General features: G+C 36.7%; 1 protein-coding gene and 2 pseudogenes across 6 annotated transcripts; 2 read left to right on the top strand and 1 right to left on the bottom strand.

The window, feature by feature from the left end:
* Positions 1 to 53,772: 53,772 nt before the first annotated feature.
* On the top strand, positions 53,773 to 53,872 carry LOC122908093 (annotated as a pseudogene).
* A 36,357-nt stretch (positions 53,873 to 90,229) lies between these two features.
* PDS5B (PDS5 cohesin associated factor B) lies at positions 90,230 to 287,022 on the bottom strand. 6 transcript variants are annotated; one of them, XM_044249567.1, is made up of 35 exons: positions 286,943 to 287,022; positions 215,311 to 215,437; positions 212,182 to 212,385; positions 209,255 to 209,341; positions 209,054 to 209,151; positions 208,298 to 208,424; positions 202,155 to 202,235; positions 197,835 to 197,975; positions 192,876 to 192,991; positions 189,915 to 190,009; positions 182,908 to 183,053; positions 180,623 to 180,774; positions 179,328 to 179,441; positions 172,471 to 172,552; positions 169,475 to 169,523; positions 167,162 to 167,301; positions 165,361 to 165,476; positions 160,101 to 160,206; positions 157,214 to 157,374; positions 145,941 to 146,064; positions 143,126 to 143,284; positions 130,462 to 130,530; positions 128,930 to 129,066; positions 120,948 to 121,071; positions 112,951 to 113,155; positions 111,940 to 112,054; positions 109,843 to 109,975; positions 106,950 to 107,069; positions 105,704 to 105,766; positions 104,969 to 105,114; positions 102,555 to 102,660; positions 97,388 to 97,827; positions 97,187 to 97,297; positions 93,906 to 94,044; positions 90,230 to 92,445 (listed from the first exon to the last, which is right to left on the bottom strand). In XM_044249567.1, the coding sequence occupies exons 2-35, from the start codon at positions 215,416 to 215,418 to the stop codon at positions 92,410 to 92,412; spliced, it is 4,350 nt and encodes a 1,449-aa protein (XP_044105502.1). In that variant the 5' UTR covers positions 215,419 to 215,437; positions 286,943 to 287,022; the 3' UTR covers positions 90,230 to 92,409. The 6 variants fall into 6 exon arrangements, with proteins under 6 accessions (XP_044105502.1, XP_044105504.1, XP_044105505.1 ...); XM_044249569.1 differs by having other exon boundaries at positions 97,187 to 97,294; XM_044249570.1 differs by having other exon boundaries at positions 102,561 to 102,660.
* Positions 220,501 to 221,262, top strand: LOC122907430 (annotated as a pseudogene).
* Positions 287,023 to 288,358: the final 1,336 nt, after the last annotated feature.

Genomic DNA, 288,358 nt, shown 5'->3' with positions numbered 1-288,358 from the left:
TTATCGCCCGGACTGTATCTATCTATTATCTAGCTAGCTAATATGCTTGCGTGTATATATAGTTTAGAGGAGTTATGATCACCTCAATAGCTCATAAAACATCATGCTGGTCCTTTACACTGATGACATTTTACTAATTGGTCTTGTAAGCAGGTCGTATCAAGCCCCCTTGATGTGTAAGTAGGACATCCACATGTCAGAGGTTGGATATAGTCCCCGAGAAAGATTATGTAGCCCTGCAATATCAAAGCTTCCAGAGGCTCAATGGAGTAGAGTGGACTGTGTGGGGATTTCCCTCTAAAGTAAGAACCAAGTCACTTCCCCTTGTACCGCCTACCACAAAGAAAGAGACACGATATTTGGTGGCCCTCTTTTGGTTTTGGCAGCAATATATACCATGTAAAGTATGTGCTGCTATCGTCCATTTACTAAGGAACCCATAGGCTGCGAGTTTTGAGTTGGGCAGAAAACAAAACAGAGTTCTTCGGCATGTTTTGGCTGCTGTGCAAGCTGCTCTCAACAGATCCAAAGTTATGAAACTGTCAGAGGAGCCCGTCAGCGTGACTGGCAAAGCCCAATGCCCTCCTCTGCGGACAACTACCCTCCATTCTTAAAAGATGGTTCACGGCCCCTGGTAGAGATTTAACCCATCACCAAGGGATGCCAAGTTGACAGTCCAACCCAACTGTCTATTGTGTATTGCATATCCGTGATAAATGAAATCCACCAACTACCAAATTGTACATGCACAGCAACATTCCATTAGAAACTGGAAGTGGCATGTAGGAGAGCAAGACCAAGCAGCTCTGAAAAGTTCAGGCTGCAGTTCCCATGGCTCCTGTTCCTTCTGCTTTACCACCTCCCAAGGCCTCTGAGTGAGTTTATTATGTTCAGTTATTAGAAGAAGGTAAAGCACAGACCTTGTCTATAGATGAATCAGCATGATATGCAGGCACCAGCCAGAACTGGATGCCTACACCCCTACATCACACTCATGGATGCTTCTGAAGGCGGTGATGAAGGAAATTACTCTGGTGGGCAGAGCTTCAAGTGGTACATCTGGTCATCCACTTCCCGCAGAAGGAGAAATGGCCTGGGAAACCAGCCTATAATGACTCATAAGCAACAACTAATGGCTTGGCTGCTTGCTTAGAGACCTGGAAAATTCAGACAAGGCTGGGGTAGAGATGTGTGGGTGGATCTTGCAGAGCGATTAGAGAGTATAAAGATGTTTATGTCCCATGCAATGGCTGCCAGAGACATCCGTGGCAGATGAGGTTCTCATAAATCAGATGGAAAAGATAGCCCCTTCTCTGCGTGCCAGTAAGCTCCTCCGGGGCTTGCTCACGAAGGCTACCTAACGCAGTGCTCCTCTCAAAAATTCTTACCTGGATACCACAACCCCTGAGTACAACCTGCCCCAAACAAAAGGCCAACGCTGAACCCCCAATATGGCATCATCAGTAACCAGTCAGTGGCGTGCAGTATCCTTACATGCAAAGACACAGACTAAGGGCATGGAGTTGCCTCCCCTTGCTCAGCACTTCTGCTGGCACGCCAGTTTTAGACATGCAGAGCCCTCATCCATTTTCTAGTGTTTTTTATGTCGAAATGCATAAATACTGTAGCCCAGATATTTTTGAGAGGATTGCTTTTTATGCAACTGATGAATCACTAAATTCTACCCTTGAAACTAATAATAAACCATATGTTAACTAACCTGAATTTAAATAAAATCTAAAAATATAAAAAAATGAAAGGACCGCCTTTTGCCTCTGTTTTTAAACAAATATTTCTAGAAGAAAAAAACTCCCTAAATGCATGGTCTCTATTATTATTTTCAAGGCTTCACCAAATGAAGGTGCTGCAACATCAGAGATCTGAACTTGTTCCATTCCAATACAGAATATCAGTTTTTAATTAAAGTAAAAGTTCCATCAAGAAATTCTTCCCACAGTTTAATGTGTTCCAAGGTGCAATTATAACAATTCAAAATTAAATTCTAAATATAGTTTGCTCCACTATTGTTTCATTTGTTCAGCTTTTCCCTTGCTTTTTATAGAAATAATTTTTAATGCCTTGCTCTTCACGAGGCCTTTCCTCAATGATGAAACTTCATCAAAATCTTCAAATCTGAAGTTTTGGGGATTTAGTCCTTTCAATATACTAATCTTAAAAAATCCCAATGGATTTTGAACAAAGTACAACCAAAATTTATCAGAATCTTTTAGAGAAATTCAATGCTATACATTGGTTTACAAAGTCATTCTTCAAAGGCATGTGTATACTAAACTACCACTCATAGTTCGCAGCAAAGAGAGGAAGCATGTTCTACCACCTAAAATTTTTTATTTGTTTTAAATGAAACAAATATTCGTTATGTTTTGATAAATACAAAAAAATACTTCATCTCAAAAATGTTGTCACTCAATTATAACAACTGTGATGATGTGTAAATATTTGTAAATTTTGACAATTACAGCTTCTGTTTTGATTAGTAAACTATTGCAGTTTGGTTTGATGAAATTATAAATTATGTGTGCATCACAATCAATCACGAATATCTTCATACTCTTTAAGTTTCTTAATTTAGTAAAAACAGTGTTTTTACAATACTTGGCTCTACCAAAATTTTTATTTGTCATTATCATCCTAAAAATAATTTAATCTCTAATTTTACCTTATATCTGAATTTATAATAGCATTCAAAATAATGTTCCCTCCAACAGAATGAACTTCTAAAAGCTTCATTTTTATTCTACAAAGCAGATTAAAAAAAAACACAAACATTATGGGAATTAAGTGACTTCTATTTGGAGGCTCTCATGACATTAATATGAATCAGTCTTCACTGTTTATGAAGTTCTTCTGGTAATGACATGAGGCTTTAACCCACTGAGCCACCCAGGTGCCCCAATGACATGAGGATCTTAATAGTTACTATTTCACTTTACATAGATAAACAAAAAAAAATGGGGATTGAAAATGAGAAAAATTAACCAAAATGATCATGTTTTGATCTAAATGAAAAGTCATAAATGATAGAGTGACGGGTAGACGCACTTTCTGTCACTGCCATCATTAGCCATGGTCGTCGTCTTTTTTTTTTTTTTTGAGGTTGTATTTATTTATTTGACTGACAGAGATCACAAGTAGGCAGAGAGGCAGGCAGAGAGAGAGGAGGAAGCAGGCTCCCTGCTGAGCAGAGAGCCTGATGCGGGGCTCAATCCCAGGACCCTGAGATCATGACCTGAGCCAAAGGTAGAAGCTTTAACCCACTGAGGCACCCAGGCGCCCCAAGCCATGGTCTTCTTAAAATAACCACCGACCTGTGAAGCAGAAGCTGATGTGTCTTCCTGAGGTTTGTATCTTCTGGTTCTCATGTGGTCAGTAATGTCACTATGCACCCTGTGATGGGTGGTGAATACGGACAAACATTTTAGGGCAAGTGATACATTCACCGTCAACTCACTTAAGAAGCAGAAATTTATTGCTTAATTTTCCATTAAACATTAAACATAGGCTGCCATATTTTTTAGATTTTTGTTAGCAAGAATCTTTGTCAAAAATAATCGTAGCCATGTAACCATAGAGTGAAAGAGAACGCAAGAGCATTCAGCCTACTTCCTGCGTGTCCCTACAGCAGGGTAGCTCAACCTCTTCTTCCCATGTACAGTTTTGTGCACCTAGCTCATAACTTCCAGATTTCTCAGTGACCAGTCTGACTGACAGTCTGGTGGCTTCATGCATCTTGCCAGCCACAGCTGTCTACAATTATTTAGTACACCAAGTGCCCGATGAGGGCAGCAACACTGAAGAAATGTCCCACCTCCAACTGAACCTGGACAGAGTTAGCTGTCCTTGGCCATTTGTATCTGAGCAAACTTTGTTTTATCAACAAGCACCCTGTGTGCTGTCCTTGAAAGAGAGCTGTTCGTTAGATTGCATCAGGAAATGGTTACTGCTTGTCACCTGTCAGGTTAACCACTTGTTAAGGGAACAATGTGTTCACCACATGCATGTACCATGAACTTCTAGGTAAAGTATGGTAGGAGCTAGAGCTACAAAGTAGAGGTCTACCAAATCCATCTTGGCTTATTTTAATGCAAGTTTTGATAACAATAGTTTGCTTAAAAATGAAAAATCAAGAACAAATGTTAAGCTGGTCAGGACACCAGCAGAACAGTCATAGTCCTGGGACTAATCCAGGAAAACTGCTATCATCACCCTATTAGTGGGGAACTTTATACTGAAAGGACTGGCTCTCACCATCTGAGCCTGTCACCAACATTAGGAACAGGGCCTAATGGGCCTGTGTGATGCGGTATGACATCACACCCTCCCACCTAGGAAGTCAGGCGGGTGAACATGGGCCTGTGTGATGCGGTATGACATACACCTTCCCACCTAGGAAGCATTGTTGCTAAAAATGCCAAATTAACCTAAGTCTAATTAAGCTAACCGGAAGTTCCAGGGAATGTGATGAATAAGCTAAATGACACCACAAGAAAGAAAACACACAAATCCAGAATCTGGGCCATTCCACAGGACAACTAACCTGGTTTCTTCAACAAGCATTGACTAAAAAAGGGGGCGGGTGAAAGTAAGAGATGCTCTTGGGTAAAAGAGACGTAAGAAATGTAATAACCAAATATGATGTCAGGACCTTGTTTAGATCCCCATTTGAAAAACCGACAATAAAAAACCATTTTGAGACAACTGAGAAATTAGAAGTTGTGATAGTGTTATGCTATGAAAGAAAATGTCTCGTCTTTAAAAATTCCCAGTGAGAAGCACCTGGGTGACTCAGTCCTTAAGCATCTGCCTTTGGCTCATGGTCTCTGGATTCTGGGATCGAGTCCCACATCAGGTTCCCTGCTCAGCAAAGAGCCTGCTTCTCCCTCTCCCACTCCCCTTGCTTGTGTTCCCTCTCTTGCTCGGTCTCTCTCTCTGCATCAAGTAAATAAATAAAATCTTTAAAAAAAATAAAAAAAGGAAATTCCCAGTCAATTACATAGGGATAAAGTAATGTGCTTTTTGAGATTTGCTATAAAAGACTTCAGGAGAGAAAAATGGAAGGTAGATCACGCCAGTGTAGCTTTAGGATGTCTAGAATCTGGGTGTTGGATAAAGGGAGGCTTATTATATTGTGCTTTCCTCTTTTATGTATATTTTACATTTTATATTTAAAATTTCAATTTAAAATGTTGAATAAGGCAGGGTCAAGAATGGGGCTGTGAGGGGAGGGGTATGTTTTAAGCTCTCACTCTATTTTTCAATCTGTTCATCCATGCTGCCCGAGTACGGTAAATCAAGGAGCTAGGATTCCACCTAAGTGATCATGTTGCTTCTGTTTTATCAACTACGGAAGCTGTGGAGACCACATATCCTTCATTTGCTTCTTACTACCTTTAGAGTCAAAATATATTTTTTGCTATCCATTTCCACGGAGATCATTCAGGACTTCAGCTTTTTGATATTCACATTAGTTTACATCCCCCACGTCATCCATTATAAAACCTGGCCAAGATCATTGGAAATAAACTAATCTACCTGTATGACTCCACAGTTTTTTTCTTTTTTTTTTTTTTTTTAAGATTTTATTTATTTGACAGACAGAGATCACAAGTAGGCAGACAGGCAGGCAGAGAGAGAAAGGTGGGAAGCAGGCTCCCTGCTGAGCAGAGAGCCGGATGTGGGACTCCATCCCAGCACCCTGGGATCATGACCCGAGCCAAAGGCAGAGGCTTTAACCCACTGAGCCACGCAGGCGCCCCAACTCCACAGTTTCTTTACCTGCCTACCAGACTCTTCTTCGTGGACTGCAGGGTCTAATTGCCTACGTTTGCTGGAGAAGACCCTACACCTTCGATTCTTCCCTTTGTCATCTCTAGGCCATGGGATCCCATGATGCATTCTATAATTTTTTTAAGGTACTTAAAAGATGGTTTCCTGACAGCGAACTACCATAAATGACAGAGCCAGCATGGTCACCTCTCTTGACATGCGACAACATCACCTGCCTCCTACCAGATCTATTTCTCTGGAACCCACTACTCTGCTTCCCAGTCCTAGCTCGCCCCATCTTGGTCACATAGATAAGACCACAGATGTCGAGTTGTTTCTAAATCTTTAAGGTCTTATTATTCTTCATACTCTATGCATTTGTATAAAATCAGCTGAGGCTGGAAATGTTTCCTAATCATTTGGCTCTTTTTTTTCTATATCTGGAAGCACAATCATCTTCTCTGTCTTCAGGCCTCTTTCCTCTAAAGCACCTAGCAGCCTCCTGGTATGGAGTAATACTGCACGAATATCTTTATAGCAAATGAACAAATGGAAGTATCATGGATGACTTCCATCTGAAACACCCAGGATTAGAAATATTTTCCATACATTTCTCCCCAGTAAGTGCTAATGTAGAGTTATTAGACTCCAGTTGGGAAATCTCCCTCCAAATAAAGTCTTCCCAATTGGTTGAGATGTACTTTATCCTTTAGCAGCGTCCTTCCATCCCCCTTCCCCACACCCAGTATTAAAAGCCAAAGTTCTGAAAACAGCTACTCGATGTGTGGTCTTGGTCTAGTTACTTAACTTCTCTGTGCCTCAATTGAGGAACTGTAAAATAAAACCTACCTCAAAGAAAACCAAATAAGTCAGCATATATAAAACATTTGAAACAGTGCCTGACAAACACTAAGTCTTCAATAGATGTTGGCACGTATTACAGGCATACCTTGTTTTATTGTGTTCCACTGTATTGCACCTCAGATATGAGCTATTTACAAAATGAAAGTCTGTGACAACCCTGCCTTGAGAAAGCCTATGGACGCCATTTTTCTAACAGCATTTGCTCACTTCATGTCTCTGTGTTCTGTTTTGGTAATTCTTGAAATATTTCAATATCTTTCACTATTATTACATTTGTCACAGTGATCTGTGATCAGTGATCTTCAGTGTTATTTTGTTAGTGTTTTGGGGTGCCGTGACCTAAGGCCATCTAAGATGGCAAACTTAATTGATAAATGTTGTGCGTGTTCTTTTTTATTATTTTTTAATTTTTTATTTTTTATAAACATATATTTTTATCCCCAGGGGTACAGGTCTGTGAATCGCCAGGTTTACACACTTCACAGCACTCACCAAAGCACATACCCTCCCCAATGTCCATAACCCGACCCCCTTCTCCCAACCCCCCTCCCCCCAGCAACCCTCAGTTTGTTTTGTGAGATTAAGAGTCACTTATGGTTTGTCTCCCTCCCAGTCCCATCTTGTTTCATTTATTCTTCTCCTACCCATTTAATTTATTAAATTAATTAATTTAAATAATTAATTAATTTAAATAATTAATTAAATAATTTATTAAATTATTCTTCTCCTACCCATTTCATTTATTCTTCTCCTATCCATTCTTCTCCTACCCTCCTACCCATGTTGCATCACCACTTCCTCATATCAGGGAGATCATATGGTAGTTGTCTTTCTCAGATTGACTTATTTCACTAAGCATGATACACTCTAGTTCCATCCATGTTGTCGCAAATGGCAAGATTTCATTTCTTTTGATGGCTGCATAGTATTCCATTGTGTATATATACCACATCTTCTTTATCCATTCATCTGTTGATGGACATCTAGGTTCTTTCCATAGTTTGGCTATTGTGGACATTGCTGCTATAAACATTCGGGTGCACGTGCCCCTTTGGATCACTACGTTTCTATCTTTAGGGTAAATACCCAGTAGTGCAATTGCTGGGTCATAGGGCAGTTCTATTTTTAACATTTTGAGGAACCTCCATGCTGTTTTCCAGAGTGGTTGCACCAGCTTGCATTCCCACCAACAGTGTTGTGCGTGTTCTGACCACTCTACCTATAAGACATTCCCCTATCTCTCTCCCTCTCCTCAGGCCTCCTTATACCTCTAAACAACAATATTGATGAAACCAGTTAATAACCCTACAATGGCCTCTAAGCATTCAGGTGAAAGAAAGAGTTGATTGATGGGGCAAACTTCCGTGTTGTCTTATTTTAAGAAACTGGGATGCCTGGCTGGCTTAGTTGGTTAAGTGCCTGCCTTCAGCTCAGGTCATGATCCCAGGGTCCCGGGATGGAATCCTGCATCAGGCTCCTTGCTCATCGAGGAGCCTGCCTCTCCCTCTGCCCGCTGCTTCCCCTGCTTGTGTGCTCTTTCTCTTTCTCGCCAACAAATAAATAAAATCATCGGGAAAAAAAGAAAAGGAAACTGCCACAACAGTGCCAGCCTTCAGCAACCCTAATCAGTCAGCAGATCAGCATCAAGGTAAGACCCTTCCCCAGCAAAAAGATTATGACTCACCAAAAACTCAGATGATGGTTAGCATTTATCTTAACAATAAAGTATTTTTAAAACATTTTATTTATTTTATTTGAGAGAGAGAGAGAGCATGAGCAGGTCTCAGTAGAAAACACTGAGACCAGGGCCCTGAGATCATGACCTGAGCAGAAATCAAGAGTTGGCCATTCAATTGAGCCATGTAGGCACCCAGAAATGAAGTATTTCTTTAATTACCATATATGTTGTTTTTTTTTAGACATGATGCTATGGCATACTTAATAGATGACAGCACAGTGTAAACATAACTTTTATATGCCCTGGAAAACTAAAAAATTCATTTGGCTCCCTTGTTGTGATATTTACTTCAATGCAGTTGTCAGGAAGAGAACCTACAGTGTCCCCAAGGAATGTCTGTATGGTTACTCGGGTCACTAATGAGTTACTGTTTTGACACCTGATTGCTTTTGCCTTTCACTGACATTGATTCTTTTTTTAATAGCAAAGAGTATTGAGGTAATGGGGGACAAAAGGCCCAAATCCAGAATATGAATGCAACAGTAGTGAATTCCAGGATACGTGCCAAGAGCCCAGCAGGCCGCACTGGCGTTTCATCCCTATTAAAAGACCTGCTAATCTCCGAAGTGTTGGCTGTGCGCAGCTCTGGAAGCAGCCATAGGTTGGTCCTCTATGTTCAAAGGTTATCTGACAACCGGAAACGCTGCCCCTCAACAGTTAGAAATTGTACACAGAGAAAATGATTTGGCAGACCAGAAGACAGTGTTTTTTAACTTGTCTCAAGTAAAAAAAGTAAATCACCCCTTTTACTGAATGTTATCTTCCAAGATAAGAAGGCTTGTCTGAAGATGCTGTTATGCCAAAAACCCAGTGCCAAGAATGAAAAGTTTTGTTACGCATGTAAGAAAAATGTGTATAAAGGTTAGCCTTCCAGAAATGTGGCTAAAAATAATCAGAATCATGGATTCTTAGAACTGAGACAGGCCTTGGAGGAACTCTCACCCATTCCCTTCACTGTACAGATGAGGAAACAGCCCCAAAGAGGTTAGTAGTTACCCAGTGTTACCAGATCTGGACCCAGGCCATCGCCTTTCCCCCGTCGGTCAGCCAGTGATGATACAGTTAGATCAAATGTATGTATTCAAACAATTCAGGCAACTTCTCAACTTCTCAGTAGGACAGACAGAGAACCTCTTAAACCCTAACGGATAATAAACATCTTTCAGAGCTTTTGGACAATCAGAATATAAATATATGAGTCAACATTTGGAACATTATGGACATTACCCAGGATGAATGTCACATAACAAAATAACTCTGAGAATTTTTCATACACGTCGCAAATCATATAATATCCAGTCGGCCCCTATCTTGATTTCTCCAGAATAAACTCAATCAACTCCAACTGAATGTCATCGTTTCTAGTGTTCGTTATGGCTTTCAAATCCTGAACAGAGGTTTTATTCACTGTGGGTGTCCTCTCCCATGTCTGACAGCCAGGAAGGGGCTCAGGAAGAGGGGAAAAGTAGATTGAACAGATTTCTTAAAAACATAGTTATTATATGTAAGCCATTTATTCCATAGTTATTATATGTAAGCCATTTATTATATGTAAGCCATTTATTCCAAAGGAAAAAGCCATTTTTCCTCCGTAAATTTCTGATAGATGGGTGAGTGGTTATATGGGTGCTTTGGGGGTAGAGGGACCTGGGAGGGTGCGGGGGTTGTGGGGCATGGAGGTGTGTGTTCAAAATTTGTTTAACAGCATTGTAGGATCCCTCCTGAGAGCACAGTCTCTGAAGTCAGAATGCCTGAGTATCAATCCCAGCTTCATTAACTTGCTAAACTTGTGATCCTTGGCAAGGTACTTAATGGCTATTACATGCCTCAGTTTCCTCATCTGTTTTATAGGCATGATAAGAGAACTTAGCTCAAATAGTTGCTGTGAGGTTTTAATGAGTTAATGGACATACAGCCTGTAGAACCTTCTCTGGCATACAGCAAACATGTAATTAAACGTTAACCATTGCTATCTAGAGGTCATCCATCTGGCAACCACAGTTACCTGGAAAAACACCAAAGCAAGGCTTCTACAAAACCTGGGTTCTACAGTCTGGCCACTTAAATCACGGAGAGGTCTCAGCTTATTTTATACTAAATTCTAACAAATATGTCAGCTCCCCTGTACAGTAATGGTAAGTCACAGAGGTAAGTGTCTTCCTCCCTAGGCCAGGGGCCAGCCCTTGAAGCAGCTCTCCACTATCTCATGCAAACCATTGCTATGGAGTGCCTACATCGCCCCGGCACAGTGGGAAGGCCAGCGAGCTACCCATACCAGGAGGTCACCCTCTTCTAGGGAAAACAAGCCACATATAAACACTTCAGTGGCAACACAAGAGTTTGAGAAGCGTGTGCAAGAGAAGCACCAGGCTGGGCAGGAGCCAACAGAACCAGCCCCTTCCAGCATGGTGGAGATCCAGGGAAAGGCAACATACAGGAAGCGATGGCTGCCCACGTACAGAGAGTAGGGACAATCCCCCGACCCCCACCGACCAAGATTTATTACCAGACTACCAGAAATAAAAACAATGAATTTTAAAGGAAGGCTTAAATACACAAATCCCTGTGTGAAACCCGAGTCATGACATAAACCCACAGACCATAAATCCCAGTGTCACAGACAGGACTCCATGGGTTCACCATGGAGGTGAACAGGTTCAGGTGACAGGTTTATGGCTGCCTCCTTAAGGGGCCACTCTGGACCTCCGTGAGCACTGGGATTTCTTCCCACCCTTGGAGCTACCAGGCCCTGACTCGGTGACTCACCAAGTCACTGTGCCCTGCCCCGGCTCTTCCAGAGGACCGCCAACGCCTGCCATGAATGCACATTCTCTACACTGTAGACTCATTCCTTTAATAACTCTTAATGTCAATTTATCCTGCACAGTCTGTGCAACAATTTATGACAGAGTAGGAGGCAGAGCAAAGTTGAGCAAAGCAGGATGAGTCAGCTTTCCCAAGACTCCCTTCTATTAGTGAGGTCTGGATTGGGTGAGGGACTCCAGAAAGGCTTTCAACCTCAAATGGGAAGTGAAGACTTTGACCTCATTATCCTCACGTGGTCTGGCCACTGTCCAGTGAGAAACACATCTGGCAGAAGGAGAGTTTGTGAGGGTCACTTTCCCATGGGGTGATTGATGGGAGCCACCCAGAGCCAGCCTCCAATGGGCCCCCCTCCCAGGAGTGGCCCTGCCATCTGCAAAATCTCGCCCACCTTTCTAAGGGGGCATCAGGCAGTAGTCTGGCACTTGCATTGAGAAAGACCATTTGCCATTAGTCGAGGCCCAGATGAAACTGAGCTTAAAAAATTAGTAACAAGCCAGCATGAGTGTGATAAAAAAGTCAGCCCGTTGGCTCTGCCCAGTCAGCCTTCATGTTCCTGTATGTCCAGGAAGAACTTTCCATGGTCGCCACTAAAGGGGAAACATTCCATTCTGGGACTGCTTGCTGATACCACTGATACCTTGAAACTTGGTCCTAAGACCTGAAAACATGACAAGAATGCAGAAAGTACGTGGGGGCAGGAAGGGCAGTTGCTGTAGAAAACACTGTCCTTTCAAAGCAATTTGGGATGTAACGAGAGGAAGACTTGGAGATGCCTTCAGAAGAAACTCCGTTCTAGGACAGCCATTCAAGGGGCCATTTGAGTATGTAAATATGGGGCCAAGACCATAATTAGGGAAGAAAGAGACTTGAGACATCGCTATGGTTCTTGGGACTGAAATGCTCTGTGTGATCTTGAAAAATATTGTCCACAGGACAAGGACACCTTCTACTCTACATATTTAGTTGCCTTTGGAGACATTTTATTTCATTTTACCTTTTAAGAATGGATGGAGGCATCTTTGTGCAGGAAAACTGTTGTTTGTTCTTGGAGGGATGTGTATGTTTTAGTGGGATCAAGGCTGTTGAGGAATTTGGGCACAGGGGTCAGAAGCTGGAGGAGATCTTCTCAAGAGAGAGGAAGATGAGAGCCCAGGTGCCAACAATGCAGCCCCAGAGACCAGAAGAGGCTCTGTGCTCAGTAGTTTCAGTAGCCAGTTCCTGTGCCCTGGCAGTGGCAGCTCCAAGAGCCTCAGAGACAGCCTCTTGGGGTGGACATGGATGCTCTCACCAAGGAGGTCCTCACGATGGCTGGCTGAGAGTTGTTGGAAGATTCCTGGCTGTATTCATCCATCAGGGAAGCCAGAGCACTGAGACACAAGCCCCTTGGCAAAGACAATGGCACTCTCTTCAGGAAAACACATTGGCCATTTCCAGGGCTTTGGACATTGACCTCAGGAGCCCGAGAGGGAGAAAATGAACCTGAAAGATGATTTCTGAGCAAGTTCTGGAATGCCAGCATGAAGCATTCAGAAATAATTGGCACACTCTTTAAGGGATGTTAAGTTCCTCCTGGCAAGATGAAGGCCTAAGACTAACATATGTGCTCCCAGGCTGGTGAGACTTACACCAACCCTCTTGTCTGTGATAAGACACAACTTATTTAGCAAACCATTCTATTCCCAGTTCTACTACTAATACCACATGGCTTTGGTTAAGCTGCCTTATTTCCTTGAGGTCTGTTGTCTTACATATCCCCAGATGATGTTTGCCCACTTGCCCTGGAGCCTAAAGGAAACACGGACTGGACTGCCTTTAGAGAAGAAGGAACTGCAGATGTGCTGCCCCTAGAAACATAGTCCAAATGGGGACATAGGGGCCCAGATGAGAAGTGTAAGTGAGAGATCCATGCGAAAGGAGAATAAAGGTAGGAACAGTAAATGAAGCCATCTTAGCTTGGATTCTTCCAGAGACAGACCCTGCCACAGGATTTGAGCAGAAGTCCTTTATGTGGAAGTCACAAGCAGCAATCACAGAGAAGTAGGGGAATGAGACGGAGAAAGCAGCTAATAAAGTATGTGCATTAAACCACCTGAAACAGCAGGCAGCCTGTCAAACCCAAACAAAAAGGCTAAGAAACTGAGCAACACACATGACCCCAAGCTGTCCTACCCACCAGATGAGGGAGCTGGAGGATTTGTACACCAATTTCTGTCATTGCTGAGGGCAGCTTTCAGCAGGGCTATTAATTCTCCAAGTCTCTTCTGGTTTGCTGGGCAAGCAGGTAGCCTGCATTTAGGAAAGAAAGAAAGAAAGAAAGAAAGAAAGAAAGAAAGAAAGAAAGAAAGAAAGGAAGAAAGAAAGAGAAAGAAGGAAAGGAAGGAAGGAAGAGAGAGAAAGAGAAAGAAAGAAAGAAAGAAAGAGGAAGGAAGGAAGGAAGGAAGAGAAAGAAGAGACGAGAAAAGAAAAGGAAAGGAAAGAGAAAGAGAAAAAGAAAAGAAAGCTCTCTGGTGCAGAGCAGAGACACTGGGAGTTAAAAATCATCCAGAACACATTGAAATTATTGGGTCCCAGATATGCGAGCAAGGCTCTGACAGTCTGTTGCGCCATTGGCCTTGCACCACTGAGATCCACCTGTACTGCATTTTAAGTTCACTCTGTCTGGTCAGTATTTCTTCAAGTTGGTGACTGGTCACAATTTCCTAAAGACACAGCATACAACAGGAAGAGATAAGCCCTCTGCTACAGTCATTTCCAAGGCTGCAATGAATATTTATCATCTCCATGTCTAGAATCCATTCTAGGTTCTCCTCGTCTTCAGGCAACTCACTGGTCCAAGTTGCTTGCCCAGCCAGTGCGCCCAGTTAGGTTGTTTCCCTAATAGGTAACCCAGAACTTCCTCTCCAGTATGTCTAAGTCCCTGGTCATGCTCTTGTCAGGTGAAGGCTATTTCAATTGTCCATTTAGAGTTATTTTTTGGTAATGGAAGCACGGAGAAACATCTCGGGAAATTCCAGACATACCTTTCCTGCCCCTGTTATGGCGCAGCAACCATCCTCAAAATAACCAGGCTCAGTTACCCTTGTCAGTACAGCAACTTCTTTCTTTGCCTCCTGGTCTGCTTACATGGAGAACCCAAAGTGAACAAGCAGCAGCTATAACCTTAAATTCAGGGGAACCCTTATTGCCTCCCTTTGCAGAACATCTCTCCCCTTGGATCAGAACCTTGAATCCAGGTGAGTCTAGGGTTATGGGGGCTGGAAGCACAAATTCCCCCAAGTGAGTTACTGAAAGTAATGGTAGGAAGGGCCATTCCTACTTCAACCGCTTGGTTCCTAGACTCATGCAGTCTACTCCTGAGAAAAATGTCACTGTATTAATAGTCACTGGCATAATAGTTTTGCTCGCTCGAAGGACAGTTTATCAACCTCTCTTGTGTCATCTGTAAGCTACCAACTGTTCTGCACCTTTCAGAGACCATCCCAGTGTTCTGTTAGGCCAGCCACTTCTGAATGATGTGCAGTACAAAAGAACCAGTAGATCTCAAGGTCTTGTGCCCATTTTTAGTTTCCTTCCCTGTAAAGTGGGCCTCTTGGTCCAAAGTGACGTAACAAAGATCCCACGATAATAAACCAGAAACCAGAGAGTGGTGCTGGCAGAAGCACTAAAGACGGGAAAGGAAAACACATACCTGGAATATGGAAACATTCCATTAGGGATGACTCAGTATTCCTTCCAGGATGGAAGAGTTTTTTTTTTTTTTTTAATTTTAAATCTTTATTTATTTATTTGACAGACAGATCACAAGTAGGCAGAGAGGCAGGCAGAGAGAGAGAGGAGGAAGCAGGCTCCCCACTGAGCAGAGAGCCCGATTCGGGGCTCAATCCCAGGACCCTGGGATCATGACCTGAGCCGAAGACAAAGGCTTTAACCCACTGAGCCACCCAGGTGCCCCCAGGGTGGAAGAGTTCTAATGCAATCAACCTGCTGTTGCTGGCTGGTTTATCTCCGCATACATGATTCCATATCAGTCTCAGCGGCTGACAAGTCTGACACTCAGCAGTGACAGTAGGTGGATCAGCCTTGTGATGATGTCCATGCCCTTGGGCCCATGCACAGCCTCGGTCTCCACCTCCATGACTACTATGTTCATAGCCCCATAATGCAAGAACGGAAGTGACCAAGGAGAGGGGCTGGCTCATTTCCACTGGGTAAAGCATCCTGTGTACTTGGTGATTCTGGGCTTCCAGTGTGGAGGATGCCTCTGGATTTGGTCACTGGAGGTGAACACAAAGATCCCCACGGCCCCTGGATTTGCCCACAATCCTCTCAATCTCCTTGTCTCCCTGAGATTCCAACCTCTCTCATCCTAAGCCCATCACCAGATAGCTAAATCATCCACCACGGCTCATTAATCTGAGTATGTCCTTGCCTCAGACTGCTTCACGCCCCACACAGAGTTGAATGCCGGGTGTGCTGTTCTAAGCTCTGCTCATGGGGAAGATTCACCCATTCCCCCACTACTGCCTTCCAGAGGCATCTCTGAGTGGAGCTTCACTGCAGCGGCATATCAAAGGTACCAAGTGATCAAGCTAACCCATTTATGAACAAGACCCAAGATTTTGTTCTGTTGATCTGCTGGTCACGGAAAAGCATCAATGAGGCCATAGGGAAGGCAGGAGAGATAAGTGCACAAGAATCCAGACCATCCATTCTTATAGTTTATTTGTGTTTTCCAGACATACTCATGTCCCAAAGGTAACATTCCCATGGTATGATGGATTGCTGCTGCACCTACCTGATTTGATGAGTCTGAAAATGACCAGGACATGGTAGGAATCTCCAATCACTTGCTGTCCCATGTCAAATGCTCAGTCTTTACCGAGGCTCAGTAGCATACTAAGGGCTGCTTCTCAAATGGCAACTAGCTCTCTGCTGCAGATGGCATGGTCTCACTTTAGAACCTGAGGATTCTGTTCTTTAATTCTCCTATCAGAGCTTGCCAGAAGCACTATAGAACATTCTGGTCTACCATAGCAACACTGTAAGGCATCTTCAGACAACTGGAGTTCACAAATTTTGCCAGTGTTCTAGGATCTTGGATTTTTTGAGGTTTATTTCCCATCTTCTGATGCACATGTGTCTTAGCAGACCATCTAAAGTATTTGCCATCTGCTCTTTTAGATCTAAATCAACACAATATTGACAAAGATAGTGGACAGATCTGATATTCTGAAGAATGGTCAGATAATCAAGGCACCTTTGGATTATATTGTAACAAAGAATATAAGACAGAACACAGATCTGAGGCACGACCATGAATTCCAAGTAAATGCAAACATCTTCAGCATCTCCTTTTTTCTTCGCCCCCCCCTTTTTTTGATATTTATTTATTTATTTTGGAGAAAGAGAAAGAGCATGCATGAAGGGTGGGGGTGGGGGGAAGGAAGCAGGAGAGAGAATCCTCATGCAAACTCCCCACTGAGCACAGAGCCTGATGCAGGACTGGATCCCAGTTTCCTGAGATCATGACATGAACTGAAATCAAGAGTCAGTCGCTTAACCAACTGAGACACCCAGGCGCCTCTCTCCTTCTTGATGTAAACTGAAAAACATGCATTTTCCCTATCACTAGCTGCCAGAGGCTGGTTTTCTCTAGTAAAGATGCAACATATACATAACAGCTGTAATTGGAGCTGCCACTTGATTAAATTTGCTGCAGTCCTTTGTCAGAGAGAGTTGAATTAAATAAAGAGATGGTCTGGACAAGTGTCCTTATACTTCTCTGAGGCTGGCACTAATTTCTGCCAGGTCACCAGGATGAGATTTTGCTCTTGAGTGGTTATCTGGGCTGGAGATGGGGGAGTTGGGAAAGGGTGACAATCTCAGAGACCTATACTTGGCCTTTCCTGAGGGTCAGAGAGCCACAGGTAAGGGTTCTGTTTGCTAATATAACCATTTGGGGGACCAGAGAATGACCATGGTTAGGACAGTGGACTCTAGACCAAATGGGACATGGACTCGGACCAGGACTCCATTTATCACCAGATCTCCAAATGCCTCAAATCTAACATCTAATATAATGACATATTGGATCTCCCGGTGTTGTGAGTCATATTACATAGAAAACAGAATCTGAGAAAGATATGTATGTATAGAAAGCATATCAGGGAGGCACCTGGGTGGCTCAGTGGGTTAAAGCCTCTGCCTTTAGCTCGGGTCATGATCCCAGGGTCCTGGGATCGAGCCCCACGTCGGGCTCTCTGCTCCGCAGGGAACCAGCTTTCTCCCCTCTCTCTGCTTGCCTCTCTGACTACTTGTGACTTCTCTCTCTCTGTCAAATAAATAAAATATTTAAAAAAAAAAAAGAAAGCATATCAGGGAGTGATTTGGGAGACAGCACCTGTGAGGGAACGAGGACATGGACTTGGGCAGAGGAAGAAGTTGAATGGTAACCCAGTTTCAAGGGACTCCATCTAATGCTGTGGAGGGCTCTGAAGCTGGGAGAGCTCCTCACAGGTGTATCACATTAAGGCCAGTTGGCCTAGCCTTTGACCCAGAACTTTGACCAGTCATCAATCATGGGATTCTGACGATGAGGGGCTCAGCTATCAGCCATGGGCAGCCAACACACCTAGCAGCTAAGAAAATGACCCCTTCTTCCGTTCTGAAGAAGGTTCTAGGACACACACTTCAGCATCCACTATAGTCCAACCCTTGCACTGCTTGGATCCACTTGATTTGTATAGTAAGTTTACCCCTCCCAGAATAGCTCGTTCAGGAGTCTGAATGTAATAGGACAAACTGTAGCCCCCACTGCTGCAGCTGATCTCAGGCCCCGGCTGATCCTCATCATTTCCTTCCTCTACCCACCATGCTACACTTCCTCCCCGCAGACTAGCACCTCCACTGTTAGAGTCACTTACCTGATGGAGCGAACCAGAACCTGTCTGAATCCCTGGTCATCAAGGCTTCTCAGGCAATGGCAGCTGCCTTTATTAATTTGCTATTAAAATTGGACATGGTCTGCAAAATCCATGCCCAGCTTGGACCTGCCATAGAGCTCTCTCTGCCCTGGACCCTACTCAGAGCTTATAGCTTTCCATGTCCTTCAGCAAATCAGCCTGAGCATTAGGTCGAAGTATGGAATATGCTGTCTCCATGAACCCAAAAGGCCAACCCAGTATTGTGGTACCTTCTTAGTAGGGGAAGGAATGAGAAGAAATCATTTTTCTTTATTTTGGTAACAGATCCCACCCTGCCTCAGACCATGAGACTCCTAAAGTTGCCCTGAGTTGCCCTGGGTTTATCTTTCACTGTCTGGAGTACATGTGTCTAACCAAGGCTCCAACATATTTCCGCTTCTTGTTCATCAGTTCTATTAACACAATGTCCTCAGTATAGTAGACCAATATAATGTTTTATAGAATTTCCAGATGGTCTGAGGCCCTTTGGACTTTGGCTTGAGTTAACATAAAAGCTAGAAAAAGACTATAAATGCATACTGTTGTTTGTCCCACATGAATGCAAACTGCTCCTAGCACTTCTTCCTAATGAGAATAGAACACAAAGCACTTGCCGGATGAATGGCCACATACCATAAGCCAGAGGTCATATTAATCCACTCCAGTAATGACACCAGCAAGGCAGCTGCAATTAGCCTTAGCTGAACTGGTAGGAATCCGCTCCTAGGATCCATCTGCTTGTAGAGGAGGCAAACTAGAGAACTAGCTGGTCATGTGAGGGCCTCCATATGTTCCTGTTCTAATAGAGCAGCCATGTTGATATTTCTGTTGCTAGATTACTAGATTACAATTATTGGCACCCTGTGTCTAATAGTCCTTGAAATGTCTGGTTATTCCCCCTACCCCTGTGTATAATTTACCCAAGTAAATGGCCAGAGGTTCTTTTGGGGAAAGACGGGGAAACTCATTACCATGTACCTTTCCTCCTGAGGATCAGTCTTTCCTTCAGTCGGTGAGTTCCGGTTCTGAAAACTGGTAGATGAGGAAATGGAACAAGGAGTTACAACTTAAAAAAAAAAAAATTATTTACTTATTTGAAATAAAGAGAGAGAGAGAGAGAGCATGAGAAGGGGGCAGAGGGAGAGGGAGAAGCAGGCTCCCCGCTGAGCAGGGAGCCCTATGGGGCTCAATCCCAGGACCCTGGGATCATGACCTGAGCCAAAGGCAGAGGCTTTAATTCACTGAGCCACCCAGGCACCCTGGAAATTATGACTTTTTATTTAGGTAGTTGCCTTCAGTCTCCTGATAATATATCCTTGATTTCTTTTACTTGTTTCAACCAAACCATACTCTTGCTGGCAACCCATGTCTCTTGCTCCCGGACACCATGTTCGAACCATTACTCATTTCCGTGGTTCTCTACACACCATGCCCCCAAGACAGCTATTCTACTCTGCTGCTCATAAAGAACATTGCACCACCTGGAGTCTATTATTCAGAATTTTACCATCCCCATTGCTATCAAGGATCCCAACCTTTTAACAGACTCACCCATCAGCCTGGCTGGTAGCCCCCACCAATGTGTTCCTTACCTCTTCAGTAAGCACAGTGTCCTCTGAGCCTTCCTGTAGACTCCAGTGGACTGGTGGGCTTTCTGCCCTTGCATGGTGTTCCAGTTTCTTCCTGTCCAGTATTCTAAGCCTTTTGGTCTTAGGAGGAGAAGTTTATTGTCTGCATTGGCCATTCTGGCATTTCTATGTCAGTTTCTGTGGGCCATCACTTCCTTCAAGCTTCAAAGAGCAGCATGATGGTATATTAAATCCTTAATCCTACCATGTCAATAAATACTCAGAAAATCAGGGGCGCCTGGGTGGCTCAGTGGGTTATAGCTTCTGCCTTTGGCTCAGGTCATGATCTCAGGGTCCTGGGATCAAGCTCCACATTGGGCTCTCTGCTCAGTGGGGAGCCTGCTTCCACGCCCCCCCCCGCCTGCCTCTCTGCCTACTTGTGATCTCTCTCTCTGTCAAATAAATAAATAAAATCTTAAAAAAAAAAAACTCAGAAAATCAGAATGCTACAAATCAATAAATTTTCCATTGCCAAATGGCACCCTTGATCCACTGACATCAGGATCTAGTCCCAGACAGACTCCCTTCGCTGCTGCCAGTGAATGTTGATGGGACCTGCAGCTTCTTCCAACAGTACCTATCCTCCCTAAACAGAACTCATAGTTGTGCAGCCCGGTTAGAATGCAACTTGAACTGATTATCTGACTCAGGGAGGGAGGAGGTAGGAACAGGTCCTGAGGGAGGTACATGTTATATTGTAAGGAAGGCAGGGGCCTTTTCATTATCTTTAAGTTAAACTGGGGTGGGATGGTAATCTTTAACAGGGAGGAGTGGGCTACTTCTACACGCCCAGTAGGTTCAGAAACATCTAGGGATTGAAGAACCTCAAGCGCGGGTCCCACCTGGTCCTGATCTGGACCTTGACCCTGATGTGCCAGAATTGCCAGACTCCAGTTCAACTCTGTATGAGATTTTAAAATCCCTGTAATTATTGCCTGGGCCTGAACCACAGCTTTTTCTGCCTTCCAGGTACAGGAGATAAGAGTGTCTTTATATGCTGTAAGAAAGCCCTCCAGCTTTACCACATCACCTTAAATTAGTGATTAGTTGCCTTCAGCCTTTGATTGTCTCTCTTTAATTGATAGCACCCAGTGAAAGTTATCCAGTTCCATTGTCCTTGTAGTCACTACTTCCCCAGGATCCCTAAAATGCGTGAGATGTTGCTCCCACCAGTGCATTCCCTTCTATCATCACTCCAGTAACCTATCTTAATCGACCACAAGTGAAAATTTCACAACAGTAGTCTTGCTACAGCCTTCCAGGAATTCTCCAAACCATTTATCCACCAGTGATGGGCTCCTCACTGCCAGCCACTCAGTGGGTCATCCAGCTCTACCGTCCCACTTCTTGTTCTAAATGTCTAGAGTTGAGTTGCTTGGTAAACAGAGTCTAAGATAAAGGATTTTGTACAGGAAGTTTAGTGGGGAATGTTTTAAGAACAACAGATAGGGTGAGTCAGATAAGGAAAGCTGGATTAAACAGTATGATAAAGCTGGAACAAAAGCCTCAGCTCTGGCCCTTCAGAGCTGACTTTAAATGAGTCAAGGAGGCAAAGCCTTTGTAGCCCAGCTCAACCAGTCAATGGATATGTGGTGCCCAGACTTTGGGTGAGACATGTCCTTTACACTGAAGGCAAGTCCCAGAGAGCCATCAGCATCTGACACTCCCAGCAGCTGGTGGAATGGGTGTCTTGACCTTAAAGGAGGCATGTGGTACACACAACACCCTCTACAGAGCAGGATTAGTGATAACGGTAAGCAAGTGTGCAAGACCAAAAGCCAACTGGATTAGAACTGATGACAGTGTTAATAGAGGAAGTCTTGAAAAGACATTTTTAAATTTACTTTTTTTAAGTTAACTTGTGTTTTTTAAGCAGTTCAAATTCAATATGAGATCACTTTACTTGTGCCAAATCAGAAAGGTCTACAATGTTCAAAATTGTCTTCCTTGCATTGCAAAACAAAGAGAAACTAGGACTTCCAAAAATTAGTAGAGATCTGGGTTTCAAAATCTCACTCAATAGATTCATGTCTCAATAAATATCACAGACAAATAATTACATAAATTACACAGTGTGTTAGAAGAAAATAAGTTCTATTAAAAAGAAAAAACAAAAAGAATAGAATAGGATAAGCACATTCAGGAGTTAGAGGATAGAAGTACAGGGAGGGTAGTTTGCAAATTAAATAGGATGGTCATGATAGACCTCATTGTGAAAATGAGTTTGGAAAAAAGACTAATGGTTAAATCAGAGAGTGAGCAATGATGGTATCTGATGGAAGAGCACTCCAGAGAGCAGCCATTGCAAATGCCCTGTGGCAGGAGCATGTCTTGGTAATTGAGAAGCAATAATAATGCCAGTATGGCCAGAGGGGAGAGGGTATCAAGCAGAGTGGTAGGAGAATGGTTCATGGTGGGCGTGGGAAAGATGGGGACTGGTAGTCTCTGGCAATGGACCTGAGGCAGGAGACTTGAGTAAGGGCATCCATTGTCATTAAATTTGGGGAAGAATTTACCACTCCCCTTATGCCGATTTTTACATGCTCATGTTTGACAGCTTTTTAATACATTTCCCATTGGATAAACATAATCTCATGCCTTACTTTATTATATTATTTTGAAGTCAAAACAAATAAAACATCATGGGTAAAAGCAAATCCAAGCAATGAGACAAAACACCCATTTGGGGGTGCCTGGGTGGCTCAGTTTGTTAAGTGGCTGCCTTCAGCTCAGGTCATGATTCCAAGGGTCCTGAGATGGAGTCCCACATGAGGCTCCCCACTCAGCAGAGAACATGCTTCTCTCTCTCCTTCTGCCTGCCATTCTGCTTACTTGTGTTCTCTCTCTCTGTCAAATAAATAAATAAAATATTTTTTTAAAAAACCTTTTATTTCCAAGCGATACATGCCTCCTAGATATTCCGATATGGCATATCTCCCACCCCATCCTATGTTTTTCCCCAGAACAATATTTTTTTTCCAATGAGTCCCCTTATGGACCACCTGATGAGTCTTAACGTGATCCAAACATGAAAATCCTATCCTCTGTAGTTGTAGGCTGTCCTTCCCACTACCACTCAGCCCCAAATTAGGGCTACTCAGTAATAATCTATTAAATGAGTTCTGTATAGAAAACAAAATATGGAATTCATAAACTAAAATTAACATGTGACTGGAATTTACTGAGGCCACTCATTCAGCCTTCTCCTAAGAAGTCTGGCAGCCACACAGTGTTTGGAAACAAAAGTACATGGATAAAGATTTTCAATTTCCACAATTTTCTGAAAGGATTCTCTGCTGTTGGTGCATGGTAAGTGTCGTCTTCAGTTGGTTAGAGTTTCCAGTTACTGCTATCCTTGACTTATAACTATAAATTAGAGTCGTCCTACATCATTATCATTTTAGTTTGTTGAATTGTTTGGTATATTTGTCTAAAGAGAAAAGGTCTGTAATTTTCCAAAAACTAAACTTGAAAGCCCATACATACTGCAATTTAAATTAGGGCTACACATCAAACCAAAAAGCTTCTACACAGCAAGGCAAACTGTCAACAAAACAAAAAGGCCACCTACTGAATGGGAGATTTTGCAAATGATATATGTGGTAGGGGTTAATATCCAAAATATATAAAGAATTCCTACAACTTAACACCAAAAAATAAACCATCCAATTACAAAGTAGGCAGAGGACCCAAACAGACATTTTTCCAAAGAAGACACACAGATGGCCAACAGACACATGAAAAGATGGTCTACATCACTCATCATGAAAAAAATGCAAATCAAAACCACAATGAGATGCCACCTCACTCCTATTAGAATGGCTACCATCAAGAAGTCGAGAGTTGGGGCGCCTGGGTGGTTCAGTGGGTTAAAGCCTCTGCCTTCGGCTCGGGTCATGATCTCAGGGTCCTGGGATCGAGCCCCACATGGGGCTCTCTGCTCAGCAGGGAGCCTGCTTTCCCCTTTCTCTCTGCCTGTCTCTCTGCATACTTGTGATCTCTGTGTGTCTTATAAATAAATAAAAATCTTAAAAAAAAAAAAAAAGAAGTCGAGAGTTGCTTAGGTATTGAGGAGGGTATAGAGAAAAGTGAATCCTTGTGCACTGTGTCAGGAATGTAATCTGGTGTAGCCACTATGGAACACAGTACGAAGTTTCCTCAAAAAGTTAAAAATAGAACTACCATATGATCCAGCAATCCCACTTTTTGGTATGCATCCAAAGGAAATGAAAACAGGATCGCAAAGAAATATCTGTACCTTCATGTTTATTGTAGCAATATTCACAACAGACAAGGTATAGAAACAACCATTAATCCTCAATAGATGAGTGGATAAAAAAGATTCTTTCTGTATAGAAAATATATATAATGCCCTCTGGTTCATCCAAGCTGTCACAAACGGCAGGGTTTCCTTCTTTCTCATGGCTGATTTTAAATGTTCTCACCACAAAAAAGAAATTGTAGTTAATGTGAAGCAATGGAGGTGTTAGCTAATGCTAGGGTAGTAATTAATCATTTTGCAGTAATATGTAAGTGTATCAAATCAACACATTGTATGCCTTAAACTTACATAGTGTTCCATGCCAATTATATTGCAATAAAGCTGGAAAATAAAATCAAGTAGAAGCAACAAAGGCTTTTCTGCTCCATACCCTGTGGTGCTGGAGGTACTCACCTAGAGGCCCTCAGGCTCCAGGGAGAGCAGCCTGGCTCCTGCCCAGGGCTAGCTGACTCTGCTCCCCAAATGCTCCCTTAAAGAGCCATGGGTCAGAGGAGGATGAGAAAGACTCAGATTTCCAGTACTAGAACCCCTGTGGGGGTTTTCTGGCATGAGTGAGATGAGAAACCAACCTCTCAGTTGCTCTACTCCTGTGAAAATGGCATCCCTCTGTTGGAAAAAACAGGAGAAAGACAAACATCATGGGTGTGTGTGTCCTTTCTATCAAAAGAAGCAAAGAAAACCTCATGGTCCCAAAAGCTTCTGTAAATAATTCCTTACAGGAATCCTAGCTTCCACCCACACCAGCTCCCACAGAGCTCTCTTCCCCGAGGCTGTCCAGCAGTCCCCTCTCCCAGGCCTACCCCGCCCTACTCCAGCCTCCTGATCTGGGGTGGGTTTCCCTGAAGAAATCAAATGGACCTCAGTTTTATCCCTCTCAGACAGAGTCACTTGGATTCTTTTTTGAGGCTATTTATAGGTTGATTAATAAATAACAAAAGTCTCACTAGTTTGTAATTCTCAACAATGGCTTGTACCCAAACTTCCATCACAAACTGTTTTTCTAGCGTTTTGGACAAAGGGCCACGTGATGAATAGGTTACTTATTTACGTGAGCACTAGAAACTTCCTTACCACAGCTTCTGAAGGAGTTGTGATTGCTGCTGGAGGGAAAAGTATATTAAAATGACACGAGGTTGGGGGGACTGAGGAGGCATCCTTGACTTTGACCACCCCTAGTGAACCTGAGCCAGGCATCTTCACAGACAGGCGCAGGAGGAGAATGATGCCTCCACGGAAGGAGGCAAGGGCAGCAAAATGAAAGAGAATCTCATTTAGAATTTCCAAGGCCACTGACATCAACAAATAACTTCCAGCTGCCTCCCACTCTTTTCAAAAACTAATCTCGTTTTTCTTAAGCTTTGATGAAAAAAGTTGTTTTCCTCGTGGCCCTGCATGACTGATAAGCAAGCCTCATTCTTTATACCTGCAGAGGAATAAAACTGGCTGTCCCCAGGCTATAGAGGGCCTGGCAGTTTGGAAGGCCTGTCTTGAGTGTCTTCCCCTCCTGCAAGAGCTATGGCTGGTTGGCCCACTTGGGTGTCTCCACAGGCTACATGGGGTTTGCATCTAGAAAGTGCTCAAAGGGGTTGCTGAAGTTAACTCCAATAAGTTCCCTATCTTCCTCTAAAGTCGTGAAAGATCATTCCATTCAAAGGCAAGCCTCAGGTCTCTAGAACTCTAAGGCCATCCAAAGCTTTGCTCTCAGGGTGGTCCTTGGATCTGCTACTTCTCTTGGGAGTTTGTCATATGTGCAGACTTCCAGGGCCCATCCCAGAACTTGAGAGTCAGAATCTTCATTCTAACAAGAGGCCCAGGTGATGTGCACATGCTCATAGTACCAGAAGCACCATTTTAGCACACTTGCTCTTAACCTCTGGTCAATAGCCCTTGCATTCCTTTACTTACTCAGAAGATACTTAAGCAGCACTGTCTTAGTTTACTAGAGCTGCCATAACAAAATACCACATCCTCGGTGGCTTAAACAACAAAAAGCTATTTCTTTACAGTTCTAGAGGCTGGAAGTTCAAGAACAAGGTGGCAGCAGATTTGGTTTCTGCTTGGCTTCCAGATGGCCATCTTCTTGCCCATGTGATCTTTCTTCTATGTGTATAGGCCCTGATGTTTCTCTGTATGTCTTAATTCCCTCTTCTCATAAGGATATGGGCCATATTTGATTAGGGCCCACACTAACAGCCTCATCTTAACCTAATCACCCATTTAAAGTTTGTATCTCCAAATACAGTCACATTCTGAGGCACTAGAGATTAAGGCCTCAACATTTGAATTTGGCGGGAGGAAGTACTCCAGCTCGTAAGAAGCATTACCATGACCAGCCATTGGGCTAAGCCTGAGTTACAACCATTAAGGGACAAACTTGGTCCTTAAGCAGCTTACAACTCCTCACTGGTCATATCTCCTCTCGTGTTTTGGCTACCCAGACCATGGCCTCGTACTCACTATCAGGTCTGACAGACTGTGCTGCCTGCGTTGGCCTCTTGCCCAGCCCACCAGGAAGAGCTGCTAGTTCTCTCACCCCTTGACTGGGGAGAAAGGGTACACCCCGTGTAGATGTCAGGCAAAAGGAAGACGCCCTGTCATAAAAACAAAAATTACCTATAGATGCTAAAATTTCTGGCTTAAAGTATAATGACAAACAGTATATTTCCATAGTCTAAATGCATCTCCTCATAAGATGTTTATTAATCACAAGGGGGAAAAAGTAATCTGATCATGGGGAGACTTGGCAGATGTCACCTTAAACAAGTGACCAGGTTAATATCACCAATAAAAGTACATGTCAACAAGGGCGTCTGGGTGGCTGAGTCAGTTAAGCATCTGCCTTTGGCTCAGGTCATGATCTCAGGGTCCTGGGATGGAGCCCCACATCAGCTCCCTGTTCAGCAGGGAGCCTGCTTCTCTCTTGTGTGCACACATACACACACACACACTCTCTCTCTCTCTCTCTCAAATAAATAAATAAATAAATAATATCTTTTTTAAAAAGGACATATCAACATGTAACTCCTGATATGATGCATTAAGAAGGTCACAATATCATTTCTGTAGTATATTTGTCAAAAATTCATAACCTCAATCTAATCATGAGAAAATATATGAAAATTTCAAATTCAAGGGCATTTTAAAAAATATTAGCCAGTACTCTTCAAAAGAGTCAAAGCTATTGAAGACAAAGGAAGGCTGAGAAATTGTCAAAAATAGAATAACAGAGACTTCCAGGGAAGGTAGAAGAGTGAGACGACTCTAAACTCCCCTCATCCCATGAATAAAACTAGATAATACCCACATCAGTGTAAATAACCCAGAAAATGACCTGAAGACCCACTCTCTACAGCTGAATGTAGAGCGAAGGCCACATCAAGGAGGTTAAGAGGGGTGGAATCATGGTTGGGGACTGAATAAATCCACAGGACTGCCCATGAGAGGGAGGGACATTAGCAGGTGTGGAGAGGGGAGAGGAGCAGTCACCTTTAGGTTTGGGAAATCAACTCGGGGAAAATAAATAACATTGGCTTTGAAAACCAGACAGGCCTAGCCTCATGAGTTCTTACAAATCAGCAGGACTTAATACCTAGAACTTTAAAAACCAGCAGGCTCAGTGCTGGGAGAGTTAGAGGGCAAGAGTAAACTGAGTCCCCAACCTTAAAGAGATAGCACAACGAACAACTCCACTGAGATATAGCCTAGAAGCAGCAGCTTCAAAAACATCTGGGGTATTAGAAAGGGAGATTTGTTTACTAATCTCAGAGCATGTGCTGGAGGCACAGGGATTATTGGGAGACTTCTCCAAGAACAAAGAAGCTGGTGGGTGCCATTTCCTCTCTTATCCTCCAGCTTAGACATATAGACACCTGCAGGAACCAGCACCAGTATCCTCCATACCTTGCTTTACTGCAGCCTCGTCCTTCTGCAGATCATCCCGCTCCAACCTGGCTGGCCTTGGCAGTTTCCCCAGGCAGCTGCAAGGCAAACCTTGCTGGCACCTGCAACCTCTAGAGCCCATCCAAAGTGATGCCACAAACCTGACAGTGTGTAAGAAGCATCCCAGAGAGGACAGTGACTCCCTGGGAAGAAGAGAACATAACTACACATATCTGTAGGACTGCAGCCCCATCTAGTCTGACCACAGGCCCTGTCTACCAACAGAAGCTTCTCAGGGGACAACACAGGGAAAACACCCTGCAGTTTGATGCTACTGCATCTCTGGCAAATACCTGGTCTGATTCAGCTCAAGCCCCACATGGTCCCATTAACTACATAAGGACCAAATCCTCCCAGAACTGGCAAAGAGGACCTTTGTAGATGTCTGGACCGAAGACAAAAGCAACTCAGCCACAATAGCAGAGCACACACAACACATATAGGAGATACCCCTGAAGCACCAGGTTCTGGTAAATAAGGGATATTGCATTGCAGGGCACTGCAGGGTCTCTTCTTCATAAGGCCACTACTTTCAAGACTAGTGACTTTCCTAATAGACAGAAACAGACGCAGAGAGTTAGACAAAATGAGGAGACAAAGCATCATGCCACAAATGAAAGAATAGAACAAAATCACAGCAAGAAAGCTAAACAAAACATAGATAAGAACTTAAAGTAATGATAGAGAATTTTAAGTGATGGTCATAAAGGTATTCAATGGACTTTAGAAAAGGGTGAAGGACCTCAGTGATACTCTCAACAAAGAGATAAAAAAAAAATTTTAAAAAGAACCAATTGGAGATGAAGAACTCAATAACTGAAATTAATAACACACTAGATGGAATAATTAGTAAACTAGAGGAAGCAGAATGAATCAGTGACCTGAAGGACAGGATAATGGAAAACAATCAAGCTGAGCAGGAGAGAGAGGAGAAAAAGAAAATAGACTTAAGGAATTCAGTGACATCATCAAGCATAATAACACTCACATTATAGGGATCCCAGAAAGAAAAGACAGAAAAAGGGACAGGAAATTTATTTAAAGAAATAATAGCTGAAAACTTCTCAAATCTGGGGAAGGGAACAGAAATCCAGATCTAGGAGGCACAAGGAGCCCCCAAAAATGTAAACCAAGACACATAATAATTACAACAGCAAAAAGTCATGATAAAGAGAGATGTTTAAAAGTAGCAAGAGAAAAGAAAAGAGTTACATACAAAGGAAACCCCATAAAGCTATCAGCTGGTTTTTCAGCAAAAATTTCACAGGCCAGAAGAGAGTGGCATAATATATTCCAAGTGCTGAAAGATAAAAAAAAAACCTGCAACAAATAATACTATGTTCAGCAGGCTATCAATCAAAATAGAAGGAAAGACAAAGAGTTTCTTACGCAAACAAAAATTAAAGGAATTCATGACCACTAAACCAACCCTCTAAGAAATGTTCAAGGGCACTCTGAATGGAAAGGAAAGCCCATAAGTAGGAGTAAGAAAAGTAGAAAGCACAAAAGCAGTAAAATTAAAACTCTTTGGTGAAGGGATTCACCAAATAAAAGGATGTAAAATATGACACCGTATACCTAAAACATGAGGGAGAGAGAAGGAAAGAATGGTTTGGGGATGTGGGTGAATGGGATGAATAGGTTGGGTGACATACATGAAAGGGATTAAGAGTACACTTATCATGATGAATGCCCAGTAATGTATAGTGTTGAAACATTATATTGTACCCCTGAAACCAATATAACACCGTATATTAACTATACTAGAATTAAAATTTTAAAAAAGAAGAAAGACAGCTCAGTGCAATCTCAGATTGAATATGGAGCAAAAAAAATATTAATGGGAAAATGGAAGAATTTCTTATAAGGTCTAAAGATTAGTTAATAGAATTATATTAAGGTTAATTTCCTAGTTTCCATAATTGTATTACAGATATGTAAAATTGTTACTATTAAGGGAACCTGAGTGGAGGGCATGTGGAAACTTGATGCTATCATTTACCTTCTTTATAAATCTTAAATCATTTTAAAATTAAAAAAGAACATTTGATAGAACTTTGATTTATTAGGGTAGAATGCTAAACTGTTACAACAGACACCCCAAAGAATACAGTGGCTTAAAGAATAAAGCAGTCTTCCCTCACATGGCAGTGCTGAGGTATGGGGCCAGATTGGGAGGAGGGCTGTCCCTTTGCAGTTTGTATTAGCTTCACATCTAGTTCCCATCTCTTCATTTTTTTTCTGTGTAATTGTGTTTTATATGTGTGTCACAGAATTAGAGTATAGCTGGATCTTACCCCCTCACTCCCCTAATAATCTGTGCTTTTTAATTCATGTACAATCATTCAGATCATATATATTTGATTTAATTCTATAACCTTATTTTATATTTTCTATATACCTTGTTTTTTGTGGCTTATTTCTTCTTCTTTCCTGCTTTCTATCTGAGTAATTATATATCTCTATATTCTTTTTTTTTCTCTCTACAGTTTGAAGTTTAAACAGTCTATTTATGTTCTTTCAGTATTAACTCTTAAATTTTTAATATGTATACCTGACCTAACAAAGTTTAAAATAATGAACTTCTCTTCCTTTCTTCCCAAAATACAAATACCTCAACACATTAACTCTAATTACTCTGTTCTCATCTTCCATACTGATATTATTGTGGGTTTTTTTTTAAGCACCCGAATTGGTCACTATTATCAATCAACACTTATTTAAATTTACCTGCATAATAACCAGGTTCTGTGTCCATCCTTACTACATGATTTTACTGCTTTCTTCCAGGTTGCATTGCCTTTCTCTTGAAGTACATCCTTCTGCATTTCATTCTCCAAAAGTAGTAAATCCTCCAACTTTTGAACTTAAAAATGTCTCTATTTCATCCGTACTCTTAGATGAGAATTTAATTAGAGAATTCTAGGTTGATACTCTCAGAATTCAAAGATATCATTCTATTATCTTCTGGCTTATATTGTTGTTGTGAATTCTGGTTTTTATTACTTTTTAGATATTCTGTCTTTTTTCCCTGATTTCTTTGAATATCTTTTCTTGTCTTTGAAATCCTGAAACTTCAAAAAGATTTGTCCCAACGTGGCAGTATTTGTATATTCCTTCAGGAATGATTATGCTTCTTAAAACTGAGGATTCATGGGTGCCTGGGTGGCTCAGTGGGTTAAGCCGATGCCTTCAGCTCAGGTCATGATCTCAGGGTCCTGGGATCGAGTCCCGCATCGGGCTCTCTGCTCAGCAGGGAGCCTGCTTCCTCTCTCTCTCTCTCTGCCTGCCTCTCTTGTGATCTCTCTCTGTCAAATAAATAAATAACAAAACAAAAAAAAACCTGAGGATTCAATATCTTTTGTCAGTTCAAGGAACCTTAAAGTTATTAGCTCTTCCAATATTGCTTATCTTTTACTCTATTTCTCCTGTGAAAATTCTTGATAGACATAGTTTGTATGTTTTCATTCAATCCCCCGTGTTTCTTAACATCACTTACATATCTTTCTCTTTATCTCTCACTGTGCTGCATCTTGGAAAACTCTTCAAGTGTATCTTCCACTTGACTATTTCTCTATTCAGTGGTGTCTACTCAGCTCTTCAAACCACTCACTCAATTTTTTCCAATGATATTTTTTCTTAAAGTTCCATGTGAGTCTCAAATCTGCTAAATGTGTTCTCATATTATCTTGTTTTTATGACTCTAAATCTTTCTTTATGTATTCAATGACTTAAATATATTTATTTTATTTTATCCTTAATATATTGTCATTCAATTATCTAAAGTTCTTAAGGATCTAACCTGATTTTTGTTGTCTCTGCTATGCAAATTTTATGTCCTGTGTGGGGGTACATCTTCCCTTCAGAAAATTTTTGCATTCATTCTTACAAAGAGTCCTAGCTGTATTGCCTAATCTGGGGACAATTTTTATGAGAAGTGTTTGGTTTGGCTGCTGCTGGACCATATAGGTAGTGCAAATTTACTACCCAAAATGCAGATAAAGCACAGCCCAGCAATTATGAATTTGGCGGAAGGGGTCTCTTTTTTCAACCAAAGACAGACAAGCTTTCTGTTATCTTTCTATGCCAGTGCACAAATTTTCCTAGTCCCTTTTCACTGGGGGGCAGTGGGAGTAGCCATATGAGCATGTGGATTAAGGAAGGTTTTGGTTCTGTTGCAGTTCCGTCTTTTTCATCAGCTTATGGGTGCATGTCTTCCTACCGTGTGGACATTAAAGATCCTAATTCTGGGACTACAGAGACTGACCACCTCTTCTGTGATCTCCCCTAGTCCAAGGAATAAACAAGCACTCATCATTCTGGTTTTCAGTTCCTTCTGTGTCTAGAACCAGAGAATTTCCTCTCTTTTTCCCAAAGCCACTCAGTCATTCAGAATCTTTGCTATATTTTGTCCATAATTTCTGGGTATTTGCTAAAGGATTTGAGATGATCATGTTTTGCCTCTTTCTAGAACCAGCATGGTTATTAAAACAAGCTTGTTCCCTCCCTGCCACCATTTCTTCTGATTCTATATCTCCCAGCTTTAACAGTTTAGCTTTTGCTCTCCTTTCCCTGGAGTGGTCTGTTCTAATAACACCAAACTGATCACTCTGCCTGAAATATCCCTGTACCCCACCTTGACCTGTTTACTTAACTCTTAGCTATCCATTAACCCACACAGCCAGCTTCATCTTCTCTGAAAACCTTTGCCTTTGAACCTCTATAATCCCACAGATCCTGGTGCTTATTTCTGTCTCACTATGTTTTAGCATCTCCCTCCCCAGTTAAGATCCTTGAGGTCTGGGATGGTGATTTACTCATTTTATCTCCAGCACCAAGGATCACATCTGACACATTGTAGGTGTCTGATATATTAATAAGCTGAAAAAATGAAAATGGACAAGTTCCATAATTATTGCCTTTAAAAGGGTTAGCAGTCTCCCCAAACTCAGAAAACTTCCAGTTTCCTGGAAAACATTTATGCAAGACTATCATTTGAGGAAGAAAAGGGAAGTATGTAGAGCTCAGAACAATATACGCCAGGGACAGAGGATAGACTGTGCTCTCTCCCCTCAGCAGGGTCAGCCTGAGATAAGAAAGATGTGAAATCCAATTAAGCCAGATGTTCAGATCCTTCCAATGACTTGCCATAAAATGTAGTACAAAGATTTAACCTGTCACTCAAGGTCATCGAAGATCTGACGTTAGTCTGCCTTTCCAGTGTTATTTTCTGCTCTACAAAACTTCAGCCATTTCCCTAAAATGATTATTAATTTCTTGTTATCATATTATCACCCCTTGGCCCAACCCCCCTCATCAGTTACGTTCCAGGGCTCAAAAAGGCTTGTTTCAGGCCTTCTGTTTATTTTTGTTTTTTACTACTGGCTGACTTTATGCCTTTTAGGTAAATATCAAAGGGAACAGAATAGATGTAAGTGTGTTACTCTTGACTGTATTAAAGGCCTCTGCTCCTTTGCCTACATTACGGTGAACTTTATATAAGAGTTGGCTCACAGCCTGTGAGCAGCCCTCCCACTGCTCAGCTCCACGCGAGGGAAAAGAGGCTGATATTTTGGGTCTAGCGTGACTCGAAATGGCAGTCATCTCTGCCTCTCCCCACCACCCCCAAAGACAAGGGCCCCGGTAAGCTCCCTGATTCATGGTCCCCTGGAAGAACTTGGTTCCTGAGATGTCACTTTTCTCAGTGAAATCTGCTATCTTGTGGAAAAGGATTTCAATGAACTGATTACTTCAGAATAAGTATGTAATTATTTCTGTGGTCAACTGAGACAACATCACATGGGAAATAAGAACAGATGTGGCCCAAAAAAGAACTCCACTTGGCAGATGCAGAAACGTGGTGGAGAGAGAACATGCCTGGCTGGCTGGCTGAGGAGTTGCAAACAGCTGCTGGTCTGCAGGAGGCTCCGACTGAGAAAATGTCTCCGCAGGAAGGAACGCTGTGCTCCATGGGTCCCACCTCCTCCTGCTAAGGAGGAAGAAACTGAGGCCAGAGAGAAAGTAGGGTCAGAAACCTCATCTGTTTCTTTCACCCTAAGATTTCTTTCTCTGGCAGATACAGAAACCCCCCCTACCCCGCCCCACAAAGTGTTTTCTTTGGATTTTCCTATACAAAGGGTAGAAGTTATAAGGAAGCATTGTCAAATATTTTTGGGGGTGTGGAGAAGCCAGGGATCCCCACTGAGTGATTGACACTCCAGAACGGCTTCTGTCCTCAGTGTGGTCTCCGCTCACCACAAGGCCACGTGAATGCGGAGTACTGAGCACTGAGCACTGAGCTCTGAGCAAAGCCTCCTGGGCTCCCTTAGCCTCCCTGTGAAAGGAAAGCCATCATTCTCTGCACGGGACCCTGCCCAGCTTTAATGGAACATGTCTCAGTGTTTGGAACATTTATGAATTTCCTCCACATTCAGAAAATATTCTGAATATCTTCTCTATTCTATTTATAGTTTATGGCAGTTTCCAAATGCCAGTAGTATCCTGAGTTTATTTCAGGCCCCTGGTGCATTCCAAGAGCGTTCTGTTCCTCGCGGCCTCCTCTGACTTCACTGTCTCGGCGGAGAGAGCAGGCTTGGGTGACCACCTTCTACAAGAACTTGCTTTTCTCCATCCTGTGTCTCTTCCTCCTGCTGCTGCTCTTCCTCCTCCGTGAAGCCTTCCAGCTGGCCCCAGATATTGTTACTCTTTCCTTCCGCTGGTTTCCCAGAGCACTTACAGAAGCTTCCATCATAACACAGTATTTCGTGTATTCCAAGAGTTAGTGTCCTCACTCTACTCCCCAGCCAGACTGTGAGATCCAGGTGGGGAAGGACTGAGTCAGCGGCACCTTTAAACCTCATGGAGCCCACCACCTCACCAGGCGCATTCAAGCTGCCCGGTGATGAGGTCTGACCAGGAAAGCGTAGGTGAACGCGTGAGTCACCGTCTTTCTCTCTCCCTTTCTCCTGAGTCCCAGCCTGCCTCCCCAGCCCCACACCTCCCTCTTTACTCTCAGGGAACAGGAGCTTAATGGGCACGGAGCTGCTATGAGGTAATCTGAGCCCTCATTCCAACTCATTCTCTGTCCAGCCTTGGCCATGATCCTGACCCACAGGAGGTTTTAGTAATTCTTTACACAGACAGTTAACAATACTGTGCATTTGACATTTACCAAGACAGTAGATCTTAATTGTTAGCACCCCCCCCCAAAAAAGAGTAAGTATGTGAGGTGATGGGTGTGTTAGTTTGATTGTGGTAAACATTTCAGTATCAAAACAACACACTGCACATCTTAAATATATACAATTTCCATTTGTCAATAATGTCCCAATAAAGCTGGAAAAAGGAATTATTTGTCCAGATGATAAGAAAAATAATTACCTTCAGGATCTATTCTATTCTGAATGCTTCTACACTTAAAGATATAGCTCTGGACCCTTCAGAAAGCTTTTGAAATTCAAATCTAGGGTCTTTCTGGAAGGTTCATTAGGAAGCAAGCTCTGGGGTGAGTAGGCTCTCACTGCAGAGGAAAGCAACTGCTTTGCATAAGGAAGGAAAAGTGAAATATTTAAGAGCTTTATTTTTCTCCCTTGGTGGGAAGTACATATTATAGGACTTAGATTTATCTGTTTTATTGATTAGCAGAATGTCCTGGAAGAAATGGCTACTGTTTTTCAGCTACTCCTACCTACAAATGTTCATATCTGGTCTGATTTGAAGAGTGATGCTATAGACTTAGCTTTTCCACTTTCCTGTCAGTTCTTTCCGAAGCCCGAGAGCAGACAGCTCAGCCCTGGCGTTGGGGTGCTGAAATCTGCTGAAGACATTTTCCCAGTCCCAGCCAGCCTCCAGGGACGTCTGAAAACCCATCTTCCCTGTGCTCTCCAGCCCACTACTCCTTACTCTTTAGATCTTAGTAGTTAGAGACTCTAGGACTTTTTCTTTTTTTGAGATTTGTTTATTTATTTGAGAGAGAGTGCAAGAGTGAGGAAGAGAGAGCACGAGTCGGGGGGAGAAGCAAGGGAGAGAGAGAAGCAGACTCCCTGCTGAATGTGGGGCTCGATCCCAGGACCCTGAAATCACGACCTGAGCAGAAGGCAGACGCTTAACTGACTGAGCCACACAGGCGCCCCTCGAGACTCCAGGGTTGTGCTCACAGAAATATCCTGCAGTCATGTGGCAGATTTTAAAGAATACGATGAATTAGAGACTCATTATTGAAGAGATGTTCACAGATGGGAAGGGAAGCTGGTACAGTCATTTCAGTTGTGTTCTAATTCTTGCCAGAGAATGCCTCCTTCATCAGTATCCTCTCGTCCTCTGATGTTGTTGAGCACTCCGGGGGGATGGGGAGAGAGAGGGGTGGGGAGGGGAGAGAGAGAGAGATGGTGGGGGCAGTGGGTGGCAGGGGGTGAGGGCGAGGAAACTCCATAAACCCTTGCTCTAGTTTTGATTTGCAAAGAAAGAGGCCACTTTTGTGGCCCTTAACTTGGCCATTAGTTTTGGAGAAAATCAAGTCGTAAACATCCCAAAAGACCATGTACACACCCACCCACCCACCCACACACACACACACACACATGACTAGTCTCTTAACTGGAAAAGAGTCATGACAAGGGATCTTTTGAAGGTCTTTGCTCTCATCTATTGTTTCCAGAAACTTCTTTTAAAGTAGGTATAAGAGGCACTGTTGAGGAGCAAATCATTTGTCAAGTGAGTCCTTGACGTTAGGCAATGATTACACTGTGCACACATTGCACAAGCACACATCCCGTGTTGCTGCCCCGCTGCCACGGGATTGAGAAAGGCTTCGTGGGGAAGAGAAGAGGCAGAGGGGAAAGGAGGAAGAAGGTTGCTCCCTTACTGGGAGGAACAGTCTTCAGAGAAAGCCTCATCCAGCTATTGAGTTGGGGCTGTGGGACCCTGAGTGCTTTTAGCTTAGTACCCAGTGTTCCTCTCTGAGTACTACTGGGCAGTGCTAAGTACCAGGCCGCTCCCTCACCGTTGCCCTCACCTAATGGTCACACTCTTAACTCTGCAATAAAATGTGTGCTAAATACAACCATAAAAACGATTAAAAATTTTTTTAAAAAATAAATATAACCATATAATGTGACATTCTTCTGTTCCCTACCAGTTCTATTATTAGGATTGTCTAGAAGTCTTTGACTTTTTTTTTCTTTTTTTAAAGATTTAATTTTTATTGATTTGAGAGAAAGAGAGAGAGGAGCTTCAGGCAGAGGGATCCTGGGATCATGACCTAAGCCAAAGGCAGACGCTTAACCAACTGAGCCACCTAGACACCTCTAGAAGGCTTCAACTTCTATTCCTGCCTCTGGCTCTGTCCCCAAAGACCCCGTTGAGCTCTGCCTGTAAATAGCCAGGAGCATAGAAGAGAGCAGGGCTGAGCTGGCCCGGTCCTGGGATCAGAAGTTAACAAGTGTCTTATGCTTATGTCTTATGTCAGGTCTTCCCAGCCCCTCTTCCCTTCCTTATAATTCTCAGCCTTCCCAGGCCTCTGGCTGTGATAAGTGCTCAATTAATATTTCAGTCGAGCTGCTGATAGAGGAGCAGAACTCTAGCTCTGTACACAGTCGGGTCCAAAAGATTCTTGAAAGAGAAGATGAATCAAGTCATTCCCACAGCCCTTCATTAGCTGCAAATATGACTAATTAGTTCATGAGTCAGACCCAGACAAAGGTGACAACACTTCAATTTGGATCGGAAATGTTCTCACAAACAAGGGGAGATGGACACAGTCTGCCCACTCTGATGCCACGGTACTTACGCCCCTGAGCTGTAAGCTTCCGTCATGGGTCAAAGTCACAGATGATTGGAATTACATCCAGCAAAAGGCTGCAGTTGTGAATCAACAGTTCAACAAAGGAATTACAAAAAGAGTTGGACTGCCTGTAATATATCCTGAGATTCCAAGTGACAAACGGGAGGAACCTGCAGGCATGTTTGTCAACAAGCACAGTTTACGTTAATGGGACTAACCCTGCTAGACTGGGAGGATTGACGAAGTCTGGGAAGAAGGGAGGTGTCATCTCAATGTAGATGAGGGCTAAGATGATGAAAGAAAGTATAGTATAGATACAGATGGTGCTGATGCAGATAGACAAGCAGGTCAGGGCCTGGAGGATTAGTCATATTGGAAATAAGAGCAGGATAGAATAGAATAGAACAGAACAGAATAGAATATTAGATAGGAACAGGATATAGAGAAACCTACAAAGCAGAGAAAAGGAAAATAAGGGGATAGTTTCACCAAATTCAAGATCATCACTATCTTTAAAAGCTAAGAAGAATGTCATCTCCTCCGAGAAGCCCTCATCTGTTGATTTTTCCCCGCCTGATCCTCTACTAGCCATTGGCTCATAAGAGACCGAGAGTCTATGACACACCAAGGCTACCAGGCTGAGCCATATCTAACATTCTCCAGGACCCTTGCAAGTTAAGGAGTTAAGACAAATTCACAAATAACTTTTTGGAAGATCATCAGCAACAGAGGCACACGAGTGGCCCACACAAGGGCCAGGCATCCCAGAAGCGCAGAGGGGGGGCCACAGCTCCCCCTGGGGAACGAGACTAGCTTTGAGCAAGTCTGTGTCTGCGGAGCCCGCCACGCGCTCCTTCAAGTCTTGGGTCCCTGCACCTTCTGTGTGCCTCCTGTTTGTCTCCTTAGCTGGGTCCTGAAGCTGGATGAAAACAGCTCCCACATTTGCTAGACCTCTCCTGCACTCCTTTGGGGCTTAGGGGGTGTCCTGTCCAGGTGGGTTTTCTGGAATTGCCTGCTGAGAACAAAATTTTCTTTCCCATGGAACTGAACTAGCAGAAACATAAGACATAGCAGATCGCCTGAGCGTAACTGCAGTATTTGAAATATGCTTTCAGGATTTTCTAATCATTTAGTTCTTAGCAGAAAAAGGCCTTTATGGAAGGAATGATATCTTTCCCCAAGCAGGCCGAATGATGCTCTCCGTGAATCATTTCGTTTCAGGTTCAGATTGCATCTCACAAAATGATCTCAGGGGCAAATCTCTCCAAATGAAATCATTAATAAGAACTGATAATACCAGGGCAGCCTTTCAAGACCACCCCGGGAGGTCAAGCACATCACCAGCCGGAGCTCCAAGTCCACCTGTAAATCTGCAGGGGAAACGCTTGGGGGCACACCCTAACCCTCCACCTTGCCCCTCCCACCCCCATCCCCCACCCCCCGCCCCACCCGGACATTAGCTGCTTCGGCAGGGGGGCCCTGATGGAGGCTCCGAAGAATGGGCGGGTTGCCAGCAGCCTATTTATCAGCTCATTGCTAATTTCTCTGGGCTCTCAGTGTATCGATTTGTTTCCAAACAGATCACAAAACTCACCACTGATACGTCTTTAGTCTTTCTGATATTTCATAAAGGGAGAGCACAAATTCACCTGGACAGTCTGGGGACTGACTCTGGAGACCAAGGCTCAGTTTTCTCTTTTCTCCTAATATGCAGGGCCTGGTCCACTCAGGCCTGCCCCTGGAGCAGGGCAGCCTCACCTGCTTAGTTAGGGCCTCAAGTCTCCAAGCGTGGTCCCGGGACCAGCAGTATGACCTGAAGCTTACTACACATGCCGCCTCTCAGGTCCCACCCCAGACCTGTGGAATCAGATCCTGCATTTTAGCAAGACCCCCAGCTGATTTGCACGCCCATTGAGAAGTACTGCTCTAACCTAGTGATTTCGTTCCTGAGACTTTATCCCAAGGACTCTATGAGCTACACACAGAGGTAGGTACCCGTGTTCATGCGGCATTGCTTCTAAAGACAAAAACTAGGAACAAACCCAGTGTAGCAAAGCAATTATTTACAGAGTGCCTACTATGTGACACTGAGGACAGAGGAGGGACAAAACAGATAAAGTCCTAAAAATATGGTTTGTGTCATCTGATGGAATGTTACCTAGCTGTTGTAAAAATACCTTTTGGAAACAAATAGCCTGCTGGGAGAGCCTTAATTTCCTGACTTCCAGGTTGGCTCACTTGCTGGGATCCCCTCCAGACAAACAGTTCCCTAAGTCCACTAGACTGGTGGGGGAGGGGGTGGGGAGAGATTTCTCTTTGCTAAATAAATAAGCAAACACAGAAGGGTCTCAGCCGCTGGGGCCCCTTGAAACTACGCGTGAAAGGAATCAAAATCCGCTTGCAAGACTTGTACTGTACAAACAAATGTGACTGCTGGCTTTCACTTTTTCTCTCCATGTGCCCATCCCCCCAGGCACCCTCCCCTCGGTCCTGCCACACGTAGCCCCGTCAGTCTGATCTCCACAGCGCTGGGCAGATTTATGTCACCGTATCCATTCTTCTTTTCTTAAAAGGAAGACAGCTCGGATAAGCACATGCGGTTTAAGCAAACATAACTTTATTCGGCTACAGACATGAGAAGGGTAATAAACTCTACGAGGAGATCTTCCAGAGAATGTAGCAATATTATCTTGCCAGCCCAGGGCTGGGTTTTACGGCTACTGCCAATAGTTGCCCATAAATCATTGCTTTACTCAGTATTATCCAAACACAGTGAAGTCACTCAAGCAGCACTTCTTATAAAGGTAAATTGTCACCAGCTGCCTTTAAAAAGAACACCTGACGATACGGTCTCCAGCCTTTGGACTTGCGGTGCTGGGGTGGGGCGTGGGGGGTGGGGCGCTCTCCTCTCAGGGAACTTGGCCTCTGGAAATCCAAGTCCAGCTGAATTTCTTCTTGTTGGGTTTTAGCTAATCTTCTTTCTTGATCACTCAACCCTGTCTGGCCTGCTCCAGTGCTCCCAGCCTCTTGATTCTCTCCGCAGTCTCTCGCATCCTTATTCATGTCTTGCTCTTCAATTAATTCAAAAACCAATCCCCATGCTGTGTTGGATGTGATGTGCTCTAATGAGCCAAGGGACTCACTTCTCACCTGGGGAGAAAGAGACATGGACAAAGCCAGATTGCTTGGGTGTCCGTAATGTCACCAGGGTTGGTAAGTCACTTTTATTTTGTAATATTTAAATAAAAATAGCCTTGGGCCCCATCCTTCTCCAAACTTTGTTTTGCCTAGTACACTTCTTTGGCTCTAAATTTCAGCACTTGCTGAATTCTCTCCCATCACTCCACCTGGTCCTGTCACCCATATGAACTGGCCTTCATGGGCATCCTATGCTCCACTCTGGGCCTCACCTTGCCTATGTCACTCCCCAGAGTCCCTCTGCCTGGCTTCCCCTCTGTGTCTGGCAGAAAAACTTGGTTCTCTCACTTTATCAAGAAGTCCTTTCCCTGCCTCTATCTCCTTCCAGATCTTTCCTTATAAATCTGAAAGCCATTCTATTGACTGCTAACCAAGAGCCATCCAGGAGAGGACTCCAGATTTTGGCAGCACAAATTAGTCTTTTAATAGGATCAGATTCTCAGTTCCCTTCCCTAATAGCTTCTCTAAGATGTTGTACTTCATACTGTATATGTATAAGCTATATTAAGAAAAAAGAAAAATCTCAAATCCATAACCTAAACTTCTACCTTGAAAACTGGAAAAAGGACCAGACTAAGCCAAAAGCAAGCAAAAGGAGAGAAATAATAAAGATCAGAGAAGAAATAAGGGAACAAAAATAGAAAAATAATAAATACATTAAATGGAACCAAAACCTGGTTCTTTGGAAAGGACAACAAATATTTAGCCAGATAAACCAAGAAAATATTGTTGGAGTTATAAATATAAGGGATTTCACTGCTAACCTTACAGAAATAAAAAATAATGTAAAAGAATATTATGAACAATTGTATGCCAACACATTAGATAACTTAGATGGAATGGCTAAATTCCTAGAACGACATAAACTACTGAAATTGACTTTAAAAAATAGAAATTTTATATAGATCTATAAGTGAAGAGGTTGGATTAGTAATCAATAAACTATCTACAACAGTCTTATATGGTATTGCCATTGAATTCTACCAAGCATTTAGACCTTATACCGATTCTTTACAATTCTTCCAGGAAACTCTTCCAAACAGAGAACACTTCCAAATTCACATAGGTAGCCAGTATTACCCACATACCAAAACCAAAGACAGCACAAGAAAATGATTTAGACTATTATCTCTTATGAATATGAACACAGAATCCTCAATGAAATATCAATAAACCAAATCTAGCAACATATAAATTTAGTTATGCACCATTACCAAGTGGGGTTTGCCCCAGGAATGAAGATTGATTTAATATCTAAAAATCAATTAATATAATAGATAAAATTTATAAAATAAAAAGCAAATGCTATATGATCATCTGAATAAATGCATTTGACAATATCCAACATGTTTTCATGATTAAAAAATAAGCAACAAATTAGGAATAAGAAGAGTTAGGAACTTCCTCAACCCAATTAAAATCCACCTACAAAAACCCTATAGCTAACATCGTGCTTAATGGTAAGAGACTGGATAATTTCCATGTAAGATCAAGAATAACACAAAGAAAAAAAAAAAGAATAACACAAAGACATTCATTTTTGCCTTTCACCATTTCTATTCAACATTATATGGGTGATTCTGGCCAGGGCAATTAGACAAGAAAGAGAAAAAAGAAGATCCAGTTTGGAAAGGAAAAACAAAAGCACTTAATGTATGGTTACTCAGGGCTGGGTGTCGGGGGTAAGAAGATGATAGCTTAGAGGTACAGGTTTCTTTTTTAAGTCAAGTTTGTACATATCTGTGAATAGGCTAAAAGTCATTGTATTGTGCCCATTAAATGGGTGGATTATATGGGATGTGAATTATATCTCAATAAAGCTATTCCAAAAAAATAGTGACCAGAGAAATAAGAGAACTAGAAGAGGGGATAAAAGTGGAAAATTCAGAGAGGGTAATCAACATTAACTCACTAGCATCAAAGTCAATAATAAAAGAGTCCTTTGGACTTGGCGATCATCAGGACAACTGATGAGCTGCTCTCAGAGAAAACTTGTCCTTCTATTTGGTCAAAGTCAGCTCCTCATCCTTTGCTCTCAATCACTTTCTTTTTTTTTATTATTATTATTTTTTTATTTTTTAATTTTATTTATTTATTTGACAGACAGAGATCACAAGTAGGCAGAGAGGCAGGCAGAGAGAGAGGAGGAAGCAGGCTTCCTGCTGAGCAGACAGCCCGATGCGGGGCTTGAACCCAAGACCCTGAGATCATGACCTGAGCTGAAGGCAGAGGCTTTAACCCACTGAGCCACCCAGGCGCTCCTCTCAATCACTTTCTTTTTTTCTTTTTCATTGATGTCATTCCAGAAATCTGTCCTCTACATCTCATATCTTTAACCACATCATTCATAATTTTCATTCATTTTTTTTCTTTCACTCAACAAATATAATAGCACCGAGCATGTGCCAGGTACTCCTCTGGGCTCCAAGAGACTTCTGATAGTAGTTGTTGACAAGGACCATGTTACGGGCCATTGCTAAATGCAAGGGGGGCTGGGAAGTATTTTTATTTTCCAGCTTCAATGGTAGATGAAAGATAAAGGAGAAAAGAGCTCAAATTAATGTTAAATTAATCAACCTACTTTTCTTCCACACATTTACAAATAAAACTTTAAAGCAAATTTGAATACAGTTTTGACAGCAAGAATTATTTTCATCGCTCTTGGAGAACCCAGATACCCTCCGGGGAGAACCCGGAGGTTCCACCATTTGCTTCATCATTTGGGCCAAAAAATGGAGCCACATTTAACTTCTGTCTTTTTACTCACACCCTGCATCCAGTTCATGAGCTGGCCCGTGAAGCAAGATCTTCAAAATATATCCCTTCAGGTGCCTGGGTGCCTCAGTGGGTTAAGCCTCTGCCTTTGGCTTAGGTCACGATCTCAGGGTCCTGGGATGGAGCCCCGCGTCGGGCTCTCTGCTCAGTGGGGAGCTTGCTTCCCTTCCTCTCTCTCTGCCTGCCTCTCTGCCTACTTGTGATCTCTGTCAAATAAATAAATAAAATCTTTAAATAAATATATATATATATATATATACACACATATCTTCATCTTCACTGCTACACCCCTGCTCCACACACCCACCCCCTCTCATCTGGCCCTGTTACAACAGCCTCTATCCTGAGCTCCCTGCTTTTACTCGTGCCTCCCACTGTCTATTCTTCACAGCACAGCCAGACTGATCCTCTCAAAACGGATATGATCATGCTAATCCCTTCTGGAACAGGCTCAAACAGCTTCTCCCTGCACTCAAAAATAAACCTCATGAAGAAAGGATAATCTTTCCAATAAGCAGTGCTAGGTCAAATGGCTAGCCATTTGAGCTCGATCCCTACCTCACTTTACACAAGGAAATGAAATCCAGATGGACCACAGACCTAAATGTGAAAGATAAAATAATAAAGTTGTAAAACAAAAGCCTAACAAAGATCTGTATTAGCTTTGACTAGGAAATGATTTCTTAGGCAAAACACAAAAAACACAAATAATGAAAGAGCTACATTAAAATTAAGAACTTTCCCCCCCAAAAGGCACCATTAAGAGGATAAAAAGACAACCCACAGAGTGGAAGAAGATAATTGCACTGTAAATACCCCACTAAGGATTTGTGTCCCGAATATATAAAGAACTATAAAAAAGACAGTCAATTAACAGGAAAAAATAAAAAAAAAACCAAGGCAAAAGATTTGAATAGTTACCTCTCAAAATAAGACACCCTAATGGCCCCCAAATGTATGAAAATGAAAAATGTGCTTAAATTTGTGCATTATTGGGAAAATGCAAATTAATATGACAATGACACACCACTATATACACAACAGAATGACTAAAACAAACAAGCAAAAAGACAAGCTACCCCAAGCATTGGCAAGAATATGAAGCAACTGGAACTCCAGTCAAAGGCCGGATGGGAGTAAAACAGGATGCAAACACTTTGTGAAATTGACACTGTTTGTAAGTTAAACACACATTTATCCCGTTAGCTGGCAATTCTATCCCAAGGTTTTTTCCAACAGAAACACATACATATATACCAAATTCACATGAATGAACACTCCTAACAGCTGTATTTGAAATAGCCAAAAGCTGGAGACCACCCGAATGGACAGGTTAATAAACTGTGGGACAGTCATCTAGTAGAGTATGATACAGCAATGGGAATGAACAATGACCACGTCCAACATGAAAGAATCTCGCAAGCACAAGAATGAAGGAATGAAACCAGACATAAAAGAGTACATACTGTGTGATTTCATTTATATGAAGTTCAAAATCCGTCTGTGATTCTGGAAGCCAGATGGTGGTTCTCTGTGGGAAGAGAAGGGTGGCCGGGACGCGCGGCACGAGGATGGGGAGCTGCTCAAATTCTGTTTCTTCACCTGGAGTGCTGGTTACGCAGGTATATTCGGTCTGTACACTTGGGATTTGTGTATGTTTCTCTGTGTTTGTTATCCTTCAGTTAATAGTTTTCCTTTTGTTACAATCCCATATGCTAAAAAAAAAAAAAAAAAGTCAAACTGCAAAAATCCAAATAAAACAGCATACAATTTATGTTCAAAAGCATCCTCCAATCCCTGCATGCATGGTTTCGCCTGGCTTGTTGGCCTTCCTTCACCTCCTGCAGCTCCCCCCTTGCTCACCAAGTCCAGTCTCTGCCTTCTACCCATTGCTCAGACACACAAGACAAGCTCCCACCTCAGGCCTCTGCACCTGCTCCCTCTGACCAGCGTCTTCTCCCTGAACTAACACATGCTCACTCCCTGATTTATTCAGAATTCTTCCCAGTTGCCATCTCTTCAGAAAGGCCTTTCTGATCACTCATCTAAAACAGAGAGACACACATCATAATGTGACCTTCATGACGGCAGGAACCTTTTCTGAGTTATTCATTGTGGTATCACCGGTGCCTAGAACAGGGTTTTGTTGAATAAATGAATGAAGGAAATTCAAGCGTGAGGATAGTTTCTCACTTTGCCTCTTTGCCTCTCCTGTGCCTACCACAACTCTTAGCCCACAGCAGATGCTCAATAAACATTTAATTGCTTTGGAGTCGAATTAAGAAATTACCTTGCCAACCAATCCTTCTGTGGAGGACTGCAAGGCCTTTTGCGAACAGTATCTGTTCGCTACCGTTGCCATGCTGTGCTCTGAAAAACAATCCTACGATTTGCATTTACACCGTAGATCCCATTCTCACTTAAAAGACACAAAACGAACCATGAAAAGACAGATCAATGCAATGACTCAACATGGCTGAAACCTAAGGGAGTAAGCAAGCAATGCCATTGTCGGGTTGAAAGCTTCCCGCAGAGATGAATCTTGAGTGGCTGGGAGTGAGAACATGCTAGAACACCTATTTGCCGGATAACGAAGGCTCCAGGTAGGCACTGTCGTAACTCTTGGAGCCTTCAGGAGAAGTGACAGAAAGCCAGTTTTTCTCAGAAGCCCCCCTGATTCACCACTTTTCTTTGTGTCCCATATCACTGGGTGTCAATCAGACTCAGTGGAGCTTGTCGAAGGAAGGCAACAAGAGTGACCAAGCTGAAGCCACTGTTGTGAGCAGAGAGTTCAGAACACAAGCAGAGACTGGCAGTGGCCCCCACACCTAGGGGCCCTCCGGAGAGCAAGTGCTGGAGGTGGTTCCCAGCTTCTCCTGGTTCCCCTGGTACCTGGCAGACCTAAATAGTCCTTGCTCATGGGAAAATCAGAGCAGACCTGTATCTCTGTCCCTTCCTCCATCACAGCCTTAGGAACATGGGGGGAAAGGAGCCCCCTGCCCTGCCACTCCTTCCTCCCCTGCAGCACTCTCCTCTCCTCAGGAGCTTGGTGCTCCCCCACACCCACCATTCTAAACCTGCTCAATGGAAATGATCCCAGACCCATTCATATGAAGGTGCACGAACGGATAACTGCTTAGAGGGTTTCAACTGATGGTATGTCAGTGCAGACTTTTGAGGGACCTAACTGAACTCATTGTTTACTCTCTGAAACTCTTCTATCTTATTTACCTGCTTTTACTGTAGTCCTTTCCTTCCGCTCCTTCAAACGCAAACCTTTGTTGCTTCTCACTGCTCTAACCTGGAGCATGGAAAATGGCTGGCTCGTCTGAGCGCACACTGTGGAAAGCCCTGCACCATGTAGCCATCTTCCAGAAGCCATTGGTGTTTAGTTCATCCTTTGCCTGACGCACAGTAGAAGCTCAGTAGGTGTGAGCTGGGGATGCTGAAGGCCCTTGGGGCCAATACCCTTCTTCCCACTTTGAGTGACCACAGTGTCCCAGTCCTCCCTAAGCTGTGACAGAAAAAAAAAATTGTTCCCCACTTCCCTCATTTCAGAACTCTCTGAAAGAGCTCCTCTCAGTCAAACAGAGGTAGATCCATGTTTCCGTCCGGACTTTAAGACAAACACCTCCCCGCTCCTGCCGTAGTTTGGGCTCATTACCTACCCTGTTTTCTCCCCATGGATCATGCAGGTGAAAGGCCTAGTGAAGGCAGAGGGGAGATGACAAATTCAGAAATATCTCCATTTTTCTATTTTCCCTGGAGTTTTTAAATTTGAAAAAATATGAAATTTTTAGAATAAATAAAACAGAGTAAAGCGTTCTTCTTTATGGAGTAAAAGATTCTCACTCATCTTTTCATGTCCTTTCTCTGATCCTTATGGAGAAAACCTTCACATAAAATTAGTAGAAGATACTGCATCTGAATTAGAGTTTTGCCAAACATCCTTTACCAAATCCAAATTGCCTCTGGGATAGCAACTGTTTGAGGATTTAATTTTATTTTATTTTATTATTTTTTTTTTTTTGCTTACATAGACCAAGCAAAATAAGGATATGAATTTATTAAGAAAGAAAAATAACTTGGTTAGCCGTTTTCAGAAAGGCTTTAAGGTCTGTGAAGTAGTACCAACTGTTCTCCATAGAGATTTTTGGGAAGGAAGGGATTATTTCTGGGTGGGAATCATCAGGGAAGTCTCCGCCTCTCACACCTGAGTCTGTGAGCTGGACCGATTTCCACCCGCAGAGCTGGACAAAACCTGGAAGGCAGAAGACACACCAGGAGCAAAGATGGCCTGGTGAGAAACCACAACACGTCTTTGGGGCCCGAAGTTGTTCTGGGCAGGTCCTTGGGGACCGAGTTGGTGCGAAATGCTGGTCAGTGACAGGGCCGGGAAGGGAGACCGCTTGGCTAAGCCTGCAGATTTGCTATGACTGATAGCGCATCAGCCCTAAGGCAGCGTGGACTGCAGACACACCCCGCTGGCTGTCCCCCTGTGGCCAAGGAGACCAGGACAACTGCTGACTGTAAGATGCATTCTGATTTCAAAGATGCTCAAATACCTCCCCCCAAAACATGTCTTTAGAATCGATGAAATACAGCAGTAAGTGAGGAGATGATATGACGAAGGAAGCACAAAGCGCAATCTCGGTGACACGGGTAGGACGGCCTTAGCACAGGACTCTACGCTGATGTTTTGGGCTCGAGCGAGTCTCCCAATGCCTCCGGCAGAAAGGCTGTGCACTTGACCCCTCCTTGTTCTCCCTGCCCCAACCTGGACCGCAGCTCACAAACAGCCCTGCAGACGGGGGAGAGAGCCCCAAGGAAGCATCTCTACTGTTTTCTCAGAGCAGACAGCCAGACCGTGGATGCCCTGAGAGAAAGCAGTGGGTGTTCAGCCCCCTTGTTCCACTGTCCACAGTTTATGGAAATTGACGTGGGCAAAGGGATGTTTTTTAATGATGTGCTTCCTAAGGGAACGGGGGGAGCTTTTCACTCATTTGCATCCTTAGGATAAAAAAAGAACTTTCGAGTTTCGGCTTTGAAGCCCAGAGATATTTGATAATCATCAGTAGACAGAAAGGGGGAGCTGTGGACCTTAATTTCCAAACATCCCTCCAGAGCCACCCCTTAACACCAACACAGGCATGCACACACACACACTCACACAGGGAGATTCTGACACAATTGCAGGAGAAAAAATAGATATTATTTTTGATCCTGAGATATCGGCTCCAGAATATTTTCAGCCATAATCTAGAAATAGTTGGCTTTCAATTTACTTGATGCAAGTTTCTGCTAGCTGCATATTTGTCTACAGTGGTATTAGAAGGAGCAAACCAAGAACTTACATGCATATTTTATTAGTAGATAATTATGTCCTTATAATTGGTTTCTAAATCAGACCATTTCACACAATTATGGTGTTTTCTTTGCCTGTTCCGTCAATCGAAAAGAGAGTAAGGAAGTTCTTTATTATCGAAAAGCTATATTCTTAACCTCTATCATGGAGTGAAGGAAATAAACTAAAATAAAAATACAGCTATTTTGCATACATAGAATATCCCCTGTTAAAATGCATCATAGATTCAAAAGGAAGAAGAAAAAAGACTAACAAGACAGATTCTTCTAAATATAACAGGAGAGACAAAATACCAAAAGGGGAATTTAATGGTGGGGGTAGATTTTAAAAATCAACAATGAAGTCATGCTGTTTAAATGCCAAAATCATTTTTCACTCAAATGAAAAAAAAAAAAACTGGGTCATAATGAAGGCCACAAAATAACTGCTAACAAAAGAGCTCCATGAGCCCTGTACTCAGATAAATCTAAGTTTATTCCTTCATTGAGTCAACAGACATTTCCTGAGTGCTGTGTGGGTAGGAAGGACACAGGACTGAGGAAAACAAGCTTATTGTTGCTGGAGCTTAGTGCTGACCCCTGGGTGCTGTTCTGGGCTGACATGCTCTCTCTCCCTCCCCCTTCTCTCCCCCACCTCTCTCTTACCTTCTTTCTCACTCTCTCTAACTCTCTCTCTCTCTCTCTCTCTCATTTGCCCTCTCCCCCCAACACACATATGCACACATACACACGCACACACTTGGTGAGGCTAAAGGCTGGTGGGGAGCAGTGAATGCTACAGGGCGGGTTCTCAGACTGGGTAAGGCAGTAGCTAAAAACACAGACTCTGCAAAGCCCACCTCTACTAACTAACTTCGGGCAATTAACTCTCTAACTCTCTGTGCTTCAGTTTTCCCATCTGTAAAATGGTGATAATACAAGCACTCTTACCTCATAAGGATGTTGTGAGGATTCCATAAATTAATATATGCAGAGCACTTAAAACAGTGCAGGAACGAATGAATGAACAAATAAGGCAGGAGGACACTTTTGGAGGTGATGGATATGTTTATAGCATTAATTATAATAATTGTTTGATGGATTTTTTTTTTTAAAGATCTTATTTATCTGTCAGAGAGAGAGCATGCATATAAGCAGGGGGAGAGGCAGAGGGAAAGGCAGGCTCCCTGCTGAGCAGGGAGCCCCCCTGATGCAGGGCTCTATCCCAGGGCCCTGGGTTCAGGACCTCAGCGGAAGGCAGAGACGCTTATCTGACTGAGCCACCCAGGCGCCCGGCATGGGTATATACCTATCTCCAAACTCATCAAGTCGTGTTTGTTAATTACATACAGCTTTTTGCGCATCAATCATTATCTCAATAAAGTGATTCTTTTAAAAATGTGCTGGGCATGGTGAGGGCATTATCGTAAGTGTTGGCCATTATTATCATCCTCAACCTCTTTACAGTGTTCCTCCAGGGTAAAAATGCTGTCATCCAGCTTCCTAGCAACCCCAAGGCCTAGCCTTGGTCGGTAGCAGGTGCTATGTGTGACTCCTGGCATGTGATTCCCTTCCTGTCACTCCATCCCCACAGCACAGAGGGGCTCTGCTGCCGGAACCTCATAATTCCCAGGTCCTCATTTGGAGGAGGACAACCTTGTTCATGGGCCAATGTTTCTTAATTTATAATTTCCCCCAATATACTTTTCCTATATTGCTAGTATCTCTCTACTTCTTGTCCACACACTAGAGACTAGAAGGAGGTGGTGTCTGCTTCCGTCTGAAATTTGGTATTTAGATTTTATAAGTTGAATAAATGAAGTGTCATCATTTTCCAGACAGGTTTGAGAACTGCCGCTTCCAGGTGTGATGATGGGTATTAATGGTGTCATTCCCACGAGTGTGCAGTGAGGCAGGGGGACGGAAAGGGCCAGAGGAGTGAGGATTGACTCTGGGACTCTGAAACAGGTACCTTTGAGGGTTGCTGGAGGAAGGGAGTGAAATTTTGGCAAGCAATGGGGCAAGTATTTGGAGTGAGGTGATCACCCAGAGTAGTTTCCTTTCACCAGAGCACATCCAGCCCTTATCTGACCAACCGGATGGGGAGGCAGAATCGGCATCTGTGGTCAGAGATGGAGAGACCAAACAGACAAGTGGGACAAGAGAGCAGCAGAGATGTTGGGCAGGGACGGATGGGGTTAGAGGTTCTCATACTGACTTCCAAATGCCTTTTCCATCTAGGACAGCTGCCAGTGCTCATAAAGTGCCACCAATGCTGAGCGTCCCTAACTCACATAGTGACTGAGGGTGTGGGGCAGGGAGGCTGCAGCTTGAGAATGGGAAAGGACAGCCTGCTGGTGTTCAGGACACCCTCAGAAGCTCCACGGGGAGTCCGACTTGAGTTTTCAGGGGCTTGCACCTGCCATCCATGAGGACCCACAGAGAAGACAGCAGGAGCCCCTAATGAAAGAATGAACTAGTGAGGAATAAAGGGGGCAACTTCATGCCATTTGTCGCGCAGAATCCAATCTTCAGACTGTTCGAAGAGAAAGTTTAAAGCAAGAGAGAGAATAAAGGAACTCATAGGAAACGCACACAAACCACACACTGAAGGCTCACTTCCGAGGGTTCTTGTGCTCAGGACGCCTAAAGGACTTTCGCAAGATCTGGCATTGACTTGGGGCATTCACTTCATTCTCCACCTTGGCAGAGGCACTCTTGGCCACTCCCTGACACCAACGGTCCATTACCCCTTTAGATCCCACACAGCCGGCTGCCATCCACAGCCCCACAGTTGCCACACCAGAAGGCACACTGGGTGCCTTCACTTGACCCAGCACAGCCCTCTTTACCAGCACTTTCCTACCTCCAACCTCCTCTGGGCCCATCATATGCTCATCTTTATTCATTTCTCAGCTCCCGTTCTAAACAGGAATGATATTCAGACTCTTATTTTTAAAAAAAATCCACACCAAGGTTTTGTACACCCAGATGGGTCCTATCCATCACAGCCCTTTCAAGATCATACCCCTTTTCCAATGATGTTGCATTGGCCTAAGGCAATGTTGGCTCTCCCCTGTGGATTTACCTTCAATCATTTATTATCCATGAAAGAACACTTGTCTCGTCATGTTGCGTTAGAGACACACTCATCCCAGTTTAATGCACAAAACACCGGGCTTGGAATCACATGGTTTGTTGTCTTCCCTCCACACTCCCTCTCGACTTTGTAAGTTCAGATTTAAACTCACAAGACTTCTGTGTCTTCATTTCTAAATGAGAACAGCAATACCTGCTCCAGTTGGTAGGGTTTTATGAGGATCAAATAAGGGACCCCAGAAGAAAGCACATTCAATGCCACAGAGCAGAACAGTGTTTTGTTCTTGGAGAGAGCGCTCCAAGAAAAGAGAATGGAGGTGAAAAGGCCCTGGGGCAGAATATTTTTCTCTCCTAATCTGTCAGTTTACTCCCTGGGGGTCTTCCCAACTGTCCTTTGCTCTCCAGAGAAAACATCTGTTCACTCATTCAAAAAAGATTTGTTGAATCCCCACTATGTGCTGGGGATGCACATGACAAATAGCATTAACTCTCATCCGCAAGGAGCCCGTGGCAGAGAGAATGAAGCAGATAAAATTGTGAATGGATGGAAGAAAAACAGAGTAAATGGATACAAGCCATAAGCAAGGCATTGCTGTGGGCTATGAGGTGATTGTGCAAATGTGTAGGTGGGGCAGCGAGTCAGTGAAGATGTTTCAAAGAATACAGATGATAGCTGAACTGAACTCATCTCCTCATTCAGTAAGTATTTACTGAGCTCCGACTGTGTAACAGGAGTGCGCGAGGCAGTGGACACAAAGTAGAAAAGAAGGTGAGGAGTACCTGGGTGGCTCAGTTGTTAAGCATCTGCCTTTGGCTCAGGTCATGATCCCAGGGTCCTAGAATCAAGCCCTGTATGGGGCTCCCTGCTCAGCAGGAGGCCTGCTTTTCCCTCTCCCACTCCCCCTGCTTGTGTTCCTTCTCTCGCTGTGTTTCTGTCAAATAAACAAATAAAATCAAAAAATATATATATAAGAAGGTGGGCCAGATGCTTGGCCTCTTGAGCACACAGTAAACAGGTAAAGAAAAAGCTCAGAGAATTCCTGACTGTGACAAGAAGCTAAGATGGAAATTAACAAAAGATGTCACAGACAGTGACTATGACTGGGGGGTGCAGGGCCACCTTAATCAGGTGGCCAAGAATCACCTTGGTCAAGGTTACATCTGAACTGATACACAAAGGATGGGAAAGAGCCAGGCACAGGGGAGCTGAAGCCCTAGTGGGGAGAGAGCTCCAAGAAAAGAGAATGGAGGTGAAAAGGCCCTGGGGCAGAATAAGCTTGGTTGCTCTAGAACACAGATGAGTCTGTCTAGAACTAGGGCCCTAGGGCAGAGAGATAGAAAATGAGATCTGAGTGGAAGGCAAGGACCAGTTCGTGCAAAGCTGTGGGGCTACAGCAGGACTTTGGATTTTATTCCAAGTACAGCAGAAGCCACTGAGGAATCAGGGTGCTGATGGAAGTGACATAATCAGATTTGCATTTTTTTTAATATTAGTTTCTGTGGAAATAATTATTAGAGCAGTAAAACCTGTTAAAATGCTATGGTTATGCCTGCTTCAGCAGCACATGAACTAAAACAGGAACAATACAGAGATTAGCATGGCCCCTATGCAAAAGGAATAGGTAAATTCGTAAATCATTTCATACTTTTAAACAAAAGGCCCAGGTCAAAACAGGGAGGAAACTGATCCAGGAAATCTCAGAAAGCAAGTCACCAAATTTTGTAAACTCTGCAAAAATGACCGAAGTGGGCATTCTTTGAGTTAGAGAAATATTTTTGAACTCATTCTAAGATTTCAGGAAAACCAAATCCACATAAAAAATGACAACCAGAAAATTCTTTTTTTTTCCAATTTATTTATTTTCAGAAAAACAGTATTCATTATTTTTTCACCACACCCAGTGCTCCATGCAAGCTGTGCCCTCTATAATACCCATCACCTGGTACCCCAACCTCCCACCCCCCCGCCACTTCAAACCCCTCAGATTGTTTTTCAGAGTCCATAGTCTCTCATGGTTCATCTCCCCTTCCAATTTACCCAAAAGCACATACCCTCCCCAATGTCCATAACCCTACCCCCCTTCTCCCAACCCCCCTCCCCCCAGCAACCCACAGTTTGTTTCGTGAGATTAAGAGTCACTTATGGTTTGTCTCCCTCCCTATCCCATCTTGTTTCATGGATTCTTCTCCTACCCACTTAAGCCCCCATGTTGCATCACCACTTCCTCATATCAGGGAGATCATATGATAGTTGTCTTTCTCCGCTTGACTTATTTCGCTAAGCATGATACGCTCTAGTTCCATCCATGTTGTCGCAAATGGCAAGATTTCGTTTCTTTTGATGGCTGCATAGTATTCCATTGTGTATATATACCACATCTTCTTTATCCATTCATCTGTTGATACAACCAGAAAATTCTTAATGTCAAATCCCATACAAACTTATCATACAGAAAAAATAAATAAAAAGCAAAATAACATCCTTATAAGCAGAGCATGGTAGAAAGACATGCCCACAAAGCAGATCAAAACTAGAATTTACTACTTCAAAATGACAGAAGATGTTTTTAAGTACATAACACATGAAAAAAAAAATGCATCGAAATTAGAAAAACTCAGAAATGAGGCTGCAGAACTCAGGAAAGTACCTTTAAAAAAAAAAGAAAACTATTTCAGAATTAAAGACCAAGCCAGAAGAAACACAAGAATGAAGAGACATAACAAATAATGCCTTAAGAGACATAAAAGATAAAAAGAGGAAAATTGAAAAAAAAAAGAAAAAAAGAGGTAAAAAGGATTTGAGAGCAAGTAACAAATACTGAAGCTTTTTAAAAAATATTTTATTTATTTATTTTACACACAGAGAGAGAGAAAGCCCAATCAGGGAGAGAGGCAGGCAGAGGCAGAGGCTTCCCGCTGAGCAGGGAGCATGATGTGGGCCTCAATCCCAGGACCCTGGGATAATGACCTGAGCTGAAGGCAGACGCTTAACTGACTGAGCCACCCAGGCATCCCACACATACTGAAGATGTAAAATGAAGATAACACAGATGAGTCTGTCTAGAACTAGGGCCTTAGGGCAGAGAGATAGAAAATGAGAGAAAATGTTTTTTCTGAGGAAAAAAGCAAAAGCAAGAGAACAGAAGGAATAGTGAACACTGTAATTCATCAATACGCCAGAAGTCAGGGAATGATGTTTCCGTGAGTCTGTCCTGGGAAACCCACTAGAGAGTGAGCTTCAGGTAACCAAAATAACCAGAGAGACAGAAGATGAATGGCAAGCAAAAACCTCTCCAGCTCATGTAACCTTCCCAGCAATCTTCTAGAATAATCTGTGTCATCTCTGATACACTGAGGAGAAATGTACCAGTGGTAACCTGTAGAATTAAGACCCAGTGAAGGTTCAGAAACGAGACAGTATGTACAGTACAGGATGGTTATATGTGCTAACAGTACAGACATAGCACAACTTTTTTTTTAATGGGGATAGAATGGAGGAAGCAAAGGTTTTTTTCAGCAGTCATGTTGGTGTTAGTATTTTTTAAAAGATTTATTTATTTGTTTATTTGTTTATTTTAGAGAGAGAGAAAGAGTATGGGGGGAAGGGGCAGAGGAAGAGAGAGAGAGAGAAACTGAAGCAGACTCCCCACTGAGCTCAGAGCCCACCTTGGGGCTCAATCTCATGACCCTGAGATCGTGACCTGACCTGAAACCAAGAGTTGGACCCTTGACCGACTGCGCCATCCAGGTGCCCCTGGTTTTAGCAATTTTATTCTGAGACTGTGGTGTGTGATTATGGGGTTTTTAAAAAATAAGTAATTATGGTTTATACTAATTTTTTCATTCCTTGTGTGTTTGAGAGCCAGTGGAGTAAAAGCTTTATGGTCTCACTTTTTAATTGGCGTTATCAACATAAAATCACGAGGTGTTTTGTTATATTTGTATGCCTTTTTTTCCTCTAGTGTTGTTAAGAGGACTAGACACAAAATGCAATCCTGAAATTCCCTTTTCTCCCTACAAGAAGCCAGGGCTTCTTGAGGACATGACTGATTCCAGGTCTGGTAGCCAGAAAGCCATCAAAGACCATTAGGGTCATGTCAAACAAGCTCTTTTTTTTTTTTTTTTAAAGATTTTGTTTATTATTTATTTGACAGACAGAGATCACAAGTAGGCAGAGAGGCAGGCAGAGAGAGAGGGGGAAGCAGGCTCCCCGCCGAGCAGAGAGCCCGATGCGGGGCTCGATCCCAGGACCCTGGGATCATGACCTGAGCCGAAAGCAGAGGCTTTAACCCACTGAGCCACCCAGGTGCCCCTCAAACAAGCTCTTTACACAGGTACATGAAGGAGAGAGAAGGAACATTAGCCAGATGGAGACGTGGATGGGAGAAGAGAGCCTCTGTAAGATTCAATCCCAAAGACCTTCTATCATCACGCGTTCGGTGGTGCTGAGAGGAACGGCAGCACGCACTCCCCTGTGTGGCGGCTCCTCGTCCTTGCCAGTTGCCCTGGGGAGATGAATCTGCTCCCTGAGGAGCTGGGCCTGTGAAGAGTCACAGTGTAGGCCCTTAACCCATACCACATGCCTGCAGATCGAGAACCCGCGGCAGGCCCAAGGACCCCTCAGCCTGGACCCCATGGAGCAGGCAAACAGACACAGGATGGAAACCCCAGGTTTCTTCCTTTCCTCCCTTCCCTTCCTTCTAGGCAGTTATGTACTCAAACATGTTAATGACCCAGTACCCTCAAAGCCCCCAGCGTTGGTGCCCAGGCCGTGAGGAACAGGGAAAGACTGAAGGCATGTTCCCTGCCCACACAAGTACATGAGGGAAAAGGAGACAAGACCCAAACACCAGATTCAAGCGAAGCATTGCTGCCTCGTAGGCATGGTACAAACTGCACCAGACTAGAGTTATCTGAAACTCTTCTTGGCAAAGCTGAGTCTTCACTGGGTCTTAAAGGAGGAGGCAGACCTGGACTAGCAAGACACCCATGAGGAGACCCTTGGAGGCTGGAGAGGATCGCTGATAGAGGGAAGGACTGGGGCAGTGGGAGCAGGCTGGACCCTAAAACAAGGCTGGAGAGAGCACAGGGGAAGAGATGGAAGAAGGAGCCGGGCACAGTAGGGCCTCAGTGTGCCGGGTACTGTGAAAGCCTCTCCAGCTCATGCAACCTTCCCAGCAATCTTCTAGAATAATCTGTGTCATCTCTGATACACAGAGGAGAAATGTTCCAAAATGTACTAAATGTCCTAAAGTCCATGGATGTGAAGTACGGCTGGTCTTCTTCCTTCAAGGATTCCTTATCGGGGCATTCACTTCCTTGCTAGCATTTATTTGTGCCCCAGAATCAAAGCCTGTAGCACTTTGCACGGTCAATTGTGGACATGTGCAAGAAATGAAAACTCTGAGTTTCCTGGCACGCTCGTTCCAGCTGAGATCCAACAAGACAATGCTCTGCCTGGGGCGCCTGGGTGGCTCAGTGGGTTAAGCCTCTGCCTTCAACTCAGGTCATGATCTCAGGGTCCTGGGATCAAGCCCCGCATCGGGCTCTCTGCTCAGCGGGGAGCCTGCTTCCTCCTTTCTCTGCCTGTCTCTCTGCCTACTTCTGATCTCTCTCTCTGTGTGTGTCAAATAAATAAATTAAAAAAAAAAAAAAGACAATGCTCTGCCTTATTGTTTCAGCTTTTGTAATGGTTCAGTGTCCTTTCTGCTGTCTGTTGAGGGCCACATCTTTTGCAGTTTGGTGCTTTTTTTTTTTTTGGCAATTTCACTGTTTAAAAAGGCCCTCAAATGTAATGCTGAGGTGTTGCCTGGTGTTCCTATATGCCGGAAGCCTAGAATGCACTTTACAAAGAAAACAGAGCTTGTGTTAGATAAGCTCTGATTTCTAGTGCTGTTTGCCAGGATTTCGATCATAATGAATCAGCAGTACGTACAAAATACAGTGCTTTTAAACAGAAACACACATAAAACAGGAATATGTATTGATCCGCTGAGAAAAAATGCTCACCCAACCCTGCATTTTCAGTATTCGCTGATTCAGGGCTCACCGAGATTTTATAAAACAGAATTGCCATGAATAATGCTCAAAGGCACAGAGCTGAGATTAGAAGCCAGCCCTTTCCATCTGCTTTGGGAGATGGAGCTCTACGGGGCGCCTGGGTGGCTCAGTGGGTTAAGCGTCTGCCTTCAGCTCCCGTCATGATCCCAGGGTCCTAGGATGGAGCTCCCCTCCCCACCACCACTACCCCATCCCTTCCCATCCCCCCTACCCCCCCCCCACCCTCCATGGAACTCCCTGCTCAGCGGGAAATCTGCTTCTCCTTTTCTCAAAAGAGTAAAAAAAACGGCTGCTTAGGCAGAAGCTAGTTGTTTTTCCCTCTGCCCGTTCACATCATCAGCTCGAGGCGCTGTGAATCCGCAGGTCCCCGAAGCGCTCTCTCTCCGGTTCAGAGACGGTTTGCTCTGCTTCACAGAGAAACGCTGCTGGCAGCACCAGATTGTCCCTTTACAAACTTCCTGACACCGTGGCCGGGCAGAGGTGGCAGGGACATGGTTGTGCATGTGGCGCTGGGCCATCTGGCCTGGCGGGTGTAGGAGTGTGTGCCTCACACGGGACCGGGAGATAAGATTGACCAGTTCACCGGGCAGGGAGGTGGGAAACCCGCAGAAAATGGCTCTGCTACCACTTCGGGCACAACACAAAGAGGTATCCCACAGCAAGGCGATCTTTAAAGTATGCTTCACTCGTGGACCAGCCCAGACTACTCTGAGTATTTCACTTCTTTTCCTTTTTCTTTCTTCAGCACACAGGACAGCTTTGCAATGGAATCCTCACTGGCAAAAGCCTGTGTGTGTTGAGTCCGATATATATGGGAAAATCTCCAATATGACAAGAATATTAATTCATGTACACCCTGAGATGCAATTTCATGCTTTTATAAGTTTAATGTTCTTACAATTAGGTCCAAGTTTTCCTGTAATTCTTTTCTCAGAAGGAGCATTGCAATATGCTGTCTAGGAGGCCGTTTTCTCCCTTTAGCCATTAGAAGCTCATTTAACTACATTAAGGTCCTGCTGGGAATGTATCTAGGAGTATAACAGAAAATCAAGACCAGTAGCAGAAAATGTTGTGCTCTCCAGATGTGGAAGTTACCATTAAATACATTGCTGCCTCCCTCAGTGAGCACGCACATTCACACAGACACACATTGCAAACAACTTTTACTTTGATTCAATAAATAGATTAAATGATTCAATATATTCCATAAATGGAAAGGTGAATCATAATAGAAGTGGATATGAAAAGATTGTGAGCACTAATTTCATTATGATTAATATTTTATTTAAATCTACATTAGAAAAAAATGTTCAACGTAGTATCTCACCCTCCATTTAACAAGTTATATCTACTCATACGCTGGAATGAAGCCCTCCTAACATGGCATTTTGTCACAAATGAACTGTCAAAATTCAAAAGAAAAAAGAAAAAATCCTCTGAAAGATCTTGTCTCGTAAGATATAAATTATAAGCTAATATATCAAAACAATTTTAAAATAATTTTTTGGATGATAGCAACATGTATTGATTGGCCTTCTCTACAAAACAATGATAACAAAGATTAAATAATATGAACCATGAGAGACTGTGTACTCTGAGAAACAAACTGAGGGTTTGGAGGGGAGGGGGGTGGGGGATGGGTGAGCCTGGTAGTGGGTATTAAGGAGGGCACTTATTGCATGGAGTACTGGGTGTGCTGCATAAACAATGAATCTTGGAACACTGAAAAAATTAAATAAAGTTAAAAATTTTTTAAAATAATAATATGGAAAGTAAGTTTTTACTTTCTTTACTTTACTTGTCTTTACTAAGTTCCCTATTTTTGGTGATCAGATTTCCTATTTTACAATTTTTTTAACTTAAATAAATTGATATCATTTATCCATCTCTGGGAGGAATTACTACTCATGAACATATGTCCGTTTCTTACCAGAACATAACTGGATATTGCCTATGCCAAAAATTCCTATTTAACTAGATGTGATAAGCCCATGATTTGAAAACAAGGAGTATGTTTTACACATGGAAATAAAATTCACAAAGTCCTCCTAGGAAAACCTGTTTGCTCTATGACTTATGACATTCCAGCTTCACAGATAGTAAAGAATTAATCTTAAAGAAAATAATACTGATAGCAATGGTAAAAATCCTCTCACTCATAAAGGTAGTTTATAACTCAAGAGGCTTTACAAAGCCTCCAGACATAACTTAATCCTAAAGCTTTAATATCATGTGGTTCTTTGTTACATAACAAAGGGTTTTATGTATTATTCAACATCTCTTCTTGTATCTCTGTAAATAAACTGGTTAAATAAAACAAGATATCAAGTAAGAGTCATGATAGATTTATTCCTCTTACCAAATACTTGGTGATGGCATGTGCATTGATATGTTCTGGTCAATGACATAGAAGAAAAATATGGCAGGTAGAGGGTAGGCAGTATGGAAAAGTATGGAAAACAAAAAGAGGCAGAAAATCCCTTTTTTTCTTGCTGTTGACGTTATTGCAGCTAGATGTGATGACTGGAATTGCTGCAACCGTTTTGCAACCAGGGACAAGGGATGCTGAGCAACGTAAAGCTGAGTCCATCCTTTACCCTGACTTGGGGTTCTTGAGCCAGACTTCTTGTTTTATGGAATACATTTCTTTATTTGTTTAAGTCAGTTGAATTGACTATTTTCTTTTTCTTGCAGCCTGACCCAGACTTACAATTAAAGAACTCAGTTAACTCTCCTTTTCCCGTCAAGATTTGGTGCTCAGAGTAGTCAAACCAGATAAACAGTACCAACAGTATAAAGTGTCCAGAGCAGTAGACTTGATTGTGGAGATTTTATAATAGGAGATATGAATATAAACAGAAGGAGGGTTTCAGGACACATATATGGCATTTAAATAGTGGGGGCCAAGAGGTAGTTCCTGGATCCAGACAGAAAAGATCCCAACATCCCCAGGTAGCAGAGGTGAGGTGAATAAATAAATAATTCCAAGAGCTATGGATGGAGGAAATGTTCTTCTCGTGAGAAAATTCATGATACAGAGAGGCATCTGCAGAAATATAAAGTCCTTTAACCTGTGCCAAGGTCATGGGTGACATAATAATGTATCTCTATAACCCACCATCATAAAGTCTAAATCCCGAGGTTCCTGCATAGTATAAAAATATTTGTACTCCTCAAGATGGCTGACCTCATATTGGCTGCCGCATGGCGGGAATGCGAATTCTAGAAGTGGATCACAATGCTTGGAGACATTCACATACATCATTGTTGGTCCGTTAGATTCAAGTGCAATGTGTGATGCAGGACAAGAGTGGGCATCTTGTTAAAAGGGATGTCCTAGGGCTTACATCTCAACACAGTCTTGTTTTGTAGGATGTGGTCCCTTCATGTACCATCAGGAACAGCAATTCTTCCGTGTTTGTATATAACAAACCCTTTCTCATTTTTGTTTCAGATAAATAATGTTTCCTATGGAAAGATACATGAAAGACTATTAGGTTTTATCAACCACTTCTCATATAAGGAAAATGAGGCTGAGAAAGGCTTGGTAACTTTTTCAGGATCTCAACCAACACTAGAATCTAGATCTTTTTGCTCACCAAAATATACTCTTGTGCCTGATAAACATAATTGTACTTATCCTCCCAACAATTCATCTTGTCGATATTATTTTGAATTTGATTCTTATATTCTAAGATGGTTACAGTTCTGCTCCCAACCCACTGGGAACTCACTTGGTTTCTTCTGGATTTTTTTTTTTTTTTTTTTTTTGGCTCAGCAGTGGAGCAAGACTAAAAATCCTGACACATAACCACATGACAAAGCGATCTCTAACAAAAGGTAGAAGAACTATAATGAAATGTATATACTCCTTGCTATCCTCTCATAGTGCCAGCATCATCCAAACAGATTTAAGAAGGTTCAAAAATTTCAATATTAGAAATATGCACAGCAATTATGCTTATTGACATCAGAGTTGTTCTTATCACACATGTATTACTTATGATCAGAGCATTAGTTCTCTAGATCCACAGAGACTAGACAGCAATCAATGTTCATATAATGTAGACACAAAACTAATCACATTCTAAGTAGCCCAAAAGAACTCATGCAATTAATGAAGCCATTGCTTTCTGCCCAAGTCTAAGGATGTCTACAGACTCCCAATGATAAAAATCTGACCTTACAAAAGCAAGGTTTATTCACCCTGCTGTAATTGTTTGAATCGTGACACGCAATTTCAATGTTTTCATGAATTGATCTGGCACTCTCATTTCGAGTTGATCTAAGAAAAATAAACCAAAAAGCTATGTTGCCTATTGGAGAGAGTAGTGAATCCTTATAGTGTAGGACAGCCCAATGGCAACAATCTCAGAAATGTTTTGAAAGCTTTGTATTTAGTCAATCACTTGACAGAAGTGACTGTTGTTGGGCTTGACAACTGTTAGCTATGCAGAGTTGCATTGTTGAATAAGATTGGATTGGCATAATCTGAATGGAATGATACACTTAAGTTTTTGCCATAAGAATCGCTTAATATGTCCTTGTGTCTCTTGGGGTTGTGTCATCATATTATATTCTCTTTATGCGTAAATATATTTAGGAGGAAATAAAATGCCACTTCTCAATTTCCAAATAAGCTTACTCAGTTTTTAATTAAATTTCTCAGAGCAGTTTGTCAACCTTGGCATTTACATATAAAACATTGATAATTATGTAAAGATTCTTAAGAGATTTGTTTAGAGGGTTTGGAGTTAAGAAGCACAATGCCAGAGAAAGGGTACAATTAAAATACTAACATCGCCTTATTCATATCCCTGCCCTGGATACAAAGGAGCAAAGAGCACAGAAGTGAATCATGCGGATTCTGCAGACCAAGGGGGAGTGAGGGAGCCACAGGGTACAGAGGTCATGTTCACACCAAGGCCATGCACATTTGCACTTTTCCTGAGAAACTATTTAGGAACCCCTATAAGAGCAAATAATAATAACTAGGGATCTGTGTTTAGAGCTATAGCACAAAATAGCACAGTATTTCTATCAGGGTCTGAGGAGACAGGAAGGGAGGAAAAGAGAGAAAGAGAGGGAGGGAGACAGAGAGAGATGACTAATGCTGATAGTATGTTCCAATAAACAAACAAAAATAGCATGTTACAAATCCCATTCCATTAAAGAGAAATACCCTCTGGGTTGTGGCTACAGATGAGGTCACCAAGGCGTTTCCAAGGGTCTCTACTGTTCTTGTGGACACATGGATCTACTCTGACAGCATTCCCTGGGCCTCGAGCCTCCACTGGCACCTGACATGTCCTAGGAGCACTACCTCATTGAGGAGGCATGAGGGCCACCTCCAAGGATTCAGGGCTCAAACCCAGTGCTTTGCGATCATGACCAGAGCAGAAGGCAGATGCTTAACTGCCTAAGCCACCCAGGTGCCCCTGGCTTGTCTTTTTCTTACTGATAAAAAAGAGTTCTTTCTACCTTCCAGATGTTAATCTTTTGCCAGTTATATGCATGCAGCTACCATATCCTAGACCGTGGTTTGACTCCTCACTTCCTTTTTGACGTCCTTTAATGAAACAGAAGTTCTTGTTTTCCTTTTTTAAAATAATTTTTTATTTTTTAAATTTCTTTTCAGTGTACCAGAATTCATTGTTTATGTACCACACCCAGTGCTCCATGCAATACACGCCCTCCATAATACCCACCACCAGGCTCACCCAACTTCCCACCCCTGCCACCCCTTTAAAACCTTTAGATTGTTTTTCAGAGTCCATAATCTTTCATGGTTCATCTCCCCCTCCAATTTCCCCCAACTCCCTCCTCTTCTCCATCTCCCCATGTCCTCCATGTTATTTCTTGTGCTCCACAAATAAGCGAAACCATATGATAATTGACTTTATCTGCTTGACTTATTTCTCTCAGCATAATCTCTTCCAGTACCGTCCATGTTGATTCAAAAAGTTGGGTATTCATCCTTTCTGATGGAGGTATAATACTCCATATGTATATGGACCACATCTTCCTTATCCATTCATCCATTGAAGGGCATCTTGGTTCTTTCCACAGTTTGGTGACTGTGGCCATTGCTGCTATGAACATTGGGGTACAGATGGCCCTTCTTTTCACTACATCTGTATCTTTGGGGTAAATACCCAGTAGTGCAATTGCACGGCCAAGCTCTATTTTTAATTTCTTAAGGAATCTCCACACTGAAACAGAAGTCCTTAATATTAATGTAGTCAAACAATCTTTCCCTTTATGGTTAGAGAGGACCACATCTTGATTAAGAAACTCTTATTATCCCAAGGTCAAAAAGATATCATCCTACATTGTTTTCTAAAAGTCTATAAGCTCTTAGCATCAAGGATTTATGTTATCATAGCTTTGTAAGGCTTGCTATCTAAAGCAAATTTTCCCATCTTACTCTTCAAGAGTATCTATTCTTCTGCTTAATTCTTAGACTTGATTTGTCAAGCTCCCTGAAAAAACAAATGAGATGAGGATTGTCAATGTTTTGAATTTGGTGAAAACTGACATTTTTATTATGCTGATTCTTTCTACCCATTAATATGGCACATTTCTTACATATCTTATAAATGTCTCTATAAGCTTGCTATTCTGGACATCTCATATAAGCAGAATCTTATGTGGCTTCTTTGTGCCTTTTTTTATTTAGCATAATTGTTTTCAAGGTTCATCCATGTGGTAACACATATCAGTACTTTTTTATTTGCCAGTTAATATTCCTTTGTATGGATACAACATGCTTGTACAACACATACAACATACAATGTCCACATTGATGGGCATTTGGCTTGTTTCTACTTTCTGGATATTATAAATAATACTGTTATGATTATTCATGTGCAAGTTTTTGTGGGACATATGTTTTTATTTCCCTTGACTACATACCTAAAAGTTGGCATTGCTGTATCATATGGTAACTCTATGTTTAACCACTTGAGAAACCACCAGGCTGTTTTCAAAGTGGCTGTACCATTTTACATTCCCACCAGCAATGTTTGAGGGTTCCAGTTGTTCCACATCCTCATCAACACTTACTACTGTCTGTCTTTTTCCTTGGAGAGAGACAGAAAGAGAGAGTGCATGTGTCGGGATGGGGAGAGGTAGAGGAAGAGGCAGAGAGAGAGAATCTTAAGCAGGTTCCATGACCATTGCAGAGCCCAACTTGGGGCTCGATCTCACAACCCTGAGATTATGACCCTGAGATCAGCCTGAGCTGATACCAAGCCACCTAGGTACCCCTGTATTATGGACTATTTTCACGTTTTCAAATATTCTTTGAAAACATGATTTCTAATGACTGCCTGTTATTCTATCATATGAATAAACTCTGATTTATTCAGTTCTGCTCCGTGTTCTATTTAGGCTGTTTTAAAATTTTCATTACTTTTTATTGGTTTCTAACTAAAATATAAACCATTTAAGAGGTATTAATTTAATTTAAAATATGCTAATGTGATAATATTTTATGCATCATAAACTTTTCCACAAACCCCAACAGACATTTTCCTTGTAACCCACACAACCTCTGACTTAGCTGCCATCTCTGAGCCCCTCTTCCCTCTCTGGCCAGCCTGCTACTACATGCGTGGTTAGATTGGCCCTTCTCTCTGCTTCTTTCCTGCTTCATTATATCTTTACTAAGAGCCATGGTGGAGGGGAAAGTTGAGTACTCTGGGTACAGGCATAGAAAAATCTTCCCAAAGCTTATTAGTAGCACATTGATCTGTCATTAATGAGGTGCATTCAAAATGCAACTTTATATTATTGTTTTGCCTCCTACTCTACCTTATGACATAGACAATGGGGAGAGAACAGCCCTTGCCTCTGGATGAAAATGAGGGCAAGCAATGGCATTTGTGACCATTGCTAAACACACGAAACCCCATGGTTACTTTAAGTCATACATCGCACGTTCCAACTTAGAATGCTTGGCCCAGTGTATCAATTACCACTTCAATCACCTCCCATCCCCTGCCCACTATGTGAAGGCTGGTCACAGGTAGGGGCCCAGGTTTAAGGAGGGCTTGTGCTCAGTTTTTTCTTTTCTTTCCACTGCCTCCACTGCCTGTGGACTGTTTCTGATGACTCCATGGTGAATCCTGAAGGGGAAGGTAAGGAGCACATAGAGAGATCAGGGAAAGAGGGCTCTTATGACACGAGGCAGGCATGGTCTCCAGGCTTGGTAGAGGCTTCTAGCAGATTCCTTCCTTCATGGGAAGGTTTGTCAGTCTCCCCTGCTGAGCTTCCCTACCTCAGGGCACTTCTCCTTCATCCACTCATGCTGGACTCCTCTCCCCCACATTGGCTCTTGGAAACCCCCACAATTTTCACTGCTGAGCAGTCCTGACCCGAGCAGGCCACTTTCTCAGACAAGATCACCTTTTTAATTTTTTTTTGTAATGTTATGTTAGTCACCATACAGTACATCATTAGTTTTTGAGGTAGTGTTCCATGATTCATTGTTTGTGTATCACACCCAGTGCTCCATGCAATCCATGCCCTCCTTGGTACCTATCACTGGGCAAACCCACCCCAACCCCCTCCCCTCTGAAACCCTCAGTTTGTTTCCTGGAGTCCTTAGTCCCTCATGGTTCATCTCCCCCTCCGATTTCCCCCCTTCTTTTTCCCATCCTTCTCCTAATGTCCGCCATGCTATTCCTTATGTTCCACAAATAAGGGAAACCATATGATAATTGTCTTTCTCATCCAGACTTATTTCACTCAGCATAATCTCCTCCAGTTCCATACAAATGGGGTATTCATCCTTTCTGATGGCCAAGTAATACCATTGTATATATGGACCACATCTTTTTATTTTTTTATTTTTTATAAACATATATTTTTATCCCAAGGGGTACAGTCTGTGAATCGCCAGGTTTACACACTTCACAGCACTCACCAAAGCACATACCCTCCCCAATGTCCATAACCCCACCCTCCTTCTGCCAACCCCCCTCCCCCCAGCAACCCTCAGTTTGATTTGTGAGATTAAGAGTCACTTATGGTTTGTCTCCCTCCCAATCCCACCTTGTTTCATTTCTTCTTCTCCTACCCCCTTAACCCCCCATGTTGCATCTCCACTTCCTCATATCAGGGAGATCATATGATAGTTGTCTTTCTCCGATTGACTTATTTCGCTGAGCATGATACGCTCTAGTTCCATCCATGTTGTCGCAAATGGCAAGATTTCATTTCTTTTGATGGCTGCATAGTATTCCATTGTGTATATATACCACCTCTTCTTTATCTGATATGTCATTTGCATCTGTTGATGGACATCTAGGTTCTTTCCATAGTTTGGCTATTGTGGACATTGCTGCTATAAACATTTGGGTGCACGTGCCCCTTCGGAGCACCACGTTTGTATCTTTAGGATATATACCCAGTAGTGCAATCGCTGGGTCATAGGGTAGCTCTATTTTCAGTTTTTTTAGGAACCTCCACAATGTTTTCCGGAGTGGTTGCACCAGCTTGCATTCCCACCAACAGTGTAGGAGAGTTCCCCTTTCTCTGCATCCTCGCCAGCATCTGTCATTTCCTGACTTGTTAATTTTACCCATTCTGACTGGTGTGAGGTGATATCTTATTGTGGTTTGATTTGTATTTCCCTGATGCCAAGTGATATGGAGCACTTTTTCATGTTACTGTTGGCCATCTGGATGTCTTCTTTGCAGAAATGTCTGTTCATGTCTTCTGCCCATTTCTTGACTGGATTATTTGTTCTTTGGGTGTTGAGTTTGCTAAGTTCGTTATAGATTTTGGACATTAGCCCTTTATCTGATATGTCGTTTGCAAATATCTTCTCCCATTCTGTCAGTTGTCTTTTGGTTTTCTTAACTGTTTCCTTTGCTGTGCAAAAGCTTTTGATCTTGATAAAACCCCAATAGTTCATTTTTGCCCTTGCTTCCCATGCCTTTGGCGATGTTCCTAGGAAGATGTTGCTGCAGCTGAGGTCGAAGAGGTTGCTGCCTGTGTTCTCCTCAAGGATTTTGATGGATTCCTTTCTCACATTGAGGTCATTCATCCATTTTGAGTCTATTTTCGTGTGTGGTGTAAGGAAATTGGACCACATCTTCTTTATCCATTTGTCTGTTGAAGGGCATGTCGGCTCCTTCCACAGTCTGGCTATCATGGACATTGCTGCTATGAATATTGGGATGCATGTGGCCCTTCTTTTCACTACCTCTGTATGGACAAGATCTTTTTTTAAATGACCCTAAATCATGTCCTTACCCAGGCCCCACATCTGGTAACCAGGATTGTGGGCTGTGGAACAGCGAGACCATACGGGGTACAGCTTCCCTCCCACTACTTGGGTCTCCAGGCCAACGCCAGCTCTGCTGGCCTAGCACACCCAGTACTACTTGTGTGTTTGGGGGAGGGGGGATGGGTGATCATGAGACAGCTTCTCTCCCAAGAAATCCCCTTTCCCTCTCAACTTCAGCTACTTTGTATCTCTTCCCTTGTGTTTAAGGTCCTTTATAGTTTTTCTAACCCATGCTCAAACTGCACACTCCCACTTACAGGAATACTGTGTTTGGGTGGTCTTTCATTCAGTCTTCTACTGGTTGTGGCTTCACATCCCTGAGCACTAAACAGCTCTGCCCCATTCACTGCTGTCTAAACACATCAATCGGCAAAGGAAGCTCTGTATTTGAAATACTCGTCTGCCAAAAACCAAACCTCCTCAAATGCAAACCGTTTTTCTTTTAAATTATTTGGTTTCTGTGTTTGAATGGTCTCGCTTTAGGTTTTTTAGCAGCAGGAAAAATTGTAAACTGGAGGAAGGGAAAGGGGAAATGCAAAGCTTTATAAGCAAAGACAGATTAATGGCCTCTGTTGTACTTGTCTTTTGGATTAGATTACTGTAATTGCAAGCACGATTTCTCCTTCATAAGGTCTGCAGACAAATTAATCAAAGTGTCAATGACATGTGAGCTAAGGGTAGCAGTGAGGTACAAAACAGAAAGCCAAAGGGAAGAAAGCTGACACTGGCATGGGATGGAGCCCGGGGTCAGGGGTCAGAAAGATCAACATTTCCAAAAGCTATAGGGGAGCTCACAGGAAAAATGGAGCTAGGGATCAGGGACCAGGCAAGGAAGGAGGAGCCAGAAACTAAAAGAGGCAAATACACCTGTTGCTAACTCACTCATTATGGCAGATGGAATTTTCCAGAGCGCCACACCAATATATATCCCTTTCCCCTGCTTGCCCTAAAATTGACACGGGGGTCTATCTTGTGGGCAAATAACCACCAAGTGTGAATATAGAATAAACACATTTTTAGAAAGGCAAGTACTCACAAGTTTATTTTCCATAATTGTTTCTTAAGAATTTATTGGCAGATGAGTTCTGGCAAAATAAGGAAATAATCTAAGAAGAAGACATGAGAGCTAGGAAACAGATTTCACCCAAGAGAAGGAAAAGTCATAGAATGAGTACCACACGGAAAGACACAACCTTGGAGAGAGAGTGCAGGAGAGTGGAGTTGGGTGGCATTTAAGAGATATATTATCCTGAGAGTTTGGGACATTTTGTTGTAATCTTTTCCATAACCACTCATTTTCCCAATCATATCTATAAATTACCTGATAAAAATTAAAATGATCTTAATACAAAATAATATTGGTATCATCAATGGTTCAGATGCAACCACCAAGTCAGCTGAGAGAGTTTGTGTTTGCAGACTGTGTTAATGGTACCTGCCCTACAGGTTAGGGTTGGACCAATTAGATTGACAATGTGATGATCCAACTTGGTTATTAAGATAGCAATAACCTTGTTGATTAGGAGATAGGTTTTAAAATTAAAATTAAATCCATATTTTAAGCTTCATTTAGCATATATATTGAGGTCATTATGGCAAAGACAATTTTTATGGTATGGTCTGGTTATGGTACAAAGAGCTTTGAACCAGGAGGCTGCCTGGGTTCTAATCCAAGCTCTACCAACTCACTGTGTAACCTTGAAAAGTGCATGACTTCTCTGTTCTCTAGTTTCAACACTTATAAAATGGGAATCCTTTTATTCGTACTATACATGTGTATTGACTGCCAGCAAGGAGATGTTGTTTTAGACCCAGAGTACTGGGCCACATTCAAATGGAGGAGGACAGACAACAAAATAAAAAAGGGTATATATAATATAGTGTACCAGAAAGTAATGAGTTCTGTGGAGAACAATAAAGCATAAAAGGGTCATAAGGAATGCTAGGGTGGTAGATGCAATTGTATATAAGGAATTCAGGGAAGGCCTCATTGAGTCAGAAACATTGGACACTTGAAGGAGATGAGGACAAGACATACCAATATCTGAAAGAAGAATATTCCAGGCAGAGGAAATGCTACATACAAACAGTATAATACGGACCCTTGTCTGACATGACAAGGACTGTGAGGAAGCCCCTGGGGCTGAAGCAGAGTGTGTGAGAACAAAGGGAGATGAAGGCAGAGAGGGAATGGGGGGCCCATCACAGGGCTCTGCACATGGGCCATGATAAGGACTTTGGCTTTTACTCCAAAGATGATGCATTAGAGATCATAAGCAAAAAAAGAAATATGATCTCACTTCCATTTTTAAAAAGATAACCCTGGCTACTGTGTAGAGAATAGACTCCAGGGGACAAGAGAAGTAGAGAGACCAGGGAAAGAGCTTCCACAAGAATCCAGGTGTTATGTGTTGAATTGTGTCCCAATATGCTGAACTCATTATCTTCAGTACCTCAGAATGTGACTGTATTTGGACATAGGGTCCTTACAGATGCTTAAATTACGGTGAGGTTATTAGGGTGGTCCTTGATCCAATAGGATCTGCACCTTAATAAATGGGAAATTAGTGGGCATGGAGACGCACATGGAGAAGATGGCCATCCACGAGCCAAAGAGTAAAGCCTAGGACACTCCTTTCCTTCAAAGCTTTCGGAAGGGAGCAAAGCTGCTGGGACTAGACTTGTAGCCTTCAGAAGCGTGACAGTAAATTTCTGGGGTTTAATCTGCAGTCCTAGCACACTAATACTCTGAGGTACAAGAGTAATTGTGGCAGTGGAAGTATGTATTTTACATCAACAGGACTTCCTAGCAGATTGGAAGGGATGCAAGAGAGAATCAGAGTCAAAGATGACTTTAGGGCCTGGGCCTTGAATAACAGGAAGGATAAAATCGGTACCAACAGCAGGAGAGCTGAGGCTGGAGCAGTCTTAGAGGTGGATGTGGTAGGAAGATGAGGAATTCAGTTTGGGATATGCTATCAGGGACCCAGTTAGGGACTATGAGGACACAATGATTGTGAGAATCAAATGAATTCAATACATATTTATTGTGTCTTTAGTGTGTGTAAAGCACTGAAGCATTTTTAAGCAAGGAGATATTTTAAAATTTAAAGAGTTCCTGTTTTATGGAAGCTTTACAAAAATTACATGGATAAGATGTTCAATCTTCAAAAGGTGAAAACATCAAGTATCAGAGAAGTAGCGCAGGCTATGTGTGGTTTGTCTATAAAGTAATCAGCATAATTGAAATTGTTAATTTCCTGCATAGATAATTTCGTAGTTGTACTTTGTATAGTGATAATGACACATCATCACAATTAATAGTCTTGACTATTCATTTGGATTTGTATGCTCTAGTGTGTCTGGTTTTAGTCAGTCTTATTATTGTAAGGATATATGAAAGCTTTTGTGGGCTCAGAATCAGAAAGAGCTAAGTTCAAATGCTGTTTCTGACACTAGGTGTTTAAACACAGTGAGTTACTCTGAGTCTTGGTTCCTTTACCTCTAAGATGGGGGTAACAAGACCTCAAAGAATTGTTCTGAGGGATAAATTAGGTGGCACATAGATACACGTGCTTTCTCTAGTGATCAGTTTACAGCAAGCACCCAAGAAAGCTGTTGTTGGTTTCGGCCATGCTACAGGTGTTCAGGGTGAGGTGAACAATCACTGCAGGGTCAGGAAAGATACAGTGGGGCAGATGGCCCTGAGGCTGGGACCTAAAGCAGGAGGGAGATTTACATAGAGGACATAGACCAAAGTTTCTCAAAATTTTTCAAAAATATTTTATTTACTGGAGCACCTGGGAGGCTCAGTGGGTTAAGCCTCTGCCTTTGGCTCAGGTCATGGTCTCAGGGTCCTGGGATCGAGCCCCGCATCGGGCTCTCTGCTCAGCAGGGAGCCTGCTTCCCTTTCTCTCTCTCTCTGCCTGCCTTTCTGCCTACTTGTGACCTCTGTCTGTCAAATAAATAAATAAAATCTTTAAAAAAATATTTTATTTACTTATTTGACAGAGAGAGGGAGAGAGATCACAAGTAGGCAGAGAAGCAGGTTGAGAAAGAGAGGGAAGCAGGCTCCCTGCTGAGCATAGAGCCCAATGTGGGACTCGATCCCAAGACCCTGAGATCATGACCTGAGCTGAAGGCAGAGGCTTAACCCACTGAACCAGACAGGCACCCAAGCTTCTCAGATTTTAATATGGCTTCCAATCACCCTGAGCTGTCAGGTTGAGTCAGGAGGTCTGGAGGGGGGCCTGGGTGATGCCCCATCTGTGCTACAGTGAGGCCACACTTTGACTAGAAGGGGCACAGATCACAAGCAAGTAGAATGAGATGATCCAAGCATGAGAATGCTGACATGCGGGGGGCTAGGGGGACAGGTGTTCCTATGCAGTTTAGCTGGAGGAGTTAACATTAGAAAATGGCAGGGGGATGGGAAAGGCAGGATGAGGCCACATCCTGGCAGGCTACGAAGGGCTGACTGAGCTGACACTTTATTGTGCAGGACGGGTCAATAACATGGTGAAGACAACGCAGAGATACTCACCCTGGTATTTACCTGTACCACACATCAGAGCAGAGAGGGGCCAGAAACAAGGAGACCCGGGAAGACTGCTCCAGTCAGGGTCCTTTCATCTGGGAGAAGCTGAAATCCCTTCTAACCAATCTGAGCAATAGGAAATGGTGAGAGGGTTCCAGTAAGACCATAGAGCTCAAAAGGTGCAAGAACCGATTCATTCTGGAGACCAGTCTCTCTCTCATCCACATCTCTCTGAGGGTTTCACTTCCTCTTGCATGTGGCCCAGAGTGGCCCAGGGGTTTTGTGTTTACTATCCACAGATCACTGAAAACTGAGTCTTTTAATTCAGATTCCTAGAGGAAAACTCAGATGGGCGTGGCTTAAGTTCTGAGACAGATTACACAGTGCATAGGTCACTTGTGAATCAGCTACCCCTTCATGGTCATGTAGTCAGAGGAAAAAAAATCTCATGTGACTCAGTAGGAGTTGTAGGCCAGGGCAGTGTCCTTAAAAAAGGCTGTGGGCAGGAAGCCCAAAATATGTATATTTAATGGAGAAAAGATGTTCAAGCTTAATCTATTTAAAAAAACAAAAAACAAAACAAAAAAACAACACTCTCCTTTTGGCTTATCATCCGAACATCCCCAAATCAGTCTCCACTGTCACCATTTCCCAACTTCCCATCTGCTCAACCCAGTCCGGCTTCACCCTTACAGGATCCTAACACCTACTCTATGAAAAGGCACTTGTGACATTCCAAGTTACCAAACCCAAAAACACTAACCAGTGTCTCTGTGGCTCTGATTCTGCCTTATGTTAATGCAGAGAACCCTGTTTCTTCACAGTATATCCAAACAAGCCCAACTGCAGCAATGAACTGCAAATTTTAATGAGGCAGTAATAAGCTGAGATTACGTGGTGAAGATAATTTCATTTGATAAATTTCTCCTTCACACATTTTGTTTCTCAGTTTGTTCCTCTCTACACTCACCAAGGATAGCTCTGAAACCTTCTTTTAAAGTTTGGGGCCGACTGACTCCCAGTCTGGAGGCTCAGTGGCCTCCAAATTTGTGTGGATATCTCACAAGAGGGATTTCTCACCCCACACCTTAACCACGAGAGAAAATACCACATCTTGGTTCCTTCCAGCACCTTCCACCAGGTGTTTGTTCTCCTGAAGGAAAGGGGCTCTGGTTCATGAACAGGGTGACACGTGTCCGCTCAGGCTCTGGAACTGGGATCTGTGAGCAGGCTCATTTCCCTAAAGCTCATTTTGGCTTTCCAGGCACATATCACCCAGATTAATACAACAGTCTCCTTAATTAGCCTTCCTTTCTCAGTCCTCTTCTCTTAGTCTATCCTCATTGTCTTAGCCAGAGGATTGTCTTTAAGTGGAAGTCAGAGTATAAGACTCCTCTGTTCAAAACCTCAAATGGCTTCTCATCACACTCAAGAATAAAAGATATGGTCCTTACATCAGCCTACAAGACCTACATCTGTGCTCCCTACATTTCTGACTTCACCTAGCACATGGCTCTCCCTTCTTTACACCATTCTAGCCCCACTGGTCACTTAGAAAATGGTACCAACAGCCAATACTTTTTGAACACTTATCATGTGCCAGGTTCTTTTTCGCATTCCTTTAATCCATTGAAATGGAGAACTTGAGAGGTTATACAACTCGCCCAAGGTTGCACATCTAACATGCAGTACAAGTGGGAAAAAACCCGATCCGGCTCTGGTCGTGAAGTTTGCATTCTCAACCAGAAGATTTATGTAAATTGCCTTTGACTCATGGTATTTTTATCAATTACTTCCTAGATATTCACCCTTGACCTGAGAGTATTTTTTTAAAAAGTCCAAGTAATTACATATTTTTTAGTTTTAATTAATCTTTAATTTTGGAATTTAAGATTCTTTGTGGCATGATAGCCAATTTCTATAAATGATTCGGGGTTGTTTGAAAAAGTATGTTCTATGTCAAGGACAAAGGATCTAACGTGTGTGTATCTACTAGATCTTATTTTGATCCCTGATATACTTTTACCTGTAACTATTTGCAGGCTAGTTTTCATGTCCTCAATCTCATCACTTCTCTGGGCTCTTTTTCTGAGTTCTTGCATTTCTTTGAGAGTGTGGAAAATGTCTGACATCTGCTTTCCTGGGATATTCTTTTAACAGATATTCTTCACTGCCTTTTGCTTATTCTGTTCCTTTTGCAGGAGGGTGGCTATGGCAGTAGGAAGGGTACAGTTGGGTTGTGGGGACTATCCCGTTCTGCTGGTTCCTTTCCACCCATCAGTCATCTTCTAATGAGGGCAATTCTACCCAGGACCTCTATTTACAATATCCAGGACATGGTAAGTAAAATTGGTTATCCAAAGCAGTTAACAGATTTCATTTGGGTGGGTGGGGGAGGGAGCACATTCATACTCAGTTTTTGCGTCAACTCCTGCAGAGCAAGAGGTCAGAATGGCTCCACAGTAAAGCCTTTGTCATAGACTTTCTGGAGATCCAGCTGGTGTTTCTCTCGGCTGAATTCAGTCACCAACTGCAAGGGGGTTGGGCGGCTGTGCTTCCCCCTGGCCATTTCTCACTTTCAAATCAATTCTCTCTCCATCTGGAGGCTGAAATGCAGAAAGGGTTGTGATACCATGAAATGTCTCATTTCCAGCACTTGTCATGGGTCTAACCAAGCCCCATGATCATTTTGCCACTCCTACTAGAGGGTCTTTAAGTGGACTTTACAGAGAGGGGACTATTTTAGAGAATTCTTTCTTGAAGGCTTCTTTCATGATGCTGTTGGAATTTACCATTAGTCCAAAAATATTTGACAAATATTCTTCATAATCTGTGGTATAGATTTATGGCTGTTTCTTTACCTAAGAAATTTTCTATTTACTTCAATCCTTTTGTTTTCAGCAGTTGCCGTGGCATAGAAAGAATTGAGTCTCCTGGTTTTAAAAGGTGGGATAAATAAGATTCCATGTAGGTCATACCCTAGGTATTCAGAAAAGCAATGGCATTTCTACAGTGTAATCAAGTTGGACCACTTAAAGGGTAAGCTAAAGTTTAATAGGTCATAAGCAGAAGGTAAAGCAAGAAGGGACAGGGCTTGGTGTCAGATTCAGGTTTGGATAGGATTACAGACCAAGACATAATAAATAGGAATCAAAACAAGATCAGTGGTGTGGAGAAATTGGAACCCTTGTGTACTGCTGGTGGGAATGTAAACTGGCACAGCCACTGTGGAAAACAAAATCAAGGTTCCTCAAAAATCTTAAAATAGCATCACCCTGATCCAGCAATTCCACTCCTAGATAAATACTAACGAGAATTGAAAGTAGAGTCTCAAATAGATATTTGCAACACCCATGTTCACAGCAGCATTATTCACAATAGTTAAAATTTAAAAGCAACCCAAGTGTCCACTGACAGATGGGCAAGCAAAATGTGGGATATATGTACATACAGACAGTGGAATATCATTCAGCCTTAAGAAAGAAAAAAAGGAAATCTGACACATGCTACAACATGGATAAATCTTGAGGACATTATGCTAAGTAAAATAAATCAGTCACAAAAAAACAAATATTGTAGGATCCCACTTCTATGTGGTACTTAGGGTAGTCAAATCATACAGAAAAGGGAGAATAGCAGTTGCCCAGGGTGTGAGGAAGGGAGAATGAGGAAGTATTATTTCATGGGTAGAGCTTCACTTTTGCAAGATTTATGGAGATATATGGTGGTGATGGTTGTGCACTATGAATATATTTAATACCACTGAACTATGCACTTAAAAATGGTTAAGATGGCAAATTTCATGATGTGTCTTTTAGCAGAATAAAAAACAAGACAAAACAAAACAGAACAAAAAAACCCTGAAAAAAGCCACAACAGGATTGTGGAAAAGATGAACTATAATTTGGGCTATAAGCAGAGGTCAGGGATTTAAGAAACCCATTGAAGATGGATACTATTAAGAGGATGGCAACATAGGTTGGATATTCCCTACCTCTGTCCTAAAGCAGTAAACATGGAATATATGTACCCTAACACACACACACATTAACTCTCAGTTGCCTGTGTATCTTGCTTTTTCAGTTACACATATTTTAAAAACCAACTATTACTCTCCCTTGTCCCAAAATGGGTAATTATCCCAATAATGGAATTCTTGCTAACTGAGGGCTTTATCATTTACAGATTTTTTTTTCCACACTGCATTTATTTGAGTTGTACTTTGAGATTTTTTTTAAAGCCACTTACTCCCACTTTACAGATGTGGGAACTGCAGCACAGTCATGGACAATGACTTGCCTAAGATCGCCCGTCTAATACATCTACAGAGCCAGCAGCATGAACTCTGCTTTACACCTGGAGTTAACACAGGAATGAACGGATCTACATTTACACAGAGTTTCAGTAAATGTCTTTTCCATATCTGTAGTAATGGCAGTCAAATGCATGCACTCAATAATTTCTTGATTATGCCAGATCTAAGCTTGCCACATGAATTCAGGTATAGTCAAAAGTACCCTTGAAAAGCCCTCACATCTCCCATGGTTTTATATACTTAACACAAAGTAGTGCATACTAAAATTTGCGAATCAATGTCTTAAACCTATGAAAAATACAAAGGGATGTATTTAGATGTCAGAGTATTCAAACAACTCTGCCTTTAAGGTAACTATGAAAACACTGGTGAATGGAGAATCTTTTTGCAAGATTTACTTCATTGTTTAAGTATTTGCCTTTTATATCTTATTCAATCTTATTATATCATATGTTGTGGGGATTAAAGGAGATAGTGGAATCATATCTTTCAAAGGGAATAGGTTCTAAAATCAGTATAAGTTAAATATATTTATGACATGGCTCTACTTAACTGTTAGGGTCATATATGTATACATTTTCTCAATCAGTGAATACTAAGAGTACCATTTATACTGTGCAGAAGTCAGTAAAACTTTTTTGTCTTTGGAAAGAGGGAAAAATGTTGACAATTCTCACACTAACTTACAATGCTATTCAGAAGTGAGTGAAGGAAGAAAAACCACCAGTAAAAATGACATTCAAAAAGGTAGGAAGAAAACCCTCCTCTAACACTGTCGAAAACCAAAATGGTATGTAGAAATTATGAAAAAGAGAACCGAAAAGAAATATGTTTGGATTTGGTCATTGATGATCTCCAGTAACCATTTCATAAAATGAGTTGCTCTGAATTGTGCTGGATAGTAGAAGCTCTGAAAAACTGAAGTGATGGCAACTTATAGGATGCCACAGTAGCACAAAACATGCTAAAGATAACTAGATTTTTTGTCCTTTTGTTTTTTAAGCAGCTCAAGAAGGCTCAGAGATGATGGATTAAGCACAAGCTTAGGAAACTTTAGTCTCCCAACAAAAAGAAAGAAAAATGAGAAGGAAGACAACCCAAATGCCAAAGTCAAGGTATTCTACTGGATCCAGACACTGGATCATTAACAGTTATTTTATTGAGTATTAGCAATTATTTTATTAAATTATTTTATGGAAGCAAGTAATATAAGAACACACACACACACTGCAAATAAATCTACAGTATGACAAGAAAAAGAAATATAGAAATTTTGAAAAACTTGAGAAAGAAAAGACAAATCTTTAGGAAGAACCATAGCCCAAGACACATATTGGAAATACGTACTGCAAGGAAAAAGCTGAGATGTGGAAGACAACTTGAAAAGCTCTAGAAATGTAAAAAGAACTCCAGAAATAAAATAGAGAAAATGGAGGAAAATAAATAAATAATAAAGAGAGCTGTATGTTTTTTCAAAATCAGGCATAAAACAAAATGATGCAGGGAAGCTGGATAAAAGAGGTATTGAATACTATCAAAAAGTATAGCAAGATTAAAATCAAACAGAATTCAAGCAAAGCATTAAAGGGGGAAAATGTATTTTATACTGTTGAAATGGTACAATCCATCAAGGATATGTATCAGTCACAGACCCTCTATCATAACTTTGAGATATATAAAGTAAAAGCTGAAACAATGAAAAATGACATATTCACATTTATGGGGGATAACAGAACTATCTTTTAAACCAACAGGTTTGCCAGTCAATAAAAATAATATATAAAAATTTAAATAATCCAACAAATAAGCTCAGTCTAAAACACACATTCATTTATAGAATTTAGTACCTAACATACTGTGGGCAAACCTTCTTTTCAGACATGTGTGGAAACACACAAGCAAAAATCTCTCAATACAAAGCAAGAAGCAAAATCACGCAAGTGTCATTCTTGGCCCATATTTAAATTGAATATTTAAAAAAGATAACAAAATAAAAACACTCCCCCACTTTCAAACCTATCTGTTCAGAATTTTTTAAAAGTCCTCTGGGAGAAAATAAAAAACCACTAGCTTAAGCATCAAAACTAAAATTATAAACTATTTAGAAAGGAGTAATAAGGGAAACACTATAAAAAAGCAAAACGGAAATCCCTTGAAATGTAATCAAGCAGTACTTAGAATGTCTATATTAGAAAACAAAAGAGACTAAAGGTACATGAACCAAGAATACAACTCAAGAGATGAAAAGAGAACTAAAGTAAATTCAAGTACAGTTGAAAGAAGAAATGAAGATTGTCATAGAAATTACAAAAATAACAAGCAACAACAAAAAACAATCAATAAAACCAAAAGCTGGAACATAGAAAAGAAATAAAATGGAAAAAAAACCCCAAACAGTATAATGATAGATAAAAATTAAAAAAATAAAACCAAAAGCTGGTTCTTAGAAAACTTCAGTGAAATCCAGTGACAGAGGGAAAAACAAGAGATGCCAAAGACTTTTGAGTCAAGAAAAAAAAAATAATACATAGAGCTGCTGAAGAGATGTATAAAATAAAATAACCCATTACAAACTTTTACCAACAAATTTTAAAATCCATTCACAATTACCAAAGAAAATATGGGTTACCATAACTTCACTTTAAGAAAAAGTGAAAAACTTGTATTAAACAACCATAAAAGAGGCTAAAAAGATAATAAGAGCTTCAGCTTCTAAAAAAAGCTTTGGCTTAGGCCTCAAAGGACTCATGGTAAAGGAGTAAAGGTAGATGAAACTAGTGTTTTATCCACCAGCAACAAACAATTAGAAAGAGCAATTTTAAGGAAAGATACAATCTGCATGACTGTTACGTACCACTTTACTGATATAGAAGACAGACAACCACCACCTGACTCTATTCATGGGTGGGAAGACTCAGTATCAACAGGATGGTCATTCTCTCCAAAATAAACTTTAAAAAAAAATTAAATGCAATTTGAAAAATCCTAAGGACTTCTCCCAGAATTTACCAAACTGATTTTAAAATTCATGAGGACATGTGAAAAGACAAAAGTTAAGACAATTTTGAGGAGTATTAATAGGGGAGATGCCTTTCTACAAAACTAGAATATGAAAATACACTGGTTGTTGGAGTATATACATACACTAATGGAACACAAAAGGGAGCCTAGAAACATTATAAATACAGTTTTTAATACATTGTCACTTGGTATATGACAGATATGGCATTTAAATAAAAGTAGAAAGAATCAACTACTAAGTAATAATGTTGAGGTGAATGGCTATGCATTTGTAAAAAAATAAGACCCCTAACTCACAGCATACACAAAGTTAATTTCAAAAGGATACAAGTCTAAAAATGAAAAGCAAACAAAATCTCTTATGCATCCTTGGTGGGAATATAAAGTAATACAACTACTTTGGAATGCAGTTTGGCAACATATAAAAGTAGCATATCCATATTCATTAAATTCAGCATTTCCATTCAGAATGGTTGTTTTTAAGAAGGAAGGATGCTTGTTCACTTTGGTAATAGTTTGTAATAGTGAAAGTGCAAAATATCTGATTACCAACAAGATAAATGATTAACTGTGTTTTATAATGGATTAACTGTGCTCTATTCAAACAGAATGCTTTACAAAAGCAATTAAGAGGAATTAACTACAGGATTTAATCAAATCTTAGATGACATCAATTTTAAGGTACACCATTATTTTGTCATTAAGAAACAAATGCTGCCAATTTTAAGACATTACTGATTTAAGCAGCATACCAACTTTAGGGACTATATTGTGAAAAAATGGAAAGATTAACAGGTATTTACATGGCTATATCTCAAAGACGCAGTACTGGGTGAAAAATAGTAGGTTTTAAAATTATAGATACAATGGGCTTTTTTCCATAATATTTAAAAACATAAAATAATCCCATGTAGTTTTTTTTTAAATACACGTGTAAAATGAGGATGAAAACACTCAGGGAAAGACCCACATTATTATCAGCATAGTTATCTGTTAATAAAAAAGGCAAAAGAGGTTATAAGCCTTAGCCACACCTTTTAATATCTTATTTCTTATTAAAAACAAAGGAAGGATGCAGCTTTTGCATAACACATATAGTAAAAATGAGCGTATCTTCCCCATGAAGGGGGCAAATGTAAATTCAAACACTCCATAGCATCTGTGACATAATTATGGAATGTTTATTCTTAAAACACAATAAAGAAGCATTGCAACATTGATTGGTAAACATTCCTGAGAGATTTTGCTGCTCACTCACAGGGAGGAGAAAACATGTGTATATATTGGAGGTGGAGGGAGTGTTATAAGTGAGAAAAATATAGTAAAGAGTTAACATCTTTTAACTTGGAGAATGAGATCATGATGGTCTACTGTATTGTTTCCTGGATGTCTGGAATATTTTTAACTTGGAATTTTTAAAAATAAAATTTAAAAAGGCACCACGTACAATTTAAATGTAAGCTCTATCAAGATTTCAGGAAGTAAAAAACTTCTATGTTATATAAATCGTTTCACACAAAAATACAATTTGCTTTTCAACTAATTCTAGAAGGCTGGCAAAACCCCTTATCCAATACTCAAATAAGGATAACATAACAAAGGCAATTATAAACGAACCTTGCTGCTCAGCTCAACATGAATATAAGAATATTAAGTAACATGTTAGCATACTTGGCAGCAAGACCAAGCCAAGCTCGGTTAATCCTACCAAAGCAAAGATGACTGTATACATAACTCATTATATTAGTAATTATATTTTTTAAAAAACCATAAACTGTTATGCAAACAGAATACACACTCCAAATTTTATTTTTTAACAGCCCTAATTAAACAGAAATATAAACTTTCTTAAACTGGAAAAAAGCAAGATGCTTTCTATTTAACAGCACCCTAGAGGTGCCAATAAACACAATAAGACCAGAAAAACATGATATATAAGTATCAGAATGATTTGAAATAATACTGACAAAACTCCTTGGAGAGCACTTATTTATCTAACAAATCCAAGAGAATTAAATGAAAAACTATTAAAACCAATACAAATTCAGGAAAGTAGCTGAAAAACAACATAGTGGGCATAACCAATTAGAAAATAAAAGAATGATAATAATAATATTTGAATGACACTAAACTGCATAAAATATTTTTCTGAAAGATGCAAAGTCTAGTCTTATGAAGAAAATAATAAAGTTGTATTGAACAGAAGCCTGTTTAAAAAAACCTATCTCAGTGAGCAGACTCAGTATTATTATAAAGATGTTGGTATTTTAAGGAAGAGAAAACAAGAATAGCCAGGAATAATACGACACGTTAAAACTTAGGAAAAATTTTCAAACCAAATATAAAAACATGTTACATAGGTGTAGTATTTACATTACATGTTGTGATAGGAATGTACAGAGATCCAGGTAGATAAAAAGATTAAGTTCATTACACCTGTGGCATCTCAAACCAGGACAGAAGAGAAACTATACAATAAACTGTGTTCAGAAAAGTAACTATACGCTTACGAGAAAATTAAGTTACACCACAATCATACACAATATACAAAAATTTTCCCCGGATGGATTAAATGATGTAAAAACAAAAACAAAAACAAAAAACAAACCTTAAGTATTAGAAGAAAACAGGAAAGTATTTTCAAAATCTTATAGTTCGCACAAAACCCATAATGAAAAATACAGATTTGAGCTTACAAAGGGGAAAAGCTTCTGTATTATAGGACATAAAATACCATTTTAAAACACTTAAGGATAAGTGACTCACTAGAAGGTATCTTCTACATATTTAATAAGCAAGAGTATATTGTGAGAACAAGTAAAGAAAGATGGTAAGCCCACTTTGAGCACACACAGCAGCCCCCCATATCCACAGCAGGGTACGTTCTAAGACCCCCAGAGGATGCCTGATGTGGACAGACCAAACCCTAGATATACATTATGTTTTTTCCATATACATACATACATACCTATGGTATAGTTTAATTTATAAATTAGGCATTGTAAGAGATTAACAATAACTACTGATAAACAATAATTATAACCGTGTATTGAAATAAAAATTATGTGAATGTGGTCTCTCTCAAAATATCTTATTGATATTTCCAGTGTACTCACTTTTCTTGTTAGGATGATGTGAGATGATAAAATGCTTATGTGATGAGATGAAATGAGGTGAATGATGCAGGCACCGTGACAGACGAGGCTACTACTAAGTGTCTGACAATACCTCAGGACGATCACCTGCGTCCGGACCACAGGTGACTGCAAGCAGCTGAAATTGCAGAAAGTGAAACCCCAGACTACTCTATCCTAGCTCAAACAGCAGTACCTTTTTATAAGGAAATGTAAAACAGTGTGGCTAGAGTCCATAACCCATCCCTATCTCCTCCCTTTTTACCTAAAGATAGCAATGATTTAAAAAACAAAAAAACCCATACTAAATAGAAAAATTGGCAAAGAATATGAACAAGTAATTCATGGAACAGAAATAACCCAAATGAAAACCTATGCAACAATATGGTTTCATTTGTAATTGGAGAAATGAAAATGAAAACAAATTAATTCTGTAACCACTGGACTGACAAAAAATTAAAAAGCATTAATTGGTACACTTTTCAGAAAACAACTGGGAAGAATTTGTAATTTAAAGGAACATCACAATTCTCTGCATAGGAATCTATTTCTTATAGGAAACCTGGCACCTTAGCACAGAGATACACAGAGATGATAATTTACTGCATTGTTTCTAACAGTGAAAAATGTAAATAACCTAAATGCCCAACAGAATAGTTAAGTAAATCATGGCAGTTGTTAAAAGGGTGAGATAAACCCCTATGTTCTGATAGCCTTATAAGAATATTAAGTAGAGGGGAAAGTTGTAGAAAGGTATACTATGATCACGCTTACATAAAAATAAAAGATAATATGTATATAGGCATGAGAAAGTATGATAGACTGAAATCCTGATCTACTGAACATATTTTGCTCTGAATGTCTGTGTTGTTTTGACTTCCTTTTATAGGAAAGTATTTAGGAAATCCCTGTGTTAATTTTTAAATAAAACAAAAATGTTTACCTGTTAATGTGAATGTTGTCTATCTGAATAATGGTAGAACTCAGTTCTAACAATTTCCCATTATAAATGGTTTGAATCTTAAAGACAGGTAATTGCTTCTACAAAGGAAACTAGTAAGCTAATCTTATATTACAGTTAACTAACTGGACCCTCTGTTTAAAGCCCCTTAACAGTATTACACACTCTTTTTAAAAGCCGTCATGTTAAATGTCTTAAGTTTGTATTTTTATTCTCTTGCTATGAAAGTCATCAGTAGCTCCCTTAGCTGGCTTTAGAATTCGAAGCCCTACCCAATGTTCCCTCAAACTACATGTGCAAAGTATCTCCCCACTACCCAACCACAACTCAAAGTTCTCCATCTCAGCCAAATGGGTCTCGAGGTTCCCAAACGAACCGATCTGGTATGCACCAACCCCCAAACATTGACACATCATCTATAAGGTGTTAACTATATTACCTTCTCTCTGATAATTTTTCACCCAAGATTTTTATACAAAACTATAAGCACCCAAGGGCCATAATGCAGATTATATTGTGAACCCAGTTAAACACATTAGCTCAAGAATGTAAATTATGGGGGCACCTGGGTGGCTCAGTTGGTTAAGCCTCTTGATTTTGGCTCAGGTCATGATCTCAGGGTCATGAGATTGAGCCCTATGTTGGGCTCTGCGCTGGGCATGAAGCCTGCTTAAGATTCTCTCTTTGCCCCTCCCCTCACCCTGGCTCATGCTCTCTTAAAATAAAAAAGAATATAAATTATGTACAATAAATGAGATTTATATTTTTATCCATCACTTTTTAAGATCTCAGCCTGAAGCATTTATATGCTTTCAGTAATGCCATTTATATGCTTTCAATAATGCTAGTTCTATTTTCAGATATAGAAAGATGACCAGATACGGGAAGGAAAGGTTATGTATTCCGTACTGTGGACATGTTGAGTTGCAAGAAGAGCTGACCCCTGAGTGATACAGGTTTCAAGAACAGCTGACCCCTGAGTGACACAGGTTTCAACTGTGCAGGTCTACTTTATACATAGATATTTTCCCTTATACATTCAGTACTATAAATGTATTTTCTCTTCTTTTTAATTTTCTTAATAACATTTTTTTCTTACTCTATTGTAAGAATACACTATATAATACATAGAACATACAAAATATGTGTTAATCAGCTATTACCAGTGAGGCTTTCCACTCAACAATAGGCTATTAGTAGTTAAATGTGGGGGGACTAAAAAGTTATACACAAGTTTTCACTTTTGGGGGGGCAGGGGGGTGTCAGTGTCCCTAACCTTGCTTTGTTCATGGGTCAATAGTATTTTTAAAATTTTTTTTATTTCTATTTTAAAAGATTTTATTTACTTGAGAGAGAGCATTAGCAGTGGAGAGGGAAGAACAGGCTCCCCAAGGAGCAGGGAGCCTGATGTGGGGTTCAATCCCAGGACCCTGGGATCATGACCTGAGCCATCCAGGTGCCTCTCAATTGTATTTTTTCAAATTAACAACAGCAGCAACAAAAAGTCCAGTTCTTGTCACTCTCCTACTCCAAGTCCTACGACAGATTACCATCAAATTCTAAACACAACCCCTGACAGACATACAAATATGATCTGGGTCTTCAAAATCTCCTGACTTTCCCTCCTACCCATTTATCCTGTGGTCACTTTCACATCAAGAGCACATGCCTCCTTGAAATTACTGATACACTCAAGTTCATTCTTCCCTAAGGACTTTTGCACTTACTCTTCCTTCGACATGTAATACTTTTTCCCCAGGTATTCATAGTGCTTGATCCCTCACATAATGGAAGTCCATGCTCATATGTCACCTTTTCAAAGAATCTTCTTTGACTATCCTATATACAATAGTCCTCCTGTGAAGAGGTTGGGCTAGAAAGGCAGAATGAAATCTCCTATAGTCTTGGTGTGCCAAAGGAAAAGGCTGGTCATACATAATAGAAGTCTTACCCTTAAGACTTTTGAAACAAGTGGACTGAGTCTAACTAAAGCTATATCCCAAGACCAACTCCATAGATTGAGGTAAGCGATCTCTAAGGTAAATCCTCTCTTGGGGGAAAAAAAAAAAAAATCACATCAACATCAATCCTTCAGTTCTTTTATACAAACTGTCCTACATAAAAGAAAAAAAAATACAAGCCCTAGATACAGGGAGAAAGAAATATGATCAGGAAAAATGTGACTAATAAGAAAGAAAAATCAGGTAATAGATTAAGATCCACAGATGAGTCAGATGTTAGGGTTGGTTATATAATTCAAATCTCTACCAGCACTGTTAAGAACAGGGAAAAGAAAGGAAAAGAGTAAAGGGACTTTCAACAGAGAAATGAAATCTATCAAATATAATCAACTGGACATTCTAAAACTAAAAAATTCAGTATCTGAAATTAACTAATTGGATGGGCTAAATGGAAGCCTGCACAAGGCAGAACACAAGATTGGCAAATCTGAAGATGCATCAGTTGAAAATATCCAAACTGAAGCACATAAAGAGAACAAGAGCAGAAAGAAAGGGAAGAAAATGAAGAGTACACAGGGCATAAACAGTACAACATATTTATAATTTGAGTGTCAGAAAGAAAGAAGTGATAATAGAGTAGAAGTAATATGTGAAAGGATAACGACCAAGAATTTTAAAAAACTGATAGAATGTATCAACATGTAGATTCCAGAGCTCAGTAAACCCCAAGCAAGATAAATAAAATGAAAACCATAATTAGGGGCGCCTGGGTGGCTCAGTGGGTTAAGCCCCTGCCTTCGGCTCAGGTCATGATCTCAGGGTCCTGGGATCGAGTCCCGCATCGGGCTCTCTGCTCAGCAGGGAGCCTGCTTCCTCCTCTCTCTCTCTCTCTCTGCCTGCTTGTGATCTCTCTCTGTCAAATAAATAAATAAAATCTTTAAAAAAAAAAAAAAAAGAAAAAGAAAACCGTAATTAGGCCCACCACAGCAAACTGCTAAAAACAAAGAGGAAATCCTAAAAGCCAGGAAAAAGATAACGGACCTACAAGGAGCAAAGATTTTCAGCTGCTTTGCAACAGAAAATATGAAAACTGGAAGAAAATGGAATATGAAGTTTCAAACTGCCAAATAAATAAAAGTGCCAATCTAGAATTCTGTATCCAAAGAAAATATTCTTCAAAAATGAAGGTGTGATAAAGACCTTTCAAACAAATGCTGAGTTAACTGCCACAAGCCCTGCACTATAGGCAATACTAAAAGAAGTTCCTCAGGCTGACAGAAAAGGAATTAAGATGACAGCACAAAACTATAAAAAAAAAAATAGCAAAGAGAAAATGTGTATGTAAACAAGAAAGAAAACTATTTAAAGTAATGATATTATGGGATTTATAACCACAAAAAAACCATATGAAAACTATAGCACAAAGAATAGGGAGGCAACAAATGGAGTTGAGCCATTTTAAAGTTCCTGAACTGTTCAGAAGGTAGTAAAAGCATTAATATACACAGACTATAATAAGCCAAGCACAGATACTGTAATCTGTAGGGTACCACAGAAAAATAATACAACCAAGCATAACTAAAAAGCAAAGAGGAGAGAGGGTAAAAAGTACAGATGATCTTTGAACAACAGGAGCTAGGTTCTTTTTTCATAGAGCACAGTGGAATAATTTTCTTTATGATTTTCTTAATAACAATTTCTTTTCTCTAGCTTACCTTAAGAATACAGTATCTAATACATACAACATACAAGATATGTGTTAATCAACTATGTTATTAGTGAGGTTCTTAGTCAACAGTAGGCTATCAGTATTTAAGTTTTTGGGGACTCAAAAGTTCCATGTGGATTTTCAACTGTGTGGGGATTGGCACACTTAATCCCCACATTGCTCAAAGTCAATAGTACCTGAGTCAAAAGAAGGTTGGAAAAGGAGCAGATAAAGAAATAAAGAAAAGATGGCAAAAAAGCAAGATTTAAAACCTACTGCATCAGTAATTATACCAAAACAGTCTAAACACTCTAAAGAACAAAGATTCTAAGACTAGATAAAAGAACAAGATGAAAGTATAAAATGTTAATATAACACATACTTTAAACATAAAGATATATATATAAATAGGTCAAAAATAAAAGGACGGAAAAAGGTTTGTCATGCAAACAAAACAAAACTGGTATGGCTATATTAATATCAGACTAAGTAGGCATGAAGTATTTGCACAGATATCAAGTGACATTTTATAATTATAAAAGTATAACTTCATCATAAAGGCATAATAACCCTATTGTTTATGTACTGAGTAACACAGCTCCAAAGTATACAAAATAGCTTCTCCTCCCAATCATTTCTACTATCTATCTTGCCTTTCTTTTTTACATTCACCACACTTTTCACAATCTGACATTATATTATATATTTAATTATTTTTTCCTTATTCCCCCACCCCCTTGTGGAGAATGTAAGCTCTGCAAGGGCAGGGACTTACTCCATCTAGATCACACCTGATCCTCTGTAACTAGCCTAACACATAGTAAGTACTCCATAAATATTTGCTGAACAAATAATAAAAGTGCCAGTAGGAACTTACATTCTCAGTGCTTACTTTTAAAGTTTCTATGATACATTTATTTTCTTCAGTTATGAAATTCTTTAACTTAACTAGCACTTAGGAATCTTTGTTACCCAAAATTTTATATGAGAAGCTTAAACAAAAAGCTTGGAAAAAATGTTACTGGGAAATACATTTCCTTTTCATGCAACAAAGGCTTCAAAATAAAAAACCATCAAAATGTGCCTTTCTTCATTTAGTAAACATATTTAAATATATATATATATATATATATATATATAATCACATAAATAAAATAATACAATTACATATTAGGTTTCATGTTTATTCAACTTCACAGAAAATCCAAAAATGTGTCTGAAATTGGTTATCTATCTAAATACCAATTGTTCATTATGGTGACATAATACTATGTGGTAGGGGAGATAGACCTAAGTTAAACAAATTCTTAAATTCCTGACATTCTTCAAGTGGGCAAAAGGAAATCTGAAAAATCAAACTTACAAGTTGTAAGAAGATACAGAAAGTAATTTAACCTTTAATACCTGGAACAAGTTTTACAGCCACATTTGTAATTTACATATACAGTGGAGATCACTGAAAAAAAGCTTCCTGTTGCACTGCAGCAAGAAATCTTATTATAATGTAGATTAAGTGAACTTGCTACAGAGGGCAGCAAGACAACCTCACTGAAGAATCGTAAGATTTTCATAATGGAATTTGTTATAGTGAGTTAAAATATTTTCTTAATTTTATACAGTACACATTTTTCAAAATGAACATTATCACTGAAGAGTTTGCTAACCACTGTTAGCAATTATTGTATACATACTTAATTTTACTTTAGTTATAGTATGTGGCTCTCTGAATATTAGCACATGAAGTGTTAAGTTTAAACATAATAATAAAATAATACCCTAAGATGAAGACTCAGGACATCAAAACTTTGATCATTATTGCACCTATTTTTCTACAGAAAAATGGAAAATTTACATCATAATCCTCCCAAAAAGTGAACAGACAAGTTGTAAAATCACAGACTTACTGGCATTAAACAAAATCTACAATGAACATTTTTTGTGAACTAATGTACAGAATTAATGTGCAATGAAATTTGGTTAACTATGATCATGCAAATAAAAAATCCTCCACAATCATTTTTTCATTATGTTTTATAAAATGGTCTTAAAGATATACTTCCATAAACATTTCCGGTGCAATTTAGTCAATGACAAAAATACAAAGCTATCCCTTATTCTTTATTTTATAGATTTAAAAACATGCCTTTGTACTGCTGAGATACAAATAGCGTGTTTGGGAGAACTGAGCTCATGAAACGGTTAAAAACCAATGCATCTTGGTCCAACATTAGCTGCCTTGTATACAGCAGCCTCCCATAATCACTGGTGTCAGCACTGTTAGAAATGAAGAACAGTTAAATATTGAGAGATTAAGACACAATTCAAAACATTTTTTAAAAAATAAAAGGCCGTTTCATAAACATGAAGAAAATTTTAAAAGGAAAATAATCACATCAATTGTGATATACATTGGAAAATAGTAAAGTGTCATTTTCCAAAATAGTAGCTTCTTTATTATATCCCCCCCATCTATTATAACCAATCTTGGAAATATACCTTAAACATAATGGTGTATTATATGAGAATGCTCCATTATTCAATGTGATAAATTTAATAAGTTAGGATATGATTTTCTTTTCTGATGTTAACTGTGGAAAAACACAAAATAACAGCACCTGAAATATTACAATGAATTTAGGCAAGCATTAAATAGTAACTTTTATGTTTTGGTTCAAAATACAGTTTACAAAACTGTATAAAGGATACTGACTTAAGTAATCTTTCTATATTTTGCAGATTATGATAGAGAAAAAAAAAACTGCCCTAAATCCAAATAAATTTCCACTTCTCCCAATCTAGATGAAGTGGAATTTCATTCAAAATTTTTAAGATTGTGATACCTACAGTAGCTCAGAGAGTTGGATACATCACTCCCACCCTGTCCCTCCCCTCTCCCAAAAACAAGTTTTTGGCTCCAAAATAAAGTACAATAATAAACTCTTGATGAAAAACTATGTTATGGGGCAATCTATCATATACTATGGCTAAATATGAATTTACAGAAAAGAGCACATCCCATTTTCAGCACTTTTTCATAAACATGCAACTCACTATATAAAATACAAAACACTTGCTTTCAAGAACAGCTTTATAAAGACACACTGCATCAATAAAATTTTTTCTTTCTGATTAACTTTACACTGTTATGGAGAACTGGAACTTTTCTATGTGTATATATCAGATTTTATATTATAGTGTAATAATTTTCATTTTCTGAACATAATGTTCAAGAGGAAATATCTATACACAATAACATTCTAGACTATTAAAAACTAATTCAAATTACAGAATTTTATTGATACAGTAGATTAATAAAAACTGAAAAGGGATGATGATAAAATGGGATAAAGAATTCAGTACATTATTTTATAACACACTCTTTAAAATTAAAATATTTTAAATCTCTCTTTTCTTAAAATTTTCATTGCCACGAAAGGCCAGAAAATTCTGAGACCAATACTGAGGTGTAAAATAATCAAACTTCAGGACTATTTCACAATTTGTGTGGTGTCCTCCCATTGGAGGCATTATTCAGGTGTAATGGCAGACAATTTAGCACCTCTGAAGATTAAGGGTGCCTAGGAGTAAACACTAGGTAAGATACACAAGGGAAAGAGAACATTTTACTCTCCAACAAACAATGACATCAAGAAAATGACACCATTTGTTGAAAAAATTTTTTCACAGTAAAATTGCAGAGAATACAAATACAAATACTGACAGATTACTGCTTAAGATCTATCCTAACAAACTCTTTCCAAATCAATAGATCCAATAAACAGCTGGGTACTGTCAGTTTAAAGCCGCCGATAAAAGCTATACAAGCACTTTATAAGTCAGAAACATTAAGAAAGAGAAGGGAAAGAAGGAAGGAAGGAATAGAGGGAGGGAGGGAGGGTGGGAGGGAGGGAGGAGGGGAGGAAGGAAAAAATATATTTACAAGTTTTTTCTTTAGTTTATGTCTACATAGCCATCGCACATCACACTTCCACAAGACTCCATAGTCAATGTTATCACCAAGCGTATGGCTAAAGCGCTGTGACCACAAACACATGAGGTCATCAAAGAAAGTTCCAACTGTCCACTCTCTGGTAGTCCCACTTTGTGCATCAAAGGCTTTACTTAGCCTCAAGCTTGACAAAAGAATGCTTCTTCTCAAAGCTTTCACACAGAAAGTTATTAATTACATTTGTTCATCGCCTTTCTCTTTTAGAACTTCGCCGCCGTACCTTAAAAGGAAAATTACCAGATGCTTAATTAAAATAGTAGACATAACAGTAATTAATTATTTTTTAACCAATAATTATTCTTAGCTGTTCCTGATTTTCTTTTTCTTCACTGGAAACCCTTCTCCTATTTTAAGTTCCTACCTCATCATCACATATTTAGACTTTATATAATATTTGAATGCCCACAAATAGTTTTTCCCATGATAGAGAAGAAAAACTATTTTAGTTTTCTATTTAATAATTTCAAAGAGAAATGAACAGAAATCAATGTAAACAGTAAGAGAAACAATGCAAATATTTTTTCACTTATGTTTCTATGGTAAAAGAAAACATTTGATTTGGTCCTTAGGAACTTAGGCTTACAGTTGTTTTTCTGGGAAAACTGTTATTGAATGTGGATTGTAACAACCATCAAATACATAGAAATAATCTGAAGTTCAGATATATTACAACTTACTAGCAAATACTAATGAAAGCATAAAACTTTAGTTCAAAAATGACTGGTAATAAGAGGAATATAAACAGAACAGGATTTTAATTAAAATTAATTTATGGTGTAGTTAAAAAAAAATTTTTTTTGGATGAAGACATTAATCACTGAGAACTTATCAGCCTTATTTTTACCCTCAAAACAATAAAAAAATACTTTAAGAAACAAGCCCTACAAGTTTGAGACCACAGAGTTCAGATATTTTTCTGTCGTCTTAACCCCTTCCTATAAATGAACCCTGATGCAGAGAGAAGTGCTGATGTTAAATAGCACAGAGGGGCGGGGGTCAGCTCTGGGACTACATCTCAGAACACAGGTTTCTCAAATAAAGATGGCCGGCTGTGCTGATCCAAAGACTCAGCATTAGTGTATCATCAAGAGAATAGTCCTGACTTAAATGTGTTAACAGTATTTCTTTCGAAGAGAAATACTCAAGATGTGTTAACTGACAAAGCCATTCTTAAAAAAAAAAAAATTATCTCAGGAAGAAACATATTTCCACTTTTGTAAAAGAAATGTTTGTTAACAATTTTATAAATTTCAAAGATGTGATTTTATCCTATATGGTTAACTTCCAGTTTTCACTGTGAAACTCCCAAGAAAAAAGAAACATAAACCACAGCCTATTTAACATATAAGAGTGCTCTAAAATCAAGATACAACTTAAATGCCTGAAGTAACATCAGACAGCTACTTGTTCTTCTCTATGTTCAGCTTTCAACCTGATATTTACACTTTCACGAGGCTAAATCGAGGCTAAATCTATTATTCGCACTGAGAGTCTCAGTATTCCTTAAAGGATACTCTGTAATTATCCAAGCTGGTAGATGAAACAACTATACAAACTATGAAGAAAAGCAAATAAATACTTAGACTTATAAGAGCAAGTGCTATATGTATCTTATAAAATATTTACCAACTCTATTCTATATTCTGTATTATCATACACGGTACTCTAATAAACACATACATTTACTGTAGAAACTTCTTCTTCCTCTGTTTCTTCCTGTGGAATATCATCATTGACAGGAGAGCTACTCTGAAACACATCTACTTCTTCACTTGAATCATTTTCTTTAGTAGCTGCTTGTTTGGAGCGTCCTACACGGCTAGAGTAAAACAGATATAAAATAAAATGAACATTCTGATCTTTGAGTAGTAGAAATGCTTTATTTCATAAATTCTCAATTATTATCATTTTTATCCTTCATTACCTTACAAAACAAGAAATATTTTCTAAACCCTTAACCAGTGTTTAATCCCAGAATCTCACCTACAAACATTGATCAAGTAACAAAAACGTGTGACTGAGACCAATACCATAAAGGATTTTAAAACATAAACCAGTCTGCTCTTCCTGTTATCTTTTCTCCACTCAGTATAAGACATCTGTATCTACTGAGCTGCTCAAAACAGAAAATTTGGAGTCCTTCTTACCAGTGTACCACTCTTCATTTGGCCCCATAATTCTTACAAAGAAATCTCAAATCCTAATCACTTCTCTCCACCTCTATTGCTATTACACATTTCCAAACCATTCTCATCTCTTTACCTCTTCTCTAAAAATGTAAAAGCAGCTGATGTTATTCACTCCCCCTCAATAACTACCTACTATATTGACAGAAATTCCAAAAACCTCCTTAACATAGTATATAAGGCCCTGCAGACAGTCCTTGGCTACCTGTCCATTCCCATCTCTTTCTACTCCCCAATTCCTCACAACTACAATCTGGCAAATTCTTGCCTTCCTTCAACTCTCTGAATTGGCCAAGATTTTTCCTATTTTGGAACCTTCAAATCCAATGTTCCTTCCAATCGTGTTCTTCTTGCTCTCCATCAGCCTAATGCCTACTATTTTCAAGAAATCAACTGTCACTTTACAAAGAGAAAACTTCCCAATTCCCAAGCTCTTTCATTATGTTCTCTTACAGTACCCTAAATTTTCATCAGGGCACATATCATAATTTAGAATTCCATATTTAAGAGTGATTATGTAATGAGTACATGCCTATTTAGATAGTAAATCCCATAAGAACAAGAATGATGTCTGTTCTGTGCCACTATATCCTTCAGCACCTAGTAGCCTCTGAAGTACTAGTATTCTTTGAGGCAATCAAATATATGTAATAGATATCACCATTTAATCAAATGTATTCTCCTCAATATCTTTTCTATCTGCATGTATATTCTTTAATTAAAAACTTTTTTTATTTGAGTACAGCTGACACACAACGTTACGTCAGTTTCTTTCAGGTATACAACACAGTGATTCAACTTGTTTAAACATTATGCTATGCTCATTACAAGTATAGCTACCATCTATCACCATGCAATGCTACTACAGTATCACTGACCATATTCCCTATGCCGTGTCCCTTCATTCCTGTGATTTATTCATTCCCAAACTTAAAGCCCATTATCTCCCACTCCCCTTCACCCATTTTGCCCAAGTGCCCTACACCCACTTCCTTCTGGCAATAATCATCACCTTATTATTCTCTGTATGGCAACTTTTTTTAGAAAAAATTAAGAATAGAGTTTATCACTTCTCTTAGGTAATCCAAAGTATTTTTTAATCCACACTCAAACCAAATGTATTTTTTTATATGATTCAGTTTTTCAGAATTAACAAAAGAAAAAACAGGAATTACATGGAAAATACAATCTTTCTCAATTCTACTGAGGTCAGAACAAGAAAAACAGGCAGATCATAACATATGTTATTCTGCTAGTTCTTAAAAAAGAGGTTCCCTGTGAAGGGAAGATACACTGTTAAGACAGAATACAGAGTCTTTCTTTCGCAATGATTTTTAAAAGAAACACTTGGTTAGGAACATTCGTATGAGGAAATGCCATGATAATTATTTAAGCCCTTAATTTTTTGGTGCCCAAATATAAACAAATTACAGTTATGAGCCTCAAAGATATTTCTGTTATTTCCTCATTATAAAATTGTGGAAATTTAATATTCCTTAAGAATTTGTTTAAAAACAGTTATTTTCTGTAATTGAATCCAAACACATTTACAAAGCTACCACAAAAATATACTTACCTTTACTTTTTACCCAAGGAAAAAATTAAATGGAAGAGGACAAGAAGTAGCTAGAGACTCAGGCAACTTTTCCTCTTCCTGTGGAATACACAGGAATAGGAAACACTTCTAAGATAACTTAAGTATTTAGCCAAGGTGTGCTGGCAAGTCTGAAAAGCCATGGCACTAACGTAATTATGTAATGAGATTATTCTAAGAAAACTGCAGAATTTCTGACAAATGGAAGACATGTTATTCTAGTTCTATTTAAATAACTGAGAAAAGTGCAAAATATATAAATTACAGTACTGATACTCCTGCTACTTTAATAATCTTAGGTATAGAATTGTTACGGTAACTTCTTACAAATGTGTTTGTGTGCTTCCAAAACTATTTATATGTAGATATGGATGTGTTATTTTGATTAGAAAAGAACAAAATCAAAACACCAAAAACTTCAAATCTACATGTGATAATTTCTGTAGATATAATTTAAAGAAAAATCATGGAGGACAAGGGGCGTTAGAGAGGAGAAGGGAATTTGGGTAAATTGGAAGGGGAGGTGAACCAAGAGAGACTATGGACTCTGAAAAACAATCGAGGGGTTTGAAGTGGCGGGGGGGTGGGAGGTTGGGGTACCAGGTGGTGGGTATTATAGAGGGCACGGCTTGCATTATTTTTTCACCACAATGTGGTGAAAAAATAATGAATAATGTTTTTCTGAAAATAAATAAATTGGAAAAAAAAAATAATGCCTTTCCTATACAATTCAAAGAATAAAAGCAAAAATGTAAAAACTATTCTACAAAATAGTTACAAAAACTGTTTTACAAAAATGTAAAAACTATTTACCTCCTGCTGAGGAGAGACATTAGGAAAAACTCTAGTGTGGAATGATGAGGCAACATGGTCAGTATGATATGATTATTTAAAAATACCTTCTCATCTCAAGATACTATAAAGATTGTATTGGAAATAATCTACTTGCTATTCATTTATAAAGATTTGCCTAAGACCTGTAAAAATGTACAAATATTATCAGAGAGTTAATTGGGATATCAATCACCTAGGTAAGTTTATAAAAAACTTTATCTTACCTAGTGTAATGAGAGTAAATATATGGGATTTTAAATATAGCTCTATGTATATTTGAAAATTTATGAACTTTTTTGCAAAATAATTTGAAACTGGTTTGAAACTTAATATTATTTACAACTTACACATTTTTTTTTGGTTGTGATGGTGATGGCGTTTTTGATGGTCTTCCTCGTCCTTTTTGTGGTGTGGATTGTGTGGATTCAACTGCACTACTTTCAGGAGATTCTGCTCTGCTTTGGAGAAGACCCAAATGTGCATAGCATCAAATTATGATTTATAACATAGTCACTAAATACATGCAGTTTAGAGTTGCATGTACTTACCTCTGTTGTGCTCTCCTTGATGTTCGGTGCTGTTTGCTCTTTGACTTCTGTTCTGTATTTCCACTTTGTCTTTCTTCTTCTTCCTCTTCTTCTGGTGCTGAAGGTCCAGATTTTTTTTTGGTTCCTTTTTTAGAAGTTTTCATTGCTGCTTCTTCTTTTGGTGTCCCTCCACCAAGAGGTTTAGGTGGTCGACCTCTTTTACCTTTCTTTGGTGGACTATTCTGTTCATCCTCATTTTCTAATATATCTTCTTTGAGCCTCTTTTCCTCAGGCCACTGCTGTTCATCTGATTCTGAAGCCGTGTGGCCTCTCTTCCGTCCACGCTGACTACCTTTAGGTTTCTGTTCCTGTACCAACTTAGTGAGGTCATCCATACCTAATTTCTCTTCTGAATCTGTGACAGGTGTTTTTTTCCGGCTTCTAGGTTTGTCCAATTCAGACTAGGAATAAAAATCACAATTTCAAACATAAAATTGTATGCCCAATTTGAAAAATAAAACAAAAATCATGCTATTTTGGCATAAAAATGTGCTTAAATAAAATGTAGAGTTCTTAAGTACACATCAGAACCATAACTACTTGTATTTTAACTAAAAAAATTATCTAGGTAAGAGGATACATTTTTATTTTTACTATGGTAGAGAGCCTCAAATGGAAACCTTTCAAGATAAGTATTTTATTAAATTATAAATTTTAATGAAGAGCTATTTATTTCATTAAAAAAATTTCTAAAATTTCTTGCATGAATAATGGATAACTAAAGTACAAAAGATCTGCTTTGATAGTCAGTTTAACTAATTCTAATTTCATTACACAGTGTATAAGACATAAACTATCAACTATGCTATATATCATGCTTAGACACCATAAAAGAACTATTTTTATTTTATAAACGGAGGTTGCAAGATAGAAAAGTTAAACATATTAATCACTTATTAAAAATTTTAATACATTCTGAATCACTTCTGAAAGATACTACTTCTTTCCATTACAACTAATTAAAAATAAAACAATTTAAATTATTTAATTTGTAACTCAAGATAAAAGCCTAGTCTATAATCAGAGAATTTATACACTGGCCAGAAGATGGAAACTGAGGAAATTCTCCAAAGAAATCAAGAATAAATAATATGACCCTTATACCTCTCCATACATATATATGTATAATACCCATAAATTAATGTAAATTTTATTTCCAAAAAGTTTGTGCCAACTTACATTCTTATAAATCAGTGAAAAGAAAACAAAAATCATCTGATTAGTTTAATTGTCATTTTGTTTCCTGTCTGAAAACTCCCTAATTACATCATTAGTATTATGTTCTTTGCTCATTTGTACACTGGAGTCTTCGAATTTTAATCCACATTCTATTTTTTTGTGTATATTTAAATTTTAGTTCCTATTTGTTATGGACTGAATTGTGCCCACACAAAATTCACATGTTGAACCTATAAACCCTAATATTATGGTAGTTGAAGAAGAGGTCTTTGGGAGATACTTCACTTGAGATGAGATCATCACTGTGAGTGGGGCCCTCAGAGAGACCTCTCTGTCTCTCTCCACCATGTGAGGACACGGTGAGAAGGTGGCCATCTGCAAACCAGGAAGAGAGCTCTCACCAGGAAGCAAATCGGCCAGCACTTTGATCTTGAATTCCCAACCTTCAAAATGGTAAGAAAATTAATTTGTTTAAGCCACCTAGTCTATGGTATTTTGTTATGGCAGCCTGAGCAAAAAGACATTATTGTATCTTTTTTTTTTTTTTGACATTATTGTATCTTAACAGGATTTGAAATGAAGTTCTAAACTATTTTTCCTATCGACCGCCCAAAGAATATTCCAATCATTTAAAAAACCACTGACTTGTAATGCCTCCTTTATTTTGTATTATGTTTTAAAAATTAATAATGTTTCTGAGCTATTGTAACAGCAGCATAATATTTTACTAATTAAAAATAAATGCATTTGTGTCTGGCTGTGCTTATTATTACTCTTCTTTTTTGTATTTATTTATTCTTCCACATGTGCTTAAAATCATACTGGAATTTTAGAATTACATATAGATTCATTTAGAAAGAACGGTCATCTTTCTTATTCATTTTTCCCATTAAAGAACATGGTATGCCTTCTTTCTCTTCCAGTCTTGTATATTTCTCAATTTGGGTATCTCCACAGAGTTTCCCCCTACTTTCTCTTAAAGAAGTTTAGATCAATGAATCTATCTCTTTTTGTTGTTGTAGTGGTTATTGTGGTGTAGCAAATCTCCTTCCCCACAAGTGTATATAAAGAATATATATATATATATGTAATATATAACATACATAATATATATAAAAAATTTTTGATATAAAGAAAAATTACCATGCTAAATTCTTAGTTTTTCAATTGCTTCTCTTATTTTTCTAAGAATACAAAAATAAAAATGAATGTTTCTTCTTTTTCATTGTCTTTGACTCCTAGTTCATGTCTTCCTGAATTTGTCAAATATTCTAGAACAACCTTAAATAATAGTGATGACAACAGTAGCTTGTTTTGCTGATTTTTAATAAAAATGCTTCAAGCATTTTGCCTTTATGAATACCTTAAGAGTAACTGAATCAATGACTACTGATTTAAACAGAAAAAACTTTCAGCATGTTAAGGAAGTACCCTGCTTGTATTAGTTTATTAAGAGTTCATATGTATCAAGAATGGATTTTTAATTGTATTTATGTCTTTTTTTTTTAAAAGATTTTATTTATTTATTTGACAGAGAGAGATCACAAGCAGGCAGAGAGGCAGGCAGAGAGAGAGGAGGAAGCAGGCTCCCCGCTGAGCAGAGAGCCCGATGCGGGGCTCGATCCCAGGACCCTGGGATCATGACCTGTGCCGAAGGCAGCGGCTTAACCCACTGAGCCACCCAGGCGCCCCTATTTATGTCTTCTTGATATGACCTGAGATTATCTTGTTAGTATTCTTATATGGTATCCTTATTTGCTATATTACATTAAAAGATTTCTTAGCATTAAATTATCCTTACACTTCAGGAAAAAAAGACCTGTATATGACTGGTTTAATTTGTTAATGTTTATTTAGAGCTTTTTATATAAATTAAGAATTGATTATTGTTTTTCAGAGATGCATAGAGAAGGGAAATACTGAACTAACACTAAATTTAAAATTATCACCTCCAATTTTAGATGTTACAATTCATTTTGATGTCCCAAAATGTGATAAGGTGGTTGAACTCTGGAAAAGGTTGGTGGTAAACAAGGTATTCAAATGTCTACTTTCTTGAGAATACTATAAAACAATCTAGTTTGCTAAAGCACTACCTTCTCGGTTTCCTCTTTATTTTGCACTGTATTGTCTTAAGAACAGAGGGAGTATAAAACAGGTTTGAAGCAGAAAACAGAGAAAATACATTCTTTGTAAAACTAAGTATTTGAATATAAATGTATATGGAGAATAATTCCTTTGTGGTGAAATTTTAATGTCAAGGTGGTAGACATGTAAAGACAGTACTTTTTCACTATAATCTACTGGTCTTTAAACTGAACTTCTGTCTTATGATATTTCAGTTGATATTTATTATTAAGGTTCTTGTAATAATTCTGAAAATGGATGCAATGTTACACAAAAGGCAGCCAAAAGCCTCCATTATAATCAGAAAAATCAATCTCAAAAGCACAAAATTTCAAAACTTTTCCATGAAATATAGAGACTTTGTTCTTCAGTGCTCCAGAAGGTAGAGCTAGATATAGAATATATAATATAACAAAATCCATCATAACCATGTTTCCCAAATTTTGGGGGGACGTGGGAATAAGGAAACAGGACAGTATCCGGGTATGGGTAGCCTGATGATTCCAATAAATGAGAGAAATTATAAGCTCTCCACCTAAGGCATTTTCAAGCATGTGCTAACCAACTCTCATAAATGCTAATGAAGGAATCTGTGCATTAAGTGAGAAGTACGACTAGAAGACATAAATACCTTTTTCAATTCAAGGTTCTCTTCTATAAATCCAGATAACAGGATTCCTTTCTGGCTAAGCGATCAATTTTTAATTCTGCTTGGGCAAAATTTTTAAACAGCCAATAAAAATCAGAATTTACAGTATGAATAGTAAGGATTTAGTAAGAATCTCATAATTATAATTTTTCAAGTGGAAAGAAAAACAATCCGGCAAAACAAATTACTGGAGAAACTTGAAAACACCTGAAAATAACTTAAACGTTTTGGGATATGTAATGTTGGGCCAGTGGTAGACATGGAGGGCATTAGTATTTCAGTGAAAGCAAAAGTATTTTATTAATAACCTTCCACTTCTCCTAACAGAGTAGATTCAAATGCATTAACTTTAACTTTATAATAATCATTAATCAAAAATATTAATCTTTATAATAATAAAATAGCAGCAACACCAATTAACTTAGGCTAATTCATTTATTCTGATAAATCTTACCAGCTAAGTAGCCACACTTTACAGGTAAAGTAACTGATTCAGAGAGCCTCATTGATTATTCAAGAAATGTTTAAAGCTAACCTAGAAAGTCAAAATGTGTCCAATTATTAAAGCCAGCAGGTTGTATTGGAATACATAACTGTATTTTATATCTGTACTAAGTCTGTCTTTAAATGACATTTATAAATTGTTTCTGTCATACAAGTTATCATTGTTATTAAAATTTAAAAACTAAAGGCGGCCTTTATGAAGACTGTAGCATTTCACTACTAGAAGCTTGTCTAGTAATGAAAGGCTCAAGAAATCATCGAAAATGGAAGAACCTTTAAGGACCCTCATTCTACTTCCCTTCTGATGCTAAGTCTAAACTTACTGTGTTTTAAAAACACCAACAAAACAACAACAAAAAAAATCCCAAGCAGTGCTGAGTATGGGACTGGCATGTTTGATTTCAAAGATATACAGATAAAGATCACTTATTAAAATGGCAAGAAATAAAAGAGATTCAATATCCTTAAATTATATGATGAGTATAACTGTAAACTCAAATTTGTGATTAAAACCATTAAAAGAAAATCAAGTGTCAAATTTGAGAACAGTGTTTAACTGGTTTCATTGTAAAAATTATTATTTATATTGTAAAAATTATTATTTATACAGTAAAATTATTTTTTCGCATTATTATTATAATTATCATAAAAACAAACCAAATATCTCACCCTTACAAGATCAGAGTCGTCTCTCTTGTCACTTTTTTTTCCTGGCAAAGGTGAGGACATTGTGTAATCTTCATTTTCACTGTGATCCATTTCAGAGCTATCAAGCCTTTTAATATAGACATTTATAATTATTGCAATGAAATAACCTTAAAAAATTTTTCTGTTCCCTAGTGTAGCTTTACAGCTTTATGAGGAAGTTTCATTCCTTTCAAAAAAATATCCATTTTATTCTATCATATTTAGTAACAAACCAACAAGCAACAAATCACATTTAATTGAACATAATAGTGAAACTTAAAAAAAAAATCACAAATTTAGTTTTTTTCCTAAGTCTTTTTAAAACCTAAATTCTATTTTGGAGTGGGCATATAAATTAAAAAACTTTTCTTGTTAGCAAGTTGAATTGGCCTATATTACTACAATCTGCACCGTCCCTTATCTCTCCCATAACCCCATTCCACTTTTTCTTCTCTGTACTTAATACCCTCTAATACAGTAAAGTTATTGTGTTTATTCTCTACTATCTTCCCCTGCTAGAGTGTAAGCATGGATCATTTTGTCAACTGTACTTAGCAATTTATACTAAGCACTTGTACCAATGCCAGCCATAAAGTAGGCATTCAATAAATACTAAGTGAATTAATAGCACATGCTCTCATTTATTGGTATAAAGGCTGTCTTCTGTCCTGGGTGATCACAACCTTAAACTGGCTTTAAAAACCATTTAAACATTGTTAAATCCTAAATTTCAATCTCTGGCCCAGAAGTTACCCTGAGCTCTAGACTCTCATATCTAATTGTCCACTCACTTGAACTTCTAATAGGCATCTCAACTTTAACCAAAACAGTCATTTGGGCACTCCTCTTTTCTCCATCTCCCCAGAACACACACACACACACACACACACACACACACACACACACACACACAAACACACAGCCTGTTCCCCCTCAATTTGGCTTCTACATCTCAGTAAATGGCACCACCACTAAATACAGAGGCAAAACACCTACAGTATATCCTTAAATATTCCCTTTCCATAATTATTCATATCTGACCTATCAGCAAAACTATTTGGCTTTACCATCAAAATAAATCCTAAATTTGACTATTTACCATCTTCCTCCCTCTAACCCTTCCCTGAATTACTATTAGCTGACTCCTAACTGGCTTTTCTACCTCAAGTCTAGTTCCTCTATTCTCCACAACCAAGGCAATCTAATAAAAGTACAAATCAGATCACTAGGCTCCACAGCAATATCTTAGCATAGAGGGAAGAGTCAAAGACAATTCTGAGGCTCTTAGTCTAATTGACTGGGTGAATTAGATCATCTTTGATTATAACCAGGAATTCAAAAAGAAAAACCAGTAATTTAGGAAATGACTTGGGGAAATGTTTTGGTAATGTCAAGTATGAGACCATCCACTAGAAAACATCCAAACGATATAGATGAAGGGTCATGTATGTATCAGCCACTAATATGTATTAATACAGGAATCTAAAGCAAGAGCTATTTATGTAATTTTTGTTAAATTTCTACTATTTTATATATCACTTGACAATTTATTCATTACAAGGAAATTGATAAGACATTTTAGAATGTGTCCTTACTTTATTGATTGGTTAAAAACAATACAAAAGATAGCACAGTCTTTCCTAAAAACTAAGCAAAATCAATAAACAGTGACAGTTAAGCCCCTGTACAAGGTTCTGTGGCTAACAAACCATGTACAAAGCATTATACTGAAACTAGTGAAAGTGTGAATTACTTTCCCTTTTCTTTCTTAAAAAGAAAAATTTGTAGAGCATGATTTGAAAGTACAATTTTAAAACAATTTTTTGAACAAAAAAGTTTATACATGTAACAGGAAAAAGAAATTCAAACCAAAGAATATGTAAAATAATCTCCCTCCTACACTTGATTACCATAAGACATTGTGTAGTCTTCCAAAAACTTTCTATACAATAAAAAGCCAGTGTGATTACAAATCCTTTCTAAAAACTTGAAAATACTATAACACTGTTCTATTCTTTGCCTTTTTTACTCAATAATGTATTGTGGAAATAATTCATATTAGCTCATACTTCATCATTTTTAATGATTATGTATTCCATTGCACGGATGTACCAAAATATAACAGTTTCATGACTGCTAGACATTTAGCTTTTGTCTACCAACACAGGTTCTACCAGCAAGCTAAAATATGAAAGGCTAATAAGATGCAATGCCTATCTAAAATAAGAGAGCAAATAAGTAAGAACTTGTAAATGGCTACCAATGTTAAATGGGAATGTTCAGGTATGCAATGATTTCCATGCACTGACATTAAATGTTTTGGGTTACATAATTTTAGATCTCAGTGCCTTGTTGGAATCCTTAAATGTAAAGTATGATATTTCTTAGGTACTTACCTCCCTTTTATTCTTCCAGGAGAGCTTGGATTTGAGCTGCTGCTTGCATTGCTTACAGTTTCCATTCGAGATGACTTTGTCTGAGACTGCTTGCCTGCTGATGAAAGTGGCTTATTAACAGCTCCTAGAACATTGGTTGTTTTAGGCTGAAATGAAAAATGCATATCTCTTTCTATTTGATTAAAGCCAAAATAAATTTACATGTAAAGAACCATAAAAAAATCTGTCAAAGTGTTTACATATAAATCACACACACAAATATGCCTATCCTTAAGCAATATAAAGATTAGGAATTATCACTTGAATGAGTGAAAAACTATATAGATGGCATAATATTTAATGCCATCTTAGCTATCCAGAGGAAAAGGCTTACATAGAAACTGAGGACAAATAAAATATGCAGTCAACAAAAAAAGATAATCAGACTATTTCTTTGGAAGGACCTAAAAAGATGTTTTTAACTCTTAAGACTTTTATCATGTTATTATAGGGTAAAATATTTAAGGATCAAGGTCTCCAGGGCTTTCTTATAAGCTACAAAATAAATTCATGTATCTCAGCTTGCATCTATACAGTAAATATAATTATTTCTAATTAGTAAATGGAAGATATCTAATAGTTATATTTACTATCATAAGATATATCAATTTTCAATGAAATATAAAATAACATAGTTACACCAATAATACTAAAATAAACTGCCACATAAAAATTAGAATGATTCTCAGCACATACTTTTCCAGGAGTGAAAAACGATTTCATTTCTGGAGGCAGATAATTTTTGGTGTTACTGAAATTCTACAAGCAAGGGAAAAAGTTGCAATTAGTGAATACTGAATCACTATACACAAGGTGTTTTGAAGCCAACAAAGCATACAACAGCTTTTGTTTCACAGTGCATAATACATATTTAAATAACCAGTTCAGACACAAAATTTCAGTCACTAATTTTAAATGCTGTAATAAGGGACACCAGATGACTCAGTTGGTTAAGCACCTGACTCTTGATTTCAGCTCAGATCATGATCTCAGGGTCACGAGATCGAGCCCTGTGTCAGGCTCTACTCTGGACATGGAGCCTGCCTAAGATTCTCTCTCTCTCCCTCTGTCCCTCCCCTCCCCTAAAAATAAATAAATAAATACTGTAATAAATTTAAACTAATCTCATACCAACTCCAATATTAACAAAAACATATTTAACATCTAACATGTTAGAGCTCTGTTAGCGCATCAGAAAACACATGTTTTTGTAACAATACTCTCCAGAGAGACCATATTTACTCCTGTTGTTAATCACAACAAGGGGAGTGGTTAAAAGCAGACAGTCCCTTTTAGCTACTGGGCGAGCATTCATACAAGGCTGTTGTAAATCTCTATACATTGGTTAAACTTTAATTAGTATTGTACTAAAAGCCAAAATCAGTAGTGGTAGTTTCCAGACTCAGTCAACAGGCTTAGGTGCATTATGAATCTCTAAAAACAATTCTGGAAAACACCTATTATATCACATGCAATACCTGAGGTTTGTAAAAGTGGTTTAGGAACATTTTTGTAAACATTCCTTGGGTCTTGAACCTGTTCCAGTACTGTTCTCTGCTTGTTTCTTCATACCAGTTATGAATCTCAATCAAGGCTTATAACTTCAGACTGTGAGCCTGTCAGCATTCTCCTTCCCACTTTGGATCAACGGCCAATAACAAGAGATCTACATGCTTTGATCACATTTTTGCCTGAATTCACACACTGGCATAAAACTCTGAACATAAACTCTAGATCATCTTAACTAATCTCTGAACCTTATTTGTGTCCTCTAGTTTGACCCATATTCTTGTCTTGAACCACATTAGGAAGATTCATAGTGACTTTTTCCAAGACATTAGTAGAATGCCAGCTCTCGATACCGATCCTTCCTAATCTCCCACAACCTAATGCTGAGAATACATTTTATTTCAATCTAGAAAACAAAATCTACAACAACTACCTTGTCAGGTTGGGTGAAAAAACGAGCTGGTAGTACTGGATCTTTAGGAGATTCCAAACTGTATGTGGTGCTTTTTGACATGATGATATTCATGGCAACATCACACACAGTGTACAGTTTCTGCAATGGTATTAAAAAAAAATTAGATACTTAATTTAAGGTCGCATCCTCGACTCTGTGAATTAGGAGTAATTCCAGAACATGCATTCAGTACAGGCATACCTCAGAGATACTGCAGATTCAGCTCTAAAGCACAATAAAGTAAATGTTGTAATTAAGTCAAATGAATTTTTTGGTTTCCCAGTGCATGTAGAAGTTATGTTTACACTATACTATAGTCTACTGAGTGTGTAACAACATTATATCTAAATATAATATACAATTATAATATAAGTAATCAAAAAAATATTTTATTGCAGGGGTGCCTGGGTGACTCAGATCAACTCTTGATCTAAGCTCAGGTCTTGATCTTAGGGTTATGAGTACAAGCACTGCACAGGGCTCTGTGCTGGGCATGGAGCCTGCCCAGATAGATAGATAGATGGAGGTTTTTAGAAAACTTTATTGCTGAAAATGCTAACCATCATCTGAGCTTTCAGTGACTTGCAATCTGTTTGCTAGTACAGAGTCCTGCCTCAGTGCTGATGGCTGCTGTTGATCAGAGCGGTGGTTGCTGAACTGTGGCAATTTCTTGAAACAAGACAATAATGAAGTTTGCTGCACTGACTGACTCTTCCTTTTGTGAATAATTTCTCGGTAGCATGTGCTACTGTTTGATAGCACTTTACCCACAGAAGAACTTTCAAAATTAGAGTCAATCCTCTCAAACCTTACTGTGTATTATCACCTAAATTTGTGTAACACACTAAATCCTTTGTTGTCCTTTCAACAATCTTCACAGCAACTTCACCTTCACCTCAGGAAACTACTTTCTTTGCTCATCCATCACAAGCAACTCTTAATTCATTAAAGTTCTATTGTGAAATTGCAACAATTCAGTCAAATCTCTAGGTTCCACTTATAAGTTCTCTTGCTATTTCTACCACATCTGCAGTTACTGCAGCCATGGAAGTCTTGAACCCCTCAAGGACATTTAGGAGGGTTGGAATCAACTTCTTTCAAATTCCACTCCATGTTGATAATTTAAATCCTTCCCATTAATCACAAATGTTCTTAATGGATGTAGAATGGAGAATCTTCTCCAGGTTTTCAATTGACTTTTCCCAGACCTATCAGAACCACCACAATCTATGGCAGCTATACCCTTATAAAAGGAAGATTTGAAAGTAGAAATTATTCCTTGATCCATGGGTTGCAGAATGGATGCTGTGTTAGCAGGCATGAAAACGGCATTTGTCTCATTATATGTCTCTGTCAGAGCTTTTTGGATGAACTGGTGCATTATCAACAATGAGTAACATTTTGAAAGGAATCTTTCTTAGCAGATCTCAACTATGGGCTTAACATATTGAGTAAACCATATTATAAACAGATGTGCTGTTATTCAAGCCTTGTTTTTCTATGTATAGAGCACTCAGAGTGTATCCAGCATAATTCATAAGAGCCCTAGGACTGTCAGAATGGTACAAGAGCACTGGCTTCAGCTTCAAGTCACCAGCTGCATTAGCCCCTAACAAGAGAGTCAGCCTGTCCTTTGAAGCCACGCACTGACTTCTCCTCTCTAGCTATGAAAGTCCTTGATGACATCTTCCAACAGAAGGCTGTTTTACTTACATTGAAAAACCGCTGTTTAGTGTAATCACCTTCATTAACCACCTTAGCTAGATCTACTGGGTAACTTGCGGCAGCTTTTCCACCAGCACTTGCTGCTTCAGCTTGTACTTTCTGTTATGGAGCTGGCTTCTTTCCCTCAAACTTATGTTAGCTTCTGCTTTCGTCTGCGGCTTCCTCACCTCTCTGAGCCCTCACAGAATTACAGAGAGTTAGGGCTTTGCTCTGGATTAGGCTGTGGTTTAAGGGAATGTTGTCACTAGTCTGATCTTCTATTCAGGCCAAACTTTCTCTGTGTCAGCACTAAGGCTGTTTTGCTTTCTTAACATTTGTGTTTTCACTGGAGTAGCACTTTTAATTTCCTTCAAAACCTTTTCCTTTGCATGCACAACTTGGCTATTTGGCAAGAGACCTAACTTTCAGTCTATCTCAGTTTCTACATGACCTCCTCAACAAATTTCATCATTTCTAGCTTTTGATTTAAAGTAAGAGACACGTGACTCTTCCTTTCACTTAAACACTTAGAGGCCACTGTAGGGTTATTAATTGATCAAATTTCCATATTATTGTGAACAGGGGCTCCTGAGAAGAGGGAGAGAGATGGGGGAACAGCTGCTGGATAGTGCAGTAGAACACACATAACATCTGTCATTTCAGTTTGCCATCTTAGGTGGGTGCAGGTGTGGCACCCCAAAACATTTACAATAGTTGACATTCAAGATCACTGATCTCAGTTTATATAACATAGACGGTAACAATGATAAAGTTTGAAGTACTACAGGAATTACCAAAATATGACACAGAGACATGAAATAAGCAAATGCTGTTGGAAAATGGTACCACGAGACTTGCTCAGTGCAGGATTGCCACAAACCTTCAACTTGTAAAAACAACACAATTATCTGCAAAGCACACTAATTTAAGTTTTCAGTGTAATAGTATACCTTAAACTATTATTTTCATTATTTCCTAGTAACAGCATTACTACTAATTCCACATTAGTGATTCTAGATCAGTAATTCAAATTACTAATAGAAATACTAATTATTAAATACTAATAAAAAGACTGATAATGTCTATACATACTACAGAAGTAGCATATCCACACTCGAATTTGCTTAAATCAACAGGGAATCACAATTATTCAAAAAGAATTACATACTTCATTCATTTTTGCATCATCTGGTCCTTGGGCATCTTTTGTTTGTTTAATATTTTCTACCATCTTTCTGATAAATGCATGACTGTTATTTTCGTTTTTAGCCATTAGTATTTCTAGAACGAACCAAAGACATCTAAAAAAAAAAAAAAGGAGGGGGGAGAAAAAGAAATGAAGTGGAAAAAACTGGCTGTTTAATATGATACAATAATTCTAAATAAAAATATAATAAACTCCATAAATAGAAAAAAATAAAAAGGAAAAACTAGCTATAAATCAACAGTATGTCATGCATACATATCATAACTTACCAGCAATGTAGGTGTGAATTCATAAGACCCCCTTCCCAAAATTTCACTAATGTTCCCAAGGAGGCAGGTTAAAAAAGAACTTAAATGGTGGAGAGAATAAAGTGTTCCTAACTCCTAACAAGACAGGGAGGGAAGACTGCCTAAAGTAATAATTGGGCCAGGGATAAAGTGAAGCCTCAATACTCAAGACTGACTGCAATCCTGATTGAAGTTTTCAAGAAAATATAACTACTCAACTTAGTAGTTAAAAGTCTTGCTAATAAGAGAAGAAAGTCATCGTTGGCATATACTGTCTTTGGTTAGAAAGGGAAAAATTACAAGCTTACATTACAAAAATTACATTACAAAAATTACAAAGCTTAAATTATGTACGACCCTATTCCAGAACAAACTGAAGGTGATTTATCACTTTACAGAAAGAATGGGATAGGGTTTTGGCACAGAGGAGTAAAGTAAAGGGGGAAGAGAGAAATATGAAACAAGGTATCATTCTAGAAGGGGAAAAATAACCTTAGAGATCTCAGGTATAGGATAAGTTCTCCTGGAGTGGCTCTCTGACAGAATGGGGTGATTACTCATGACTGTACTGGGGCAATTTAAAAATAAACCAAATGGGGACGCCTGGGTGGCTCAGTTGGTTAAGCAGCTGCCTTCGGCTCAGGTCATGATCCCAGGGTCCTGGATCGAGTCCCACATCGGGCTCCTTGCTTGGCAGGGAGCCTGCTTCTCCCTCTGCTTCTGCCTGCCACTCTATCTGCCTGTGCTTGCTCGCTCTCTCTCCCTCTGTCTCTGACAAATAAATAAAATCTTTAAAAAAACAAAAAAACAAATGTTTAGTAAATTCCGAAGAATATTAAATGTATTTCAAAAACCAAAGTTCTCTGAGAAAGCAGATTAGAAGTTTTCATTAGTCACAATCACTCTAACGCAGAACTCATTTTGGGAGAATTGCTTGTTTTTTTTAAAAAAAAAAAACAAACTGTGGCTAAAAGGAGGTAATGGCTTTTCCTTTGCCATGAGAAAGTTATCTGTAATCTGATTTTATCTTCTCGAGGCACCTCAATATTTAACTATAAAATATTTCTATGAACTAAGAAACCACCAGTTATTTTAATATGAAGCTAAAGGCAGAATAAGTTCATTTATTCAAAATCACAAAGGTCATCCTTTATTATAGCAGAAAGAGGATTGGAGCCTCAAACTTAATTTAAAGAACGCTACTAATGTTATAAAGACTTGTCTAATACCAATATATTTCCCTGTTCCACACACCCAGGCATAGATGGTTTTTTGGCCTCTCACCAATAATTGAAATAATTATAAGTGTCATAAACTTGAACTAGAGAATCACCAATGGAGTAGTAAGTGGGGTAGTTCCCTCGTTACCAGCTTAGTCCATTATTAAAGGTAGACACTTACTGCAAAGAAAAAGTGCTATGTGAATAAAGCTCACATGAAAATCTAGAGTTGCAGAAGAAAGTAGGAAAAGACAAGAACTGTAACAGAAGTTTTTAATGGACTGCATCAACAGAAAAGACATGCCAGAATGGTAGAGAAATAGAACAGTAATACAGTAATTATGCTAACTTAAGTTTTGGGAAATCACATAGGAAATGAAATATGAAGGGATGGTATGAAAAAAAAAAACAAGAGAACTAATAAAGGAAAGAACCTAAATTTCTAAGAAATTAAATAAATGTAATAAACTAATTATAACGGGGATTCCATTATTAGCAGCAAAGAGAAAAACCGTTCAGAAAACATGAAAATGGGATGAAGAAAGTCTTACTCTTTAACATCTTTAAGTTGTTCAATATCCTGTACTTTGACATAATCTGGGTCATGTGCCAAAAGATGAATTGTATATGGGACAACATATTCTGGTAGAAGAGACAGTAATTTTTCTGAAAAAGAAAAAAATAAATAAAAACATTCAGGTTGTTAGAAAACCAAATCTTACTCTTTCTGGCTCTGACTCTGATACCATTATTTCCTGCATCCCAAGAGTTTACCATGTGGCTAGTAAAAAAATATACTGAAATGTCCAGTGTGGAGGAACATCATAAACAGTTTATTTATTCATCCACCACGTCCAATACTGAAAGGCCTACTAAATGCACCATTTGTTAAGGCTATTAAGACAAGTATTTTCATTTTCAAATGCACACGGTAAAAAGTGATCAGAAAAAACTATCTATGACTAAGAAATTAAGAAACATAAGATCCACTTTTCTTGTTATTATGAGCACCCGTATGTTTAACACTCCCTTGTTAAGCTGCTAAGCAAAAATATGACACATCTTTCAATGGTACAAAAAACAGAGGATGATTGATACCATTTGATAATAACATGGATGAGATGCTATTTGATAATAACACAGATAGGATAAAATGAGCAGGTTAAAAACAGGCACACAAGCACCTGATATTAACATCAGCTCCGGGTGAGAATGATGAGAAATGAAAGACCATATTTTTTTAATCTCAAAGATAGTATTTAGACAATCTTTATACATATATCTGTATTTTACTATTTTATTTAAAGTATCTCCAGTGTCAGTGCTTATTTTCCTTAGCCATTTAGTCAGTTATATAGACAATATGAGTTGATATTTAAATATCTATGCATTTATATTTTTAAAATGACCTTTTTAAAAGAAAAGCAGTTACTGAAAAATAGTAATACCTTATATTTAACAACTACTGATTAGACAAGAATAAATAACAGTAACATCAGTTTGTGTTCTTTAAAACTGGAACTGGCTAGAAAGGTGTACTTTTCATTTTCATATATGCTTACCACTAACAGCTGCATGTTGCTTCAGATACTCGCGTCTCACATTTATATTTTTTACCAGACATTGCCTAGCATGAGCTCTTCTCTCTTTTACAGGATCTTTTGCACAAAGTGCACAGATTGCCATATACTCAAGTGGAAGCCTTAATCGGGAAAGGCCTTTGTGAAGTTTCTGAGCAAACACTTGTCTTACTTGATAGCATTCATCCTGTAAAGACATAATTATTCCACAGATTATTCACATGGCAGCAAAAAGTAAAACCCCAAATACAAAATTTGAAGGGGAAAGGAGACTAAGTGTATTCACAACATTGCTTCTGCTCACAAGACTGAGATGTTGTGGTATGATAATTTCAAGGCTAGAATGTTCACCTGGACCCTAATTAATAACGACCAGCTACATGTGTTAGAAAATAATGAATGTTCTTAAAGAAAGATTTCATTTATTTATCTGAGAGAGAGAGAGAGAGAAGTCAGCCCAAGCATGAGCAGGGGGAGGGGGAGAGGAAGAGGGAGAAGCAGGCTCCCCACTGAGCAGGGAGGCCTCTCACAGGCTTGATCCCAGGACCCTGGGATCATGATCTGAGCCAAAGGCAGATGCTTAGCTGACTGAGCCACTGAGGCACCCTGGATGTACTTTTTTTTTTTTTCCCTTTTTTTTTTTTTCTAGGTTCTTTTTTTTTTTTTTCCAATTTATTTATTGTCAGAAAAACATTATTCATTGTTTTTTCACCACACCCAGTGCTCCATGCAAGCCGTGCCCTCTATAATACCCACCACCTGGTACCCCAACCTCCCACCCCCCACCACTTCAAACCCCTCAGACTGTTTTTCAGAGTCCATAGTCTCTCATGGTTCACCTCCCCTTCCAATTTACCCAAATTCCCTACTCCTCTCTAACGCCCCTTGTCCTCCATGCTATTTGTTATGCTCCACAAATAAGTGAAACCATATGATAATTGACTCTCTCTGGATGTACTTTTAAAATAGATAAACTAGTACATATAGATCCATCCCAACTTAAGGTATTAAAAATAGTTTAAATAATATCTCATATTAGGCTACTTACTAAGCAAGAGAACACTCTGTCCAACTCATATATTTTAGTTTAAAAAAACTATTCAGATTAAAATGCACAACTCTAAAGGCAAGTGTTGCTAATCAATTTCAGAAACACCAAATTACTTTCAGTTCTATAAATGAACCAACTGTTCATTATCGCTGTGCCTGCTTTCCTCATACTCCCTCTCCTAAATCACCCACCTCCACTCTCCTAACTCCTCCTCCTCATCTCGAACAATGGCTCCTAAAATCTACAGAAATCACTGTGTAGTCTTTATCAAGCATCCAGCTCTCTGCCCTCCTGGCATTCTATGTATATCTCCAGTATCGCATTTACTATACAGTATTAAAATAATTGTTTTATAGGTCTTACCTATCACTGCTCATTCCTTAAAGACAAGAACTGTATCTTTATTCACCTTTGTGCCTCTAAACCTAGCACAATATTTGCTATAACAATTATCTGTGGAATAAACTATAGGACAAAGCTCAATATGACTTTTGAGTCATGTATGAGACATAAAACGAAGACCTTCTATAGACATACAAAGATCTTCATAATTATACCTTACTCTCTACCAATTAACACAAAATGTGGTATGTTTCATATTATTACAATGTTATTTATACTCTTTCTGCTATCTATAATGTTCATTTTGTTTTTCTTCAAAATCTAGGTCATCATTGCTTCTTGGCCTTTTGGCTAAGATCAAGTGCAAAATTTAGGTCATAACATCTTACTCTTACCTTTAAATCCTTATTTTGTGTATCTCCTTTCACTTAATTTAAACTTCAGTTTATTCTCTCTCAAATAAATAAAACCTTTTCAAAAATTATATACATATAAAAAAGAATAAATAAGGGGTGCCTGTGTGGCTCAGTTGGTTAAGCATCTGCCTTCAGTTCAGGTCATGATCTTGGGGTCCTGGAATCAAGCCCCTTATCTATCAGACTTTCTGCTCAGCAGGGAGTCTGCTTCTACCCTCTCCTTCTCCCCCTCACTGGTGTGCGTGCTCTCTCTCAAATAAATAAATAAAATCCTTAAAAAATATATATAAGCATACAAATTTCAATTTATTATACAAAATACCTTTTAGAAAGCATTCTAGCTTTCATAGAAATATTACCTATAATCTACCCTCACACTCAACAAAATAAAGTTAATGTTAACTCATCTTTTTGTCAGTATTAAAATTCCCATGCAGGAAAAGAATCTTCATTATCTGATTATTTACCATGAAAATGCTCAGTTACTAACTGTGTAAGTCAACATATCTCAAATATATTCACGAATGAACACATCACTCATTAAAAAAATTAATCTCCACTATCACATCCCTCCCTCCTTCTCAAATACATTTCCAACCAAGATCATGTTTTTGTCACTTTCTCACAAGTCATTCAGGATCTAACAATGCAAATTAATTACTGAATCATGGCAAAAGTAGCAGAATTCCAAAAAGTCATTAAAAAGAAGAGAAGAAGTGTTAAATCATTTGCAAGCAACTGGCACAGTAATAAAAGATGAGAAAATTGACAAGAATTATGACAAACAGGTACATCAAATAGAATCATCTGAATTAAGATTTAAAAGATGAGTTCCTATGAAATGAGGAAGTCTTCAAATGTTTGTTTTTTGCAAAGATGATTACCCTTTAACTATGTTATAAAAGTTAAATGTGAAGTACAGAATAGAGTAATACAATTTTTTTTTTTTTAAAGATTTTATTTGTTAGAGCACCAAGCACAGGCAGACAGAGTGGCAGGCTAGAGGCAGAGGGAGAAGCAGGCTCCCTGCCGAGCAAGAAGCCTGATGTGGGACTCGATCCCAGAACGCTGGGATCATGACCTGAGCCGAAGGCAGCCGCTTAACCAACTGAGCCACCCAAGCGTCCCAAGTAATACAATTTTTAACAGAAAAAATATACTCAGAAAAGTAAACACTTGATACTTTCATGGTTATGGTTATAAACAATATTTGGTTCAATATAAGGAAAAAAGGAGATGGTGTCTAATACTACACATTTTCCTCCAAGAAAAAGTTCCAATTAAAAGCTTTTATTCAGGGCGCCTGGGTGGCTCAGTGGGTTAAGCCGCTGCCTTCGGCTCAGGTCATGATCTCAGAGTCCTGGGATCGAGTCCCGCATCGGGCTCTCTGCTCTGCAGGGAGCCTGCTTCCCTCTCTCTCTCTCTGCCTGCCTCTCTGCCTACTTGTGATTTCTCTCTGTCAGATAAATAAATAAAATCTTAAAAAAAAAAAAAAAGCTTTTATTCATAACTAACTGTGAAATTAATTTGTCTGCATCTTCCGTAAATTCACTTTTGGTGGCCTTTTCTAGTAAAAATTAACCACAAAACTACTGATGGTATCTTGCAAATAATTCAGTTATTTTGTGTTCTGCACTGTATTATCAATACTTAATTATATTTTCTGTTTTCCTAAGAGGTTATGTTCTTGAGGGCAATAGCCATGACTCACTCATCTCTGTATTTACAGAACCTAGAACATACAGCACATAGTTCATGAATTGCATTCAAATTCTAAAATACTCAGCTAAATATTAAATAATATTAAGATTCATATTATTTTTATTTCTCCAGGTTTACTTTCTATTCAAATATATGACAAACACCTCTGAGAAACAACACTACCTCTAAAAAGTTCAACTCAAGTAGGAGAAATAAAGCACTGGTACATAAATAAAGAAAACACAAGGCATGCATGTATCAAGGGACTGCAGATAAAAATCTGTGAGGACAAAAATGAGACCAGTTCTAAGAATCTGAGCAAGTTTTATGGAGAAGGCTGAGTTTAAGCCTTGATTCACAAAAAGAGTCAGATTGGATGTGCAGAAATGGGAGGGCGAGAAGAAAGTCAAAGACAGCAAAATACAGGCACAGAAAAGAACAAAATTATTCAGCTTCACTGACATGAAGAGTAGGTCAAGGTAGTGGTTAAAAAAGATTTTTACCCTAAAGATACAGATGTAGTGATCCAAAGGGACACTTGCATCCAAATGTTCATAGCAGCAATGTCCACAACAGCTAAACTATGGAAAGAGCCTAAATGTCCACCAACAGATGAATGGATAAAGAAGATGTGGTCCATATATACACACAATGGAATATTACGCAGCCATCAAAAAAAAACACCCGAAATCTTGCCATTTGCAATGACATGGATGGAACTAGAGGGTATTGTGCTAAGTGAAGTCAGTCAATCAGAGAAAGACAATTATCATATAATCTCACTGATATGTGGAATTTGAGAAACAAGAAAGAAGATCATAGGAGAAGGGAGGAAAAAATGAAACAACATAAAACCAAAGAGGAAGATAAACCATAAGAGACTCTTAATCTCAGGAAACAAACTGAGGGTTGCTGGAGCGGGGTGGGGGGGTGGTAGGGATTGGGTGGCTGGGTGATGGACAATGGGGAGGGTATGTGTTGTGATGCTGTGAATTGTGGAAGACTGATGAATCACAGACCTGTACCCCTGAAAAATAATACCCTATATATTAATTAAAAAATTTTAATGTATATTTGGGTCTACAAATTAGAAGGGCTTGAATGGCCAAGTTGTAAAATATATGCAATTTTTTTTTTTTTACAAGTATAAGATCCTAAATATTTTTGAGTGGGGGAATAATATGATTGGAACTATGATAGAAAAAGTTTACTCACAGTGGAAAAGAAAAGTCTCACAATAGTCTAGGTCAGAGCTAATGATGATTATGGTGGTTAAGAATAGTTAAGAAGGGCGCCTAGGTGGCTCAGTGGGTTAAAGCCTCTGCCTTCGGCTCAGGTCATGAGGCTCTTTGCTCGGCGGGGAGCCTGCTTCCTCCTCTCTCTCTGCCTACTTGTGATCTCTGTCAAATAAATTAATAAAATCTTAAAACAAAAAAGAATAGTTAAGAAGATATGAATGAAAAGATACAGTAAATATAGGACAGATTAACCACACTTTTGCAACAAGGTGCAAGGACAAGCAAATAGTCAAACATAACTCATGCTTTTCAATCTAAGAATGCCATTTGGATTTATTTAATGCTTAACGAGGCTCTACATCTCAATAAAGAATAGATTTGGGAAAGATTATGAATTTAGTCTTCACATTGACAGAACATGAAAGTTTGAAATTTCTGTTTAACCTCAGATGTGGGACCAGACTCTGACTTGAAAAAAGTTAATGTTGCTAATATAGGAGTCACCTACATAGAAAATGAGATAGCCAAAAAAGAATGTGTAAGTGGAAAATTTAGTCACGGGCAGATCCACATAGAAAACATACTTTGATAGGGGCTCCTGGGTGGCTCAGTTGATTGGGTGTTTGCCTTCGGCTCAGCCTCAGGTCATGCTCTTGGGGTCCTGGGATCAAGCCCCATGCCAGGATGTTCCCTGCTCATGGGGTGCCTACTCCTCTCTCTGCCCCTCCCCTCCAATCACGCTCTCAGGCTCACTCTCACTAAAATAAATAAAATCTTTTTAAAAAGAAAGAAAACTTACACTTAAAGGAAAGGATAATAACCCAAAATGAAGTCAGAGAATTGTGACAAAAATCAGGAAATAGAAACCAAGAAGAATTTCAAGAATAAAGGAGCAATGAACTCTGTCAAATAGTGCAAGAAGAACATGTATAATGAAGACGAAGACCATGGGATTTGAGGCTTTTTAACAAAGCACTTTTGAAAAACAAGAAAGGAAAAACCAAAGGAATAATTATTGAGGAGTGAGAGATAAGAGGGTAAGAGAGACAAAGATATGGATTACTCTCTGAGGTCTGAAGGTTTAAAAAAAGTGATAGGGGCACCTGGGTGACTCAGTTGTTAAACAGCTACCTTCGGCTCGGGTCATGATCCCACGGTCCTGGGATTAAGCCCCCCTGTGGGCTCCCTGCTTGGTGGGCACTCTGCTTCTACCTCTCCCACCCACCCCTGCTTGTGTTCCCCCTCTTGCTGTGTCTTTCTCTGTCAAATAAATAAATTAAATATTTTAAAAGCTAATAATAAAATAATAAAAAGAAAAAGAAGAGATAGGCAAGTGGTTTACAAGAACAACAGAATTAGGGGAAGGTTTTGTTCAGAAAAGGGTAACTGCAAGTCTGAAAGTTTTAAGAATATACTAATAACTAATTTTTAACCATTAACATATGTTCCACTGTCAACAGAATTCAAAAAAAATCTTAAAACTTAGGGAATTTGAACTTCCTCCTTGGGAATTTGGTGACTGAGGTAGTAATATATAACATGTATTATGTTAGAAAATCTCTAGAAGTTCGTAAGTGTGGATGCTTTTCACAGAGGACATTTATAATTTGTACATACTTCTTATACACAGTTAAGTTTCAAACAAAGCCCATTTCTTTCACATACTTCCACACTTCAGTAAAAATTTCCACTTCAATACTGGTAGCACCAATACCCTTAGAAATACCAGACCAAGAACATGACAAATCAACAGACTGCATGAATCACCAATTAAAAAAAAACAATAATTACAAAGGTTGTTTACTTCTAAGAAATCTAATATAAACTTTTTAAACAATTTTCACTCTCTCACAAAATAAGATTATCCCTAAAATTAAAAATGAGGAAAATTAAACCAGGAAATTATGGACTCACCAAAATCTCATTTTCAAATGGCTTAGTTTAATACCTGAATTACAACACTAATACTAAAATCAATTATAAACAAGATTTGGAAGAGCTATTTTAAAGACTAAAGCACCAAAAACTGACAAAATGATTAAAAAAACAATAAGCACTAATTTTTAAATAAACAGAAGAAAGTGTGAAGAGAAAAATTAAAATTATCCCTGAAGTAAGTGCCAAATTCTTATACATAAGACTACTTGGAAAAGAACAGGAAAATTCAGTGTAAAATGACCAAATAATGAATTAAAAACTCACACTGAAATATATTTATTATTATGGAAGTCCTTTTTAATTTTCTCAATGATGCTAAAAACTTCCAAAGGGATACAATTCAAATATATTACTCTAAAAAGAAATCTGTAAGAAAGGAATATGAATCCATGCATATCACTGATCTGAAAATTTAACTGGCTTAAATTATAAGAAATGCTTCTGACCTAAAATTAATCTATACCATAGCTTTATAAATCTATACCATATCTTTATAGAACTTTTTTTTCTTCCATTTAAGAACTACATACATTCAAAGTCTCTTTATTAACAAATATTCTAAATCTGTGAATTTGCCTACTCACTAAAATTTATTTTCAGGGTTACTGGTGAGTAAATGAGTACAGCAACAAACATACTGAATCGTCTGACCAATATCCCGGCTGAAGCTGAACGAAGCAAAGTTTTGCCTATTATGTCAGCGCTCGTATTAGAAACAAGTGTCCTTTTGACAGTCTATTTAGTGCCACATTTTTTTGTGTTTTTGTGCATTTGTTGGTGATTTTGTTGTTTAAAAGACCTCCCAAGCATAGTGCTGTTCAGTGTTCCTAAAAGCAAGAAGGTTGTGATATGCCTTAGGAAGAAAATACGTTAGTAAAGCTTCATTCAGGCATGAAATACAGCTCTGTTGGTCAAGAGTTCAATGTTAATGACATGACTATAATATTAAATAATTTGTCTTTAAATTATATGCTGATAGACTGACAAAAATGTTGTGACCAGAGGCTAGGAGAAACCACCCCTGTATTTTCCTTATAAGCAATGGTTCAGTATTTGCTTATTCAGTGATTGGGGTGACTCTGTAGAAGAGAACTACTACAAACAACAAGAATCAAATGTACTATATTAGCAATCCAAAACTTAAACCACAGTTTTAGAACTCTGAAACATTACTCATGAATATACTTTCCAAAAGGAGACAATTCAAAACTTTTATCTCTACCATCATAGTGGATTTTTCCTTCCTAAAAGTCAAAGATATAAAGTCACATTCTATATGGCCATCCTCCTTACATTGATAGCTAATGCGCAGAGCTGATACTGTTCTAATGTGATGATTTCATGATAACAAGGTTCTTGTGCCAGTTTCACAATAGCACTCCCAGCAGCAAGTCTCAGACGTGACATATCTGGTTTACTAAAAAATAAGCAAGAAAGAAAGAAAGTTAGATTTCTAAATGTCTGCACAAAAACATTCCCATTTGCCAAAAAAAAAGGATCAAAGACAATTTAGTGAAAATGAATATCCTATTATGTTTACTTAACTTTGACAGATGGTGTCTAATACTACAAAACTCTTCTCTTGAACATAGTCTATACTAAAGTCATTTTATTTCTTCATCCTAAACAAAACAGCTTGTAGCCAAGCTTAGAACAAATCTATTTGTATGTTTAGTTACTGGGTCTAAAATCTTTCAGTATGGATTTTTTGGGATATGTGTTTACTTACAGATTAGGTACAAAAATGTCCTAACGTGTTAATCAAGTCAACTAAAACCAATGTTCTAAAAAAAGAAGAATGAAAGAAGGCATAGTGGAAAACATCACAAATTTTAGTTCAAATTCAACTTTCAAAATATTACCAAGAAGCTTCTTTTAAATTTAAAAAAACTTCTGCTTAATGGGACACACCTCCAAGATTAGTAAACTCTTAACTAATAAAAACATCTAAACAATCCTTCCTTATATAGTGATATATTAGACATATCCTGAAAAGGATGGAAAGTTTAACTTCTTAACTAGGACCCTCTATGTTCTTCCACAGTAAAAGATAAAATATTCATAAAATAATTATGTGTCTCCCATATATACAGCACTGAGAGTGACATAAAAGACACATTCTTGGTTTTCTACAGTCTAATGATCTAATTGGTTTAAGAATGCCCCCTATCTTTCTAAGGATTATGTAAAAATACTGACTGAATGCATGTCAACATTTATAAGGTTCTGAAGTTACATGTGCCAGAGGTGCTATTCGGTACATCCATAGCAGTATTCCAAGTAGCTATTACAAGGTAATTCACTTAACCATTATTAAAGGAAAATCTGTTTTTCTTACTGTAGTTTATTTTGTATAAAGATAAGTAATTAAATTAAATACTTTACAACTAAGTTTTTGAAGTCTAAGTTTTTATATAAAGACATGTTTTATTTAAAAGTGAACTGGGGGGAGGGGCAACACAACAGAGGAGCAGGAGACCTGAATTTCATCTGGTCCCAGGAATTAAGCTAGTTAGTTATCAAACCATTCTGAACACCTATGAACTCAACAGGTGATCAAAAAAAAAAAAAAGAATAGCAGCAATTCTATGAACAGAAAAGAAACAACTTTCTGGAAAGTAGGACATGCGGAGAAGTGAATCTGAGGTGATATTTGGGAAGAGAGACCAAAGAGAAAGGAGCCTCCCTCAACCAGCTACCAGCAAGTGGTAGAGCAACAGAGCACAAAATCAGAACTTTTAGAAGTCCCCTCTGCTGAGGAACATCACTCCAGCGGTAAACTAGGGGTTGGAACCCTTGCTGGGACAGTGTGATCTCAGGACGCTCAGGGTTACAGAAGACTGGGGGTGCCCGAGTGTGAAAGAGCTCCAAAGTATCAGAGCAGGGAAGCCAGCTGCAAAGATAGAGCCGAGGGGTGGGCTCTCAGCTCGAGGCTGCCATAAGCCATGATCCACATCACAATTGGGCCACTACTCTTTGAGCAGGGGCCCAAAAAGCCACAAATATGGGGATGCTCCCCTTCCTCCCCGCTGGAGAAGTGGCATGGGAGCACACCACAGGAATCTGCTAGGTTCAGAAACTCCAAATGGGGTCATATGCCAGAGACAGAAATGCTAGGTAACAGGCCAGGTGAGTATGGAGTGCGGCCAGAGACCAGGGAGACAGGAGTGACTGCTTTTTTCTAAAGCTGTACTGAGGAATGGGGACCTGAATTCCTGGCTCCTCCTGGGCCAGAGTCTAGGAGGCCACCATTTTCATTCTCCTCCTCCAAAGCTGTAGGGAAAGCTTTCAGAGAAAAGCTACCAAGAGCAAGCCAGAGCAGATTACTTAGCCTTGTCCCTGACAAGGGCAGTGCAGTTCCACCTCAGGCAAAGACATCTGAGAATCACTGCAACAGCTCCCACCCTTAGAAGTAAGAACTCCAGCCAAGACCAAGTATACCAACTTCAATGCTAGGAGAACACAGAATTCATGACCTCTCCCCATGATTCCTTAGTCTTTCAAAGTTAATTTTTTTAATTTTATTTTTTTTCTGTGTTTCTTTTTTTTTTTTTAATTTTTCTTCCTTCTTTTTCAACCAACATCTTATCTTCCCAATTCTCTACCAATTCCCTTTTTAAAAACTTTTTTAATTTTCATTTTTACACTCATATTCTATCCCTTCATTGTATTTAACCCTATTTTTTGTATACATATAAGTTTCTCTTTCTTTAGAATTTTGGTATACAGTTTCTTCTCTAGTGTATGGCTTGGTTCTATTGTCTTACCTGATCACATTCTCTATTTTTTTTTTCTTATTTCTTTTTCATTTTTTCTTTCTTCTTTCAACCAACTTATCAATTCGTTTTCTAAAAATCTTTTTTAACTTTCATTTTTACAATCATATTCCATCTCTTCATCGTATTTACCCATATTTTTGTACATATATAAGTTTTTCTTTAAAATTTTGGGAGACAGTTTCTTCTAACAGACCAAAATACACCCAAAATCTAGTGTGTGGCTCTGTTCTATTCACCAGCCCCAAAATATTCTTTTTTACTCTTTTCCCCCCAGTTTCAGGTCTCTTCTGATTTATTTAATATATATTTTTTCTGGGGTCGTTGTTACCCTTTGAACATTTTGTTCTCTCATTCATCAATTCTTCCCTGGACAAAACAAAACAGAAAAACTCACTTCAAAAAAAAAAAAGGAACAAGAGACACTACTGAGTGCCAGGGACGTAATCAACATAAACATTAGTAAGATGTCAGAACTAGAGTTTAGAATGACGATTATAAAGATAAGCCCAAGCTGGGCATGAGAAAAGCACAGAAAATACTAGAGATTTCTTCTTTCTGGAGAAATAAAATCTAACCAAGTCTAAATTAAAAAGACTATTAATGAGGCGCAATCAATGGAGGCTGTAACTGCTAGGATAAATTCTCTTCTGAGAGAATTAGTGATATAGAAGAACATATGATGGAGAATAAAGAAGCTGAGAAAAAGAGATAAAAAACTACTGGATCATGAAGGAAGAATATGAGAGACAAGTGATACCATAAGATGAAACAATATTAGAATAATTGGGATCCCAAAAGAAGAAAGAGAGAGGGGAAGGAGGTATATTGGAACAAATTACAGTGGAAAACTTCCCTAACTTGGGGAAGGAAACAGGCATCAAAATCCAGAAGGCACAGAAAACCCCTTCTCAAAATCAATAAAAATAGGTTAACACCCTGACATCTAATAGTAAAACTTACAAATCTCAGAGACAAAGAGAAAATCCTGAAAGCAGCTAAGACAAGAAGTCTGTAACCTACAACAATAGAAACATTAGACTGGCAGCAGACCTATCCACAGAGAGCTGGCAGGCCAGAAAGAACTGGGATGATATATTCAGGGTACTAAAGGAAAAACACATGCAGCCAAGAATACTACGTCCAGCTGGGCTGTCACTGAAAATAGAAGGAGAGATAAAAAGCTTCCAGGACAAACAAAAACTAAAAGAATCAGCAATCACCAAACCAGCCTACAACAAATACTGGAAGGGGTCCTCTAAGCAAAGAGAGCCAAAAAGTAACATAGATCAGGAAGGACCAGAGACAATATACAATAATAGTCTCTACATAGTGCATACATACATAGTGCAACACAATGGCACTAAAATCATATCTTTCAATAGTTACCCTGAATGTAGATGGGCTAAATGCCCCAATTAAAAGACACAGGGTATCAGATTGGATAAAAAACAAGGCCCATTATTACACTATTTCAAGAGATTCATTTGAGACCCAAAGACATCTCCAGACTTAAAGTGAGGGAGTGGAAAACCATTTACCATGCTAATGACATCAAAAGAAAGCTGGGGTGGCATTCCTTTTATCAGAAAAATTAGATTTTAAGCCAAAGACTAAATAAGAGATGAGGAAGGACACTATATATTTTAAAAGGATCTATCCAACAGAAGATCTAACAATTTTAAATATCTATGCCCATAACATGGAAGCAGCCAACTATATAAACCAATTAATAACATAATCAAAGAAACACACTGACAATAATGCAATAACAGCAGGGAACATTAACACCCCCCTCAATGAAATGGACAGATCATCTAAGCAAAAGATCAACAAGGAAATAAGGGCTTTAAATGACACACTGGACCAGACGAACATCACAGATATTCAGAACATTCCATCCCAAAGCAACTGAATACACATTCTTCTCTAGTGCACAAGGAACATTCTCCAGAATAGATCATATCCTAGGTCACGAATCAGGTCTCAACAGGTACCAAAAGATTGGGATCATTCCCTGCATATTTTCAGACCACAATGCTTTGAAACTAGAACTCAATCACAGAAGAAGCTGGAGGGACGCCTGGGTGGCTCAGTGGGTTAAGCCTCTGCCTTCAGCTCAGGTCATGATTTCAGGGTCCTGGGATCAAGTCCTGCATCAGGCTCTCTGCTCAGCGGGGAGCCTGCTCCCCCTGCCCCCGCCTCTCTGCCTACTTGTGATCACTCTCTGTAAAATAAATAAATTCTTAAAAAGAAGAAGAAGAAGAAGAAGCTGGGAAGAACTCAAATACATGGAGGCCAAAGAGCAACCAGGTTGACCTGGATGAATGGGTAAACCAGGAAATTAAAGAAAAATTTTAAAAATTCATGGAAACAAATAAAAATTGAAAACACATCTGTTCAAAATCTTTGGGAGCAGCAAAGGTGGTCCTGAGAGGAAAGTATATAGCAATACAAGCCTTTCTCAAGAAACAAAAAAGATGTCAAATACACAACCTAACCCTACACCTAAAGGACCTGGAGAAAGAACAGCAAAGAAAGCCTAAATCCAGCAGGAGAAGAGAAATAGTAAAGATCAGAGCAGAAATCAATGAAACAGAAACCAAAAGAACAGTAAAACAAATCAATGAAAGTAGGAGCTGGTTCTTTGAAAGAATTAATAAGATTGATAAACCCCTGGCCAGATTTAACAAATTAAGAGAAAGGACCCAAATTAAAATCATGAATGAAAGAGGAGAGATCACAACCACCACCAAAAAAATACAATTATAAGAACATATTATGAGCAACTATATGCCAACAAATTACACAATCTGGAAGAAATGGAAGCATTCCTAGATACATACAAACTACCAAAAGTGAACCAGGAAGAAAAAGAAAACCTGAACAGACCAATAACCAGCAAGGACAATGAAGCAGGAATCAAAAATCTCCCAACAAATAAGAGCCCGGGGCCAGATGGCTTCCCAGGGGAATTCTACTAAATATTTAAAGAATTAATATAGATTCTTCTGAAACTGTTACAAAAAATAGAAATAGAAGGAAACCTTCAAAATTCATTTTATGAGGCCAACATTACCTTGATCCCAAAACCAGACAAAGACCCCACCAAAAAGGAAAATTACAGACCAATATCCCTAATGAACCTGGATGCAAAAATTCTCACCAAAATACGAGCCAAAAGGTTCCAACAGTACGTTAAAAGGATTATTCACCATGAGCAACAGAGATTTATTGCTGGGCTGCAAGGTTGGTTCAACATCAACAAATCAATCAATGTGATACAATACATTAATAAAAGAGAGAACAAGAACCATATGATACACTCAACAGATGCAGAAAAAGCATTTGACAAAATACAGCATCCTTTCTTGATTAAAACTCTTCACAGTATAGGGATAGCGTGTATATACCTTAATATCAAAGCCATTCATGAAAAATCCACAGTGAATAGCATTCTCAATGGGGAAAAACTGAAAGCTCTTCCCCTAAGGTCAGGAACATGGCACAGCTGTCCACTATCACCACTGATATTCAACACAGTACTAGAAGTCCTAGCCTTAGCAATCAGACAACAATGAATTATTGGGATTTTTTCAAGATCAAAAGCTTTTGCATAGCAAAGGAAACAGTCAACAAATCCAAAAGACAGCCAACAGAATGGGAGAAGATATTTGCAAATGACATCAGATAAAGAGCTAGTATTTTAAGATCTATAAGAACTTATCAAACTCAACACCCAAAGAACAAATAATCCAATCAAGAAATAGGAAAACATGAACAGACATTTCTGCAAAGAAGACATCCAAATGGCCAATAGACACATGAAAAACTGCTCAACATTACTTGGCATCAGGGAAATACAAATCAAAACCTCAATGAGATAATGCCTCACACCAGTCAGAATGGCTAAAATTAACAAGTCAGGAAACAACAGATGTTGGCAAGGATGTGGAGAAAGGGAAACCCTCCTACACTATTGGTAGGAACGCAAGCTGGTGCTGTCACTTTGGAAAGCAGCATGGAGGTTCCTCAAAAAGTTGAAAATAGAGCTACCCTATGACCCAGCAACCACACTACTGGGTATTTACCCTAAAGATACAAAGGTAGCGATCCAAAGGGGCATGTGCCCCCAAGTGTTTAGAGCAGGAATATCCACATAGCTAAACTATGGAAAGAGCCCTGATGTCCATCGACAGATGAATGCAAAAAGAAGATGTGATACACACACACACACACACACACACACAGGAATATCATGCAGCCATCAAAAAATGAAACCTTGCCATTTGCAACAAGAAGGACAGAAATAGAGGGTATTATGCTGAAGCAAAATAAGTCAATCAGAGAAAGACAATTATCACATGATCTCACTTATAGGAGGAATATGAGAAATAAGGCAGAAGATCACAAAGAAAGAGAGGAAAAAAAATGAAACAAGACAAAACCAGAGAGGGAGACAAACCATAAGAGACTCAATCTCAGGAAAAAAAGAGAGGGTTGCTGAAGTGGAGGAGGGTGGGGAGGTGGGGTGGCCGGGTGATGGACACTAGAGCGTATGAGCTAGTGAATTGTGTAACACTGATGAATCACAGATCTGCACCCCTGAAACAAGTAATATAATACATTATGTTAATTAAAACATTAATTAATTAAAAATAAAAAATAAAAGTGAAGTAATATAATTCACATGTATTTGTAGAATTCAAATACACATTTGATTTCATTAAAGAATAACATGAATAAAAACAGGTGAGATTAGATCTAAATAAGCACATAAATAACGACTAATTTAATTATCATAAAAGCTAGACAAGATAAGTATAATCATTATCTCTATTTTATAAACAAAGAAACTGAGACATAAGGAGGTTAAAGTGATTTGCTGGTATATCGTAGTGTCAGGATTTGAATACAGGCTCCAGGGTCCATTTTTTCAATCACTATACTAAACTACATTTTTCAAGCAAAACAAAGCACATGTGTTTATATAATTTACATCTAGTACACATTTACATCTAGTACAAATTTTACATCTAGTACATTTGCATGTATTTATACTTCTGGAAATAGATTCAGTAAGTTGCCTTCTACCTAGTGTGTTCTTTTTCCTTCAGACATTAAGAAGAATGCAAAATATCAGTTACTGATAAATTACTAACCATTTTCCAATTAGATATTTAAAAAAGTAAATATCTATTGTTTAAAATATTTACAATATATAGCAATACTCTGCCTCTGATATATGACTGCCATTTTTAAATAACCACTGTACAAAAGCTTATTACAATAAAAATATATGCATACATACATAGAAATACTTTTTTTGTATTTTACATTTTATACTTTTTTAATTATGTAAATTAGCTGACATACAGCACATCATTAGTTTTCGATGTAGTGTTCGACTAATTACTTTCTTAAAAAGAAACTGCACCATTAGAAATTACACCAGACACTAAAATATTACGCAAGAACTCTGAAATAATAATTACATACCTAATTTTTCCCTGTTCTGTCAAGTCTCCATCACTATGCAATATTGTAGTTAGCAATCTTAAGGTAGATGTTCCTGATTTACTGTGATTATTTTTCATTCCAAGAAGCCATCGAACCATCATTTTAATAGCCTGAATCTATTTAAAAGACAAATTGACAAATATAACATTACTACATTTTAAAGAAATTCTGTATCCACCTTAAATAAAATGAAATGGTTTTAACGGATGCTTTTTAAGAAAAGTAAAGGAAAAAAGAGTCATTCTTTTCTTTATATATCAAGATAAATGAATGTCTTAAAGATGTTTTACCCTCCCACCCAGGCAATTGACAAATGATTTAACTAAAGACTGGTTCTTTTTGACTTTTTAATGTTTCCCCATCATAAATTCTGTTCTTTAGAACCCAAAGTAAAATGTTAACTTCCCTAGTCAGAAAACTTAACTTCCCAACTGCAAATTATATTCCATTTTTGTGCTACATTTTATAATTATGAAGTACTTAAAATTAAGTACTTTAAACCCTGTTATTGCCTCTAATGTTTCTAATAACTCTTTTTGATGGGGTGCATATTACCTCTTTTTCACCTATTATCTTAGCTTTCATCAGATCTATGTCTTAGCAGCTAAGTGGATCTTGAACAGTGGCATGTGGCAGACACTCTTCAGATCCCTTTTCTGGGCCATTTATTAAGCATAAGCTTAACTGCAGGAAGCCTGCCTTCTAATCCAGAGTTGCTTGACCTACACAAAACTGCTGCTTGACACCAATGCTGAGAAAACAGGTTTATACTGGAACTCAGAAGTATCAAGCATCATTCCATCAGCTACTCTATAGGTCTGCAGAAACAGTATTAGCATCTGAAACTGGAATAACATAACAAAGTAGTGCTTAATATAAAATATAAACCAGTACATGCATATATACATGACTTGATTTATAAGAAACAAGGAAGAGAAAAACAGTATTTAATACATTTGTTCCCGGCCTACACACCTTGGACAGTGGATTGAGATGAGGTCTACATGACAGACTATAGATCATTTTAGTAAATCAATACTCTCTACACTAGTGATAAGCAGTTTTTACCTATTACTTCTAATTCAAGGACTAACAGGTTGAACTTTTTAAAAAATCAAAATAAAAGTTTTATCAAATCCCACGGAAAAGATAGTCTTAAAACCTGGATGATCATTTTTACTTAACAGGAGAATGTACACAAGAGAACAGGCAATATCTTTCACCCTTAAAAGGTTGATAATTAAGAACCAGCAACTGGGGGCAGTTTCAAGCACTTTTTTTTTTCCCCCAAATCAGTTTATGTGCAGCTGCCCATAGGGCCTCAGGTTTCTCATTATTGCCTCACACTCTCAGAACACTTGGGATGATGTCATACAATAAATATAAAAACTTGGGTGATTTTAATAGCCATATCTTTACAACAGGAATACAAATTTTAACACTTTAACAATAATACAATCTGGTGGATATATTGATGTATTAAAATAAATAGATCTATGCATATCACTCACTTTGACCATTGTCTCAGGAGAAACTTCTTCATCTGGAACCCAAAGTTTAGTTGTCTTTTTTCCTGGGAGCTAAACAAAAATGAAGGACTTTAAAAAATATATTAGAATTTTCATGTTTAATTAATATTTAGTGAGTGAATGAAATCTTTACCTTCTACAGTGACAGTCATTACAGATAACTAAAATACCTCATCTATTTTACAAAAAGGTTGAAAGATTTATCTTCACTAGTACCCACATAAAGCACTTACACATCCATCTGCAGCTGGTTCTTTCCAGGTATGAGGTAGGACCGACTTTATCTTACATATACTTCCTTACTTAGCCTTTGAGACTAATGATTCAATTATTTAAGGTGGCTGGCAAGGAGCAACAAAAAAATCAATACAGCAAAAAAGTGTAGTTCTTAAACAAGGGAAAGGGTATTTACAAAAAATCCTGAGCAGAAGAAAAATTAGAAAGGTTTGGAGTTGACTGTAAGAAAACAAGATGCATTAGTATCTTTGTACCTAAATCCCACCAAAATGGCAACACACACACACAAACACACACACACAGCAGGGCTGGAAAACAAAAAGTGTGAAAAAGAAGGCCAGAACCTTTAGAATAATTTTAAAAATGCAAAATATACAGTAAAAATATTAACAAGGCTAGATTCACATCTCCATAAAAAGCAGAGAATGGAAACATTTTCCAAAACAGTTAGATTTTTTTTTTTTTTCCACAATCACAGCATAATCCTGAGGTGATAGAGTGCAGGTATTTCAAGATGTGCACTTGCAGTGACAGCCAGGAAATTAAAGCAAGGTAACAAAAGAGCCTAGCTCAATCTTGGAACACTGAAGATCTAGTGTACCGCCAGCTGACAGGAGTGACTTCCAAAAGCAGCCTGGGAAGCAAATCAAATAGTAGCTCAGGTAACCCTCTGGCAACAGTATAGGTAGCCCCAACATCCAGAAGGCAAACTCATCAAACACATACAGTTTAGGATGCATTTCCATTGAGAAGTGCCTTTGAAGTAAAAAGTGTAAATAATGAAAAAACAATCACATTAGAAACGTTCTGATGAAGTTTCTGAACTAAGAATATTAAAAAGATCCTCAAAAATTCTATGGGGGAACCTTCCAAATAAGAAGCAAGAATCAGATCAACTTCAGATTTCTCAGCTACAAGACACGATGCCAAAAAACAATAATCTGGATTTTCTGCGGCCAAGTACCCTGAAACACAGGATTCTAGTACTCAAGAACAAGGGAAAAAAATATCTTTAGCAAGCTAGGACAGAGAAAAAGTTTCCAAATTATAAGCCATTTTGAAAGAATTATTCAAAGATATACTCCACTAAAATATTTAATTTGTAAGAAAAAATTCAAATAGCATATATTATTACAAAATAGAAAGTTATTATAAATAAAATCAACAGACTATCAGATGGTTTAAAGATAATAATATAAAACCAAAACAGATGCAACAAAACCAATGACAGAGAAAATCTAAAAATAATGGGATGAAACAATATACTAGTCAAGATAATAAAAAACATGAAATGGGCTATGGATTTAATTGGGATACTGGTTTAAACAGGATATTGAAGTATTTTTTTAAATCTTATTCAACAGTAAGCTATAAAATTAATGAACATTTGGACAACCAGCAGAATAGTACCAAAATAAATCAAAACAAAAGTGACTTCAAAAAAATAAAAGAGTAGAGATTGAAAACTTTACCACCACATAAGATTTGAATATATCACTTTAAAAAAAATACTGGTAGATGAAGTTGAAATGAAAAATGATAAGCAAAGGAAGCACATATAGAAATATAAGGAAATTAATATGTAGATAAAAGATTCTAGGATTAGAAAATAATCAAAACTGGAATTCTTTAAAAAAAAGAAAAGATTTATTTTGGAGTGAGAGAGAGAGCACGCATGCATGCTGGTGTGGGAGGCACGGGGAGAGGGAGATGGAGAGAGAATCTCAAGCAGACTGACGCCCTGAGCACAGCCTGATGTGGGGTTCAATCCCACAATCTTGAGATCGTGACCTGAGCAGAAACCAAGAGTTGGAAACTCAACCAACTCCATCACCTTGTTTTGAAAGATGAAAACTATAAAATAATTCTCCAAATCAACCACAAACATAAAATGCAATTAAAAAAAATTAAAGTACCTAACAAAGTTGTACAAGAAAAAATTTTTTAATTTTCTTTACAAAGAAAATTGCAAAACTTTAATGAAAGACATCTTGTAGATGAGCAAACAAAGCAATGGTAAAGAATAGATGCTATACACCCTATGACAGGTAACAATAAGAGGATTGAAAGAAAGAAAGGTTATTCAAGAACTTTTGATGGGCAATTTGGTGGTCCTATGGAAGTAAAAAGAAATGAAATCCTTAAGACACAGCACACAAACAAACAAATCAATTCCAGATGGATTAAATTTTTTAAGTGTGAAAAGAAAATCTCAAGACTTTCAGACCATATGGGAGACTATTTTTATGACACTAGAGTAGGGAAGGAGTTCTTAAGGATGTAAAAAGCACTAACTACAGAAGAATGATAAATTTAGCTATATTAAAATTAATAATTTTTGTTCAAAGGACACCATAATGAAAAGGACACACCATAAATGAGAGTTTATGCATTTGTATGTAGATATTGCAACATATACCTGAAAAAGTATTAATGTGTATAAAGATTACCTATGAGAAAAAGACAAAAAACCTGGGGAAAAAAGGCAAAAGACCTCAAAAGAAATTTCAGAAAGAGGCAACAAGAATGGTGATGAGACATAAAAACTTAATTAGTAACCAGGGAGATGCAAATTAAGACCATAATGAGACACTATTTTCCAACTTTTAGATGGGAAAAAATTAAAAGATCTGACATTAATGGGGACAATATACTGCTAATAAAAAAATAAGTTTTAACAATGATTTTGAAAAGTAATTTGGGAATAAAATGAAAAGTTAAATGTGTGTACACACTGTTACACATCATTTTCACTTGTATAAATATAACCTAGAGAAATTCTTGCTCATATGCATCATGCAGCCTCTCTAAGAACATTCACAGGAACACTGCTCCAAAGAGTAAGGAAATGGAAATATTTCAAATGTGCACTAAGAGAATAAATATAAGAAATTTCACAGTGTTAATATAATACACAGTAATGAATCACGGACAGCTAGATGCAGTAACAAGGGAAGGTTATTCAAAGAAACAAACATGTAATGATAAAGGCAAGTCAGCCAAGAATATATATGGTATAACTCATAAACCTCAAGAATAAGCAAAACTAAGCCAAGTATGTTATTCAGAGACATATATGTGCCAAAGTGGTGTTTTGTTCTTGTTAGGGAAGAGTAAACCCCAATTCAACACAGCAGTGACCTGGGGCAGAGAAGAAACAAAAAGAAAATTCTAGAGAGTAATAAACCAGGAACTAACAGTACACAAATGTTCACTGTATTATTATAAAACAATTACACAAATGTTAAATATATATTCCCTTGTACATATCAAATATAACATTAAAATAAGACAAATTAATGGGTTAATAGAGGTGCAAGTTCTGTTCTGACAAGAGCCGATTAGGTTTTTTTTTGAACCTACCTTCCATGGAATAAATGGAAAGGCTGGATAAAAGATCTTTTTAAAAATCAGTCTGAAGGTGATAAAAGAGCTACCAAAGCAGTGAGAATTTGCCGGGCAAAGTTTCAAAAGGGGGATGAAATCAAGATTTGAGTCTGGCCCTAGGACTGCTTTTCTCATACAAATGATAACTGATTCTGAAAGTGAAAGAGACTTAACAGGTTGAACAACATCTGCATCACTGTCACAGAGCAGGAAGGAAAAAAATTGGAAATCTGGGTCCAATAAAGAACAGAGTCCCTGTTAAATACCTCAGAGTTCTGGGTGGCTCCCTAACAGATATACCCTACACATAAAGGTAACCAGAAAAAGAATTAGCCTGTCAAAAACTGAAGCCCAGTTTCCAGTTAGTGCACTCTTGCCTGGACCAAACTGATCTGACAATAGCTCAACTACCTGACAGAAGGGAAGTTAAGTCACCTCCAGAAGAATTATAAAATCATTCACAGTATCTGAATATTTTTCACAGGCAAAGTCTACCATGCAATCAAAGTAACATGCATATAAGAAAAGATGTGACCAAAAAATAAGAGGGAAAAAAACAGACAAGACAAAGAGCCACAGGAGGTCTAGAAAGTAAGGCTGATATAAACTTCAACATAATTAAAGAAGTTCAACAATTCAATGACAAGACAGAGAATTTTGGCAGGGAATTAAAAGCTATATTAAAAACTACAAAGAAATTATACATTGAAATATAAAATAAGTGCAATTAAGAATTCAGTGCATGGGTTTAACATAGGATTAGACAAATCTGTAGAGTGAATTAGTAAATTCAAATGCAGGTCAGAAGAAAACAAAATGATGCATGAATAGGGGGGAAAGTACATAAAGGTGTCAAACAGCTGGATCACAGCAAAAGAAATGGTATGTTTTTAAGTGTATAGTTAGAATTGCAGTAAGAGAGGAAAGAGAATATGATACAAAAATTATTCAGAACTTTTACAAGACTTCAAAGCTGTACATTCAAGAAGAGCTACAAGCCCCAAGTAGGATAAATACAAAGAAAAGCACACCCAGACACATCATCGTGAAACTGGGACCAATGCAAAACAGAAAAGATTAAAAGCATTCAAAGCAAAAGGAAAACCTTCAAAGGAACTTAGACTGTCAGACAATGTCAAGAGAAAAGGTAAGGAAATGGAAGATAATGGTACAATATTTTTAAATTACTGAGGGAGGAAATATACCAGGCTAGAATTCTAAACCTGAAGAAAATATCCTTTAAAAAATGAAGGCAAAAACAAGACATTTTTCAGGCAAATAAAAACCGAGAGACTGCATCAGCATTAATCCACACTAAAAGAAATACTTCTTTTAATTCTTCAAGTATAAAGAAAATCATCACATAGACAAAAAGGAATGAAAAAATAAGAGAAATGGAAAAGATGTTGGTAAGTCTAAATAAATATTAACTGTAGAAAATATAATAGTGATGGTCCTGTGTGAACAAAAGCACAAAAAGCATCAGGAAATAAAGGGAATTAAAGTATGCTCAGGTTCCTAAAATACTGAACCTGCTGTCCTGAAAGTTTAAAACAGACTAATCGATACTGGCCTTCAGAACTCAAGGGAGAATGCTGTATCCTCTAGGACAACTACTAAAAGAATAGGAAAATGTAAAAACCAAGTCACTAACGGGGGAAATGGAATAAAAGTAATCAAAAACAAGGAAAGAGGGGAGCCTGGGTGGCTCAGTGGGTTAAGCCTCTGCCTTTGGCTCAGGTCATGATCTTGGGATCTTGGGATCAAGCCCTGCATCTGGCTCTCTGCTCAGCCTCTGCCTGCCTCTCCGCCTACTTGTGATCTTTCTCTGTCAAATAAATAAAATCTTAAAAGAAAAAAAAAAAAAAACAAGGAAAGAAAGAAAGAATAAAATGCATACAGAACTGACAGAACAAACTGAAAATAAAAACCAGATAGTGAATTAACTAAAATCACTATTTACATTACATGTACACAGACTATTATAAATAAAAGACAAAGTTGAAAGAATGTATGCCAGAACTATGTTGAGTGCAGTGTAATATATATGCCATTTAGATGAAGTTTTCAAGTCCTCTATTGGATACTATTAGTCCATCCACCCCTCTAAGACTGAGAAGAAGACAAAAATGTCCACTATCACCACTTCTATTGTTTTGAAGGTCCTGGCCAAAGCATGAGAAAGAAAAAAAAAATAAAAAGCACTACGAGTGGAAAAAAAAAAAAAAGCTGTCTTTATGAACAAATGACTGTGAAAAAAAGAGAAAATCCCCCAAATGCAGAAACTAACTAGTAGAAATTAAAAACTGCCTTTAACAAGATTCTAGGATAAAAGTCAATATAAAAATGAAATGACTTCATATCTACATGCCAACAAAATACAGTTAGAGATAATAAGTATTAAAAATCTTATTATTTATAATAGCATCGAGCAACATAATATACCTAGGAACATATTTAAGAAAGCTAAGACATCTACACAGAAACTTAGGAACATTACCCAGGGAAATCAAAGACTAAGACATACACAATCTTCAAGAAACAGCTCAGGATTGTAATACCATGTTCACAGAGTGAAAGGCAGTATTATAATGATGATTTATAATTCATTATAAATAATGAATAAACATATATATTATATAAATATAAATTTATATAAAAATATATAAATATATTTACATCTAAAAATATATAATTTATAATTGTGATAATTAAATTATATAATGATTTATAATTCATCACCAGCCCTATCAAAATTCCAGCCAGGTATGTATAGTATGTTGGCTTAGAGTGGTACAGGGAGAAGTGACAAGCTGATTCTAAAATGCAGACAGGGGATGCCTGGGTGGCTCAGTCTGTTAAGCGGCTGCCTTTGGCTCAGGTCATGATCCCAGCATCTTGGGATCGAGTCCCAAATTGGGCTCCTTGCTCTGAGGGTAGCCAGCTTCTCCCTCTGCCTCTGCTTGCCACTCTGCTTGCCTGTACTCCCTCTCTCTGACAAATAAATAAATAAAAATCTAAAATGCAGACAGAAACAAAACAAAATAAAGCAACTTAGATAGAAATGCAAAAAGCTAACAATAGCCAAAATAATCCTGAAAAAGATGATGATGACGAAGCAGCAGTGATAGCAGTAACAGCAGCAGTTGTCACTGAAGGCATCTATAATGCTTAAGCTATGAGCTATCAAAGCCTGTCAAAGAACTCTTGAGAAAGAACAATAAAGCCGGACATATCAGATTCCCAGATTTTAAACTATACTCCAAAACTAAAGTTATCAAAAAAGTATGGTACTGGCATGAAAACAGACACAGAGATCAACAGGATAGAACAGGGAGCTCATAGATAAACCCATGTACATGTGGCCAATTCATTATGACACAGGAGGCAAGAATATACATTGGGGAAAGGACAACCTCTTCAATAAAGAGTATTGGGAAAACTGGACAGCTACATGCAAAAAGAATGAAACTGGACCACAATCTTACACCACACACAAAAACAAATTCAAAAGGGGAAAAAAGATTTGGATATAAGACCTGAAATCATAAAACTTCTAGAAAACACAAGTCTTTGACATCAGTCTTAGCAATGTTTTTGGAAAGGTCTCTCCAGGCAAGGGCAACCAACACTAAAATAAACAAATGGACTATTATCAAACAAAAAATCTTTTCCACAGCAAAGGAATCAACAAAAAGAAAAGGCAACATACTGAATGGAAGAAGATATTTGCAAATCATACCTCAGATAAGGGGTTAATATCCAAAATATATAAAGAATTTACACAACTTGATAGCAAAAAACACAACTCTAATTAAATAATGGGCAGAGGGGGTGGCCTGGGTGCCTCAGTCAGTTAAGTGTCTGCCTTGGCTTCAGGTCATGATCCCAGAGTCCCAGGACAGAATCCCCCATTGGGCTCTCTGCTCAGTGGGGGGTCTGCTTCTCCCTCTGACCCTTCCCCCTCTTGCACTTTGCTTCTCCCTCTGACCCTTCCCCCTCTTGCACTTTCTCTCTCACTCTCACTCAAATAAATAAAATCTTGTTTAAAAAATGTTTTAAAAAATAAATAATGGGCAGAGGACTTGAATAAACAAATTTTCCAAAGAAGACATACAGATGGCCTACAGGCACATGAGAAGACATACAGATGGCCTACAGGCACATGAGAAGATGTTCAACATCACTAATCGTCAATGAAATGCAAATCAAAACCACAATGAGCTATAACCTCACACCTATCAGACTGACCAGTATCAAAGATACAAGGAATAGACTGGTAGGTGCCAGAGGCAGGGGAAGGTGGGCAAGATGGCTGAATAGGGTCAAAGGTACAAAATTCCAGTCATAAAATAAAGTCATGGAATGTAATGTATAGCAGGGTGACTACAGTCATTGTGTACTGGTAAGTTGCCAAGAGAGTAAATCCTTAAATTAGATTTTCCACAGGAAAAAAAAAAATTTGTAACTGTGTGGGGATGGATAGTTATTGTGGTGATCGCTTCACAATATATAAAATAGTGAATCACTATATTATACACATCAAATTAATATAATGTTATGGCTCAGTCAGTCAGGCATCTGCCTTCAGCTTGGGTGGTGATCCCAGGATCCTAGGATTGAGTCCCACATGGGGCTCCTTGCTCTGTGGGGAGCCTGCTTCCCCCTCTGCCTACCGTTTCCCCCTGCTTGTGCACTCTCTCTCTCTCTCTCTGCGACAAGTAAATGAATATTTTTTTTAAATGTTGTATGTCAAGTACATCTCAATAAAAAAGATTAAAAGACAACTTAAAAGACAACCTACAGAATGGAAGAAAATATATGCAAACCATGTATCTGACAAGAGACTCGTATCCAGATTATATAAAGAACTATTATCATTCAACAAAAATACAACCGTAAAAAATGAGCAAAGACTTGTGCAGTCTTTGCTCCAAAAAGATATAAAAATGGCTAATAAGTACATCAAAAGATGCTCAGCATCATTAGAGAAAAGCAAATCAAAACCACAACGAGATATCATTTCATGCTTGCTAGAACTATAGCTTATAATCAAATAGCTCGTTAGAACTAGAGCTATAATCAAATTAACAGAAAATAAATTGGCGAGGATGAGGAGAAATTAGAACTTTCACACACTGCTGGTAGGAAGGTAAAATGGTAAAGCCTCTGTGGAACAATTTGTCAGTTCCTCAAAAAGTTAAACATAGAATTACCATATAATCCAGCAAAGATATATACCTAGGATTATACCTAAAGAACTAAACACAGGTATTCAAACAAATACTCAAACACAAAATTCATAGCAGCACTTTTCACAATATTCATAAGGTGGAAACAACCCAAATGTCGATCAATGAATGAATGGATAAACAAATTGTGATAAATATGTACAATAGAATATTATTCAGCCAAAAAATGGAATGAAATACTGATACAGGGTACAATGTGGAAACCTCAAAAATATTATGTAAGTGACAGAAGAGTGACACAGAAAGTCATACAATGGAATTGCATGATTCCATTTATAAGAAATATTCAGAATAGTTAAATCCATTAAGACAGACAGGAGATTGGTGGCTGCCCAACCTGGGGGAAATGAGGTATAACTGCTTAGTGAAAATGATCTGAAACTAGATAGAGGTGTTGGTCACAAAAACTGTGAATGTACTAAAATGTGACTCAACTGTATACTTTAAAATGATTAATTTTATGTTATGTGAATTTCACCTCAATTTTTTAAAAAATTGCAGGAGGGAAGACAGTCTTTTCAATAAATGGTGGGGTCAGATGGAAATAAAATAATGAATCCTGACATTTACCACATACCACATACAAAAATCAATCCTAAATAGATTATATAGCTAAATGTGAAAGTAAATAAACAAAGCTTCTAGAGCAACACTGTCTAACAGAACCTCAAGATGGTAGAAATGTTCTGCGCTGTCCAACACTAGCAATATGTGGCTAGTGAGCACTTGAAATGTGTGAATACATTTCCAGTTATATTTAATTCAAATTTAAATAGCTACATGTGGTAAGAGGCTTGTGTATTACCATACTTCTAGAAAATAATATAGGGACTACTTTCACAACCTTGGGGTAGGTAAAAAAGACAAGGTTCGGACTAACTAAAAAGAAAATAATGGGCTTTGTTAAAACTAAGAATTTCCCTTTTTAATTTTTTTAAAAGATTTTATTTATTTGAGAGAGAGTGCAAAGCAGGGAGTGGGAGGGGCAGAGGGAGAGGGAAAAGCAGGCTCCCTGTTGAGGAGGGAGCCCAATACAGAACTCGATCCCAGGATCCTGAGATCATGATCTGAGCTGAAGGCAGATCACTTAACTGACTGAGCCACCCAGGAGCCCAAATTAAGAACTTCTGTTCATCAAAAAACACCATTAAAAGAGTGAGAAAGCAAATTACAAAGTGGGAAAAGGTATGCTAAACATACTGCCAACAGGATACATAAGGGACTATTATGAGGAATAAAAGAGAGACTGACAATTTAAAAGAAAAATGTGGAAGAGGCTTGAGCAGACAGTTAACAAAAGAGGACAGCCAAAATATCATTACATATATGAGAAAGTGCCTAAGGGCATACTATTCATTACACATTCACATAATAGCTAAAAAGTTAAAGACTGGCATATCTAGTACACTCAAGGGAATGGTACAACTAGAACTCTCATTCAGCACATATAAGAATGTTAACTGGTCTAATCACTTTGAAAAATAATTTGGCAAGAAAAGAAAAGAAAAAAGGGAGGAAGGGAGGGAGAAGAAAAGAAAGAAAAACAACTTGTCAAAATTTACTAAACTCATACAGGAGTGCCTGGGTGGCTTAATCATTTGAGTGTCTGACTCTTGGTATTGACTCAGGTCATGATCTCATGGTTGTGAGATCGAGCCCTTCTCGATCTCGAGATTGAGGCTTCTCAATCAGCAGGGAGTCAGCTTGAGATTCTCACCATTTCCTTCCCTAACTCATGCCTGGTGTACACCCTCTCTCTCTAAAATAAATAAATAAATCTTTAAAAGAAAAATAAAACAACTTAACATACTCTAAGATACAACAATTACACGACAACAGAAATGTATATATTAACACACAAAATGATACATAAGAGTATTTGTTAACAATAGCAGGCATTTAACATTGGAAATAACCTAAATGTCTAGCAACAGAACAGATTCATGGTATATATATGAACAATGGAATACTATACAGAACAAAAGTATAGCAGCCACTACTGCTATACACAACAGGATGGATTTACCTCACAATGAAGAATAAATTGGGAATAAATAAATAAATATATAAAAGAAATATCAGATATTATATATTTATATCATATATTAAATATATATTTATATTATAAATATTTATTATATTCATCAAATATAATAATATATATATTTATTTATCATATATTTATCATAAATAAATTTATAATATGTGATATAGTTATAAATAAATTTACATATTTATAACTATATTTATCATATATAAAGCATATAAATAAATATACATTTATATAAATATACATATTTTATATACATGAATATGTATATTTATATATAAATATATAAATATAAATAAATATATAAATATAAATAAATAAACATAAAATATTAAAAAATAAATAAAAATGGAAGAATGGAAGGGATAATAACAAGAGAAAGACACAGGGGCTTTGGGGGCTGGTAATCTGACCAACTGTCAGTTGGTCAAAAATCTTAACTGTGGTAAGTCAATGAACCATAGCCTTAAAACGTGTGTATTTTTCTGATATATTTTATCTCAACAAAATTTTTTCATTAAAGAAAACAAAACACAGTAAAGATCCAGAAAATTTTAAATACATGATTAGCATTCATGACCTAAAGAATATGAAATACTGTACTTAGGGGAAGAAAAGTGAGAGACACAGCTAAAGAACATAGCCACAGCCACGGATGAAGGTAATTAACACAGGAACTACATATCTTAAATTACAGGGCCCTAGTCAACTAATGTTAAACCGCCACAAATCATCAGAAATCTAATACATACAATTATCTCAACTATTATCCCCATAAACTATTTTCCATAACAAATCTGTTTAAAAGTATTAATAGTATTAAAATAAACTAATATAAGAACGACAGATATGAAACATGTAGTAATACAGATATATACATGTAGTAATACAGATATATACTGCAAGAATTATAACTGTATTTTAGGAGGAGAAACTTTATCTTATACTTCTTTTTTTTTTTTTTCCAATTTATTTATTTTCAGAAAAACAGTATTCATTATTTTTTCACCACACCCAGTGCTTCATGCAAGCCGTGCCCTCTATAATACCCACCACTGGTACCCCAACCTCCCACCTCTTATACTTCTTTTAATTCTCCAAAGAACTCAGTATAGTGCTAGCACACTATAGACAAAAAACTGATAGTTATATATGTGTCTGCACATGCACATTTATGTGTGTGGGTTTGTGTGAATACACATAAATACGCACACACATATATACAACCCCACGTGACTGTAAGGCGTCAGTTCTCCCACATCCAAACAAGCAATGCCTCAAAGACAAATGAAGACAGACAAAATCACTATTTCTTTCCTAATGTTTTCTCCCAATCTCTTCTAATTCTCTCCTATATGAAGGGAAAGAAACAACTATTGTCATGACAACCATACTGTGAACTAGCTTGTCAGTCTTCATGTTTTTAAAAACAGATATCATTATAAAAGTTAACCTACTGTAAAGATGAAAAAGAACCAAATGATACTTTGTATTTACCAAGGAATGCACTGCAGGTTACATGCCTATGCTCAACTATAGAGATGTTTCAATGTTGTTTTAGTTCTAATGGAGGTAACAGCATGTTACAAAAAGATAGGAAAACCTAAAAGAAGGCAGGTAAATGGAAATGTTATTTCCATTATTTCACTTCTCTCTTTGTTGAATAAAAGTTTTAGAAGATAACACTGTGAAGAACACAAGTCTAAATAATATCAATTACCCGATCATTCATGAGAAGATCTTTCACAATGAAAGTAGCTACCAAGGACTTCAAAGGAGCAGCAAATTGATCAGGTGCAAGGAGAGCAATATGCCCAATAGTAACCAACGGTGTTATGAGATGTTCCAGGTTGCTTGGATCTAGGCTCTTATGCAGAGGCTGGAAATGAGAAAAGGAAAAGAAGAAGAAAACACATTCAACTCTATGAATATGCAAATAAACCATTCACGTATTTCAAGTTCAAATATTTTAAAAAATTACAAAAGTTTCAAGACCTATACATGGTGTAAGTAGTAGCTTAAGCTTACATTTAAACTCCTATAGGTTATTTATGTTTAAAAGGCATCACATTTAAATATTGTCAGTTTTTGCCCAAGTCATATCTTAGCAGTAGATAAAAAAAAAAAACTTCAGCATGGAGAACCATGTATATTTTATGACTACATACATGAACATGGGAAACTGCTAAGGCTCACCAATATCCACTTTTGTTCTACTTCCTGGGCAAAAGGACGCCTATACATACACACAGCATCCTCTGCAGCTAGATGAGAATATGTGAATAAGCTCTGGTTAACAGACTGTCAATACAACAGACTGTCAGTGCGTGCCTGCACTGAGGCAAGTATGAGAAGTGTATCGTCTCTGTATTCTCTCTCTTTACTCACTGGCAGGCTTAATACCAAAGGATCCAGTGGGACTTAAAGAGAAGCCAATTGTCAAAAAAAGTCTATGTGCCTAAACCACTGATTAGAATGCAATCCAAACACCCAAGGGACTTTTTTCAGGAGCCAGAAATAAGCTTTTTTTATACAGAGTCACATGCATTCTTGTGGATTTTTGTAGCATCAAATATTAAGTACCATAACTAACACAATTTTTTTTCACAATTTTTATTTTTCTGATAGAAAACCCTATCATTAATACACATTTTGCCATGACAAAAGAATGAGACTCTTCACATACCCATATAGAATAATATCTAAAATGAAATATTAAATTTTTAAAATAGAGAAGTCAGAAGAGTGACTATAGTATATTATCACTGGCATAAGCACAGAGGGAAGGGGACAAAATGTAAGAGTGTGAGTGTGTGTGTGTGTGTGTGTGTGCGCACACACATACATATGTGTATTATATTACTTATATGTGAATAAATACTGTCCAGAAAAAGTACATTAGAAACTGGTTAACAGATTACCTTTGGGAATGTGAACTGGGTGGCTAGGGATACAGGGCTGAGGTGGAGGAGAAAACTTACTATTTTACTATTTGGATTTATTTTTTTTATGTGTTTTCATTTGGGAGCAAGTAAATATATTATCAAAAATTTTAGTGACACTTTTAATAGAGTCGATGCTGTCCTCCCATACCAAACACCAAGAATTCTAGGCTTGAAAAACAATACTAAATTGTTCTTCCCCAACATCTTAGGGTAATGTGAGGCTTTATTTAGTCAAAAGCATATTTAAATGAGTTTGCTTCTTGCTATTCTTGATGACTTCCCTCAATATTCCATGGTACACCTAAATGCCAGCTTGTTTAGATTTTGAATAAAAATATGACCATGTAGTTTTTTTCAATAGTGAGTGTGATAATTTTACATAATAAGGTAATAAAGTCATTTCTGGAAAAGCAGTATTAATAGTCAGACCCTGGATTAATAGTAATCTCATCAAGGCCAGACAGATCCATAAAATCTTTTCTCAGAAAGCTAGCAAACCTATATATTATAGCAAAGGGTTACAGATTAGGTTATGGTAAAGATAAAACAAAATATCAGATATGTAATATCAAAATGAAAATAAAAGTACCCTACAAATTCAAGTCACTATCAGCATTATCCTACTCATCACCACTGAAAGGAACTGAAAGAAGATTAATTAAGAAAAACAAAAGCTTTCTAAATCAACATGAATTCATTAAAGTCATTCTGATACATAAAAACAGACCACAAAAATATCTCCATCCCACAATGCACAAAATTTAAAATAAATTATTTGCTACATACAGCAAGATGATCTATGATAAAGACAACTACTTTTCTTCCTTGTTCAGGTCTTTAGCATAATACATGAAAATATGAAAAAGTTAGCATAAATGTTCTAAAACAGTAGCTTCAGCATAATTTCCAAACTGTTTTCACCTCACTCAAGGTTACTGAACTAAAAATTTTAAGTTTGGATTTTATGTAACAATGCTAAATATTTAATAAGAATACTAAAGATAGCTCCAGATTACAAAAGATTAAAAAAGGCAATGCTTAAAAAGCATAATAGTAATTTAAAGGGTAGAAAAAATAATATAAAATACATATTTAAATATCATCCATCTGATATAAAATCAGGTCAGTGGTTATGTAAGTATAAATTTATTTGTGTTTTATATACCAAGTATTTGTCCTATACTATACCAATTAGTATTGACAAAGTTCCACATACTTCAGCAGTATCTTATAAATAGACTTTAATTTTCAAACCTGTAAACTGACAGAATCATCTTTTAACTTACAGAATCATCTACTATCTACTATCAATACACACGATTTTTATGTAATTAGTTATTACCAAAAATAGTTTCCTAATCCTAAATGTATAATGTCAAAAAATATAATTGCTTGATTTCTGTACTTGTTAGTACTAAAGGTCTGAATAATCAGATATTGTCATATTTTAACCACTCATCAAAATTGATTATACTGATTCAAATTCTGAAAACATATCATAAAATGATACATCTCCAAATGTGAACATTCTATAAAATCATTAATATGTTTTTTAACCACAAATTACGAAACAATATTTTTTCTTTTTACCTCAAATATCTGTGCAAACTGGGTCTCTTTACTAGAAAATATTGCATGGATACAATGAATAGCGTATTTGGCTTGGCGGGGAGGTCCTTTTTTAGATTTGTGATGTAAAACAGGAAGCAAAGCTCTAAAAAAAAATAAAGAAAAACAATAAACCAGAAAAATCAGCAAGACTCCATTAGATACTTTACCATTCATATTTTTTTAGGTAATGTCTTTTAAGAACAAAAACATCTACCTGAACTCATTTTCAATTGTCTCTAATTTTGCTTCATAAATGGCTACATTAAAAATATCATCCAAATACAAGATTTTCCACCCCCCCTCCTTTTTACTTAACAATTCTAAATGGAAACATGCAGGGCAACCCATTTCTTCTTAATGTCAATCCCATTAGCCTTTTTCGTTCTCACTGCTATCACTCCAGCTAAGCTACTGCCACCTTATACTAAGACCACTATAATGGGACCTAAACTGTTTCTCAAGTCTCTTCCTTCTCTGATTCACCTTTCACTTCATACCAGCACAACCTACATAAAGGGAAACCCGATTATAAAACCTATACAAATTAAGTGTTGTCAGGTACTATTAAAAGCCCCAAATGCTTGCCTTCATGCTACCAGCATATTAGGGACAAAACAAATTATAATATATAAATTAGCAAAATATGTGTTATGTCAAATTATAGTAACTGCTGTGGAATAAAAAAAAAAAAAAGAAAAGAATAAGAGGACAGAACAGGGAGTAGGGAGTGGTGTGTATTACAATCTGAAAGAAGGTGATTACAGAAGACCTTTCAGATAAAGTAACACTTAAGCAGAGTTCTGAGGGAAGTAAGGAGTAAGTCATGTAACTACCTGAAAGACCATGTAGGTATGGTAGGTATGTAGATATGGTATCATTATACTACACAAAAACTTAGAATGAATACTGAATACAGCAGGATCTCTTGGCTCAACTATTTATTCAAACATCTTACAGTGTAAGCAACTTCTGAATCCACCTCTTGCCCAATAACCAACCCAGTGTTTCAGTACTAAGAATTCAGATATATAATTAATTCAATACTGTAAGACACCAGCAGCAAAGTATAATAAAAAGACAAGTGACAAACTAAGGGGAAATTCTGCATTTCATTTCACAAAGAAAGGGTTAATATCCCTAACATAAATTCTTTCTACAAATACAGAATGACCAGCAATATCAGGGACAAATGGGTTGTTCATAAAAAAATAGAAAGCTCTTCAAAAAGTAGAAACGCAAATTACCCTATGATGTGCGAAAAGATGTTTACTTTCACTTATTTACAAAAAAATATATATGAATTGAAACTATACTAAGACTTCTGCTTCACATGATGACAGTTTATCTGAGATGGGACATCCTCTCCTAACTTAAGCAAACAGGAAACAGAACAAATATATGAAAGGTTTTAGACACTGGGCAACAGGTAGCACATGACTATAATCCCTAAAAGATGGGAAACACAAGAGAAGAGCCTAACATCTATTCCCACTTACTGCATGCAAAGCTCCAGACTGCTATGTAAGGCAAAGTAACCCAATTAGAGCCTGGTGGTTGCACAGAGTTGAGAGAGACCAAGATGGGAACTAAGGCAGCTATAATTTCTAGGGCAGAGTTCCACAGAGAAGGGAGCTACAAAGACAGCAAGAGAGCTTGAATTCTGCATATCCACAGAAGGGTGTCCCAAGTCACTGGCTGAATAATGATCAGTGCCATGCATGAGAAAAAAACTACCTGAGACCAGGAAAAGAACACTGGAAAAAGTAAGCTAAAAAATTCCCTGACACATGCAAGGCTGCTAGCAATTCACGTTTCCACCAGCCACAGTAGAAAGACCTTGTAATACATAACCAGGAAAAAAAATTCATCAACAGAAATAGGCCCAAAAGTGTTACAGGTGACAAAATTAACAAGGACATTAAAACTACCATTATGAATATGCTCCACATGCCCAAGAAGAAAACATGAACATGGTGAGAACAGAAATGAAATACATTAAAAAGACCTAAATAGAACTACTAAATATGAAAAATACAAAGCCTGCAATGAAATATATAATAATAGAATCAAAAGCAGATTATATGTTACAGAAGAAAAAATCAGTGAACTTGAATACACAGCAATAGAAACTATGTAAAGTAAAACAAAACAAAACAAGAGGGGGGGGGGAATAAGAATCGGGCATCAGTGACCTGAAAGACATTATTAAGTAGTCAAAAGTACATGCAACCAGAGTCCCAGAAAACAAAGGGGTGAGGAGGGGAGAACAGAAAACAAATTTGAAGAAATTATAGCCACAATTTTTCCAAATCTGATGGAAACAGACCCACAGCCCCCAAAATCTCAACAAGCCTCAAGCAGAAGAAACATAAACCATTTTAAGATATACCATTATCAATTTGGTAAAACAGTGATAAAGAAAAAAAAAATCTTAAATACTGTCTGAAAAAAAAAATACACATTACATACAGAGGAACACTTCATCAAAATCTATCCAGTCCAGAAAATAATGGAGTGACATCTTTTAGGTAAGAAATGAGAATAACTATCAACCTACAATTCTGAGGAAAAAATATCTTTCAATAATGAAGGCAAAAATAAAGATTTTTTTTTTCAGAAAAAGAAAAACTAAGTTAGGTACTTAAAAGCAGAACTATACAATAAGAAATATTAAAGTTATTCAAGAAGAAAATGATAGCAGATGAAAATATGGATATCTAAAAAAACAAAGACTAGGTGCCTCCTTAGCGCAGTAGGCAGCACGTCAGTCTCATAAAAAAATGAAGACCAACAGAAATGGTAAATGTATGTATTCAAATAAATCTGAACATGATATTTTAAAAAGACAATAAGTTATTTGGACACATTTGGAGGATGCTAGTCAACTCACTGTTTTGAACACTGTTCTATAACACACAAAAAACAACAGCATTTCATCTGCCTTTCCTAAACAGATGCAACACTGGGGAACCAGAAAATAGACAAAAAGTTCCTCTTTCTAAAAGTATTTGGCTAGTAGTGAAGAATGGCAGAATATCACCATTAATTACTAAGTCTCATCAGTTACTAACATCATAAAAAGAGAAGTAAACAGATATCATGTGCCTCCTGACAGAAAAACACATCACCATAAAGTGGTTCTATAACAACAAAAAAGTTGAACTGGAATGTAACCAGGCCTCTGCACTGAACTATCACTTTAGAGAAAATATAAGGAACCCATTAAAATATGCCAAAGGCATACAATTAGCAAAAACCAGTCTATATGAAACTCTGCAAGAGAAACCGTTTCTTTATCGAATACAAAGAGAAAAAGAGAATTGGAGGGGGAGCCTACAGGAAACAAAGCACTTTAAGAGATTTATCAACAAATAACAATGTGGATCCTGATTTTTAAAAATCTTTAAAAATTACATTTTTGAGAAAATTAGATATTATTAACATTAAACAACTGATGTTAACTATGTGATAAAGGCATTATGCTTTTTTTTTTAAAGAGTTCTTATCTTTAGAGATACTTAGATGTTAAAGATGAAACGATATATATAGCCCGTCATTTGCTTTTAAACATAAGGAGAATGGGGAGTACATAAGTTAGAAATTAATCAAAAGCAGCTGTTTAAGTTATTCATACATAAGCTAGTTATTGGATACATGGGAGTTCATTATAATATTCTAGCTACTTCTGTGTTTGAAAATTTCAGTAATAAAATGTATAAGAAGTAAAGTCTCACCAAACAAACCTTTTAGTCTATGGTTTGTGGCTCCTTTGTGAAATGAAAAACTATTAACTCCTGGTGACTTCAGTACTAAACTCCCTAGATAAGACGGGTCTTCTCATAAATCATACTTGCCAATTCAAACATCCATAAGCCCTTTTCTCAGTAATCAAGAGAAAATTACAGGTCACACACATGTAAAAAGCAATTTGCGTTGGAATTTTTAAAGACAGAATGAGAAATTTTAAGCTCATCCAATGTTTTGCATACTCATTTAAACAGAAATAAACCAAAACAATAAACAAAGAAGAAAAAACACTTTCAAGAATTCTAAAGTACGAGGCAGAGTCTGAGATGTTAGTGAAATGTAAATAAAACAACTATCTTCTGATTGTTTTTCTGCTACTAAGTTCCTATTAAAAGAAATACTTCATTCCCTTGCTAAATTGATTTTCCAATTCAATTTTTCCCCTGATGATAATCATACACATGTAGAAAATGCAAACAATACTGAAAAACATGTTTAAAAACTACTGAAGAAAAGACTCAAAATTCCACCACTCTAAAATAATTACTGTTAATATTTTAGTGAATATATGTCTAAAATTTCCCTTACATGCATACATATATTAAGTAAATGAGGATACAAAATACAAAGTATTTGGAAACATTTTTTTCACCAACAATGCTGGAGAGAACGTCCTGTGTCAATTTTAATGGCCATATGGCTCTTTAGTGGATAGCTATACCACAACTACTCTAACCAGTCTAACCTGATGAGCCAAATATTTAATATTTAAATATTTTGGATTTTTTTTTCATCTTAACAAAACCATGAACATCTATGCTAGTTATTTACATACTGTTTCTGAGCTTTAAGGTTTAAGCCTCCCATAATCTGCTCTGAGAGACTAGAGATATAAATCTGAAACTACATTTCCTAGACTCCCTCAAGAGCTGGCTTCATGTTTAGGTTCTTCCAATAAGAGACCCCAGAGCTTCTTCAGGCATTCTGTGCAGTAGTTTCACCACTCCCCCAGCAACAGTTAGGATACTCCTACAGTGTCAACTAGTTAGGTGATATTGACAGGGCTCTTCCATCCAATAGACAGTTCTTAACACCACTTCTCTCAATTGTTCCTCCAGCCCTAAGGGTAGTTGCAGCTTCCAGCAATTCATAATCTCTGGGTTACCAAAGAAACCTGTTGCTCTTTCATCCTTCAAACATCTGTATTAATTAATTTATGTTTAAAATACCTGATATGCGGAGCACCTGGGTGGCTCAGTGGGTTAAAGCCTCTGCTTTCAGCTCAGGTCATGATCCCAGGGTGCTGGGATAGAGCCCCACGTCAGGCTGTCTGCTCAGCAGGTAGCCTGCTTCCCCAGCTTCTCTCTCTGCCTGCCTCTCTGCCTACTACTTGTGATCTCTGTCTGTCAAATAAATAAATAAGAAAAAAATCTTGAAAAAAAAATACCTGATATGGTTTCTGTTTCTCTGACTGGGCTCTGACCCACATAATCATTAGGTAGATACCTTTTCTAATTATCTCTGGGGTAAGTTCCTGAAAATGAAACTGCAGTGCTGAAGACTGCACGCATCTTAAGTTTGTGTGCATTACCACACTACCAACTCAGAAAAGCTGAATCAATTTATAATCCAATTAAGAGAGCTTTGTTGGAATGCTAGCTAACACTGGTTATAGCACATACATATTTTTATTTGTATTTGCCTCAATTAGTATTAGTAGGCATAAATGTCTTTTCTTGATTGATTTGAGGGGTTGGAAGGATTTCCAGTTTATGAATTTCCTGTTCATTTCCTTTGCTAGTATTCTACTCTGAAACCTGTTATACTTCTGTTAAGAGTCTTTATACATTAAAGAAACTTTTTCTAAGTTATGCATATTGAAAATAGTTTCCCAGCATACCATTTGCATTTCTAACTTATTTCATGATTTTTGCTTTTATCTAAATGGTGTTCTCCCTCACTAAAATATAAGGGCAGAGTTTGTTCATTTCAACAGAACCTTATATACTCCAGTACCTTATATACAGTAGGGCTCTATAAATATATTTTAACAAGTGGATATTTAATTATACAATCCATCAATATTTCATGACTTGGCATTAGCATCCCTTCAATCACAAAAAAAAAGGAGTTATAGAAATGTGCTGGTTATTATTAATACTTTTATTAATTCGTTTTATATATTAAATCTTTGAAAATCTTGGACTCATCTCAAATTTATGAAAAACCAAGATAAGCAGTCTATATTGATTTTTCCTTTCAAAACAGCTTGCCAGTTATTTAGTGGGTAATATAACTTTTCCTAAATAATTCTTTCATTAAATATTATTTTCCTCCACTCACTATTATAAGGTTGCAAGTTTCTTGTATAGTTCACTCCTAGGCTTTCTGGTTTTTACTCCTACAATATTTTCAAAACAGTTGTTAGTGGTATATAAGGAAAGCTCTGGATTTTTACATACTTATTTTGGCTACCGTGGTTTTGGTTTTGGTAATTTTTCAGTTGGATTCCCTTGGATTTTCCATGAAATACGATGATAACTTTGCTTTCTCCTTTCCTGCAATGTACCTATTACTTTACTTTATTTAATTACATTGGCTAATGCTTCTAAAACAATGTTAAATCATGGCAGAGATAGTGTATTTTCCTCATTTTGTTCCTGATTTTACTGGGAATGCTTTTAGTGTTTACTACAGGACAATGCTTATTGGTTTGAGAAAAATTTATTATGTTACAAAAACACTTAATCTTATTTTATTGGGTTTAATTAAAAATAAGACACATATTTTTATCAAAAGACCCTTTAGCATCTATCAGAATGGCCTACTATGTGCCCTTTTCCCTTTTACTCAATTTTATAATAAATTATAACATGAATATTAGGCTTACTAATACCAAACTTCACATTTGGCCATAATATATATTTTTTTAAATTTTTAAAAAAGATTTTATTTATCTGTGAGAGAGATCACTGGTGGGGGTGGGGCAGGGGTGGCAGGGAAGAGGAAGACAAAGACTCCCCGCTGAGCCAGAAGCTAGGAGCCCAGAGCCCTACAGGGGCTGGACACGGGCTCAATCCCAGGACCCTGAGATCATGACCTGAGCCAAAGTGACCGAGGCACACAGGCACCCCAGCCATAGCTTATCTTTGTTTTACTGTAGTAAACTCTCTTTTTACTAAAAATTTACTTACAATTTTTGCAGCAAAATTAGTAAGATCTGTCTTAAGTTTTCTTTTGAAGGAATATCTGTTATCCAGTTTAAGCCTCCTGCTTGTTATCTTGGCTTTATGAAAGAAGTAATCTGATTTTTTTTCCTATGCTTCAAACAATTAAAAAAAATTAGAATGCTTGGTTTCTGGTAGACGTGAAATACTTCCAATAACACACTTCCACTGGCACTTTTCTCAAATTTTTTAAAATAATTACAGCCTAATTATGTTTTCTCCCATTCTTCTTGAGCCAGTTTTATTTATTTACATCATCCTTAGGAGTAAAATCCAAGTTTTCAAATATTTAAACCATAGATATAAACACATCTAAAATTTAAATAGAAAGAAAAGCGATGAGAAAAGACAATCCGATATGCAAACAAAAGGAAAACAAAAGTTGGATTTAGATGTGCAAGTAAAAGTGAATGCAAAGGGAGAAGAGTATATACCTTGGTAGACAAGATTCACAATATAAAATGGTTAATTAATTCATTTCCTGAGTTTTTATGTCTTAAAGAATATCCTCCTTTGTCCTTAAGCCCACTTGACTACTCAGGAAATTCTTCAGTTAATATTGTTTTTTTTGGGGGCGCCTGGGTGGTTCAGTGGGTTAAGCCGCTGCCTTCGGCTCAGGTCATGATCTCAGGGTCCTGGGATCGAGCCCCGCATCGGGCTCTCTGCTCAGCAGGGAGCCTGCTTCCTCCTCTCTCTCTCTGCCTGCCTCTCTGCCTACTTGTATCTCTCTCTGTAAATAAATAAATAAATAAATCTTTTTTAAAAAAAAAAAAAAAATTTTTTTTTTTGTCCCTGAAAACGCTCTAGCGGTTGAATCATTAATTTCAGAAATCTTATGTGGTTGAGAGAAGTGAACATCTTTCTTTTTCCACTGTACATAATATACTTCCTTTCCTTTGCTATTGATGTTTGTGAAATCACTTCTATAATCCCTGAAAATTCAGTAAATTCCACCAAGATGTTCCTAGAACATGAGTCCTCTTGATTTCCAGAGTGACATTTTCATTCATTCTAAACAAGTTTATTGTTTTTGTTTTTGTTTCTTTTTACTATTCTCCATTTTCCATTATTCTCTTGTTTCCTTCACAGAAACCAATTAGGACTTTTCAGTATCTGCAAATTATTTTCTTTAACTGCCTTCATTTCTATGCCCACTCTTTCCACGTTCTATGTAATTTCCTCATGCTCTATCTCTAGCTTACTAATTACATTTTTGATATTTAGTCTGCTCCTTGCTGCTCATTAATAAATTATACTTTATAATAGAAGTATGTTCCTGTGATCTTTATCCTTAGTTCTGCTACTCCTTTTATATGTATTATTTTTGTTCTCTTATTTTTCCAGATATCATTTGCTGCTTAACTTTCTTGGCAGTTTAGAATGGTTTAAAATTTTCTTTTTTCTTAGAAAAACTCAGTTCTCCCAAAGAGTGATTATCTGCTTTCTTTGGAATATTAAAATATCTGCTCAGGTTTCATATTTGTTAATTTATGTGTACTCTGTTAACTCATCTTTGAACAAAAGAAATTCTCTGGCTCTGCCATTTAAACACAAAGGCAAATATTATCTCCCTGATAACTGAACATCGGGTGCCTCTCTTTAAAAATTAACATCTAATAACTGATCTTTGGGTACCACTCTTAAAAAATTAACATCAAAGCTCCCAACTCATTAATCAATTGGCCAAGTGAGTAGCATGGAGGAAGGGCCTGGAACTAAATGTAGTAAGTCCTTTATCTCTGTGTAATTTCTGAGTCTACTGAAACCCTGCCAGTGATGAGAACTAGCTAGCACATGGACTACGGCTATATCCTATAAGAGGACTCTTAATTTTGGCATATCTGCCTACTCTGGGAGTGAGCCAGACTCAAGAGAGACAGGAGGAGTCAGAACAGAAAACATAGTACATCACCATTTTTGTTTAGTGGGGAAGCACACAATTTTTTCTGTGCCTGTAAAGTTGGTAGTAAGGCATTTGCTTCACAATTCTACTCTAAGCCTCACCTCTAAGCTTTGCTCCTCCTGCTAAGGAAAACAGGTCAGCCCATAGAAAAATGATGTGACCATCAAGTCTCTCCTTTAGTTCTAAGACAGCAGAAATGAGACTTTTCTTATTTCTCTCAAAGCCTGCCTACACCTCAACCTCCTCCTCTAAATTAGCAAACAACAGAACACTTACTATTCTCTTGATTCTCTGGATTCAGGAATATGTGTTTCAACTGTCAATGTTCTCACATTCAATTCACTCTGGATGACTTACTTAGCAAAAATTCTATCCAGTTTGTGGTAGCTTCCACTTAAGATACATTTTTCTTTTGGTTCTTCAGAATTATTTTGGTGAATTCAAGGGAAGATAATTTAATAAACACACAACTTTTATCATTTTTCTTCAATATCCACTCACTCAAGTTAATAATTTAAAACATAAAATATGCATACATATTTTATCTCCTGAAGACATATACTATGAACTACGTCATCAAGAACAGTGCATGCACACACCACAGGTATTCAATATCAATTGATTTTTCTCATAAGAAACATTTGTAATATACTCAGAGTATAAATCAAATAATTGTTAAGTACTTCAGTTTCATATTAAAGTAGCAGATGTTTTAAAATGCCCTTTGCATTTAAATGTCCATCTTTCAATCTTGCTCTTGTAGTTCTACAAATGTATCAAATGAAGCCTCTTTAAGATATAAAGTGTACTAGGAAAGAGTCTAGAATAAAAATAAAATCCTCCCAGTGAATATATCAAACTAAAACCCTAATTAAGAAAGGAACTATGCCATTATGGATATGGTACCACAGGCATTCAGACAAATAGGCCTAAATTCAAATCTTCATTCTTCTACTTGCTAGCTATATGACCCAAAACCATTTACCTCAAGTGAATATCAGATTTCTCATTTGGAAGATTAGGATAATTTCTACACTTTATTAAACTGTTAATAGGTTTAAATGAGATAGTACAGTAAGTGGGCATTCAGTAACATAGAGTTATGTACTGTTTGTGTATATCTCCAAACTGATCTCTGATCTGGAGAATCATAGCATCATTCAAAGGAAAATTCATGCTCTGCATTCCCTTAAAAATAAAGAAGTCAGTTTTATTTTTTCTTGAAAGATTTTATTTATTTATTTGACAGAGAGAGAGAGAGCATGAGCATGGGGGAAGGGCAGAGCAAGAGTGAGAAGCAGGCTCCCTACAGGGAGCTGGACTCAGAAATTGATTCCAGGACTCAGGGATCATGACCAGGGGATCATGACTAGAGCCAAAGGCAGACACTTATCAACTGAGCCATCAGGGAGCCCCAAGGAGTCCATTCTAAGCAATAAAGTTTCCTACTCTTGTCAAAGAGAATATGATTACAAAATTCTGGTATGTTTCAAAGATCATTTAAATAACGCCTTTGTCCTAGTAATAGTCTCTAAAATTAAGTTCATATGAACAAAAAGGAATAACAAAAAGTATAACTGAAATTTTAAGAGCTACCTTTGTCCAGTCTCCTTCTGAGGTTTTTCATCCACATAAAGAAGCATACTACCCCAACCACAACTAACTGGACTAGTGGCTAAGCCAGAAGAATGAGGTACATGTAAAACTAACCACCTAGAACTATGGCAAGACCAGAACCAACTATCAGATATACCCTCCAGGAACAGGGTAGAGAGATGCATAAGCAGGGATCCATACAAAATGAAGACTTATTGTTTTGAGGTATCACAGAATCTTGAATAATGAACCAGCATTAGAAATCCCAAAAATAACAGCACAATTTCCAACTTTTGGAAATACTAAAACACATAGAAAAATACACTGCTGTTTTGATGTTTATTCCATGCTTCCCTGAGTCAAATAAAGCACTGCTTCTCAAAATGTTCAATTCAATACCTTTAATCATGGAGTATAGCGAAGAGACCTGCTGAAACTCCCTTGAAATTTACCATTAGACCTTAAATTCACATTAATTACTGATTCTATGCCACATTATATGAAGAGAATGTTTTACTATAAAATTGTTTTCATTAAAATATTTAAGCAAAATCAATGCTTCAGAAAGAAATGCCATGTTTGCTCCACACTTTCATGAATACCTCTAAAATACCAATCAGTGCTATTCCCCCAGAAAATGAGAATCTAAACTGAATGGTATAAACTTAAGATAACTGAGACACAATTTCCTCAAAACTTAAAAATTCCAACTATTACATAAATCAAGAAACAGTAAATTATTTGTTCGTTTTCTAAATTATTTATCAGAATAAACTTACGATCTGATATGTGGGAAATCTTCTTCAATTTTGCTTCCTGTGTTTTTAAAAATTTGGAGTGCAGCTTCTGCTACTTTTTCATCATCCATTTTCAGACAAGCCAGGAGAGATTCAAATGTTTCAGCAGAATGAAATGAGATGGGATGTGTAAATGAAAGTACCTTAAAAAATGAGTCACAAAAATGATCTGTAAGCCTTTTCCATTTTTATAATATAAATCCAAAATATTACATACTGGAAATACTCAAATCAAAGTAAATATAAAAAGAATTACGCTAATAAGTACATGAAAGCATACAAATAAAGTTTAAAACTTAAACATGTACCAGATATGTTCCAGTGTAGGAAGACTGCATGATCTAACAAAGTTCTTTCTTTGAAAATTAAATTACTCGATATAATTCTACTCAAAATAATTTAGATTTTGGTTAATGTTTGGGTTTTTTGGAGGAGGATGAGAATAGAATTTAACAAAGGAGGAGAGAGAATTTAACAAAATAGCTCTAGTCTTCTAAATAAAGGTCATTAGAAGAGACTAATAACATTTTTGGAAAAAAGTTATCTAGAAAAGAGGGTAAAACAATAGATCATAAAAGATATCGTAACATTTACACCTGTTACCATTATCAAATTAACATGGTACTAACATCAGAAGAAACAAAACCGAAAAAGTGGAACTTTTTAGTCCAAGCATATATAAGAACTTGGATTATATAGAGTAATATAGATTATAATGAAGGAACAGAAAATGAAAATGGATGGGATTTTTAATAAATAGTCTCTGATAAAAATACACAGCTATCTGGAGACAATCCAATTAGATCCTCCCCCACAATATATACTTTCAAAATAAATTTCAGATGAGTTATATTTTAGATTGAAAAACAAAAACAATAAAAATCTTCTGAACAAGACGGCATTTCTAAGCTTAAAATAAACAAGTGGGATCAAAATATGGAATATAAAAACAAGCAAGCAGGAGAAAAATACATTAAGTATAATACTGTATTTGTAAGATTCAGAAACAAGAAAAATAAGTGATGTTACTTAGAGATACACAGATAGTCACAGATGATAAAACTAAATGGACAATATGAGAATGAATAATAAACCCCAAACAACAGAACAATTCAGAACAATTATACCTGGGAGAAGTGAATCACGTTAAAAAACTACTCAGGGAACTTCAACAGTATCATTAGTACTCTATTCGAGTCAGTATCTTATTTACTTTTCACTGTACTCACCTTATTACTGTACCTTATAACTTACATAAAAAACAAAATGTATTCTACAATATATATCAAATATGTCCCATAAAAAAGGAGAATAAAAAATTCAAATCAGTTAAATAACAAAAAGCTGAGATGTCAGTTGAAAATGAACACAAGATTAAAAAAGAGAGAGAAAACACACAAGGGATAAAAATAATGAAATCACCATAGGAAAAACACTAATGACTATACCTCACTGCAATAACTACACAAATAAAAACATTTTTATTTATCAGATTAGAAAATCTCTTTAAGATTTACAATATTCTTTGTTTGTGAAGATAGGATAGGCACCTTCATTCACTGCTAACTGAATTATATATGGGTATAATTTTTCTGTAAAGGAATTTTATTAAGTATATACATCTAAACTTTTTGAAAATTATTCTCTTTATGTTGCAGTATTAAAAAAAGAAGACATCAGCAAGGGATCTTTGATATATTTATCTTTGTATCATTATAAGAAGAATAAAACTAGAAAAATCTAAATATCAAGGGAAATAGTTGGGAACTCTATGGCACTGCCAAAGTGGACTAATCACCATTTCAAAAAATAATGTTTTTTATATTTTTACTATGAGCCAGATACTGTGCTCGGAAACATATGTGCATGACTTAAGTCCTCCCTCTGTGAGATAAGGGCTATTATTATCTCCAATACAGATGAGGAAGTAGAGGCAATGAAGTTGCCCAAAAGCATCCATCTAATACATGACAGTCATAAATCAGATCTGTTTTTTGACACTCTTAAAAACACTTCCTTAAAAAACACTGGCAAAAGTGTTTATAATTTAATAAGGGAAAATAGTCAAGATACAAAATTGTATATATTCGGTCTGATCTCAACTATGTAAGTGTGCGTTTTCTTCTAGATTAAAAGGAAAATAAAAGAAATGTTTATGTGTGATAGGCTTATGAATGTTAATTTATCTTCATTATAATTTTATATTTTCTAAGTTGTCAATAATTAGTTGATATTTTTATAATAAGTAAAAGGCAGCAGTATATTTTAGCTAACAAAACATAAAATGAAGTTTTACTAAGAATTTGGCTCCATGTTTGGGAGGGCTAGCACTTTCTTTGCTCACTAATGAAAACTTCAAATTATAGTCCACTAATATATTTTTTTTATTTTTTTGGTAAAGATTTTATTTATTTGACAGAGAGAGACACAGCAAGAGAGGGAAAACAAGCAGGAGAGCAGCAGAGGGCGAGAGAGAAGCAGGCTTCCCGCTGAGCAGGGAGCCCAATGTGAGGCTCAATTCCAGGACGCTGGGATCATGACCTGAGCCAAAGGCAGACACTTAATGACTGAACCACCCAGACACCCCAATGGTCCACTATTTTAATGTAATACTAATAGTAATGTAATACATTACTAATGTAATTTAATACTAATATAGGTAGGCTACAGTATACAGTTTAAACCTGAAAATATTTAGCTTACATGTTAAGAGAAAATGTGCAATTTCTAAATTACCTAAAATGATTGAGAAAATTTTACTTGTTTCTATAAAAAACTTAAGAAGCAAATCTCAAGAATAAAAAATATATACTGCATGTATGTTAAACAGTTATCTAATTGGCAATTAATTTCACCATAGTATATTTACCTTAAGCAGTTCAAGACCTGCCCTGATGGCTTGATCAGTTGGAACACCCTCATCTTCATCATCTGCTGTTCCATCTATTGATTTATTCACTTGCTTAATAAGAGCACTGAAGTATGACAAAAAAAAATTGTCATATTTTCAACTGTTCTTTATTACTGATGTCTGAGAAAAATAATCATGAATATTTTCTATATATACCACATCCAAACACATAAAAATTTGACAAAGCTGTTTCCCAAACATCACGGCAAAATAAAAATTATAACAGGTATTTTAAGATACTTCTTTTCAAAAATAGCATTTTTCCCGTCCATTCAAATGAAGTCCACATATTAAGTGATTTGCCATTTTTTTTTAAAGATTTTATTCATTTATTTGACAGAGAGAGACCCAGCAAGAGAGGAAATGTAAGCAGGGGGACTAGGAGAGGGCTCCCCAAGGAGGAAGCCCAATGCAGGGCTTGATCCCAGGACCCTAGGATCATGACCTGAGCCGAATGCTTAACAACTGAGTCACGCCTATATATTAATGCTACCTATATTTTATTCTTGTATTTTCTATGGAAGAATTATGCCCCAAAACATGAATAGATGTTTTCTAATTATCTGAAATTCATTACTGCTTGAGTAAATAGAACAAGCATACTGAAATAAGGAATAGATGGCAACATTAAGCAGTTCCAAATATTTATCAATAATATTTATCAAATAATACTATGTGTCAGGCACTGTTGTGAGAGCCAAAAACACACAGGTCTGTTCCTGAAAAGTCTCAAAATACCTAGATAACAGATATATAATAAAACTTCACTAGAAATTAGAATAGATAAAAAGGAAACAATATGCTTTGAAATTTTCTTCTAAAAACATACCTAGCTTCTTTTAAAATAAACACTTATAATTTGATACCAATTATCTAAAACAGTCATTCACACTTTTAAGTATTTGTTCTTTTCATAAAAAATAAATAACATACACCATCGTTAGAGACATAGTATATATTAAATGCAGGAAAATTCAACTATTCAGTGTTCTTCAAAATGTTTAGTTGTTCTATGTTTCTACAAAAATATCATGAATTCAAACTGAAGATCAAGCTAGGAGTCAAACATATCTTGTCTCTCTTGCAGGGTCCTCTTAAATTTATCAGACACCTTAGAAGCAGATATCTTTGAGAATGTTTTCTTCTTTTCTGCCCATTTTTCTTGATTAATCAACTGTCATAGCTCCAACTATCCCAAATAATATTTAAATATTTAGAAAATATTTTCATCCATGACAAAAAGCATGAATGAAGCTCTCAAATCTGGTGAGGGAAGGCCAAAAATTAGTAAGCAAATACATAGAAAATATAATCAGGGAACAATAATGACCACAAAGTAGGCAAAAACAAGAAGTGAAATTCTTTAGCCAGAAAAGGAATGTCTGAAGAGATACAAATGAGCTAGTGACCAAAGAACAGGAGCCAGTCATATAAAAATCTGTGAGAAAAAGCATTAACCTGTAAAACCAAAATTAATCAACTGAAAAACTATTAAAAAAACACTAGTTCAGTGAAGTGATACCAACAAAACACAAAAAAAATCAATAGTGCTTTTCTATATCAGCCAAAACCACCCAAAGAATACAGAGAGGGGAAAAAATCTATTCACAATGACAAATTAAAATTATAAAATAAGTTTTACATGCACAGAATCTATGTGTAAATTCTACAATTACACGAAGGGGAACACAAGATTTGAATAAGTCCAGACAAGTCATGACATTTTTTTCACTCAATCTCCAAATGTTATTAGGGGAACACAACCTGGTATGGGACAAGATTCAACAGATGCATTCTATGGCTCAACTGGAAAATCAATTAACATTTGGGAATAGCCAATTAATTTTAGCGGGAGGGAAAAGGATGAAATTAACCAAAAATTAACCAAAGAACTTTATCAACAAAATAAAAATGTTTCATTAACACCTCAAAAGAAAAATGAACCAAAGCAAAAATTCAGTAAGCATCCAAACCACACAAGAATTTATATTATAGTAAGGAAATAATTACAAATTAATTGGGAGCAATTTTTCAATAAATGGAGTTGATATAACTAGCTTCGATATGCTTTTTTAAAAACGAATGGACATCTACTTCCGTCTTACCCTAAAATGAATTCCAAACTAATTAAAGATTTAAGTGGAAAAATAAATAACCACCTAGTATGAAAGGAAAGGCAGAAAAATCATAAAGGAAATAACTGATAGATTTAATAGTATTTATTATATATTTATACAAATTTAAAAGGCAACTGAACTAGATTAAATATCCTTATTTAATAAAGTATATATTTTAAGATGTATTAATTTATTTATTCATCAGAGACAGAGAGAGAGAAAGAGAGATAGAGCAAGCACACACAAGCAGGGGGAGTCACAGGCAGAGGGAGAATCTGGTTCCCCACTAAGAAAGGAGCATGATGATGGGGCGCCTGGGTGGCTCAGTGGGTTGAGCCGCCACCTTCGGCTCAGGTCATGATCTCAGGGTCCTGGGATCGTGTCCCGCATCGGGCTCTCTGCTCAGCAGGGAGCCTGCTTCCTCCTCTCTCTCTGCCTGCCTCTCTGCCTACTTGTGACCTCTCTCTGTCAAATAAATAAAATCTTTAAAAAAAAAAAAAAAAAGAAAGGAGCATGATGTGGGACTCAATCCAAGGACCCTGGGATCATGATCTGAGCTGAAGGCAGATGCTTAACACTGACATCCCTTTATTTTATAAAGCATCCCTTTATTTAATAAAGCATTCTTACATTCAATAAGAAAAAGACAAGTCCTCCAAGCCCCTCATAGGAAAAATTTTTTAAAAATAATTAACCAAGAAATATATGGGGAAGAAAAATGTTCAACTTTATTAGTGACACACTGTAATTTTTTTAAAAAGAGTATCACCATTTACCTGTGAAATGGCAAGGACTGAAAAGGTTAATAACCACTATCAGGGAGAGTTAGGTGACCTGAACACTGACTACTGGTACAAGGGACTAAGAGCAGAATCTTTCTGGAGACCTAGTTTAATACTGTGGTAGTTAAAAAAAAGGGCTCTGGAGCCAGACTTCCTGGGTTTCAATGCCATTCACCACTTCTTAGCAGTGGAAAAGTTATTCAACATTTGTGTAACTCACTGTTCTTTATCTGTAAATTGGGAATAATAACATTTCTTGTCTCACACAGTTAAGAGGTAAATGAGCAAACATGTAAAACATTTGGAATAATTCCAAGTACTTTACAAGGACTAACTGCTACTACCTGTTACTATTATTTATGTTTTGACATACTTTCTACATCACTACAAACTACTGATGATAAAGTCAAAGATTTCAGTCTGACTGTTCATAGTACACATTACTTGTTAAAACTTTCTCCATCTTAAACTTTCAAAACACTACAATAACCTGGTGTTCTTATACTCCTGTGATTTTTCTATTGCTGGAAAACAAAATTCCAAGGTTCTGTCCATGATCTTGTAATCTTTTTACTAACTTTCTACACGATCTCATGCCCAGGGAATAAATCCATTCTCACAGTTTCACATTAAGCTCAATTTGCCTTGATTTTTTAATTGTTTGTCATGTCCAAATAAGAAGCACATCAGTTCCCTTAATTCTTTTCCAAGTATTACTATGTGCTTCATCATTTGGACTTCAGCTCTTATACTTCTGACTCATCAACTTTATTCCCCATTTCCAGTAAGAAAACCCATCTACTAAAACATTCCTCAAATATAATCTTCCCTTTCCATCCCACTACCAGCATCCAGAGACAATTTGTAACACCTTAACAGTCTATCCATTCTACTTTCCTCCTCCAATCCATCATTAAGCATCCAGGGTTCTCAACAGACTGAATACAGTAAAAGCCCTAACGTTAGACCTTAAAAGCTTTCCAGAATCTCACCTCAACTACTTTTTTCGCTTTATCTCATAACACTTTTATATCTTCCCATGGTCACCATTTTCTAAATATCCTTGTCTTTTCCAGTCCAGTTAGGCTGGTTTACCTGGAATATTCGTTCTCCCAACTCTGTAAAAACAAAATCTTATCCATCCTTCCTCTTAAGTTGGATACTATTCCTTTAAAGAAAGCCTGTTTCAGTCCTCTGAACACATTTGCATTAATTTTATAAACTATAAAATAAACTCATGATTAAAACTCTTTATTCTATTGCCAGACAACAGAGAAAGACAAAAGAAAAGTAAAAAAAATGTGCTTTGCCAATACCAACTAGCATTGCCCTGAATAGAGAAAGCATGGGATTATTTATTGAATGAGTTTCAGTCTGATTCAGTGTCTCCCTTATACTAATAAGGGGGTTCTGATTTTTTGTTTTATATTGTTTTTCAATCCATAGAGCCCCTTCTTCAAATGAAAAATGAATGCAATAGGAGTCCAAAGTGACTACGGTATCCAAAGCAGGGTCTCCCTACTCTGCAGGGGATCACGGCCCAAAACCTATACCCTCTACCCTCCTAAACAAAACAAATCCCAAAAAAGGGTTTATTGGGTACAGGATATTATTATTTAGATTCTAATATATCTCTAAAAAATACTACCGATGACCAGTAAACAAGGATGTTATATATATACATATATATATATGTATATATATGCATTCTGTAAGCACTTTATTTTTTCAACTACTCAAAACATTTTAGGAAAATGTTTAAAAAAAAAAAAAAAAAAAGAACATTTTACATAGGGGAAAACAGCCATAAAAAGAAAGCATTTTCCAAGATGTCAAAGTCATCTATATCAAAGCTGAAATGAGGGTTGTTTTAAAAATAACACTTCCAGGTCTCAAATACCTGTGAAAATGCATCATATGCTGCTTTACAACATATTCACCTAATTTTCTTTTCCTGAGGGTATAATTATAAATTGTATTACCTATACTATGCAAGCTAACTAAAAAGAGGAATTCCTGAATATACTTGGTTAACAGATAGAAACCAGATATAAACTGGTATTTTCTCATCCAAATGAAATAATACTTAATAGAAGAAAAATTAAATATACACAGATATATGCAAACAAGTATGTACATATACATATACATACGTATGTATGAACAGATATACAAACAGAAATATAAGTGAGTACATAGCCATTTCACATATACAAAAATCTGTACAGGTAATAGCCTGTGTATAGCAGGTACTCAAAAGCAACTGACTAAAGCATGAATGAACAGTGATGAAAATTTAATATTTTTAGATAAAAATACCTGATAGATTCAGTATCTATGTGTACAGGTGCTATCCTCTCCAAGAGAAACTTGATCATCTCCAGGAAAGGATTTGTAGGCTGTTTGGGGTTGCCCAACTTCTTAGTTATTTCACGCTGTAAAGCAGATTTTTAAAAATATTACAAAAATATGTTTAGAAAATTACATCACATTAAAATACCAAGACTCTAAAGTAATTAAAGCAATGTAATACTGGTGTTGGAATAAACAAATCAATAGGAATTGAAGGAGTCCAGAAAAACAAACTAACATTTTGCATATGAGAAAGGCAACATTTCAACTAACAGGAAAAAAGATGGATTATTCAATATATTGTGTTGAAATAACTGAACAGATACTTTGAATAAAAACAGATCTCTATCTAATACCTTATGCCACAAACATTCCAAAATGATAAAAACAAATACAAAAGAATAAAACCAGGTTCAGTGAAGACACAAACTTCAGAGAGTAGAGTTATCAGGAAAGCTTGCTAAAAACAACAGATTCCAGGACCTCAGTGTGAAGATTAGTCAATCTGGGGTGGAGCCAAGAATCATGTTTTTCCTTTTTTTTCTTTTTTGAAAGCCTCTTGGAATATGCATGGGCAACAGACTGAGAAATACTGGTATTAGTAAATATTTTCATTGACTTGCAATAGAATGGAATTTTGTAAGCAGGACATAAAATGCAAAAGCCTTGAAGAGTCTGCTGATAGACTCAGCTACATAAAAATAAATATGGTATGTAAAGGACATCAGTAATAAAATGAAAGGGCAAACTACAAATGAAAGAAAATTATTTGCAGTTTAATTAACATACATGATTAACAAATCAACAGATAAAGACAAATATCATTTCAGAAAAATAGGCAAAGATTAAAAACACACAATTTACCAAAAAATATATATAAATGGCTAATATGCCCTAGAAGAAAAAAATGGCCAGGTGACTAGCAACCAAGAATACAAATCCTACCAAAATAATTATGTTTCCTTGGAGTTCTGCTTCTTTCCAATAATGACAGAAGCCAATATTGACTCTATCCTAAAGAAATAACCAAGAATGCACAAAAAATTATCTCGCTATAAAGATACTAAAATGGTCTTTAAATAAAAACAGAGAAAAAAAATCTAAATGTGTAACACAAGTGACTGTTCAATAATTATGATACTTAGAATCAGTGGTACGTTCCACTGCTAGTAATACAGTAAAAGACTAATAAAAATAAGTAAAATGTACAATGCTGTATGCATATGATCTTACTTTGAAAGATATATACCATAATATTAAACAGTAATTGTCTCTATAAAGGGGTATGGTTTATTGCCATTTTTGTGGTATTTTACATAATGAATATAAATTTAACATAATGAATACAAATTCCACATAAATGAATAGAAGTTATTTTGTTTTGAAAGGGGGTCAAAATTTTACATAATGAATATTATGTAAAATAATGCATATTTTACATAATGAAAATTATTTCCTAAAAGGAGTCAAAAAAGGTTCGGGGGCTCTTCAAACATTAGTTTTTTGTGTTGGGCTTTTTTTTTTTTTTGGTGTGAGAGAGAGAGAGAGAGAGAGAGAGAGCAGAACACACACAAGGCAGGGGGAGGGACAGAAGGAAACAGGGAAAGAGAATCTTAAGCAGGCTCCACATCCAGCATGGAGTCCAACAGAGAGCTAGATCTCACAACCCTGAGGTCATGACCTGAGCCAAAATCAAGAGTCTGACACTTAACCAAGTAAGCCACCCAGGCGACCCAAACATCAGCTCTTCTTCAATGTCTCTCCTTACCACACAGCCTTCAGCCTGCTTGCAGGAGCATGTTGGACTAACGAGTACTTCTAACTGTTTTCTTATTTTCTCATCATCTTCCAACACTTGTGTGAACTTCTTCATGAAATCCTGAGCCTTACCAGGATCTGGCAAATTTCCTTAAATAAATTAAAATTCAGCAAAAATACCGTTTTAGAAATTTCTCAAAATAATAAAGGGTCTACATTTTTCATTCTTTTATTACTTTGATTAATAATCCTAATTTACAAATTCAGTTTAGTTTAATTAGAAGTTGTGGAACAACTTCAATAGTAAATTTTCACAAAATTCTGCTATCTAGAAATATGAAACAAGAATACTGTGAAGGAACACATTTGTAGAGACAGACTGAACTATTTCTAAATAACCCCTTGTAATATGTAAGGGGACTAAATATCAACCTGATAATACCAATTTATTATTGTCTCCTTAAGCTTGTTGTGTACATTGTTCTCTTATAACTCACAAGAACAGATCAGTAAGATTTACCTTTAAGAAACTATTTGTTAACCCATCCAGAGATAATTCACATACACGTGCTGTCAGTCAATAACACATGCTGAGCAAAATGTTTCAGGTGTTACTACTGGACATGTCATTAATGCATGAGAGAGGATAAACCCCTGTGGAATCAAAGATGATTTTTATACCACCCTCCTAATAAATGATGTATCAAAACATGAAAGCTAGTAAAATGTTGATCCTAGTGTCTTTTGGGGGATGGAGTTGGGGGGGGGGCTACTCACAACTGTTACAGAGGACCAGACTAGGCTACTTCTAATAACAGAAATTATAGTATAGAACTATGGACTACAATAAAAATTGTAGAAATTCAACCAAATCTTAAAATACAAATGCAGTAAGTGCAGTCTTCAAGTTCACATATAACTTTGAAATTACATTTTAAAAGTCTTATCTAGATCACTGAGGATAATAAGAACAAAGTGTCCTTATTATAAATACTTGACTGTATGATCTTTTCATAGTTCTATAATACAAAAAATCTACTGTACTGTCTTCAAATAATTTTGGAAGATGTCACTTTACAGCCCCTCCATAATGTATGGGCATCATACTAAAGACTACAATAAGGTCTACCATTCAAGAAACAAACAGAATTGGGAGTGGGGGGAGTGGGAGGAAGACAGAGAGAGGGAGAAGGGAGGGAAGAAGCAAAAAAAACCTTTAATTCAGCATTCTAAAAATACTTGACCATGAAACACTTTTTTCTAACAATACTATTAACACCTACAGGATACCAGGATTCCTCAGAACAGAATTTGGGAAAACAGACAGGGTTAAAAAATAGAAAAAATACAGATGATCTCCTTTACAAGATAGTATCCAGAGCCAAACAACAAGGAAATAGGTATTAAAAAGCAACAACAGAAAACCACTTGCTTTAAGTTACCTAAAGAAACTGAAAACTAATTTATGTTTATCTGCCCAAGACTAAAAGATATTTTGGTCTTAAAACCTTACTCATGCTAAAACGCCTATCACTTGGTCTAAAACACAGTTAATTAGGTTACTGTTCTCTTCAGTATCTGAGCATTACTTCCATATACATCTTGGAACATTTGTTAACATCTCTGAAATCCATCTAAGATAGATCTCTTCACTATTCCCAAGTGGAAGCTCCGTAGAAATGTTCCTCCAGGTGTTCCTGATACTCGCTTTGTCCATGTGCTACACTATACACAGTGATCTCTAAAGTAGGAGGAAAAGCAAATGCTCTACAAAATCAGCTACTTTACCCAGTCCTTGCACCAAAAGAGATGTGCTATACAATCCTTTTGTATTTACTGTTAAACGCAATTAAATAACATTTTCACTGAAAGCAAAAAAGCAAATTAGTATTTTTTTTTCCAAAGAAGTTCTTCTGTAATTATTAGGTATACACTTTGAATTTTGGCTTAGAACGAAATTGGCTTCAAATAGATTCACATTAGAGCAAGCAACACTAAAGCACAAATTCAGTTTTCACAGTAAGCTTATGCAATAATTTGAATGAATTCCCAAAAATAAATTTATGTAATAAATCCTTTCTCCAGTTCTTTCTCATACCAACAGAAAAGAAAAAGAAAACTTCAGTGTAGCAAAGTAAATGAAAATTTAAAAGAAAAAGTTGAAGCTGAGTTGTCTGTTGAAAAAAAAAAAACAAAAACAGTTTATACCCTTTTCCTATATTATCATAGCCTAAAATGAAACTCCACGAAACACTTCAAATTATCATATAGAAATATTTCAATTAAACCTTAAATTTTACAGGTAGTATTTGAAATAACTTACTTGTAATAACCATCACTTTTGAAAATATTGCCTTGACACTGGCATCTGTCTGTAAAGCACACACAAAAAAAGCAAAATTAATATTTCCTAACAATAATCTTCATTATACCCTTCAGAAAATTAGATAAGCATAACCTACTAATGCTTCAGGCCCATGCCTCAACCACCACAACTGTAAGCTCCTTTTTTAGCTACATTTAAACTCCATGAAGTGAATGAAAGGTGAATGCTCCACTGTCATCTCTTCCCCTTCGCCCTGTTTTGTCATCCTCTAAACAAAAGAGAAGACTACTACACTAACCTTTTGAAACAGGGAGATGTTTTGTTTTCTTTAGCAATGAAAGAACAGGCAACTAAGTATAAAAAAGGAACAAAATTACCTGATTTTCAAGTTTTAAGCTTATCTCAAACAAAAAGTTCACAAGTATGTAATTCTCAATGACTTAAGGTGTTCCTAAAATTTTTAAGCCTGAGGATTATAAGGTATAGTCATGAAGCATAGGGGGAAGACACTGGATAAAGAAAATTCAAAAGGATGCCAGTGACATGTACCAAAGATTTTTCTAAGAGTGCTACCTACTTGTCGTATCAACCTAGTATTATTTCAGTGAATGAATATGTTCACCACACTGTATCCCATGTAATAGTCTGTGAAGTCACATGCACAAAAGGTATTTCTAAGAGCACTAATTATTCACTGCATCAAGTTAGTGTTATTTCTTTAAAAAAGATGTCTTTGTGCAACTCTGTATAATATACTGAACTAGAAAAACATTGGCATGAAGGCAACAAATCAAATAAATACACAAATAAACCATCCCTATTCAGAAGGAGCTTGCTAAGAGGAAGCAAAAGACAAAACATAAAATAGAAGAGTTAATTCCCAAATAATTGGAATTTAAAGTATTTGAATAGATCTGTCTAGAGTCATATAAGATCTGTTGTTTAATTTGGGGAGAAATAGGTATTGCTTGGCTGTCAAGCTGATCACATGAAAAAGAAACAGCATCAACAAAAGTATAATACTGGAAATAATGTCACTTTGAGTGACACTGAGCAAATGAATTTAGTTAAATAAAGTAGAAGGGCTATAGAGCTGAACTAAATAAGAATAAAACTATTTATCAGACTGAATAATGAAGAAGGCAAAGAAATACTGATTAATAAGTATGTAAGAATCTTCCTCGTAAAATAGGGAGAAAAATAAGCACCCAAAAGATAAACACAGCTTTGTATTTTTTTCTACCTTTAACTCTATAACATCTACTGTAATTCTTGGTATAAAGTAAATATTAAGTAATAAGAGGCTATTAATTCTCCTCTCACTAGAATTAATTCCACTTTGGACTACCATCTTCTTCCATTTGGTTTCTTCTTCAACCCCATGTCACATTAATGAGACTTCCTTCCCTCTTTAACTTGTACAACTCCGTAATTATTTTGAATTCTCTCTTTATTTTGGACAACTCAATAATTATTTTAAGACAACTTGAAGAAAAATTCCACAACGTAGAAGACATTAAAACAATTTAATTGAATTTGAGACTGTGTTTTGTTATTTCTCATGAAAATGAAGTCATGAGACCCTCCCAAGTTGTTATCAACAGGCAAGGGGAAGAAGTTCCCACTAAATAAATTTTAAAGGGATAGTGAGAATCAAAAACAAAATTATTTTTCACTAGTCTCACACATCATGCTGCTCAAAATATGATGGGCACACTTAACGTACTACCTGACTGCTCTTATATGACTTCAGTAATGCCTGAAATCAGGAATATTTTTGTAGACATACATATAAAAACATCCGGCATTTTTAATTAACACCTTTGCAACTTTGACCAAAAGGAAGTAAATTAATACAGCTCTAGGTAGCAAACAGGAGCACTTTACCCAGAGCTTATTAACTGAAACACACTAACTTACTGCAATATAGAATAATGACTAAAATACATGTTTACAGGCTGAAGCAAACTAAATTAATTGGAGGTTTCCAATTTTGTTCCTCGGCAGAGAAAGTACTGAAACAGCAGAATCACTAAGATTAGTTTTAAGTCATCTACTACAAGAAAAAAACTTATTCTAGCAGGTTCAATATACTCAATAATCACAGAATTCAATAAACCATAAACAAAGAGGCTACTGTTAGCCTCCCCTTACATGAAACAACTCCTCTCTATTGACCTCTGTTCTATAAGCATGCAGTATTTGTTTTGTTTTAGGACTGGGGTGTTGGGAGAATGAGGGGGGTTTCATTAAGGAGTGAAAAGAAATTAAAAATAACAGTATATTATTTTTGCGTGTTATAGATTTCCCTGGATGCAATTTAAAATGGCATTTTATATATTTTTTTGATGAACTGATACTACTTTTTTGATGAATTATAACTTTTATAAGCCTACATATAACATTCTCAAATAACATTCTAGGGAAAAAGAAAACCCAGACTCATTCTAAGTCTAAAAAATAAAATATGATACATCAACTGGATGAATACAAAGATTAACTTGTAATTATGAAAACCAAGTAATACATTAAGATTACTATAACATTAATTCTAAGTAAAAATATAAAGATACATAATTAAAATTACATCACATGAAAATTTTCTAAAACAACAAGACTACACGATGGGAACATTTTAGGGCAGCAAGACAGAGTACAAATTTACTCTACTTTCTTTGCTTTCAAAGATACAGTCATTTTCTGGTTTTTGTGTGTTTTTTTTTTAAGCTACAAAAAAACTTTAATTCTGAGTACAAAGACATATATTCTCTTTCCTGTTGTGTATCACCTTTTACAGATATAGTAAATTTAATCTTTGAATTTTTCTATGCAATAAGTTTCTTAAAAATTTCATTGTTCTAAATTAGAGATCATAGCTTCTCCAGTAGAGCAGTTCCACACAGAAACACTGTAGCAATGGTAAGGAGTAACTAAATACAGGCGTTTTACAAAGCTTATCATCAAAGGAAAACTTTTCATTACATTTAACTTACTTTGGGTTGCTTAATTAAGTCAAGCAAATCCTTTACTTGATGTCGGAGCAGATTTTGACATTTCCACATTTCATTCAATGCTCTGCAAAACACAAACACATAAATTTAAATAACAAAACAATAAAAATCCTTCCAGAATATTCCAAATATATTCTTTTTTTTTTAAGTTGAAATTAACAAAAGAGATGACAGAGAGGAGGTAAACTTTACAGAGCTAAGCAACTGATGATTATGGAGCAAAAGGGCAAGGAAAATATTAAGAGGTATGAACATGTGAAGGGATATCTGTATCATTAATTACAACATGTGTATAAACTAGGGTAGAGGAATTATCTACAGAGATCATAAACTTGAGAAATAAAGGAATATTTGATGGAGTAAGGTCCTGTAGTAGGCAGGATGAAAAGGAATCAAAGCAACAAAAAGAAAAGAGTTTGTGCTGAGAGAATGCAGGATACTTTTTTCTAAAACAGAAATGCTCATAATGTAACTTTATATAATATGTATTACATGTTTATGTATATTATTATAAAAGTGTATATTATGTACGTACAGGTAAGTATACCGTTAATCATTATAATAAAATTAAAATGTATAAACCAATGTAAATAAAAATGATAAGCTCTCACTTGTTTTATTTATCCTCAAGTTCTCACTGTTTAGAATTTATGTTTAGATTTTTTTTTAAAGATTTATTTATTTGAGAAATAGAGAAAATGTGAGTGGGGGAAGGAGAGAGAGAGAATCTCAAGGAGACTCCCCACTGAGCAGACCTTGACAGGGGGCTTGATCTCACAACCTGAGATCATGACTTGAGCCAAAACCAAGAGGGGTAATCCCAGCCCAGTCACCTAGGCACACCTATGTGTTTAGATTTCTAAGGACTCATTGAGGTCTACAGTTTGAAGTACAGCTGTTACACAGTTAACTAAATAACATATTATGTTCATTATACAAATTATATAAAACATTACCTATATATTCTATAAAGTTTATATAGATTATATATTATATGTATATAATATATATTACCTATATATTCTACACATTCCATATAGAATACATATAAGCATATTTATACTATATAAATTTGACATGTACAAGTATTTATATCCTATATATTCATTAGTTTATATAACTATGTGTTTACATATTATTACATGTAAATGAATATCATTTTTATAGGGCAAAATTTTTGATGTCCTCTGAATACTTTTGTTTTCAGACAGAAATTTAAATCTAAAAAAAAATTACACACATACTCAAGAAAATATGCATAAATCATGAGAGCAGTTAATGTTACTGAAATATTGAGTTACAGAATTCAGAACCATACATAGTTTAATATTTGAAAGGAAATTTTCCAAAACCAAATACTTTTTATTATTTTGAATTACTTATACTTCGATTAACCTCCACTATCACATATATTAAGCACTGCCATAAAACTGTAATACAGTACAAAAGCATTAAAAAACCACCTTTTTTTTTCATAGACAAGAACTAATTGCTAAAAAAGTTTCATTCTCCTTAACATTCTGTTTTAAGAATACCTTTGGATACTTTTATGGAAATAAAATAGTTTAAATTTGGACTCTTAAATTCCTTTACAGTAGTCACCTCAAAATGGTACTGGCAAAGCAGCAGCATTTTATATTAAAAGCTAAATTAAAATAACTATACATGTAGACATTAAAGAAAAATGACCAGTATACAGAGGACTGTAAAAACCTCATAACTAAATAAGAGTTACGTAATTAAAATAATTTTCAAAAAAAGAATAGTCATCTGTGAAATTACTCCTGAACTCCAAAGTCAATGAACTGTCTCTTGCTTCTTAACACTTCATCATTACTTACCATTTCTGACAGGCCTGGACTTTTGAAACTTGCCTTCACTTAAAGCAGGAATTATTACACCTCTAATAGCTATTTATTAAAGATGAAATATCAAGCAATTCCAACGCTCCATATAAAATATTATGGCTATAGTATAAATCAAAAAGTGACCATCACTAAGATTTTATATTATATTTTTAGGGAAACCATCCTCTCAAGCACTTTAATAAAATTATCTTAAGCAGCAATGACAATTTATCTTTGTGTTTGCCTTCCTAAATAATCCTTTAAAAAAAGAAAAAAAAGAGTAGACATAATATTACAACAACAGGAAGACAAATATAACTTAATATAAGCCTGAATTCCAGCACTGTCACTAAATAAACACGAAAAATCTGATTAGAGAACGGATACTCTTACAGTTGTTACTGGTCTAGTCTTCTCACTAGAGCTTTGCACTAACTCAAAGAAAAAGACAGTCACCATTGGGTGGCTATCAGAAACCTGTACGAGTGTTGAAGAGAAACTCTCCTCCAGCATTCCGCTCCCCATTCATACCCACCAGACTCAGCAGTACAAAAACGGGTCTAGATGAGAGCCTGCCTAATGAAAGACATCACAACCACAACACCTGAAGCTACCACTAATTATTGCCATTAACAGCTGTTCTAGGAAGCCTGGGGGAGGTGGCAACACACACCATGATTAGAGAGTACTCAAGCCTGCCTCTGTTCTCTTTTTCATTAATCAAGATATTTAGGGGGACATCTGGGTGGCTCAGTCAGTTAAGCATCCAAATTTTGGTTTGGGCTTGTGTCGTGACCTCAGGGTTGTGGGATCAGGCCCCACTGTGAGTCTCCCCATTCTGTGGAGCGTCTGCTTGAAGGTTTTCTCCCTCATCCCCGCCTTGGGCAGGCATGTATGCATGTGCACACTTTCTCTCAAATGAATAAATCTTTAAAAAAAAATAAAAAGATATTAGTTAACTTGGGGACTTGCTTAAAACTGATACATATCAACTTTTAAATACAGAAAGTACTGTCTTCCCCCAAAAGAACATGATCACAATAAAATATATGGTTCTTTCAACAAATAAAAAGATCAAATAAGTTCTCACCATGAACCTGCCTGCCAAGCAGCTATTTTTAAGTGCTTTTCAAACTAATTAGAGTTATAAATTCAAATGACTTCTGGGCTAGAATGGTAGTGTATAATGAATAAAGACAGATGTTATAATACAGAGTGGTGAGGACTGTGATAAGATTAGAAACATTATTGAAAACATCAAGATTTATTACTATTCAGGAAAATGAAAAAAAGATGTGACAAAATTTAAGACCCAAAGAGTCACAAAAAATAAGATGTCTGAAAACATTTAGGAAGACACAGAAAATGAATGACCAACAAGCTATAAATGTTATGCATGAATCTTAGGAACCTAAAAAAAGGGGGGGAAAGTCACAGACGACTATATCCACACTTTCATAAAGATCAAAAACAAGTAAAAATAAATTATTGAGGGATACATACATATATGTAAAACTTTATTTATTTTTGATAAAACTACTTTTTAAAGATTTATTTATATATTTATTTGAGAGAAAGAAACAGAGAGGAGAGTGAGGGGCAGAGGGAGAGGAAGAGATGCAGATTCCATGCTGAGTGTGGTGCCCAATATGGGGCTTGATTCCAGGACCCTGAGATCATGACCTGAGCTGAAATCAAGAGTCAGCCACTTATCTGACTGAGCCAAGAGTCAGCCACTTATCTGACTGAGCCACCCAGGCGCCCCATGATAAACCCACTTTTTAAAAGGAAATGAAAAATAAATAATTTAAGCTACTGGTTTCCTCTGGGTGGAAGACAGGAGGATAAAAGGGAGAAGAGTTCACAAGTTGAGTGTAGATTCAAAGATATATTTACTTTATCACTATGCTTCGAAACTCCTATGTGATTTGTGTGCATTAAATTTTTCATAAAAATAAATGTAAAGACTTTTGGAGAAATAAACCACAAATGTAAAGTATTAAAGTAATAAAATGTTAAGTATTAGGATTTACAGTTGGATAGTTAATTACAAAACGCTGGTTAAAATTTTTAAAAAATCATTTAAAAAATATAAATATCTTAAGTGTTTTAACTTAAAACAGATAAAAATCCATTCACTTACCAACCATTTTTGTAGAATCTATTGGTCCATAGATTGGAATTTACTTTCAACTTTTCCATGGCATTATTTTTCAGTGTATCTCATGATTAGCATTTTTACTTTCTAATTCAAAGTAACTTGTTATGTAAGTGATGAATAATATCTTATATATATATAGGCTTTGTTTTAAAGATTTGAGCGGAAGAAAGAATGCATAAGCAAGCAGGAATATGGGGGGGAGGGGTGGCGCCATTGCAGGGATCGATCTCAGGACCCTGGTTTGAAATTAAAGTGGGACGCCTAAGTGACTGAAACACCCAGGTACCCCTTATATATGTATATGTAGTTTTACAACTGCTTTTCAGTATTTTCCTTTACAATTATGTTTCTTTTCCATTTCTCATATTGAAGTTTTCATTAATTATTTTTTGCTCCTATGGTTTTAGAAGTCAACATTTTAATTCTGTTCTTTTAAAGAAACTCAAATTTTTAATTTGTACAATTAGTTTACAGCCTAATCAACAAACCTGTCCTCATTCACTCTTTTAAGATAAAAGAACCACAGAACATTTTAGCTGCCATCTTACATGCTGTTATCCTATAGGATCTACCTAGTATTCAAACTTTTTCACAAAGGCACAGCACAAATCAATCAGAACAGGTGGCAGTAGAACAGGGCCTGAAGGTCCTGCGCCCAGGCACAGGGGAAAATGGGTGGGGAGAGGATCCTAGGGACTCTCAACAGAACTTACATATTGTTCCAAGACATGTGTGCTGGCTAAATATTAGCCCAGATGCTAACCTACTTTTTAATCTACACCTCCTTCCCTTGGTAAAGAAAACTTTGTTGTTATTATTATTGGTGGTGGTGTTGGCATTGTTGTTTTTATAGGCACTGATTATTTAGATCTGCAGAAGTGTTTGGAAATTTTGTTACTTCTTACATCCTATTCCTTCCTTCTGAATTTTGTTTTTGCCAAAAGAAACTTTTACTCTAGTAATTTTCTCAAGTAGGATATATGAGTGGTTGACTCTCATTTTTTGCTTAAGAGTATCTTTCATGGGGCACCTGGGTGGCTCAGTGGGTTAAAGCCTCTGCCTTCGGCTCAGGTCATGATCCCAGGGTCCTGGGATCGAGCCCCACATCAGGCTCTCTGCTCGGCAGGGAACCTGCTCCCCCTACCTTCTCTCTGCCTGCCTCTCTGCCTACTTGTGATCTCTGTGTCTGTCAAATAAATAAATAAAATCTTTTTAAAAAAAAAAAAAGAGTATCTTTCATTTTTGTTCATGAAAGACGGGTGAGCTGAGTCAAGAAGCCTAGACTTCACTAGGCTTAGTGAAGCCTAGATTTCACTTAGGTTGTCTCAAGTATATATATATATATATATATATATATATATATATATTATCCTATTCTCATTCATTCTAATCAGCCATCAATTGCACCATGAAGATAAGGATACATTCTAATTCTTGAGGTGTTGGCATATGACAATTTCGTTTTAAAATCAATTAAATATGGTAGTTAACATATTTCACTGTATGCAGTAGAAAAAGAATGAACTTTGGAACCAGGTAGAGTTCAAATCCTAACTTTGTCTCCTACTACTTGTGTGATTTTGTGCAAGTTAACTGACCTCTGGAATTCAGTTCTCCATGTGAAAAACGGGAAAAATATCAATTACATGAAGGGCTGGCAAGTGTTTCTATAAAAGGCCAGATAATAAATGTTATGGACCATACAATACAGTCTCTGTTGAAACTATGTAATTCTGCTGTTAAAGCACAAAAGCAGCCATTGATAATATATACCCCTCTGCCTTAAGTACAACAGATAATAAGAAATTTACATTTCTCCTTTTCTTCAATGTTTCTATGAAAGCTCTAATTGGCACATATAATAATTCCCATGGAAGAAGTCAAAGTCCCATTAAGGAGACATAGGAATGAAAATTATATGCAGCTCCTTAGACTTCAATTTCCGAACATTTAATCCCCAACTTGTAATGACATTTGCTGGAATGCAGAGCATCTACATTTTCTAAAACCTAGAGCAAATCAATCTCTAGGTTTCAATTTCCTAACCATCAGTATGATTCAATTAGTAATGTCTCCTCCATGTCCAAAATGCCAATTCCATATAATGGTGATCAAAAGTATTTTCTGAATGAAAAATGGTCATTAAATGTATTTGTGCATATCCATATGCCAAACTATAACAGATGCTGAGGTTATACAGCACAAAATATGTACCCTACCACTCTACAGCAAAATTCAAATGACCATGAGGTTAAAATAAGGCGGTAGGATTTTCTCAGTATGGACCTTCTTAATGCCTTAAGGAAGAAAACAAACAAAAAGGTACATCAATACTTCTTGAAACGACAATATGTATGTCTGGGGAAAGAAATCAAATCCTGAAAAATTCCATGTCAATCAGCTCTATGTTTTAATTGCTTATAAAAATCCTTGTTAATCTCATGCTGATAGCAGTACCTTTGAAAAAACAGTCAAGTATTTTATTGTGTCTGATCATTTTTTTTTTAAAGATTTTATTTATTTATTTGACAGAGAGAGATTACAAGTAGGCAGAGAGACAGGCAGAGAGAGAGAGAGAGGAGGAAGCAGGCTCCCCGCAGAGCAGAGAGCCCGATGCGGGACCCGATCCCAGGACCCTGAGATCATGACCCGAGCCGAAGGCAGCGGCTTAACCCACTGAGCCACCCAGGCGCCCCTGTGTCTGATCATTTAAACAATGTTTGCGTTACAAAAATTGTTAACATTTAAAAATACACTTGTGGGGTTTTCCCCATAAAATGCAATACACTGAAAAAGATGAAAAAAAACAAAATTTGACATTTGAAACATACTTCACAGCATTTAAATCCAGTGTGGCATACAAGTAATATAAACACTTCATCCGTTCTGTAGTTTCCAAATTGTGGGGAACCATGTATTGGGCAAAGATGCGTTCAACAAGCAATCTGCAAAAACACAGAGAAGGTACTGTAATGATTTTTTTTTTAATGTACTGAATTTGTATATAAAATTCCAAAACACACAACGTATACATATAAAAGAAGTTCCTGCTTTCTGAATGGAGATGAGATTTCAAATCGATGATTTCCTTCTATAAGAAGAGGGGCTGAAAAAAGATTTAGCTGGATGTACTGGCAATAACTCTATACCCAGCTAAGATAACTACCTCTGCATGACCTTGAGTATATACGAGGGTTTCGATTTCCTTATCTGAATAATAAAGTGTCAAAAAACCAGGTCCTTCCAAATGACAAATTCTAAGCATCTCTAAGTTAAAATTTCTAAAGACATAATAAGATTCTTCTGAGTTTTTATCATCTGAGTAAACATCATGAAAAGACCTGGTTAACAGTTTAAAAAAAAAAAGTACTAGGAAATAATGCAAATCTCCCATGGAATGATATTGCACACTCAAAAAGTCTAAAAATGTCCATTTTACAAAAATAAGAACTACAAGGTTTCTTAAATAAAGTTAATCTAAGATACCCAGTTTCTAGTTACTGTAATTCTTAAAAATGTAAGGTGGCCTACTGGTTCTTAATTTTCTCATTCTCATCTATTATGAGTAAGACCATTTGGATCTAAGAATTTAAAATAAATTCAAGCAAGTGAAATAAATTCTGCAAGCAGGATTCACAGATCTATTCACTACTAAATGGTTAGGATCCACACAAGATCTAACCTTATACTGCAAAAGAAAAATATGATTATATTCAGATAATGTGTTTCAAATAAAACTAAATTGTCTTTTTATCCTTCAGTAGAAACTGTTTATTTAGAATCCAAAAGCTTTATTTTCATTTACTTAAAAACATTTTATTTGAAAAATAACCTGTGAAATAAAATTTAAATGATTACACACATTTCTACTCTTAAGTACCGCTGTTTAAAAATAGTATACAAAAATGAACTTAAAAACTGTATCCCTCCTTAAAGGTATATGCACATTATTGCTTCATTTATGGCTTTGGTAGGAAGAAAACTAGTCACACACTAGCTTTAACTTGCAATAAAAACTGAGAGAATTTAAAGTTATAAAGAAAACAGTTTACCTAAAACTAAAGATCAACAACAACTAAATACATCAAAAGCACCATATATTTTACATATGGTGTCCTTAACTTACCGATCATCAATACTATTTTGATAATATATATGTAGCAATTTGTCTTTGATCCATGAAATCTGTTTTGCAGCATCTTTTCCAGCTGCTGATTGTAAAGCATACTTCTTATAAATTTGGGCAAGTCCCATCATGGCTTCTTTGCGCACTCTCCACTTAAAGTAAAAACAAAAATGCTTTCTTAAAATTTAAAAATGTTCATTATATTTCAGGAAAGTCCATTTTCTTGTTTTTAAGCTGCTTTATACAATATATCTTCATCACTCCTCTGTTACTAGATATCTATTTACAATGACTAGGAAAAAAACATAACTATCATTTTAATATATCTACTATTTAAGGTACAGAGATATCAACATGTATAAAAAATTTTAATGCTTTAATATACTATGCCCATCATTTACCCCTAAAAAACAAACATTAATCACCATCACATGAAGTCACTGAAAATTGGTAAGAGAAAGTATGCTACAAAATTTTAACAGGCAAAGAATGAGTTAATTGTGACTTATCCCTTATACACTTTTTCCATTTATGGTGTATATTAAATATACTTCAGTTAAAGGTACATGACATTGGTTTTATCAAATGCTAAGTAAAGACGCTCGGTTCATTCTGTATATCTAAGAATCAAGTTCAAGTGTAAGAGGAATGCATTCAACTATTTTCTTAAAATACATATTTGCTAGTGTATCTAATACTGCTTAATTATCTTGGGATGAGTTTATTCTTTAATTTTACACAAACAGCACTATAATCAGTAAGATGTTAGTAATGTTTAGAACTTCATGAAGCTGCACAGATGTTTATATTTTTTTCCTTTGCAGTCTGTCATTCATTGTATATTCTTCCCTTGTTTCTTTTCAATTACTTACAGCAGATTAAGAACAGTCCTTATCTCATCCATCCACTGATACATATTGAAATAAAAGACTTCAAAAAGCCTTACTCATAAAATAAGAATTCAACTTGTTTGTAGGAACTTTCTATTCTCTGTCTTATCTCTACTTCCCCAAACTGCTACTTTAAGGAGAATTTAAAGATAGAGCATATTCTAATTCTGCCAAGAACATAAATATATTCCATTATTTTTTGATATTCAGTATTTATATGAATGAACCAAGGAGGCCTATTATGAATACAACATTATCAAAAATTTTAAGAATTTATGTGACCCCAACAATACACAGATACTTAGCTCAAATTCCAAATCTAACAAAGAAAAAGATTACTTGAACACTTGAAAGGCTGCTATCCTACCACGAGGCAAATCTCCTTTTCCTTCTTTATGCCTTTCATTAATACTCTATAGGACCTTTCCTTAATACTCTATGAAATATTCAAAAAAGACAAGTCTAAATTTATTAGTTAAGATAAGTTATTCCTAATACCTATAGATTTGGAGGGAAAACTATGCAATTCCTGCCCATCTGTCCTCTACCCACAAATAGCATTACCAAAGAGAGCATTAAATGATGACAACAGCACAAACAAACTTATAAGCAACTATTAAAATGACGTATTTACTAGTCAAAACTATTCACAACTACCGACAGGCTTCCCACTTTCTTTGTTAATTAACTCCCATATACTTCAATGATTTTCATCCTTCACCAAAATTATTCAAGCCTAAATCCAGTAAAACCCACACCAGAAAGGAAAGGCAATGGGGATGAGGAGAGAATGAACATTCACTCACATATTTTACTGAGTGTCTAATATAGCCAGGCAATAAGAATACAAGAATAGGAAGACACTATACCTCTCTTAAGAAGCCACTGATTACTGAGTGCAGCTAGTGGGTGCTCACTCAAGGGGGAAAGGTTTAGGGTCACAGAAGACAGCCTGGAAGCATGCTGCTCTGACAGGTTTAGCTTTGCAAAGTTGAAAACATGTTATTTTCTACTCCACAGAAATTATAGTACAACCAGCTAAAGGACCATCAACTGATACTCATGTGAAAAGAAACAGAAGAGAGTCAACAAAAACATAAGAAGTTGTGTCAGAGGCCTTTACAACTCATTTATTAAAACTAGTGTCCAGGCTAAACTTCTGACTACCATTTAGAGCCATCTCATTTTTAAGATGAGAACAAATAATCTGAATTTATAAACCTAACAAAACTTAATATAACAAAAAAATAAAACGTTCTCATAAATACATAAATACTTGCAGCCTTTCAAGTGTTCAAGTAGTCATTTAAATCTCAATATTTCCAAATGAAATACTACTGAACTTAAAGTATGCAAAGTAAAAGCTGCCTACTACTAATTATTATTCCAACTTACCCGTTTGTCTAATGTTCTCTCTCTCACAAAATTAAGTAAGTGATCGTTGACCAGAAGAATATCCTTTTTAGCAGCTGTAACTATGGACACAATAACATCATGTCTAATAGCTTCTTCAGGGTCATGTGACCTCACTTTAAGATATTCTGAAAGACAAAATTTTATTTTATTAAAATTGGACTTTAAGAATTAATATGTTTTAAAAGATTGCATAAGTCCTTGGTAAGTAAACCACAACAAAACAAAACCTAAGTAGAAGGTTCAAAGTTTCAAAATTAAGAGCAGAGAAGAAAAGGGCATAGACATGAAGGTTAGTCCTTTAGTCAAAATATAGTAGTTTACACGCAACTGAGTATTAAAACCCCTCCCCATCTGTGGGTCAGGGTAGTGTATTAAGGAGTTCTTAACCTCATTAACTAAACCATACAAATGAACTAAGAAGTGTATGACTTCAAATATTTCATTTCTATATTTATTTTTTTTAAAGATTTTATTTATTTATTTGACGGAGATCACAAGTAGGCAGAGAGGCAGGCAGAGGGAGAGGGGGAAGCAGGCTCCCTGTTGAGCAGAGAGCCCAATGCAGGGCTCGATCCCAGAACCCTGGATCATGACCTGAGCTGAAGGCAGAGGCTTTAACACTAGTTAAAATATTCAAGTCAAGTAGTTCTACTGGGAAAAAGCTAGAATATTTAAGCTTCTATCCCTTATCTGAGTAAGGTTTCAGAAAGAACAAAATTAAAATACCAGCCACCAAGCAAAAAGATTACAGGAAACACCAAAAGGAAAGTCCATGTAATTAAACTAAGAAAGGCAAAGGAAACATAGAAGAAATTAAACATTTAATAACTAGGAGTGGCTGGAGGAAGACCTTAAATTCAGTCAAAAACATGGCAGTTCTGATCTGACACTGAGCTGAAAGAAAAAATTAACACTCTTCAGTAATGATATATTAGAGGCTTAAGGAAGAGGTACCACAACTGAACATGAACATAACAAATAAAATATCATTTCACTTTCTATTATAAGACCAGTAAGCTAAATTTTCACTGTTTGGATTTGGAGCAATATGTCTAGCTATGCCTATATACAGTAAATAGTGCTTATTACGATTTTAAGTGGATTTACGTCCCTATAAATAGACAGTTTAACAAAGAATTACAACACAAACACCCATAAAACCACTGCCCAGGTTTAAGAATCTTCACCATGAGCATTCTATAACAGAAACTATTTCCAAAAATGAGAAAGACCGTATGTCATATGTCACCCCCTCCCACAAAAAAAACTTCTGAAGTGTAATTTTACCTAACTCAGTAAAGAAAGTTACTTTAAGTATTGATTTCAAATGAAGTCTGTTAAATACATCTCAAGTTCATTTCTCCACCAAGATAAACATGCGAGTTTTATCTTACACTTTACTTGTTTCAAGTGCAATTGATATAATTCTTAGAGGCGACTAAGACAAAACCAATGAGAACACCATCAATTTTAAGATGCATCCCAATCTCCCTAAGCCATTCATATTAAACAGATATATACCAGAACTATTAACTTACAGATCCCTACTGTGCAGAGGAAAACAAAAGAGAAAGATGAAATTCTTAGTAGTTAGCATGACAAAACAGCTAAAAATACTCTTCACAATATGGCCATGTCCCTCAAAATGTGGCTGAAGGCACAAGGATGAATCTCACAAAAACAGTCAAGAAAGGCAAGACAAACATGTGTGTCTAACATATATTAATCTTCGCTCACTTCTGAAATCCTAAGAAAATGTCTTTTAAAAGGGACAAGTATAAGAGAAAAGATCATAGCAAAACAGAGTTTTCAACAAAATTGTGGCAGATGCATGGAGCACTGGGTGTGGTGAAAAAATAATGAATACTGTTTTTCTGAAAATAAATAAATTGGAAAAAAAATAAATAAACACACAGATCAATGGAACAGAATAGAAAACCCAGAAGTAAACCCACATTTTATGACCAATTAATCTTCAACAAAGGAGAAATGAATATCCAATGGAAGAAAATCTCTCCAACAAGTGGAGTTGGGACAGCTACATTGCAAAAAAATGAAACTAGACCACCTTCTTTCACCAAACACAAAAATAAACTCAAAACGGATTAAAGACCTAAATGTGAGACCTTAAACTGTAAAAACCCTTGAAGAGAGTACAGGCAGTAATTTCTCAGACACTGGCTGTAACAACATTTTTATAGTGTCTCTCAAGGTAAGGGAAACAAAAGCAATAATGAACTATTGGGACTATTTCAAAATTAAGTTTCTGCACAGCAAAGAAAACAACCAGCAAAACTAAAAGACAACCTAGAGAAGGGAAGAAGACAGAAGATAGTGGCAAATAACATATCTGATAAAGGGCTAGTACCCAAAACATATAAAGAACTGATACAACTCAACATCAAAAACCCCAAATGATCCAATTAAGTAATAGACAAGATATGAACAGACATTTTTCCAAAGACAAACAGATGGCCAAAAGATACATGAAAAGATGCTCAAATCACTCATCATCAAGGAAATCCAAGTTAAAACTACAATGAGGTATCACCTCACACCTGTCAAAATGGCTAATATCAACAACCAAGAAATAAGAGGTCTTGGTGAGGATATAGAAAAAGGTAAACTCTCTTGCACTGTCAGTGGGAATGCAAACTGGCTCAGCCACTCTAGAAAACAGTATGGAATTTCCTCAAAAAGTTAAAAAATGGAACTACTCTCCAAGCCAGTAATTCCACTACTGGGTACTCACCCAAAGAATAAAAAAACACTAATTCAAAGGGATACATTCACCCCTATTTACTGCAACATTATTTACATACAATAGCCAAGCTAAGGTAAAAGCCCAAGTGTCTATCCATAGATGGATATGAAGAAGAGGTGGTATCTCATGAGAGATAATGACCTATAGAATTCTTTTTTTTGGTGGTGTCTTTATCTGGTTTTGGTATCAGGGTGATACTGGCCTCACGAAATGAATTTGGAAGTTTTCCTTCCTCTTCTATTTTTTTTTCCTCTTCTATTTTTTTTTTTTTTTTTTTGAGATAGTTTGAGAATAGGTATACACACACATACACACAGTGGAATATTATTCAGCTTTAAAAAGGAATGAAATCTTGCCATTTGCAAAACATGGATAAAGCTAGAGAACATAATGTTAAGCAAAATCAAAGAAAGACAAATACCATATGATCTCACTCACATGTGGAATTTAAGAAAACTGATGAGCAAAGGAAAAAAATAGAGAGCGAAAGACAAACCAACAGACTCAACTATAGAGAACAAACTGATGATTACCTGAGGAAGGTGGGTAGGGGGATAGGTGAAGTAAGTGATGGGAATTAAAGGAGAAAAAAAAAAAACTAAAATGTGCACAGAGGCTGAAAAACAGGAAATCATAACACAACATAAATGTTTCATAAAAAAAGGAAACTACACACTATCTTTTGGTAAACATTCAAACATTCCAAACAATGGAAGGACTTAAAAGGTTATCGGTGAAATTATTCACATTTAAAATATATTTTAGATAGCTACAAAAAATCAAAACATGGGGTGCCTGGGTGGCTCAGTGGGTTAAAGCCTCTGTCTTCGGCTCCAGTCATGATCCCAGGGTCCTGGGATAGAGCCCAGCATCCAGCTCTCTGCTCAGCGGGGAACCTGCTCTCTCTCTCTCTGCCTGCCTTTCTGCCTATTTGTGATCTCTGTCTGTCAAAAAAATAAAACCATTAAAAAAAAAATCAAAACATGTATTACTTAGGTAACAGCGAAGTTTGTATTAAAGTTCTATGGGAAAATTACTTAATTTTTTTATACTTTAAAGAGATCCAGAACATATACAGACCACTACAAATCAACAAGAAAAACAAGCCAATTTTAAAAAGATGGATTTAAAATTTAAAAACACACCTCACAAAAGAAAATTTCAATACACACATAAAAAGATACTCAATCTCATTAGTCATCAGGAGAATGCAAATTAAAACCACAATAAAACAGCAAGAACTATGAGAATGACTACAATCAAAAAGATTTATGATACAAAATGGTGACAAGAACACTGAAGAACTAGAAGTCTAAATCATTTCCAGTCCAAGTGGAAACAATATAGCTAATATGGAGAACTCGGTCATTTCTTATAAAATTAAACATGTATTTACCCCATAACCAGCAATTTCACTCTAAGTAATTACAGAGAGAAATAAAAGCATAAATCCATAGAAACACTTGTAATAATACTCAGAGTAATCATAATCTTAAAAGCTCAAAATCAAAAACAACCCAGAAACCCATCAAACAAAAAAGTGAATAAACAAATCACTGTGTATTTATACAATAGAATATTACTCAATAATAAAAAAAAGGAATGAAGTAATAATACAGTAGTCCCAAAGATACCAGCAACTATACTTTTAAACTCCTGATAGGATCCTCTTCAGTGAGGAATCTGACCAGTTAAAGACAAGTATTTAAACTAAAGGTTTTCCTAACAAAGAACCCACCCTGGTCACCCTATATCGAAGTTCAGAGTCAGCAATCCCATCTATACATTCAGGGCTTTCTAAACAGCTCTTTATTTAGTCCCCCACTCTTAATTATAGCAGAGAGCTACCGACTAACAAGCATTTGAGGAAAGCCTCTAACACAGAAAATACAGACAAAGCAGGTGGAAAAAATAAGTTGACTAAAAGAAACATTTTGTAGGAAAATAATTCTCCAAAACGCTATCATTAATTTTTTCAGAGAACAGTTCATCAATAACACAAGAATAGAATGTTACAGTAAAAGGAACATCCAGGGGAAAAGAGAAGGAGGAAGACAAAAGAGAAAAACACACACACACACACACACACACACACACACGCAGGAGAGACAGGAGAGAGAGAGAGAGAGAAAGAAAGGAAACAGAGGGAAGATGAAAGAGGGAGGAAGAACAGATCCTCTGAAGATCAATGCTATAAAGTAGAAGCTCAAAGAGCAAGCAGTCCAAATTCAGATGTGAGTAGGCAGGTGGAGGGTTTCAGACACGATATCACCCACAAAAAAAGGATGAAAGTGAGAAACACCTGCTGTTTAAACAGAATTGGTAGAAATTAACAAGACCTGAAAGTATTACTATGACAAACTATTGTTAAAAATATTAAAGAGGGGCATCTGGGTGGCTCAGTCAGTTAAGCGTCTGTCTTCAGCTGCAGTCATGATCTTGGGGTCCTGGGATTGAGCCCCACATTGGGCTCCCTGCTCAGCTGGAAGCCTGCTTCTCCCTCTCCCTCTGCCTCTGCCTGCCACTTCCCCTGCTTCTGCTCTCAAGTAAATAAATCAAAAATCTTAAAAAAAAAAATATGAAAGAATATATTTCATCATTTTATCAAAAGAAACTCAGAAGGAAGTAGTAAGATTTAAGAAGCAACCATAAGCAAGGGCCATAAAAAAAATTTTTAAATATACTACAAGTTGATAAAGTTTTAAAAAGAGTAAATAACTAATAACAAACAATAATGTAAACAATGGAAAGAGAACATGCAAAGTTAAAACTTTGAAGTTAAAACCTTGAAGTTCCTTGATTGCTCAAAAAGAAGCTAGAGAGTTCTGATTAACTTTAGACTTCATTGATCAATTATGCAGTAAAAGCACAAAAGTGAAAATGTTAACTTCCAAGCCCCAAGGGAAAAAAGGAAAAATGAAAACAAAGAAAAGTAAGCAATTAAGCAGAAAAGAGGAAAATAGGAGGGGGAAAAAAAGCAAGAAGCATGAAAATAAAATACATAAGACAGTAGGAGTAAGTTCAACTCCATCAAATTCAAATGATACCATTTCAATAAAATTTTTAAAAACACATAACAGAACCATATATCATTTATGGACAAATATACATGTGACAGATAGAAAAAGAAACAGGATGCAGACCAAATTTAGTGGAGTAGCTACCCTCTGTGGAAACAGGAATAATAGTTTATGAGTGGCATTTCAACTACAACTACAATTTCTTTTCTTTTTTTTAAAACTCTTAAGCAAATATAGCAAAATGCGGTAACATTTCTGAAGAAGACATAGCAGCTACTATAGTCATCTGTATTTTCCAAACAATGTCCTAATTTAAAAAAATTGAGGGTGCTTTAGTGACTCAGTCAGTTAAACCTCTGCCTGTAGCTCAGGTCCTGATCCTGGAGTTCAGGGATGGAGCCCCACCCATGGGGCTTCCTGCTCAATAGGGAGTCTGCTTCTCCCTCCCATTCTACCCAACCCCTGCTTGCGCTCTCACTTGCTTTCTTTCTCAAATTAATAAAATTTAATAAATAAATAAATAAATAAAATCTTTTGCTTAAGATATTATTTATTTGTCAGAGAGAGAGCGCAAGCATAAGCAGTGGTAGGCAGAGGGAGAACCAGGCTTCCTGCTGAACAAGGAGCCCAATATGGAGCTCCATTCCAGGACTCTGGGATCATGACCTGAGCCAAAGACAGACACTTAACTGAGCCATGCAGGCATCCCTAAATAAGTGAAATCTTAAAAAAGAAAAGAAAAATTAATAGACGAGCAATATTCAGATACATGATATCTTTATTAAGTATGAAAATGCAAAATTCTGAAATGCCTTGTAATTTATACAGATTTCAGCAAAGTGACCCCCATTAAACGCAGTTTACAAATTAATGACATTTACCAAAGTTCTCAAAACATTAAAGAAAAGTAAAGAACACCAAAGTGAAATTCAAATCCAAACACCTAAAATATCTTTAGAATTGTTCTGAAATGAAAAAACTCGTATTCTTTCTGGTAAACTGACTTTTTATAGGTGTTTCTAGACTAAAAGATATAATGAGTCAAAATTCTAGCTCCAGAGAGTAACTTCCATGATAATGAATTAAAAGATTACTTTACCCATCACAGTAATAAAAAAATGGGATTTTTCCCCATTTACATAAAAATGATTTTTTTCACCAAAGAACATCTAGGCATACTTGCTATTATGGGTATATAATACCTGTTAAGTCCTTTGCTAAATCAGGATGGTTCATGAGACAATGACTAGCAAACTTCACACATTCCAAGCGGATTGGTACATGGATGTCATTAAACCTGATAAAATATAAAGGCACAGAATGTTCTTTAAAATAGGAGGAACAATTATGTGTTTAAAATATACACAATTTATATTTACTTCTCTAATTAAAAGAAAAAACAAGTTACGTAAAATAATTCAAAGCAAAGCTAGACTATTTCAACAAAGTTTTGATAAGCTATATATTTATGAATGCTTCAGAATGTCTACATTAAACCAGGACAATCTCCTATGAGAACTATGTACTTTTAAGGAGCTTGTGAAAACAATATAAGTTTGGCTCAAGCACAAAAAATGAGAATGACAAGGTTTTTCCTATAAATATTATTCTTTTAAATATATATGTTTATATAAGCCTATTTGTGTGCACAGGTCATAGATACATTATATAAATCCCATTCTTTCTTAAGTGTAGGGCATTCACAAAATGTGGCAGATCTTGCACTAAACCCCGTATTATTTTACATGACTCTAAAACTGAGCCCAAATTAACTCCTATCCAGTTAAACATCATATTACATTTCCACTAATACCAAAAAGCCAATTTTAAATGAAGTAAATATCTTAGTATTTATCTCCAAAATATTAAAACTCTTTAAAGATATGCAATTTAGGTATCTTTTAACTTTGTATTTCTCTTCTATCGTTTTTTTCTTTGTAATTTATTTTGTGAAGAAATTGTTCTGTTTGTGTGTGTTGTGTTTTCCCATAGTTGAGATTTCACTAATCTGTATTATCCGGGTTTCAATTAATAGGCTCCCCTTCTATCCTAAATCTTACAAGTTGATAGTTAGATCTAGACACTTAATTATATCCAGATTCACTGTTTCAGCAAGACTATTTCATAGATGGAATCCTGTTCCTCCATCATAAAGCCCACGATGTCCAGCTGTCCTAAACCATTGATGTTGAAAGCCTGTATACACTAGTTCAGCCTGGACTACAAAAGAGGGATGTCTTTGAAAAATCTTGTTAAGTAACAACAAGAACATCAAAGTCAAGTGAGAATTTTCCATTCCATATTTTCATATATCTAATTCTGTAATATCAAAAGGTTTCCAAATCATCTATCACCCAATACCATAACAAATTCATAACATATCATAACAAATGTCATAACAAATATTATAAAGGAGAAAAAAAGAGATCTTCTAAACGAGCACCAAATTATTCATAAAAGCTTATTATAAGAGGAGCGCCTGGGTGGCTCAGTGGGTTAAAGCCTCTGCCTTCGGCTCAGGTCATGTTTCCAGGGTCCTGGGATCGAGCCCCACATCGGGCTCTCTGCTCAGCAGGGAGCCTGCTTCCTTCCTCCTCTCTCTCTCTCTCTCTCTCTCTGCCTGCCTCTCTGCCTATTTGTGATCTCTGTCTGTCAAATAAATAAATAAAATCTTTAAAAAAGAAAAGAAAAGCTTATTATAAGAAAAAAAATGCTCTATGAAGTACACTCAAAAAAAAGTTATAACACCTAGCCTATGGTATCATATAGTTTCCAGACGGTTTTGAATCCAAGTACTTCATCCCTATGTACTTTACCATTTCCAACTAAACATATACCATTTAACCATTATAAATAAATATTATAAGACCTCTTTAAAAAATACTCTAGCTTCTTAAAAGTGGTAATAATCTGTGAGTTTCAGTTTGAAGACCTGTAATTTTAAAAGTAAAGGAAAAATTACAATGTAATGGAAATGTGACAAATTTTAACCTCCCAAATCAAGTCTGGATAATCCAAGTCCTGATTTAAAGATACAGTAAATGTCTGTAAGTAAAACCTGTATTTTTGTTTTACCACATTAAGTGGACTCTAAATTAAAAGGTATAATTTAATTAAACATATAAGCTATTCTGCTCTACTGCCCAAGAACTTTCCACTGTATTTAAAGGAAAAGAGTTTCGAAAGCAAACTCAAAATGACAATAGACTAAAATTTATTCATTTAACGCACCCTGTCAAATACTATTGAGCTATATAGGCAATAAGAAATCAGATTAAGAATTTGGCACTTAGCAAACTTACAGTTCATTTAACAAATTAGAAAAATAAGGCCAAGAGAAATTAAATTTATTATAATCGTGACAGTTCTAATATTAAGATGGAAAGAAAAGTGGTCATAACATACAAATATTTCAATATAAAAAGAAACAGAGTATGAGTTTTTATTAGCACCACGCTCTAACCAACTGAGCTAACCGGCCGCCTTCAGAGTATGAGTTTTTAAATCCTATTTATTTGTGACTTAACTGCATTATTTGTTATGAAAAAAATTTAAGCAGAGGAAAAAAATTCTCCTTTATCTTCTGGGTCAAAGAAGGTTTCAGCTAGGGCCTTAAATGGTTTTAATATATTCAAGGTCAAGGATACCTTTAAAAATATAATTGAACCCTTCTCAAAGAAAAAAGAAACAAATACACTCAAAATTTTGCAAAAAATTTCATGATTGTGAACATTAAAAGCATATATATATCCCAGGCTATCACTTCCTTTAAAAGAGAAATGTACAAAGGAGGTTAGGAGGAAGACATACGTATCATTTATTTATTCATTCTGTGGATACCTGTGTATCTCACAATGATTTATTTTCAGCTGGAATGAATCACTGCAAATGTACTAACACATTTTAATTTCATGATTATAATACTTTCTGAAATAGCTTTTTAAGCGTATCATCTTTCAGAAATTATTAAGGGCAAAATAAGATGAAAACAGAAAGTGAAACTGTAAATATGGCTAATCAGTACTAACATTCAAAAATTTCAAAATATAAAACCTTCATTTTTATAATTTCAGGAAAATATTAAAATATGAATGACATTTTTAGATAATATAAATAGATTAAAAACATTTATTACTTTTAAACAGGACACCAAAATCATATACCTGCCCAAGTAACACTGCCAAAGTGGTTTGTTTTGAGAAGCCAATTCTGAATCCTTCGCACCAAACATTTTTGCCAATAGTTTAACAACTTGTAGGCGTTCTTCATTATCATTGCTCTAAAACAAAACACAAACAGCTTTAAAACCATCAGGTAGATATAGTCACAATAATTTTCCCCATCTCCAATTCCACAGAAAAACTTTCATGAGCTCCAGATGAAAAAGTATACATAAAAATGCTCAATATACTTTGCAAGAAATAAATAAACCCTTAAATGTTCTAATCAGCTTGTTAAAGTGTACTTCCTATATGAAAATACATCCCAAAGTTTGATTAAATGTTAGAGACCCCTCTTGAATTTGAGGCTTATTTCCATTCACATTCATATTCAAAAATTAACTACATCAAAGTTATGCAGGCCCTTCGAAAACTGTTTTTTAAAAATAGCCATGAAGAGGCCAGGCCTAAAGTAAACAGAAAATTCTGTATGATTGTACTGGTTAAGCTCTTTGTAGAAATAAATATGTGAAATCTCCCAAAAGAAGAATCAGTTCACCTACACATACCAGATCCATAATGAAGTTTACCAATATGCTGAAGTCTTGCATGTGCAAAAATGAATTTCTGCTTCATTTATTCTATTATGGGTAGGTAGCATGGAGACAGGAACTCAATTTTATTATTGATTTTGGTACCTCCAACAAATGACACAATGGTAAAATGACTGAACTAGCCACAATACTACAATTGAACATAAAATGTGACCATATCAAAAAACAATGATATTCAAAATGCTATGAAGACACTGTACACTGTTGGTTTGTTTTTTTTTTTTAAACCAATGCCTTAGCCTAGTATTAAGAGCTCCCATAATATGATCTAAGTCATCTCTGTTATTTCTCTCATTAGTCCTCTAAATAAGTATTTTTCAACCCCAAGGGCACATCAAAATGATTGCTAAATGTGGCTATGTGTGTGCACACACACAGGAATATTACTCAGCCCTCAAAAAGAATGAACCATTGCCATTTGCAACGACATGAATGGAGCTAGAATGTATTAGGCTAAGTGAAGTAAGTCAGTCAGAGAAAAACAGATACCATATGGTTTCACTCATATTTGGAAATTATGAAATAAAACAGATGAACATATGGGAAGGAGAAAGAAAAAGAGAAATGGAAGCAAACCATAAGAGACTCTTAATGACAGAGAACAAACTGAGGGTTAATGGAAGGAGGTGGGTGGGGGGTGGGCTATATGGGTGATGGGTCGTAAGGAGGGCACTTGTTACGATGAGCACTGAGTGTTCTATGTAAGTGATGAAACACTATATTCTACTCCTGAAACCAATAATACACTATGTTACCTGAAATTTAAATAAAAATCTGGGGGAAAAAAATTAAAATAATAGTAGAACACATTTGTTTCCTATGATTAAGAGTCTCTTGTAGTTTGTCTCCCTCTCTGGTTTCATCTGGTTTTATTTTTTCCTCTCTTCCTCCATGATCCTGCCTTATTTCTTAAATTCCTGAGATCATACGATACTTGTCTTTCTCTGACTTATTTCACTTACCATAATACCCTCTAGTTCCAACCACGTCATTGCAAATGTAAGATTTCATTTTGATGGCTGAAGAGTATTCCATTGTGTATATATACCATGTCATCTTTATCCATTTATCTTTTGATGGGCATCTGGGATTTTTCTCTAATTTAGCTATTGTGGGCATTGCTGCTATAAAAAACATTGGGGTGCAGGTGCCCCTTCGGATCACTACATCTGTATCTTTGGGGTAAATACCCAGTAGTGCAATTGCTGGGTTACAGGGTAGCTCTATTTTCAACTTTTTGAGGAACCTTCATACTGTTTTCCATAGATGTTGTACCAGCTTGCATTCCCGCCAACAGTCTAGGAGGGTTCCCCTTTCTCCACATCCTTGCCAACATCTTGTTCCCTAACTTGTTAATTTTAGCTATTTTGACTGGTGTGAGGTTATATCTCATTGTGGTTTTGATTTGTTATTTCCCTGATGTCAAGTGATGTTGAGCATTTTTTCATGTGTCTGTTGGCCATCTGGATGTGTTCTTTGGAGAAATGTCTGTTCACATCTTCTGCCCATTTCTTGATTAGATTATTTGTTCTTTGGGTATTGAGTTTGGTAAGTTCTTTTACAGAGTTTGGATACTAGCCCTTTATCTGATATGTCATTTGTAAATATCTTCTCCCAAAAGAAGAAAAAATAAAACAAGATGAAACCAGAAAGGGAGACAAACCATAAGAGACTTTTAATCTTAGGGAACAAACTGAGGGTTGCTAGAGGGGAGGGAGGTGGAAGGATGGGATAAGTGGGTGATGGACATTAAGGAGAGCATGTGATGTAATGAGCACTGGATATTATGTAAGACTGATGAATCAATGACCTCTACCTCTGAAACTGATAATACATTATATGTTAATTAAATTTAAATTTTAAAAAATATGTCCATGACTGTTCATACTAGCACTATTCATAATACATAGCACCATTATTTATAATAGCAAAGGGTGGAAACAACATAAATGTCCATCAACTGATAAAATATTGTATTACCCATACAATGAAATATGATTTAGCAACTAAAAAAGGAAGATGTGGTCCATATACACTATGGAGTATTATGCCTCCATCAGAAAGGATGAATACCCAACTTTTGTATCAACATGGATGGGACTGGAAGAGATTATGCTCAGTGAAATAAGTCAAGCACAGAAAGTCAATTATCATATGCTTTTGCTTATTTGTGGAGCATAAGAAATAACACGGAGGACATGGGGAGATGGAGAAGAGAAGGGAGTTGGGGGAAATTGGAGGGGAAGATGAACCATGAGACTGTGGACCCTGAAAAACAATCTGAGGGTTCTGGAGGGGCAGGAGGTAGGAGATTGGGTGAGCCTGGTGGTGGGTATTATGGAGAGCATGTATTGCATGGAGCAGTGGGTGTGGTGCATAAACGATGAATTCTGCAAGACTGAAAGAAATTTTAAAAATAATAAATAAATGACGTCCTGGCACAAACTACACCATGGAAGAACCTTGAAAACTTTATGCTAGGTTAAAGATTCCAGTCACAAAAGATTATATATGCTATAGTCCCATTTATAAAAATGTCTAGAATAGTCAATCTATAGGGACAGAAAGTAAATTAGTGATTGTCTTGAGCTGGGTTCCTGGAGGAATGGAAGGTCACCACTAAAGGGTATAAGATTTCTTTCAGTGGGTGATAAAAATGTTCTAAAAATAATTGTCATGACAGTTGCATGACTGTGAATATGTCAAAAAATACTGAATTGTACACTTTAAATGGGTGATTTTTATGGTATTTGAATTATATTTGAATAAAGCTATTACAAAAAGAAAAAAATAATAAAACAATCTAAAAAAATGACCTCTAAAGCTCTAAAAAAATAAAAATTAAAAAAATAAAAATAAAAAAAACTGAATGCCTGTACTCTACTGCCAAGAATTCTGATCAAAACAACTTATCTGGTTTAATGCCCGGACATCTGTTTGCTTACTAACGCTCCACAGGTGAAGATTCTAATGTGCAGTCAGGGATAATTTAAGCTTACTTAAATTAAAAAGCTTACTTACTTAACTGTAACTCTTTGTGTTCCACAAATTCACCCAGCGTCTTCCTACCTCTATATGCTTCTATATCTGTTTCCTTTGTTTCAATGTATGCTGTTTATCTTTTAGCACACATAGGATATCTGGCTAATTAAATCTGAATTTTTCTCCTCTTCTACACTAGCTGTTAGACTTGCTGAAAACAAGGATGATAATTCCTTACTTTTTATATTTCTTACAGTATTCAGTTTTTTTTAAAGAAAATTAGACCAGGGGCACCTGGATGTTTCGGTCAGTTAAGCGTCTGCCTTCGGCTCAGGCCATGATCTCAGGGTCCTGGGATAGAGCCCTGCATCAGGCTCCTCGCTCAGCAGGGAGCTGCTTCTCCTTGTTCCTCTGACTGCTGCTCTGCCTACCTGTGCTATCTCTCTGCCAAATAAATAAATAAAATCTTAAAAAAAAAAAAAATCAGACCAAGAAAAAAGTTAGAAGTATGACTGCCTTCTGCCTCATCAAAATTGCTAACTACATGGGAAAATATGGTGCAGTTGGGACAGTGAATCAAGTGGGTCACTTGAAAAATACACCAAAAATACACCCCGGAATAAAATGAGAATAATCACTTGCTAGTTTTGTGTGTTATTCACACTACAAATAAGGATTGTTTATTTTCTTGTTTTAAAAGAGATAAATCAAAATTTTTACAAACAAGAAATATAACATGGAAATCATTTAAGAATTTCTCTGGATGGTACATCAGATTTCACCAAAGATGATAAATTATAACCAACTTTTTAAAATCTTCCTGTATAATTTGAAAGAGGAAAATCTATTCCCCAAATCTACAAATGAAACTCAATTTTATGGCATAATTTAATGTCAAGGCAACAGCAACATGCCACCAAAAAATTCAAGAGAACTATGTGAAAAGTAATGGAGTTTCAACATAGGCATAAGATAATATCCACATGGGGAAACTATTTAACAATATGTGGACAACAGACCCTAAACTATTTTTATGGTGTAATCAGGGGGTCTTGGGAACCACTATAAACTGTGCCTTGAAAAGAAGCTTGATGTATATAGCTAGGCCTCAAAAATTGGTCACAATCTAGAATTTATCTGGAAATTATCTGAAGTAAAATACCATCATTAATTAAGTGGCTACTATCTGCTAGGCACCATGCCAGGCATAGCAGATAAGCAAAGAAGTAAGGTACAAACATGTAAATAAATAACAGTAATACACATCTGCAGCATTCAGGTAAAAGTACCATAAGAATTAAAAAGCCACAAATAATGCTTTTTGCTAATCTGGTTGACAGAACGTTAACGTTTTTTAAATAGTTACCTTTAGTTTAAATTCAAGTTGGGGTAAAACAGAGAGCAGCAAATGACTATCAATATTATAGAGCTCCAAAATTAAGTCAAAGACATGCTCTGACAAATCGCTGATAGATGTTTTTCCAAGCATCAGAACCTGATTAAAAAACTTTTAAGAAAGAAATTTATCATTAATAGCAATGCCATAGATAAAATGAATTTTCTAAAATCTTAATTATCATTCAATTAAATTCATTATTATTCTATACAAAGTCAAACAAGGGTTAGCAAAACATTTTCTAATAGTAAGTGGAAAACAACTACAGGCCAGTGCACCTTGCACATGAAACTCACCTCATATACAATAAAAGGTAATTTGTACCAATTTATCAATTAGCTTATCAATCAAGACTCTACCTATCAAAACCTCATATACAATAAAAGGTAATTTGTACTAATTTATCAATTAGCTTATCAAACAACACTCTACCTATCAAATGCACTTTTTCCCCCATTATGGTACTTACTGTATTTTATCCTGTAATATGGTTCTATTTGTGTACATGTCTTAATTTCCCTATTAGATAAATTTCTTAAAGTCAAGGGTCACACCTTGTTCACCTTAGCATGTATGGGAGACAAAAGCATTAAAGACAAAACTTTGCACCTTTCATAGAAGGGGCCAATTCCATTTTTAAAATAATTTTATAAAGCAAAACAACCTTTTTCTAATCCTCTGTCTTCTTTTAAATTCTGATAAATAGTATTTTTTTTACAAAGTTTACAGCACTAAAATCCAATTAAAAGCACACACACACAGAAAATCCAAATTTGAACAATTTTGTTTCCATTAGAAACTAGTTTCCACATTCAGATCATTTATCATATTACTACTAAAACTGATAAAGATACATGGCATAATAATCCAGTTCCTATTTAAAGTCTTCAAATTCATAAAAAAAATTAACCCAGAGATATACAACATATTCTCAACAGTATCTTCTGTCTCTTCAAAGAAGTAGTTTAAGGATTTTTTACACCACATAAGCCCTGAGCGCTACTCTCAGTATCAGTTAATACAACCTGACTTAATATGGAAAGTACAAAGTCAAATATTTCACATTTCTATGTCTTTTCTGCTTGCTTTAACTCTTAGGCTATTCTTACATGAAGTTTATGTCTATGAACCTATACAGACTACCCAGCTATGAAGGGGAGAAAAGAACAAATTCCATGTTACTATTCTTTTTTTTTTTTTTTTAACCAGTTTTAAAAGTAATTTGTTGTCCTTGTTTATCAACATTGTAGGGAAAGAATTTCATGACATCAAAGGTTAAATTCTCATTTAGGCTGAAAATCAAATGACTTTGTTTCCACTCACAAAATTTCTCCTGCTTAAAAATAGTAAATCTAACCTTTCCTTAACAAGACCAAATAATCCTTTCCAATCTGGCCACCTTGTCACATGATGTAATTGTCCTCTTTATCAGTCTGGGAAAACCAAATTTGAAAATTAAAAAAAAAAAATGCTGTAGTCTATTAAGTATGCCAAAGCATTATGTCTTTAAAAGAAAAAAAAAGCCATATATATACAGTGATTAAAAAATACTTTATTGCTGGGACACCTACATGGTTCAGTCGGTTCAGTGTCTGACTCCTGATTTTGGCTCAGGTCATGATCTGAGGGTCGTGACATTGAGTCCCACGCTTGAAGCCTACTTACGATTCTCTCCCTGCCCCTCCCCACCTGCTCGCTCACTCACTCTCTCAAAATAGAAAGAAAGAAAAAAAAGTTCTGATGAAAAATAAAATTGCCAAGAAGTGATCCAGGCAGAAAATTTTTGACATGTCCCCATGCACTTTTTCTGTCTGATAGTTTGACCTTTTCAAAAAATACATACTTTTGGGGCACCTGGGTGGCTCAGTGGGTTAAAGCCTCTGCCTTCGGCTCAGGTCATGATCTCAGGGTCCTGGGATCAAGCCCCGCATCAGGCTCTCTGCTCAGCAGGGAGCCTGCTTCCTCCTCTCTCTCTGCCTGCATCTCTGCCTACTTGTGATTTCCATAAAATTAAATAAATAAAATCTTTTTAGTTTCTTAAGTTGTCAAATAATGACAAATTTTATTTTTAAAAAATAATCTATAATAACAACATAAAATAACAATCTAAAGTAATATCCACAGTGATTTAAGTCCTAAATATGTAAGAATCACTATAAAGAACTTGAATGTGTCTCTATCATATCCCTAATAGTGGGAAAAAAAAAAAGTAAGTAAAAAAGAGACAAAAATGTGGTTATTATTTGCTTGCTAATTCTCTACTACAAAGATAAATGAATAATGGCTACTACATGTACAGGTTCAAAAAGCCTGAGAATTATTTTAATACTGTAATCCATTTCATCTTACAAGACAAGTTCACTAGGTCAAAGTTTGAGGTAGAAAAAAAGATGTGTAAGGGAACGAGAGGGTGAAAGAAAGCAATTCTTAATGATGTCTTAGCTAACCGTCCAATAAAGCAAGGAACAAGAAGAGATTAAACAATGGACAAAGTATGGGTAATAAAATACAGCTGGAAGTGTGCTTGGACCTTCTGATACTGTGCCTCTCCCCCCTCGGCTTCTGATAAAGATACCACAAGAAATATGGAGAGGGCAGTTCTACCTCTTCAGGCAAGAACTAAGAACAAGCAATTAACATAAGATATTAGTGACAGGGAACTGTAAACACTTGAGATTCCTAATCTCAGGTGTTTTTTCTTTTAGCTGTAATAATAAGTATTTTCAAACATAAACATATGCAGAGAGAATAGTATAATGAACCTAATCACCTAGCTCCAACAAATACCATCATTCCATCATGGACCTTGTTTTTTTTTATTACCAATAAAATATTTATTTCCCCAATTCTAGAAAAGATATTAACATGGTATAGTGTTATTTGTTTTTGTTCCGTTTTGTTTTACCAGAAAAAAGTAAAAAAAAATTTAATTGTTCCCCTAAAAAAACATCTGGCTTGGCAATACCAATTTAAATAAGTGACCACCAGGAGGAGCTCACCTAGTGTATCTAAAAGGCCATGGAGATATCATTCAGATGCTCTTGAAGCAAATGAAAGGGGAAGGCTAATTAATCACACACAAAATGCTTAAGTCTGGGTCTACACAATTCAAAAGCCATCAAGTCAATAATGAAAAAAACTCAACCCACTCAGTCCAACCAATTTATTCTGGCTGATACCCAAGATTCACAAAACTAGCAGAAATCATTATTTAGAATTCCCTGCCAATTTGGAGTATTAAGATAGATTACACAATTTGTCCAGGTTCTCAAAGTTCACCCTCCAAAACAATTTTCTTACAAATCAAATACATTTTACCAAATCATCATGTGTTTTTGAATTATTTAAGGCCATAAGCCAGAAACAAAAACTAAGATTAACCAAGATGCTGTTCTATAAAGTTTGTTACTTTTCCAAAGCACATCTTTTCATGATGTATTTTATATACGGATTTTATTTTTTATATACTAGAGGAAATATGATCCTTCAATAAACTTCAGGCAAATATGTAAGTGATTATAAATTACTTTGTTTCTCACTTTTTTCCAAGAGACAGATTTACATCCTTTACATATCTGAAGGTGGGTGAAAGTGGAAAGTAGAGAGAAGTGTCACATAAGGCGCCATTCATGTGAATACTTTCCATATGAATGGTGCCCTCTAGAGTTGTGCAACTCAGCAGAACTATGGAGAGAAAATAAAACTTAAGCTTTTATCACTGAACCTATCAACTAAAATATATTTCTTCCAAAAATAGCTAAAAGATAGTCAATTGTAAATAAGCAGATTTGGGATGATATTGGAAGAGCTCATTTCATCTCAGTTCCTTCCCTTTTTCAGAGAAGGTTGATGTACATGATAGCAAGACAGACAACTGTCACCAAATTGCTGCCATTCATACTTGCCTTCAACTTTAAAGCCTTGATATTAGTTCATATCTATTTCTTGTATAAACCAATTTAATCTCCAAAAAGCTGTAACTTCCCTGAATAATGAGAAGCTCTATTTGGAACATTAGAAACAAGCAGTATATCTTGCTTATCAAAATAAAAGTTATTTTAATTCTTAGGCAATTTCAAAGAAGCAAATGAATGAACAAACAAGATGCTAGGTAACCTTCCATATAATAATAAACAAGAATAATTTTAAATAAGGAGAAAGAAAATATATCATTTAATGATTAAAACAACACAAAATTTCAAAGTATGTACTACCTGCCAAAATTTTGCTTCTAGCTATCTTTAAAATGTTGGTTAATCCTTCTGACAATCAACTACAAGAAAGACTTACATTGGTAATATATGGTTCAATAGCTTGAGCTGTCCTCTTCAGTAAAGCCTTTGCCAAATCATATGCTTGCTTGTTTAAATTCTGAAAAACATAAACAATACCTATTAGACATCTCTAACCATGAAAAACAAAATATTACCTGTATTCCAAAAGGTACTCCTGAATAAATGAATGGGAAAACTAAAACTCAGAATAAAAGAGAAAGGAAAGCCACTTTTCTTCTTTTAAGACTGTGAAGTGTGTTAGCCTGATGATTCACAGACCTGCACCCCTGGGGCAAATAATACATTATATGTTAATAAAAATAATTAATTAAAAAAAAGACTAACTGGTCTACCTAGATGATAAGATCGCTTCCAAGAAAGGATAATCACATTATCTTCCTATGTCATTCACAACATAAGGTAAACCACACAGAAAAGACCAATAAATGTTTGTTAGATAGAAGAGGAGACAGTGATTCTAAACCTAGTCCCGAAGTCAAATCAGTTCAGCTGAATACAAATACAGGTTGTTTTACCCAGGACCAGAAGAACCAAAATATCCTAAGAGAATGAACTGGATTCTAATGTGAACAAGAATCGGGGGCTGACAGGTGGGGAAAGACAAGAGTCTGGGGCAACTATGGGACAGGAGATTTACTCAAGCACATCTCAGAGCATAGATAAGGTCAACGATACAACAAAAAACACAAGAAACAGTAAAATATGAAAAGAAAAAAGGTACAAGAAAAAAATATCTTAAGAAAAAATGTTTCTAAGAGATTCTAGTAAGTAAGTAAGTAAAATGACAAAAACAATCAAGACCAAAGATCTAAAGGAGAATTGCCATTACGATTTAAGAACATTATAGAAAACAGGTGCACTGTAAATATCCTGAAACTCATTTAGCATATTTTTAGGTTTACCTGCATTGATGCTTCCATTGAATTATTTCATTTCTAATTGCTGTTCAGTATTTTATAATATACTATAGCTTATTTACTCATTCTCCTGTTCATAGACATTGAATCATATGTCTTATACATGTTCCCTTGTGCATATAAGAAATAATTTTCTGTAAATTCCACCTCTGCCATTTTTCACATGGGCTTTTTTGTTCCTATTTGTAGAGTTTCTCTGTAAGTTCTACACACTAAACCTTTGTCAATTTTGTGTAAAACATATCTTAGTCTACATTTTTTTTTCCACATTGTTTATGGTATCTTAGAGACAGAAATTTCTTGACTTAATGTCACCGAATATTTCAGTATTTTCCTGTTTGGCTTGTGCTCGCTGTATCTTTAAGAAATTCTCCACAATGAAATTTAGATGTTGCTTTATATTTTCAAATACAAATTTAAAGATTTGTTTTTCAGATTTAGATCTTTATTCTCCCTATAATTTATTTTTATGTGTGGTATAAAATATTTTCCATATAGTTATTTGTCCTAAAACCAGTAATTAAATAGTCCATTATTCCCTCCAGTGACCTATAATAACCACACTCTCAAGTTTCTATATAACTATGGAGCCACTTATAAATTCTCCATTACTTCCATTATGTCCCTTTGTCTATTACTGCCGATTATAGTCAAAGGGATATATGGATACAGTGTCTTAATACCAGGAGGTAGATTAAGTCTCCACTTTCTATTCCTCTTCAAGAATGGTTAGCTATTATTGGCCATTTGCTCTTCAATGTGAATTTAAAATCAGTTTGTCAAATCACCCACACACTTTCAAACTTTCTCTTTGATTGGATTATCTATTCCTATGCAGAAATCTGGCATCATTATGATACTGAGCTTCCTATCCCATATATATAACAAATCATGGAGCTAAGTTACGTCCTTATACTTTTTAGTCAACTATAATGATTTAACATAAAGTTGCACATTTTTGTGAAATTTCTAAGCAGCTCAAGTCTTTGTTAAAGCTACAAATTTATTAAATTATACCAATGGCTTTTCATATACATTGAACTTATATCTAGCAACCTTGTAGAATTTTCTTTGTTCTAGATACTTATCTGTATATGGTTTTGTGTTTTCTACATATTATCAGCAAATAATTTCAGTTTATTTCTTCTGATCCTTTTATCCTATTTATCTCATTTTATTTCACTAACTTAAGACGTTAATTAATGCTGATTAGAAATGGCAGTGTTGCCTTTTTCCTGAGACGTGTTACTAAACGTCTCAAAAAAATATGCTTCAGCATTTCACCATTAAGTACAGTATCATACATGTCCTTATCACTCTATGGAAGTGTCTTTCTATTTCAAATCTGCCAAGAGGTTTTATCATAATTCATACTGAATTTTATCACATGCCCTTCTTCTACATCTATTGATAATTTTTTCTTTGATCCATTAATTTACACAAATATCTTAGTCTATTGGTTTTTTTGTTTGTTTGTTTTTTATCTTAGTCTATTGTTAACATTTTCTAATGTTAATCTATCATATATTCCTAAAATAAAACTAATTTGCTCATTAGCAATACTTGTTTATGCCATTCCAAATGCTACTATTTTATGTTGAATTTATGTGACTGTTACTTTAAATTAAATTAGCCTATGATTCTTTTTTTTTTAACTTTTTTATTGATTTATTTGACAAAGAGGGATCACAAGCAGGCAGAGAGGCAGGCAGAGAGAGAGAGGAGGAAGCAGGCTCCCCGCTGAGCAGAGAGCCCGATGCGGGACTCGACCCCAGGATCCTGGGATCATGACCCGAGCCGAAGGCAGCAGCCCAACCCACTGAGCCACCCAGGCGCCCAGCCTATGATTCTTCTTACTTGCTTGGTTTTGTCTAGTTTCCCTCATTCTACTCATAAGGCGAATTGTGGAACATTTCTTCCTTTTCTATAATTTGGAAAAGTTTGCTTGATATTAAGATTGTAATGCTACTCAAATGATTAGAAGGTATATCCTGACTCAGTTTAAGTTCTTCTGTGTAAGTTTGTATTCTGCTGCTGTTGCTTTCATTATGGTTGCTACTGTTGTTTAGGAGGAAGGGATTTTGTTCATTTTATGGATACAGTATTTAAAACCAATTAGATTTCTTTTGCTGGTTAAAGGTTATTCAAGATCTTCTCTTAAGACAAGTTTGGCAGGTTATAGTTTCTAGGAATTTCTTTTACCTAATTCCAAGTATGTTACCATAAGATACTCTTCATGGAATTATCTTTTTATTTTTTTAACGTCTGCTGTTCCCATTTCATTCTAAAACTGTATATAGATCCCATCTCCTTTTTTCTGATTCAACTTGCCAAGGATTTGCTTAATAGATTTTTCAAATTGCCAGCTTTGAGATTTTGTGAAATGTCACTGTATTTTTTTTCTTTTAAAAATTTTATTTATTTGAGAGAGTGTGAGAGAGAGAGACAGAGAAAGAGAGCATGAACCAGGAGAGGGGCCAAGAAGAAGACTCCCTGCTGAGCAGCCCCCACCCCCACCCCCGCCAATGTGGGACTCAATCCCAGTACTTCAGGATCAAGACCTGAGGCAAAGGTCTATTTCACTGACTTCTGTATTTCATTCTTTTCTTCCTTACATACTCTGTATATTCTGATATTTTTATAACTTCTTGAATTGGACACTTAGCTAATAAAATTAGACTTAAAAAACATTTTAAGTTGTATCCCAGAAGTTTTAATATGTTATCGTTTTAATTATCATTTCTAAATATTTTAAATGATATTTTATATCATTTCTAAAATAAAATAAATATTTTATTTTAATTATCATTTCTAAAATCCCACTATGATTCTTTTGATAAATTATGGTTGCTATAAATTTGTTTTTGCTTCAAATCCTCAATATTCTTATAATCTACTGATCTACTTAATTTATAATCACTGAGAAAAGTGTTAAAATGGCCCAGCAAACAGTGAGTTTGTTTCTTTCTCCTTATAACTCTTTCAATTTATGCTTTATCTATTTTCAGCCTATGTACGTACAAGTTTTAAAACCTTCTTGAGAACTAAACCTTTGTTAGTTTTCTTTCAGTTAATACATTCCTGCCAAGTCTTTTTTCCATCCTTTTATTTTATTTTTTTTAAGATTTTACTTGTTCATTTGAGACTGAAAGATACAGAGGGAGAGCATGAGCAGGGGAAGAGGCAGAGGCAGGGGGAGAAGCAGGCTCCCTGCTCAGCAGGGAGCCCACACAGGTTTGAGTCCCAGGACCCAGAGATCAGGACCCAAGCCCAAAGCAGACGTTTAGCCATCTGAGCCACCCAGGCACCCCTTTCAATCCTTTTAAAAGCTCTCAACCTTTTTGTGACTGTATTTTGTTCTTATTTCTTATTGAACAGCTGGATTATTTTCAAAAAATCTGACAATCTGTTTTAAATTGTAAATTTAGACCATTTACATTTATTGTAATTCTTCCTTTTACTGTAATCCTGAACATTTTAATACGAATACTTCAAGTTAGAAGTTAATCAATAGCTCTATACTCCTGATCACCACGCAAATTAAATCACTCATTAACTCCATTAAGCCACTCAATCGTCTATGTTCTTTGTATCCAGTAGGTCTGCGTCATTTTGTTAATCTCTTTAATTAATCATTATAATTATTGCTACTATTTTTTATAGGTAAGTTCTTATTTAAAGCATTTCTTCGTTCACCATTATTTCTTCCTTCTTGCTTCTATTAATTCAATTTCCATCATTCTACAGTACTCACATACTACTAGTTCTTTCAGGAAGAATCTTGACAAGTGAATATTTAATGTCTTTATTTCACTCAAATTGGATATACAACTGCACACACATATACACACAAATGCACAATTATTTTTTCTTAGCACTTTGGAGGTAGTTCCATTATCTTCTGGCATATCTATCCTTGCTACTGAAAAGAGAGCAATCAGTTTAATAATTAATCCTTCATGACAGCTATGCCTTTTTAATGTGCTTCACAGATTATCTCTGGTTTGGCATTCTATGATTTCTCCAGGATGTTCCTGGACTGGAATTTTTTTAATTTATTCCTCTCATGACACTTTTTCTACTTAACCCATAAAATCATGCCATTTCAACAGTTCTGGAACATATTAAGCAAATTCCTATTTAAACATTTCTTCTCCACTTTCTACTTTGTGTTCTGCAATCACTACTAAATATATTGGTCCTTCTCATTCTATTTTTCATGTCTCAATATCTTTTATGTTTCCTTTATCTTATTTTATCTATGCAATTTCCTCTGATCTATCTCCCAGTTCTCTAAGTCTTTTATAATCCTATAGAGATCTTAACTTCAATGACCATTTCTCATTTCTACCTTTTTCCTAAACTTCTCCTTTCAAAAATCTAGCTATCGTGTTTTTAATTTATTTATGTCTTTGATCCCTTTAAGCATTTGTTATCTTAAATCCTTTTAAGGGTATTCATTATCTTTATCTATATAGTATCTGAATTTTTAAGTCTATTTGTAATGTCTGATTTTCAGCATTGATGGACTATTTTCTTTAAGAATTTGGAAATGTAAATTATGAGGTCATTTGCATTGAAGCACTATTTGTATGAATGTCATATATCTAAAAAATTTAGATTATACTTTGCCAAAAAGGTCTTCAGTTTGCAGATCTTTATACTGGTGACTATTTATTCCCTCTCTTTAACCTCTCTCTTTTCTCTATTTCACAGAATCATTATTTCCAGCTGTATACTGAAGAATTAATCATGTTCAAAGAACATGACACACAAACATACATTTTGATTAACATCACCCAGGGAAGAAACACTGTCATCAACATATTCTTTCTAAAAATTAGTAAAGACTTCCCTTTTAACTTCACCCCTCTTCTCCATCTATACTACTGTTGTCTTTCACTTAAGGCTCTAACTGGTTTCAGCGCCTCCTGACATACAAAGTTACGTGATAGCATCTAAGTAACTATCACTCCTGAAACATTTCCTATGCAAAACTGAGTTATTACAGATATTTTATCACATAAACTATATTTAATTTCATTAGTAACTGTAAGTGTACCATGTTTTATTAAACATGACTAATCTTAATATTCATCAATTAAAATAGAGTCTCCAAAACTAAGGCTAAAGCAGGAAAAATTACATTTAGGACATAAGCACAAGGTCTTGACCTTAAATTAATGGGCTTTAGACATATTTCAGTATATACTCTACTTACCTTATGGGCAGGTACCAGATTTACCAAAACTGTATCCAAAAGCTCCTGAGATACTGTATCACCTTCACAAATAATAGAACTCATGAGGTCTACCATGTGCATATGAACTTTCTGATTGTGACCATTGCTGAAATTCAAAATAGATTATTTTATTTAAAAGGTATAGGATTTACTCATAACATGGTGTTGACAAATACTACACTTTATAAAACATGATATTAAAATATTAATTAAATCAAATTCCATATATTCATTTAAAGTTTCCCTCTCTCCCATATCTTACAGTGGTATCAAAAATATATTTTTAAACTACATTTCCTGGATTACTTTTCCCTAATTTTAACCAGTCTCACAATCAAAAATAATTGAATCAAATGCTATCTTTAGTTTTACCTTAAATTCAGAGACTCAAACTGCTCTGAAATTAATTCCAATAGATAATATTAAAGAATACACAAAAACTCAAGTTTATATGAATCAGGATCAGTAATATTTAATTAAAAGATAAAAATATAATCCAAAAAATATTTATATTGGCTATAGATTGCCTTATGCCACTCTTGTATATACCCTACAATACAAAATTGATTAGTTCTATCTATTTTTAAAACATCTATAAAAATGTTAGAGTTCCTAAGTTACAACTCTCAGCCTGCCAAATATTCATCATAACACACAGTTGATGCATATTCACCTGTAAGTTCTAAATGCTTTATACTTTAAAAAAAAGTTACATGCCTAGTAAAATAAACTTACTTTATAACTGAAAATAATGTTCTGTATAACTGGGTAAAAATTTCATTGCTATCTTCCAACTCAAAGCATATGTTATATGACTTGACCCAAGCAATGTTCTAAAAATAAGAAGCAAAAAAAAAAAAGGTAAACACTTCAATTAGTAAAAATACACAAGCACAAAAACCAATTTAAAATGTAATCTCAAGAAATACTGCTTACCTCAAGTAAGTAAAAATACCTATTGAACTGTGGGCTCTTTGTATCTTCCAGCCCCTTTAACTGCCTTGTTATAAACATAAATATATCCTTCAAAAAAAGAGAGACAAAGTATTATTTAGATTATGGATCCTAAATGAAAATATCCACTAACTCCTAAAGCTAATTCAGCACTCACATGTATCTACCAAGATAAATTGTAAAGAACCGAAGAGGGCTGGGGAGACAGGACTATATATGGCTGGAACTTTTTAAAAGAACCTTATCATATGAAAACACTAAATATCTTATTAACCTTCACAGGAAAATAGTAAATAATTTACCACCATCTTAGAGAATGAAAAACTTCATCTTAAAGCAAGTTAAAAAAAACTAGACCCGAAAACTAGTAAACCAAAATTTATCCTATTATCAGTATAACGAAGGTTATATTTTATATTGTTATTAGTATTAGTATTACATACTGATAACAAAGATAATACTAATAATGTGACAGACAGCTAATGAGGTTTGCTAGAACAGCACTATATAGGTAATTATACAGCAAAAACACAGTTTAAGAACTTAAAATTCCAAAATAAATCACCAAATGAAAAAATAGATTACAGAAACAGAAATTTTAAAAAGACCCATAGAACTTAACTTTCAAGCTTCCTACCTAATCATTATAATTACTTGCTTTTTCCCACCATTTCTCAATCTATCTCCATCTGTCGGCTTTTGATTTTTTTTTTTTTACTACATCCTCCTTTGTACCTGGATAGAGATAGGTTCAATGTCCCTTTAAGGCAAGTTTTATGGAGAGGATGTTCTTAAAATTTTGGAAAAGGGTAAAATTATAAAAGCTGATTCTGCAAAGCAATCATGCTAATCAATAAATATAAATAATATTAAATAAATAAAAAGAGAAAAATGTTTCCCTTGTAAGCAAAATGATAAAGAATATTTTTTAAAAGGAAAAAATACGCAGTTAATGACTAGCTTTTCAAAAAAAAATTATGAAAAGTACATCCTTCAAAAATAGTAGTACTGTACAAAATACATCTTTTGTGAATAAATCCTCCTACTGTGACTAAAAGAAAACCAAGTGCCACAACGTCTACCTGGAGATAGAAAGACAACACTCACCCATTTATAACCTCTCTTCAACAATCACTGACCTACACATGAAGCCAGGTGTATAAAAAGGGTTTTCTGATAACAATACTTACAGTGGAAATATAAGCATCAAAGAGTCACAATTTTCTATTATTGCTACTGCAGACAAAGAAAAATAAAAACTTTATGCTTATCAATAGTGAAAAAGAAAAGAGGCATTTAAAGAAGACCAAAAAATCGGACCAGAGAAAGGAAGATACTGTAAATTTTTCAGCTTTGGAATAATTCCAAAGACTCTAATTTACTTGCAGCTACTCAATATTCTTCTTATAAACTGTCCTGTTATAAATAGAACAGATGTGTAGGCATTCTTTTGGGGGGACTTTTTATTACCCCAAGGCCCTGAGATAGGTCACTGATTATGCAAACTGAGAAATACACAAGGGGTAAAAGAAACCTGTAGCAGCACTCTTAAATTAGACCTTCCTCTTCCTAAGAATGCCGACAAGACACTAGTAAGGAAGACCACAGGCCATCTCCAAATTAGAGATTTATAATTAGAAAGGAAAATACATGCCTGGGTATACAACTTGACAGACCAGCTCATGTTATCTACTTAAACGTCTGACCATTCTCAAATTTTACATTTCGACTCTACCTTCAAGTGACAAATACTGTCACTGTCCTGAGATATTTACCAATTAAAATATTAAACAACCATGCCCAAACCAGTTTGGAAATTCCACACTGGAATTCTGTTAGACTTGATCAAATGAGCACGCTCCTCACTCCCAATTATCAGGAATCATATCAGGACTCTTTTTCACCACTATAAACCCAGTTCCTAACACATAATTAACAACAATACTTGTTAAAATAAAATAAACCTAAATTGCCGTCATTTTCTCCACAATGGCAGTAATAATCTTCCTATACACTCATTCCCTAACCCACAATTTCCACAATTATTTTTTTTCTTTTTAAAGATTTTATTTATTTATTTATTTGAGCAAGAGAGAGAAAAAGGGAGAGAGAGCACAAGCTAGGGGGAGGGGCAAAGGAGGGAGAGAGAGAAGCTGGACTCTGGTCTTGATCCAAGGACCCAGGGATCAAGAACTGAGCTAAAGGCAGCCACTTAACCAACTGAGCCACCCAGGCACCCCCACGATTATCTTTTATTACTACTGGTTTTTCTAGTTTTCTCACCTATTTTATTCAGTATCTTTTTGCACAGCTCTAGTTATTTCACACTTTCTAACAGCTGGATTAATCATGCCATTCCCCTTTTTTCATCTTTTAAAGATTTTCCAATCATATGGCTTTACTTACAACTACTTTAACCAAGTACTAGGTGTCTTTTCTACCTTTTCATTAAATTTTGTTCACTGTATTTTCTTCCAAACAATTCACATCACACACACACACATTAGGATTCATAGTATAAATTCAGTTTTATACTACATACTATGTTTTAAATAATGAATATAGGCTTCAGCATAGATGTTCAAAAAGGAAAAGGAAGTATCCCCCCCCAAGTGCTATTGAAATAGAACTAATGATAATATAAAAAGTATACTATAAAAAGTATATGCACTAATCTACTTCTTATCCTAAAGATCAAAAATTATTTTAGAAAAGTAAGTACTAAATGAGAGGTCAGGGAGTTCTTTGGAGAAGAAGAAGAGGAGGAGGAAGAAGATGTTGTTTAACAAAAGATTGCTGTAGTCAGTATCAAAGAATCTGAAGAAATCATCTAAATACTTTAAGTCCCATTTTAGTTAGATAAATGAAAGTATCAGTCAATCTTGAAAATTCTTTAAATCAGTACTTGCCTTTAGTTTATCAGGGGACGTGTAAGGAGCTTCAGGAGCATAAATCCTGAAAATATCAGCAAGGCAGCAGGCTACCAGTAAGCGAACATCTTTGTCAGGATGCTTGAGGAAAAAATCTGAAGCAAGATGTAAAGCTAGGTTTAAATATAGCTCCTTTTCTTCTTCAGAGTCCTGGTCCATATCCATGAAAGTTTTCACAACCATCTATTCAAAAACAGAATAATGAAATCATGAAATCCTTCATGCAAAAATAGTCATTTGAAATAACAACCATATTAACTACAAAAATTAACTTCCAAATAAATAATATACAGTAGTTTTTATTTTTCCTCTGTAAGTGTCGAGAGAACAAGATCCTTCAAAAACTATAGGAAAAATAACTTCTTTAAAAGACTTTAAAAGGCTAAGATACTATTCATGTACCCATCCTACCTGCTAACCAGATAAAAAGTGTAAAACTAGCCTTGCATGGCATTTCTGGTCTCACTTTTACAAACGGACTAAAAGGAGTATGTCCTTCTTAAAAAGAACAACCTCTTTTTATAACATACCTACTCCTTTTACTACACTTAAGAAAAAACCCAGGAAAAGAAAAAAACAATTTATTTTTCCATCTGACGCATAAACCACTTCAGATACATGGACTTATATATTCAGCTAAAAAAGAATAAACAGATTTAAGAAAGGATGATGTAGACGTATTCCAAAACATTAAAAAGCTACCACAAAGTGACTACCATAGCATCCAACAAAATATTTCTTATGCCACGGTAAAAGAGAACATTACATGACGGTTTCTTAGTAGGACTCAATGGCATGAATGGAGTAAGCAGAAAGAACCTATAAAAAATGCTTCCTTTTTCAAACAAAACATTTACATAAAAGAAGTAGGACAGAAATAAAAACGGTGAAGAATGGTACCAGTTGAATTCTATGAAGAGCCTTTTCTAATTTCCCTATTAGTTGTCACAATGAACCCTCAGTCCATACTATGCTTACCTCAGATGAGACTTTAAATTGACAACTTGACAGGAACATACATTTAAATAAAACTCTAATGGAAAGGTGACCATCCGGCATCCACTAGGTGGTGCTGCAAATACTAATCAACAAGTAGGACTGGCCACCAACTATCAATATCTATGACTTAGTCCTTGAAAAATACACGGATTTCTACTCTGCGTTAGAGCTAGATTCCACTGCCTTGCTGGGAAACAGTGTTCCTCACAGGGCAGAGGCAGACCTCAGTTGTACTATGCCAGAAGCCAGAACCAACTGTAGGTTAATTCTTCCAGTCTGGCACTATAGTTAGTTTAAGGGTACAAGGTCCAGGACTACTATCCCACCTTTTAAAGTTTATTCTTTTAAGATATATGTTTGACAGTATAGGCATATCATGAAAAGAGGCAAAGGGAAAGAAAAAAAAAGACCTACATGCAGGAAACCATTTCTTTTTCTAGAATCTGTTCACAAAGAGAGATTCAGTATATTTTGAACAGAATATTATAGGAAACTCTAGAAATTCTATAAATAATAAATAATGACCCTACATGTTAACTGTTTTAATTTATAAAACTCACTCCTGTAATTGTACATATCAAAAATTACGGTCAGCCTACCATTAAATCCTTTTTATATTTCTCTAAGAAGGTTGCTAAAAATAATGGGTAAGTGTAAATTAGGAAAACAAATGAAGAAAAAGTATATTAGCCAGATTACTGCTGGGCATAAAAGTCTAAAAAATAATGAAAACATATTACAAACACTAAATGTGAACACTGTGGAAATCATTCCACCAAAACTAACAACAAAATTTACACAAGGGCTAGATAATAAGAATTCCTCAAAACCATCTACAATTCAAATAGTGTTATTAAACTCAACTGCTCATGTATAAGTCATCTATTAAAAAAGATGTCTGAGGAAATATCATCTCTAAAAGAAAGGAAAAGTTAATCAACTTAGAAGTACAGCTTCTGCATTTAATAGTTTCTTCGTAAACAACAGAGATGCTTACCTATCATTGTTAAAAATAAAAACTAATCTGAGGAAATCAAGTATTCACTTCTCTAAAAATTCAACAGGTCAAGAGAATGTACATACAGAGAAAATAAAAGTGTCACATACAAAGGATATGTAGCTTCACTATTTTTAACAAAATATACACAAGTTCCTAACTAGCATATATCGGTAATTTTTATCTGCTCAAAGGTGTCTTTCCCTTGGAATAAAAAAATCTAATATCTGACATTCTAATATCTTATGCACAAAACTAAACTTTACGGGAAATTTATGACTATTGGAGTCCTCTTCTTCTAATAAAAATAAACCATGAAGCAACAACTATAAGACAGTACTTTGCTTTAAAGAGGCTCCAGGATCTTCAATGATTAATACAGGTTTTCCAGTCTTGAAATAGGGACAAATAATAATGTATCAAGCAAAATTAATGTCTAAGTAGATATAATTTAGAAGGGAAAAAATGCTCAAAAATAAAGAACAGTTCAACTAACTGATAAATCAGCTTAGCATTCTGGTTAGCCACTCGACTCCTTTAAGCATTTTACAATCACAGGAACCAACCATCACTGCCCTGAAGAAAAGGTAAAATATTGTTCAAACACATATAAAGAGACTGAGCCAGGACCACTTCATCTATGGAAGGTCACCATCAATCTTGATTCACTGCTGCATGTCAGAAGCAGAGACAGAAGCTAAAAGTAAAGCTCTTTAACCTACTCCAAAGTAACTTAAAAGTAAGTAATGCTCAGTGCAAAGACTTAAAACTTCCCTTCTCAGATTAAAATGATTGTTGTTTTAAAATAAATGAGATATAGGACAAAGAACTTTTATACAGACAACAATGAATGTAAGAGTACTACAGATTTATTCTTTATACCCAAGTACAGGTGGCCCTAGAAAAGCTTCACCTTTCCGGCTGCTCTCCCATTAACAGTAGCCAAGGAAACCCTACAGTTCTTTACCTTTTTCCACTCTCCTCAATCCTGTCCCTGCCATTTTTAGCTTTCATTTGCTTTTTTAAGGTGCCCTAACAAAATATAGCCCTATGTGATTTCCATAGGTAACCCCCCACCCTAAACAGATAACCCAAAACATAATTTTACTCACCTTTAACCGTCTCACCATCTCCTCTTTAGATATTTTATCTGAGATTTCCTTGACACCAGGAGGATAAGTAATTTTTCCATCATTGGTTCTTGTCTTTGAATGAGCCATGATGGAAATATTTTTACCCCTAAAACAAGAAAACAATTAGAAGCAAACAAAAAAATTGGTATAAACTAAATTAATAATAAACATGAAAGGTAACCTGTCCTCCCAACCAAATAATTTATAACTACTTCCTAATTTATAGTATCTCACTTATCTAATTAATGAAAAACATTTTATTAAGCACTTCCCCAATTTTTTTCAATTATATTTTCACTTCCATTTCTACTAATTGTAAGTCGGGTGATTTGCACTAACCATCCAACTACAAAAACTATAAATAATAGGGGAAAAAAGCCATCCAAAACAAGCTTATTTTTTAAAGCACCACAAATTACTTGTCCCAAATAAAAGAGAATACAGGAATCCAAAGAGGTAAAAGGGGTACTGGAGCATTATATCCATTGACACCCTGAGGGCATTTGCCAACCCTAACAAATCTAGAATTCAGTTTGGTCGTCTTATGAGGCAACGGGGACAGAGGTAAATCTTAACCTGTCAAGATAGAACATCAGAGACCTTCCTGATATCAATGCACAATACTACTCCAACTCCAGAAAGATAACACCCACAAAGATAAGCCAGAAATCAATATGTGCCCATGCCCCCATCAATAGCCACTGGGAAGAGCAGAGCAAGCTGCCTTGGTACTAAGCAGAGCAACATAATAACAAATGTAGCTAACTGATTTTCGACATGGGCCTGCACATTTGCTATGGTTCTCATTACCTAAGTTGTCCAGAGAACCTCAACACATGAACGCAGTGACCCCTGACTGGTAGTACTACCAAGAACCAAATGTAAGTAAAATTCTACACCTCAAAGAATCCCCACCATGAGGTTTCTAGGACAATGAGCATTATCAAGTCAAAAATAACCAAGCACCTAAGGAAACATGACACTATATGCAAGAATCAGCAGAAATACCAGGCACCAAGACAGAACACACAAAGACTTCATCTATTATAATTCTCAAGCAGATTACAAAACTACTGTATTTATTTATTTTAAAGAAATCAAAATCTAAAATAACTCAAGGAATAAATAAATATAGAAAGCAAACCAGAACAGAAAGTCAAACTTCTAAAACTAAAAATGCAAAAACTAAAATTAAAAACTCAATGGACAAGTTTATTAGCAGATTAGAAAAAGCTATTAAAATTAGTAAACTGGAAGAGAAAACAAAAGAATATAAAGAACAAGAAAGGACAGAAAGTTTAACTTACGATTCATGGAAGTACCAAAAGATAAATGAAGGTAGAGGCCCTATCTAAGTAGAACAGCATAAAATATCAATCCATAAATTCAAGAAGCCAAACAAAATTAAACTCAAAATAATAAGAATTGTAGAAGACAAATAAAACCTTAAAGCAATCACATTACTTTGAAAGGAACAGTTTAAACTTGTATGTCAGCACAAGATAAGCCAGAAGACAACAAAATGTCATCCTCAATGTGGGAAAAGAATATAATTGCAAAGCTAAAGTTTACATCCAAGGAATTAATTTTCAAGAATAGGATGAAAATACAGACAAATTAGCCAAACAAAAATTGGAAGCTATAAGCAAATTTAGCACTTACAACATTGCTTAGCACTTACAACATTGCTTAGCACATACTATGCACATTACACTATACATATTTGACATATATAATCAGGTAAAAAATAAGATTTTAAAATTTCAATATAAAGAGTTTACAAAAACATTTAAAAATATATCGATAAGAGATGCTGAAAGTAAAAGGAGGAGATAATATACCATGCAGACACTAAACACCAATTACAAAATGGGCAAAAGACATGAACAGACATTTGAAGAGAGAATTCAAATGGCAAATAAGCATATGAAAAAGATGTTCAACACCATTAATCACTGGAAAATGCAAATTAAAACCACAATGAGATGCCATTATATACTATTAAATGGCTGAAATAGGAAATAGCAATAACATCAAATATAGCAAGCAAGATGTGAAGAAACTGAATCTAGACACTGCTGGTGGAAATGTAAAATAGTACAACCAATAGCTGAAAATAATCTGGTAGTTTCTCATAAAACTGAGCATGCACTTACCAAACAGCAACTGCACTCTTGGGAATTTTTCCCAAGAAATGAAAGCCTGTGTTTATGCAAATCTGTACAGGAATATTTGTAAAAGCCTTATTCATATACCCCAAAACCGGAAGCAATCCAAAGCCCTTCAATGAATGAATGGTTAAACAAACTCTGATAGATCCATACAATGAAATACTACACAGCAATAATAAGAACTTACTAAAACATGCAATAACTTAACTGTCCTTATGCTTATTGGAAGAGCCAATCTCGAAAGGATACAGGCTACATGGTTGCATTAATCTAATATTCTCAAAATGACAAAACTACAGACATGGAGAACAGATTAGTGGCTGCTGGGGTACACAGATGAGACTAAGAGGTAAGCATTATGGAATTCCTTTATAATTCCATATCTTGACTGCTACAGTAATGACATGAATCTATATACAGGATCAAACTACAGAACTCCACAGAGACAGAAAGACAGAGAGAAAAAAATATTGTGCAAAAACTTAAGAAAACTGAATAAAATCAGTTATCTAATTAACAATATTATATCAGTGTCAATTTCCTTATTTGATATTATACACTTCAGTTATATAATATGTCACCACTGGCAGAAGATGAGGAAAGGTTACAGAATTCTGTGTACTATTTTTTAACTTTACACCTATAGCAAACTAAAAAGGTTTAAAAGCAAACCAATCAACTGTATTCATATGGATAGCAAATAAAAAGTTTAAAAATGTAATTTACATAGAAAAGCATAAACTATCTACAAGTTAATCTAACAAAAGATGTACTTTTACAGAGAAAAATCATTGACAGAAATTAAAGAAAACCTAAATAAATGAAGAGATATTACAGACTGTATTGGAAGTTTCAAATACCATAAAGACAGCAAATCTTCCCAGTGTTTACATAGTCAATATAATCCCAATCAAGCCCAAGTTTTGATTTTGAAAGAAACATGGCCAATTTTTAAAAAAATTTATATGTAAATGCAAAAGGCCCAAAATAGCAAGCTACTTGAAGAAAAACACTATAAACGAATTTGTTCTCAAATATTAAAACCCACTATAAAGCTAAAGTAATCTATTTAGATGACATGGTACTTACTGGTGCACGGGGGAAAAAAGGATCAATGGGAAATACTAGTTTACAAACATACCCTTCATGTTTTATACATGAAATTTAATATATGAAAAACAACAGCAGGGCATATCAGTAAGAAAAAAATCAGAGAGAACAAAACAAAAAGCTCCAAATACTGCCTAACATTTCAATAGTATTAAGTCTTCCAATCCATGAACACTGGATTATCTTTCCATTTATGTCTTATTTCTTTCACCAACATATTGCAGTTTTCAGTATACAACTATGACTTCCTTGGTAAAGTTTACTGTAAAGTACCTTTTTTCTTTTTGATACTATTGTGAAGGAATTCTTTTGTTAATCTCCTTTTCAGAGAGTTCATTGGTAGTATCTCAAAAGGTTACTGATTTTTGCATGTTGATTTTGTATCCTGCAACTTAACAGAATTTATTAGTTCTAAAAGTTTTTTGTAGGGTCTTTAAGAGTTTTCTACATATAAGATCATGTCATCTGTGAACACGGAAATTTATTTCTTTACCAATTTGGATTCCTTTTATTTCTTGCCTTTAATGCCTAAAAGCTGGGTAGGACTTCTAGTACCATGCTGAACAGAAGTGGCAAGAGTGGGCATCCTTGTCTTGTTCTTGACTTTAGAAGAAAACTTCCTATTTTTACAACTGAGAATTGCAAATCAAGAACAGGTTATCACTTCACTCCTGCTGGATGGCCATTATCAAAAAAACAAAAGCTAACAAGTGTTGACAAAGAGGTGAAGAACAAAGAATTCTTGTACACTGTTGGGGCGAATGTAAAATGATACACCCACTATGAAAAGCAGTACGAAGTTTCCTCAAAAAATTAAATATAGAACTACCAGACAATCCAGCAACCCTGATCCTGGGTATATATACCCCCCAAAAAAAGGAAATCAGTAAGTCCAAGAAGTATGTGCACACCCATTTTCACTGCAGTATTACTCGCAAAAGCCAAAATACAGAAAGAACTCAAATGCTCATCAATAGATGAATGGATGAAGAAAAAGAGGTTTATACATACAACAGAACATTACTCAGGCTTGAAAAGAAGAAACTCCTACCATTTGCAACAATATGAATGGAAATGAAAGACATGCTGAGTGAAATAAGTCAATCACATAAGGGCAAACACTGCATGATCCCATTTATAGGAGATAACTAAAATAGTCAAACTTAGAAGACACAGAAAACAGAATAGCGGTTGCCAGGAGATGAGAGGAGAAAATGGGGAGTTGTTATTCAATGGGTGTAAAGTTAGAGTTTTACAATATGATTAAATTCTGAGATGTTCTATACAACATAGCATCTATAGTTAATACAGTGTTGTACACTTAAGAATTTGTTAAGAGGGTCGATTTCACATTGTGTGTTCTTACAAAGACAAAAAAAGCAAAAACACAAGGAAACTTCTAGAAGGGACTGTGTTTACAGCAAGTGACAGCTATGTGGTAATGATATCATAGGTGTTGCATACCAGTTTTTCTTTCTGTATCAGTTCAGTTCAATAAACCCATTTTTTAAAGATTTTATTTATTTCACATGGAGAGAGAGAGCATGTGGGAAAGGCAGAGGGAGAGGGGAGAAGCACCATCCCAGGACTGACCTGAGCCAAAGGCAGAAGCTTATTTAACCAACTGAGCCACCCAGACACCCCAATACTCAGGAAATTTGCCTAAAAATCACTGAATTGTACACTTGAAATAGGTAAAATGTGTTAATTATATGCTATGTAAATCTTAGCTCAAAAAGTTTTTAAAAGTTGAAGTTTTTTCAAGTTCTGAGACGCTTTAATACTCCCCCTCCAAAAAATGACATCATACCTATATATCACAGCTCACACAAAAGGAATTCCAGGTAAGATTCATGGCCTAAATATAAAAGCAAAATATAAGCTGGAGATGGCAGCAGGACTGGTACGGATGGTTTCCACTCACAACAGCCCCTCTAAATTCACCCATCTTGGTGTCACAGCCCTCAGAAAAACATTACGAAAGGAAAGATATTTTGCTTCTGCCACTGTGATCTGTAATAGAGCTAAACTGGTTTCCTATTTCCCAGGATTTTGCTCTTTAGTTAAAAGGGTTGTCAATCCCCAAGCACTTTCAACTGCAGGATCTTCAGGTTCTGATGACTCTCATGTGGCCCTTGCACCTCCAGATATATGATCTCTAACAGTATGGCCTGGTGAAGCTCTGGGACCATTTCAACCTCAGAATCAGAGATTCCAGCTTCCTGGGAACATAGGTTTTGTCATCTCAATGGGAGATCACAGATGAAAATCATCACAGAAGAAAAGCCAGGTTCGCAAAACTTTACCTAATGTTCTAGCAGAATCTTTATCAACTGAGACACGAGTTTGTGATGGCACAGTATGTGAATGAATTTCACAGTAATAATGCACCTGCTGAACAAGAAATCAGCAGTGCAGAAACTTACTTTGAAAATGCCAAAGTAGAGTGTGCAATCCAGACATGTCCAGAATTGCTGCAAAGAGATTTTGAGTCACTGTTTCCAGAAGGAGCTACCAACAAACTAATGATTCTGACTATAACACAGAAAACTAAGAATGATAAGACTGTTTGGAGCAAAGAGGCAGAAAATGAAAGAGAAATGCTTTAAGAAAAGTTCATTAATGGTGCTAAGAAAATTTGCTATGCTCTTCGAGCTGAAAGGTATTGTACTGACTTAACTGACCCATCTTCTGGTTAGTATATTTTGGAACACAGACAACATTCTTTTTGAGACAGATGAACACTATTGACATTTAGGATTCTCTGTGGATGATCTTGGCTGCTGTAAAGTGATTCATCATAGGCTCTGGGGTACCCATGTGGTTGTAGGAAGTATCTTCACTAATGCAACACTAGACAGCCATTTTATGAAGAAATTAGGTGGACCTAACAGTAATGTCAATTTATTGGCTATACTATTTGTATGTACCATTTGGGTTGATCTATAAACACTGCGAAAAGCTTCAGTTTCTAAAATTTACTTATTTCTAGGTATTTATTTAGACATTTATGGGTTTACAGCATTGGCAAGTGGCATGTGATTTTTACATCTCAAATGTTTATTCATACTATCACTGAATACATGTTGATCACATCCACACTGTATAGAATGTGATAATTAACATGTAACCAGGACATGATCTCATACTGCTGTATCTTCCCTTTACTGGAAAAAAACCTGTTTTATTTATCTCTAAAAATAAAACACACATTTTGGGGGGGGAAGCAAAATACAAAAACTTTTAGATTATGATATGGGAGAACAATTACATGACCTCAGGTTAGGAAAAGCAAGAACCAAGGTCATAGCTATGTTCCCTCAGCCAAAGAAGATATTTAGCAAAGGTCCAGAACAAATCATTTCAGGGGAAGGGAAATAAATGTGATAGGATTCCCAGTTTTCCACAGAACCTGGAAGTCAAGAGAGACTCTGCCTTGCCTTGACAGAAATAAAAGCTGATGCTAACCATTCCTAACAAGAGATACACAATTATGACCACAGACTGCAGCTAAAAAATGTAGACATGGTGCCTCTGTAGAATAAACTCATCCACATAGTCAAAAAATTTGTCACAGTCAAAAATTTGTCAAGTCCTTATTACTTGCATGACTCTTTAGCAGTGACTATAAGGCAAAATGAATAAGACGGATCTCAAAAATCTATTCCAAAAAATCCCCCTAAATAATTAAATCACAGTAAATTCTAAAATTATCCTAACAGAAATAACAATCTTAGAAAATACAAGATTGAAAGAAAGCCCACTTCTCTAAGTGAATGGAAATGAAGCTGGTAATAATATACAGAACAAAAAAAAAGGACCGAGAAAAAACAGTTCAAATGTGTTACTAATCTAGAGAAGAAAGTTCAGAATTTTTACTTGGGATCTAGAAGTGTGACTGAAGGAAAAGGTGGGAGGAAGTAAAGGGAGCTAAGGAGGAAAAGGTAAGAACCAACAAAGGGGCAGGTCTACTCAGTATGCACTTCAGTTTTATAAATAACAGTATTAGAAGCACATCTGAAATACTTCTGTGAATATATAGAAGATGTTTCTTCAGAATAAGACATGTCTAACAAGCAAACTCTACATACCTTAAAGTCTCAAGTTTATAAATCTATGTTTAAGCTTTCCCTGACATCTCCAAGCAGAGCAAGGCTCTACCCCCTACAGCTAAAAAACTGAATACATCATAACTAGCATTTATCATATTTAGTGAACTTAGTCTATGTCTATTTCTCTTACTAAGCTATCAGCTCTGTAAGCCAAAAACTGTATACCATTTTTATGCTAGTATCTATTACAGAGCCACATACAAAGTAGGTACTCTGGAAATCCTTCCTGAGTGAATGACCAGAACTATTCTAAGAAATAGCGGCTTTGACAGGGAATACAACCACGAGAGAGGCAAAATCAAATACAGTAAAACCAGTTAGGAAGGGGTGCCGGTGGCTCAGTGGGTTAAAGCCTCTGCTTTCAGCTCAGGTCATGATCCCAGGGTCCTGGGATGGAGCCCCGCATCGGGCTCTCTGCTCAGCAGGAAGCCTGCTTCCTCCTCTCTCTCTGCCTGCCTCTCTGCCTACTTGTGATCTCTGTCTGTCAAATAAATAAATAAAATATTAAAAAAAACAAAACAAAACAGTTAGGAAACCACTACAAAATTCCAGGAAAGGAGGAGGAGCTGACTATAGGCAGTCATGGGAAAACAAGAAAATAGATTCAAAGACTTATGAATGATTTCTATAAAGAAGTCGAAAAAAAATAATAGAGAAGTAGAAGATGATTACAAGATTCAAAGCCTTTGTTCCTTGAAAGTCAATTACTTAAATATTTACTTAAGTAAATATTTAAGTACCCAAGTAAATGAGAATTTACTTGGGCAATATACCATGCTAGACACTAGAAATGTAATAACAAGCAAAATATATGCTCATCATAATGGAGATAGGGAAAAACCAGAGAAAGATCAAGTCTCAGGGAAAAAATTTAGTCTACAAGGCAACTAAAAATGTAGATCTGAAATTTTAGAGAACATCAAGGGCAGAAAATATATTAGGACCATGCATAGCTCATGTTTTATGAATTTACAAGATCAATTAAGAAAATGTATAGGATTAGCTAAGACATCAAGACTGAACCTTGAGGAAGTATCTATATTGATATGGGGAGGGGACAGAAAAAAAAGAGAATGTTGTTAGAAAAGGTAAAAAAGCAAAAAATAATTTTTTAAGCCTAGGGAAAAAAAGGTTTGAAGATGAAGGGGTGGCATACAGTGCTCATTATTTCAGAAATACATATGACTAAAACATATAAAATGACCAAATACTGCCTTGGACCTGACAAGGTGATCTTTAAGAAAGAAGTTTCCAGAGAATAATAGGAATAAACACCAAACTGCAACAAAAGAGAAAAAAAAGGTGTAAAGAAGAAAGAGGGAGAGGGACCAATGCTGAGGAAGAAGAGAAGGGTACAGGAAATAAACAGGATCTTCAACTGTTATCAGAAATAAAAAATAAGAGATAGTGATATATAGCTGCTCCTCTTAGGTTTAACAGACCGTCAAAGAAGTTATCTGACAACTTATTTCATCTCTATGGGATTACAATTATTTACACTGAAAATGAGAAAATAGTAATTATACTTAAAAAATAATTTATATAGGGGTGCCTGGGTGGCTCAGTGGGTTAAGCCCCTGCCTTCGGCTCAGGTCATGATCTCAGGGTCCTGGGATTGAGTACCGCATTGGGCTCTCTGCTCAGCAGGGAGCCTGCTTCCTCCTCTCTCTCTCTCTGCCTGCCTCTCTGCCTACTTGTGATCTCTCTCTGTCAAATAAATAAAATAAAATCTTTAAAAAAATTAAAAAATAGTAATTTATATAAAATGACCAGTGTCAGAATACATTTTATATACTATGTACACTACAGAACTAAGAAAGGACTAATTCCTTTCTCCACTTAAAATGTACACACTTGGGGCACCTGGGTGGTCAATGGGTTAAGCAGCTGCCTTTGGCTCAGGTCATGATCTCAGGGTCCTGGGATCAAGTCCCGCATCGGGCTCTCTGCTCAGCAGGGAGCCTGCTTCTCTCTCTCTCTCTGCCTGCCTCTCCATCTACTTGTGATTTCTCTCTGTCAAATAAATAAATAAAATCTTTAAAAATAAAAAAAAATAAATAAAATGTACACACTTCTTTTTTTTAAGGTCTTATTTATTTATTTGAGAGAGAGAATGAGCATAAGAGGGGGGAGGGCACAAGGGAGGAGCGACTCCCTGCTAAGCAGGGAGCCTGTGGAAGGACTCATCCCAGGACCCCGAGATCACGACCTGAGCAAAAGGCAGTCACTTAACCAACTGAGCCACCAGGCACCCAAAATGTACACACTTTTAATTTCACCAATTTATAGCAAAACCATGATAATCCCAAATTTCCCTCCTTTCAAAGGGTAATGTGAAACAAATACTTTCAGAAAAGTTTTTACTTTTATTATATGCAACATTTGTTATATTTACATTTTATGTCCAGTAAGAACAATTAAGTAAAACACAAGAAAATATTCTAATACTAAACAGCTTGTATACTCTTGGAATAAGTTCAAATAAAATGATCATTAATTAAAGGAAACATATCAGTATTTTTAAAAATCATACTGACAGTTCTGGGAACAACAAAAAAAAAAGTCAATGGTATCATCATTCTTCATTCTGATATTATCAGATGTAAATAAATGTTAAGATGAAATAAGACTGAAGCAAAAATATCAAGCTCCTTTCAGTGAATGCAAATGAAGAGTAAGGGTAAGAGTAATAGGAATAATCATTCTTAATTGAACTGAAAAGAGAGAAAGACAGGCATCTGCCATTTTTATGATGAATGTGCTTAAAAATCCAGTATGTGACAAATTCAGGGTCACAAATCAAATCAAATCACTACTCAAATCCCTACATGGCCATGTTTATGAAGATCTAATTTTCTTCCTGGGACTTTATCATGTAAAGGTGGAATTAGAAAGAAAATAAGATTTGTAAAGAGTATGGTAACTGCAGAAGGCAGTCTTCCCACAATCGGTACCTCTTACAACCAGCAGATGGTGCCCTCCATAAAGACAACTCTTCCAGTCCATAGTCCTTACGGAGTATAAGAAGTTAGGCTTATTCTTAAGTCAGGGACAATTAAAAAGCTATTGTGAGTATTTTCTAAGAGAATAAAAGACAAATAAATTATGTCAATTTTCCCTAAGTATAAAACCTTAAGGCCACGTTTACATATTTTCCAACTAGTCAAACAAAAAGCTGCTTTTTTCCATATACGATGTTACCACTAAGCCACCATGCAACTTGAATTAATCTTTTTTTAAATTCAAATTAAGTCTATTTAATAATTATCCCTTTGAGTTCTGGTAAAACAAAGTAATTTTAAATGGTTTAGGAAGTCCTTTCAGAAAATAACTCCTTCCGTTCATATATTTGGCAATGTTTATTTACAAAAGGTTAAATTTATTTCTTGCCTACATTCTTTTTAAGGACCATCACTCTTACAGAAGGAAATAAAGTTAAACTTAACTGGTTCAAACAGAAAAAAGAGCCCAGTCCCTAAAACATCTCAAGTAGTACCTGTATCTAACAGTATAGAAGGTATAGTTAAATCTCTTTAAAACAGTATTTTTATGGGGCGCCTGGGTGGCTCAGTGGGTTAAAGCCTCTGCCTTCAGCTCAGGTCATGATCCCAGGGTCCTGGGATTGAGCCCCACATCGGGATCTCTGCTCAGCAGGGAGCCTGCTTCCTCCACTCTCTCTCTGCCCGCTTCTTTGTGATCTCCGTCTGTCAAATAAATAAATAAAATATTTCAAAATAAATAAAATAGTATTTTTATATTAATAATGATAGTATCTCTCACTTAGTGAATGACTGGTATTTCTCTAGTCAGTCATCAGCTCAATGTCCTATTCAGTGGGAGAATAAAATTACGTATTCTTCTATGTACATCAAACCTCATCAACACATTCTTACACAACCCCGCAGCCCCAAAATAACTTGCCTCCATTTCATAGAAGCTCTAACAAACAGGAACTTCCCTCAGTCTCCCATCACTAATCTATTGGCTCACCTACTGCATTTATACCCATTCTCCCTTCCTTCCTGTTATTAGAAAGTATGTTAACCTTATATCAAAAACAAATCCCTTCACAGGTACACAAAACCCCATCCTCTATAGGTTTATCAAAGACTGACTTCACTAGTAGTCTCCTCTTTCCTCTGCATAAGCACCCTCAGTGTCTACTAGATGCCTTCTCTCACAATACATTCTGTTCTTGAGTGGAAGTAATACTATAGCTACCTGCTTAGACTACACATATCCCTCCAGCTACTACCATCTTCTCTCTTAAATTACCTTCACAGCCAAGGTTTGCAAAAAGTATATTTTCTACCTTCACATCTTCAGTTCCCAACTTCGTTTCATACTAACAATCTTATTTCCAACACCTACCATCACCAGCAATAATGCTTTTGCTGTAATCATTGCCGTGGACTTCAAAAACAGCAACAGATGATTCCCTTCTCTGCATCTACACTCCTGCAACGTAACTCTGTTGCTCCTCCAATCAAGGAGAGTGTTCTTCCAGTCCTTGAATCTGAAATGATCTTACAACTTGATCCAGTGGGATCTTTGGCAAGCTCTGCCTTTCTGCCTTTGAGGTTACTGACTTGCTCTTGGAACTCTACTTAAAGTGCATAAGCCCAGAAGTTATCCCACTGGAAAATGAGAGGTCCCAGTTATTCTAGCCATGAGCATCAGGAACAAGCCAGCCCCACCCAAACTAGCAGGTGACCACAGACGTATACCTGCAGATGCATGAGGAAGCCCAGGTGGGAGATCACTAAGGCTGACTCAGAGGAGTAGAACCGCCCAGCTACCGCCCAGCTAAGCCAAACTCAACTGCCAACCTGCAGAATCAGGAGCCAAATAAATGGTGGTTGTTTTAAGGTGTTATTTTTCGGTTGATTGATTATGCAGTGAAAGCTAACTAAAAGTCATCACTGACTTGTCGAACCAAATGAACACTTTTCTAATCCTTACTTAATTTCTCAGCAGTATGAAATAGTTGATCAAAACTTCCTTCTTGATCATTCTTCTCCTTCAGTTTCTACTCCATTTTACCTCTTCCTTATTTTCCTCCTACTTTACTGATCACTCTTGTCTTTGTTGTTTCATCTTCTACACAGGCTCTAAATATTAGTAATTCGTCAGAACTCAATTCCAACCCCTTTACTGATGTTTTCTAAAGGAGGCTCCATGCCTAGCATGGAGTCCAAAGCAGGACTTGAACTCACATCCTGACCTCAAGACCTGAGCTGAGATAAAGAGTCAAATGCTTAACCTACTGAGCCACCCAGGCACCCCTATCCACTTTTTAACCTATATTTTTTTCTCCAAACTTTTGCCCTAAGCTTTTTAAAACCTACTCTAAAGACTTCAAAATAAAACATACCCTACACTAACTGATCTCTTATGAGTGCTGGTCCACATAGACAACTAGTTAACAATTCCACTTGGTTTATTCACAAAGGTATGTTGAACTTAAAATTCCGCTAAACAAACTATCTCCCACTTCTTCCCCCTCCAAAATAACCTTCCTTCTTCCATATTCTCTCTGTATGTGCTGCCTTAGAGTACCCAACTTGTCCCTCCCAGAAAACTGGGAGTGGCCCTTTCAACATTTAAAATCAACCAAGTCCTGTAAATGCTACCTGCTAAATATAAATGAAATACATCTTCATTTGGCCATCATTTCACCACAACTGAATCTAAGCCACTTCCAATTCAATCTTCAAACAGCAGCTAGGATGATCATGGTACATTAATGACCTAATGTACCAAGGTACACTAATCTCTTCATATCACTGCCTTACTTAAAATTCTTAAATAGGTTCCCAATGCCCTTTGAATAAGTTCTAAATATACTACTCTGACCACTTTAATCACTATACTCCTGTCACAACTCTATTTCTTAAAGGGACCTAGCCAAGATCCTTCTTTCCCAGTGTGTACTACTCTTTCTGCTTCAAAAACTTTTTCCTCCTGTCGTTCCTTCTCTGATTTTTCAAGTCTCATATGTCAATCCTGTATGCTTTCCTGAGTCTGCCCAAACTAAATTAAATCTCTATTACATGCTTTGAACACCACCCCTGTACTTTACCTCCAAAGAATTTATAATAATAATATGTGTTTATCCTCTAATGTCTGTAACCCCTTCTGAACTTTAATGAACTATATGGGAACAAGAATCCAATTTTGTTCACTGTATACCTAAATGCATAATACGATGGGCAAAAAAGCAAGAGCTCAACAAATATTCTTAATTATAAGATGAACTACCTAATAATGCCCATTTTATAAATGAAGAAACTGAGGATCAAAGAGATTAACTATGCTGAAGTTATCCAACAACTATACTGAAACTAATCTATACCTGATTCCCAAACCCTAACCTGATGGTTCCCAATTTTTGGAGCTCAGCTGAATCTCCTAATACTCAGGCCCAAAGGCCTGCACTTAAAAAAGGTTCCATGAGGATCTTAATGGCCAAAAAGTTAACCCAAATATCTACTAATTGATGAATGGATAAACAAAATGTGGTATATCCATATAATGTAAAACTAATTAGAAATAAACAGGAACAAAGTACTGATATATGATACAACACGATGAACCTCAAAAACATTCTCCAAATAAGAAAAGCCAGACACTGGGGGTGCCTGGGTGGCTCAGTGGGTTAAAGCCTCTGCCTTCAGCTCAGGTCATGATCCCAGGGTCCTAGGAGAGAGCCCCGTATCACATCAGGCTCTATGCTCAGCAGGGAGTCTGCTTCCCCCTCTCTCTCTCTGCCTCTCTGCCTACTTGTGATCTCTGTCAAATAAATAAATAAAATCTTTAAAAAAAAAAAAAAAAGGCCAGACACCAACCAAATGTTTATAGCAGCAATGTCCACAATAGCCAAACTATGGAAAGAACCCAGATGTCCAACAACAGATGAATGGATAAAGAAGATGTGGTATATATACAATGGAATACCATTCAGCCATCAAAAGAAATGAAATCTTGCCATTTGCGACAATGTGGATGGAACTAGAGGGTATTATGCTTAGCAAAATAAGTCAATCAGAGAAAGACAATTATCATATGATCTCCCTGATATGAAGAAGTTGAGAAGCATCATGAGGGGTTTGGGGGGTAGGAAAAGAATAAATGAAACAAGATGGGATCGGGAGGGAGAAAAACCATAAGAGACTCTTAATCTCACAAAAGAAACTGAAGGTTGCTAGGGGGAGGGGGATAGGGAGAAGGTGGTGAGGTTATGTACATTGGGGAAGGTATGTCCTATGAAGTGTATAAACCTGGCGATTCACAGACCTGTACCCCTGGGGCTAATAATACATTATATGTTAATAAAAAAATAAAAAATTAAATTTAAAAAATGTATAAATAAATAAATAAGCCAAACACAAAAAACTACATATTGCACAGATTACATTTACCATGAAACATCCATAAAAATCAAATAGATGAGTTGTCATTTGGGATTGGGGCTGAGAAAGTTGTCACCATAAATGGACGCAGTAATCTTTGGAGAACAATGGTTATATACGCTAACCTTACTAAAATTCATTGACTTATACACGTAAAGTAAGTGTTTAAAAGAAAACAAAAAAGAGAACAATCCATTCTGTCAGATGTTAGAGAAGGCTGTCAACAGCATATCACAGAGTTGCAATTTAAGCTGTGGAAGACAGTAAAATGGCTACATGTGGATTCTAGGATTCAAGGTAACTGTAAAGCAGAGTGAGCAATGAAAATAGCACAGAAATATGCTAGGTCTGAAAAACCAAACAAACAAGTAAGTATAGGTATTTGTTTTCTGTGCCTTTCCAAAAAAATCTCACATTCTGCAAAATCACACTTTTCAAAAAAATGGATAAAACAGAACATTAACAAAACAACAGCAATCCAAATAATGCACAAGCATAGTCTCCACGGGCATTTATTCCCAGTGTCATAAGCAAACTTATTAGAGTTCAGGTTTTCTGAAGATGTAGGCCCATGAAGGTAATACTCTACTACTAACAGAAAAAAGTTCAGCAAAATTAAAAACAGCCTTCAATTTTTTGTTAAATGTGGGGAAAACAGCCTCACAGATATTTCATCTGCAACTGAAGCTGAACTAAACAGGTAAACAGATTTAGGGATTCTTGACACTATTAAATATTCCGCTTATAAAAAAGACAGTTTTGAATCAGGATTTTCAACCTTTTTTTTTTCTTTGCATCTATAGATCACTTTAGATGTTCACTTTTTTTAAAAAAAAAGATTTTATTTATTCATTTATGTGACAGAGAAAAGAGATCACAACCAGGCAGAGAGGAAAGCAGAGAGAGGAACAAACAGGCTCCCTGCTCAATCTCAGGACCCTGAGAGCATGACCTGAGCGGAAGGCAGAGGCTCAACCCACTGAGCCACCCAGGCACCCCTAGATGACCACTTTAAAATGTTACAGAAAATATTTTTCTTCATATCACAATAAATCTAAACAATCTTTTTTGTCAAACACCTAGATCCAATATAACGTCAAATGTAATATATGGTCCCACATTTTAAGGTTTTTTAAATTTCTACTGAGATATAATTGACACATAATACAATATTAGTTTTAGGGGTATAATATAATGATTCAGTATATTTATATATTGTGAAATGATCACCAAAATAAGTCTAGTTAACAAGTTACAAATTTTCTTTTCTTGTGAAGAGAACTTTAATATTTTTAAGTTTACAATACTGTAACTACAAAACCTCTACCTAAGGTGAAGTTGTTGATTAAATGTTGGACACTATAAGTACTATATTACTTTTAATTAGGTAGAATTAATAACTGCACTTTATTTTGCATACAGTATAGTACAGTCCTTAGATATCAATACAGATAGTACATTTATGTCCATTTTACTGTAGTCTTAAAGAAGTATAATATTATGCAAGATGTACTAGATTTTTAAAGTATAGGTCTCAAAAAAATAAAAGTACAGATCTCTCCAAGTTTGCACTATTTAAGGTAATTTTACACCATGCACCTTATAACTAAACACAGCAGCCCTCTGTAAACAATTTTCTCCTCAATTCCCTGAGTGAGGGAAGCTAAGGTTAGGGGAAGTAACAGAGATCCTAGTGAGATAAATGACCATGTCTGATATGGTCTAAGAAAGGGTCAGGGTATTTTCCAATCATAGGGTAGAACTTTCTTACTGCTGTTTTTAACCTTTTTTCTCACACTAAAGCATAGTTCTCTCCCGTTTTCCATTATACTAACTGCCCTTACCACAACACTATTTTAGAAATTTAAGTTATTTGTCTTGTAGATGGAAATACACTGGGAGGAAAATGATTGGAAGATAAATCTGGATTTATCATCAAAAAGTTTAACTTGATAAATATCTCAGTATATCATCAAAAAGTTTAACTTGATAAAATTCTCAGTAAATTTCCTTACAATAGGAAAAAATACCAAAACCAAAATCGCACATAAATATTTGAAGATACTCCTTAATATAAAAATTTTGAAGGTGTTCACAAGTACTTTAATCTAGTCTCATTAATGTTACTTTTTTCAGTTATTTTCAACTGCACTATGTCCAATAATTTCTTTACCTGTTAGGAATACTTTGCACCTGCATCACCCTGACTAGAAAACTGCTGCTCATTCCATAAGAGAATTAGGAAGAACTTTTTTTTTATGTTTTTAACAGATAATTGCCAATATCTACCTTATATTCTTCCTGGCCAAAATCAACCCAATTTTGTTCTTTGGCACTGCTGCCCAAACATGAATGCCTGTTTTCGTTTTCTTGAACAGATTTATTGGGATATAATTCATATACCAAACAATTCACTCTTAAAGTATATGAGTCAACAGCTTTTGGTATACATTAATTTTTTTATTATAGTAAGATATATGTAAAATGAAATTTGCCATTTTTAATGTACAACTCAGTGGCACTGTTTATATTCACAAACTTGTACAACCATCACCACTATCTATTTCTGAAACTTTTCATCACACCAAACAGAAACACTATAACCATTAAGAAATAACCCCCATTCTCTACTCTCCCTGGCCCCTGATAATCTCTAATCTACTTTCTGTCTCTATCAATTTGCCTGTTCTAAGTATCTCATATAAATGTAATCATATAATATTTGTCCTTTTATGTCTGGCTTATTTCACTAAAATTACTTCCAAGATCCATCCATGTTGTATCAAGTATGAAAACTTTCTTCTTTTTTATGATGGATAACATTCCACTGTACATACAAACCATATTTGTTTATTCATTTATCTGTTGATAGATTGTTTCCACTTAGGTTGTTTCTACTTGTAGCTATTATAAAACTGATATAAACATTGGGATACAAATATTTCTTCAAGACCCCTCCCACCTTCAATTCTCTTTGGTATATACTTAGGATTTTATGGATTCTTTGTGGAGAAATGTCTATTCAAGTCCTCTGCCTTAAGTTAGGTTATTTGTCCTTGTGCTGTTTAATTGCAGGCATCCTTTATATATTCTGATATTAAATCCTTATCTGATATATGATTTACAAGTATTTTCTCCCATTTGTACATTGTTTTTTCCCTTTCTTAATAAAGTCTTTTAATGCACACGTTTTTAATTTTTATGAAGCCGAATGTATCCATTTTCTTTTATTGCTCTTGCTGATGGTATCATAGCTAAGAATTTATTGCCAAATCCAACGTCATGAAATTTTACCACTATGTTTTCTTCTAAGACTTTATGGCTTTAACTCTTTAGGTTCTTGATCCACTTTGAGCTAATTTTTATATACTGTTTGAGATATAGGGCCAACCTTCACTCTTTTGCATGTATAAATCCAGTTCTTTCCAGCATCATTTGTTGAAAACTATTCTTTTCCTATTTATCTTTAATAAAGATGTCCTGGTTTCTCCTCTAGAAATTTTGATTCAGTAGATTTGGGGAGGGACTTCAGATTCCACATTTTAAGGATGTCTCAGATATTTCCCATGGTCAAACAAGTTTGAAGAACAGTAAAGAATACAACTTCAAGTACCTGATTCATATTCTAGAGCAGTCAAAAACTATTTCTTTTTAATCCTTGTTTAGCCCTCAGATACACAACTTATGCTACATCCAGGTGAGGACTTAGGTAAGAGGCCTTAATTTTCACAAAAGGTTGTTAACCTTACCATCTGCACATGTGATCCCTAAAACATAAGGCTTTTCCAAAATAAAAACAAACTTGCCACACTACAGACTCATGCCATTCACTCTTTTAACAATATGTGAGCATCTATTATATCCCTGCACTTTCGATCCATGGGGGATACAGCAGTAAAGATTCTTGCTCTTGTGGAACTTAAAGCTGGTGGGAAACAGACAACAAATTAGTAAGTATGTGTGTTAAGTAATGTGAAATGTTAAGAAAATTAAGGATAAGTGGGAAGGGAGCTGTTTAAGATTGCAAAGACATTTCAATGAAGTTGACGTTTGAGCAGAAACCTGAAAAAGAATAAGAAAGTGAATTATACAAATACCAACAGCAGGCTATTCAAGAGAGGTGCCTGGGTGTCTCAGTAAGTTAAGTGTCTGCCTTCGGCTCAGGTCGTGATCCCAGGGTCCTGGGATCAAGTCCCACTTCAGGCTCCCTGCTTCAAGGGGAGTTTGCTTCTCCCTCTGCCTCTCTTTTCCTCTCATGAAAATAAATAAAATCTTAAAAAAAAAAAAAAAAAAAGAATATTCAAGACAGAGTGAGGCCCAAAGATTACAAGCTTGAACAATATACTACTCAACTGTTGGCAATGAAGCCCAGTTAGATTTCAAGGATTATGAAGGATTCTTGAGAGGAATCCAACTGATCTCTTCCTCTAGATCAGGGATTCTCAATCTAAGGACCACTGGTTGATGTTTTTGCTCAGAATCCTTTATTATGGGTGAACAGATGAGTGTTCCTGTGCATTCCAAGATAGCAGCATCCCTGGGTACCCCCCCCCAACACACACACCACCATCACCCTTAGTTTTAGACAAAACCAAAAATGTCTCCAGATAGTTCCAAATTCCCCCACAGGTCAAAATGCACTCGAGATTGAGAACACCACTACAGATTAGTTCTTAAACTGAAGATCCATGTAGGAAACCCATAAAAATGGGCTTTAATAGGTCATATAGTCCTCTAAAGGAGTATATAAAGTTTGCATGTGTGTGAAAATGTGCTTTTTTCTAGAGAGAGGGTGCATTGCTTAAAATATCTAGAAGGCTAATGACTAAAAAAAAAAAAAAAACCCTAGGAAAGCTTTACCATTTCAACTGGGTTACTAAGAAGATTGTACAACTGAGTAAATTTCTAGAAACAGACACTCTTATAAGACTGAATCCAGAAAAAATACAAAATCTGAACAAAAACAACAACAAAATTGGGGGAAAAAACTTTATTTATTTACTTACTAATTCATTCATTAATTTATATTTAAGTGGGTTAAACAACATCTGAAAGCTCCAGGTTTGAGCCTCATTTGTCCTAACAGCCACGTATTTAATATCAATGGGCTAGACTATAGTTTCCTTTTTTTTTTCTTTCATCACAAAACCCATCAAAAGCCTATATTTACTGAAAGATGTTCACCAACTGTCATTTTGTTATCATCCTAATTTAACAAATGAAGAAACCAAGGTCAAGATAAGTTGACTGCTTTACCCAGGATCACAAAGCTCTTGAATGACAGAACTGGAAGTACACCCTAGTTATTTACATAGCTATATGACAGGAAACAGCCACAGGAACATACCTAATTTCTTGGTTTTGCTTATTTCAGAAGCAAAATAGGGAACACTATAATTATGGTACAGAACCAATAAATCACTAACAAACTATCCTCAAAGAGCATAAGGTGAACAAATCAAACAGATATATCAACTGTAAGATTAACATTACCTATGACTGAAAAACCTAGAACTTGATTAGGGGAAGTGGAGCTTTTTGTGACTCCTGAGTCCTCAGTGAACCCTTAGCAGGTCAGTAAGTAACAGGAAGGATAACCCTGCAACATACCTAGAATAAGCACAGAAGTGAGTTTTATTTACTTTTTTTAAGCCCTCAGTGCAAGCCGAAGTACAATTCAAGGTATTTAAAATATGATTCAATAAAGACAATTCTACAGGAATGGGGAGCCAACACAAGCATCCAAATAGTGATCTGAATGTGCACTTTAATCTAGGAAAAAAAAATAATAATTACATAAAGCAATGATTCTTGAAACTTTTATTTTAATCATGAAACTCATTCTTCTAACCAAGATCTTATAACCATGTCCAATATAGTGAACAGATTAAAAGAGCTGCTCTTGCTGAACTAGGAGATCAGTACCCCAATGACCACAACTCTTCTTGTCAAGAAATCCCCAAGAATAACATAAAAACCAGTGATCTGTCAGTGTTTTTGGAAATGTGAATTATTACTGACTTTCTAAATATATATATATATATTCATAATATCTATTAAATTTTAATGATACATTCCCTTAAACCCAGTAATCCCTCTCTTCCCACCCTATCTCACAGAAACAAAAATGTCAATATAAACTGTACAAAAGTATTCACCTTAGCACTATTTAAAGTGGAAGAAAAAAGTGTAGAAAAAACCTGACATCTACAAGGAAACAGCTAAAGGAAGTGTGGTAAATCTTCCCATGGAATATTGTGCAGCTATTACAATGAACAAATTGCATCAGCTCATCTACACCAATGCTGAGGAGAAAAGCATTACTGTCCAGTGTGTGTGCGTGCACTGGACTTCTTCATAAAACAAGTACCCCCACAACACACACCAAAAATAAAAGCCCTTCTACTGAAATGGAGAAATACATACAGAAATTAACGGGAAATATAGAACTCAAAATTATTTCCACTGTTAAGTATGTAAAAATGAAATATAAACACGATTTGAGCCTGGAATGGAAAACATTCCTTCTATAGATATGTTATTCCAAAGTATCTACAATAAAGTATTTTTAAAAGCAATCTTTAAATAACAAAAACAAGCCAATAATCTACAATTATTATGGACTGCTATCCTTTGAGCTTTGCTTTTCTTCATTAACACTTTTTTCTTAAAACTGAATTTTTAAATGAAGACGAGGTGAAAGATATTCAAGGTTGTACACCATGACAGGAGGCAAGAGTGCAAATATTTTGAACTGTCGAAGATACCTCTGCCTTTAATAAGAGAAAAATCATAATATCTCTCTAACCAGTTCTCTTTCTTCTTTCTTTTCATCATCTTTCACTGGAAGATCCTAAAATATACGGAAGAATTCAATTACATGATCCAATGAGCTCTGAACCCTCACCTCCATCCTCATCCCATTAGAGCTCTTCAAGGTCTAACATTACAATTTTATTATCTTATTGTATCATATACTTAGAGTTATCTGCAATTCTTACTATTCAGCTCTCCAACATTAGTTGAGCTGCTATTCACAAATCCACTGAAACAATTACTCAATTAACCACTTGAAAATTATTTTTTGATCTCTTTTATATATTTTCCCAGGAAAACAAAGTAACAGAAAGAACATCAATACAGAAAGCAGTTTTGCTATCTTTCATTTTGAAAGAAACTATTTCTTTTTAATCCCTAGCAAACCTAAGTTTTCTTCTCCAAAAAGGACATAAAAAGTCACAGAAAATGAAGTACTTAAAAAAAAACAAATAGCTATAAGAAGTAAACTTTAGAATACAGACTGTCTTTTGAGATCCAATTAGAGAGCTCAATGGGTCAGCTTAATAAAAACACCTATAGCTTATCCTACAGAAATGGATTCATTTTCTCTTTTATAAAATGTAGACAGTAAAGATTTGCTTAACTGCTGTAAAAACTGTAAACCCCTACACCTGAAATTACCAAATGGTACTCTAAGTCATCTGAAAACACCCAGGACACCACAGCAAACTTACAGGCATTATGGGATATTTTTTAATTATCAAGGAAACATAACAATTCTCAAGATCTGTCAGACACCAAGTGAACTACTAGTTCAAGGTAATTCCATTTCAACATAAGATCATTCTACCTTCCTTTGGAAGGTACCACATCTTTGAGAAACTGGGTTTGGGGGCAGTTGATATGATAAAAAGTACTGCATGGATATCAGTGGGAATTAAGAACTGAGGTGGCAGTGTCCAATCTTAGACTTGAGGACTTGTCTATGACCAACAAGCAAAAATAACCCATTAGTAAGTAACTATTCTTATTTAAGAAAAAAAAAATATTTTTTCTTTCAGCGTATGTGTAATTCCTAGGCCATAAATACTGGAGTTATCTGTACATAACTTAAACAGTACTATTAAGTATTACTTTTTGGCTCAATGAAAAAATGTGATGAAACACGAGGGGCACCATAAGCCAAGCACTTTTAGGAACTTCTCATCATATATTTACAAGTGATTCTCACAGATATTTGAAAGTTGCAGTAGGGTATATCATCTCTACCCAATCTTCATTGGTAACGGAGCAAAGAAAATAAAAAAACGCAAAGACTGAAAACATAAAAAATGAAAATTATATGGTGTTTACCATCATATTTAATTCTAGAAAAGCAGGAAACAAAACTAAAGGTTGAATACCAATAATTAAACAAAAAAATACCCAAATTTGCCTATATTCTATTTGTTTATTTCAGTCTCAAAGCCTTGGTTACTAACAATCTTTATCAAACACTGTTTAGCAGTTGAGCCCATTTTTCAAAATCCCCCACCAAATTCTAAGTTACAAAATATCTAAAAGGCAGAAGTTTCTGTAGTTGTAGTTGTAGGAGAAGCCTAGGACCACACTCTGGCCTTCCTCCTCCACAGGAGTAACAGTATTCACCAGAACCCAGAGGCTTCAACAAATAGTTTAGGGCTGCTGAAGGGAAAGGGGCAAAAGTGCCCCAGCCTTTCAATTAAAACAGCTCAGCACCACAGAAGATCTCCTTTGAAAAACAAATTCTCTGGGGAGGCACAGGTTACAATTGACAGCCTAAGGCCAGGACAATATTTTTAATTTTTTTTTTTAATAGCAGTACAACCCAATACATAAATATGCTAACAAAGAAGAAGTCTCATTAAATAACCTTTTTGTGTGTAATTCATGAGATTTTTCTATTCCAACTGAAATCCAGTTTACAAAAAAACTCTGGTGTAGGAAATTACCTCAATGACTTCTCAAATTATCAGATTTTTTTTTTCAGTGTTAACAGGAGAAGCAAGGAGAGAACAAAAAGTTCTTTGGTAATAAAGGAACAACAAAAGGGAGAAAAGAAAAACCTTAATATTTCCACCTCATTATGCATACCAAAAACCAAGCAAAAACAACAGAAAAAGGGTGGAGAAAAAGGAGGGAAACAGTAAGAAAAGAGTGACTATGCATAAGTTAGAGCTCAATGTAATAAAACCACCAAAATCTTTTCTCTAGTTAAGAAAGAACTTTCTACCTGAAACAAGAGAATAAACCTTTAACTCTTTTTCAACACCACAGATTGTAGAGCGGTCAGCCACATTATAACATTTACCTCCCTTCTTCCCCAAATCCATGAAGATGGCCAAGGAAAAAGAAACAGCATTAGAAATCAGAAGGAAACTGACAATGCTGAGAGCTGACAGAAGGAAAACCAAAACTGCAGAAGCCATCCCAACACAGAAGAAACGGGGTGGAATGGACTGAAGACAATAAAATGGAACTTCCTCAGCCTTGGCCCACCATAATTCACAAACAAGCAAACAGAATCTTCCAATAACATTACCCTTATCTCTACAGAAACTTATTTTCCTAATTCCTATTAATATTCTCAGCTCAGATAACACAGTACATAGGATTCTGAAACTCCACCAGAAATCAAAACAGAACTAAGACCAAGAGCTTTCATATGAGTTTTCTTAACTTGGCACAGACTGCAAGATAAATCATTTGGGATTTTGTGACCCAAATGCTCTCTCAGCCATTTGTCTTGTTCCAGGGAGACACAAGACTTGCCAGTATGCTCCCAGCCCACATACCCTAAAAATAATCCTACTTTTTTAAAGCCTGTCTCAGTTCATTTACCATACCAGAGAAAACCCAGAGAGAAAGGATCAGAGCCACCCATTCCTTAGCAGAACTCATCTAGAGAAAATAAGCCTAATTGGTACAACTGCTAAAGCAGCTCACACCCACTATCAATAATGACTAATTTAGATCCCACTTACAACTGCATAAGGATAAATCAACAAGCACATAAACATGGTCCAAAAGAGTGCACAAACTGAAAATCAGAGCAAACAGGCCGAGTGAAATAAAATACAGAAAGGCACAAAAGAAATTTTAAAGAATTTTCCAATTAATACTCTGAATGAACTGTGGAGAAACTTACATGCATAATAAAAGTAGACTACTTGAAAAGTAGCAATAATAAAACAAGAAAATTCTGGAGACTTGAAACCACAATAGTCCCAACCCTCCAAAAAGGGTGAGGGGAGAGGTAACTAAATACCAACAGAAGTTGGTGTTTGGGTGGCTCAGTCAGTTAAGCGTCTTCCTCCAGCTCAGGCCATGATCACAGGGTCCTGGGAATGAGTCCTACATCAGGCTCCCTGCTCAGCAGGGATTCTGCTTCTCCCTCACCGCCTCCCAACTACTGTGTGTGTGCTTACTCTCTCTAGCAAAAATAAATAAAATCTTAAAAAAAAAATTTTAAGTAAATATCAACCAAAGTAGTGAGGGGCCTAACAAATAGAACTTTAAAAAATGATATCCATATTCAGCATAAACAGACTATGTGTTATAAAGAGCCCAAAAGATCCAGCAGAAAACTATTATCACGTTGCTGAATTCATAAAAAGGAAAATCTGTAAGATTTCTACATCTCACCTTCACTTCCACACAAAAGTCCGTATCACCTCTGTGCCAGTTACAAGGATGAAAGCTAAACCTGAGAGTCATCCTTTAAACATATAAACTCTAGAAAGTTCCCAGGATAAAACAAGTCCTATTTCTTAGCACATGGAAAAGCAAATCCTCTGAATTAAAAAAAAAAAAAAAAAAAAAATCCCAATAAAATTAAGCTCCCAAATTTTCATGTATTAAGCTCAAGGATCACACACACTTAAGGAAACACCAAGTGTGAACATGTTATGCACCACTGAACTTAAATATTAAAATTTAATTGCCAAATTATAAAATATCAATTAAGTGTAAAAGGGATTTTTAAAATTAAAACACAGGATACATTAGCAAAAAAAAGCTTCTGAAAATCACCAGGAAAAAAACAGAAAAGAACAAAGATACTAATGGCTGATTTCAGAATCTCAATAAATGGGTTAAATGGATTAAAAATGGGTAGAAAGTCAGTCATAAAAATTAGTAATCTGAAGAAACTACATAAAATGCAGGACTAAAAAACAAACAGATGAGAAATTTAAAGGGAAATTAAGAGATAGCAGGTGACAGCAAACTTCAAAATCCTAAGAGAAATTTTTAAAAAAGTAATTCTAGGGTGCCTGGGTGGCTCAGTGGGTTAAAGCCTCTGCCTTCGGCTCAGGTCATGATCCCAGGGTCCTGGGATGGAGGCCCACATCGGGCTCTCTGCTCAGCAGGAAGCCTGCTTCCCTTCCTCTCTCTCTGCCTACCTCTCTGCCTACTTGTGATCTCTGTCTGTAAATACATAAATAAGTAATCTTTAAAAAAATAAATAAAATAAAATAAAAAGTAATTCTAAATATTTATTTATTTATTTATTTGTCAGAGAGAGAGGGAGAGAGAGGGAGCACAGGCAGACTGAGAGGCAGGCAGAGGCAGAGGGAGAAGCAGGCTCCCGGCCGAGCAGGGAGCCCGATGTGGGACTCGATCCCAGGACGCTGGGATCATGACCTGAGCCGAAGGCAGCTGCTTAACCAACTGAGCCACCCAGGCGTCCCAATAAAAAGTAATTCTAAACATGGATGCAAGATATAAACAAGCACTGTACATAACAACAAATTTCATATGGGGGATAAAAAAAGAGACCTAAAATCCTGGGCAACATCATCATGGAAGCTGGGAGGAGGGTGCTGACCCGATTAAAAGGGATTTTGTGTCAACTTTGAAAAGGGCCTAGTCTTTCAATCTTAAAGTTAACTTTAACTATGCAATGGAGAATTTAAAGGGTATCAATTATTTTTTAAAAGAAGAAAGGGGCACCTGGGTGGCTCAGTGGGTGAAGGTCTCTGCCTTCGGCTCAGGTCATGATCCCAGGGTCCTTGAGATAGAGCCCCATGTCTGGCTCTCAGCTCAGCAGGGAGCCTGCTTCCTCCTCTCTCTCTGCCTACTTGTGCTCTCTCTCTGTCAAATAAATAAATAAAATCTTTGAAAAAAAAAATAAAATAAAAGGAAGAAACAGACTATACCACATCTGAAAGAAAAAAGAAATGTAGGAAGACCTCAACATCATCACATAGTGAATAGTTCCTTTTTTCTCTTTCCTTCAACTTATAACTTATCACACATACATAACCCAATAAAAAGCACCTCTGCATAGCACAACAGGACACCTGAATAATCCACCTAATCTGTGCACCCAAGAGTGAGTGAACAGGAGGCTGCAGAGGAAAGCAGCAGCAGAGGAAATGATATATCCAGTAGGGAGGCAACATGGCCTTCCTAGCAAAGGAAGGCAATCACTGGGAATCTGCTCAGCCATGCATGCTGTAGCTGGAGAAACCTACCACGTTCTCTGAGAAGAGACCACAGTGACTTAGGGGAAGAAAGGGTAAAGGGAAGAAGATAAAGAGAACTGAAGAAAAGCATTTCCTACTCTCTACTGCAAGATGGCAAGAGGACCCCCCACGGACTTTGAAGAGCCCCCCAACAACCAGAAAAAACCCCAGACTGGGCTGTGGGAAAACCCAAAGCCCCACATGCTAAGCATACACCTCCCCTAAATCTGCTGCCACCCTTTTGTTCTCGGGCAGGTTTTTTGTTTGTTTTTCGATTTTCTGGAAAACAAAATGGCTCCTAATTACAAATCCGCTGAACTTTTAGAATGAAAAGAAATAAAGCTTTACATAAATAGGAAAAATGTTTACTACTTAAATGCAAGCACCAGAGGCACTTTTCATCAAACACTATAAAAAATTTCGGTAATATGTGGGGGCACCTGGGTGGCTCACTGGGTTAAGCCTCTGCCTTCGTTCAGCTAAGGTCATTATCTTGGGGTCCCAGGATTGAGTCCCACATCGGGCTCTCTGTTCAGCAGGGAGACTGCTTTTCTCTCTCTGCCTGCCTCTCTGCCTACTTGTGATCTCTCTGTCAAATAAATAAACAAAATCATTAAAAAATAATAAATAAATAAATAAATTGTGGTAATATATCACAAAAAGAAAATGACGATTTCCAGCAACAAAATCCTAAAACATGAAATATTGCCATCTAACCAGTAATTCAAAATAACTGTCATGAAGAAATTCAATGAACTAAAAGAAAGACAGACAAGACAATAATCTCAGGAATAAAGCTTATGAACACAAAAGAGTACCTTACCAAAAAGAAATTCTAAAAAAGAACTAACAGAATTCTAGACATAACTCAATAAATGAGATAAAGAATGCATTAAAAATCATTTAAAATAAAGCACATCAGATGGAAGAGAGAATAAGCAAGCTCGAGGATAAGAATACAGAAATAATTCAGGTGGAAGAGATTCTTAAAAAGTGAAGAAACCCTATGAGAACAATCAAACACCATTAAGACAGCCAACATAAGATTAACAGGTATACCAGAAAGAGGAAAAAGGGTGAGGGAAGGAAACAGTATATTTAAAGAAATAATTGCTGAGAACTTATCTCAAGACAAAACACTTTCTACAAGAAACATCATATTAAAACTATCAAAAGTCAATGAAACAAAATTTTAAAAGCACCCAAACAAAAAAAGACAGTAGCCTATGGAAAAAAAAAAAAAAAAAAACTATTAGATTATCAGCAGATTTCTCATCAGACACACTACAGGTCTGGAGAAGGTGGAAAGACATATTCAAAATACTGAAAGAAACTACCAACCAAGAACACTCTATTCGACAAAGTTATCCTTAGGAAATGAAGGAAATATAAAGGCTTTTCCCAACAAACAAGCGCTAACGGAGTTCATCACCACTAGACCTGCCTTATAAAAAACGTTAAAATGAGCTCTACAAGCTGAAATGAAAATATGAAAAGTACACAAAACAATTAACATGATAAATATAATTTTAAAGTTATAAACTTTTTAGAATAGTATATTAAACTTCTAATTATAACATGAAAAGTAAAGGAGAAGAGCTTTGAAAATAACTATGGCTTCTATAACTTTTTAACAAAATCAGCATTAAAAAAAGGTAATGTAAGATACTGAGATATTAACCAATAATAGGATGGAACATCTTTATAGGAAAATGAAGACAAAATGCTACCAACAGAAAAAAGACTATTTTATCCATGAGATGTTTTATGTAAACCTCATGGTAATCACTACATAAAATCTATAACAGACACAAACCATAAAAAAGGGAGAGACTGAACAACCTACCATGGAAAACCACCAACATACAAAGGTAGACAAACAGTAGAAAAAAGGAACAGCAGACAAAATAACCAGAAGACAAAAGATAAAGTGGCAGTTATAAATACTCACATACCAGTAATCAGCCTAAATCTAAATGGATTGAACTTACAAATCAAAAGGCACAGAGTGGCTGGATGGCTTAAAAAAAAAAAAAAAAAAAAAACAAGACTCAACTATATCCTGCACACAAAAGACTGCTCTCAGCTCTAACAACTCACATAGGCTCAAAGAGAACGGATGGAAAATGGTTTTCCAAACGGAAATGAAAAGAAGGCAGAAATAACCACATTTACATCAGACAAAATAGATTTCAAGCCAAAAACGGTAACAAGAGACAAAGCAGATCATTAAATAATGATAAAAAGGTCAGTATACCAAGAATGTACAATAATCATAAATATATCCCCAACAAAATATACTAGAAATACTAAGATTTAATACTAAAACTTAACAGAGAAAACTATATAACAATACAGAAAAAGTAGGGTACTTCAATACCTCACTATCAGTAGGTAGATATTCCAGACAGAAAATAAACAAGGAAACATTGAAATTGAACCACACTTTAAAAACAAATGGACTTAACAGAGATATATTCCATTCAACAGCAAGAGAATACTCACTCTTCTCAAGTGCGCATGGAACATTCTCCAACACAGAACAATATGACAGACCACAAAATAAATTTGAACAATTTTTTTAAAAAGATTTATTTATTGGGGCACCTGGGTGGCTCAGTGGTTTAAGCCTCTGCCTTCGGCTCAGGTCATGATGTCAGGGTGCTGGGATCAAGCCTCTCATTGGGCTCTTTGCTCAGCAGGGAGCCTGCTTCCCCCTCTGTCTCTGCCTGCCTCTCTGCCTACTTGTGACCTCTCTATCAAATAAATAAATAAAATCTTTAAGATTTATTTATTTGAGAAAGAGTGCTTGTGCATATATGGGCCAGGATGAGTGTGAGGGGAGCAGAAGGAGAGGGACAAGAAACCAGACTCTGAATGCAGAGTCCAACATAGGGCTTAATCTCAAGATCCTACAATCATGATCTGAGCTAAAATCAAGAGTCAGACGCTTAGCTGACTAAGCAATCCACGCCCTCCGAGCAAATTTAAGACTGAAATCACACCCTATCCTTTCTGAGCACAAAGGTATGAAACCAGAAATCAACAAGAGGAAAGTAGGAAGTTCTACAAATGTGTGGGAACTGAACAACACATTTCTAAACAAACACTGGATCAAGACAGCATCAAAAGGGAAATAAATCATCTGGAAACAAATGAAAATGGAAAAACCACTTATCAATATTGTAGGATGCAGCAAACATGGCTCTGAGGAAAAGTTATAGCCATAAATGCATGTATATTAAGAAATTAGAAAGATTTCAAATAACCTAACTTTCTGCCTCAAGTAACTATTAAAAGAACAAAATTAGCCCAAAGTTAGTAGAAAGAAGAAAATAATAAAGATCAGAGTAGAAATAAATGAAACAGAGACAAAAAAAAAATTAGAAAGGATCAACAAAAACTAAGAACTGGTTCTTCAAAAAAATTAAAAAAAAAAAAAACTGGCTGGACTATGAAAAAAGCCTAAATACAAATAAATAAAATTAGGATTGAAAGAGAATAAACTACAGCTGATACTACAAAAACAAAACTATGAAAGACTACTATGAACAATTATATGCCAACAAATTACATAACCTGGAAGAAATGGATACATTTCTAGAAATAAACAACCTACCAACAATGACTCAGGAAGAAATAGAAAATCTGAACAGACCAAGAAATTGAATAAGCAATTTTCAAAAACTACACAGTTAACACCAGGACCAGAAGCCTTCACTGGAGAATTCTACCAAACATTTAAAGACTAAGTAACACAAGCCCTTCCAAAACATGAGGGAGGAGGGAATGCTACCAAACTTATCCTATGAAGCCAGCATTACCCTGATACCAAAATCAGATAAGGCCATTACAAGAAAACAATAGAGCGGTATCCTTAATGAATATAGGTGCAAAAATTCTCAACAAATTTATCAGCAAACTCAATTCAAGAGCACATCAAACAGATAATAAAATGCGACCAAGTGTAAGTTATCCCTAGGATGTAAGGAGGTTCAACATACACATATCAATAAATCTATCACACATCACTAAAAGGAAAGACAAAAATCACATGATTACCTGAATAGACACAGAAAAAGCATTTGACAAAATAAAACATTCTTCCATGATAAAAACCCTTAATAGATTGGGTATAGAAGAAACATATCTCCACATAATAACACCCATATAAAACAAACCCACAGCCAACATTATACTCAATGGAGAAAAAAGTGTTTTCCTCTAAGATCAAGAATAAGACAAGAATGCCCACTCGTGCCATTCCTACTCAATATAACATTGGAAATCCTAGCCAAAGCAACTAAGCAAAACAAAGACATAAAAGGCAATCAAATTTGATAGGAAAATTAGAACTGTCACTATATGCTGATGATATGATCTTATACTGCTGACCCTTCAACAACACAAGTTTGAACTGCCTACGTCCACTTTTATGTAGCTTTTTATCAATAAACAACACAGGACAGTACTATAAATGTATTTTCCTTATGGCCTTCTTAATAATATTTGTTCTGTAGCTTATCTTAAAGAATACAGTATATTACACATGTAAATGTACAAACTACATGTTAACTGGCTGTTTATGTTACTGGTTAAGGCTTCCACTCAATAGTAGGTTATTTGTAGTAAAGTTTGGGGGGAGTCCAAAGTTATAATAGATTTTCAACTGCTCAGAGAATCAGTGTCTCTAAAGTCTGTATTGCTCAACGATCAATTACCATGGAAAAATCCCAAAGAATCCACCAAAAGACTCTTAGAATTAAGCAATGGGAGAACCTGGGTGGCTCAGTCAGTTAGGTATACAAGTCTTGGTTTCAGCTCAGGTCATGATCTTGGGGTCCTGTGGGATCTAGCTCCACATCTGGCTCCCACAGTCAGCAAGGATGCTTCCATCCTCCCTCTGCCCCTGCCCAGCTCTGTGCACTCTCCTTCCAAAATACAGAAGTAAATCTTAAAAAAAATAAATAAATAAAATAAGCTATGATTTCAGTAAAATGGCACCATGCAAAATCAACACACAGAAATCAGTTGCACTCCTTTATATACCAATGATGAAATTATCTACAAAAGAAACAAAACTAAAAGCTTTACGATAGCATCAAAAAGAACCTTAAGAATAATTTTAACCAAGGTAAAGACTTGCACAATGAAAATTACAAGACTCTATTAAAAGAAACTGAAGACACAAACAATAAGAAGACATCCCATGTTCATAGATTAGAATGCTGTTAAAACTGCCATACACCCCAAAGCCATCTACAGATTGAACACAATCTCTATTAAAATACCAAAGTCACACTTCATAGAAGTAGCAGAAACAATCTAAAATTTTCATGAAATCACTAAAGACTTCAAATAGCCAAAGCAATTCTGAGAAAAAAGAATAAAGCCAAAAGTTTCATGCTTCTGGGTTTCAGAACTATACTACAAAGTAGTAAAAAACAGTATGGTACTGACACAAAAACATACACATCGACCAATGAAACAGAAATAAAGAGCCCAGAATTAGATCCTAGCCTATACCATCAACTAATATTCAACAAGGGAACCATGAATATCCAATGGGGGAAAGGATAGTCTCTTCAACAAATGGTGCTGGGAAAATTAGAGAAACACATGCAGAACAGTAAAATTGGACCCTTACCTCACACCACTCACAAAAATTAACACAATGTGAATCAAAGATTTAAACACAAGGGGTGCCTGGGTGGCTCAGTGGGTTAAAGCCTCTGCCTTCGGCTCAGGTCATGATCCCAGGGTCCTGGGATCAAGCCCCACATCGGGCTCTCTGCTCAGCAGGGAGCCTCCTTCCTCCTCTCTCTGACTGCCTCTCTGCCTACTTGTAATCTCTGTCAAATAAATTAAATCTTAAAAAAAATAAAAATAAAAAAAGATTTAAACACAAGACCTGACACCATAAAACTCCTAGAAGAAAATGCAGGGGGAAAGCTGAGAGATATCAATGTTGGCAATGATTTTTGGGGCCTGACACCATAAGCAAAAACAAAAGCAAAAATCAACAAGTGGAACTACATCAAATATGAAAGCTTCTGCACAGAAAAAGAAACTAACAAAATAAAAAATAAAAACTACAGAATGGGAGAAAATTCTAGCAAACCATATACCAAAGGAGGGGTTGACATACAAAGTATATTTTTTAAAAACTCCGTCAATAATTAAAAAAAAAAGCAACTGATTTAAAAATAGGCAGAACTATTGTTCCAAAAACAACATCAAAATGGCCAGTGCAAAGTATATGAAAAAACACTCTCAACGGTGCTAAACATCAGGGAAATGCAAATCAAAATCACAATATGGTATCACCTCACACCTGTTAGAATGTTTATCATCAAGAAGAGACAACAGGTGCTGGTGAGGATGCAGTGAAAAGGGACCTCTCATACAGTATTGGTGAGAATGTAACTGGTCAACCACTATGGGAAACAATATGGAGGTCCCTCAAAAAATTTAAAGTAGATCTACCACATGATTCAGCAATTCCACTTCTGGATATATTCCCAAAGGAAATGAAAGCAGGATTTTTCTTTTGAAAACAGATTTTGATGAGATATATGTACCCCCAAGTTTACCACAGCATTACTCACAATAGTCAAGATATGGAAACAATTCAAATGCCCATCAAAGGAAGAAAGGATTAAAAAGGTACATAACATACGACAAACTATTATTCAGCTGTAAGAAAGGATGTTCTGCCATTTGCAGGACATCAACATGAATGGACCCTGAGCACATTATACTAAGCGAGATAAGGTGGAGAAAGAAAGACAAGTACATATGATAAGACATATATATGGAATTTTAGAAAGTTAAAACCTGTTAAAAAGAAAAAAGAGTAAAATATTGATTTCTAGGGCCTAAGGGAAATAAGATCAGTTGTATTCAAAGATACAAATTTGCAGTGAGTACTAAAATAAACCATAGAGACCTAACATATAGCATAATAAACCTGGACAATAATGTTGTTCTATAATTACGTTCTATGATAAATATGGCTACTTTGTCAATCATATCACAACATATAAATTTACCAAAGTAACACACTGTACACCTTAAGCTTGTATAACATTACACATCAAATTTATTCAGTTAAAAAAACCTTTAAAAAATTAACTGTAGGGGCGCCTGGGTGGCTCAATCAGTTAATTGTCTGCTTTAGGCTCAGGTCCTGATCCCAGGGTCCTGAGATGGAGCCCTGCGCTGGGCTCCCTGCTCAGCAGAGTCTGCTTCTCCCTCTCCCACTCCCCCTGCTGTGTTCCCTCTCTTGCTATGTCTCTGTCAAATAAATAAATAAAATCTTTAAAACAAAACAAAACAAAACAAAAAGATGACTGTAGTAATATGAAAATAAAGCAAAGGGAAAAAACAGGGCAAATAAAAAACAAAAACTGTAAGAAAAAGAAACATGAATGCCTACATTCTTATCAGACTAAACGTATTTTAAAACACAAAGAATTGTAAGACAGAAAAGTCATCACAAAATGATTAAAAGGCTTAAATCACCAGGTAAGTAACTTTAAATTTACATAAACTATTAAATAAGATAAAAATACAGCAAAAATTGATAAAACCACAGAAATAAAATGACTTTCCACCCAACACAATATAGGAGTTTTAACATACTTTTTCCACTATTGATGAAATATATATTACAAAAATTAGTAAAGATATAGAAGACTGGAATAAGATAATAATAATAATATGATAATAATAAGCTTGATTTGTGAATCTTTTTTTTTTCAAAGATTTTATTTATTTATTTGACAGAGAGAGAGCTCACAAGTAGGCAGAGAGGCAGAGAGAGAGGAGGAAGCACTGAGCAGAGAGCCTGATGCAGGGCTCGATCCCAGGACCCTGGGACCACGACCTGAGCTGAAGGCAGAGGCTTTAACCCACTGAGCCACCCAGGCGCCCCGATTTGTGAATCATTTAACCCTGCACCCTTACATAATCTTATTAAAGATACATATAACATTTATAAAAACTGAGAATAATTTGATATATAATGCATTTCTCAAAAAATTCCCAAGAATCTAAATCTCACCCATATTTTTGTGAGAAAACAAAAAGATAAATATTTCCATGTTAGAAAAAGTGCACAAGTAATACTTATAATTAAGTGATATAGTTAAAAAAAAACATAAAATTTGATGGAATTAGAGATAGTAGTATAGAAAGAAAAACTTGAGAGCCTTGTATGTTTATACTGAAAAAAGAAAGGCTTAAAATAAATAAGTTCATCATGAAACTTAGAAAGCCAGGAAAAGAAAGTAAGAATGTACCCAAAGAATAGATAAAGAAGATAATAAAGAGCAGAAATTAATTAACTAATTAGGAGAATATATCTAAACAGCTTAAGTATGGTAAATCTGACAAGACTGATCAAGAATAGGGGTGCCTGGGTGGCTCAGTCTGTTGAGTTTCTGCCTTCCACTCAGTTCATGATTGAGCCCCAAGTCCAGGCTCCTTGCTCAGAGGAGCAGCCTGCTTCGTCCACTACCTCTGCCTGCTGCTCCCCCTGCTTGTGCACACATGCTCTCTCTCTTGCTGTCTCTGTCGAATAAATAAATAATTTTTTTAAAAAACTGATCAAGAATAGAAAAATAATCATTAACATTAGGAATAACAAAGAAGATGTAACTACTGACATTATAGGGAGTATTACTAAGGCGGTAAAAAAAATACTTAAGGCAAGGATTAGCAAATTTCTTTCTTTTTTTTAAGATTCTATTTATTTATTTGACAGAGAGAGAGAGATCACAAGTAGGCAGAGCAGTAGACAGAGAGAGAGGGGGAAGCAGGCTCCCTGCTGAGCAGAGAGCCCGATGCAGGGCTCGATCCTAGGACCCCAAGATTATGACCTAAGCTGAAGGGTGAGACTCAACCCACTGAGCCACCCAGGTACCCCTAGCAAACTTTTTCTTAAAGGACTAGAAAGTAAGCGTTTTTGCTCGTGCCTTCCGTCATAATTATTCAACTCTGCATAAATGGGCATGGCTCTATTACAATAAAAAACTTTATTTACAAAAAGGAGTAGGCAGCCTGCAGGCAACAGTTTGGCAATTTATGGCAATAAATCTGACAACTCAGATGATATAATTTCCTAAACAAGTGTGAGTCACAAAAACTTAAAAAATCTGAGATCCATCATCATTAATGAAACCGATTAAATTAAAATATTCCACAAAGAAACATCAGCCTTGATGAGGTGTTTCAAATTTCCTAAGACGGATTTCATCTTCTACAAATTCTTCCAGAGAACAGAAATAAAAAGAATACTTTCCCTCTCTTTCTATGAAACTAATACAATTTTAACATGAAAACCACAAAATATTACAGACTCATAAGCAAACATACATACATGGACTAGCCAACTATCTCTAGCAATATATTTAAAAAGATGACTATATCAACAGCACTGCCCAAAAGAACCTTCCACAATAATGAAAATGTCTATTTTACACTGTCCAATATGACAGCAATTAGCTACAATTAACACTTCAAATGTGGCTGGTATATTTGGGAAACTGGATTTTATTTAACTTTCATTAATTTAAAGTGCTATATATAGCTAGGGACTACTACTTTGGACAATGAGGCTATATTATGACCAAGTCTGGGTTATCTTAACACCAAAGTTGGTTTATAACCAAAAAAAAAAATCTATCAATATCATTCATCACATCAACAAACTGAAGGAAGAAAACTATCTCAACAGATGCAAAAATTCTACCCAGTTGCTAAAAAGAACACAAAGAAAAAATGCTTACCCGATAAAGGTTATCTACCAAAACCAACAACAAACAATCTTTAATGGTGAAAAATATCAAGCATTCCCTCTAAAGCCAAAAACAAACAGAATCCCACTATCCTTACCACTTTTTAATATTTACCAAAGATTCTAGCCAGTGCACTAAAAAAAATCAATGGTATAAGAATTGGAAAAAAATAGTCTCATTATTTGCAGATGATATAGCTGGCTATATTGACACTCAGAAAATATTCAGAAACTAAAAGCTTAGCAATGTAGACAGATTAGTATACAAAAAATGTGATTTCACTATACCAACCAAAGCAGGTAAAAATGTAGTTTAAAACCAAAAAGCAGATTATAAGGAACATTCTTAGAATCTATTATATTTAAGAATCATATACTTAAGACCTAGGTGAAGAAAATTATAACATCTTACTAATCCTATAAAACATAAATGATTAAAAAGACATACTATGCTCCTATCATAAAGATGATCAGTATCATAATGAAGTCAATTTTCCACCAAAGTATTCTGCAGATACAGAAATTAAATGGAGCTACCAAAACCTTAGCACCAGATTTTAAAATTACCTGGACATGCAAAATACTGAAACATCCCTGAAAAATAAAGTGGGGGGACTTGCCCTACCAGACAGCAAAGCTTGTATGAAGCTATAGTCAGTAAGCCAATGTGGTAGTACAGTGAGGATAAACAACCAGATCATGGAACAGATGTGAGTCTAGAAACAGACCTAAATAAATAAATAAATAAGTATATACACACACACACACACACACACACACACACACACGGCAACTTGATGACAATTACTTTTGCAGACCACTGCAGAAAAGATGGACTCTTTAATAATTGAAGCTCAGAAAACTGTCCATATAGGGAAAAATGAATTTCAATCACTACCCAACTACTTGTGGGGGGTGGGGGGAAGCAACGCCAGTGAACTGAAATTTAGGACAAACGTTTAAAAGAATACTTTTTTATTACCCAAATCTGGGAAGAAGATTTCTTAAACCAAACTAAATATATATACATGAGTCATTTAAAAAATTGATAAACGTTACTACATTAAAATTAATATCGTCTTTTTTCCACAAAATACTAAAAAAGTGAAAAAAACTAATCTCAATGTGGGCAAAGGTATTTGTGACTCAACAAACTCTTTTTTCAGACGACACTTACTAATAGTGAAGAAAAACAAAAAGAACTTAACAGGAAAAAACTGGCATTATCAGGCGCATCACAAAAAAATATATATATATATATCCGGGGGTGCCTGGGTGGCTCAGTCGGTTAAGCGGCTGCCTTTGGCTGGGGTCATGATCTCAGGGTCCTGGGACTGAGCCCCGCATCGGGCTCCCTGCTCAGCGGGAAGCCTGCTTCTCCCTCTTTCTCTGCCTGCCGCTCTGCCTACTTGTACTCTCTATCCGTGTCAAATAAATAAAACTTAAAAAAAAAAAAAATCCAATTAGGCATTTGACAAGATGTCTCCTCTCTCCTTAATAATGAAAAGAATACAAATTAAGACCACGGTGAAGCCCAGTGAGCCCAGCACTCCTGACTCCCCACCTGCTGAGGAAAGGGGTAGGACCAGGGCTAGGACGGGGCACCCCAGAGCCCACGCACTAAGCCAGGGCTGCTAGCACCAGAGAGGCCGCCGCCAGGGTCTTGGGGCCTGGCCTTGCCCTGGGAGCCCCACAGACTGGAGATGGTGCTTATTGGCTGTCATGCCTCTGGCACAGTCCAGTGGACACAGGAAGAAGGCGCAGGGGTCTTACTGCTGGCCCAGGAACTCAGTGTTGCCAGACATGCTGCCATCTGCTGTCTTTCCCGGCCTCGAGGTGGAGGGAGGGTGGCAGCCACCCCTGGGCTCTGTGCTGCCCACCAGCTCAGGGCCCAGCCCCTAACTCTCAGATTTTATATCCACTGAATTAGCAAAAAAATGAAATAGGTGATAAAGGCATTATTAAACCAGTTGTTAACAAGGGAAATGAAATTCCCATGTATGGTTTAAACTACTCTTATTAAACCTTGGGATCCACCAGTGACCAGCCCCTTTGCAAGCACATGTAACAAATACGAGTTCTATCTAGAAGAAAGAAGCCAACAGCGGTGTATGCCACACTGGTCTCTTCCTTTCCAATATTCAGACTTATTTATCCCACATTTCTAAATGCCAAGATATCCAAACAATGTGGATATGCTGCTGCCTCCTCCACAACCATCACATCCTCTTTGATAATGCAGCCACAATAAATATGGGGTAGTAGTAACATGTAACTTCATTAAATAGTTCCTAACTGGCCAAGATAATCAGGATAATGCCATCCTTCTGCAGAGTAAATAAATGGTTTAGGATAAAACTGACTTAAGTTGATAGGGATACGACACCTCTAGCCGGTGAACCATAGCTCGAAACAAATAAAATGCACATGATCTTCACTGTCACAGTAAGGTGTAATGTCCCTTTTTGCAAATGAGTACTTTCTGCAAAGACTGTCAATATCAGAAAATCTATTAATGAATGAATTGTATTAATAGGTAAAAATAAAGAAAAAGCACAAAATCTTCTAAATTAAACTGTTCACTATTCCTGATTAATTTAAATTCCTCAGAGCAAATCAGGAAGAAAAGGAAAATTCTTAAATATGATAAAGTTTTCACAGTAAAGAGCAAATAATTAAACTTAATTACAAAATACTTGAACATTTCCACTTAGAAAAGTACAAGGTAAGGGTGGTCACAATATCTATTTGGATTCTTGAAGTGTCAAGGAACAAAATTCCCAAGTCCAACTACTTTCAACAACCAAAAGTTGGAAAATAACTCCGAAGTAGAGAAGGCTTTTGACATGGTTCCATTTCTGCTCTTGGGTCTGTTTTTGTCCTATTCCCTTGACTCTTCCCCTTCTCCACATGCCAAGATAGCAGGCAATTGCATCCTGGGCTACATTTCTTTTTTTAATTTACATGCAAAAATGGGTATAATAGCAAAATATCAAAAATTACCTACATGTTCTGAAATTTAAAAGTTAAATAATTTTTGGTATAAACACGCAAAACTAAAACTGATGAGGCAATTTATGTACTGACCCAGATCAAGGGCCAAAATTACACTGAAAAGGCAAAACAGTATATATAATACCCACTGGTATGTTTTAAACATAACCGTTTTCTGGAAAGGAGAAAAAGTAACTGCCACTGCTAGCTTAGCATCCTGAGAAATTTCTAGAAATCAATGTAGTGTATTTCACAGAATTAAGGAATTTTTTGGCTGTAGTTAGGTACGCTATAAAAATACTTCAGTATTTTAGGGTGCCTGGGTGGCTCAGTGGGTTAAGCCGCTGCCTTCGGCTCAGGTCATGATCCCAGGGTCCCGGGCTCTCTGCTCAGCAGGGAGCCTGCTTCCTCCTCTCTCTCTGCCTGCCTCTCTGCCTGCTTGTCATCTCTCTCTGTCAAATAAATAAATAAATAATCTTTAAAAAAAAAAAAAAAAAACTTCAGTATTTTGAAAACAGAAGTCTACTTCTGGATTGGCAAATTATTGTATTTACCGCACAGCAAATGAAAGAATAAAACTAGTATTTGCTGAACATCTTTTCCAGGATCTATAGTATTTTTAAGAACTTTGTATTACTCACCTTTCTAACAATCCTGAAATACATGATATTCATGCTTAGATATTAACAGAAGCAACGTGCCCACATTCCATGAGGTCGTAACACTTGTAACTGATAATGCTGGGGCTGATTTCTAGATTTAATTCCAAAGCCCATGCTCTCTTCATTTAACGTGTCAATAAATGTCCAAAGGCACCATCAACTTTCTTATCATACTCCTTACAAAAAGGTCACAAAGAGTTAAAAATTATAGAAAAGGTCCTAAGTAATAAACTGCAGTCAGTGTCAGTAGCAGCTGTCTACTCATAATGATTCAGTATGTAAGTTTCATGTAGTAAATCATCACAGTAGCCTACTTCACCTTTATATATCAGTTATCTCCCTTTTTATCCTACCAAAATTCTAATCACCAAAAATTTCAGTTCAGCTTTGGACAAATAATTAAGTAATTAACAGATAAGTGAATGAAAATAACATGAAGCAATTAAATAATAAAAGTGCCAGGAGTACGTCTGCTTATTCTACTACATGCTACATACTACATTCACACATAATACAGCTGAGTCTCAAAATCATGTTGAGTAAAATAAAAGACACAAAAGACTACACATAGTATGAGTCAGTTTGCCTAAAATTCAAAAAATGGGAAAAACTAATATATGATGTTCCAAGTCTCGTAACAGCCCCCTGGAGGAGTACTGAAAGGGTGGCACAAAGGAGGTGTTCTGAGGTGCTGTTAATGTCTGTTTCTTAATTTGGATGCTGGTTACAAGGGAACATTTAGTTTATGAAAACTCAAGAACCTATCCATGTATACCCCGTGTGTTTACTTTAAACATACATGAATAAAAATCAGTAATAGGAAAAAACTCATTCAGTCAAATCAAGCTCTACTAATATTAAACAGTAATAATCTTTGAGAAACACTAAACCTCTACCAAGGGTTTTAAGAGAAAGAAAAGAAGATGAGTCCTGTTGGCAGGTAGAGTGAAAAGAAGCTGACATTTAGAGTCAATAGTCAAAAAGTTTTGGCTTGACTATAAACAGCTTGACCATAAACAACTCACTTAACCATTCTGAATGTTTTTAACTCTAGAGAAGTAAATAAACATGGTAGTATCTAATTGGTCTACTTCACAGATTTTATTTAAAAAAAAAATCATTAAATAAATATTTACAAGCCAGATGAATAACTATTAAAATCCTTTGTGAATTCCAGCTAACAACATTCCTGAAGTTTACAAGCTCATCCTAAAATTCATACGGAAATTCAAGGAACCCAGAATAGACAAAAACTAACTTTAAAAAGGAATAACAGGGCGCCTGGGTGGCTCAGTTGGTTAAGCGACTGCCTTTGGCTCAGGTCATGATCCTGGAGTCCCGGGATCGAGTCCCACATCAGGCTCCCAGCTTTGCGGGGAGTCTGCTTCTCCCTCTGACCTCTTCCCGCTCATGCATGCACACGCGTGCTCTCTCTCTCTCTCTCTCACTCAAATAAATAAGTAAATAAAATCTTTTAAAAAAAAAAAGGAGTAACAAAGCTGGAAAACTCACACTTCTCAATTTGATAAGTTAATATACAAAGGTGCAGTAACTAAGTGTAATATTATCATAAATATATACAGAATAATGGAACAGAATTCAGAGTCCAAAAATAAACCCTCATATTTATAATCAGTTGACTTGACAAGGATGCCAAGATAATTAAATGGGGGCTTTTCAACAAACGGTACTAGAAAAACAGGCTATCAATATGCAAAAGAATGAATTTGCACATATCTCAAATAATAAACAAAAGTTAATTCAAAATGATCAAAGACTTAAATATAAGAGCTAAAACTGAAAAACTCTTAAAGGAAAACACATGTTTAAATTTTGGCAATCTTGGATTAGACAAAGGTTTCTTAGACACATCAAAAGCTCACAGGGTAACAAAAATAAACTAGACATGATTAAAATTAAAAACTTTTGTGCCTCCACACAATAATCTCCATTTCTGGGTATATATCCAAAGGAAACAAACACACTAGTTCAGAAGACAGATGCTTCCCCATGGTCAACGCAACATTATTTACCATAACCAAGAAATGGAAGCAATCTATCAATGATAAATGGATAAAGAAAGTGTGTGTGTACACACACACACAGTGGAGTATCATTCAACCATAAAAAAGAAGGAAATCTCACCATTTCTGACAACATGGATGAAACTTGAAGACACTATGCTAAGTGAAGTAAGTCAGAGAAAGACAAATACTGTATGATCTCACTGATATGTAGAATCTTTAACCAATAAATTAATTAATTAATTAATTAATAGTGAAAAAATGCTGAATGCTTAGATACAGAAAATAGACTGGAGGCTGCCAGAGGGAAAAGGCAGGAAGTGAACAAAATGGGTAGAGGTAGTCAAAAGTATAAACTTCTATTTATAACTAGGTCTTGGGGATGTAAGGTACAACATTAATATAGTTAATAATTATGCAATGTATATTTGAATACTTGCTAAAAGAGTAACCCTTAGAAATTCTCACCATAAGAAAAAAAAATTGTAACTACCTGTGGCAATGGATGTTAGATTTTATTGGGTGATCATTTTGCAATAGATACAAATATCAAATCATGTTAAGTAACATTTTATTAGATTCCGGCATATGTCAATTATATCTCAATTAGAAAAATGTTTTAACTTCGATCATTCTGGTTCCATTAGTTCCATATATAATTTACTTTTTCCTTTCTCACCCTCTTCTCCTCCTTTATGTTTGTTACTTTTCTTTTGGTCCAGGTCCCCTTCCCTTTTGTGGCTTTTCATCTTGTACAAGTCCTCATTTTTTTCCTAAATTAGTAGCCTCCTAACCAGTTTCTCAACCCCATTCTTCTACTCCATCCTCCAGGAACTGTCAAGATAATTTATGTAACAGACAGTTGATCATTCTATTTCCTTGGTTAAAGTTGCCTTTTTAAAAAATTTCCTATTGCTTTCAAGAAAAAATATATTTGAGCATTCAGGGTTCTTGATGAATCTGTGCTTCCCTTTCCAGCAGAATCTTTAATTAGTTCGCAGTGGAATTTCTGAGTCCTGGATATATGAAATTATTGAGGACAATCATATATTATCTTGTAGTTTGCATATGCTTCTAATCTCATCCAAAATCCTCTGCCTATGTTTGGAAAAAGTAAATTTGATAACTAATTGAAGAAAAGAAAGAAAAATTAGTTAATGAATGAAAATCAGGTGGGAAGTTAAACTTCAGATGTTGGTGTCCGTGTAACTAACAGAGAATGGAAGACATGTAAATAAATCATTATGCAGGAAAAGCATAAGAGAGAAGACTAAAAAATAAATTAAAGACAAAATGTTATGAGATAGTTTTTCTACCTGAAATGTCTCTGTGTAATGAATTCATATTGGAAGATCAGTAAAATCCTTAATTACGTTAGCAAACTAACCATAAAGATTAATACTGCTTCATTAAAAAATTAGATGGCAGGATGCCTGAGTGGCTCAGTCGGATAAGCATCTGCCTTCGGCTCAGGTCATGATCCCAGGGTCCTGGGATGGAGTCCCACATGGGGTTCCCTGCTCAGCAGGGAGCCTGTTCCCCCTGCTCATGCACTTGCTGGTGAACATGCTCTCTCCCTCTCTCTCTCTCTCTGACAAATAAAATCTTTTTTAAAAAAATTAAATAAATAAATATTAGATGGCTCTAAACAGTTACAGATGGTAAATTCAGCCTCATCTAAACTTTTCAAAAATGTTTTTAAAGGTTTGGATTAAAGGCACTAAAACGTAATACTAAGAGGAGAAATAGCAACATATTAAGCATCCACATACTGCACAAAGTTCAAAACACTTAATGTGGGGGCACCTGGGTGGCTCAGTGGTTAAAGCCTCTGCCTTCGACTCAGGTCATGATCTCAGAGTCCTGGGATTGAGCCCCGCATCGGGCTACAGGCTCGGCAGAGAGCCTGCTTCTCTCTCACCCTCTGCCTGCCTCTGCCTACTTGTGATCGCTCTCTCTCTCAATAAAATAAATAAAATCTTTAAAAAAAAAAGATATTTATTAAAAAGAAAAACACTTAATGTGTATTAATTCATTTAATCCTCACCAACCCTGCAAAATAAACTAATCTCCTTTCCTAAGAGTGATGCACAAAAAAAGCTAAGAAATTTGCCCAAGGCAGAAGAGCCAGGAGGGGTGCAGCAAGGAACTCCAACACAGTCACTCATTTCCAGAATCCGTATTTTTAAACACGGTGTACTTGCTCTTAAAGGCAAGTATTTCAAGATTTAAAACAACAACGACAAAACAAAACAAAACAAAAAGCCCTTGGTATATGAAGACACTACCATAAGCAATTTATATAAGTTACCTAATCCTCAAAATCATCTCAGAAAATATCATTACTCTCCTAATCATTTTTACCAGTTAGGAAACAGATTTAGAGAGATAAGAGACATGGAAGATGACACTGTATAGCAGAATGATTATAAAAAGGCCCCAAATCTCTAGTATCCATCCCCTCTGCGATATGACACCGTGGCTCCTAGCATAGGAAGGCAATGTTGATTTCCTTCAACTTCAATCTTACCTTGTCTTCTCATTTGCCTTAGCCAATAAACATGGCAGAAGTGACATGCCAGTTCCATGTGTAGACTTCAAGAGATCTCACATGCTTCTACTACCTCTCTTAGAATACTGCCCTGTGAACAAACCCAGACTTGCCTGATGAATGATGAGAGCATGTGCATCAGTCACCCCCATAACAGCCAGTAACACACCAGACATGTGAGAAAGCACCCTAAAGCAGCACCCCCACCACCAAACTGCCAGGTGACCAAAGATACATGAGTGATCCCATATGAAAGGACCCAAATCTAGCCCAGATGACCAGAACCATGCATCTCATCCACATATTCAAGAGTAATAATACACACTTGTTTTAAGCCACCATTTTTTTTTTTCTTGACAGGGGGCAGGATTGTTACAGAGCAATAATCTGATTGAAATTCATGGTAAACAGAAGAGCTGGGATTTAAAGCCAGGCAGTCTGGATCTAAGCTCACCTTCCTACTTACTACATTATACATGAAGGGCAATATTACTATAGCATTTTTCTTTGTGAAAAAGAGATTTATTTATGCTTACTATTTCATATTATTGAAAATTTATAAAAGTTTGGGGTGCCTGGGTGGCTCAGTGGGTTAAAGCCTCTGCCTTCGGCTCAGGTCAGGATCCCAGGGTCCTGGGATAGAGCCCCACATTGGGCTCTCTGCTCAGCAGGGAGCCTGCTTCCCTTCCTCTCTCTCTCTACCTACCTCTCTGCGTACTTGTGATCTCTGTCTGTCAAATAAATAAATAAATAATAAATTTTTTAAGAAACAAAAATTTATAAAAGTTCAAAATACTAAATATAATTCTTGTTTTTCTTCTTTAGGTAAAAAAAAAAAAAAAAGCATACTGGACCTAGAATTAGAACTGAATTGCTAATGACCACCTTTACATTAACTGAAGTATCAGATAATAAAAAAGAAAAACTACATGACTTTTCTTGATACATTTACATTTCTTACAATATAAATAAATATTTGTATACAGAGTATCCTGATAAACTGCCTATATTTTCTGAAATGTACCTATATTAATTTTTATTAACTCATTCTTGCTCTTAACTGATTTACTTTGCTTCCCAATTTACTGATATACAACATACCACAACATCTACCCACCTATATACAACTATGCCCATATAGTTTCCTTGGTGGATCTCCGTTTCCACCAAGGGATACAGGAATTATTCCATTAAACTGGAAGTTGAGACCACCATCCAGCCACTTTGGACTTTTCATGCCAATGAATTAAAAAAGGAGAAGGTTACAGAACTGGGGTGGACTGATCTAACATAACTATCAAGAGGAAGTTAGGTTGCTACTACACAGAGAAGCTAAGAAAAAATTTGTCTGAAATGCAGAAGTTCCTTTGGGACATCACTTTGTATTTCCATATAATGTGATTAAAGTCACTGGACACAAATCCAGACAGAACTGCTAATGACCCAGACCCTTAAGGAATAAAGGTCTGAGTCACCCCACCAGGCAAGCAACCACAACCAGCTGAGGTACTTGACAAGAACAGAAGGAATGTGGAATGACAGCAGGAAAGGGCAATTATAGATAGCAACTACAACCACATGACTAGTTACAGAAAAGAACATTCTACTATTTCTTTCTTGTTTTGATGTAAGAAATTGATATATATTTTTTTAACCAATTTATTTTTTTATCTCCCTTTTCACAACCACCTAATAGTAGCTAATCTCCAATCAGTATTTAAGTAACAGGATATTAAACAAAAAATATGACTTCAGTAGGAAAAAAATGAACCCAACTATGGATAAAGGGATTTTCTTCCTCTCTGAAGAATATCTGTATACTATCAGTGGGAAAAAGGACAGTTACACTACGCTCATCAAATGTATAGTTTTATATCTGTCCTTGTAAGTTAAATGTGATTAAAAGAAGTGTATATAGGTGTCATGGTGTCGAAGAATGGACTGTGATGGCTTTTTACTGTCATCTTAGCTAGGCTGCAACTACATTTCTCCAAATTTCACTCCCTGCATGGTTGCAGGTTAAGGATGGCCTCAGAAGACACTACCATGAAATTTAGAAAGTAAAAGTGAAGCAAGAGCCATATTCAGAACTTTACAACATAAAGTCAGATAGTATTGCAGTTCTCATATTGCCATGGATATTTGGGCCCGCCTATGCGCAGGAGGTAGCAACTTCGCACACAGCTCCCCTAGCTCCTGTTGGATCTTCTCTGTTCTTCCAAGCAATACTGGAGCAGACCGTGTGCAGTTCCATGGTCAGGCACACCACACCTATTATAGGTTATCTACATCATCAGAGTTGCAGGTTTGGGAGCAGTAAGACAACAATAAAGGTAGAAATTCAGTCTTATGGGTTCTAATAAGTTCCAAATGTTCTTTCCATGTTCCAGTATAACCTCACTTTACATCTATCTTTTCTTCCCACATGTCAGCCCAGTTGACTTCAAGCCTAGAACCACACTCCGGAGTATATAACAAGTTGCCACAATTGGTAAAAATCAATCACTGCAATAATTTTACTTCTCTAACCAAACCCTAATTGATAGAGATGGAAATGTTCTTTGGGATTAGAATACTGTAGAAAGGCCTGAATGTGTCTACCTTTCTCTTCTCTGTTTCACATAACAAACAACTAAAAAAGAAAAAGTCAAATATCATATATCGGGGCTATCACATAGTTCACTTTCCTTCCATCAACAAAAATACTTTGGGATTTACATGAAGAACAGTAAGTCTGAAGTACATTTATCTTCTAAAGGGACAAGTTCAAATTTTAAAATCTACCTTCTTATAAAGTTATAGTCACATCAAAACAACAAAACAGACTGTACAAATTCAAGAAAAGTAAAAATCAACACACCTTAATGTTTTAGTGTTTTTTAAACTACTTTAATGTCAACCTTAGATGTATGTTGAAAGCACAAAGCAATAAATCTCTTAGAAGATGTGCCATCTCTAAACCAACTCACCCATTTCCCTCTTAAACAGATTCTTTTTTTTTTTTTTTTAATGTTTGAAGGCAGAACTATAAACTCAAGTTTTTGTAGAACGATCCTGAAGGATCCTCTGGATCTGAGCTGAACACTAGCTATCCATTTAAAGAAAAATACATGTCCTGAAGCACTACATGAACATAAATTCTGAGAGAAAAGCAATTGAAACATTTGCATTTTAGTACTTTTTCTACAGAGTAGAAATACTAGGAAAAGGTCAAAGGCAGTTTAAAAATGACATTTCTCCCCAATATTATCTGGTCCCAAGTGTCCCGCTGCTGTCTATCAAAGGTTCCTGCCAAAAAAGCAGAGAAGAAACAGCAGCAAAAACATTAATCAGCCTTCATAAACATTCTTTAGCTCCTGGCTCTTCACTACAAAATTACCTACTTAGACCAAGTGTATGTAAGTGAAACAATAGCGAACTTCCACCTTACTCTAACAATGTGTAACTTTAAAACAAGGTACGCGTTAATAGCAACTGTGTTTAAAGGCCTAGTTTGAATCGAATGGAAATTAGTCTGTGAAGAGTTCTAATAATGGTGGGGTAGCTTTTGTCTACTCATTAGAGTAACCTTTCCACAGATGTCAATTATAAATTCTGGATAGAATACTTTTAAGAATGATTTCAATGCAGAAAAAAGCAAGCAAGAGAAGGTAAATATTGGGAGATTTGACCACGGAAGGAAGAGAAACATTACTGGGTTCAAATTTATACAGCTTTTCCCCTGAGGGCACTGCTAGTTTGTAATAACACGAGTCCACTAGACCTCAAGCAGAAAGCTGCAGCTTTACTTGAGTTCATGGCCACAGAGAGGCTGAAAACTCAGAGAGGAAATGCAGTGAAGGAGCAAGCCACAACAAGGGAAGCCTCAAAAACTAACATAAACTCCATCCATAATACAAGAACCCTTGAACCATATATATGCTCAAGGAAGATTCCAAAGAGTCTAGTGGAAAACAACTGGAAAGTTGAAACAACTCAGCAGCAAGGTCAGCTGCTTCCCACTGCAGAGACATGAGCCTGGAGTTTGAATCCCAGCAAGTTACAAGACATTAGAAAACACCTCAGGCTTTCTACATACCCAGCTTAAAGTGTAAGACCAAGCCACCACAAGTTCTAGAAAATCAGCCAGAAATTTAATCATACTCACCAAAAAAAGTTAAAGAGAATTTAGAGCTGATGTGTCACCCACAATGTCCACTCTACAACTTTCTAAACATAAAAATAAGCAGGAGATTCTGACATATTGTCAAGGATAGAAAAAAGGAGTTAAAAGATAAAGACAGTGAAATAATTCAGCTAAGTGAACTAACCAACAAGGATGTTAAAGCAGTTACTATAAACATATTTAAAGACTTAATGGAGAACATGATCACAATGCAGAATCTCCAAAGATAAATGGAAATGCTTAAAAAAAAAGAACCACGTAAAATACTAAAACTGAAGGGTGTATTATTTGAAAATAGGTGTAAAAATACTCATATTCACTGAAGTATTGTTCACAATATAACTAAAACACAGAAACACCAATTGATGAGTTGATAAAGATGTAATATACACATATATATTATACATCTCATATATAAGACATATACCATGCACATATATACGCGATAGAACATATTCAGTCAAGAGAAAGGAGGATATCTTGCCACTTGCAACAACATGGATGAAACTTGGAAGGCACTGTGCAAAGTGAAAGGACTCAGAGAAAGACACTGTATGGTCTCACCTATAGGTGAACTCTGAAAAAGCAGACCTCCCATAGAGAGTAAATTGGTGGTTGCCAGGGGCTAAGGTGTGGGAGAGATGGGGAGAATTTGTTAAAGAGTAAGAACTTTTAGTTATGAGTAAGTTCTATTACTGCCAGCCACCAGCAAATGATATAGCAGCTGGGTACAAAATCAAAACTTTTAGAGGTTTCCTCTGGGAGGGACATGGCTAAGGTAGCTAAGTGGGGAAACCTAGCTGCAACAGTGTGGTCTTAGGATCCTCAGAGTCAAAGGAAGACCGGGGTGCCTGAGCACAGCAGAGCTCCCAGTAATCAGAGTGGGAAAACCAGCGGCAAACAGTGAGCCAAGGAGTGAGCTCTCAGCTCAGGGTTGCCATAAACCATGAACCGCAGCACAATCAGGCAACTGCCCTCTGAGCAGGAGTCCAACAAGCAGCAGAACAGAACCGGCAAGACCTCCCCTTTTCTCCCCCATGAGGACTGGGGCAGGTGCATGCTGCAGAGTCTGCAGGGTTTGGAGACTCAAAATGGGGTCATGTGCTGAGACAGAAAAGCTCCGTCACAGGCCAGGTAAGCATGGAGTGTGGCCAGAGACCAGGAAGACAGGAGTGGCTGACTGCTTTTCTCTGAGGGCACACTGAGGAGTGGGGCCACGAGCTTGGGCTCAGAAGCCGGTGAATGGGAGGCCACCATTTTCATTCTCATCCTCTAAAGCTATGCAAAAAGCCTTTAAAGAACAAAAGCCACAGAGAACAAACCAAAGCAGATTACTTAGCCTAGCCCCCTGGCAAGAACTATACAATTCCTCGCCGGAAAAGTCACTGGACAATCAACGCAATAGGCCCCTGCTCCAGAAGATCAGCAAGAACATCCACCCAAGACCAAGTTTACAAGTACACGAGACCTGCAAAACTCTAGCACTAGGGGAATACAAAATAGAAAATTCATGGCTTTCCCCCCTGATTCTTTAATCTTTCAACTTTAATTTTGCTTTTATTTTTTTTCTTTCCTCTCTCAACTAATTTATCAACTTTTTAATTTTTACTTCTCATTTTTTACAGTTACACTCTAGCCCTTCACTGTATTTTATCTAACTTTTTGTATTATATTTTTCTTTCTTTACAATGTTGGGACACAGTTTCTTCTAACAGACCAAAAACACAACCAAAATCTAGTGTTTGGCTCTATTCTAGCCACCTGTAAGATCATATTCTTTTTTGTTGTTGTTGTTTTCCCCTTCTTCATTTTATTTTTTTTTATTTTGTTGAAGTCTTTTTAAATTCTCATCTTTATAGTTACATTATATCGATATATTTAATCTTATTTTTGTATATATACGTTTTCCTTTCTCTACAATTTTAAGATGTAGTTTCTTCTAACAAACTGACCAAAATATATTCAGGTGATAGTGTTTTGCTCTGTTCTGTTCACCTGCTGTTTATATCCCTTCCCTTTTTTTGTTGTTGGGTATTTTTTTTCTCTTTTGTTTTTTTCTTCTCTTTTAATCTCCATTTTTACAGTTACATTCTATTCTTTCATTGTATTTAACTTTATTTTTGTACATATACAAGTTTTTCTTTCTTCATAATTTTGGAATCTAGTTTTCTAAAAAACAGGCCAAAATACCCACAGAATCCAAGGTATTGCTCTATCCTGCTCACCTAACAGTTTATTTTCTTTTTTTCCTTCTTTTTAATTTTCACCAGCTTCAAGTCTCTTCTCAGTTCTTTAGTGTATTTTTCTCTGGGGTCGTTGCTGCCATTTTTGAATTTTTTCTCTTGTTCATCTATTCTTCTCTGACAGAATGATAAAATGGAAAAACTCAGCTCAAAAAAAGAGAACAATAGGCAGTATTGAGTACCAGAGATCTAATCAGCATGTATATAAGATGTCAGAACTAGAATTCAGAATAACAATTAGAAAGATACTAGCTGGACTCAAAAAAAAAAAAGCATAGAATACACTAGATAATCCCTTTCTGAAGAAATAAAAGGACTAAAATCTAACCAAGCTGAAATCAAAAAGGCTGTTTTTAATGAGATTGAATAAAATACGGAGGCTCTAATTGCCAAGAAAAATATGGCAGAAGAGAAAATAAGTGACACAGAAGACCAAATCATGAAGAATAAAGAAGTTGAGAAAAAGAGAGTTAAAAATACTACTGGATGATCAGGGGAGAATTCTAGAGGTAAGTGACAGCATAAAGCAAAACAATATTCCCAGAATAACTGGGATCCCAGAAGAAGAGAAAAAAGAGATATGAGTGGAAGGTATATTGGAGCAAATTATAGTGGAGAACTTCCTTAATCTGGGGAAGGAAACAGGCATCAAAATCCAGGAGGCACAGAACCTCCCTCAAAATCAACAAAATTAGGTCAACACCCCAACATATAATAGTGAAACTTACAAATCTCAAAGACAAAGAGAAAATCCTGAAAGCAGCTCAGGGCATGAGATCTGTAACCTACAAGGTTGGCAGCAGACATATCCACAGAGATCTGGCAGGTGAGAAAGGACTGGCATCAGATATTCAGGATACTAAACAAGAAAAATACACAGCCGAGAATATTTTATCCAGCTAGGATGTCATTCAAAATAGGAGTGATAAAAAGCTTCCAAGACAAAGAGAAATTAAAAGGATCTGTGATCATCAAACCAGCCCTACAAGAAACATTAAAAAGGATCCACTAAGCAAAGAGAGAGCCCTAAAGTAACATAGACCAAAACAGAACAGAGACATTATATAATAACAGTCACTTTATAAGTAATACAATGTTACTTAATTCATATCTTTCAATAGTTACCCTGAATGTAGATGGGCTAAAGGATCCAATCAAAAGACACAGGGGATCAGACTGCATAAAAAAGCAAGACCCATCAATACGCTGTCTGCAAGAGACTTATCTGAGACCCAAAGACACATTCAGACTTAAACTTAGGGGTAGAAAACCATCTATCATGCTAATGGACATCAAAAGAAACCCTGAGTGGCAATCATCGTATCAGACATACTAGATTTTAAACCAAAGACTGTAGTAAGAGATAAAAAAAAAACACTATATAATCAAAGGGTCTATCCAACAAAAATATTTAACAATTGCAAATATTTATGCCCCTAAGATGGGAGCAGCCAATTAATAACAAAATTAAAGAGGGGTGCCTGGGTGGCTCAGTGGGTTAAGCCTCTGCCTTCAGTTCAGGTCATGATCTCAGGGTCCTGGGATCGAGCCCCGCATCGGGCTCTCTGCTCAGCAGGAAGCCTGTTTCCTCCCCTCTCTCTCTCTGTGATCTCTGTCTGTCAAATAAATAAATTTTAAAAATCTTCAAAAAAAAATAACAAAATTAAAGAAACACATTGGTAATAATACAATAATAATAGGGGACTTTAAAACCCCTCTCACTGCAATGGACAGGTCATCGAAGCAAAAGATCAACAAGGAAATAAGGGCTTTCAATGACACACAGGACCAGATGGACTTCATAGATATATTCTGAACATTCCATCCCAAAGCAACAGAATACACATTCTTCTCGAGTGCACAAAGAACATTCTCCAGAAGAGATCACACACTGGCTCACAAATCAGGTCTCAACTGGTATCAAAAGACTGGGATCATTTCCTGCATATTTTTGGATGACAATGCTTTGAAACTGGAACTCAATCACCAGAGGAAATTTGGAAAGAACTCAAATGCATGGAGGCTAAGAGCATCCTACTAAAGAATGAATGGGTCAACCAGGAAATTAAAGAAGAATTTTTTATAAATTCATGGAAACAAAATGAAAATGAAAACACAACTGCTCAGAATCTTTGGGATGCAGCAAAGGCAGTCCTGAGAGAGAAGTACATAGAAATACAAGCCTTTCTCAAGAAACAAAAAAGGACTCAAATACACAACCTAACCTTATGCCTAAAGGAGCTAGAGAAACAGCAAATAAAGCCTAAACCCAGCCAAAGAAGAGAAATAATAAAAATCACAGCAGAAATCAATGAAATAAAAACCAAAAGAATAGTAGAACAGATTGATTAAACGGAGAGGGTTCTTTAAAAGAATCAATAAGATTGATAAACCCCTGGCCAGATTTATCAAAAAGAAAAGAGAAAGGACCCAAATTAATAAAACCATGAAAGAAGAGAGATCACAACCACCACCAAAGAAATACAATTATAAGAACATATTATGAGCAACTAAATGCCAACATATTAGACAATCTGGAAGAAATGGATGCATTTCTAGAGACATAAACTGCCAAAAATCCAACAGGAAGAAATAAAAAACCTAAACAGACCCACAACCATCAAGGAAATTGAAACAGTCATCAAAAAAATCTCCCAACAGGGTGCCTGGGTGGCTCAGTCAGTTAAGCGTCTTCTTTTGGCTCAGGTCATGATCCCAGAGTCCTGGGATCAAGTCCCACATTGGGTTCCCTGCTCGGCGGAGAGCCTGCTTCTCCCTCTGCCCTTGACCCTGCTCATGCTCGCTCTTGCTCTCACTCTCAAATAAATAAAATAAAATCTTAAAAAAAAAAAAAAAATCTCCCAACAAACAAGAGCCCAGGACATAATGGCTTCCCAGGGGAGTTCCACCAAACATTTAAAGAATAATTAATGCAGATTCTTCTGAAGCTCTTTCAAAAAATAGAAATGGAAGGAAAATTTCCAAACTCTCTAAGGCCAACATAACCTTGATCCCAAAACCAAAGACTGCACCAAAAAGGAGAATTACAGACCAATATCCCTGAACATGGATGCAAAAGTTCTCAGCAAAATACTAGCTAATAGGATCCAACAGTACAATAAAAAGGTTATTCACCATGACCAAGTGGGATTTATTCCTGGGCTGCTACGGTGGTTCATCATCCACAAATCAATCAATGTAATCAACTACATTAGTAAGAGAAAACAAAAGAAGCAAATGATCCTCTCAATAGGTACAGAAAAAGTATTTGACAAAACACAATATCCTTTCTTGATTAAAACTTTGCAGTGTAGGGATAGAAGGCACATACCTCAATATCATAAAAGCCATTTATGAAAAGCCCACAGCGAGTATCATTCTCAATGGCAAAAAACTGAGAGCTTTCCCTCCAACTAAGGTCAGGAACACGGCAGGGATGTCTACTATCAACACTGCTATTCAACACAGTACTAGAAGTCCTAGCCGCAGCAATCAGACAACAAAAAGAAAGGCATCCAAATCAGCACAGAAGAAGTCAAACTCTCATTCTTTGCAGAAGACGTGATACTCTGTGTGAAAAACCCAAAAGACCCCACCCCAAATGTGCTGGAACTCACAGAGGAACTCAGCAATGTGGCAGGATATAAACTCAATGCACAGAAATCAGTTGCATTTCTATACATTAACAATGAGACAGAAAAAAGAGAAACTAAGGAGTCAATCCCCTTTACAACTGCACCCAAAACAGATACCTAGGAATAAATCTAACCAAAGAGGCAAAGGATCTGTACTCACAAAACTATAGAACACTCAAGAAAAGAAATTTAGGAAGACACAAAGAAGTGGAAAAACATTCCATGCTGATGGATTCGAAGAACAAATACTGTGAAAATATCTATGCTACCTAGACCAATCTACACATTCAACACAATTCCTAACGAAGTACCATCAACTTTTCTCACAGAAATGCAACAAATAATCCTAAAACTATTTTGTATGGAATCAGAAAAGACCCTGAATAGCCAAAAGAATATTGAAAAAGGAAACCAAAGCTGGTGGCATCACAATTCCTGACTTCAAACTCTATTACAAAGCTGTAATCGTCAAGACAGTATGGTACTGGCACAAAAACAGACACACAGATCAATGAAAGAGAATAGAGAACCCAGAAAGGAACCCTCAACTCTATGGTCAATTAATCTTCGACAACTCAGGAAAGACTGTCCAATAGAAAAAGGCAGTCTCTTCAACAAATGGTGTTGGGAAAATTGGACAGCCACAATGCAGAAGAATGAAACTGGAATGAAACCCTTAAACCATACATAAAAACAGACTGAAAATGGATGAAAAACCTATATGTGAGACAGGAATCCATCAAAATCCCAGAGGAAAACACAGGCAGCAGAGGCAAAAATGAACCATTGGGACTTCATCAAGACAAAAAACTTTTGCACAGCAAAGCAAACAGTCAACAAAACCAAAAGACAACTGACAGAAAGGACAGGATATTTGCAAATGACACGTCAGCTAAAGGGCTAGTATCCAGAATCTATAAAAAACTTATCAAACTCAACATCCAAAGAACAAATAATCCAATCAAGAAATGGAAAGACATGAACAGACACGTCTCCAAAAATCACATCCAAATGGCCAACAGACTCATGAAAAAATGCTCAACATCACTCATCATGAGGGAAATTCAAATCCAAACCTCAATGCGATACCACCTCACACCAGTCAGAATGGCTAAAATTAACAAGTCAGGAACGACAGATGTTGGTCAGGATGGAGAGAACGGGGAAACCTCCTACACTCTTGGTGGGAATGCAAGCTGGTGCAACAACTCTGGAAAACAGCAGGGAACTTCCTCAAAAAGTTGAAAATAGAGCTACCCTATGACCCAGCAATTGCACTACTGGGTATTTACCCCAAAGATACAAATATAGTGATCTGAAGGGGCACCTGCACCCCAATGTTTATAGCAGCAATGCTGACAATAGCCAAACTATGGAAAGAGCCCAGATGTCCATCAAAAGATGATGTGGTATATATATATAATGGAATACTACTCAACCATCAAAAAAATGAAATCTTGCCATTTGCAACGGTGTGGACAGAACTAGAGAATATGCTAAATGAAATAAGTCAATCAGAGAAAGACAAGTATCATGTGATCTCATTGATATGTGGAAATTTAAGAAATAAACAGAGGATCATAGGGGAAGAGAGAAAAAAAATAAAAGATGAAACCAGAAAGGAAGACAAACCATAAAAAAACCTTAATCATGGTAAATAAAGGTTTCCTATGGGTTTCTGGAGGGGGGTGGGGTAGAGAAATGACGTAACTTGATGATGGACATTAAGGAGGGCATGTGATGTAATGAGCACTGGGTATTATATAAGACTGATGAATCACAGACCTGTACCTCTGAAACCAATAATAACATTATATATTAATTTTTAAAAAGTAGTAAGTAAAAAATAAAAATAAAGTAAGCCAACTTTACACATAAAAAAATATATAAAGGCTTAAACAAATAAATGAACAAATTGAGAAAAATAAACAATTCTATTCTTCCATGCAGAAGAATTCCCAGAAGTTTATGTAAGCATTTCCCCCTCAAGGCATTGGAATGTTAAGTCTCTACCCCTTAAATGTGGATTGCATATAGTAACTTCCTTCCAAAAAGTATAGTATGGAAAGGGGGAGGGGAACAAAGAGTAAGTTTTCAGTGGAAATACATGAAAAACACTACCTCAGCCAAGTGAGAACCCATATTCATAGTATGTACCACTGATAAAAGAAAATTATTATGCCTCGGTGGCCTTCCTCTCCTGAATACATAATCACAGTCTGTGAAAAAGCATCAAACAAACCCAACTGAGGTATTCTATAAAATACTTGACCAGTACTCCATAAAACTGCTGAGGCTATTAAATAAGGAAAATTTGAGACACTGTCACAGTCAAGAAGAACCTGAGGAGATATGATGCTTTACTATAATATGGCATCTTGGATAGGGTCCTGGGACAGAGAGAGACATTAAGTAAACACTACAGACATCTGAATAAGTGATGGTTTTTAATTAATAATAATGTTTCAATATTAATAACAAATGAACCACACTAATGTAAGATATTAACAATAATGTAAGCTAAGTGTGGTGTATAGTCTCTACTATTCAGTTTTTCTGGAATTTAAATGTATCCTAAAATAAAAATTCATTGAAGGAAAGAAAAAAATCAAAGAATGAGATCTTGCCATATGCAACAACATGGATGCCAAGTAAAGTAAGTCAGAGAAAGACAATTCCAAATGGTTTCAATTATATGTGGAATCTTAAAAAAAAACAAAGTAAATAAATCAGTAAACAAAAAGAAACAGACTCATAAACACAGAGAACTGATAGTTGCCAGAAGGGTGGGGGCTGAGGGGATACAGCAAAAAGGGTAAAGGAGACTGAAAGATACAGGATTTCAGTTATGGAATAAAAAAGTCACAGAGATAAAAATTACAGGATAGGGAATATAGTTTTTGGCACTATAAGAGTGCCCTATGGTGACAGGTAACTATATTTGCAGTAAGAATAGCATAACATGAACTTGTCAAATAACTATGTTGTACACTTGAAACTAATGTAACATCGTGTGTCAATTATAATAAAAAATAAAGGGAAACTTACAAAAAATGAAAAAAAAGTCCATCAAAGGTATGCTGTCTATAAGAGATGCACTTTGAAAACAAAAACACAAGTCAGGTTAAAAGCATAACAATGAAAAATTATACAACACAAATATAAACAGTAAACATAACAGAAGTGGCATGGTTACATCAATATCAGAAAAAAATTAACTTCAGTAAAAGAGAATTATCAAAGGCAAGAAGATCAAATCATCCAGAAGGCATCCTAATACTAAATGAGAATGCTCCTACTATCAGAGAGCTTGAGGCAAAAACTGCATTAAGGAAATACATGAAGCAAAAGCTAATTAGGTTTACAGGAAAATGAACAAATCTATAATTATAGCTGGAAGTTACAATACCCATCTCTCGACAACTGAAATGGATAAAAAATCATCTGTAGACATACAGATCAGGGTTCAGCAAACTCTAAGGCAGATCCAGGGCCCTCTGCCTGCCTTTATAAATTATTAGAACACTGCTAGGCCCATTCACTTACATATTGCCATGACTGCTTCTGCATCACAATGAGAAAATAGTTACAACAAAGGCTATAACCTGCAAAACCTAAAATATTTTCTATACAGCCGTACAGAAAAAGCTTTCTGATCCTGATATAGATGATTTGAACAACACTATTAAGCAACTTCACTCAGTTGTACCACAGACCATATTCTGCACCATGAAATAAGTCTCAAATTTCAACAAATCTTACAGTGTAAGTTCTCTGACCACAACAAAACTGTATTAGCAGTTTTGAAGCTATCTATGAAAACGCAAAACATCAGGAAATTAACACTTCTAAATAATCAATGAGTCAGGGACGCCTGGGTGGCTCAGTGGGTTAAGCCACTGCCTTCGGCTCAGGTCATGATCTCGGGGTCCTGGGATCGAGTCCCACGTCGGGCTCTCTGCTCAGCAGGGAGCCTGCTTCCCTCTCTCTCTCTGCCTGCCTCTCTGTCTACTTGTGATCTCTCTCTGTCAAATAAATAAATAAAATCTTTAAAAAAATAATAATAATAATAATCAGTGAGTCAAAGAAATCACAAAAAGGTTATTAGAAAATTTTAATAATGAAAATACAACATATAAATACCTGATACGTAGTTAAGTAATGCTTAAAGAAAAAATTGTAGATTTAACTCCTTATATTTAAAACAAAGTCTTAAATTTAAATATCAAAATTCCCACATTAAGAAGTAGGAAGAAAAAAAAACGAACCAAAAGAAAAAAGAGTAAAGGAATTATCAAGATAAAACCAGAAACCAATTAATACAAATTGCTGAAACCAAAAACTGTGAAAAGAAATAAAAGACCTAAGACCTAGCAAGAATAACCCAGAAAGAAGTGAAATACAAACTACCAACATCAGGAATAAAAGAGCAATCACTACAGATCCTATGGGCATTAAAAGGATCAAAAGGATCACAATGGAAATTTATCAATTTTATGCCAAGAGATTTAATGACTTAAAACAACTGCTTGAAAAACACAAAATAAGACAGAAAATCTGTATAATCACAGATTTACTAAAGAAACAAAATCCATTATCAAAATTCTTCCTCCACACAAACATAAAAAAAAACCTTCCATGCTTAGATGGTTAACATTAAAGAAATACAAATCTTATATAAACTACTTCTGAATACAGAGAGAAAAATCCTTTCTTACCAGTTTTAAAAGGCTAACAACAACCATCTTCCAGAAAGCATTATAAACCATATTTCTCATGAACACAGACACTAAAATCGCTAAAAAAACAAATCCAGAAACAGATCTATGGACTGTACCTCATGATCATATGAGGTTATCCTAAAATTGCCAGACTGGTTTCACTTTGAAAAATCAAGAAGTATGTTTCACCAAAGAAACAGAATAAAGAAGAAAAGCCATACAATCATCTCAATAAATACAAAAAAGTGGTGGGTGGGGGGGAAGGTTTGACAAAATTCAACACCCTTTCATAATTTAAAAATAAAAATCTCAATAAAGAAGAGAATATCATCCATCTGATTTCTCCTAATCTACAAAAAAACCCACTGCTAACATCTTATGGTAAAAGACAATGTTTTCCCCTTAAGATCAGGAACAAGACAAGGATGTCCATTTTCACTCTTTAACATTAGACTGAAGACGTGAGATGATACAGTAAGGTAAGACAAAGAAAAAGCTTATAAGATGAGCAAAGGAAGGAATAAAACTGTCTTATTCACAAATGATATGATTGTCTTTGTAAAGAAAATCCTAAAAATCTACAAAAAGACTACTGAACTAAATGAATTTAAGTTAGCTAAACAAATTTAAAGTAAATATTACTGCATTTCTTTATATGGGAAAAAACTGAAAGGAGCTTTTGTAAACCTTCATTTAATGGCATTAAAAAATCTTTAGGAATTTAACATGCAAGATTTCTGCAAAGAAAACTAAAATATTATTTATTATACATATATAAAAACTAACATGTAATTGATATTTTAACATATTAATATGTAAAAACCCATTTTAATGGGTTCAGGTAAAAATCTTCCATATACACACACATATATACGCATGTACATATATAAGTACATATATTTATAATACATGTTAAAGATGACCTACATAAAAGGAGAGGTATATAACTGTATTAGTAATTGCTCTGTAAAAAACTATCCCAAGGGGCGCCTGGGTGGCTCAGTCAAGCATCTGCCTTCTGCTCAGATCATGATTCCAGGGTCCTGGGATTGAGCCCCACATCGGGCTCCCTGCGCAGTGGGGAGACTGCTTCTCTCTTTCCCACTCCCCCTACTTGTGCTTGCTCTTGCTCTCTCTCTGTCAAATAAATAAATCTTTTAAAGAGTTTTTTTTTTTAATAAATATTTTATTTATTTTATTTGGCAGAGAGAGAGATCACAAGTAGGCAGAGAGGCAAGCAGAGACAGAGGGGGAAGCAGGCTCCCTGCTGAGCAGAGGGCCCAATGCGGGGCTCGATCCCAGGACACTGAGATCATGACCTGAGCCGAAGGCAGCGGCTTAATCCACTGAGGCACCCAGGCGCCCCAAATAAATAAATCTTTAAAAAAAAAAAAAAAACTACCCCAAAACTGAGCAGTTGAAAACTACATTTATTATCTCAGTTTCTAAGGATCAGGAATCCAGGAGCAGGTTAACTGTGGGTTTGGTTCAAAGATCTCTCATAAGGTTGCAGTCAACATAGGTAGGTACATAGTCAAATGAAGGCTAGAGGATCTGCTTCTAAGCTTACTCAAGGCTATTGGCAGAAGGCCTCCGTTCTCTGTCATGGAGATGTTAGGAGACAATACTCCATGGGACTCTTGCATTTCTGCACAACTTGCAACTGAAGATCCAACTGACCTTTGTTCTAGACTATCATCTTTCAAAGATGTCTATAAAGTGAACAGACTTGGAAGATAAAGTCTCCTCCACAGCAAAGAGCATGTATGCTTATTGCACATTAAAAAGTATCCAGGTTCCCTATGTTCAGAGTTCCTCTCCTGAAACACAACTCGCTGCATAAGCAGGTGTCATCTGGCCCTCTTCACGTTACCAGGTATGAAATGGAGCTCAAGGAACTGGCACAAAAACGCTGATACCTTAGCTACTACTGTAGCACTAGTGACAGTAAACAGTCTTTCAACTCTGACCAAGGGGCCTCATGTCCTCTTCTATCAGCATCCATGAAACTGAAGTAAGTCACTTGTTAGCTTACAAGTAAGGTAAAATCTCAGACCCTTTACAATCTTGACAATGGGTCTCTCTACAGTATGGTATCTATTCTTCTACAATGAGTGATGAGAGAGAAAGAAAGAGACCGGTAACAAGCCATTGTGTCTTTTTTAAACTAATTTTATAAGTGATATGCCATCACTTTTACCATATTTTATTGGTCACAAAGACCAATCCTAATAAAATGCACAAGGCAGTTATGAAAGTGTGCAAATACCAGGACACAGGGATAAATGGGAACCATGTTAGAGGCTACCATACTGAGTATTGCTAGATCATTTTTCCCAATATGTCTCTACAGAGCAAATAATCCCAAACAAAATCCCAAAAGCCTTAACAGAAACTGACAAACTGATGTTAAAATTTATATGGAAACACAAACAATGCCCAAACAATGTTGGAAGATTCACACTATTTGACTCCAAAACTTGTGGCAACAGAGGCAGTTATGACACTGGCATAGAAGAAACAAATAGATAAATGAAACATAACTGAGTCCAGAAATAGATCTATATAAATAATTTCAAAAGATTCTGAATAAAAACATAAAGGCTATCCTCTGCAAGAAAGGAAAGGGTTTTTTCAAACAATGATGTTGGAATTGGATGTATGATGTACAACCCCCCACTTCATATTATGCGTAACAATTCAAGATGGATCACAGCCCCATATGTAAAAGAAAAGACTATGAAACTTCTAAAAGAAAGCACAGGAACTTATTTTCATGACTTTTGGATAGACAAAGGCTTCTTACAACTCAAAAAGCATTATCTATTAAAGAAAAAAACTGATCAGATTTCATCAAAATACACGATTAAGGAAAACACAAACTGCAAACTGAGAGAAAACATTCAATACACTAGTCTGATAAAGAACTTGTATCCAAACTATACTAAGAATTCTTTTTTTTTTTTTTTAAGATTTTATTTATTTGAGAGAGAGAGAGAGAGAGCATGAAAGGGGCGAGGGGCAGAGGGAGAAGCCGGCTCCCTGATGAGCAGAGAGCCTGATGTGGGACTTGATCCTGGGACTCCAGGATCATGACCTGAGCCGAAGGCAGTTGCTTAACCAACTGAGCCACCCAGGTGCCCAATATACTAAGAATTCTTACACATCAATAATAACAAGGTAAACAATTTTTTAATGTGCAGAAAACTTGAAGAGGCATTTACAAAAGAAAATACACTATCAATAACTACATGAAAAATTGCTCAACATCGTCAGCCACCAAGGAGATCCAAAATAAAACCACAGTGAGAAACCATTTCATACCAATTAAAATAGCTAAAATTTAAAAGACTGATTATCCAAATGCTGACAAGAACGTACAGGAACTAAAATTCTCATATATTCATGGTGGGAGTATAAAATGGAAAATTACTTTGAAAAACTCACAATTCCCTTCCTAGATATTTACTCAAGAGAAATGAAAACAGCTGTTTGCAAGAAGATCCATATAGGCCTTATTCTTAACAACTCAAATGTCATCAACATTAAAAAGATAAATTGGGGGGGGGGGGCACCTAGGTGGCTCAGTCAGTTAACTGTCTGCCTTCAGTTTGGGTCCTGATCTTAGGGTCCCGGGATTGAGCCCCACGTCTGGTTCTCTGCTCATGAGGAAGTCTGCTTCTCCCTCTCAGTCTCCCTCTGTGTTCTCTTCTCTCTCTCTCTCTCTCAAATAAATTTAAAAAAATAAATAAACCTTGGTATACTCATCCAATGAAATTCAACTCAGCAATAAAAAGCAAAACTAGTATGTTCAACTTCATGAATAAACCTGGATATATATGTTAACCAAAGAAGCTAGATGCAAAACAATACACAGAACAAAGAACAAAGCTAATCTATGCTGTTAGAAATCAGAGTGCTTGCAGGAGAGGGAACTGAATTGAAAAGGCAACCAGGGAACCTTCAGGGATGATGAAAATGCTCAATATTATCTTTTGGGTATTGGTTACATGGATATAATTGTCACAACTCATCAAAGTGAGCAACTAATATCTGTACATTTTACTGTATTTAGTTTACATCTTGATATAAATCAAATAAAATTTTAAAAAAGAATTTGTGAACTCATTGTATTAATTTTCCTTTTTTCCCTTAATCTTGGGTTGTCCAGATGTATATTTAGTGTGTGTGTATACGCATATATACACACATATTTATGTGTATTCAGTAAATATTTATCATCTACTATGTGCTAAACACTATGCTAGGTTCCAAAATAACTAAAAGTTCATACCCTCAAAGGTTAACCACCTAGGGCAAGAAACACACACTGAAATAAAACACATTAACATGTGGGTTTCCATTATAGAGGTATACAGATGATCTTGTGAAAAGGAGAAAAAAGCACCACATAATCGCCCAAAAGAAGAGTCAGATATCAGAAAAGCCTTTCTATTAGGTGGGGGATGAAAAGCAGGAGTCTGGATATGTGGACAAGCAGGAATGGACCAGTAAAGCAGAGAAATACTGCACAAAAAGACACAGAGACAAAGGGTCTAATACAATAGGAAGGTCTGAACAATTCAGTGTTTGGGGGAGTTTAGAAAGCCCAAGAGAAAGTGACAAGACATGCTGGCAAGGTAGGTAGGTAATAAAGCAATGCTAAAGTTTTTAGAATATAGAGACCATGAAGAGCCACTGAATAGTTTTAAGCAAGGAAATGGCACATTCAAATTTGTGATTAGAAATATCACTCCAGGGACGCCTGGGTGGCGCAGTTGGTTGGACGACTGCCTTCGGCTCAGGGCGTGATCCTGGAGTCCCGGGATCGAGTCCCACATCGGGCTCCCAGCTCCATGGGGAGTCTGCTTCGCTCTCTGACCTTCTCCTCGCTCATGCTCTCTCTCACTGTCTCTCTCTCTCTCAAATAAATAAATAAAAAATCTTTAAAAAAAAAAAAAAAAAAAAAAAGAAATATCACTCCATTAAGAGTATAAGAGATAGCCTAGAAGAGAATGAAGGTGGAAGCAGAGAGACGTGTCAGAAGGCAAATGCAGGCAAACAAGAAAGTCATGGTTACTTTTAGTAAACCAACCAATGGCACATGGACTAAAGAGAAATTAAAGAAATGGACAGAAAATTGGGTAAAGATTAAGATCAGACAGTTCACAGGAAAAAAAAAATAAGATGGCTCTTAGCCATATGAAAAGACATTGAGCTTCACTGGTAAGAGAAACATTAATTAAAACTACACTAAGATACCACTTTTCACCTATCATATTGGCAAGAATCCAAAAAGTTTGATCATACACTGTGTTGACACGAGTATAGGGAAACAAGTATTCTCACACATACATTACTGTTACTACCTCCATGAAACACAACTTAATTTCTGTCAAAATTATACCTGCTAGATTCTTTGACCCAGCAATTTCACTTCTAAGAATTTATTCTACAGATACAGCTGCATATGTACAAAAATGATGTATGTACGATGTTGCTCAGTGCAGAATTTTTGTAACAATAAACACTGGAAATAATCTAGCTTATAAAGCTCACCAATGGGCTTTATAAGAAAATACTTTATTCTGCCTTCTTTTAAATTACTGTATAAGTTGTATATATTTTAAGTATACAACCTAATATTTTGATATCATACATATGCACTGTGAAAACATTGCTACATTCAAATTAATTAACATCACCTCTACATAGTTATCTCTGGGTGGGGGGTAGGAGGAGGTGGGGGGAGTGGGTGACCAGCAAAAGCCCTTTAAACCAATCAACTCCTAAGGCTACAAGGAAAATTTTCATTTCATTTAAAAAAATAAAATAAAATAAAGCTGCAGGTAAGGGTAGTATCTAGGGATTAAATAGAAACAAAACCCATGTAGTCTTGTCGACATCCCAGATTTATATAGAGTTCAGCCTCTTACATTCTAGTAGAATATCAACTATAGAGAAGTTTTAAAAGACCAGAAAACAGATATAAAGGATGTTAGAAATAACATCCTCTCTCTTTGACTGGTTTGAAGCAAAATCAGTTTCTCTTATAATTAAAACTAAGTGTCCCTTATCTCTGGAAGAACTATTGGAATAACAAGATCAAGACTGCCACCCCAGCCCGGGAAGAGAAGCAAACCAAATGACAGTATAAATAAAAATGAAATGACAGTTGAGAGTGAGAAGGGGGAGTAGTGAGACAAGCAGATAGTAGAAGACAGAGCTGACCCTATACAAAATTTATTTGCCCTGACTCTCAAATCTCCCTTCCTGCCTTTATATATATTGTTAACACCAAGTTAAGGGCTATCAATACCCTCAATTTTGCCCTTCGTAGTTCAAAGTCTAGCACTGTAGTCTCTCCATTCACAGCAAGGTGCTACAGTCTCTAAAATATCATTCCTCTTTAAAAGTTGCACCTCTCTCAGTTCATTTCAGATGGAGGTAGGGGGAGAAGGAGTCAAGTAAATTAAGCTACTTAATCTAAAGTATGTGCTACAAGGAACCTCTGCCCAATAATCATACAAAAAAAAAATTCCCTTACTAATAATCAAAGAAATGCAAACCCAAAACAAGATAAAAATTTCACTTATCAAATTGGCAAAAAGCATAAAGTTTTTATTAAACTTTTTTTTCACCAATGTTGGTGAACACGAAACAAGCATACTCACATACCACTGGTTAGTATAAACTGTTACAACCTAAATACAACTCAAAAAGAAGTCAAAACAAAAAAATTATTCAATTATTATATATCCATATAATAAAATATTCTAATCATTTTTAATTATGTTGATCTATATGTGCCAATAGGAAAATAGCTCTGTAACATTAAGCAAAAAGTAAACTGCAGTTAAATAAGGTAAACAGTATAATATAATACTATTTGTGTAAACTTTTTGAAAAGTAAACTTTCTGGAAACTGCTAAGAGTGAATTATCTTTTGAGAGAACAGGAAAAATAGCTTTTATTTTTACTTCTCTGTACCATCAGAAGGTTTTTTTTCCATCATATACATGTACAACTTGTAACTTAAGACATACAAAGTCCTCTAATCCCCACAACCTTAACCGCTACTCTCACCATCAACTGTCCACACACTCCCCCTACTCCATCTCAGTATCTACAGGCTGACTAAAATTGCCTGATGGAAATTTTGCTAGTAGAGGATATATTTTGGAAACATACTCTGGATCTATATCTGGGGTTTTTCTTTAAAATCTCTTCACTCTAAAATCACCTCTGAGATGAAAAATGAGGAAAAGAATCCCTACACTGCCCAAGGAAACTTTTAACTCTCATTTCCTGTTGGGGCCCTAACCATCCTCTCCTAAAGAGAGACAATCCTTATGGTTATAATATCCTCTCCTTCTCCTATCAGTTTTATATCTAGTCTAGGCTAATTTCGCTCTCCCACATAAAGAGCAATTTCTAGTATTCCCAAAGAGGATGAAGGCTTGCCCCATGCAGAATCACTTAACAGGAGGAATCTTATTGTCTGATTTCTCAGCTCTCAACACCTTGGTGCAGGTGACCAACCACTACTCTAAACTTCTATAGGGCAAGATCTTAGTCCTTTTGGGCGCCTGGGTGGCTCAGTGGGTTAAGCCGCTGCCTTCGGCTCAGGTCATGATCTCAGGGTCCTGGGATCGAGGCCCACATCGGGCTCTCTGCTCAGCAGGGAGCCTGCTTCCTCCTCTCTCTCTGCCTGCCTCTCTGCCTGCTTGTGATCTCGTTCTGTCAAATAAATAAATAAAATCTTTAAAAAAAAAAAAAAAAAAGATCTTAGTCCTTTTATTGCATCATCTCTCCTACTCCATGTATATGCAAACATAATATTTGTTCATTTTACCTAAATCATGTTAGAGCATTCTCTGTAGAAGGGAGAGGCAAGTTAGAGGAGTACTTCCAGGTCATGCCCTTTAAAGATCCTTCCTGCTTTAATCAGTCTTCCTCCACTCCCCTTAGCCACTTATAAGTTTTACAACCAAGCCAAGTACTTCTAATTACCGCTTCTTATTAATTTCTAATCATTAGAACACAATAACTCTTACGGATCTTTTAAATATCTTAGATTAATAACTTTAAGATTTCCTTTAAACAACTAAATTTTGCTCATCCAAGTTTAACCTTCATAATTTTCTCACTGTGCATGATCATCCCTGCCAACTAAAACAATTACAGCCTCAAAGCAGCAAACTTACCCTATTTTTGAACTAATTAGTGAGAAAAGGCTAAAATCTTTTCCACATATTGGGGAAAATGGTTATAATCAGGTTGACAGCATTACAATGTGACGAAGAGCTGACTTCTACACATGGAGGAGTCAGATCTGCGAACCATTTGGCAGCTTCTTAAATACGCTTAAAAAGTACGTTCTCGAAGAAATTACTGGGCTTATTTTTAAACTAACTATTTTTGGAATTTTTAACATTTCCAAACAGGAATACACAAACTAAACACAATTTTCTCCAAATATCTATTTGAATTGGAAGTGACAAATGACTTGTATAGCAAATGGAGTTTAAAAATGAAAAAAAAAAAAAAAACCACACTCATACACATACATACATCTTATAACAAAGTAAAGTTTAATACTAACCTAAAAATTACTCTGGCTTACAAATTTCAGGAAAAATAAATAAATGCCATGTCGAGTAACAATGCACAATGAAACATCAAGCCCCTCCAGAGGAGAAAGACACGCAAGAGGTTATCTTCTAAGACAACTGAAGTGGACTGAATCCTGGATAAAAATTATTAAAACCAGACTCGAAATAGATGGTTAACCTTGAAACTTTATTTCTTGACTGAATGAATAAAAAGAAGGGTGAAGGTAATGAAGAATAACATGCTACCTGACAGTAATTTCCAGTATCACTTAAGTCCTGAATTAAACAATACCATGTTGAAGATTTTAAGCTTCCACAAGAAACAGAATTACCCCAATTCCACCACACAAACAGGGCTGTGATTCTGGATAGATCAATTAAATTAAAATCTGAACCTAATTTCTCATGCATATTGTGAGTTGATGACCATCTTTAAGTTCCCTTACAGCTAACACAGACAAAGGAAACATAAATTTATTGTTTTCTTATTTACAGTACTTGTCATCCAAGCCAAATCACAGTTGAGTTCTCCTGATAATTGTAGGCACACATGATCAAAAAAAGTAGCAATTAGAAGCCAAAGGACAATCCTAATTCAAGAGGGAAAAACAACTTCCCAAAATAGTCCCCTCCACACTAAGTTTTGGGTATATTCTACAATTTCATTCTTCACACAGTAAGTCCTAATACAGGGTATCACTTTATTTTAGGCTTAACAAATTATTGATAAAGCCAAGTCCTCAAAATGTTACTCTTTGGATCTAGTTAAGCTGCAGAACAATTTTTGAATAAATTTAAAAATAAAGCAACTTTTATCCAACAGCCAAGTTAGACTGCCCGTCAAATAAGCTTAGTAACATTGCATGACATCTCTTAACAACAAGCATCACTATCATCACCTTATCTCCGGTAATTCCCAGAAAAAGTGAGGGAAAAGACAGATATAACTAGAGAGGAATAAAATCAACAGTAAGGAAACAAAAGCTGCTGTAAAAACAAAGCCAATACAAGGAGAATCAATCTCAAAAAAAGGAGAAAATAAGAAAGGGCACAAAAGTTCTTTTCAAAAAAAGGGGGGGAAGGTGCCAATTAGAACATTACTTGCTCATTTAAAATATTCACACCCTGAAGTAACACCCACCCGGAAAAATAATTTTTTAAACCGTTAAAAAAAAAAAAAAAATAGCACTACTTCAGGTACTTCAGTAATCAAAGATGTCTAAAGTGCACCTTTCCTATACGTATTTGTAAATTTCCAGAGAGTAATGTTCTGATTGAAGACGTGTTTTTTATAGTTAAGTTTTTGAGAATAAATCTATCTTAACATAAGACGTCCCAAGTTGAAACTTTCACCTACATACTCACCACTATAAATTTTAATTAGGTTTTCTGCTATCACCAGGTGATACAGGATTAATTGTTCCACAAACTGACCTGCATACACAATAGGAATGCTCATCTTACTGTCCCTAAAAATGCTAAGATCTTTGACAAATGTACTGCATAGATAAGAAGTGTCCTTTTTAGCCTTTATTTTGCTTAATATCACACTTTTCTATTTTTTTAACTCTTTTATGTAAGTGGTACGTGAGTTAATACAATGTTCTATCTTGGAACTTGACGTGTGTAAGTTGAGAACAATGATTGTATATCCATTCAAGTTTTAAATAATTGTAATTTATTTACAGCTCACCTCATATATAATCACACTCTTATTAGGAAGACAGGAGAAGACTCCCAACTCACTCAAGACCCTGACCAGCCTTCGAGATTAAAGGCTGTATCCGAAGTTTCCGATACTTTTAGTAAGAGTAGAGTCGTTCAGGACAGCCCTACCCATCCATCATTTCATAATAAAAGTTAAAAATAAAATAGCGTTCATAGTATATTCTTCAAAGCAAAATAAAGGGTTCCCTTTTATTGGGCTAGTGAGGATTCTTAAAACGTTAAAACGAGTTGAGAGAGTAGGGAACTGCTGTTCCGAGCCCTTCCCGGAGTTGACACGGTCCCCGGGATGGTAGGCAGTAACATAATCAAGTCAGAAGGCGAGGCGCTGCATTTCAGGGTTCAGATTCATTCCCTCAAAATAACTGTACCTCTGCTTGGCGTAGCTTGAACGTGTGCACCAAAAAACAGCAGCAGCAACAACGTGCAAGATTTTCCTTCTGACCAAAAACTTTTCAAGTGTCACTAACCTAACTGAGCGCAAAAACGTCAACTATCTCCAACCGCACACCATTTTCATTGTCATTCCAACTCGGAGGCTTCCTAAAGGAAAGCCAGAGCCCGGCCGTCGGCCGGGAGGAGCCCTTCCAGCCAGTGCGGAGCTCTTCCTCCACCAGGTCCTCCGGTTCCCCCAGCACCAGCTCCGAGAGCGCGTTTAGCGCGCTTTATCTCCGGCGACGCGCAAGTAACAGTATAAAAATGTCACTCTAGCAGCCCGTTTCCTCGCCCGGAGCAAAGGCTGGGCGGCGCGGGCGAGGCGCGCGGGGACCCGGCGGAGGGGAGAGGGCGCCCGAGGCCCGCACGCAGCCCGGGGTGCAGCCCCGACCCGCGCTCCCCACCCCTCGCCCGGAAGGGGGAAAACCCGCCAGCGGGAGGATTCAACAGGAGCACCGCGCCGCCCGCCTGCCGCCCGGGAAACAGCCGCCGGCCGGCCGGGACGCGGGGGGAGGGGCGGCGGCGGCGGGGCGCGGGCGACCGGGCTGCGGGGCGCGGACCCCCGCCCGCGCGCAAGGTCACCGCCCGCCGCCCGCCGCCCGCCGCCCGCCGCCCGCCGCCGCAGCCGCAGCCGCGGGCGCCCCGGCTGGGGCCAGGGCGGCAAGTTTAATTTCCCGAGGCTGTGACTGAGCCCGCGGCGTGGAGGGAGCGCGCCCGGGCGCGGAGCCCTCCCCACCCCCACCGCGCAGCCCGGCCCACGCCCCCGGCCCGCGCCCCACTCCTGCGGGCCCGGGCCGCCGCCAGGCAGCCGGCGGCTGCAGCCCCCGATGCCGGGAGGCGAGTCTCGGCTGCCAGGCGGGCGGCGCTTGAGCCCCGCCACAGACACAGCCGCGGTGGCGGGCGCTGAAAAATGGAGCACGGCGATCAGAGAAGAGAGACATTTTCTTTCCGTTAACTGAATTGTTTCCTACCTCCGGGTTTCCGACTCGCTACTCCTCTCACTCCGCTGCTCTCCGGGATCCGCCGCCGCCGCCGCATCCAATCGCCTCCTCCCCCCCCTCCCCTTCCGCAGCCAGCCCGGCCGTTCCTCCTCCTCTCCGCTTCAAAATGGCGCCAAGCGCTCTTCGGCGGCTGCTCCAATCGAACCGCCGCGGACAGCACCCGGGGGCAGGCAGTGCGCGGCGTGGGTGCGCAGCGCCCCCTGCCGGCCAGACGGCCCCGGGCGCGCGCCCGCCCGCCCTCTGGGCTCCCCCCGCCCCGCTCCGTCCCCACGCGCGCGCCCAACTCCGCCCCGCCCCATCGCGCGCGCACGCAGCCACACAGGCACGCCGCCGCGGTGGCCGCGGTGGCAGCGAGACTTGCGGCTGTCAGTGCTTTCTCTCCCTCCGCGGCTTCCTTGACTTTTGCCGAAAACCACATAAATTGTTGCATATCTCTAATATCTCTACCTTTGGAAACAGAAGTTGCGTATTTTTTAAAGACTCTAAAATTGAGTACTGATGTGCCACGTACGTGAAACTGGTATTAACTTCTTTGCACTTTATTTGGTAACTCTTACCTAGTTATCTCAAAATACCATCAAATAGTTTTTTCTACGCTGTGTGTATTACCTCTCTACTTAATCCAAGCTTTCCCATTCTGAGGAACTGTCTAAGCCGCAGGTGGGGAGGAGGACACAGGGATTCAACCTGTAACAAAGCATTTCACTCATTTGTTTTGTTATCAGTTGTTTTGTTATCAGTTTCTCCCTCCTTATTGGAGGAAGAAGTAATCTGAATACCGCGAAGATGCCTTCCAGGAGTTAGGTTTCTAAACCCCTTTACCCCCCAGGTGGGGCCGCTCCTCCTTCCCGCAGCTTTGGTGGAGTGTATAAGAGTTGATCTGGCAATTACTATTAGGACAGAGAGAGGGGGAAATTAAGGCCTCAAAGAAGCTTAGTTTCTAACCAAAAAAAAAAAAAAAAAAAGTGTTTTACACAACAGCAAATGGGTTTACAGAAATTGGTAATATAAACCTTCATTACAGCAACACTATTTAGGAAAACTGGAATCAGACATTGATCTTCAAACAAATAGGTGTTTTTAAAGCCCCAAACACTTCTGTGATTGGGGCTTTAAAAAATAGCCAAGTGTGGGGGCAAGGTGTATGCAGTAAATTTCTGTACCTTCCTCTGAATTTTGCTGTGAACTTAAGACTGATCTAATAAAAATAAGGTCCCAAAAAATAACCAAGTTGTAATTCATCAGGAGAAATATAATTGGATGTGGCATCATTTAAGATGGTTAAGAACATAAACCATTCAAAAATTAGTTGTGACTGCTGTCTACTTAGAGAAAGAGGAATTATGTGGGATGGTGTAAAAAAAAAAATGCTGATTTTATACAGAC

This window comes from Neovison vison, chromosome 5 (genome assembly GCF_020171115.1).
Source record: "Neovison vison isolate M4711 chromosome 5, ASM_NN_V1, whole genome shotgun sequence".
Lineage (NCBI taxonomy): Eukaryota > Metazoa > Chordata > Mammalia > Carnivora > Mustelidae > Neogale > Neogale vison.
Note: the sequence above shows the minus strand (reverse complement) of the source record. Positions and strands in the feature narration are given on the sequence as shown.

What these genes read in the sequence shown, in the direction of transcription:
- PDS5B (XM_044249567.1), bottom strand. Translation starts at nt 215,418, where the DNA reads ATGGCTCATTCAAAGACAAGAACCAATGATGGAAAAATTACTTATCCT. An exon ending in ACATTATTTTCAGTTATAAA is followed by an intron (nt 208,425 to 209,053) that starts GTAAGTTTATTT and finishes TTTGAATTTCAG; the next exon opens with CAATGGTCACAATCAGAAAG. An exon ending in TGGCAGTGTTACTTGGGCAG is followed by an intron (nt 190,010 to 192,875) that starts GTATATGATTTT and finishes ATATTTTATCAG; the next exon opens with GTTTAATGACATCCATGTAC.